This window comes from Drosophila pseudoobscura, chromosome 2, assembly GCF_009870125.1.
Source record: "Drosophila pseudoobscura strain MV-25-SWS-2005 chromosome 2, UCI_Dpse_MV25, whole genome shotgun sequence".
Lineage (NCBI taxonomy): Eukaryota > Metazoa > Arthropoda > Insecta > Diptera > Drosophilidae > Drosophila > Drosophila pseudoobscura.
Genome location: NC_046679.1, coordinates 445,949 through 660,563, shown reverse-complemented (window position 1 = coordinate 660,563; position 214,615 = coordinate 445,949). Strand labels below are relative to the sequence as shown.

The 214,615-nt window shown below is 47.6% G+C and overlaps 35 protein-coding genes and 2 long non-coding RNA genes across 68 annotated transcripts; 17 read left to right on the top strand and 20 right to left on the bottom strand.

Annotated features, from left to right (window-relative positions):
* Positions 1–8,263: 8,263 nt before the first annotated feature.
* On the bottom strand, positions 8,264–10,807 carry LOC4800369 (sodium-independent sulfate anion transporter). Its single transcript, XM_001357620.4, has 3 exons — positions 10,345–10,807; positions 8,938–10,027; positions 8,264–8,879 (listed from the first exon to the last, which is right to left on the bottom strand). Exons 1-3 carry the CDS (start codon positions 10,708–10,710, stop codon positions 8,308–8,310), a joined length of 2,028 nt encoding a protein of 675 aa, XP_001357657.2. The 5' UTR covers positions 10,711–10,807; the 3' UTR covers positions 8,264–8,307.
* A 1,008-nt stretch (positions 10,808–11,815) lies between these two features.
* tmod (tropomodulin) lies at positions 11,816–62,824 on the bottom strand. 15 transcript variants are annotated; one of them, XM_015183051.2, is made up of 9 exons: positions 62,071–62,824; positions 19,165–19,317; positions 18,577–19,089; positions 18,237–18,488; positions 18,008–18,155; positions 16,377–16,671; positions 15,036–15,620; positions 14,254–14,469; positions 13,471–13,837 (listed from the first exon to the last, which is right to left on the bottom strand). In XM_015183051.2, the coding sequence occupies exons 1-7, from the start codon at positions 62,332–62,334 to the stop codon at positions 15,605–15,607; spliced, it is 1,641 nt and encodes a 546-aa protein (XP_015038537.2). In that variant the 5' UTR covers positions 62,335–62,824; the 3' UTR covers positions 13,471–13,837; positions 14,254–14,469; positions 15,036–15,604. The 15 variants fall into 15 exon arrangements, with proteins under 15 accessions (XP_015038540.2, XP_015038531.2, XP_015038537.2 ...); XM_015183053.2 differs by having other exon boundaries at positions 14,258–14,469; XM_033377191.1 differs by lacking the exon at positions 62,071–62,824 and adding an exon at positions 56,072–56,502.
* On the top strand, positions 33,863–39,206 carry LOC13036470 (uncharacterized). The gene is made up of 2 exons (XM_003736182.3): positions 33,863–34,157; positions 36,978–39,206. Exon 2 carries the CDS (start codon positions 37,219–37,221, stop codon positions 37,363–37,365), a length of 147 nt encoding a protein of 48 aa, XP_003736230.1. The 5' UTR covers positions 33,863–34,157; positions 36,978–37,218; the 3' UTR covers positions 37,366–39,206.
* A 212-nt stretch (positions 62,825–63,036) lies between the features above and the next one.
* LOC117183392 (uncharacterized) lies at positions 63,037–65,112 on the top strand. The gene is made up of 2 exons (XR_004468546.1): positions 63,037–63,296; positions 64,671–65,112. It is a non-coding gene; the product is annotated as an uncharacterized lncRNA (long non-coding RNA).
* A 3,014-nt stretch (positions 65,113–68,126) lies between these two features.
* On the top strand, positions 68,127–77,994 carry jdp (DnaJ domain-containing protein). 2 transcript variants are annotated; one of them, XM_015183114.2, is made up of 5 exons: positions 68,127–68,251; positions 69,057–69,225; positions 71,969–72,070; positions 75,488–75,643; positions 76,449–77,994. In XM_015183114.2, exons 2-5 carry the CDS (start codon positions 69,139–69,141, stop codon positions 76,701–76,703), a joined length of 600 nt encoding a protein of 199 aa, XP_015038600.2. In that variant the 5' UTR covers positions 68,127–68,251; positions 69,057–69,138; the 3' UTR covers positions 76,704–77,994. The 2 variants fall into 2 exon arrangements, with proteins under 2 accessions (XP_015038600.2, XP_003736231.3); XM_003736183.3 differs by having other exon boundaries at positions 68,128–68,251; positions 75,488–75,604.
* Positions 77,995–78,414: 420 nt separating this feature from the next.
* On the bottom strand, positions 78,415–81,009 carry LOC4800372 (prolyl 4-hydroxylase subunit alpha-2). The gene is made up of 9 exons (XM_001357623.4): positions 80,502–81,009; positions 80,269–80,420; positions 80,051–80,207; positions 79,673–79,991; positions 79,139–79,615; positions 78,998–79,060; positions 78,863–78,938; positions 78,707–78,796; positions 78,415–78,643 (listed from the first exon to the last, which is right to left on the bottom strand). Exons 1-9 carry the CDS (start codon positions 80,678–80,680, stop codon positions 78,507–78,509), a joined length of 1,650 nt encoding a protein of 549 aa, XP_001357660.3. The 5' UTR covers positions 80,681–81,009; the 3' UTR covers positions 78,415–78,506.
* A 191-nt stretch (positions 81,010–81,200) lies between these two features.
* On the bottom strand, positions 81,201–83,440 carry LOC6896720 (prolyl 4-hydroxylase subunit alpha-1-like). Its single transcript, XM_033379052.1, has 8 exons — positions 83,216–83,440; positions 83,003–83,154; positions 82,793–82,943; positions 82,539–82,726; positions 81,909–82,486; positions 81,809–81,856; positions 81,563–81,728; positions 81,201–81,488 (listed from the first exon to the last, which is right to left on the bottom strand). Exons 1-8 carry the CDS (start codon positions 83,407–83,409, stop codon positions 81,403–81,405), a joined length of 1,563 nt encoding a protein of 520 aa, XP_033234943.1. The 5' UTR covers positions 83,410–83,440; the 3' UTR covers positions 81,201–81,402.
* A 27-nt stretch (positions 83,441–83,467) lies between these two features.
* On the bottom strand, positions 83,468–84,539 carry LOC117183365 (uncharacterized). The gene is made up of 5 exons (XM_033377067.1): positions 84,355–84,539; positions 84,149–84,300; positions 83,984–84,089; positions 83,746–83,923; positions 83,468–83,494 (listed from the first exon to the last, which is right to left on the bottom strand). The coding sequence occupies exons 1-5, from the start codon at positions 84,537–84,539 to the stop codon at positions 83,468–83,470; spliced, it is 648 nt and encodes a 215-aa protein (XP_033232958.1).
* LOC6903739 (prolyl 4-hydroxylase subunit alpha-1-like) lies at positions 84,149–86,550 on the bottom strand. Its single transcript, XM_033379070.1, has 8 exons — positions 86,307–86,550; positions 85,965–86,252; positions 85,706–85,908; positions 85,081–85,658; positions 84,972–85,022; positions 84,751–84,916; positions 84,355–84,691; positions 84,149–84,300 (listed from the first exon to the last, which is right to left on the bottom strand). Exons 1-7 carry the CDS (start codon positions 86,513–86,515, stop codon positions 84,633–84,635), a joined length of 1,554 nt encoding a protein of 517 aa, XP_033234961.1. The 5' UTR covers positions 86,516–86,550; the 3' UTR covers positions 84,149–84,300; positions 84,355–84,632.
* A 25-nt stretch (positions 86,551–86,575) lies between these two features.
* On the bottom strand, positions 86,576–88,578 carry LOC6903738 (prolyl 4-hydroxylase subunit alpha-1-like). The gene is made up of 8 exons (XM_002136701.3): positions 88,352–88,578; positions 88,158–88,297; positions 87,952–88,102; positions 87,569–87,899; positions 87,076–87,513; positions 86,974–87,021; positions 86,750–86,915; positions 86,576–86,689 (listed from the first exon to the last, which is right to left on the bottom strand). Exons 1-8 carry the CDS (start codon positions 88,540–88,542, stop codon positions 86,628–86,630), a joined length of 1,527 nt encoding a protein of 508 aa, XP_002136737.2. The 5' UTR covers positions 88,543–88,578; the 3' UTR covers positions 86,576–86,627.
* Positions 88,579–88,807: 229 nt separating this feature from the next.
* Positions 88,808–91,246, bottom strand: LOC6903737 (prolyl 4-hydroxylase subunit alpha-2-like). Of its 2 annotated transcripts, none has more exons than XM_002136700.3 (8): positions 91,022–91,246; positions 90,809–90,960; positions 90,599–90,749; positions 90,345–90,532; positions 89,715–90,292; positions 89,615–89,662; positions 89,358–89,523; positions 88,808–89,283 (listed from the first exon to the last, which is right to left on the bottom strand). In XM_002136700.3, exons 1-8 carry the CDS (start codon positions 91,213–91,215, stop codon positions 89,198–89,200), a joined length of 1,563 nt encoding a protein of 520 aa, XP_002136736.2. In that variant the 5' UTR covers positions 91,216–91,246; the 3' UTR covers positions 88,808–89,197. The 2 variants fall into 2 exon arrangements, with proteins under 2 accessions (XP_002136736.2, XP_033234949.1); XM_033379058.1 differs by having other exon boundaries at positions 89,615–89,657.
* Positions 91,247–91,433: 187 nt separating this feature from the next.
* On the bottom strand, positions 91,434–92,318 carry LOC26533096 (uncharacterized). 4 transcript variants are annotated; one of them, XM_033379137.1, is made up of 4 exons: positions 92,161–92,318; positions 91,955–92,106; positions 91,790–91,895; positions 91,434–91,729 (listed from the first exon to the last, which is right to left on the bottom strand). In XM_033379137.1, the coding sequence occupies exons 1-4, from the start codon at positions 92,226–92,228 to the stop codon at positions 91,477–91,479; spliced, it is 579 nt and encodes a 192-aa protein (XP_033235028.1). In that variant the 5' UTR covers positions 92,229–92,318; the 3' UTR covers positions 91,434–91,476. The 4 variants fall into 4 exon arrangements, with proteins under 4 accessions (XP_033235028.1, XP_033235017.1, XP_033235034.1 ...); XM_033379126.1 differs by having other exon boundaries at positions 91,434–91,741; positions 92,161–92,304; XM_033379143.1 differs by lacking the exon at positions 91,955–92,106 and having other exon boundaries at positions 91,434–91,741; positions 91,790–91,852; positions 92,161–92,304.
* A 33-nt stretch (positions 92,319–92,351) lies between these two features.
* Positions 92,352–94,342, bottom strand: LOC6896721 (prolyl 4-hydroxylase subunit alpha-1-like). The gene is made up of 7 exons (XM_033379078.1): positions 94,106–94,342; positions 93,764–94,051; positions 93,505–93,707; positions 92,883–93,457; positions 92,774–92,824; positions 92,553–92,718; positions 92,352–92,495 (listed from the first exon to the last, which is right to left on the bottom strand). The coding sequence occupies exons 1-7, from the start codon at positions 94,312–94,314 to the stop codon at positions 92,437–92,439; spliced, it is 1,551 nt and encodes a 516-aa protein (XP_033234969.1). The 5' UTR covers positions 94,315–94,342; the 3' UTR covers positions 92,352–92,436.
* Positions 94,343–94,374: 32 nt separating this feature from the next.
* LOC6896722 (prolyl 4-hydroxylase subunit alpha-1-like) lies at positions 94,375–96,368 on the bottom strand. Its single transcript, XM_002136899.3, has 8 exons — positions 96,142–96,368; positions 95,948–96,087; positions 95,742–95,892; positions 95,359–95,689; positions 94,866–95,303; positions 94,773–94,820; positions 94,549–94,714; positions 94,375–94,488 (listed from the first exon to the last, which is right to left on the bottom strand). Exons 1-8 carry the CDS (start codon positions 96,330–96,332, stop codon positions 94,427–94,429), a joined length of 1,527 nt encoding a protein of 508 aa, XP_002136935.1. The 5' UTR covers positions 96,333–96,368; the 3' UTR covers positions 94,375–94,426.
* A 145-nt stretch (positions 96,369–96,513) lies between these two features.
* On the top strand, positions 96,514–99,135 carry PH4alphaSG1 (prolyl-4-hydroxylase-alpha SG1). Of its 2 annotated transcripts, none has more exons than XM_015183123.2 (5): positions 96,514–96,879; positions 96,945–98,091; positions 98,155–98,211; positions 98,271–98,436; positions 98,487–99,135. In XM_015183123.2, the coding sequence occupies exons 1-5, from the start codon at positions 96,698–96,700 to the stop codon at positions 98,603–98,605; spliced, it is 1,671 nt and encodes a 556-aa protein (XP_015038609.2). In that variant the 5' UTR covers positions 96,514–96,697; the 3' UTR covers positions 98,606–99,135. The 2 variants fall into 2 exon arrangements, with proteins under 2 accessions (XP_015038609.2, XP_001357664.3); XM_001357627.4 differs by having other exon boundaries at positions 96,517–96,879; positions 98,508–99,135.
* A 34-nt stretch (positions 99,136–99,169) lies between these two features.
* On the top strand, positions 99,170–101,206 carry LOC4800382 (prolyl 4-hydroxylase subunit alpha-2). Of its 2 annotated transcripts, XM_001357630.4 has the most exons (6): positions 99,170–99,682; positions 99,772–99,959; positions 100,033–100,196; positions 100,277–100,714; positions 100,776–100,968; positions 101,096–101,206. In XM_001357630.4, exons 1-6 carry the CDS (start codon positions 99,192–99,194, stop codon positions 101,116–101,118), a joined length of 1,497 nt encoding a protein of 498 aa, XP_001357667.4. In that variant the 5' UTR covers positions 99,170–99,191; the 3' UTR covers positions 101,119–101,206. The 2 variants fall into 2 exon arrangements, with proteins under 2 accessions (XP_001357667.4, XP_015038633.2); XM_015183147.2 differs by lacking the exon at positions 101,096–101,206 and having other exon boundaries at positions 100,277–100,716; positions 100,776–100,951.
* Positions 101,207–102,528: 1,322 nt separating this feature from the next.
* On the top strand, positions 102,529–105,757 carry PH4alphaNE1 (prolyl-4-hydroxylase-alpha NE1). Its single transcript, XM_001357628.4, has 8 exons — positions 102,529–102,856; positions 103,620–103,774; positions 103,830–103,977; positions 104,075–104,268; positions 104,332–104,483; positions 104,544–105,053; positions 105,119–105,284; positions 105,639–105,757. Exons 1-8 carry the CDS (start codon positions 102,678–102,680, stop codon positions 105,737–105,739), a joined length of 1,605 nt encoding a protein of 534 aa, XP_001357665.1. The 5' UTR covers positions 102,529–102,677; the 3' UTR covers positions 105,740–105,757.
* Positions 105,758–106,341: 584 nt separating this feature from the next.
* On the top strand, positions 106,342–109,894 carry PH4alphaMP (prolyl-4-hydroxylase-alpha MP). Its single transcript, XM_001357629.4, has 6 exons — positions 106,342–106,608; positions 108,171–108,325; positions 108,393–108,549; positions 108,608–109,460; positions 109,521–109,686; positions 109,751–109,894. The coding sequence occupies exons 1-6, from the start codon at positions 106,430–106,432 to the stop codon at positions 109,849–109,851; spliced, it is 1,611 nt and encodes a 536-aa protein (XP_001357666.2). The 5' UTR covers positions 106,342–106,429; the 3' UTR covers positions 109,852–109,894.
* On the bottom strand, positions 109,870–111,795 carry PH4alphaSG2 (prolyl-4-hydroxylase-alpha SG2). The gene is made up of 5 exons (XM_001357624.5): positions 111,562–111,795; positions 111,346–111,506; positions 110,302–111,281; positions 110,068–110,233; positions 109,870–110,005 (listed from the first exon to the last, which is right to left on the bottom strand). The coding sequence occupies exons 1-5, from the start codon at positions 111,759–111,761 to the stop codon at positions 109,911–109,913; spliced, it is 1,602 nt and encodes a 533-aa protein (XP_001357661.3). The 5' UTR covers positions 111,762–111,795; the 3' UTR covers positions 109,870–109,910.
* A 925-nt stretch (positions 111,796–112,720) lies between these two features.
* PH4alphaEFB (prolyl 4-hydroxylase subunit alpha-1) lies at positions 112,721–128,527 on the bottom strand. The gene is made up of 10 exons (XM_001357625.5): positions 128,020–128,527; positions 120,310–120,499; positions 115,725–115,876; positions 115,493–115,649; positions 115,244–115,431; positions 114,087–114,256; positions 113,533–114,015; positions 113,394–113,459; positions 113,162–113,327; positions 112,721–113,086 (listed from the first exon to the last, which is right to left on the bottom strand). The coding sequence occupies exons 2-10, from the start codon at positions 120,489–120,491 to the stop codon at positions 113,001–113,003; spliced, it is 1,650 nt and encodes a 549-aa protein (XP_001357662.1). The 5' UTR covers positions 120,492–120,499; positions 128,020–128,527; the 3' UTR covers positions 112,721–113,000.
* spdo (sanpodo) lies at positions 116,127–119,062 on the bottom strand. The gene is made up of 2 exons (XM_003736185.3): positions 116,843–119,062; positions 116,127–116,768 (listed from the first exon to the last, which is right to left on the bottom strand). Exons 1-2 carry the CDS (start codon positions 118,259–118,261, stop codon positions 116,433–116,435), a joined length of 1,755 nt encoding a protein of 584 aa, XP_003736233.2. The 5' UTR covers positions 118,262–119,062; the 3' UTR covers positions 116,127–116,432.
* A 1,328-nt stretch (positions 128,528–129,855) lies between the features above and the next one.
* On the bottom strand, positions 129,856–135,070 carry CDase (neutral ceramidase). Of its 4 annotated transcripts, none has more exons than XM_015183038.2 (6): positions 134,931–135,070; positions 132,262–132,418; positions 131,879–132,202; positions 130,955–131,821; positions 130,282–130,892; positions 129,856–130,218 (listed from the first exon to the last, which is right to left on the bottom strand). In XM_015183038.2, the coding sequence occupies exons 2-6, from the start codon at positions 132,388–132,390 to the stop codon at positions 130,035–130,037; spliced, it is 2,115 nt and encodes a 704-aa protein (XP_015038524.1). In that variant the 5' UTR covers positions 132,391–132,418; positions 134,931–135,070; the 3' UTR covers positions 129,856–130,034. The 4 variants fall into 4 exon arrangements, with proteins under 4 accessions (XP_015038524.1, XP_001357669.3, XP_033233918.1 ...); XM_001357632.4 differs by lacking the exon at positions 134,931–135,070 and adding an exon at positions 133,724–134,476; XM_033378027.1 differs by lacking the exon at positions 134,931–135,070 and adding an exon at positions 134,110–134,476.
* Positions 135,071–135,858: 788 nt separating this feature from the next.
* Positions 135,859–138,316, top strand: LOC4800385 (STAM-binding protein-like A). The gene is made up of 5 exons (XM_001357633.4): positions 135,859–136,234; positions 136,392–136,946; positions 137,005–137,320; positions 137,386–137,498; positions 137,565–138,316. Exons 1-5 carry the CDS (start codon positions 136,119–136,121, stop codon positions 137,728–137,730), a joined length of 1,266 nt encoding a protein of 421 aa, XP_001357670.2. The 5' UTR covers positions 135,859–136,118; the 3' UTR covers positions 137,731–138,316.
* A 719-nt stretch (positions 138,317–139,035) lies between these two features.
* On the top strand, positions 139,036–148,172 carry aralar1 (calcium-binding mitochondrial carrier protein aralar1). Of its 3 annotated transcripts, none has more exons than XM_001357634.4 (10): positions 139,036–139,160; positions 144,198–144,350; positions 144,855–145,017; positions 145,075–145,166; positions 145,234–145,428; positions 145,491–145,714; positions 146,176–146,342; positions 146,422–146,540; positions 146,606–147,215; positions 147,276–148,172. In XM_001357634.4, the coding sequence occupies exons 1-10, from the start codon at positions 139,095–139,097 to the stop codon at positions 147,554–147,556; spliced, it is 2,070 nt and encodes a 689-aa protein (XP_001357671.2). In that variant the 5' UTR covers positions 139,036–139,094; the 3' UTR covers positions 147,557–148,172. The 3 variants fall into 3 exon arrangements, with proteins under 3 accessions (XP_001357671.2, XP_015038596.2, XP_033233926.1); XM_015183110.2 differs by lacking the exon at positions 139,036–139,160 and adding an exon at positions 140,418–140,801; XM_033378035.1 differs by lacking the exon at positions 139,036–139,160 and adding an exon at positions 143,840–144,020.
* A 657-nt stretch (positions 148,173–148,829) lies between these two features.
* On the top strand, positions 148,830–149,758 carry Osi23 (DUF1676 domain-containing protein Osi23). Its single transcript, XM_001357635.4, has 3 exons — positions 148,830–149,292; positions 149,350–149,552; positions 149,612–149,758. Exons 1-3 carry the CDS (start codon positions 148,830–148,832, stop codon positions 149,756–149,758), a joined length of 813 nt encoding a protein of 270 aa, XP_001357672.2.
* A 450-nt stretch (positions 149,759–150,208) lies between these two features.
* Positions 150,209–158,570, top strand: LOC4800388 (corticotropin-releasing factor-binding protein). The gene is made up of 7 exons (XM_001357636.4): positions 150,209–150,675; positions 155,189–155,264; positions 157,144–157,415; positions 157,480–157,586; positions 157,655–157,773; positions 157,842–158,005; positions 158,071–158,570. Exons 1-7 carry the CDS (start codon positions 150,625–150,627, stop codon positions 158,311–158,313), a joined length of 1,032 nt encoding a protein of 343 aa, XP_001357673.3. The 5' UTR covers positions 150,209–150,624; the 3' UTR covers positions 158,314–158,570.
* A 76-nt stretch (positions 158,571–158,646) lies between these two features.
* LOC4800389 (sphingomyelin phosphodiesterase) lies at positions 158,647–161,006 on the bottom strand. The gene is made up of 4 exons (XM_001357637.4): positions 160,863–161,006; positions 159,892–160,783; positions 158,950–159,817; positions 158,647–158,882 (listed from the first exon to the last, which is right to left on the bottom strand). Exons 1-4 carry the CDS (start codon positions 160,984–160,986, stop codon positions 158,766–158,768), a joined length of 2,001 nt encoding a protein of 666 aa, XP_001357674.3. The 5' UTR covers positions 160,987–161,006; the 3' UTR covers positions 158,647–158,765.
* Positions 161,007–161,514: 508 nt separating this feature from the next.
* On the bottom strand, positions 161,515–165,094 carry LOC4800390 (sphingomyelin phosphodiesterase). The gene is made up of 6 exons (XM_033378430.1): positions 164,997–165,094; positions 164,553–164,936; positions 162,843–164,485; positions 162,037–162,754; positions 161,832–161,981; positions 161,515–161,761 (listed from the first exon to the last, which is right to left on the bottom strand). The coding sequence occupies exons 3-6, from the start codon at positions 163,865–163,867 to the stop codon at positions 161,627–161,629; spliced, it is 2,028 nt and encodes a 675-aa protein (XP_033234321.1). The 5' UTR covers positions 163,868–164,485; positions 164,553–164,936; positions 164,997–165,094; the 3' UTR covers positions 161,515–161,626.
* A 41-nt stretch (positions 165,095–165,135) lies between these two features.
* LOC117183689 (uncharacterized) lies at positions 165,136–165,990 on the bottom strand. Of its 2 annotated transcripts, none has more exons than XR_004468830.1 (2): positions 165,558–165,990; positions 165,136–165,496 (listed from the first exon to the last, which is right to left on the bottom strand). It is a non-coding gene; the product is annotated as an uncharacterized lncRNA (long non-coding RNA). The 2 variants fall into 2 exon arrangements; XR_004468829.1 differs by having other exon boundaries at positions 165,582–165,751.
* Positions 165,991–166,004: 14 nt separating this feature from the next.
* LOC4800391 (RING finger protein 37) lies at positions 166,005–168,543 on the top strand. Of its 2 annotated transcripts, XM_001357639.4 has the most exons (3): positions 166,005–166,059; positions 166,122–167,106; positions 167,174–168,543. In XM_001357639.4, the coding sequence occupies exons 2-3, from the start codon at positions 166,396–166,398 to the stop codon at positions 167,954–167,956; spliced, it is 1,494 nt and encodes a 497-aa protein (XP_001357676.3). In that variant the 5' UTR covers positions 166,005–166,059; positions 166,122–166,395; the 3' UTR covers positions 167,957–168,543. The 2 variants fall into 2 exon arrangements, with proteins under 2 accessions (XP_001357676.3, XP_003736234.1); XM_003736186.3 differs by having other exon boundaries at positions 166,021–167,106.
* Positions 168,544–168,872: 329 nt separating this feature from the next.
* Positions 168,873–169,585, top strand: LOC6896724 (telomere-binding protein cav-like). Its single transcript, XM_002136901.3, has 2 exons — positions 168,873–169,067; positions 169,120–169,585. The coding sequence occupies exons 1-2, from the start codon at positions 168,945–168,947 to the stop codon at positions 169,555–169,557; spliced, it is 561 nt and encodes a 186-aa protein (XP_002136937.1). The 5' UTR covers positions 168,873–168,944; the 3' UTR covers positions 169,558–169,585.
* Positions 169,586–169,673: 88 nt separating this feature from the next.
* On the top strand, positions 169,674–170,537 carry LOC4800392 (glutamic acid-rich protein). The gene has a single exon (XM_001357640.5). The coding sequence runs from the start codon at positions 169,786–169,788 to the stop codon at positions 170,464–170,466; it is 681 nt and encodes a 226-aa protein (XP_001357677.5). The 5' UTR covers positions 169,674–169,785; the 3' UTR covers positions 170,467–170,537.
* mRpS18C (mitochondrial ribosomal protein S18C) lies at positions 170,481–171,108 on the bottom strand. Its single transcript, XM_001357641.5, has 2 exons — positions 171,007–171,108; positions 170,481–170,951 (listed from the first exon to the last, which is right to left on the bottom strand). The coding sequence occupies exons 1-2, from the start codon at positions 171,038–171,040 to the stop codon at positions 170,545–170,547; spliced, it is 441 nt and encodes a 146-aa protein (XP_001357678.4). The 5' UTR covers positions 171,041–171,108; the 3' UTR covers positions 170,481–170,544.
* A 303-nt stretch (positions 171,109–171,411) lies between these two features.
* LOC4800394 (thyroid transcription factor 1-associated protein 26) lies at positions 171,412–174,008 on the top strand. The gene is made up of 3 exons (XM_015183062.2): positions 171,412–171,609; positions 171,669–171,930; positions 173,748–174,008. Exons 1-2 carry the CDS (start codon positions 171,487–171,489, stop codon positions 171,900–171,902), a joined length of 357 nt encoding a protein of 118 aa, XP_015038548.1. The 5' UTR covers positions 171,412–171,486; the 3' UTR covers positions 171,903–171,930; positions 173,748–174,008.
* Positions 173,367–174,008, top strand: LOC26533669 (uncharacterized). The gene is made up of 2 exons (XM_015183481.2): positions 173,367–173,679; positions 173,748–174,008. The coding sequence occupies exons 1-2, from the start codon at positions 173,535–173,537 to the stop codon at positions 173,762–173,764; spliced, it is 162 nt and encodes a 53-aa protein (XP_015038967.1). The 5' UTR covers positions 173,367–173,534; the 3' UTR covers positions 173,765–174,008.
* Positions 174,009–194,705: 20,697 nt separating this feature from the next.
* Fer2LCH (Ferritin 2 light chain homologue) lies at positions 194,706–196,426 on the bottom strand. 3 transcript variants are annotated; one of them, XM_015183034.2, is made up of 4 exons: positions 196,268–196,426; positions 195,836–195,963; positions 195,702–195,728; positions 194,706–195,603 (listed from the first exon to the last, which is right to left on the bottom strand). In XM_015183034.2, exons 2-4 carry the CDS (start codon positions 195,948–195,950, stop codon positions 195,044–195,046), a joined length of 702 nt encoding a protein of 233 aa, XP_015038520.2. In that variant the 5' UTR covers positions 195,951–195,963; positions 196,268–196,426; the 3' UTR covers positions 194,706–195,043. The 3 variants fall into 3 exon arrangements, with proteins under 3 accessions (XP_015038520.2, XP_015038521.2, XP_001357680.2); XM_015183035.2 differs by having other exon boundaries at positions 195,702–195,707; XM_001357643.5 differs by lacking the exon at positions 195,702–195,728 and having other exon boundaries at positions 196,268–196,425.
* Positions 196,427–196,988: 562 nt separating this feature from the next.
* On the top strand, positions 196,989–199,688 carry Fer1HCH (Ferritin 1 heavy chain homologue). 2 transcript variants are annotated; one of them, XM_001357644.5, is made up of 4 exons: positions 196,989–197,697; positions 198,291–198,419; positions 198,490–198,767; positions 198,835–199,688. In XM_001357644.5, the coding sequence occupies exons 1-4, from the start codon at positions 197,628–197,630 to the stop codon at positions 199,105–199,107; spliced, it is 750 nt and encodes a 249-aa protein (XP_001357681.2). In that variant the 5' UTR covers positions 196,989–197,627; the 3' UTR covers positions 199,108–199,688. The 2 variants fall into 2 exon arrangements, with proteins under 2 accessions (XP_001357681.2, XP_003736235.1); XM_003736187.3 differs by lacking the exon at positions 198,291–198,419 and having other exon boundaries at positions 197,007–197,697.
* The last annotated feature ends 14,927 nt before the right edge of the window (positions 199,689–214,615 follow it).

The window sequence follows — 214,615 nt, the reverse complement described above, 5'->3', positions numbered from 1 at the left end:
TAAATTTGCCAAAAATCGGCCTCATTTTCGTAGTCGAGATATTGATACCCATCGACAGTCTGGATCCCTACGATCCTGCGAAAGTGGGTCCTTCGCCGATCGGCCCATAGCTAGCCGAGATATAGCCTTCGGAAGATTTGCATTTGCACATCAGTAAAATACTGGTTTCTTCTGTATACTATGTCTCTGGCATACTGCAGCCGATCGGGGTGCGGCATGACTTTCCGTGATCGGGAGAGTCCTGCCAGTCGACTGTCATAGGAAAAAATGACATCCATTTTTTCACGATTTTCGCAAAAAATCATGATGGTTACATCATTAAATTTGCCAAAAATCGGCCTCATTTTCGTATTCGAGATTTTGATGCCCATCGACAGTCTGGATCCCTACGATCCTGCGAAAGTGGGTCCTTCGCCGATCGGCCCATAGCTAGCCGAGATATAGCCTTCGGAAGATTTGGATTTGCACATCAGTAAAATACTGGTTTCTTCTGTATACTAAATCTCTGGCATACTGCAGCCGATCGGGGTGCGGCATGACTTTCCGTGATCGGGAGAGTCCTGCCAGTCGACTGTCATAGGAAAAAAGGACATCCATTTTTTCACGATTTTCGCAAAAAATCATGATGGTTACATCATTAAATTTGCCAAAAATCGGCCTCATTTTCGTATTCGAGATTTTGATGCCCATCGACAGTCTGGATCCCTACGATCCTGCGAAAGTGGGTCCTTCGCCGATCGGCCCATATCTAGCCGAGATATAGCCTTCGGAAGATTTGGATTTGCACATCAGTAAAATACTGGTTTCTTCTGTATACTATATCTCTGGCATACTGCAGCCGATCGGGGTGCGGCATGACTTTCCGTGATCGGGCGAGTCCTGCCAGTCAACTAGGACATCCATTTCTTCACGATTTTCGCAAAAAATCATGATGGTTACATCATTAAATTTGCCAAAAATCGGCCTCATTTTCGTATTCGAGATTTTGATGCCCATCGACAGTCTGGATCCCTACGATCCTGCGAAAGTGGGTCCTTCGCCGATCGGCCCATAGCTAGCCGAGATATAGCCTTCGGAAGATTTGGATTTGCACATCAGTAAAATACTGGTTTCTTCTGTATACTAAATCTCTGGCATACTGCAGCCGATCGGGGTGCGGCATGACTTTCGGTGATCGGGAGAGTCCTGCCAGTCGACTGTCATAGGAAAAAAGGACATCCATTTTTTCACGATTTTCGCAAAAAATCATGATGGTTACATCATTAAATTTGCCAAAAATCGGCCTCATTTTCGTAGTCGAGATATTGATACCCATCGACAGTCTGGATCCCTACGATCCTGCGAAAGTGGGTCCTTCGCCGATCGGCCCATAGCTAGCCGAGATATAGCCTTCGGAAGATTTGCATTTGCACATCAGTAAAATACTGGTTTCTTCTGTATACTATGTCTCTGGCATACTGCAGCCGATCGGGGTGCGGCATGACTTTCCGTGATCGGGAGAGTCCTGCCAGTCGACTGTCATAGGAAAAAATGACATCCATTTTTTCACGATTTTCGCAAAAAATCATGATGGTTACATCATTAAATTTGCCAAAAATCGGCCTCATTTTCGTATTCGAGATTTTGATGCCCATCGACAGTCTGGATCCCTACGATCCTGCGAAAGTGGGTCCTTCGCCGATCGGCCCATAGCTAGCCGAGATATAGCCTTCGGAAGATTTGGATTTGCACATCAGTAAAATACTGGTTTCTTCTGTATACTATATCTCTGGCATACTGCAGCCGATCGGGGTACGGCATGACTTTCCGTGATCGGGAGAGTCCTGCCAGTCGACTGTCATAGGAAAAAAGGACATCCATTTTTTCACGATTTTCGCAAAAAATCATGATGGTTACATCATTAAATTTGCCAAAAATCGGCCTCATTTTCGTATTCGAGATTTTGATGCCCATCGACAGTCTGGATCCCTACGATCCTGCGAAAGTGGGTCCTTCGCCGATCGGCCCATAGCTAGCCGAGATATAGCCTTCGGAAGATTTGGATTTGCACATCAGTAAAATACTGGTTTCTTCTGTATACTATATCTCTGGCATACTGCAGCCGATCGGGAGGCGGCATGACTTTCCGTGATCGGGAGAGTCCTGCCAGTCAACTAGGACATCCATTTCTTCACGATTTTCGCAAAAAATCATGATGGTTACCTCATTAAATTTGCCAAAAATAGGCCTCATTTTCGTATTCGAGATTTTGATGCCCATCGACAGTCTGGATCCCTACGATCCTGCGAAAGTGGGTCCTTCGCCGATCGGCCCATAGCTAGCCGAGATATAGCCTTCGGAAGATTTGGATTTGCACATCAGTAAAATACTGGTTTCTTCTGTATACTATATCTCTGGCATACTGCAGCCGATCGGGGTGAGGCATGACTTTCCGTGATCGGGAGAGTCCTGCCAGTCGACTGTCATAGGAAAAAAGGACATCCATTTTTTCACGATTTTCGCAAAAAATCATGATGGTTACATCATTAAATTTGCCAAAAATCGGCCTCATTTTCGTATTCGAGATTTTGATGCCCATCGACAGTCTGGATCCCTACGATCCTGCGAAAGTGGGTCCTTCGCCGATCGGCCCATAGCTAGCCGAGATATAGCCTTCGGAAGATTTGGATTTGCACATCAGTAAAATACTGGTTTCTTCTGTATACTAAATCTCTGACATACTGCAGCCGATCGGGGTGCGGCATGACTTTCCGTGATCGGGAGAGTCCTGCCAGTCGACTGTCATAGGAAAAAAGGACATCCATTTTTTCACGATTTTCGCAAAAAATCATGATGGTTACATCATTAAATTTGCCAAAAATCGGCCTCATTTTCGTATTCGAGATTTTGATGCCCATCGACAGTCTGGATCCCTACGATCCTGCGAAAGTGGGTCCTTCGCCGATCGGCTGGTTTCTTCTGTATACTATATCTCTGGCATACTGCAGCCGATCGGGAGGCGGCATGACTTTCCGTGATCGGGAGAGTCCTGCCAGTCGACTGTCATAGGAAAAAAGGACATCCATTTTTTCACGATTTTCGCAAAAAATCATGATGGTTACATCATTAAATTTGCCAAAAATCGGCCTCATTTTCGTATTCGAGATTTTGATGCCCATCGACAGTCTGGATCCCTACGATCCTGCGAAAGTGGGTCCTTCGCCGATCGGCCCATAGTTAGCCGAGATATAGCCTTCGGCAGATTTGGTTTTGCACATCAGTAAAATACTGGTTTCTTCTGTATACTATATCTCGGGGTGAGACATGACTTTCCGTGATCGGGAGAGTCTTGCCAGTCGACTGTCATAGGAAAAAAGGACATCCATTTTTTCACGATTTTCGCAAAAAATCATGATGGTTACATCATTAAATTTGCCAAAAATCGGCCTCATTTTCGTATTCGAGATTTTGATGCCCATCGACAGTCTGGATCCCTACGATCCTGCGAAAGTGGGTCCTTCGCCGATCGGCCCATAGCTAGCCGAGATATAGCGTTTGGATTTGCACATCAGTAAAATACTGGTTTCTTCTGTATACTAAATCTCTGGCATACTGCAGCCGATCGGGGTGCGGCATGACTTTCCGTGATCGGGAGAGTCCTGCCAGTCGACTGTCATAGGAAAAAAGGACATCCATTTTTTCACGATTTTCGCAAAAAATCATGATGGTTACATCATTAAATTTGCCAAAAATCGGCCTCATTTTCGTATTCGAGATTTTGATGCCCATCGACAGTCTGGATCCCTACGATCCTGCGAAAGTGGGTCCTTCGCCGATCGGCCCATAGCTAGCCGAGATATAGCCTTCGGAAGATTTGGATTTGCACATCAGTAAAATACTGGTTTCTTCTGTATACTATATCTCTGGCATACTGCAGCCGATCGGGGTGCGGCATGACTTTCCGTGATCGGGCGAGTCCTGCCAGTCAACTAGGACATCCATTTCTTCACGATTTTCGCAAAAAATCATGATGGTTACATCATTAAATTTGCCAAAAATCGGCCTCATTTTCGTATTCGAGATTTTGATGCCCATCGACAGTCTGGATCCCTACGATCCTGCGAAAGTGGGTCCTTCGCCGATCGGCCCATAGCTAGCCGAGATATAGCCTTCGGAAGATTTGGATTTGCACATCAGTAAAATACTGGTTTCTTCTGTATACTATATCTCTGGCATACTGCAGCCGATCGGGGTGAGGCATGACTTTCCGTGATCGGGAGAGTCCTGCCAGTCGACTGTCATAGGAAAAAAGGACATCCATTTTTTCACGATTTTCGCAAAAAATCATGATGGTTACATCATTAAATTTGCCAAAAATCGGCCTCATTTTCGTATTCGAGATTTTGATGCCCATCGACAGTCTGGATCCCTACGATCCTGCGAAAGTGGGTCCTTCGCCGATCGGCCCATAGCTAGCCGAGATATAGCCTTCGGAAGATTTGGATTTGCACATCAGTAAAATACTGGTTTCTTCTGTATACTAAATCTCTGGCATACTGCAGCCGATCGGGGTGCGGCATGACTTTCCGTGATCGGGAGAGTCCTGCCAGTCGACTGTCATAGGAAAAAAGGACATCCATTTTTTCACGATTTTCGCAAAAAATCATGATGGTTACATCATTAAATTTGCCAAAAATCGGCCTCATTTTCGTATTCGAGATTTTGATGCCCATCGACAGTCTGGATCCCTACGATCCTGCGAAAGTGGGTCCTTCGCCGATCGGCCCATAGCTAGCCGAGATATAGCCTTCGGAAGATTTGGATTTGCACATCAGTAAAATACTGGTTTCTTCTGTATACTAAATCTCTGGCATACTGCAGCCGATCGGGGTGCGGCATGACTTTCCGTGATCGGGCGAGTCCTGCCAGTCAACTAGGACATCCATTTCTTCACGATTTTCGCAAAAAATCATGATGGTTACATCATTAAATTTGCCAAAAATCGGCCTCATTTTCGTATTCGAGATTTTGATGCCCATCGACAGTCTGGATCCCTACGATCCTGCGAAAGTGGGTCCTTCGCCGATCGGCCCATAGTTAGCCGAGATATAGCCTTCGGCAGATTTGGTTTTGCACATCAGTAAAATACTGGTTTCTTCTGTATACTAAATCTCTGGCATACTGCAGCCGATCGGGGTGCGGCATGACTTTCCGTGATCGGGAGAGTCCTGCCAGTCGACTGTCATAGGAAAAAAGGACATCCATTTTTTCACGATTTTCGCAAAAAATCATGATGGTTACATCATTAAATTTGCCAAAAATCGGCCTCATTTTCGTATTCGAGATTTTGATGCCCATCGACAGTCTGGATCCCTACGATCCTGCGAAAGTGGGTCCTTCGCCGATCGGCCCATAGTTAGCCGAGATATAGCCTTCGGAAGATTTGGATTTGCACATCAGTAAAATACTGGTTTCTTCTGTATACTATATCTCTGGCATACTGCAGCCGATCGGGGTGCGGCATGACTTTCCGTGATCGGGAGAGTCCTGCCAGTCGACTGTCATAGGAAAAAAGGACATCCATTTTTTCACGATTTTCGCAAAAAATCATGATGGTTACATCATTAAATTTGCCAAAAATCGGCCTCATTTTCGTATTCGAGATTTTGATGCCCATCGACAGTCTGGATCCCTACGATCCTGCGAAAGTGGGTCCTTCGCCGATCGGCCCATAGCTAGCCGAGATATAGCCTTCGGAAGATTTGGATTTGCACATCAGTAAAATACTGGTTTCTTCTGTATACTAAATCTCTGGCATACTGCAGCCGATCGGGGTGCGGCATGACTTTCCGTGATCGGGAGAGTCCTGCCAGTCGACTGTCATAGGAAAAAAGGACATCCATTTTTTCACGATTTTCGCAAAAAATCATGATGGTTACATCATTAAATTTGCCAAAAATCGGCCTCATTTTCGTATTCGAGATTTTGATGCCCATCGACAGTCTGGATCCCTACGATCCTGCGAAAGTGGGTCCTTCGCCGATCGGCCCATAGCTAGCCGAGATATAGCCTTCGGAAGATTTGGATTTGCACATCAGTAAAATACTGGTTTCTTCTGTATACTAAATCTCTGGCATACTGCAGCCGATCGGGGTGCGGCATGACTTTCCGTGATCGGGCGAGTCCTGCCAGTCAACTAGGACATCCATTTCTTCACGATTTTCGCAAAAAATCATGATGGTTACATCATTAAATTTGCCAAAAATCGGCCTCATTTTCGTATTCGAGATTTTGATGCCCATCGACAGTCTGGATCCCTACGATCCTGCGAAAGTGGGTCCTTCGCCGATCGGCCCATAGTTAGCCGAGATATAGCCTTCGGCAGATTTGGTTTTGCACATCAGTAAAATACTGGTTTCTTCTGTATACTAAATCTCTGGCATACTGCAGCCGATCGGGGTGCGGCATGACTTTCCGTGATCGGGAGAGTCCTGCCAGTCAACAGACATAGGAAAAAAGGACATCCATTTTTTCACGATTTTCGCAAAAAATCATGATGGTTACATCATTAAATTTGCCAAAAATCGGCCTCATTTTCGTATTCGAGATTTTGATGCCCATCGACAGTCTGGATCCCTACGATCCTGCGAAAGTGGGTCCTTCGCCGATCGGCCCATAGCTAGCCGAGATATAGCCTTCGGAAGATTTGGATTTGCACATCAGTAAAATACTGGTTTCTTCTGTATACTAAATCTCTGGCATACTGCAGCCGATCGGGGTGCGGCATGACTTTCCGTGATCGGGCGAGTCCTGCCAGTCAACTAGGACATCCATTTCTTCACGATTTTCGCAAAAAATCATGATGGTTACATCATTAAATTTGCCAAAAATCGGCCTCATTTTCGTATTCGAGATTTTGATGCCCATCGACAGTCTGGATCCCTACGATCCTGCGAAAGTGGGTCCTTCGCCGATCGGCCCATAGTTAGCCGAGATATAGCCTTCGGCAGATTTGGTTTTGCACATCAGTAAAATACTGGTTTCTTCTGTATACTAAATCTCTGGCATACTGCAGCCGATCGGGGTGCGGCATGACTTTCCGTGATCGGGAGAGTCCTGCCAGTCAACAGACATAGGAAAAAAGGACATCCATTTTTTCACGATTTTCGCAAAAAATCATGATGGTTACATCATTAAATTTGCCAAAAATCGGCCTCATTTTCGTATTCGAGATTTTGATGCCCATCGACAGTCTGGATCCCTACGATCCTGCGAAAGTGGGTCCTTCGCCGATCGGCCCATAGCTAGCCGAGATATAGCCTTCGGAAGATTTGGATTTGCACATCAGTAAAATACTGGTTTCTTCTGTATACTAAATCTCTGGCATACTGCAGCCGATCGGGGTGCGGCATGACTTTCCGTGATCGGGCGAGTCCTGCCAGTCAACTAGGACATCCATTTCTTCACGATTTTCGCAAAAAATCATGATGGTTACATCATTAAATTTGCCAAAAATCGGCCTCATTTTCGTATTCGAGATTTTGATGCCCATCGACAGTCTGGATCCCTACGATCCTGCGAAAGTGGGTCCTTCGCCGATCGGCCCATAGCTAGCCGAGATATAGCCTTCGGAAGATTTGGATTTGCACATCAGTTCAATACTGGTTTCTTCTGTATACTATATCTCTGGCATACTGCAGCCGATCGGGGTGCGGCATGACTTTCCGTGATCGGGAGAGTCCTGCCAGTCGACTGTCATAGGAAAAAAGGACATCCATTTTTTCACGATTTTCGCAAAAAATCATGATGGTTACATCATTAAATTTGCCAAAAATCGGCCTCATTTTCGTATTCGAGATTTTGATGCCCATCGACAGTCTGGATCCCTACGATCCTGCGAAAGTGGGTCCTTCGCCGATCGGCCCATAGTTAGCCGAGATATAGCCTTCGGAAGATTTGGATTTGCACATCAGTAAAATACTGGTTTCTTCTGTATACTATATCTCTGGCATACTGCAGCCGATCGGGGTGCGGCATGACTTTCCGTGATCGGGAGAGTCGTGACAGTCAACTGTCATAGGAAAAATCGACATCCATTTTTGCAGATCAGTCGATCTGGGCGTGACGTGTCTTTTCGTGATCGGGCGAGTCTTGGAAGTCATTCATGCATTCAGTCATTCCTTAGAGATATCCTTGCAGGTCTCACAGCTGTTCGAAACTTAACTTAAGCCCAATCTGCCTGCCCATCTAATCTAGGATATCAGTACAGACCACCGACAAAGAGTACTCAATTCATTACATCTAACTTTATTCAGATCAAAACGGCGACTAGCTCTTGGCTAATGAGAGGGTGCTGGCCATGCTCACGCACTCGCTGGTGCCGGGACCCGCCTCCACGCGCTCCAAGGAGTCCACAGAGCGAGAGAGGTCCTCTTCTGGCCGAAGCTCTTGGTTTAGGGCGTGAGTGTTGTAACAGAGCACCAGACGGGTGTTGAGGCCCTCGAAGATGCTGACCACACTGGGCTTGAGGTTGAAGAAGATGATCTTCTGGCGGCGCAGTCGGAAGTCATCCACCATGGAGGAGATTACCTTGGCTGCAGTGAAGTCAGCGGCGTATATGTAGGTGCAGTCGATGACTACCGGCAGGGTGGACTTGCTGCCCGACTTGAGAACCATGTTGCGGACAAATTCCACAGAGGGGAAGATGAGACAGCGGTCGGGGGTGATCTTTACGAAGCGGATGCCCTGCTGCGTCTCGAGCTGCTCCAGCGTCACCTTGGGACGGGCCGCGTAGTACAGGATGAAGAGCAGATTCACCCCGATGGCAACCATGATGCCGATCTCCAGAGGCAGCACCAGGCAGGTGACGAAGGCCAGGATCCCAGGCACTAGATCGGAGCCTGGAAGGTTGAGAGGAATCATATGACAGGGGAATGGAGCAGGACTCGCAAAACTCACGCTTGCTGCGCCACATGGGCGTGACGACCTGGTACTGGACCTGGAAAATTACCGCCGAGATGATGATGGCGGCCAACACCGCCTTTGGAATGAAGGCAAAGTACTCGGTGAGGAAGTTGAGGGCCAGCACCACGATGATGCCGATGTACAGGTTGGACATGTTCGTGCGACAGCCGCTGGCGTTGTTTACAGCAGAGCGTGCCAGGCCGCCGTTGCAGCGATAGCCGGAGAAGACGGAGGTAGCAATGTTGCCAACGCCACACGCGATCATCTCCTGGGTAATGTCGATCTGCTTTCCCTTGGCGAAAGCCTTGCACACGGACATCGTCTCGAGCAGGGCCATGATGGGCACAATCAGCAGGCCGTAGCCCAAGCTCTGCACCATCTCCAGAAAGTTCTGGCCGGGCACGGGTGGGATGCCGGCAGTGGCATTGCCCGGCTGTGCTTCGATGGAAAAGGGCGGCAGCGAGGGTGTTGGCATGCCCTTCGGTATGTGGCCGGTGAGACGGAAGGGATTAGTTCCCTTGTCGTCCAGGTGCATGGTGATCAGCGTGAAGATGATGACGATCGTGGCATTGCGGGAGGTGGCCAAGAACTTGATCACTTGGTTGAAGACTTTCTGGAATCCGTTTCTGCGAGACTCGTCCTTGGGGCCAATTGCGATTCTGCCAAGGCTACGCATCGCCAGCAGCAGGAAGAGACAGCCGAAGCCTAGGCACGTGTCCGCCACTCGGATGTTTTCAATGTCCTTGAACATGCTGATCCAGGTCTCCAGAAATGAGTCACCATCGCTCTTCACCCCCAGCATCGATCGCATCTGTGAGGTGGACACGATTAGGGCGACGGCGCTGGTAAATCCCGCACTAACCGGGCCCGACACAAACTCCACCAGGCAACCGAGCTTGAAGATAGCCATGAAGATCTCTATGATGCCCGTGAGGAAGGTCAGCAGCACGGAACGCTGCCAGGAGCCCTGAGCGAACTGGAAGGTCATGAGGGAAGCCACTGCCGTGCTGCCGATGGTACTGTCCTTGCAGGTGCCCAGCAGGACGTACACGAAGCAGCCCATGAAAGAGCCGTAGAGTCCATACTGGGAGGAAGATGTTTGTTAAGTCGGATGCGTAATGCCTGTGCCTTAAGAGAATGCAGGTTCTTCGGTCTGATGCTTCAACCGCTATGTTCGATCATATAATTTTTATCTACGGAGACAAGCTCCCCCTGATACTGACGGACTGTTCGATCAAACCCGAAGTTGCCAACCAGCTCGACCCATAATCTTCAAGTGGTCTGCGAACACCGATCGAACCGCCTCGAACCTAGGAACCCCGGAACTTGCTAACGAGCTCGGATAACAAACTTCTGATGATATTTTAATTGAGTAAAGAGTAGCCTTCTTTTTCCACTCACCTCTGGGGGTAGACCGACCACGCCCGAGTAGGCCAGACCTTGGGGAATGACCGTAAGCCCCACGGTGAAGCCAGCGAGAAGGTCGCCGATGCAGTCGCGGGTGTTGTAGCGGGGCAGCCAGGTGAGAATGGGCAGGCGCTTCTTCAGGGTCTTCTTACGGAAGATGCTGCGGACGTAGCGCGAACAGCAAGAGGCGGATGACTCATCCTGTTTGGAGGCCTGCAGCTGCTCGAGGCTCTTGGACTTGGAGGTGCGGTGGTCGGTGATCAGAATGAAGTCCGTGGACGAGCTATCGAACTGCGCCTCCAGGCTCTGGCTCACCTCCGCCTGCTTGCGGAACGTTACCTCGTTTTCCAGCGTGGACATTGTGGACTGGGCCTGTGATCTCGTATATGCGCACGGGCCAACTGATCTGATGGAGCCCCTTGGACATGCGGACTCAACCTGATGCTGCCCGACTGCGTCACGCGCTCTTATCGCTGGAGGCTGTTTGCCCACCTACCGGCGCGTGCGTGTGCGGGAGCGGGATACAGGTTGTATCTTTCAGTTATCTCCACAGCGCATCCATAAACACGCCAAACTCTACACAGTAGCGATCTTGACAATGACCAGCCCCACTCCCAGTCCTAGCCCCAGCCCCAGCCCCCTTCCATTAGCCGCACAGTCCGCTCCGTACCTTTGTTTGCAGTGGAATTCTCGGCCTGTCCAACTGGCACAACTGTCCCCATTGATTTGAATTTTTCCATTAATCAACTGAGCGCCTCTGTGCTCTCCATATTGATCTGGTAAATGTTTGTCTTCACACTTGTTAATCTGTGATTAGAGTGATATGTTTTCTCGGGTAATAATCGAAAGTGAGGGGTTACTGGGCGGTCGGTCGAGAGCTGTATTTCATCAGGCGTGTACATATAGTTTTCTGGAAAGAAATTGCAAGAGTAAAGTACTCTTCTTATCGGGAACGACTCTTAGATACGAACAGAACAGGAAGGAAGCACACATACATATTTACAAGTATACCTGTCTGGGAAGCAGATCCATAAATGGTTCCTAGAGGGAACCTTGTGGAAATCTTGTGAAATTCAGCTGCAGCTGAATAAAGTGAATAATACAGGGGACATCAAAAGTCCTTCCCATTAGACTATTAGAAGAGCATTGCCACAGAAGACAATCAGATGGACTCCTCAAGACATCAGATCAACCAATAAATTTCGATCAGGAAGTAACACTAGTTTGGATTGTGCTTAATGCTTTCGTCAAGTGCATTTGTGATAGAGGTATCCCCAAGGAGCACTTGAATCTACTTTCGACGCAGAATGGGGACCTTACTGCGCATTAAAAGGATTCCCAAATAATTTCGAACATTTGTATACGTACACATGTGGATTTTTGAATCTACAGTAAGACTTTTTCCTATTTAAGACGACAAACAATCGGTACATATTTTTATATTTTTTTTTGTATTTAATTTTAATGTTTTTTTACATGATTTTTAAAAATTGTATTTTAAAAGCATTGCATTATGTCATATAAAGTACGATATATCATTACATTATACAATCGTTTGTATTTCATTTGTATTGTAGTGTATGTTTTGTTTTGTGTGTTTAACCATAAGTTAAATTTATGTTTAAGCAAATTTCATAATTCAATAGCAGTAATTGTTTCAGAGACCATGGCTATATATGTATCATATATATATAGTAGTGTATATATGTAAGTATTATGTGTATGTGTGTGTGTGCACTGCATGCATCCATGAAGATACTCCTCAATCGTGCGACTAAAACTAAAAATCGTGAAGCATTACCCCGCTAACGGGTGGTAGTGCTGTATAAAAGGAGGACAGATTGTATAATAAAATAGAATAAAATAAAGAAAATTATCTGCGCAGAGGGCGTGTGTGTGTGTGTGTGTGTATGTATGAGGCTGCAGCGTAAACGTCAAGAGCAATTGCTTAAGGAAAGAATTTCTTTAGAGTCCACACTCCACTCGACTCCTGGCACCAGGCACACTCTCTTCCCTCTCCGTGTATTTGTGTGTGTGTGTGTATCTATGTGTGACATCAATATTCGCCCAACAAACGTAACAAACAAATGATTATGCATATGCATGTGAACCGAACACAAACAAACTCGAACCGAAATCAATCTGAAGAACGCAACAAACATTGAACGGGGATCGACAGGGCACAACCCCTCGTAAGAACGACAACAATTATGAGAACATTATGTTTAGACTATTGCATGACAGCATGTTGTGTGTATGTATGTGTAGGGTAGCATCTGCGTGTTCCAGTGTCCAGTGTCCAATGGATTACAGCTACCGCCTCCTACTGCCACATGCCAATGGTGTAGTTCCTGGTCAGGTGTCCCATGCGACGCTGACGTCCAACTGCAAAACACACGAATGATTCGATTAGTAGGGTGTTACATAGAGCTCCACTTGCCGACTGTTAGCAAAAGAGTGGTTAATTCTATGCTTAGGGATAGAAATATACTTGGCACAAGACAGGGCATGACGCACAACAGTTTAGAACACCCTAGCGGCAGTGCTTATTTGCACAGACACACGTACATTTGCCGTTGTTGGCTTAAGGCTTACCTACCAGACGCTAATCAAATTTTGCGTCCCCATAAATATTTGCTAACCTAGTTGGGGTTTATTTTCGGCCATCTCCGCGATAAAGTGTTAAAATTAACGCCATTCCAGTGCTGGGGTCACCATTTCAGCATAGATGGTATCTTATTTTTCTTAGATTTATCTTAGGGGATCGATTAATAGCTACTTCTAATGGCAACAGTTAGCAACTGAATTCATCTGCCCTGCCGCATAGTATATCGATACAAGCGTTGCACATGCTTTACCATTAAAACCGATATATCCTTGGTACTAGATGGAGTCCCAGCGCATACACTCAACTTGACTTGCATAGATGCTGCGATAGCTACGATAGCCCCTCCCACTACTCATATAATTGTACTTTGACAATCCTTACACAGCACTTAGCTTATCTTAGTTCTTAAAACGGAATCTATCAAATCAAAAGATACTTTACGTACTGCAGTGGCCACACATCATTCTTCGGTGTTAGTTCACAGCTGGTTGGCTGATTGGTCGTTTGGTTTGTTTCGGGGTTTGGGTTGTTTTGGTGGGGACTTTTAAATTGAACTTGGACTTGTGTGGCATTGTTCTTCGGTTCGGATGGGATGCCAGTGTAGTTCTTTTTCTTGAAGCTGGTGGTGTGGTTCTTGTTGTACTTGTGCTTGGGTGGCTGTTTGTTTGTTTGTTGGTTGGTTGGTTAATCAGAATATGGTGGTAATCAGAAGCTGGAAAAACAAAGACACACAACACACACATAGAGATGGTTTTCTGCCTTTATTTCTGTTCTTGGTTTCATGTGGCATCGTGTTGCTGGTTGCTGGTTGGTTGGTTGCTTGGTTGCTGCTCTTTGTGTTGTCTTTTTATTTACGCTGATTCAGACGTTTCACGCGTACTGCAAACATAGAAAGAGAGAGGGAGGAGGTGCGTGGAGTTGGCGTGGTTGTGGTTTGGTGGGGCACAAAGGAAGAGAAGAAACAAATACAGATTGGCATTAGTCAAGTGGTGGCAACAAAGAGTGAGATCAAGAAGGGATTAAACAATGTTAGTTCAAATGTCAAACAGTCAATCAATCAAACAATCATCAAAATCAAAGGATCGAGCGGGTACAACATTCAAGTTTCAGTTTTAGTTCAGCGATACATAGTAGTGTCTCTCCAGAGCGAGACAGAGAGGATCGCAGATCGTTTAGTCTGGGTTTTCGCTGGAAGCTTATAGTTTAGTCTGGGGATTATTCGGGTTAGTCGTTTACTAGCTTGGGAGCTGCTGCTGCAACAACATCAAAGTACTTAGACAGAAGAAGGAGAGTACCAACTGTTCGGCGAAGGACACACGATGAGGCTGCTGCTGTTGTTGTTGCTGCTGCTGCTGCTCCTGCTACTGTTAGTTGTTCTTATTGAATTATGAAATTGTGTCAAACATTCTATTATGTTCGCTACTTTGAGTATTTTAATTGTTAACGGGTTCGTCTCTTTGGTTCTGGTGATGGTGGGGGATTCACTTAGATCATACATCGCAGTTTAATTCCTATACGAAGAGAACATCATTAGAGAGGGCTGCTCCGTGGATCGCTGCACTGCTGTCGGATATGTGGCTTGTGTTTGACATGCAGATGGTTGGGGGATCATGCAAAAATATGTGAAACTAAAGCGGAATCACCGGAATCATGCAACATAAACGATAGCGGCTTTTGGGGATGCTTGATGACTGTGATTTGTGGCAGTGAGTACAAACGGAAGGAAAGGCAATAGGTGTTTCTGTGGTTACTCTGATGATAAAGAAATGCCTATGATTAGTAACAAATTTGGCTGCTCCTTGCTTGGGCATATCCTAAAGTTCAGGTTTAGTTTAGAGCCGTTCTTTAGCCTCCTGGGGTTATGCGAACATTCAACAAAATGCACTTTCAGGGGGGCTACGGCGGGCTATGGGTATTCCTAATGGATGGATCTGCAGAAGAAGCCATTCAGAGATGGATATAGGATGCTTGCTGTATTGGAGATCAGCGGGGGGTTAGGGGAACTTGCAGTTGCGCTTTTGATTAGAGGAGCAGAGCAGAGTAGAGAGTAGAGAGAGCAATTCGTGTTCATATATACCTGTGTTAAGCATTAGAGAAAATTATACACGTAACACGTACAAATGTGGATCGCCTAAACGATTTCTGCTGGGATTAGAAGAGGCCTCGACTCGACTCGACCTCGAACATATCTTCAAACAAACATCTACGCGATACGATATAGTATGTATTTTTAAGCTGGTACTCGTATATACTCGTACGTATAATGATATTTCACTTTCACTTTGGGTTTTATTTGCTTCGCTTCGCTTTTGTTTTCTTTTTGCTTAGTAAGAGTCTCTCTAGAATATATATGTACGCAGATATGGTTCGACTTGGACTTTATCCTTCCTTTTATATTTATATTATTTTATACACGTTCTTTCGTTGTTATTTTGGGGGGTTTCTTCTTCCTTTCTGCACTCTTCTTTCCTTTCCTTTCCTGTCCTTAATTTTCTTTCTTTCTTTCGTTATATTTAGATTACAAAACGCTTTAAAAATGGTTTAGGTTTAGTTTTAGTTTGATTTCTTTGGTTGATGCTGATCTCCTATTGAATTCTTGTCGATTTTCTATGCAGATTATTGAAAAATCTGAACTGTAGTCGCAACTCAAGATCTTTTCTTACTGTGAACAGAAAAAGAGAAACAGAAACAGAGGGGGAGAGAGAGAGAGAGGGAGAAACACATGAACAAATAAGGCTTAAACAGGACACAAAATATGGCTTGGACGAAAAGATAGATAGAGCGAGAGAGAATACGATTGCTGACTGATTTCTGTAATCTTCGGATTGAAGATGGGGGACGGGGGACTGGGGACTGGGTACTGGGGGATACATATAAAATATACAAGATAGATAGATACAAAATAGAGTGCTGTGCAGTAGTGTGGTGCGTGTGTCTGTGTGCATGGGTACGAATCGAGGCTGAGGCAGTGGCCGCTGCGATAAGTGGGGCGGCTGGCTGGCAGGGGTTAGTGGCACGAATCGTATGATCGAATGGATCGTGGCTGGGATTATATACAAAGGACCAATCGATCGCTGGACGAAGCGACAACGAAGGCTAACAACGAAGGCTATCAACAGGAATCGATCGTAGTATTGTGTGTGTGTGGTATGTACATATTCTTGGTCTGCAAGTATCGGATCGGATCGGATCAGATCGGGTCGGATCGTGTCCAGAGTGTGTGAGTGTGTTCGGTGGGGCAACATCAACGAGAACAACATCAAGGGTTAACCAATGAGGCGAGACACACAAGGGGATTGGGTCGAATGACTGTGTCTGTACATATTGTATATTATATGGATTTTCTTGTGGTTTCTGTGGCTCTCCAGCATTCTGTGGTCTGTGTGCGGTGCTGCAGGGTGCTGCAGGGCTCACTCACGTGTGCGCTTGATAGACGCCCTCGTCGTCGTAGTTGGGCGTGACGGACCGACTGCCGGGCACCACCATGTTGTCCGGGTCGAATTCCGGATCGAAGGCATCGCCACCGCCGCCGCCGCGGATGACCATGTTGTCGGGATCGACCTCCACATCGTAGTCCGGCGGCGGTTGTGGCGATGGCGAGGGCGACGGCGTGGGCGTGGCCGAGACCGGATACTGGCTCTCGCGCTCGATCTCCATGTTGCCGGGCAATATCAGCTTCGGCAGCTGCGGCTTGAGCTTCTGGACGCGGAAGACTGCAAACGCGGCGGCAGTGGTTTTTTTTTTTGGCGAGTGGGTTCACGGACGGGGGAATAGAGTTTGTCGCATTTTACAACAGATACAGAGATAATTACAGATAATTGGTTAATGGTCATCGCTTAGGCAAACAACTGTTCAATCTAATGGTAATTACAAAGAGGGGGAGAGAGAACAAGGGGGGAATAATACACAGAGGAGGAGTGTGGATCCGATTCTCGATCGGAGGACAGATAGAGACTAGAGCTATACACGAGGTGCAGGCAGATGTGTTAGCATGGAAATGGAAGTGGAAGAATGACATATTCCGACTCTTAAACGTACGACAATCACCCTTAATCACCACTTAAATATGTACCATATATCTTATGAGAGTAGGACACCTGGCCGCAGGGCATCGATCTATTGATGGAGTGAACGATAACGTGGTGGAGAACGATAACGATAACGTGAAACGATAACGATAACGAGAACGAACGCAACGAAGGCTGGAGGCGGGATGAAACGTTGTGTGAGAATGGATTACGATGTTAACGGCTGGAACGAGTGGAACGATGATGATTATGATGAGGCGTTGAGGCAGGCCAAAACAGTTTTACCTGGTTACCAACACTCAAAATAGAGAGATTTATATATAGAGAGTGGGAGAGAGAGAGTATAAGACAGAGAAGGGACAACGGCACAACATTGGAGGCGATTGGAGATGATAGCCATGGGATGGACGGGTTACCAAGCGGTTGGCTCTTTTTTTTAGATTTCCTTCTCGTGGTCAGCCCTTCCTCCGGCTCCAGCCACTGCTGCCACTGCTGCTACGGCTGCTGCGGTCGACGACGATGATGATGATGATGCCTGGAGATTGCGAACCAGGCGACCTGATGGCGAGACATGATCAGAACCGACTCTGGGATTAGTAGGGCTCCAGGTGCGGGCCGTGACGAACTGCTCGAAGGCAGCCAGGCTCTTGGCCTTCGATGGTGAGATGTCTTGGGCTTGGTCTTGATCTTGATCTTGATGAGAGCTGGATGATGCTAGCGATGATTCGGGTGCTGATGTGCAAGCTGTTGCAGTGATGGTGGCAGTGATGGCGTTGGACGCTAACGTACCTTGTTGCAATTCACCTAAACGCGCGAACGTGAAGCAACTCAATCAATAACTCAATACCTAATGTTTGAAGGGGTCGGTTTCGTGGGGAAGGGGGAGAGAATCGAGTCCTAGCGAGTGGAAACGCGACGACTGCAAGAACCAACGATGCCTGATGGTGCCTGCGGAATAGTCCTGCTGGGAGTTCCTGCTGCGGAATTCGGGGAATCCGCGCTGGCAGGGACTGGAACTTACTTCTGTCGATGTTGCGCTGGAGGTGAGCGGCCACGCGGTGGCGGGCATCGTTGAACTCCAGATGCAAGCCGAGTCGCAGCAGCGAGGGGTTCTTCTCCACCAGATCGGTGATCTCCATCTCGATCTTGTTGCCCAGCACCGCAGATCGCTAAGAGATCGAACAGAACAGAACAGAACAGAAACAGGTTAAAGGAGGGACAGAAACAGGCCAAGAGAAAGAAACTGTTACCTGATTGGAGGCCCTAAACTCCTCGATGGTGTGGCACTTGAGCAGGGCTTGCACCAGCTTCACAATCACGGGCGGACTGATGAAGTTGGTCTCGACGTTTAATACTCTCAGGGTTTTGCTCTTCTCGATCGCCTCCGCGAGCAGGAGAGCTGTCTTGTCAGTCAGGCCGACGTTTGTCAGCGAGAGGACTTCCAGATGTTCGTTCTGAGGCAGTGCGGCGAAGAGTTGCTCGAGCTTCTCGTCCGAGATGTTCTGCAGAGAGCGAGAGAGAGAGAGAGAGAGAGACGGTTAGCCATCACAGTCCACAGGACGAAAGAGACAGAGAGTATTTATGGTAAACCTTTATGTTGTTCAAGTTCAAGTCGACCAGCTTGGAGTCGTCGTCCTTGACGCGCTTGATCGACTCCTCCACATCGGTGGCGTTGGGCGGGTCCATGGGGAAGAGCTTCTGCTGCGTGGACTTTGTGATGCCGTCCCAGCCCATGCCCACGGGCTGGCCCTTGTTGAGCAGCGAGGCGTGGTACTGGTCCTGGTTCATCATCGAGTGGAAGCCCAGGATGGCGGCCAGATCGATGATCTCTTCCTGCGTGGCGTCGTTCAGCGCGTGCTCGTACTCGTCGCCCATGTCGATGGCGATCTGTTCCTCGGCCTCGATCTCGCGGGCATCCCTCGGCGGGGGCACCCACTTCTTGCCGCGCACCTTGCCCTGGACATACGGCTCGAACTCGGGCTCGTCGGGCGTCTCGATGGCCTGCTTGTTGATGTGCTCGATCAGCTGCTTGCGATTGAGCGGCCCGGTGGCATCCTTGCTGCACTCGTAGCTGCAGCGCTGGTCAGGCGGCAGGAAGTTGTCCTGAAACCAGAGAAACCACCAGGAGGCGGATGTCAGAAAGGGAACTAGCCCTAGCCTCTCTAGAATGATACTCACATCAGGATCCACCTCTTTGGCCAGTATGGTGATCTCTTCAGGCGAGAGCTGGGCCAGCAGGCTCTCCACATCCACATCATCGTACTCGCTCAGATCCTTGCCATACAGCTTGGCGGGCGTCGTGAGCGTGGTTGTCTTTGTGGTGGCTGAAGTCTGTGAAAAGGGGGAAACGAGAGGAAAACGGTGAGAAAATTGACTCATTCTGATGATTGAAAGGGAAAAGAGGCTCCCAATCGTGGGCCCAATTTGGGTTCCCTTTTCCCTGGGGATTTCCCTTCTGGTTTTCACTTTTTTCCCCCACTCTGCTGCAGCAACAGCAGCGAAAGTTGGCTTCTGTTTCTGGTTTCTGCAGACTGGCAGTGGCAGGGGCAGTGGCGGAGGGGACGGACTTGGACTTTCGAGGTACTTTTCGCACATTTGTCTGTGGCTTCAGCTTGAGGCTCGCTGGCGGCGGCTGCGGGGCGCGTCGCTTCACCTTTGGCACCGGCCGCAGCTTGATCTTCTGGAACTCGGCCTCCATGGGTGTCTGTTCGTGTCGCTGTCTCCGCTGCTGGGAATAGCTGGGAAAAGCTGGGAGGCGGTAGACCGCGAATCGATATGGAAAATTGCAAATCCAATTATGAATGCAGCGCGCGTGTTGCGGGGCGCGTTGGGGCTATATCTGCAGCTCTCTGTGGCTCTGTGGCTCTGCGGCTGTGGCTGGGACTGGGTCTCGGCACCGACTGACACACCAAAAGCAGCAGACTGCCGAATTAAGGCGAGCCGCAACGCCATCAGACAGTACACAGCAGACAGAGTCGTGCAACGCTTGCTGCAATCGCTCAAGTCAGTCATTCAGTCAATGAGCCACGGAGGCATGGGGGCACGCAGGCACGGAGGCAAGGAGGCAAGAGCCAGGCCAAGAGCCGAGTCACTGAGCCACTGAGTTGCTCCAAGAGTTGGCAATGTAAATTAGGGGCTCATGCAACAGGGCAGGGGAGAGGCAGCCAACTGTGGCATGACTCTGCGGCGGTGTCTGTTTGCACTTCAACGACTTCCACTTCGTCGCCGGCGGAGGCGGGGGCGGCGGCATGAAGGTGGTTGGGGGGTTCTCCAATTGATTGTGCAACACGGATTGCAGCAGATCTCAACATAAATTAGACCCAAATGCTCGTAAACTCAAAGAAGGCCACAAATTGCGGCCCAAACGGAAGTAAAAGCCACACACTGCTGATGGGTGGAAAAGCTGAAAGAAAGCAGGGCTAAAACGAACCAAAAGAAAACCCTATAATTTACATAAAACAATTGCAAGAAGGCAGAACCGAACAGAACCGAACAGAACAGTGGAGAAGAGAACCCTCTTCCGCTGAGGTTTCTGGCAAGCAAAGCGTGACCCAAACAAAGACAGACCCACTCGGCCGAGGAGACTCTCTTGGCCACACGAAGCATTCAACATTTAAGCCGATTGGAAACCAGTTTCTGCTCTCGAGGGCAGAGTGCCAGAGCCAGAGCCACAGCCAGAGCCAGAGCCAACGCCAGGATGAACAACCATTAAACTCGAGAAGCTTAAACTCCTCTCTGCCACAGCCAGCGCCATAGCCATCGTGTTGCCTGTTTACTTAACGCTTTTAACGGGTGCACGGCTGACGGGTGACGGGTGACGGGCGACTGGTGGTAACCGGTAACCGGTTTCGTAGGTACAGCTAACAGAAACAGCAGCAGCAGCAACAACAGCAGAATGCCGTGCCGTGCCGAACGAAGTAATAGCAAAACAAACGCCACAAATGGAGCCACAGTTCGGAGGAGAAGTGGAGGAGCCTGTGTGCGGAGGGAGCACTACCAGAGATACATGTTGTATCTCTCAGATACGACTAAATGCCAGCGATTGACCCACTTTTGAGTGCCGAAAGATGGAGGCAAGGGAAGGGAGCGCTACACTGCGATTATGTCAGCTTCTAATGCTCCAAGAGCCCCACGAACGATTCAATTCGAGTGTTGACATTTCAATTGAGAATTGAGGACAGTGTCCACTCCACCGCGTGAGCGAATACCCCAAGCAGAGTCACGTCACTCGCCTCCAACCCCCTTCCCACTCAATTTCAAGGCCCCCCTCGAGAGACTATAGCTATAGCCTCGCGTGAAAAAACTGTAAACTGTAGAATCGTAAAAAGTAATTGCAAAAATAATTGAGTTCACGGCACTCCAGAGACAGAGACACATCTCTCTCTCCCCCTCTCTCTCTCTCTGTACATCTCCAATCCGAGCCACAGCCGGAGAGCGGAGAGAGAGAGACAGAGAAATGAGATGAGCAAATACATTTCTGAAGCTGAAATAAGGGGAGAATACCCTTCATGGATGTGGAGGAGGAGGTGTTTCAAGATAGAGCATCGTAGAGATCTGTAAAGATAGGCAACTACTACTTCTTCTATATCCTTTGGGAGGAGCTGGTTAATATTGGGAGACGGCTTAAATAATCTCTTGCCCCTGGCCAATTGGCAATATATGGATTACATCTTAATAGAGCTCTAGAGCCCCGAATTCAAAAAGAATCGATAGTTAAGATGCCTCAATGGATGTAACACGAACACATCTTGAATGAATCCCCGTCCTATACCCTCACTCGAAATCGTTCGTTCCCCCAAAGGAGGGCAGCAGCAGTTGGCATTAGAACCATCGGACCATGCAAATCCACTGTTAACAAGACATGAACGTGAGGCGATGTACGTATCTGTCAGATGCGAGTCGTCAACACGTTTAAAATCTTGAAAACTGGCAATTGGCAGGCAGCCGGGCAGGCAGCTGTGGATCTGTGCATCTGTCAGGCCGTTTTGAGCTAATTAGATGTTGCGAAACGAATAAACTAAAGCCACTCTTCAGCCGCAGACATAGCCACAGCCACTCTTGGCTCATTAATTAGAACGGGGTCTTGCAACGGTAGATGTACGACTACCGTTTTCGGCTTTGGCTTTTGGCTTTTGGCCCTCCTTCAGCTGTCAAAGAGAGTACTTGCCAAGAGACTCTTGTTTCGAGGTCTAATAGCTGGCTTTCTGGCAAAATGTTCTACGACTACGACTCATTTGATACAAAACTTGCGTCTAGAATCACATGGATGATGATGGTTTAGAGAGGTCCATATCCAACAGCCATTAAAGCCAGCAGGTGATTGCAGTAGCCACCCACAGATATTCAAATGTATCCCACAAAACCGTAACCAAAACAGGAACACACATCGGACAGTGGACATCAGATCAGGGAGGCATAGACCCACAAAGAGAGACCACAAACAGAAACCGGGTGGATGTGGATCGCCTCCTCCTCGTGACCCACAAAATGAGACCGAAAAACGAACCAATGAAACGGAGCAAACATGTTTTTCGGTGATTTGCACAAATGTATCTTGTATCTTGTACTGTGCGGTATTCGGCATCTGGTATCTGGTGCCTGGTGCCTGGTGTCTGGTATCCGACGGATGGATGGCTGCGTTGGGCGTTCGGTCAAGGTGCTTAGGCGATTTAATTAAGCGAAACGGGACAAATGCCACGAAAAACAGCAGCAAGGGGCGGCAATCGGCGGACAGCGGTCACGTTTGCAGCGAAAAATCTCACATTAGCCGCAGAGTGGAGTGTAGTGAAGGAAAAACACTGTGGAAAACACACACACACATACCAAAGTGCATGAAAAGTTGGTCAGACACGTCCCAAAAGCAGGTAGAGTGCCGCAAGGGGAGGTGGCTGTTGGATGGGAGATGGCTAATGACTAATGGCTTTAAATGCGCGAAACGCGACCGAATCTGGCCTAAAGAGCAGACAGAGGGACAGCAGCACACAGATGCTGCACCGCATCTACAGATATGGCTATGAGTGCTACCAGGAAATACTGCAACACTGCAGAAGAGGAGGAGGAGAGGAAATCGTGCCAGTGCCAGTGGCAGTGGCAGTGGCAGGGGCAGGAAATTTCGTGCAAGAAACGTTAATTACATCTCGGCCAAGTTCGCTTTTATGGTCACAATTAGTCGTGAAAAACCAGAAACCGAAGGTGAAAAGATGCCTCCTCCTTCCGTCTGGCAGTGAAAAGATGCGCCCGTGTATCTGTGTCTGTATCTGTATCTGTGGATCTGCAGATCTGTGTCTCTCGTTTTCGAGTGAAAATGTCGTTGGGGAAATACTTTCTTGCGGTTTCCCCATTTTCCATTTTCCATTGATAGATTGCCATGTGGCGGATGGCCTTGCCGCACTGGCGGCACTTCCTCCTCTGCTCGAAAAATATGTTTTATTGCATTTTCCGTGCCAATCCTTTGACAAAGTTTCCTCCCCACCCCACACCCCCTCCTCCTCCTCAAACGAAAGTTGCAGCATAAATCCGAAATATGCAAAGCCACTTTTCATGGCTGAGCAGGAAAATCTATGAACTTCTTTCTACACTCAACGAAACTTGTTTAAATTCTTTCCATTGTGGATAAACACAAGTATCTTTGAAGTAAGCAATTTTAAGCATTCCAAAGATAGTTTTATGTACAATTTCATCTGAACTTTGTGAAACATTTGAAGAAAATGGCAAAAAACTTGAGAGCTTTCAGTGGGCGATACACGGATCCAACTACTCTTCTACTCTGAGCACTAGAAAAAGAGAACATGGGATACCATTTAGTATGTTCTTGCTAAGGGAGAGAGAGAGAGAAAGAGCAAAGAGCGGGAGCAAAGTCCGCTTCGTAAATGAAATGAAGATCGGATCAAGAGATAAGACGACTGCGATCGATGCAGAATAGGCAGGCAAGGCACTGAAGAACAGAGGGAACGGCTAAGAGAGAGCAAGAGAGGATCAAAGCTCGCATCAATCGAAAGAGAAACCATTGGTGATTCAGTGCAGCCACAAGCACTGCAATGAAGCATTGAGAGAGCATGTCCGTGCATGTCGACAGCCAGAAACAGAGACGGAGATGGAGATGGAGAAAGGGAGCGCGTACTCCATCATTTTTCGCTTGAAGAGTATGTATGCAGTGTATGCATGGTTTTTTGGGTTTTTTCGAGTGCATAGAACCAACACCCACTGCCATTGACAGCACCCTCCCAGCCCCAGGGGGAGTTCCTATCCCATCGCCCTGGCAATTGCATATTCAGTGAACACCAATATGCTTTTATATGGCTATATTTTATGCAATTTGCATATGCCAGCGGCAGGCAGAGAGTGGCAGAAGAGCACCCAGAGGAGGAGGGGGAGTAACCAGAGCTCTTTCCTTCTCTGTCCCTCTCAGAATGGTCAGCAAAGGGAAAGGGCTTACCCCCCACCCACTATTTCTGGCTCTGTTCTGCTGAAAGCCGGGACATTCGATAGTTCCGTTTGACTGCATTCGCAAACGTGCGATTCGAAACCAAAGCCAAGGCAGCGCCAGACAGACAGACCGACAGACGGCGACAGCAACCAGAAATCTATCTTTAAATGACAGTTGGCGTTGCAGGCTTTTCCGAGCAACTTTCGCAGCGATCTATCTGCTAAATTGAATCTGCAGCACACATAATGCACAGCTGTAGGCAGGCCAGGACAGGGGCGGGGTGCTCGTAAGAAAAAGTGAAATTCGAGTCGTAGACGCATTTGGACAAAATGAGAAACGTGCGTCGCATTCTCAGAGTCGCAGACCGCAGAGGGAGAGGGAGGGAGAGGCACATCAATAAGATGCCCGAATGCTGAATGCTCGGGAGGGAAATAATAATAAATTATGGGGGAAAACACCAGCGCCGACCCCAAAGGAACACCCCCTTGGAAGTACGCTTATTTATGTAGTTTACATTTGACTTTGAATTTTTGAAGACCTCCGGCCCGTGCTCCGGGTCACGTTCGGGGCGAATTTGTTTTTTCTGAGGAATGTGGACAATATCTAGAGGAGAAACAGGGTCTGGTCTCCATGGCAGAGAGAGGAAAGAGTAGGTATATTTAACAAGTGAAAGTTTGACTGGCAGACAAGTTTCAATGAAAATTAATTAGAAATTCATGTAAATTTTCCCAGAGCAGTGCACTTTTCTCTCCCCGGAGTGTCTCCCACCCGCCCATGGGGTCTTTGACACCCGCCGATGTTTACCCGCTGATGTCGGGGCCCCAGCCCAAAGGCCGCCATATCCATAATTATCCAGCAACCATTTGTTTACGCCCCGCTCCCTGGGAATAGTTTAAACAATCGGCTCTGCTCTGCTCTGCAATCGCCAGAGCAGGAGCACACAGTGCACCCAACGAAGGGCAATGAACTTTCTCTCTATGCGGAAGAAGGGAGTAGAATTAGAGGCATGACCACGCCCACAATGCACTAGCAGAAGCCCTACTAAAAGTCAACAACAGCCAGCGCTTACAGACACTCGCGAAGCACGCGATTGCCGAGCGATTTAAAACGCTAGAGGAGCCATAGATCCGACATTGCAGTGGCATGCAACATCCGGGTGATGGGGGGACTGCCACCGAATTATCAAGTCCGTTAGTCAACATGTAATGCCAAAAAACATTAAATTGCTGATGATACAACACGCGTTAGCACGCGATAACATGGGAAATTCCCACACACGTGGGAAAATCTATGCTCAAGTAATATTCGGATTTAATTTCGAAATAAAGATTGCGATTTCTTGCGAATGAAAGCTCAAAAACTATGAAGGTTCAGAGAATTTTCGAAATCACGAGCTATAGAAGGTTCCCTACTTGAAGATATTTCTGTTTTCCAGCATTCGAAGAATCGAGGGAATGAAGGCGACTAGAGGCGAATATCAATCCTCGTCTGCGTTCCTCGAACCATCTGCAGGGGCATACATTACCCAACTGTTGCCTCAACAGACTCTACATCTTTGGGATAGCCATCTCTCTATCGATTCTTCCCCTTTTTTTGAACGGAACTCACCTGCAATCAGAAAAGAGAGAAGGAAATGCATTATTAAGTGAAAGGGACAAGCTTTGGGGTCGTAAACAAAGGGCAAATACATGGCTGGAGCAAGTTGTAAGCAGATAAAGCGCCAGAGACAGGCCCCAGGTGAAAACTCTCCCATAAAGCGACGAGACCACCAGGAGACAGGAGGAACAAGATGCAGGATGCAGGAGGAGGAGCCACAAGGGGCAGGGTAATTACATAAAAGCCGCAGAGAGAAAATTATGTGAAAAGATTAAATTTGTAAGATAAATGTTGAGTGGATGGAGTGGAGCATGTTGCAAGCAGAGGCCGCTCAGTCAGAGAGAGGCCTTGTCTTGTCAGTCACTTCCCTGGGAATCATAATATATATATCCACGATATACATATATACAGATACAGATACGTACATATATAATCTGATGGGGCAAATTTCAATGGAGGTGGGCATAAAATACTTGTATAAAAAACAGAGCGCTTGCTGCTGCGGTAATAAATGAAAATTATGCAAAGTTTGAGCAGAATTCAGGCAGCGGCAGGCAGGCGGCAGGCAGGCAGCGAATGATGAAGCGAATGCCCATCCGAGCCAGAAAACGGTTAACGGAGCGTGTTATAAGGCCAGAAGAGAGACGAGACACAATCCCGTCTGCAGTTCAGCCTCCCCCCCTCTCTCCGCTCCCCCCAAAAGATGAGTAAGTGGAAATTTATGAAAATGCGTAATAAATGTGGGGCCATGGCGGCACCCCCTGCTGGCAGCTGCCTCAAGTTGCACTTCCATGGAACTCAACTCCCACAAGTCTTAAGCCACAGTCTGAAGCTTGTTTTCCCACTTGGAGAGGAGCGTAGCGGAGAGGTGTGGGAAGGGGGCGGAGTGGAGCCTAAATCTGAGTGGGCCACAACTTTTCAACCAAAAAACTTTGTCCCACATTGAAACAGCACTTTTTGAAAGCCTTAATCGTGTCACGGCATCAGGCAATGATATTATCAAGTTTTTCGGTTTTAGAATTATTATATGCTTTAAGCGATATAGTAAATGCCATTGGAACGATCCGATGTGGGTGCTAATTGAAGGGAGAGACAGAGAGAGCGATGATTTCACTGTGTGGATGCAAACAGAATCGAAGAAGCATCAAAGCAAACAATGAAGATACTTGTTTGTTTTGCGGTGTGTCATCTATCAGGCATCTTTTAATACGGAGGGACGGTACGTTTCGCAAGTGTCAGAGTCTTGTAATGTTAGGTTATTGTGGAAATAGTTGATCATCTCAGTCTCCTCTGATAAGTAATCTTAAAAGCAGATTAGATAGTCAGAGAACCTTCAGCAGACCATCTATGCCATGAGCCATACATCTTGGGGATAATTACTAGTGGAACATCAGACAGATTTTTTCTGTCAGAATTGCCATATTCTATGGCTATCAAAGACCTATGACTACCCTTGACTATGCTTCCATTGAATCGTACTTCAAAAACATAGATTAGATATATCATCTATACGTCTGGGCTTCCCATTTAATTCATTTTAGATTGGAAGAGATTAGATATGATGGGTCTTTAAACACTCCCCATTATGGCCCCTAATCTACATGGTCCGTATAAACCCATTCATACACAGACTTTTATCTATCGCAATGAACCGTACTGTCCGTCCGTCAGCACTATTTGTAGTTCACTTTGTGGGCAAACAAGTTTCATCTTTTTTGTGCCGTTCTTCTGTTATTTTTTTTGTTTTTTTTTTTTGGATGATTTTCATGTGCCCGGCGTCAATTAAATGACGGAAATGGGCAATTTTTATGTTGGCCGACATCGTTTTTGCCGCTGTTTTGCGACGACTTTTCGTCATATCTGTGTCTGTATCTGTGTGCCCCTATTCCGCAAGCTGGAAAAAGCTTTTCATGTCTGCTTTGATGGTTGTCCATCCGCCTGTCCCACTGTCCACTCATCCGATTGTCCGTCCGTCCGCTCGTCCGTCGAACGGCGAAGACTGGCCACACGATTAATTACTCGGCTCACAGAACTTAAGTGCGATTTTAACGCCCCTGTCCGTCCGTCCGACTGTCCGTCCGTCTGTTCATCCATCCGGTTGGGAGAGGGTCTCAAATGTTCGGTTTAATTGCGGGAACTGCGGATTATCTTACAAGTTTAGGTAAAAGGTTGAGAAAACACAAGACAAGAAGAGACACGAACTAATTAGGTGCCACCGAAACGCCGGCAATTAAAAATGTATTGTATAAAGAAATCAGACAAACAGGAAAGAAATGGAAGGTTCGGGGCGGAAGCATATGCATATGCAAAAGCGATTCGAATCGGATTAATCTTCTTAGAATAATGGATTACAGAAAACTATGGAATTCCTATGACTTATGATATAGTGTTCCAAGTCTTGGTGGTTCCGATATAATCCGATATCTATTCCAAAAGGGCGAATATTTGATTCGAATTTCTTCAGAAATGAGTGAATTTATAGCCAAGAAAAAACAACAAACGGATAAATGTTGCGGAAGATCAGGAACACTACTAGTACACAATATACATAGGCTTTACAGGTCGAAAGTTCTTCCATATGTACGAGATCCATAATACATATATACTCCTCCCCATGATAGTTGTGGGAGGGGTATCCCGTCCACAGTGAGGAAGTCGATATCTAGTCGGTATCATAAACAGCGAACGTCATGGGAGTGCAATGAGTAAGCGATAAGGCCTCGAACAGCGGTAAACCAGAAGCAAACAGCTGTTGCAAGCGATAAGGAAATCGAGGGGAACGTGGGCTTGGGAGGGGGGTGCGATGGAAATTATGTAAAAATGCGAAATATGCTAAAATTGACACACAAAACAAAAGATAGTCATAAAGAGTAGATAGCAAGAGGGAGAAAGAAAAGAAAGCGTCGCGATGACATAATGAACATGATTAGGAGGTTTATGGCCGGAATCAATAAAGATCCAGGAAGGGAGAGAGGGGGATGCACAGGGTTGAAGTTGAATGTCAAAAATACTTCATGACGAAGACGCGCCGGCCTGGCACCTTCTGGACGAGACGAGGGAGGGTGGGAGTGGCGGAAGGAGAGAGCGAGTCAGAGAGGCGCAAACTCCAGGACTCAAAAACAAGCCCAGATTAAGGGTTGCTCGAATATGAGGTAAGACAGTTGTAGAAAGTTCCAACAAACTCCCTAGTTAGGCACCCAGAATGCTTACTGCCTAACCTTCGAATCAATATGCCTTGTCCAGACCGCGAGAGCAAGAGCGAGAGAGAAGCAAACAAAACTGACGTAATCCGAATTGTGCGGTGTCCGCTCTCACACATTAATGGAAACGGAGGGCGGAGGAAGCAGGGAGAGAGAAACAGAGAGAGACGGCAAAAACTCGGGCAAACACAATAAATTAACAAAAATGAAATGAAATCATTCAAGGAAAACGACAAAAACACACATCACACAATGAAAAAACAATGTAGGCACTCGAAAAGACAGACCGATAGAGAGAAAGGGGGGAGGAGAGATCTCCTCAATCAACTACTAACCTCCATGGCCTCTCTTTGTTGTTGTTGTATGTTTGAGTGTTTCCAAGGTTCCACCGTTCACCGTTAACTTTTTAACGTTTTTACAGAAACAATCTGTTACTGTTTCAGTCTTTTTTTTTCAACTTTTTGACACGCACAAAAATTCTGCCCTACGACCGCTTGTTGTTGTTGTGGTTTTTGTTTTTGGGCGTGACACACACTGGAGAGGGGCGGACTGCGTTTCTAGAAGTTGAAGTTCTAGGAGAATCACACACAGAGTCGCGAGTGGAGGAGTTTTCTTTCGTTTATAAACAACACAATATGCAACCAGTGCAATTGCTCAACAAATTGTTGTTAGCGGAATGGAATGAGTTCGAATAGTGGAAGTTTTCGCAAAGTGTAAACTATGGTAAATTTCTGAAGAAAATGGGGTATGGACAGTGGACGGAACGGCCTAGAAAGTGGAACGCCTGCAAGGTAAAATCCACCCTTTTGCCTAACATACCTTGAACACAAAAAGCCGAGATTGTGGGTGCAGTGTGACCGACCACCCTCAGAAATATACCAAAATATACCGTCTCATTTTGACTAAAATACGGTTTTCAAGTAAATGTTGCTGCAACCTTTGTGCATGGAATACTCATTGTTGCAAAAGCGAAACTGCGACGAATCGGGTATTGTCTATATTTCAAGCTTTATAGATTTGCCCACTTAGTTTTATCCCATAGATAAATGCATTTTCTACAAGTTTGCTTCTTTTAATTACCTTTATGTATTTTATTTTGACCGAAAAACGGTTTTCAAGTAAATGTTGCTGCAGCATTTGTGTATGGAATGGGACTCACTGTTGCAAAAGCGAAACTGCAGCGACCCTCAGAATGGCACCGAAATATACCGTCTTATTTTAAAAATATACCGTAAATATACTAACGAATTCAAATTGTTCTATACAGATTACTCGTTTTTGATATTTCGTCAAGTATTACTAACCAGATAGAACATTTAGCCATGCCCACATAGTTTTGTCCGATTGATGAATCAATTTCCTACAACTTTAATTACTTTTAAGTACTCCCATTTATTTTATTGAGTATAAAACTAGGTTTAAACAAGAAGGTCAAACAAAGCCCCAAAGTTGTCACATCAATGTTGCTGGTATTTGAGTTGAGTGCATTTTGAGAGACACTGCTATTGCTGGGCGCGTAAGTTTTATGTTCACTGGAAATTTAAAAATGATTACTCGCCAAATCTGATTAATTATATTTTCAAGCATAAAATTAATGTTCTGTTCCTGGAAAAGCCAAGAAAACACATAAAGGACCTCCGCGGCTCCCATTCTCCTGTGAGGAAATGACAAATTTTCCATACGGGTAATTTTTATGGCCACATAAAATTACAAAATTATTAAAATATGCACACCATAAATCAAGGGGCCAGTCGGTGGAGAACAGGACCATTTTCCTCGCCTCGTCTAGCACTTTCATTCCCATTTTATCAACTTTTTGTTTGTGTCATTTTTTGGCGTTAAATTAATTAGGGCGGAAAAATTGAGGAAAACAACGTTGCATGTTTCTCTGTGTTGGTGGGGCACGCCACTGAGTTGGGTCATTGGAGGGGTTGGGGTGGGGGGTGGGGACGGGGGCAGACGTGCAGACAAATAGAAGACGTCATAAAAATGCCATTGTAAGTAGTTGAGTTCTTCCTTCGTTTTTGGCTTCTGCTTTTGTTGTTTCCGACTTTTTCCTTGTGATATCCCTTTGTATATCCTTGTTTGCTCGCAAATCGACGAAAGGCACGCATAGGGGGAGGGACACGGTGCTGGGTAGGGGGCTGCAGAAGGCAGAAGGCAGAAGGCAGTCGGAAAACTCATTTCACTTGTGTCGAAAAGATAAATGCGAAGCGCTTAAAAAAGCAATTACCGCATAAATTGCGCTACAAGGCGGTACGTACCGCCCCCACACCTCACTACTGCCACACCCCCTGCCGCCATCCCACTTTATCCCCCCGTTTATCCTTGTGCACAGGATGCCGCGCATAAAACTTGCCGCAAAAGACAGTGGTACGCTCCTCCTCCTCCACCACAAAGAGACGTCTTTTCCGTTTTACAAACAAATGTTGGCAAAACGCGAAAACATGCAAAATGCATTGACAGAGGGGGGGTCGGTAAGGGGCAGGGATGTGAGGGGGGGGGGAGGGTCCAGCTTAATTGAAAAATCAATAGTGGGCCGGAAAATGTTGTTGCTGCCCCCCCACCCGCAGACACTCCACTCCACTCACTCACTCGGTCGCTTCCCATTCACTAAATGCCCGTAAATCAAGTTAAAAATCGCAGCAATCAAAGCACCTGAAGCGCAATAAAAACTCATTAAAGGTAGGCCTCCCCTCCCCTTGGAGACGGGGTTTTGGGGCCAGGTGCGGATGTCCATGGAGGATACGGCCCGAGACCGTGAGTCCCTAAGTTCTGCTACCAAATGGGATTTGAACAAATTACAACCCATCGATTTCTCATTATGGAAGGAGAACAGCAGAGGAACAGGTGGAAGGACCAGGACCAGCAGGAACAGGATTTCAAATGCAGAGAAGTAACAGGAATTAGGCGCTGGAATTTACACTGAAAGAAATGTGATCCAGGCACAACTTGATCTTAGTTGTTTAATTTTGAAAGGTTTCTAAATGTATCTGTCATTCAGATGGGGTCTGAATTGTTCCATGCTTGCAATATTCGGATTTGTGCACTTACTTTTTCACTATCATTATTATTAGCGTTATTGTTATTGTTAGATGTTACTCCCTAAAACACCAAGCGAAAAATCACAGAGTTAGTTAATTATTTGAATTAATTGTGTTAAATGCATTCGTTTGGCAGTGGGATTCAAGCAGGATTATATTGAATATTGTGAATATTTGAAGTATATGACGGCTCCTTGAACGGATTTGGTGCCAAGGCAACGGGCTTTCAAGTTTCGATATCTTTGTAAGCCGATTAATGGGTATCATAGTGTCGCGGCACGTGTGCTGCAGCTCCATTTTCAAGCATCTTTCTTCCCGTGTTAAAGGGGAGGCACGAGAGTGGGGCGGCCCAAAGGCGACCATCCGAAATGGCGACAGAAATCACTTAAAGGGAAAATTTAATTGACTCGACTCCCAGCCACCAGGCACCAGGCACCAGGCACCCAAAGCGGTAGGAATGCCAGGCTCCACGTCTGCTTCTGCTCCGGCTTTGGCTTCGGCTGCACCGGAAGTCAGCTGCCAATTTGTTGGCCATGGCAGAGGCGGAAATTTCGTTCGACTTCCTGATTTAAATAATAACAAACTGTGCCTACTCCGCCCCCACTCCCCGCCGCCCCTTGCGCTGGCTGGAAAGTCTCGCTTGTCACGCCAACTGACGGCACATCCAGGGAGGAAGGACCTCCCACTCTCCCACTCCTCCTTCTGCAATGGCATCTTGATAAGATTGAGCGAGAGCGAGGAGGGCGAGGGGGGAGGCCAAGAACATGATTGGCGTCATCAGTGGCGGATCTCACAGGAGACTCTGGAGGGGTACGGGGTGTTTTTGGGAGGCAATGTCAACGTTGATTTTGGTCAGTACAAACCCCCTTTAACCTACCTCCTCCTCCCCCTCCCCTGGGTCTCTGTCGAGTGTCAATATTTGTCCGCCTCCTCTGTCATGCGGGACGGGGGCGTGCCGTTGGTTAGAACAAATTAAAATGTTTGCCTTATGATGCGGCCAAAATATAAACATGAGAGGGGTGGAGGCACAAGGGAAAACACTGGTTAGCAGGGGGCAGCAGGAGGGAGGAGCATGCAAATAAGGGGGAGGGGGAGAGAGAGGGTGATTACATATTCCGACAGATCGATAAGATATGCTGTAAAGGGTTTTATGGCGGAATAAAGTGGGGAAATGCCGGCGCGATATCTCCTCCCGAAGGTCAGTTCCTTCGGCAAAGAAAACCCGAATCTAGGTCCCATAGATCGACAGTGGAAACCCATGTATTCGATCCACAATTACTGCAAAATCGATGCAAAATCAACAGGAAATTCCAACCAATTCCAACTTATATTCAAATCAGATCATCATTTGGCAAAGTTCTGAGTAAACTTCGTAATGATTGTTGCTCGACCCAAAGCATTCGGATGGAAGAGGAGCAATCGCTCAGCTCCAACCTGCCACCCCCCACCCGCTCTGGCCTGCCTGTTGACGGAGAACGCTTGGCATTTGTTGAACAACAATTTCCGGGCACGAGACGTAACGAAATCAGAGCCCAAAAGCCGAAATCCCAAAACGAAGCTCAACTGGTAGCCGAGGCAGGCCGACGGACGGCTCCCGAGCAGGCTCCGAGCCGAGTCCGGCACGGATGCCGACTATAAGAAGCGGCTTCCCTCGAAGCCTGGCTAGGAGTCGCGTTAGCCACGTCGAACCGAAAGCATCGCGGCACCGAAAGCCGGAGTGAATAAGCCGCGAATCGAAAGCGTATCGAAAGTGAATAGGAAGCGTACAAAAGGCGAATTTTAGGCGGACATCAAGTATACGCCGTGTGGAATTGAAAAAACGGAGAGGAAGAAAAAAAAGAGTTTACTCGTTAGTGGAACTTTGTTTGCCTTTTGGCCAGTTTACGAGCGGCTCAGCATAAATTGGTAACGCGTCTCTCATTTTGGGTCCACACATGGCGAAAAGGGGGGGAAGCCGGGGGGTGGGGGATGTGCCTCATAAAAATGCGTGCCAGCGGAGTATTTGTCCATGAATGGGAATCCAGACGACTCATGAATGAAGCTGCCACATGGACAGATGGACAGATGGACAGATGGATGGCAGCTGCCGGCAGGAGGAGGATTGGCGGAGTGATTTATGCCGCGAGTTTGTCTGGCATTGCTGCGGGGCCTTAATTACATGGGGAAGGACTCCCCCTGCCTCCTGATCCGAGGGGATCCCAGGGTTAAGCGCATTATGAAAACAAAGCACGAAGAAATGCAAATGGAATACCGCAGAAAATTGGACATGTGCTCGGTTGCGTGTGTGTGCCTGCTTGTGCGATAGGATAAAGGATAATGTCCGCCCGGACAGGACACACACATCACCTTTCGTTGTGTACAGTGTGGGTGTCCTGACACCGCAGGATATTTAACACTTCATTGACTTTTGTGGCCCCCAGCAGCCGCCTGCCGACTGCCGACCGTCGACCGTCGACTACCGACTCTCGACTGTGTCGCAACATTCCGTTCCGTTGCGAAAGTTTCATTTGCATTTCGTGTGCCCCGCCACTGAAAATTAATGGCCGCAATTCCTTGACAAGTTTTCGTGGAAAACCCTTTCGGAGCCCCCCCTCCCCCCACTCTGCCTAACCCTTCTGTTGCCCAAGCAATTTGTTTGGCTTCGAACGCTTAATAAGTTTGCCAAGGAGGGTTTGCTCCCCCAAAAAACTTTTGCCAGCGGCGGCAGCAGCCCACGAATCCTGTTCAAACTCCTACACTCCTGCCGCCCGACTGACTGCTCTTTGACCCTTTTCACACATACGCGTAAATATCCACATGTGTGTGTGTTTGGGGCTGTTTTAGTGCGCGTTTTGACATCTAATTTATGAAGGAGAAAGAACGAAGGAAAGAAAGCAAGGCAAGAGAAAGTCCATTTCCCTGTGTTTTAAGGGGCCAAGCAACAGGCGGACTCTGGTCCCATGGGGGGTCCCACATTATTAGAGGGTATACAGCAGTCCATAGCTATTATTATTATTATTAGTGTCATTATCGCTCATGGAAGGATTCCCAAGGATTCCATTTAGAGTTCGCTTAAAAGAGAATTGCTACAGAAGCGATCTACAACTAGAGGATACCTTGTCCATGAATCATGTAGCAGATCACAGCCTTGTATCCATTAAGGCTCTAGCCACGGAATAGATGACAGATCAAAGAAGTCCTAGGAGTGTCCTGCGTCCTTCGCATTCGCTTAGCATTGCTATGGCATCCATTGGCCTGTGTCCTTCCTCCTCGTATATCTCGCACTCGGATTTCTTTTGGTCAGCAAAAGTTTCGGGCACGAGGCCCAGCCAAAAAAATAACAGACACAAATCCCACTCGGACTTTGGCTGCGGACAGGATTCCCCTTCCCTGCCCTCCAGACTCTCTGGTTTTTTTTTTTGCATTAAGTTATGTGAAGGGGTGGGGGAGCTACTGGGGGGGCAGGGGGAACACATTCCTCCGGCTCTTAGATTTGTTGCCCCCGAAACTTTTTTAATGAGTTTCATAATCTTTGATGCGCTTCTTCGCTTTGTTTTTCAAGGCGGTGGCGCCTCCACGCCACCATGCCTCCTGCCTCCTGCTTCTGCCCCTTCTCCTGCGGACCAGGGCCTAATGATGTGCGAGCCGCATTCCGGGCAGGAGCGGCCTTTGAAAATTGTTTTCCATTCGAAGGATGCCCCTCTCCTAGGTCGAGGGCAGGGCCCGTGCCTGTGGGGCATGGAATTCTTATTCAGCGACTGCTGTGCCCGCGATAAGCGTTTAATTGAAAGCCGGACAGAAGGCGCTCCCTCCGAGAGTCTGATTTCATTAAGGATTCCGCATTATGCATTTGCATTTTGCATTTTGCCTTTCGCCATTCCCCCATTTAAATCCATGAATGCAAATGCAGCTCTAGCCTTTGACCCTACCGCTTTTGACACCGTTTAGCCCTCGGATCCCACTAATTGAGAGTGTTTCAAGTGGACTGAAGCGGAAGAGGGGCGACTGCGGAGTGCGGAGTGCGGGGCGGTATCACGGGGTACAGTCACCTCAAAGGACCTGGTTGAGTGGAAATGAATTTGGTGCATGCTGCGTGGTGCATGCTGCTCATGCGGAAATAGGAGCTGCCATCGTCTCTAATGCTCTCTCTTCTCTTCTCATCTCTTCTCGTTTTGCCTCTGTTTAAATTTCATTTGTTTAATTTCCTTTCTCTGATGACGTTTCCCCCACCCCCGCCACCACCCTCACCCACTCGCCCGTCCTGCGGATGGCATTCCTTTCTTGCATTCGTGGGGCCAACATATTGGGCAACATGCCGCACAAATATGCAACAATGGAGACAGCCAGAAGAGCAGGCATCATGTGGCGCGACGTAATGCAATTGTGCAACATCTGCGGGGCATGGGAGTCGTGGGAATCATGGAAATCCCTTCCTTTGGCAGCTTCCCGCTGGGGGCTGATGTGGCGAATGCGTAATACGCGTTCCGTCTGTCAGCTCTGTCGTGTTTCCCTTTTGGGGCAAAAGCAGGCGCGAAACTTTTCCACTGTAGGGGAGGGGCATGCAAGCAGGGGAAGAGACTCCCCTCTAGCCAAGGATAGTCCTTTGTCCAGGCTTCATCTGTGGATCCTTCTGCTTCTGCTTCTCCTCTCCTCTCTCCCCTTTTTTTCGGAATGTCTATGAATAATCTCCGCGCGTAGTTCCATCCGCTTTTCACTTACGCCTTTTCGTCTTTCTTTTCATTGCAGCTGCTCTTTTGGGGCCCAGCAATGAGGCAATGAGACGAGCCACACCATCAGCAGAAGAAGCAGCCGAAGCAACACAGACCGAGGAGGAGGAGGAGGACAGGGAGGAGACGGAGTCATGCCATCTGGTGCCTGCTTCTGGAGTCTCGAGCTTTGGCCTCTTCTGTGCCACATAGAGCGCTAGAGATAGAGCTGTAGAGATAGAGAGAGAGAGAGAGAGAGAGAGAGCCAGAGACAGCTAGAAATGTTGCGCGATATCTTTCTGTATCTAGTCCTAATCGTTTTATTTTGCTTCATTTTCATGGCGCAGTTAATCGTCAACGTTTACGCGTTCCAGCGCCAGCCGACGCCCGCCCAGAAGTCGGACAAGAATGAGATTATATTTGTCTAAGAACGAGAACGAGGAGGGGGCGGGGGTCAAAAGTCAAGCGACCACCATGGTTTCTATTTAATAAGCAAAAGGCAAGTCGACGGTTGAGAGAAAGTTTCACTTAAAGATGAGCAGGAGGAGGGGGTGCAGCAGGAGGAGGCCCTGCCTCGGGAGTCGCTCAGGGGGCTTGGATGATAAACCCTTGAAGAACTGTTAAACTAGGTTGCTCGCTAATTAGTAACGGTAGTCAGGGGACACACACACACAGACACAATGACACACAGATACTCTCACAGAGACACACAGACACACAGACACAATGAAAGTTGCTAACAATAAACCGCAGCGACAATTTCCACTCCAATCTCTCGTCTCGCGATGAAAGCGGGGGAAATTACTAAAGGAAAACTGCAGCCAACATTCAGCCAAAGGAAGCGCCCAATGAAGCCGCATTAAATTTTCATCATTTTCCGCATATTTCCAGCTCTTTTTACCCCTTTTCCCCTCCCCCTTTTGTTTGTGTTTCATTAACATTTTTGTTTTTTTTTAGCATTTTTCCAGAGTATTTAATTTTAATTCGCATTCTGCTGCCGGAAAACGATGATATATGGCGGATGGCGGAGGCGTCAATCAGTTCGAGGCGACACCAGCCATCAGCCATCAGCCATCGGCCAGGCCTCTAGTGGGTCCTGCCTCCCCCGGCCCACCCCTGTCTTGGGCGGAGGCCTTAACTTTTCATTGCCTACTTTTGAGGGACAATCCTTGGAGGGCTCTGAGGTTTTGGGCCTGGTTATCGGTTGCTCCTGCGGCAATGAGCCCGAACAATCGCCAAGTGCCAAGAGGGCGGGGGGAGTGGGTGCCACTGGGGCGTGGCAGATGGCTTTTTATTGATTTCCAGCCCGCACTTGCAGCCTTTTCTTGGCTTGTGCTTCGCCAGGTTTTTGCTTATTTTTCCTATTTTCCTTTTCATATTTTTGTTATATTTTGTGCTATTTTTTGGTTGTTTTTCTCTTTGGCACGCCGCCGCAGTGTTTTATTGTTTTCCTTTGAGGCAGAGGCAGAGCAGAGGCAGAGCCTGGGCCAGAGCCAGCGTTTGCCTCCTCTTGTTGCACGGCACTTGAGACCAGGGCTCTCTCCCGCTCGCACTCCCTCTCTCGAGGGGCGTACACACACACACTTGACCCCCTTCCAAAAGAGGGAGCGCTTAAATCGAGCTCTGTGGAGGGGCAGGGGCAGGGGCAGGCTTCAAGGGTTGTTGCAACTTCCACTGATTGCTGTCAGTGTGTCCAAATGGAAATTAAAGTTTCATCAAATGTTTCCCAAGCACTAAGCGAGAGCTGAGGCCAAGTTTGCGTCTAAGTTTTTGGCTTAAATTTGCCGCTTAAAGAGGGGGAATTTTCCATTTTCCAAACACACACCCCACACAAACAGACAGAGCACACAAAGGATAGTAACGCCCCATATCATATCGAAGAGCAAATCAAAATGTATTTAATCGAAAATTAAAAAGGTTTTACGCAAACGAAAATCGAAATCGAACACATAATGGAACACTTTAGGGTCTATATATATGCCTGTACACATAGATATATGCATACCATACATGATATATGATATATGATATATACATTCGAACAATAATAGAGTTAGTTAACGATCGATTGAGTCCAGTCGATAGGCTAAGTGCTAAGCAAGTCCCCCACTAAACCCCCGAAAATGTACCGAACTTTGTAGCTAGATCTTGAAACAATGAAATGGAAAATCGAAACTTGAAATCGAAATGGAAATCGAAATCAAAACAGAGAAAACGAAGCGGATATCGAATTAAATTAAACGAATAAATGTTCTTTGGATGAAAAAAACAAGAAATCATCTGAGTTTTCATTGGGGTTCCGGCTGTTACTGTGGTTCCGGCCGCTCTCTCGTGAAATCTGTTCAAAGCTGAATTTTTTATTTTGGCCCTGGACGAATGCCATCCGTCCCTCCCTGCCTGCCATCCCCATCATCCAATTGAGTGACCAGTCCATTAATGTTCCCATTTCCACAGCCATTTCCCCCATTTCCACTGCCATTTCCATGCCCCTCTGACTCTTGGGGGAAAGTGTTAAATGCTTGACCATCAGGCAATTGCCACCCGAAGAAATGAATACATTATTTCATCCATTTAGCGGTGGCATCTGCCAAGCGGGCGGCGGGAGGTGGAAGGTAATGAAGAAGGGGTAAGGGGCCAGGCAGGGGAGTCCCTTCGACGTTGGTCCTCGGACAAAAGCGTTGGCTCTTGGCCAAAATGCCAGGCCTCCCCGCCCGCTCTCCTTCACCGTGCAACAAGCTGCCACTTTGCTCCCACCCTCCTCCTCCTCCTCCTCCTCTACCCCCTTTTTAGGGGCATCTGCTTCTGCTGCCTCTGCTGCATTTCTGTTTTGGGGCTTGTTTTTATTGCATGCCAAAATGTCTGAATGTCTGAAGATTTCAAAAGAACAACATCCGAAGGAAAGGGGTAACAGCGAGTGCCGAACGTGTGGATACCCTGGGAGCTCGAACGTTGCTTCTGATCTGTGTCTCTCTGAAAGCCATCATGCTCCCCTTCGGCAGAGGGTATTGAAAACGAGGAAAATAACATTAAGGAAAACAAAACAACAATGAAAAACCCAGCAGAAGCAAAGGCCGAGGAGAATGACAACGAAACGAATTTTTCTTGCTGTTGATTTTGATTGCATTTGCAACTGCCTCTGCGTCTGCCTCTGCGATGACCAAATTTGGTCAACGAACGGATCCTACACATAGCGGAAGGAGGGGAAGGGGAGGGGGGGAGGTGGGGGGTAGTGGGGGAATGGAGGCTGCAACATTCTTGGACCGCAGCCATCGACGCGGCAGGGATCTCCTATTGAAAATCGCTTTAAACGCCGGACAGACAGTCAATTTCTCACTTTTGGCATTGGCCGACAGCCGTCACGGAGGGTGGGAGAAGAGTGGAGGAGTGCCCAGAGAACAGGGACAACCGCACTGACTTCTAGTATTTATTTAATATTTATTTAACATTTATTTGCCGCATTCTTTGATCTCCCATCTCCCAAGTGCCCAAGTTCTTTGCCAAAGTCAAGTCGGAAAAGTGGCAAGATGCGATGCTTAGAGGGGTGGTGTGGGGAATGGTGAGAGGGTATGATGAGTAGTCCTTGTTCCAAGCAATTGACAAACGAAAATCAAAACTAATTAGACGCAAATTAATGAGCCAGAAGAAAAACACAAATTCCCACAACGAATGTGATGAAAATGCGATGTGAAAATGTGAGAAAAGCTGACAAACAATTTGGCAGATGGGACAGCTCGGAGGGAGAGGCAGGGGCAGGGGTGGGAGTGGGAGGGGCCATCTCTGGGCCGCCCTGACCTTTTCAGAGACAGCTTAAAAAGCATGCAGAAAACCAAAGGAGAATAGTGGATCTCCGTAAGAGAGTTTTTCTCCAGATGTTGGCAGTAGGGGGGCGCTGAATTAGCATGGTGGGGCATACAGTGGCACACATTCTCGTAAAGACACAGACACAGAGAGACATCCAACGAATAGACCACACGGCGTATGCGCAATTCGCTTTTGGCAACGCGCCAACGCTCTATACTTGGAGATCAACGGGAAAAGTTGCTGATTTTTTGCCAGAAAAACTTATAAATAACTGCTTGTTCATGCACACACAGATACACCAGCCACACCGCATGTGTATGCAGCCATGTGTGCGTGTATCTTTGTGTTTCATTTTCCACATATACAGATATTCATGCTCTTTAGTCTTTAGTCTTTAGTCTTTAGTGCTGTGCTCTGCTGTGCGTTAACTTGGCCAGAAGCAGAAGTACAGAGAGAGGGAGAGAGAGAGAGATATGTGTAGTATGTGCTCCGTTTTTCCTCCGATTAGTCCGTGGAAATGAGTTTGGAGTGAGAGATATGGATGCGGAGCAAATGAATGAATGAATGGAACAATGAATACATTCTCTGAATGGAAACTTACTCGGGAAAGCCAGCCAGGAAAAGGGGGGGAAACATTTGTAGTGCGGGGGCAGAAGCAGAAGCTTGCTTACCTGCAAAAAAGAGAATGAGAGAGAAGAGAATTTTAGTGCGTGGAATTCGAAAAGAGAGAAAGAGAATGGAGAATATACGAATAGACTGAAAGAATGTATCAATAGATGGGTGTAGAAATAGTTGTATAGACAGATGGATAGATAGACTTGATTATGTACTTTGAAAAGACAGATAGTTAAGGATATTATTCGATAAAGAAGTATCAGAAACTTCTATAATGCATATTCTTTGATTACTTATAAAAGATACAAATCTATCTATACGCACACACATTCCAGTACGATTTGTTGAGCTACGAATTTGCATTCTTTGATTGTCAGATGCTTTTCCCTCATTTCTCCGGCATCATCGCAATCTCTGCCAACAAACACAAAAGGCCGCAGAAGCTGAAAGTCAATTAGCCTCTCGGCTGAACCCTAATGATCCCTGCGCCCCGCGCTCTCTCTTCCTGGACAGAGGGAAATGAGTGAAAAGCAGCTGCCGCCATGCGCCGAGCCACTTGAAAAACATATAATTTATTTTATTATATGAATAAACATTCATACATGTATCCGAGAGTCAGCGAATAAAACAAAAATGCGGACAGTGCCAGCTTCTCGGAGATTCTGTGGCAGGACCTGCTCGGCCCGCGTTCCACATGGGGAACAATCGTAAAATCCTTAATTAATGCTCACCTACATATGGGCGAGAGAACATGAGGAGAGGACAGGCAGGATGGTCCTGCCACGTCTCGGGGATGCTCTACTCCAACTCCTGACAGGAGAAATTAAAGGAGCAGTCGCATCACTTTTAATTAAAAGATAAAAATTCCCTGTCCAACAATTTAAGAGGAGGTGCTGCTGGTGCTGCTGCTGGTGCTCGAGGATACAGCGGGGGCTTCCTATGGAGGTGACGCGTCAAAACGCATAAAATGAAGAGCAAAGAAACTGTTACAGAAAATTAACACACAGCCAAGTGGAGGAGAGTGCGGAGTGGGGAGTGGGCAGTGGGATGTGGCAAAGAAAAGTCAGCAGAGAAGATAAAGAGAAAGGTGGATAACAAAGGCAACAAAGGGGATAAGACATGGAAGTAATGGATATACTATAATGAAACCCAGTTAGTGGAGGAGAAAAGAAATAGAAGAACAGACAAGTAGAGGTTGAGGCACTTGAGAAGGTTGAAAGAATTTCAATTGAGTTCCAAGGAACTCCAATCATAAAATCGAATTAGCGGGAATACCCTAAAAAAATTAAGCAGACTCCGCTTCCTGAAAGTTCCTGGAACTGAGTCAATATTTCAGAGATCAGCCATCCGGTGGCAAAGATCGAGGATCTACTACGTCTCCCAGGCATCAAGCAACTCTTGTGCGGAGAAGTTCAATGGAAACCCCTCTAATTATAAAGCAGAATGGAGCAAAGAAGTCCCTTGAATAGTTTGGCATCTCTCCGCATACTTGGTCGTTGTACCATCCTCTGGGGACTACCTCAACTTTACTTCCGAACTAAGAATAATAATTGCACAGCGCTTTCCTGCTTTTCCCCATTGATTTGCTGCTTCATCCCCATCCCCATCCCCATCCCCATTCATCGATCCATGAATCGATGCACATTGAGTGCCCCCGACCTCATCGCATCATTGGTGCAACTGTTGTCACCCGTTGCAACTGCTGCCACTGCTGCCACTGCTGCCACTGCTGCCACTCGTTGCCGTTGGGGCAGACAAACACTGCTGCTCTGCTGTTCGGCTGGGAAAATCTAGAAGCAGTCTGAACGGAAAGGAAAAGCGGCAGAGCGGAAGAAGAAGGTCCCGGGTCCCGGGTGCCGGCACGGGCACGGGTACGGGGCGGGAGCTTTGTGGATTGCTGTGCCTTGATTGCTGCCTGCCATGAGAATCCGTGGATAAAAAGTCAACTACTATTGCCGGCTATAGCCAGAGGAAGAAGGGTCTATATACGATACGATGGAAGGGTGTGTATACCTACATATATCCCATAGTCGTGTCTGGCAGTCGGAGAATGTTATTCTTTCTTTCATCCAGCCCCTCCTGTCCCTCCTGCCGCTCCTGCTCCACCGCTTCCTCTATTTCTCTCTTTTTTTTTTGCTGATTTGAGAAAGGCAGCGCCAAAATGCCGCTGGGCAAAAGCCAGAACAAGCAAAAGCCAGGCCAAACAATGAAAGGTGAGAGGGGGGGACGGAGGTGTTTCCTGCACACACACAAATACACACACACATCTGTGTACGTTTATGCCTGTGTGTGAGTGCTGGTACATTAAGTAAAATGAAATCCTGTTAAGCGAAACAATGAAGCTATTAAAAAAAATATGTGTTTGCTCCTTCCTCACGGACGTGCGTGTGTGTAGCTGAGGTGGTGGGGCAGGGACAGGGGGGATGAGTGGGTGCTAAGATTGGATGTTATCCCATCAGGTAAACCTCATAATATCGTTTAATAAATACTTTACAGCTTGATTGATTGCCTCCTCACCCCTGCCAAGCATCGAAGCAACCTCTGGAGCGACAGGTGAATGCGGCTCTAAGTAGCTGCCACACTTCCCCTCCCTCTCTCTCTGCTTGGGGCACGGCACCCATCCTCTCGTTGGTATTCCGTGTGTAATTTATGCGCCACAGAGCCCCACGGGGAGAGCAAGCGAAACCACCAGATTGGGACCCATGTGGATGGAGACTACAATCAAAGTGGCAATCGGACCGCACCCCCAGCCACCCATACACTTATCCGTACATATCTCCCACTGTTTATTTCCTCCTTCTACTCCTTTCTTCGACTCAAGTCCAGCGACCTGGAAAGGCATCCCTCGCCTCCCCTAGGCTACCCCTCCGCCCCAGGGCTGCCTTTTCCTGGAACCCTTTTAGTGGTCGCACAGTTTCTTCGGTTCGTCCTGCTCTTCCCGCTGAGGTGTCCTTTCCCTGCTCTCCTTTCAGAGGTGTCCTTTCCCCAAGCGTGTGCACACATTAGGAGTCTCTTTTCCCAAAGATTGTGATTAATGTGCCTCGGTTGGTGTTTATTTTCGGAGGTTTATCCAAGTGCGAAGCACCCACTAAGCCCACTAAACCCACTAAACGCTTTGGTTAATTATCAGGTGATGGATCAGGATGGAGGATGGGGAATCCTTTCTCTCGAAAGGCATGCGGATTAAGGGAAGAAAATACAGATTGCGGAATTCAATGAAAACAGGCATGAGGTAAGGGGGCGTTCAAAGAATTTTCCCCGGGCTATATGCGAGTACACCCCTCCGAACCCCTCTCCCCCTTTCCAGAAAATACTTCGCGAGAGAAAGCGGCATCCATAAAGACAAGCCGTCCGAACGATGGAATGCCTGGCGATTTGACAGTTTGACAGCCAGCGGGGGCGTTCGCCGCTCCCCTCTTCCCCCTCCTCCCTGTTGGGACCCTCCCTACCTTTGTGGAGCGGGTCTTGCGCCACTGCGAGGTTTTCTTGCTGGTTGTCGTTGTTGTGGTGGTAGTGGACTCCTCTTCCTCCTCCTCCTCCTCCTCCCCGAGGACCTCCTTGTCTTTGGCAGTGTCTGCCATGGTGCGTGTGTGTGTGTGTGTGTGTGTTGTACTCCTTTTTATCCCCAATCTCTTGGCATATATGATAATTCTGTCACTTTTTGCTCGGTGATTCACAAATATATATTTTCCTAAGATTTTGTTTGTTCACTTATGATTCTTGACGAGATCTCTGATCTCTCTCACTCATTTTCACTGGAAAAACGAATTTGATTTTCATTATACACACATTACTACACATACATATACATATTCAATAAAACATTAATTTATTATTTATTTATTTATTTTTCACGATTTTTCCTCCTTCTCTTAAAGAGAGAGAGAGAGAAAAAGAGAGAGGATTTATGTCTGCAGCTGCCGCGAAAGTGAAAATTCTTGGCTATAATTAATTTAACTCTTTTCACCAACAGCAACAGCAGCAGCAAAAACACCAACAACAACACACCAACGCGTTGATGAATTTAAAGTGCAGAATTTCGTGAGGCAATTAAATTCTGTAATTATTTGTAAATAAACGGCAATGGAAGCAGATTTATGAACTTGTAAATCCGCCAAAGGGGATCCGGCGGTTTTTATCCATAAATTAAAGGCGGATTTGACATTCATGAAATATTGTGGACTACCCTAACTCTTCCGCTCCCGCTTGAGGGTTTAACAACCTTTCTTTCTGCCTCCCTTTCTTCAAGGGGCCAGAGCCAATATCTTTCGTCTATAATTAAGCAAATTATTTCCTCAATTCTAGAATTGTATTCAAGAATATCAAAATTCATCTAAGGGGTGCGGTGGGTGGGTGACTCACAGAAAATGGCCAACAAAATGGAAAACTTTTGAATAGCAAACAATTTTTGGGTCGAGTGCAAAAGAGTTTGGCATTTATCGTAAAATGTTTTTGGGGAAGAAAAGTGTTTTAGGGGGTTTTTGTTGTTGTTTATTTCAAGGGGTGATTCGAGTATCCCATCCCATGAATTGTTGGTGTAGTTTTTGGACTATTTGTTGTTGAAAGTGTATGTTGAAGGCCTCCATAGTTTCTATGTGGAATATGTATCGACAGGAGTTATTTGGCAGAGTGTTGCTCGTGTCTTTGTTGATTATTATTATAACTATTATTGTGTTTTTGTTGTATTGTGTTGCGGTGTCATTAGTTTTTATATGGAATATTATATTCCATCCATATGCATATAGTGTGTGGACAATTTTGTTGGTTTATTTTCGGCTTTGATGCATTTGTAAGTGCCATTGGCTGATGGAATTTTTGTAATGGTTTCTATTGGGTTTGCGGCATTAAAGGCGCGACAGTTTTTGTGTGAATTATATCGAATATATGTGGGATTTATAGCTATTATAGTCGGTGGTTGTTGTTGTAGGTGCATTTTTTTTCCTGGCATTAAAGACGTGTCCGGGTTTTTATGGCGTGAATCGTGTGTAAATACGAGTGGGGGAAATGCAATTTTAATGCATTTTAATGGACAACAGAACTGGAAGGGGAGCGGGGAAGCGAATCCCCTTTTGTTGTGGTGTTTCACTATTGTTGTGTTGTGGATTGTTGTTGTTGTTGTGTTGTTGTTGTTTTTGCATGCATTATTATTCGTTTGTTTGATTTTTGGTTGCATGTTTCTGTGGCATGTTGCACTTTTAGTATATTTTTTTGGAATTGTGTGTGTGTGTTGTTTTTCAGTGTGTTTTTGTCGAGTGTCCTTTGTTTTCTGATTCGATTTTCAATGATATCGCGCGATGTTCGGCCGATGTTTGCTTTCCATTTTGGGGGCTTTATGGCATTAAAGACTGGGTGCTGATTCTGGACTCTGATTCGAATGCGAAATTTCGCATGGCGATGGGGGACCCACATTTGTCGGACAGTCAGCCTCAGTCACAGCCTCAGAGTCACAGCCACAGACGCGTCCGCGCTCGCAACGAACTGAGTTCCCCCGAAATACTTTGGCCGCCTCGAGGCTGCTCGAGGAAATGCTCGGAAAAGCCGAGGCAGGGCGGGGGGTGGCACGCCACTGAGAGGGGCCACGGAGGCCTCTGCCAATAGAGCGACGCACACAATCAACACTTAAGTGTGGCAGAAATTCTCAAATGCTCAAAATTCGCTCATCATCTTCTAAATGAAATGAATATATATATATATATATATATATGTATGTATCGTATATATATCCACGATATATGCCACTCTTTATGTGTCTGTGTCTGTGTTAAATTATACACTTTTCAGATGATGTGCGCACCAATGTGTGTGTGTGTGTGTGTGTTTCTGCTGTTGGCATTTCTTTCTTTCCACTTTTTATCATATTTTCCTCACAAGTATTTCACTTCGCAACGAGTCGTATGCGTAATGTGGCAGTTTGTATTCACTCTCTCTATGGTTTTTCCACTCTCCCTCGCTCTCTCGGCTTTCAGCGAACTTGCTAAAACAGGTGAACACTTGCTGGCCAGCTTTTTGGCCATTTTTCGTCTTTGTCACGAGAACACGAAAAACAAATTACGAATTATACGAAGTATTCGAAAATTGTGAAAATATTCACACTCAAAACTTGGTCCCGATGGCGATGTCTCGTGGGCATTGAAACATTCAAAATATTGCAGGTTTCACTGGCATTTCGAATGGATTTTGAGTTTTATCTATTGATCGATTTCAGATGTTCAAAACACTCGTAGCCTGCGGATTTAAGTTCTAGTCAACTTTTGGGGAAATATTCAATTATTTTGGCGCACTAGGAACTTGTTTAAACACTTTTCCACATGGATCCTTAATTGCATGTGCAGGAATCGAACGCAGCCCTGCATTCACTCATTCCGGAATCTTAAAACTCAACTACGAAAATATTTACGCTCAAAAAGTAGATTTCCGATTTCGATTCTGAATTTGATTTTTGATTCGATCACGACGATCCACGACGGCGTCTGATTTGCAACTGAGTCCAGAGGAGGATCCCATCGCACAAGTCGATTCCTGGTTCTAGATCGCTGCCCATTCCATTCCCGGTCCGGTCCGATTTGATCTGTTGTTCGCATAGCCGTTCTTTGTGGGCCTTTGTCCGCTTCGCTCACCTTTTGTTCGATATCTGCCACAAAGTGTTAATCAGTTATCTGCCCCCCTGTGGCACCTCCCCGTGTGCTCCACCGCCGCAGAGCCAATTAGCCTTGTCGCGTGCTTATTGCGTTCTGAGGTGAGTATTTTTAGCCAGATTTAGTCGGCTCTTCCCGGCCATCAGTTATGGCCAATCTGCTGACAGTCTGACAAACTGCGTTGCAGAGTTTCTATTAGATTTCCTCAATTTTCCCGCTCTCCAAAGTGCGGTTCCAACAGAGCGGAAGGAGTGAGGCCTAATGGCCGCTGGCAAAAAGGCAAAAGGCGCCGCAAGTCTCTGGGGCCTCAATCTTTTCTAATTAGTTGTTTGCTTTTAATTAGATAAAAATTTCATTTAAATTGCATTGATTACAGCTTAAGGGTTAGCCGGGGTTGAAGGGGATGGGTGGGGGTATGCTGCAGGGATCCGGGGTTTATCCCTTAAACGTATCCCAAATCCCCAGCTGTCCTTTTGGCCGTGTAATTAATTGTTCTCGGGGCCTCTGTACGGCTTCACAGAAAGTTTTTCTTTCTTTTCAGACAGCAACAAAGTTGTGCAGCCTGCCCCCTCCCCCCTCCCCCCACCATCGTCGTGCACCCATCGTGTTGCTACAGCTGGGGGGGAGGGGGGCATAAAAATAAACAACAACAAACGATTTGTAGGCCCACAGTGGTGGCTAAAAATAAACGCCCTCTCGGATATTTCCAACCCAAAAAAGCGAGAAAATAAAATATTATTTATGGGCAACCCACTCCACCCACACATACACACACACACATACTATATAGAGGATACATGCATCCGATAAATAGGATAAACTGAATCAATCTGCAGTTGCAGCCGCAGCTGCATGGAAATGTTTTACGAATTTCCAATTGGATTCTGGAACTGAAAACTGAATTTGAATTTCAACGCATGTTGATGCACGAATCGCAGATGCAAATGCAGGCGGGAAAATGGGGCAGGAAAAGCGTGAAAAAAGCATGGAAAACAAAGCTCAAAGAACAGGGAAAAATCAGGCTACATAAGTGGCAGACAACAGTGGGGGCAGGAGCGGGAGTCAGTGCTGAAAGCGTATGCATTTCCATTGATGGTTTACAAACAAATAGGGGGGGGGGGGGGGGGGGGGGGGCTACGCGAATCAAGGGGTGTGGGGAATCTGAAAAGGGCGGGGGAGAAGGTGTGAGCTACGATGGGGTGAAGGTTCCGTCCGAGGGCTTTCACCTTTTTCGGGGCCTGAAATGAGGAAAGTTTCCTTACACCTGGAGAGCTGTGAGGAAGTGAGCGAAAAAAGCCAATGGCCAAGAGGTGGGGCAAGGTCTCCTGAGAGGTCTTCGACCCTCTTCACCTGAGAATGAGGCACGTTAAAGATCGAAGGGTAGGGTACGTCTCGTGAAGCAAATTTCACCTGTCCGTCACGCACTGTATTGTGTAGCCTGAGTGGAACTGCTCTGCACCGAGGTGAGTTTGAGCTGAGGTGAGTTTCTATTTTCTTGGCAGCACGCCGCCCACGCCCACGCCGTGCCCCACAGGCCATGTCAGAAATGATCATTGACATTGTCGCGCTGAAGGTGTTTTCGCACACCCAAGCACAGGTGCACTCACACACAGGCAGGTGCGTCTGAGAGCAGCTATCGCACGCTCTCTGACTCTCACCTTTTATAAATACACCTTGGACGCACACACCTGCTGCTCCCAAAGCGCCTCTCTCTCGGTCTCGCTCTCGCTCTCGCTCTCTTTCTCTCCATCGCTCTTCGAAGAGTAAGAGCGAAAGGTGAGTAAAGCGAGAGTGGAAAAGTGGCTGATTTCAAGGTAAATCATGTCCGTTCTTGTTCGCTTTTACTTGGAAAGAAATCTCTCTGTCTCTCTCTTTCTCTGAGGCGAACCTAATGACAAAGATGGTCAAAGAACAACAGACAATACCAAAGGGAACATCAATGCTAAGATGGCTAAAGCCACTACAACATTTTCCACGACTTTTCGTCAGCGTGCATTTTGAAAGTGGACGAAGGCTCTTTTAAATTTGAGAGAGGCTTTTAAGCCTTAAGAGAGCCCAAAACCCATAAATAAGGCTGAGATTTCACTGTATGTGTGCACACGATTCTCATGCGTTTTAAGTCTGCCTGCTTGGATTGGTTTTTAATGACGGCGTTGTCGCAATATATCCATTACTTTAGAATTTACTAGGGACTATGATAGTTCCTCAATACGCTTACCCACAAACCTTTTTGCGATTTTAATCAGCTGTTTTATTTTTAAGTTCGTGGACTTCCTCGTTTCCAAAAACCTTGCTGCGTATAACTATTGAAATGTATGGGCGTTACCCATCTTACTATCATGATCATTGTCTTGGTCCGCACCATCTCTGGTACCCCTCTTCATCACACCAACCACAAAGGAATGTCTGACCATGTGCCTGTCTACGGATCATAAATATTATTTAATTTTCTATATGTTTCTTTCCCGACCATTAAAATTATGTAGGTTATAATTTAAATAATCAAACAAGCACGGAAAGAGAGGTGTAGACACAGAAAGAGCGAGGGATAGAGAGAGAGAGAAATGCTTAGAAGAAAATGTTGCTAAAGAATTTCGCCTCGCCTGGGGTCGCCCGCCCCAAACCATACAATACCATATAGAAAATAACTCAACAGATCCCAGCGATACAAGAAATATTTATAGATTTTGTTATTGTCAAAGTGTGTTGATGGGTGCTTGATGCTTGATGGGGCAGGCAGAGCGGCGGTGCCAGAAGATCGGAGGGGTACCACCAAACAAAACAAGTTCAGGGATTTTTCAGACTGTCAATGTGTCAAGTCCCTGGGATCTTCACGTTCCGAAAGCGCGAATACGTCAATTATAGACTCTCCGCCTGTAATTTGTACCCCTGCGTTCCGAGTGCCTGCGGTGATAGCGAATGTTGACCAATTTGTACGGCCCTGCCAGCGTTTCAAACTTGAACTCCCTGTAAAGGTGAGTGCGTGTTATAGTGTTTCGAGAGATCGGAGAAAGACCTATGACCATCTTAATTATATGTCATAGCGTCTGTTTAAGCTATTTTCGAGGGCGGATTTTTATACCCGATACTCAAAATGAGTATTGGGGTATATTAGATTTGTGGTAAAAGTGGATGTGTGTAACGTCCAGAAGGAATCGTTTCCGACCCCATAAAGTATATATATTCTTGATCAGCATCAATAGCCGAGTCGATTGAGCCATGTCTGTCTGTCCGTCTGTCCGTCCGTCCGTCTGTCCGTCTGTCCGTCTGTCCGTCTGTCCGTCCCCTTCAGCGCCTAATGCTCAAAGACTATAAGAGCTAGAGCAACGATGTTTTGGATCCAGACTTCTGTGATATGTCACTGCTACAAAAATATTTCAAAACTTTGCCCCGCCCACTTCCGCCCCCACAAAGGGCGAAAATCTGTGGCATCCACAATTTTCAAGATACGATAAAACCAAAAACGCAGAATCGTAGAGAATGACCATATCTTTTAGACTGCAGAATCTGAATTGGATCGTATTATTATTATAGCCAGCATCAAGAAAACAATTTCATTTTTTCTCGCCCTGTCTCTCTCTAACATACACGTAGCATAGGCGGCTTTGCTTAGAGTAAAACATTAGCGCCTAGATCTCAGAGACTATAAAAGCTAGAGCAACCAAATTTGGTATCCACACTCCTAATATATCAGACCGAGACGAGTTTGTTTCAAAATTTCGCCACACCCCCTTCCGCCCCCGCAAAGGATGCAAATCTGGGGATATTCACAAATCTCAGAGACTATTAACGCTAGAGTAACCAAATTTGGAATCCGCACTCCTCTTAGATCTCACTATAAAACGTGTATCTCAAAATTTCGCCCCACCCCCTTCCGCCCACACAAAGGACGAAAATCTGTTGCATCCACAATATTTCAGATTTGAGAAAACTAAAAACGCAGAATCATAGATAATGACCATATCTATCAGATTGCTGAATCTGGATCAGATCAGATAATTTTTGTAGCCAAAAGGAACAAATCAATTTGCATTGGCTACGCAGCGCCCGACGTCACGCTCAGACTGATTTTCTGTCTCTCTCGCACGCACTCTTTGTCGTGTCGTTTAATATTAGACGCCGCCTGATGGAGGAGAGCCATACTGACTTAGTATCGGGTATAACCGTAGAGTTGCGGTGTCCGCAGCAACTCACAACGTTCCCCCTCGTTCTTTATTATTTCATTCAGTATACAATTAACCGTTGGGTGTTAAAGAAGCTTTGTATTATCGGAGTAAGTTCTGAAATCGCCTCCTGTGACACGTTGACATTTGGTGCCAACACCACCAATAGTATTCCTTTTCCTTGTTCTCGATTTGCATTTAACGATCTGTTCGATTCTTTCTTTTTCCGTGTAAACGAATGTTTTCCCAGTTTTGGTGGGGACCTGCTAATGGGCAGGTGATTTATGAGCATGGGAGCCGGGCGTGACACTTTTATGTATGTATGCACTTCTGTGGCTGTGTCTGGGCTAATAGTCCCCAAACAGCGGGTAGCATATCAATCATACGCACTGTTGGACGCTCCCAGAATCGTCGCTGCCCGGGAGGAACTCTCCGAGAATAGCCGGCGCACAGATTTAGCAATTTAAATGCAGTTGCTACTCGAGTCGATCCGCTTAAATGTCGTCGCCCACTTCCGGGATCAGTCTGTCACTTGCCCCGTGCCTCATGCCTCATGCCTCTGGCCATCCCATCCCATCCCATCCCCTCCCTTTGTGGCAGAGAACTAATTACAGAGGCGCATGTGGCGATCAGATCAACTTCTGTTGGAACTGCAGTTGGTCGAACATTTCATTTGGTTTCATTTGGCTTGGTTTCGTTTCGTTTCGTTTCATTTCATTTCATTGATTTCTAGCTGTTCTTTTTCTGGCCAAAAAACACATTTCATTGCAAAACCAACATTTTCCGACCATTCCAACAGCAACAATCCTCACAGAATGCACTGTCGTGGGCGAGGGCAGGCGGGAGGGGGTGGCTATTGGCGGGGCAGCACACAAACATCGAGAGAATCGTTTTTAGTGAAAATAAATTGAAAATCTTTTGGAACATATTCCGAATGTTGTGATAGATTGCGAGCATTTTCAGCTGTCCGCCCGGCCCGTACGACTGTCTGTCCGATTGTCCGTTTGTCGCTCTGCCACTCTGTCGCTGGCTCTATAGATTATGCATGTGTTGGTGTACAGCATCTGTGTCTGCGCTCTCCCTTGCCTGTTGCTGTTGCTGTTTCCTCCTCTGATTCCCATTCGTTGCCCATGCAAATCCACACCATTCGCTGACTTTTGCATGTTTGTTCTAGTCGTAGTCAGAGTCAAAGTCAGAGCCAGAATCAAGAAGCAAGGATTTCTTCGAAGGCAAGAGGCACTGGCGATGCACTGCCAGAAGATGTACAGTCCAATATACATATACCTAATATTTTCGTATAGAGGGATATACACCAGTCGTAAAAGTCTGTTCAAGAAATTTATATTGTAAGATTGCGCCCCAGGGAGTATTGAATAGTTATCGTATATACGTATCTAAGAGCATCTGAGTTTCGTATGGTTTCTTTGAAAGTTCCCTCCTGCAAACGTCTTCTTCTACTCCTTGTCTTTTGGCCTGGTCCACATTTTGATTGATTGCACGAACACGCTGCAAACCAAAGCCGAAGACAATGGGGAAATGGCGCTGGGAAATGATTTTTCAAAATGTTCGAATCAGAACGAGACAGAGAAAAAGCAAGGGAATGAAAGAGAGAGTGAGAGGAGAGGAGAACAGAGGAGAGCATGACTATGTATGACAGCTGGATGGATGGGTGCTAGTGGGTGGCTGTGGCAGGTCTATTACTGTAAAATTCTGTGTACCAGTGTGTGGGTGGGGGGAGGCTTGCATGGCTAATGCCCGCAATATGCCCGCAGGGAGCTTTGCTGACCGCCGCTCCTGCTGCTCTGCCGCTGCCGCTGTCGCTGCTGCTGCTACTGCATTTAATCAATCTAATGCATGCTGTCCCCAGGCCACACCGGACAGCTCGCTATCCCCCTTCGACACCCGTCAAATTAACACCTCAACGAGTCAATCGCTCAAAAATAATTAAAAGCCAGAGAGAAAAGAGAGTAATTGAGTGGGATAGTGAGTGCAATCGTTTATAGGTGATTTGCGAAACTAGGGGAAGTACGGAGAGTGGATGAATGAGCAATCAAAGGGAGACAATCTGCTGTAGAATCGAAAGCGAGAAAAGTGCAGAGCAAGAAATATATATTTCCCATCAGCAAATTGAAGGATGAAGGACGTCGACTGCTTAAGCGACACCACTCACTCAAGAGGAGGGGGAACGGGTTAGAGGCGACCGCAAACTGCTTAGCAAAATTGCTAATAAACCAACAACAATGCACGAAACAGCAATAACAGGGCGATGAACGAAGGAGCGAGGCGGAAGGCAAAGAATGAGGAGGATAGGCAATAACAGGAACAACAAGCACAATGGCCAAAGGAGATAAAAAAAGTGTGTCGATAGCAGCGGCACAGCATAATAAAGCAGAACTTTGCGGGAGGAGAGCAGAGGCTGGCAGAAGGAGAGAGCGTGGACAAGCAAGAGATTAGGCCAGCGAGTGGGGAGAGAGCAGACAGTCAACGTTTATTTTTAAACATATTGAAAAGGCAGCAAGAAGAAGCACAAGAAAAGGGGGAAGAATAAGAACCAGCATCTGCGACCAAGGCAGGGCATATCTATGTAAGGTGCGGCACCACTGCCTTTTGGAGGTGCTTAATTTTGTGCCCTGTCCTTACTATAAACTCGGAGTCAGTCCCCAATATGAGTTAAATGTGGGACTACGACAAGCCAAAACTATTTTCTATACCTGATAGAGAGAGAGATGTTTCTGCCTTCGATCAAGGAGAGCAAGTCTAAGCAGGGTGTGTGTTTTAAGGCACTTTCCTGCCCTGTACTATGTTTGTGGTATGAGGCGACGGACGACAATTCAACACCTTACATGAATTGCCCCTTGGGCCGAGGCAAGCGCAACGAATGAAAACAATTTTATTAAGTGAAAAATACGAAGGCAGAAAATAACCCGCAGCCAAAATAAACAGTCCAAAGGCGAAGGAGGAGGAAGGAGTGGAAAGAGGTATTAGAAGCACTGGGCCGAGGGACAGGAGAGGAGAGGTAGCGAAAGTCCTTGGCAGTGGCTAAAAGTTCGAACACACTGAACGGGTTGCTCTGCCGATGAGGAGGGGAGGATATCTGATTGAAAGATGCGTCGAAGCGTCGCTGTCGCTGTCGCTGTCGCTGTCGATGTCGGCTGCTCACCTTGAACCACAACAAAAGCAACAACACACAACGCACGCACGCACCTGCACGGCAGACACAATTAAGAGCGAAAGAAAACGGAAGCAGACGACAAAATTTTACGAGCCAAGCAGAGCAGTGCAGAGAGAGAGGAAGCAGAGCGGCAGAGCAACAGAGCAGCATAGCAGCATAGCAGCAGGTGACAACATCAGCGACGACGACGATGCTGACGGGCGACTTCTTTACATAAAAGATTGACAAGTGATTTTCACACCCAAGTGGCAAGCGCAGGAAAACACACAGCAAGAGAAGCAACAAGAAAAGCCGAAAGAAGGCCAGGGAAAAGTTTCAAGTTTGGGAAATTTGTTTTCGGGGGGGAAATTGCCGGAGAGCATTGTTCTGCTAAGTCGATAGGGATGCATGCTCCCCCCGTCCGCCCTCTCTCCCACTCACTGTTGAACAGTTTTAATTTGCCAAAGAGTTAAAGAGGAAGAGAGAGAATTGAGTGAATGATTGAATACCAAGACCCAAAAGATGATAAAACACGAGAGGCGAACGAGGAATCGGAACAGACGAGATTATAGGAATACCCTGCCTAGAGTGAAGTACGAGTTGATAACTTAGAATATTATATGCTTGCTATGACATTAAAGGGCATTAAAGCCTTCGGCTTGCCGAATTCATATTTTATTTGCCTGCCAGTCGATGCATGTGATTGATGGGCAGAAGACCACCCCTGAGTCCGGCCCTGAATACGGCCCCCTGGCTATGGGCGACTTACCAAATCTTTTAGGATGGCCATGGCGACCGTTTGGCTTCCTGTCGGGTGGTGGGTGGTGGTCTAATCCGCTTTTGGCAAAATCGAATAGAAATTAGCCTGAATGATTGCGGGGCAATATTCGTATTGCGCACAATTTCAATTGAAATTTTCGTAGTTTTCCTTTCAGAATTTTACAAAATTTTGTTGGATCCCGCACACACACACGCACACAAAACACACACACACGGAGATCGCGCGTCACAAACTACGCAGGAGAGCGATAGAGAGAGCAGGCGGTTAGACGGTAAGAGGGCCAAAAACTAATCTATTTATTTTCCGACTGAATGGGAGATGGATATTGCCATTCCAGCAATAAATCAATAGTTTCGGTGGGATTTAGGAGTGTTTTGGGGGTATTTCGACCGTTTGGCGTTCCTTTGTTTCGGGGTTTTGCGATGCAACTGAAACCAAATCGGAAGCTGCATCGAAATGCAATCAAAGTGCCAATTGACGTCGAGAATCTGGTCGGTTGTTCTCTGCTCAACTCGGCAAAACAATGCAACACAAAACAGTACAATACAATATATTATCCGTCTATATATACATATATCGTAACTTTCGATTTCTGGGCGTTGACAAATTCCTGGCATTTCTGCAAGTACGAACCATTTCGCATACCACCGTCGCGTCGGAAAGCGGAAATCGGCCCTGGCGGCCACTGCGGGCCAAGTGGACTGCCAACTCGAGCTTAACGCGTGGCAGGCATTCCCACACGCCAGGGAACGCCAGCCCGTCCAGGCCGCCCCTCGATTACAGCTCGTTTAATTCGTATATTAATGAGCAAATTAAACGCAAATTGCAGCCAGACTGCAATTATTACATTTCGTTAATTTGCAACTCGAAAAAATTCAGAATATTGTACGAGTGGATGGGCATTGCCATGAAAAAGTCCTCACAGACCAAATAATTAAAAGCTGATATACATATGTTCGATATTATTTTCTAAATTGAATGAAATTTCATTAACTGTAATACGGAAACCTCCTAAAATGAGTTCACTTTTTTGGTATTTTTTTGTATATTTATAGGTTCAGGTTTTCCTTTACTTTAAATAAATAACTGGAAAAAATTAATATCAATCCTCTTTATACGTACATCAGAAGTACGTTCGAGACCCGCGGAAATGCCCATATACAGAAATACAGAAATACGATTATCGAATACATTATGCGGACAGTGGATCAGTCAGAACTGATTCCTGAGAAACTGCGAAAATGTTGATTGAGCTGCTCAAAGTCTGGCCTGTAGTGGGGATCTATTTTGGATCTAAGCCATACTTCAAAATCTTTCTCATTCTTCGATTCAGGGATTTGCTTTAGTTATAAAGTGAATAAAGAATGAGCGGACAGCGGACAGAGTTTCCAATGGGAGCATGGCCAAAATGCAATGGAATTATGAGCCGGATTGGGCGTCAATGCCCCTGTCCTTGTGGGGACTTGAACGAAATCGAAATGCAAATTTATGGATATTATTTATTTATTAAATGTGGATGTGGCTGCAACCAGGGCAGAGCCAGGCCAGTGGACGTGGACACGGCCAAGCTGATTCAGTGTAAACAAGCAGATGTCAGTGTTGTCTGTTCTGTTGTTCGGAATTTCGGAATATTTGTTGAGTTGCTGTTAAATGGGGTTAGGCAAATGTTTAGCCGCCTCGCTCCGTTTGTTCGGCCGAAACTAATTTGCAAATTGCGGCCCAAAGGAGGGCGTCCTTGCGGTGGTGGTGCAGGGTGGCCCTCCTCCCTTGTATCTTAATTTCCTCTGAAAGGAAATGCCAATTGCCTGGGGGAACTATTTGGGGAACTTCCAGGTTGATCCTTTTAAGCGGTCTATGGAATTTTTAGCTAATTGCGAGCGAGGCACCTTCCTCCTTGGCCACGAATTTAATTTGCATTCGGTCGGTCTGGAGCCCCCTTCAAGGGCGCAGTAGGATGTCGAGCGGTCCTCGGCGCGCCCTGTTCAAAGAGAGAGCTCGTGAAAATCTGCAAATTTCCTCATTGATTTGCCAAACAGACAGCATTGTTATTTTAGTTGTTGCGTTGTTTTGCTGCGCCCCTCCCCCCTGGCGGCACCCCCTCCCAGAGTGGGAAAACTACGCAAAACATTTTGTAAATTGAATTTTATTCGTTGAGATTTTTGCGGCCCGCACAAATGTAATTGAAATAAATTCTCAATAGAATAGAATATCCGCCCCAGACACTCGCCCCCATGCACGGAGGAAATTATTTGTTTGCAACGCTCGGAAAACTCAGGGGGAAAATCTGATGGGGAGGGGACTCTGAGCAATGGGCAAATTTCCGTTGCGGCAGGTCAAAGTAGCGGCGGCAGAGAGTGATTTCGGATGAGATCTGGATAAATAAATAAGGAAAAGTGTTTGAAAATTACATGAAATATATGCCAGTCATAAAGCGGATTTTCCTGTGTGCCAGAGGAGTCCAAAAGGGGGCGGGGTGGGTTGCAAGCGGGGAGGGCGGGAGGGGGCTACAAATCGCTCAGTAGAATAAATGGCACGTTCATCATACGCCCCGTGCGCCGCACACACGATTTGGGAGACCTATTTATACACCTACATATGCCCCAGAGCATTTATCTACGAGAAAACATATGCATGTGGGATCGATTCAAGCATACTATATTCCATGTACACGATATATGTTTTGGGGTATGGAGGGGGCCCGAAACTCGTCTGTTTTCACGCAAAGACGTTTGCCTTTCAATTATATAAACATATTTCGATTGTATTCAGTCAACAGGGAGGGGGGATCCGGGAGTGTGTGTGCATTAAAATTATAAATTGTTTGAACAGCCAAAGGCACCAAATAAATAAAACGAGAACGAGAAGGAGAACGAAAGCGAAGCGCATAAATATCTGACCAAATGTACTCGAAATGAGTCAAAATATTGGATGAATAATCACCCGAATAGGGTCAGGAAGGGGGTGGGGCAGCGGCTGGGGCCGTTCGCCTTGGGGACTGCAACAAGTGAATGGAAGCTAAGCGAGCGTCAAAGGTCGCGACAAATGACTGACATTGAATTGTCATCTCGTTGTGCGTCGCCCTCAGAGCAAATGGGCCCACAAATACGAATATAAAGCATCCCCTAACAGATCCAGTATTTCCAAGTTCAAATCTTCTTTCAAAATCATAACACCCACTCTCGGAAAGGGTATATTCCTGCCATTCAACGGATATTTGTTGTGGCAGTGAAATATTTGCTGGCTGACTTCAAGCGGCGCCATCGCTGACATCTGTCAGCGGCGTGGCAAGGGCACGCAATAGTGGATCCTGATTAGGACTGCGGCTATCCGCAGTTCTGTGGAAAGCGCGGGCCAATTTCAAATGAATTTATATCGCAACGGAATCATCATGGAAATAGTTGCGGTCCCATCCGATACGAGACCCAGCTAATCGATTGGAAAGGGCGCACTATCCCTACCTTCTCTCTTCCCCAAGCTGTATCCCCAATCTAATATACATATATGCGCAAACACATCCGCATTAGCCGCACTGCGAAGCAGCGCCGAAGCCCCCATGGATTTCCAATTAATCTCTGCTCAATATTATGATGTCTAATCAACAGAGTTCTGACCGGGACAGGACGTCACAGCGGAGGGACAATGGCTGTCCAGGAAATGCCATTATGTATGTGTGGGAGTGGGAGCATCTGTGTGCTGTAGCCTGGTTATGTGTAGATTTACGGCTTGTTGCACAAATTAGCATGCCCCATTTGACCCGAGAGGCAGGAGCCGGAGTCGGAGTCGGAGTCAGAGTCGGGGCAAAGATTTGCCTAAATACATTGGGAAATGGGAAATGAAATCAGCAAACAGCAAAGAGCCAGCGGACAGCGGAACAACAGTTAAATCAACTGTGAAATTTATGACAGTTTTCCTCGACGTGGGGAAGAGGTAAAAGGGAGAGCCAGAGCCGACCACGGGCTGGGCTCCGACCTTATTTAACTAATTTTGCATCTGCTATTTGAACTCTGGCTCCTAGGCACGTACCCTTGCGGCCGGAACTTTGACCTGTTAAGCGCATAAAAATGACAAAAATGCTACGTGACTCATTAGCAAAAGTTGCAAAGAAAAAAAGGGGGGAAAATGGTGGCGGGGGAAGCGAGAGGCAGAAGTTCAGCAGTTCATGAGCCCTGCCTCGCGTTGCAAAGTCAGAACGGATCCTGACAGGCGGCAACGCAATTAGTTCCATAAGCTGCTCCGCCCGGGGCCAGAAAGAGGCACATAACCCGACGACACATGTGGACACTCCCACGCACATGCATGCACTGGGAGAAAAGATGATCCCCACTTTTTGATCTAACGATGAAGAGCTATCATATATGTACAAGCAAACCGATCGAAAGATTACGCCACGCACGGTGGCAGGTAGAGCTCTGTGCAGTGGTCTTTCTGGTTTTCCACTGCTTTTCCCCGCCCTTTCGTTCAGTGTAATGACAATCCTCACATCCTTATCCACAGGACTCTCTGGCTTACAGCGAAGCTCATGCGTTTTCATTCCCATTTCCATTTCCATTTCGGGCACATAAAAGCCAGCGGCGGCGGCGGCGGCGGTGGCGGCACAAAAAAGAAAGGCCGAACCGACCCCAAAAGCCAATTGCAATGCAAATTTAATTTGGCTGCCATAAAACTCGGGTAAATTCGGTGGCAGAGGAGGAGGAGGGGGGAGTACGGGGGGGGCTGTGGCAGACAGTCGTAAAACAGAGAAACAGAGAAACAGCGGAGAGGCAGAGAAATCGAAGATTCCCGGGGGTGGACCTGGGAGGGGTAGAAAGAGAGGGGCAAAGGGGCGTGTTGCATGCGTGGCTGCCGCGCCAAGCCGGAAATGCAATTTGTAATTTTGTGCAACGATTTGTGGCAATTAATTGCTGCACAAGCGGCGCACTCAGTACGGGCTTGCCCTCCCTGCCCCCCGTCCCACACGGCCGGCACTAGACACCCCGCCGTACTCCTTGAGTACGCGCCAGACCGCAAGACACAAAAACCCCAATATTTATTCTGTTTTTCTGTTTTTTTGTTGCATTTTTATTTTTTATGTTTGCTTTATGTTCGTTTTTTAGTCTTCTTTACTTTTTTGTGCATTTGTTGGCGGCACAGAATTTATTGCATTTAATTTTTGTTACCATTTCTTCGTCTCGGATTTTGTTCTCTGGGTTTCTGTTGACCCGGAGAGGAGGAGGATGGATTCTTGGCATCGGATGTTGCATGGCATCGCGTATTTAAGTGATTTCTGCTCAACAATAATATAATTTTCATTTTTTTATTCGGACGCGGGGCCGTTTTTTGATCCACGGGCTCTCAAGAAAAATTCGAATATCTTTTGTGATAATTTGCGCCGAAATCAAACAGCTGCAAAATTTGTTTTCCTTCTGTTTTCCTGCTTTTCTTCTTCGACTCGATTCGACGTGGCGTCGCCTATAGAAAGTGTGGCCGAACCATGGCGATATATAGCTACATATATCGCGAATATATAGCCATAGATCTCGACCAAATTCGTGTGTGTGCATATAATGAAGGGGGAGATTTATAATATTTGTGGGACCGTATAAACAATTTGCTAAGACGCACATAGAAAAATGGCATTTTGAATAAATAATATACCCAGAGTTCGCCATGTTTTGGCCACTTTCACGAGCGCTCAAAGATCACAAAGGCGAAGGCGGCCAGCAGCGGGGAAGGGCGGGGGAGGAAATTGATAAGGAGATCCCTACATCTGAAATATGATTTATTGGGTTTCATAAGCTGAACGCTTGAAGGAAAGCCAAAAACTATGGAAGAATCTTTTCAGTTATGCATCGATTTCTATGGGTTTCTCGAGTGAGTAAATGGACTGTAACCCTTGTACATATATTGTGCATATACATATATATTAAATACCATAATCCATTATACACTTAAGAGTGAATAAGTTATTGCCATTTAGAGATCTATAAGCCTGGGATGGGAGCACTCACCTCAGTGATTTTCATGGTTCTCTTGACCGTCTTGCGGGTGACTTCAGTTGTCTCCTCGACAACGTCTCCGTCCTCGTCGATGGTCTCGGTGATCATTTTCTCGGTCTCCCCAGGAATGACCTCCTCGGTCCGTTCGGTGACGACGCTGCTCTTGCTTTCGGCATCGGCGTTGGCGTTGGCTTCCGCAGCCGCATCCACATCCGCGTCCGGCTTGGGCTTGGCCTCCTCGGCGGAGCCACCAAAGACATCCTCAATGTCCGACATGATTAGACAGGATTTGTGGGGATTTTCTTGGCTTAGCCTGGGGTTTTGACTCGTTTTTCTTGCGGTTTCTTTGGAGCACTTTCACTTGGTTCGTTCTCCTCTCCGGATCGATCCACTGACACGCACTGGCACTCACTGGTACAACAATTACACACACAACAACAAGAGATATTTCTCGTTTTGTTTTTTCGTTTTCGTTGCCTGAAAAGAATCGGATCGGCCAGAAATGAATATACTTTTTCGGTATTTGACTTTTGGCTCTTGGCAGCCGCTGATTATTATATAAACAAGTGGGGGGCGCCGTTCCTCACTTCACGATCACTGCGCGATCACGTTTTCCTGGACGATAGATAGATATTCTCCTACGGGGTTATCGGTTAACGGTTAATGGTTAACGGTTTACGATGGGATCCTCTGGGATCCTCTGATCTTGGGGATGTAGTGCATTCGATGCTTCCTCTCGGGGCGGTGTTCACTGCATTTGTGAGAGCCACCGCGCGGATTCAGTGGCGACGAAAGGCGCCTCAACAACGAGAACAACGGAGAAAGTGAGACAGGGCGCGAGACAAAGAGAAAGAGAGCGAGAGATAACGGAACAATGGAACAACGGAACAAAGTCGGGTACGCACACGACAAAAGTGAATGAAAAGCGAATCAAACTGAAATTATAGTACAATCAAAAATGCATAATTTCGGTTTGTTTCGCAAATAACGATTACGATCCCGATTCCGATTCAGAGTCTGAATAATCGACGAACACAACGGCAAACACGGCACACGAGGCAAATTACACGATCGATCACGAGTCCGCTGCTGCTGCCTTTGCTTTGCTTCTGCTCTGCTTTTGCTTTGGATTCTGCCGCTGCTGCTGCTCCTAGTTTTTTCTCTGCCTATGTTTCTAAATCTGCTGCCAGAGGCCACCGGAACCGACGCCGGAGAGCAGCAGCACCACCAACAACAAGGTATCTTTGCACAAGGGTGGGGCAGCGTTGTCCTGAGACCACGAGGCGATGGTCGAGGCAGAGCGCTCTCTGGGATTTATTCACCCCACTAGGAGTATACCTTGGCCAGCAGCATATACATAGTCGCAGAGCAGAATGGAAAATTTGTGCAGGAGAGGACGTGGGGGATAGGCTAGAAATAGCACAGCGGCCAGAGGAGATTTCTCTCACGCCCCACGTCTGCCGCTCTCTACTCTCACTGATGCCGCCGCCGCCTCTGGCTCTGGCTCTGCCGATGCTGCCTTTTGCTGACGTACGACTATTTCTCATTTTTGAATGTTGATCTTCGTCTCATTTTTGTTTTTAGTACGGCTGCTGCCTGTTGTTGTTGCTGTTGTTGCTGTTGTTGCTCGCCCTCGGCCAAAACAAAAGAGAATGAGAGGTCCCGCTAATTGTCCGCCTGTTGCAATTTTCCCGTTAGCCGGGCGCTTGCTGCTGCTTGGCTGCCCTGGCGACTGCAATTAGTGCGGCTGCCGCCTGACGTCTGAGGCTCGTCAAATTTGAAACCTCTGCTGGTGCATCGCTCCACCCCACCGCACCCCACCCCACCCCACCCCACACGGAGTCAGTCCCATGTGCGTGGAGCTATTTTCGTGTTCTGTTCCCAGAGCATGCCGTTGAACAATAGGCAGAAAGAGAGAGATGAATGGATGGACTTTGGTGTACGCTCTCCTATCAATAAGAAAATTTAAAGATCATTCTACCCAATCGTAAATCTTATCAGTTGTGATTGTGTTACTGACTTCTATGGAGTATGTGATATAGGGCTCTGTACAGAGAGATGTATTTCCCATATCAATTTCATCCTGTAGCACTTCTCTCCCCCATTCCGTATACCCTCCGAATACCCTCTAAAAAATGATACTCGAAATTGGGCTTCTGCCTCCCTGCATCCATCGCCGTGCATTTGGCCTGCCCGTTGCCGGCGTTCGACAGCTGAGAGGCCAGTGCATCCACATCCATCCCATCCATACAGGGTGCCCCAAGGCGACTGACAGGGCATCTATCAGTCGGCCATCGCCATCTCCATCTCAAGTACCGGACCGCCTGCGCCTTGTGTTCGACTTCCATTTGAATTTGAATTTGAAATTGATTTTGATTAGCAAATGCTTTCAATTGCCGCTGCTGCTCGGAGATACCATTTTGACAGCACCGTGCGGACTTCCTGTATCGCTGTTGGGGGACTGCAAGATATATGAAAGACAAGTGTTCCAATGCCCCACTCCTCCTTCCCCCAACCCCCTTCGCCTTCCCCACGGTACACTGTGTAAACAAAGCGGGAAATACACGCAAGACGAAATATTCTAAAATTAATTTTCGAAAATGTCTTTTCAGCTATCCATCCCCAAAACGCAGCGAGAAGGGAAATGCGACATGAAACGAGACAAATGGCTGTAGATATAGATACATACAACCAATGGATCTCTCCCTCCCCCCCGTCCACTGTCTGATGAGCAAATGCAATTACGGGATACGAAATGGGGCAAGAGCTCCCTACTACCATCTTTGGAGTGACACATCCCACAAAGCCAAAGGATAACACTCATCCCGGTGGGGGGATACTTGTAGTGGGATGTCTAGAGGGGTGTCCATGCCCCACCACAACATCCACTCTCGTGATCCTTTTGGCGTTGTGGAATCAACGCTCAAATATGATTAATAAGTAATTTCTTTGTCAACAACTGGCTGGGGACTGGCGGCTGACGACAGTCACGATAACGAGAGGAACGACAACGACGCCATGGAAATCTTTAATAAAAATACATGCATAAATAAATTATGGGGTAAGCTGGGGAGGGGGAAAAACAAGGGCTACGAGCCGAAAGGAAAGTAAAGGAAAGCGAACGGGTAATAAAACAAAGCGATGACAGCCCCGACATATACTCGCACGCTGTGCAGTCTCTGTTTGTGTACCACCCCACAAAAGATTCGCCCCGGAAGGGGAAGGGGAAGGCGCAAGGGGCCAGTGGGAAGGCGGGAGGGGGGTGTGCAGAGCGTGACCGCACTTCCTTTTGGTCTCCTCACATTTCCTTGGCCTTGGCTCCTGCCTGTTTATTTCACAGTTGTAAATTGCACAAAGTAAATGAAGTACTTTTTATTATAAGCCAACAAGGCAGCAGCCCCCTCCCACCCCCCACACTTCTCTGTCTCTCTTTGTGGCAAGTGTCGTTGACTCTGGATGACCTAGAGACGGTAGGGGGGAGAGTGGCAGAGCGGCATGTGTTACGCACAAAGATAATTCTCGGAAATGGAGAAAAGTTTCGCTTTAGTCTCAATTTTCTCCGAGACACAGAGCCACTTCTCGCATTGACAGAATGCAAAAACGGAAAACCGAAAACGATTTCTGTCGACTTCTCGAGAACCCCCCAGCCCTTAATTGAGTTCGGCGAGAGGTTGAGCAGGAGCGGCAGGGGGAGTGGGATTGGGAGTGGGAGGAAGGGACCATTGAAAAGTTCAGATTTCCTTCTGCCACACACATCCTGGGCCACTCGAGATTTGTTTGGCTTGCGATTTTCCCCTTTAACTGCAAGCCAGGAGAAATTCCGTGAAGAGGCAGACAGAGAGAGAGGAAGAGATGGCCAACAGAGATGAGATGGCTAAGAATGCAGCACAGCCCAGCCCAGCCCTGCCCTGCAGCAATCCGAGCTGAAACGGAAACGGAAGCTCACACTGTGCGAGGTTTTCCATTGCATACTTTCAGGGGGAAGCAGCACTAGAAACCGCAGGAATGCGAGAGATTAGAGGGGGAACACCGTCTGGTATGCATAAATCTGCAGTTGCAAGGAATCTCCGAGAGAATGAGAAATTTTACCCACAATTCTTGAGCTATTTGAAGCCCTCGCTTTACGGAAAATGCTCGCTTATCAGTGCCACAGGGAATGTCGGGGAACGCTCCGCATCTCCAACGGAGGGAAAAACAAAGAGAGACAGAGTGGGGCAAAAGGAGAATGCAATTGCTTTTGGCCAGAAGGTTTATCAGCAGCTGCAGGCTTCGCTTCGTCTGCGGAACGAAATGGTTTGGCATTGTCCCAAGTCCAAATTCAAGTCGGGACACTCCGATGTCCACTCCCAGAGCCGGAGCCAGAGCAGAAGCATCGCTGCGGGCAGTGGACAGTAAACAGCCGATGCAGAAATGGAAATAAATAGTTGCTTTGCTCTTTTGTCTAATTAAAACGTTTCCTTTCGTGCCGTTTCCAAGCACCAGAACCAGAACCAGCCACAGCAACAGCGACAGCGCCATTTGTTGACGTCACACGCACAGCCAGCCCGACGGCCAGCACGTGTGTGTGTGGGACAAGCCTCAAGCGCTCTGGCATATGTATACCCTGTAGTCCCAGAGCACGGAATTGTGCAACCAACATCTCCGAGCTGGACCCCATAGATACGTGGCGTAGATGGCATAAATATGTACCAAAAATCAGTTCCTCATCACACTAGAGCTACCTCAAAAATGGTTCCTCCAAATTAGTAGAGTTCGAATCGGAAGTAGGGGATATCTTCTGGTCGAAGCACCCAGCTCCATCACATTTTCTTGTTTTCTCTGTCTGTGTGCGTGACAGACAAACGCACGGGCGCACTTTCCCCACATTCTCCCCACTCCCAGTCGCACTCGGACTACCACTCTGCAATCGTTAGCTGGTCAAACGGTTTCGTCTTCATTTGGCTCTGATTCTGGTTCTGGCTCTGACCAGACATACGTATGGCCGGAACTGCTTCGCCATTATGATGATTTATGAACGGAAATCATTTTTCGGCCTGGTCAAAGTGGGTACTGGGTGCTGGCAGTAGGCTTTTCCTGCGGCCTGGTGCCCGGTGCCCGGTGCCGGTGCCCGTTGAGGTCTGGTTTTGCGGCCGAGCAAAAGTATGCAACAGTTTTCAATTTCGTTTCCGTTTGCTGCAAACTTTCCTTCACACTTCGATGGCTCTTTTAATTTGAAAACGAATGCTATGCGGCTCCTTTCGTTCGGTTCCGTTCGGTTCGGCAGAGTTCTATTCATTTTGGTTCAGCAGTGTGGCGGTGGTGGGGTTTGGTGTTCGTGGGTGGGGCTGATTTGGGGGAAAGTCTGCCTGACAGCTGTCCGCAGATTGATGGGCTGCTCTTATTTTTTTGGGCATTAATTTCCATCTAACGAATTCGGCAAAACTTTGACAGCTGCGGGAAAGATGAACTTAACTGAAGTGAACTCTTCTTTGTGTTTGGTTTTCGAGCAACAAGTGGACAAAAAGTGCTTCTTTTATGGCAGGTTTTTATGGCAAAAGCTTTAACTGGAGCTAAAGCTGGTCTGCTCTGTTATCTTTGTAAAATAGCTTTTCGGATCAGTTACCTTTTCATAAAAGCTTTTCGAATATGTTAACTTTGCTGAACAGCTTTTCGGCTCTGTTAACTTTTTTCGAATAGCTTTTCGGCTCTGTTAAATAGCATCTTTTTGGTGGAAAATTTAAAAAATCTCTACACTTTGTGTATAAAATAACGTATTGTGTAGGTATATTATTCAATTAAGAGGTCTTTTTCTGAGAAAAGCTGAGTCACAAGCCAGCCACACCTGCCGGCCCCCATAAAATAACCGAAATAGTTATGGCTGAGGGAAAGGCACAAGTAAGTCGTCCAAGCAATTACTTTAAACTCATATCATTTTAATATAAAAACATCGATTATTTATAAGAAAAAAATCGATGACATCGTTGTTGGCATCGTGTTGCTTTTTGCCTTTGCTTCGTGGTTTCTGCGGCAAGGTAGAACTGCAGAGGGTATGGCTATTCCGGCGCGTAAAAGGCGCCTCTATCAGATTTTCGATTTCTGCGTCGGTTCGGCTCGGTTCGGTTCGTCTCTGTGCTGCGTCAAGAAAATAAGCTCAGAAACAAAACGAATTTCGACGCGTTACCAGCAACATCGTGAGCGCTCGCTTGGCCGCAAAGTAAATAAATAGCTCCAAAGCATACACACAGGGAACCGAGAGTGGGAGCTCGAGACAGAGAGAGAGAGAGAGAGCGAGTTGAGATTGGCAAAAAGAGAGTGTGTGGGCGCCAACCAGAGAGAAACTTCCAGCATAGTAGTCTCTGCTGCAATCCACGATTCCGTTTTCCGTTTAGTTGATGCAATTCTGAGTGCGGAGAAACAATCAACAATCAACAGTTAAACAATAGTTATTGTTGTTGTTTAGTGCGGTGTTAACAAAGTGCTAGAGAACTGAAACACACACAGAAGAAAAAGAGAGCTGAAAAAAAACAGTGAAAGTGAACTGCGCCTCCGTGCCTCTGTGGCTCAATCTCAATCCGAAACTGAAATCGAAAAAAAACCCAAACAAATACAAACCCAAACCAGATCTTTCAATTGATTGTCGAGCGATTTCTGTATTTCGTTTGTGCATAAAATAAAGCCCTATTTTTAGTTGTTAATTGCTCGGACTAGAAGGTCACTCGCTCCCCTGTCGATAGTTATTGAATCATATGATACGAACCAGAGTTCTGTACACCCTCAATCGATCTTAAAAGATATGTAAAGACTGCCTGATGCGTGAAGTGGCCCTGAATAGTTTCCTTTTTTTTACGTTGCTTGTCACCATTTATTTGTACCTGGATGTTATTGTTTTGATCCTAAGGGCGTTAAACATTTGTCCGTGAAACGAAATAAATTCAAGCTCAAATCAGTCACGAGTCGAAAGCTCCGTTTTATTCTATAACGTTCTATTAACCCTATAAACGGAATCCGCTACCCCGCAGAAACAGAGAGAGAGAGAGAGAGAGCGAGAGCGAGAGAGAGCGAGAATCCCAACCGATCCCAGGAAAGAAAGATCCCGACGCAATGAGCGCCGTCGATGCCATCATCAACTACAAGCGTAGTCCCAACGAGGACTTTTACGCCCTGCTCCACTGCGATGAGACCTCGTCGGTAAGTGCACCCACCCCACCCACAGGACGTTAGGGATAATGAAGGTGACCCATAAAAACCCATTTAAGTTCTCAGAGCATTTAATTGGGGTCTAATCCTGAAAAGTTTGCAAATTCGAAAAGAGTTCTGTTCATGCGCCACCTTGAAATCGTGATATCTCTTATTGCCCGCAATTCGCACCGCCCTCCACGCACGAACGTGGAATCATCCGAGCTCTGGCTTCGGCTTCCATCTCTGATATTGAGGTGAGAGATTTAGCTTTGGGAATTAGTTTCAATTACACAAGCAGTCGTCGTAGATTGGGGGAATTGGCACTGATCTGTCCTCCCCCAGATCCAGCGCTAAGTGAAAACCATATCAGAGTTTCAGAGCAGCTCAAGAACTTTCCTGAGCTCCTCTCAAAGTGGAATTAAGGAGCATCCGTCTATCCCTCTAATACTCTGCTCCTCTGCTGACAGGCAGAGGCAATCCCCAGCAGCTTAATGGCATTTTGGCACATGACATTGCCATTCATCTTGAGCTGTTCGATTTTCGGGCTCAGTAAATTTCAATGCTCGGAAAGGCAGTGCTGTAATCAAATTTATTGGCCCGGAAAATGCGTATACCTTTGGCAATTTTCAGAGCTGTCGATTGCATCAAGAACAAATCTATTGAATTATGCATCAGCAGAGCAGTCGAGCACTCGCGCTGTGGCCAGGCTGTGGACAGGAGCCTAAGCCTGGTTTTGAATTGATTTCATCAAATATTCCCCCCTGAGTGTGCCGCAGATACATGTCTCTTGGGTGTTGGGGCGGGCAAGAGAAAGGGGAAGGAAAATAGCTTGGGTTAAGCATTATGGCCTGGCCTCCATCACGTACTCGTAGTCTCCGATGACCCGCTGACGTTTGTTTGTCCAAGACTCTTACACAGCACACATTCCCGTCACCCTTGACCATCGAACGACTGGGGCGATTGCAACAGCCGAGCGGAGGGTCCATTGTCATGCAGATTAGTTGGCAATTGTTCTCGGGAATCGAATTTGCATACCAACCCAAGACAGACAGACAATCCGAGCAGTTCCAGCAATCTATGCACTTCAGACAATCCACTGGACAAACTTGAAATGTTTTCGGGGCTAATTTGCAGTGGGATCTGCTCTGGCCGCCTATCTAGAATCTGGAATCGCATACTTGTCCAATAGAAGTGATGCAGCGGAATTAATCAAATGGAAATGATTCTCCTGGGATACGATTGCTATGCAAAATTCAGAGACAGATATAGATACAGATACAGATATTTAATTGGGGCCATTCAATGGCAACAGGCAATTTGTTAATGCGATTGCGGATTCAAACGATTCCAAAGATTCCAAAGGGGAGCGGTGAATGGGAATGCGTTCTGTGATTCCTCAAAGGAATTCAAGCAAGGGGAAAGGGGCATCCCCCGTGGATGCCACAGATTCCATTTGGCTAATTATAGGAGAATCTCTCGGTCTATCTGTCCGTTTATTCGTCGACTGTACACCGTACATCTAGACGTATGAAGAATATTAATTGCGCTGCAATTAATTATACGCCCCGTTGCAGTGCATTTGGCTCAGCGAAAGGCAGCAAATGAAATGGTAAAGCGTTCCATTTGACCTATAAAATATCCATGCTTTTGATGGTCTTATTTTTTGCGCAATGAAAATTCTAGAAAACGGTAGAATGACCCAAATAAATTCGCTCTCTGGCTCTGCCTTTTGATATTTGCTCTCTGTTTTTGTTTGAGAGGCAGACAATGGACTCGAAAATGGAATCAAAGTAAAGCAGGGGCCAGCCGCCGCTGGGCAGAGTCTCCCTCTCCCTCTCTCTGTATGTCTCTCTCTCTGTGTATCCTTTGTGTGTCCTTTGTGTGCCCCGCTTGATGGTGCGCGAAAAGCCATTTCCATTTACAAGACAATCAACAGGCTGCTTTGTGCTAGGGATAGTGGATGATGCTTCTGGTTCCCCGCCAGCATCCTCCTCCCTCTGGGCACTTGTTCCAGGGCTAGTGCCAGTGCCAGAGCCAGTGCCAGAGTCATTTTGATGTCTTTTATCCGACGGCCAACTTGTTGCTCGGTTTCAAGACACTTTCGACTTAATTAATTTCAATTGTTGGCCAATTGTTGTCGACAGCCAACAGCCCTTTCGTCAGTGTCAAAGTCGGTGTCAGTGTCAGTGTCATAAAAAGGGGAATAGTTGAGTGAGAATTAATTTGGCAACAGCTTTTAAGCCTCCTCTGTTGGCTTTTCCTTTCTAGAGCTGGAGCTGGAGCTGGACTGGGGCTGGAGCAACAGCTTTTCTATTACTTTAAGTGGTTTTCAGCATCGCACGAACAATTCACCGAAACACTTTTCAACCCGTTTTCCCTCCCAGTTTTAATGTTTGCCCCATTGTTGATTCGTTGTTCGGTTGTGGTTTTCGTGTCGGGCAGATACGACCACCGTTTGATGGGTCCATTCCGCCTGCCCCCGACAGGCCTGCCACATGACTTGCGATATCCTTCGAAGACCCCGCTCATCCTTCGGAAATCTGCATTACAAGCAGACAGGCACACATGAATGTATGTCTCTGGCTGTTTCTCTGGGGGCTCTTGCTATGATGATGTTTTTCCAGAGAACGGAGCACGAACACTTTAAAAATTAATGCCACAAAATGCTTAGTTAATTTGCAGCAAAAAGAGAATTTCTTATCGCAATTCACTTAACGAGCCCCAATCCCTGTGCTATTTGTTCTCGTTTCAGCCCGAGCAGATCCAGGCGGAGTACAAGGTGCTGGCCCTCCAGTACCACCCCGACAAGAACAGCGGCGACAAGGAGGCCGAGGCCAAGTTCCAGAACCTAAAGGTAAGCGAACGGGAAGACGGCTCGAAAAGAACAGACACCCAGAACAAGGAGCAGAACAAGGACTCCGACCAGAGTCGAGTTCCAGTCCCGTCCCGTGCCCTGTAATGAAGAAAAGGCAAGCGTTTCAACATTTTGCATATTTAATGAAGTTTTCACTTGCGAAAGTGTGGGAGTGGCATGTGGCATGAGGCATGAGGCAGGGCCCCCATGGGGACGTTGTAAATTTGACAGCCTGTGGGCCAATATGTTCGAGAACAAAGTTGCCGAAGCGGGCTCAAAATTAAAAGATGTTTAAGCCGAATGCATGCGAGAGGAACAAGAACAGGAGAGGATAACAACCTTTCAGATACCTCCCAGTCCTCTGGCATTGATGGCCTCATGTGGGGGACGATTGCCGAGAAGGGAGGAGATAATTGCTATTCCTTCGGAGAAACACAAAAGTTTGGAACTTCACAAAACCAAAACTGGTTTCAAAGTTTGAACTATTGTATAGGTTATCCCTCAGTACAGACAGTGTCGTGCTGATGCTGGAAGGGAATGGGAATGGTTGCAGTGCCCCCACGATTCCTCGGAATATATTTGGGTATTCTGGCGGGAGATAGTATCTCCGTGGGTTTTAGAATGCGAACAAATGAGAACAAAGTTCCAAAAGTTGCGAGGCCACAAAGACGATTGCCACAAGGCAACTATGTGTGTTCCAGCAGAATACACATCGATGCATGGGCTTCAGTGGGATGGATCGGAGATGCAGATATGTAGGCCCGACACCTGGGAACTGTTAAAGCTATAGAGAGTGCTTGAAAATACTACACATCTATAGGATCCAGGCTATCTATAAAATATCCCAGAAGGAGCCCCAAAGGTCCCTAAAGGAGGTCAACCAGAGTGAAACAGAACTATGATGATGGAACCGTAGCTACATAGAACACCTACCCTTCAGCCATTCAGCTCTTCAGCCCTCTAGCCCCCTCTTGGGATAGTTTCAGTAATTAGCTGAAGGCCCACTCAACCGAAGGCTCAATCCATTCAAAGTCGTGTCTGTCAGCGGGGGAAAGTTTTAAGCTGCATTAAACAATGGATCCCAGCAACCCAAACACACACACACACACACATGCACTTAGCCCACTTCCAAACACGCACAAACACACACACACACACTCACACGGATACGCACCCTCAGCCTCAAATTGAATTTTCCGAGCAACAAAAGAAAAACAAGGCGCCAGCGATGAGATAAAATCAATTACCTATATATTATATATAGTATATTATTTTTGTTGAAAACGTTTATTGATTTTTCATGTCAAAGCATGAAACATTATCGGGACCACAAATGCCGGGAGGGGCCGAGGATTGTTAGAGCCTGAAAATTCATTAATGTGTGGATGAAAGAAAAAACACACAATTTTAATGGACGGGCAGTGGGAGATGTCTTTGGTCCTGCCACAGGTAGGGGAAAGGTGGCGGTAGAGGGGTGTGCTTCCACTTGGGGGATGATTTGATTTACCGAGTGGAGAATTCATTTACGGGAATCTGCGACAGGGTGCTGTGAAGAATGATGAGCGGTCCTGTACTCTATGAATGACTCTCAGCCCTACCTGTACTCCAATATATTTCAACAGATACTCTTTGGACTGAATTAAGGTGTTAGAAAAGGTCCAAAATGAATCGTATATGATGAATACTCCGTGTTCATACATTTGTACAAACTAGAGTTCGATAGAAAGGACTTGAGGGTTCCCTCCATTAAATATCCCTCGAAGCCATGATGCCAGTCTGTTTGAAGACACAAATAGAAGCCTCCTACCAAAGAGAGGTGGGTGCATAAGCCTGTAGTCCCTGAATATGCATGAGGGTCCTGTGCAGACACTCACAATTTCCTCATAATGATAGTTATGGCAGTTCAGGAGCTTGTTCCCCACAATTTACAGCTCGTAAAGTCTCGGACACGTGTGTCGTAAAGATGTCTGAATGTGCAGGAACGGAGAGCGGAGAGCCGGGCGAAGAAACAGAGGCAGGCTTTACGGCCAGGCCATAAAGCAAAGCCAGCCCGGAGACCATGAAACGTTTAAAGTGAAATGTGGAGATTCGGAGGAGTCACAACATGCCCCACATTCCCCAGAGGCTATGCAAATGAGGAAGGGCGTCGTCGGCAGAGGAGCAGGAGGCCCTGCCATGATCCTGACTTCATTTTCAACATGCAACCAACAACCAACAAATTACAACACAATTTGCTGTTGGCAGGCTGGCCCCAAAAGTGGCCCCAAAACGGGAATCGCAGGGCGGACGGTGATCAAGACTTCGAAGGAGTTTTCGTTTTGATTCCAGTCGGGTGCAGTTTCTCTAATTGCCACTCGGCAGGAGCTTAAAATATTCTTAGAATATAACTAATTGAACACAAACAAGCTGGCAAGCATCCTTTAAGGCCTCCTGTCAGTCAGTCAGTCAGTAAGAGTCCCGAGTCCCGTTGTCCTGTTTGCCGACCCACATAATCAGTGAGTAGTAAAATAATTGATTATCATGTAGACACGGCCCCGAAAAGCGTTCCCCGAACAATAAAACAGCAGGGCGGCCGATGAAAACTCACAGCTCCAATGAGTGTGCCGTGTGTGTGTTTGTGAGTGTGCAACAAGCGTATCAGTGTCCGTCTCTGTGTCTCTACCATCGCTTTGTGTATCTGCTTGGGTGTTGGTGTTGGTGTTGGGCCTGGACGTAAAAGTAGTCGAGATATAAATCCAGCCCAAGCAGAGCTATCAAAGCCACTTGAGCGTGCAAATATGTGAGGGCTAGATAGAGCCCCTGCCCCTGCCCCTGTGTGGTATGGTGTGTGTGAATCACGGACATGCCAATAAGTGTGCCATAGACCCGTCCTCAAAGCCGTATCCTGGCTTATGAAATTGATTAACATGCTAAGGAAAGGCATCCGAAATCTCTGCAGCTGTTGATTTTGCACTTGAGCAAATCTGACTTTCATGAGGCCACACGGCGGGGCGGGGCGGTGCGTTGCGGGGCCAATACTATTATGTGTGGGCCCTCCTCCCGCCTCCCCGGCACAGAAGGCCTATCGGACGGCAAGTAAATGGGTTTATCCCTTCACACATTCTGTTGTGTAAAATGGAAATGAATTCAAGAAAAAATGCAACATTTTAGGGCCAATTATTTTTTGAATTCGATGAAACAGAATCGAAGATCAAAGGAAGCACCCAAATCGATAAGAATCCCAGCAATACGGCCAAAACTTTACTGGAACTGAAGTTAAGATGAAATACCACCAAAACTGCTTATATATTTCTATGGGTAGCAGCGACATTCACCCCTGCCTCTATCCAATTTATGCGCTATATCAATGGTATTCCGAGTTCTGTGCCACTTCTATTTCATTTACGTATGCCTGTGTTTTTCTTCAATTCTTCGCAGGAGGCCAAGGAGACCCTTTGCGATCCGGAGAAGCGGGCCGTGTACGACAAGTGGCGCAACAGCGGCATCTCGATGAGCTACAAGCAGTGGCTGGGCATGAAGGAGCATGTCGGTCAGGTGAGAAGATACACGATTGCCGAGAAAGTGGATAAAGAGGTATGCGTATGGGCCAGGAACAGCAGACAGTACGAGAAACCCGTCGGAGAAGTAGTCACCTCTACCTCTCTCTCTCTCTCTCTCTCTCTGACTCTCACTCTCTCGCTCTCTCTCCCCTCCGTAGCACAGCACTCACTCCCCCACTCTTTGCGGCACAAAGGCGCAAGCCGAGTGCCCGCTTACTTATTATCCGACTCCTTTGTCCTTTAGCATCCCCGCTGCACTGCGTCAACACCTGACCTTGTTTCGGCTGTTCCCCAGTTGTTTGTTGTTTCCCAGGCAGCTAATGAAATTTGTAATCCAAGCTGGAGTCGCTTTTTTGTTGCGCCACAATTAACGTGATTATTCAACCGACCCCCACCCGCCCACGTCCAAGCCCACACCCCCTCTGCTGCCCCCAAGGCAATTTCCGCTGCCGGGCAGAGCGGAAATTGTCGCGCATCCATCAGCGGCGGACACTGTCCCCTGGAGTCCCGTGGAGTGGGAAAATATCCTCGTTTGCAAATCCAATTTAACTCAAGTTTTAGTGTAAACAAAATTATACACCCCCAAACCCCCCCTGTACATAGTATATTTCTCTCTCTCTCTCTCTCTCGCCCTGCTCCTGAGTGCCCCACCGAATGTCTACCTATCTTGAATGTGCCTCTTCATCCAACTATGTGTGTCTATGTGTGCGTGTGTTTTGTGCATGCCCCAAGGAGTGCATGCCAGTCATTGGCCCTCCTACCAAACCACAGAATTCTCAATTAATGTCAATTTTCATCCTCTCCCGAATGACCCCGAACAATTCCAATCGAAATCAAAGTCGATGCATTGGGTCACCCCAAAGACCAAGGATCGCATGTTGCCGGAGACCGCAGATGGAGCTGGAATCGGACCGGGAGCTGGAGCTGGAGCCGGGGCTGGGTGCAGCAGTGGCGGGCTGACCGCAGCCTCCCCCAATCCGGCCCATCGCCGTGCCTCTGAGGGCGGGGCCGCACTCTACTACGGCGGACGGAAGACCGAGTGGGGGGCCGAGAACACGGATGTGGCCAACAAGTTCCGCAACTACGAGATCTAAACAGCAAAGAGCAAAGAGGCGATGGGGGTGAGGTGTAGGATGGGATTGTTTAGAGGCCGGCTTGTGGCCGATGGGAGTTTCAATTTAAACATATATACAAGCATATATCAAAGCAAAGGATCGGCAAGATGATCGTCCAGCAGAGTGCAGAAAGCAAATTATTCCATAAACGTTAATGCAATTATATCAAAATATTCAACAAGAACAAAACAAAAGAAATCAAAACAAACTTATTATCGATGTGAAGTTAATGCGTTGCAAACATACATACTACAGAGCACAGATACTCTCTCTATTATAGATACGATACTCTTTATATAGGTGTACAAAAGATATAGAAAAATGGTAATATATATTTATGCGAAGAAACTGTAATTTCAATAAACGATAATTGATAAATGAGAAACGATAATCGATAAACGGGAAACGAGAAAAGAGGAGGCATAGCGTGTGCGGCAACAATTTTAAGTTAAACTTTAAAGATAGTAAAATTTTAACGATGAATATACCATATACAGATGCTGTTTACTATATACACAATATATACAGACATATATACCTATATTTATGTGAAACCGTGTATTTGTATATCGATGTTGAATGTGAATGTGTACCATGTGCCCCCAAAGACAATCCCTTGGCAAGACATACTGAAAATTAAACTATGACTTAACTTAAACTGAAACTAAAACTAAAACTAGTGAACAGAGACACCCACCACAACGCGAAAGCGGAACCGGAAACGAGTTCGGTCCATTACACACACACAAACACACTCAAACCCATGCAAATACACACACACATTAAAAATGGAAAACACATACATATATAATAAAGCGAATTTAATCTTTATACACAAGAAAAAAGAAACAAGAAACATGAAACATGAATCATTTGCATAGTCAAAAGAACTTTCACTCGGTGTCCTTTCAATTGCAACTTGAATTGCAGCAAAACTCCACAACTGACAAACTATTTTATTTACTAGAAGAAAAACAAAACGATATATCGAGAGATATGTAAGAAAACTACAAAAAAAGAATAAGAGAAATTTATATAAATGTTTTGACGGATAGAGCGGTGAACTTTTCAACTTATACTCGTACGCATATACAAGCCCCAGATCCCCAGAAAAAGACAACAAGAATTACTGTCATATTATATTCTACTATTACTATTATGCCAAAGAGCAGATAAGAAACCACACGTAATTACTAAATGTTGTTGCCGGAATCAAAGGCATTACATACTCGTATATCTACAAATACACACATATGGATGTTTGTTTTAAGACATACTTATTGAATTTATTCAAATACACACATATTGCGGATAGAACCTATGATGGACCCGGATGGACCAGACCCGATTCGTAGAAGCAGCTGCATGCCAAAGGCAGGATACGGATTCCCCTCCTTCTCCTTTAGAAGAGAATCCCATCGGGGAATTCCAGCTACTAGCAAATTATTAATGTTGGTTAGACCTAAACTAAAAAAAAAGTTGGACAATTGTAAGCGGAAAATGAAATGTATGAGAAATGAAATAAAGAACTTGGAAAGGGGTTCCCCGCTTCTGGAGGGACCTCAGGCAATCACTGCTCTTTTATTTATGGGAGGAATAGGGTGAGGCTGTACGAGTAACATATTTATCTATCAACCAATGAGCACTTATACATTCAATCGTTTTCCAAAGCAGCATAAAAAATGGTCACTTCATCACTTATTAATATCTTTATTTCCCTATAAATTTCGCATAAACTAGACTCTCATTCCTTATAGCTTGACTTGGTGGTTGGAGTGGCCCTCAGCTTGATGCTTCCTTCTTCGTCTCCTGGTTTTTAGCCAGCTCCATAATCTGAGCATAAGTGGCAAGAGAGTCATCCCACAGCAGGCAGGGACGTCGATCCGACTGCACAAACTCCCGAATCCAGCGATTTAGGACTGGAAAGCACATATATAGAATATAGAGTATAGAACATAGAGAACTCTTTCCAGAGATCTTACCCCATTTAGATCCAGCGATGATGGGGCAGGCACCGTGCTGCGTGCGGGCATCACCTCTGCCCGCTGCATGCAGATTATGCCAGAAGGCGGCTATCGAGACGGAAGTGTTTGAGTTATTAGGGGTGTTTGAAGTGAATAAATGAACTTGTTAAGTACCTGCATATTTCTTGGGACGCAGGTGCTGCTTCAGATAGGGAAAGGCAGTGCCGCCGCCCTGAGTCACATCCGAGAGCTGTTCAAGGAGATGTTCTACGTGAAAAGGCCACTCGAAGACTTACTTTCTCTACTTACGTAGAAAAGGACCGTTGCAATGCGGTTACCCATCTCGGTGGAGGAGACCAAACCATTATCGAACTGCGTGGCAGAGGGAGAGAGAGAGAGAGAGTGTCACATTGTAGTAAATCTCTATCTAAGACCAATCCAGGAACCTACGGTAGTCTCGGTAAACCAGTCCATGTGCTGGCCGTAGTGACCACCGATGCCATAGTTGGCGAACTGATGATCCTCCGCATAGTCCATGTTCAGGTTGGTCATGTCTGCCACTCGGCGGTCAATGGTCTGCAGCACCTCGTGCTCTGTTTTGGCGATGAAGGTTATCTGGCTGGTGCGCACATTGGACACCGTCGACTGGTTGGTGAGTGTGACCATTGCGCGGGCCATCCTGTTGGTTGTCAGCTGCCTGATGACGTCGATCTCGCTCTGGTAGATCACGTCATGGTAGAGCACTAGCAGGGGGTCGTGGCTCAACTCCTCCGCCTTGAGGGGCGCCAACAAGAGGAAGGGATGGGTCTCGGTCATGTACCCGCAACGCAAATGCCGTTCCTCTCGGGCTGTGAGCCTGCTGTGGCCGCTGCACGTCAAACGGTAGGCCTCGAACTCGTCCAGCTTCGAGGGATCCTCGGGTATGGGCTGAGAAAGATATGGGAAGTTGGAATTACCACTTGTAAGCGAACTCTTCTCACTTACGGCATGCTCTTCTATGGTTTTGGATTCATACAAGCCAGCTTTCACTGCATGGTTCCGCATGAATTCCTCGTAGTTTCTGGCATGCTCCTCGCTGGCTGGATGGATCCTCAAGAGCTCCTGGTAGGTGTCATTCACTCCCCGGAAGTCGGCCAACTCCGCCTTGGCCTGCACGAGCAGAGCCAGAATTTGCGGCTGGAGTTTTGGGTCCTGGAACACGCGATCTTTCGCCTCCAACAGCCAGGCGTGCGCGAGTCGCGGATGCTGATCCCTCAATGCCAATCGGGCAATGTCCACGCAGTGCTCGGAGTTCAGCTGTGTGCTAAAAAAACAAAGAAACAATGCAGCAAAGGTCGATTGGATCAATATCCACTGTCTCACCCATGGTTCACTCCATCCAAGATGCCTTTGGCGAGGTGCTTGGCCTCCAGCCTGTAGACGTACTGCAGCCGGAGCAGGCCATCGATGGCGCCCTCCAGTTCGCTGGCATCGGGCATGGAGGGACGCTGTCGTAGCTTCAGCAGCCGCTCCAAGGGCTCTGGTTAGGAAGAAGTGTGTCTTTAATAGAGTTCGAGCCGCTAAATTGATGGTTCACCCACTCTCGCCCGTGTCGGCATACATGAGGTTCTGCACCCGCCGCCAGTCCACCGTCAGTCGCTTGCTGAGCAAATATTGGTTCAGCGGACTCTCGAAGTATGCCGTGCCCCAGTGTTGCGCCTCGGTGCGCTCCTGCTCGAACTCTCGCAGCCGCCTGTCGGTGCAGATTGAGTTTTCCGAGATTCAATTAGTCGTGAGTCACGCTTGATTTGCCACGCCCCTCGCTAGCACTTACGCTCTCAGGAAATCCAATTTGCTCTGATTATCGGCAACGAACTTCTGCATGTGCTGCAGCATTTTCTGCTCGTAACCAAATACCTTGGTCATCGTGTGCACGGAGGAGTAGAACTCGGCTTCACAGGCAAGGAAAAGGCCCTGCCACAGGGCGCCCACCAACAGCAGGGGTAACATCATCCCGAAGCGATTAGATGCCGACTGAATCTACCACTTGACCCCGCACTGAATAGCGACTGAATATTACATAATTCCAGAGATGTCAGAGGTTCTGCTTCTGATTCGAAACCTGTTTTGGCACGCACTCAAAGAAAGCCCGGGGTTCAACGAGCCGGCAACTGGTTTTAGCGTAGACAATAACTAATATCAAGTAGAGAGCGAATCGAATCCACGAATCGTATCAAATCAGAAGATGGACACTCTCTTCGTAATAAGATATAAACTGGTTATTAAGCTATGATTATCTTTAGAGTTTTATATGGTAGACATACTTCCTCATAGGTACCATTCTCCTTCCTACTATTTTCAGTAGGTTTTGTCTTTTGTCGACTCGGGGATGGGATGGTCGGTGGTCCGAAGAGTGAGAATTATCCTGTGGAGGCTCCATAGGTATACACATTATTCCTTTTATGTGTTTGCTTAAGATGGACTGGGGCAGGAGCTCCTATATGGTCTCAAGGTAAGAGAGTTGCACCGAAAGCAGGCACTGTTTTTCTCATTCTAAGAGAAAGATCTTACGTATCCTTTCTCACTGGCTCCTCCAGCAGAAGATGTTGTCGGGACTCGCCAAGAGCATCATATGGTTAATGCCCCTACGGGGCTAAAAATTCTATTAGAGGATATGGCTGGAAATTTAGGAAAATTTTGTAGAGTAATCCAATTTATTGGCACATTATCTCCGCTTAGGCCATAACCATGGGGCTTTTTAGTTTCGTGTGGCAGGGCTTGGTGAACGCCTGACCATCGTCATATATCCAGCGGGTCATCACTAACAGGAAAAGAACCAAATCAAGGTAATACTTATTTGCAGATATCGCTAAAACAGTCTAAGGGAAAACCTACTCCACTTGGAACCCACGATGACGGGACAACCTGTGTGGCGTGTTCTCATATCGTGATCTCCTGAATGGGCCAGGTTGTACCAGAAAAGAACAGTTCCTGCCTGGGGGAATACGGTCACATTCAGCTCTGTGAACAAGGTGGCGCCGCCCTGGGGCACATCGCTTAGCTGTGGGATCAGACATACTCGTACTCGTATAGACTCGACAATAGGCAGTGGGAAGGAATCGTCGTCCATCATTCACTTACGTAAAATATGGCCGTGGCAATGCGTTCTCTCACTAGATAATTTCTTTCCTAGACAACCGAATGGGAATATCAATTAGATGGAGACTAAGGATATGCTTACGGAGTGCAAAGGGTCACTGTGGCGCATGAACGAGCCTCCAATCCCATAGTTATTGACCTGGAACTTTTCAGAGTTGCTAACATTTAGACCCGTGACATCCCAAAGCACCCGATCTGCTCTTCGGGTCGCCTCTGTAATGGTCGGCTCCAGCCAGACGAAGTGCGCTGTACGAGAGTTAGACAACTCCTGCGGCGCATTAAGATATTGAATGGTGGTGGCTGGATGTAGCAACGGCTCGCTTGTGTTCCGCAGGGACACCATATCGGAGTGGGTCAATACATCGTAGTACAACGCAATAAAGGGATCGTCAGAGAGAATCTCAGTCCTAACTCTCGCCAAGAGCAGAAAGGGGGATCCTCGTTTAGTGAGGTAGCAGCAGTGGAGGTGCCTGTTCCTGGGCCCCTTACAAAGCCCATTACAGCAGTGATCCTGATCGGGCACTCCTTTTGGCCTGGGTTTCAGCGGAACCTCGTACATCAAGTCTGTGCTCACTTGCTCCTTCAGCCTCAACAGACGAGCATCAAAAGGACTCAGCTTCAGAGCAGCTTCCAGGATATGCCCAGCACTCCAAGGATTTCCTGCGGGAAAATGAGAGTCGATATCCGGTTTGCGATACCTCTCATTACATACGCTGGGCGCGGTAGCTTTCTACTAGAGTTTGGGTAACATCAATGATGTTCAGAGGGACAACTGGATCCTCATTTCTGTCCTGAAGCAGCGATATGGCCACCTGTAGCCATCGCTCTGCAGTGGGGTAGTCCTTCATTCCGATGCTGTACTCCGCCAGCGAGCGACAGTCATGGGGGGAAAAACTAGAGCTGGTGGAGATCGAGTAGCTCGAATATATGTACATATAGGATGTTGCTTAACATCGGATCACTTACTCGTACTGCACGTCCGAGAGCAAGCCACTCGCCATATCCTGGGGCTCCAGGCCATACACACTCCTCACTCTTTCCATACCCAGAAGGGCGTCTGCGATATCATCCTTGGTCGGGAGATACGCACTGGTTTCCCTCATGTACGCCAGTTGTTCTGAATAGTATACATAACACACTAACGGCCTACGACTACGGTATGGGATCAAAACTAACCTTGTCCTGGGTCCCCCGATAGGTAGAGCTGCCACTTCATCCAGTCAGAGTGCATGTGTCGGATGAGCGAGAAACTGTTGACGGGATTGGACACAAAGGCCCTTTTGTCCTCCTCAAAAAGAGCATGCACTTTCTCCATGTCAAGCAGAGCTCTAGGGGATTTTTAGAGGATTAATATTTCGAAATCCCCAATTCCCCATTCGCTCTACTCACTCTTGGATTTTATGCAGTTTTATTTCCAGGTGGTACACATAGTACTCCAGGTTGAGAACCAAATTTCCTTGAAGTTCAAGATACTCGCGCAGCTTGTATATCGACCTGGCGGGATGCTCCCTAGACTGGGCATTCGAAAAGCTGTCTAAGCCGGCGAGCACTCCCACGAAGAATATTATGGTACTTCTTCTCATATTGGGTGTGTGACTGGAAGCTGCTGCTTTGGGGGGAAAACTCACAGTCTTAAGGGGTTCATGGGGCTATCAATTCGTCACTCTTCTAAGAATAATTGAGATGATTCGAAATGGTATGATACAATATTTATTTACATTGAAATGTTGTATTTTGTATTTGTATGCGACATGCATTTATCTAACGTCAACGCGGGACATTTCCTGGTCGCAACTTGCGCTGATTACAGAGCTGATTGCGAAGTACAGCATCATATGTATTACTTAGAGTTTGTAATATAGCCACAACATCTTTTTTAACAATTCAAAAATCCAAAACAATTTGTTAATTTTTTTTACCTTTTTATAGAGCTTTTGCACTTCACTTTCTTTGACCACGCTCAGCACTTTGTAGAGTTCCTTTTTGCTGGGACTGAGTTTCTGGTAGCCGGATAGTGTCACATTCAGCCACATCTCGGCGAGATCGGGGCGCTCCTTGTCGTATGCGAAGGTAGCAAGCTCCAAGGCCTCCACCGGACTGTATATGGATCTGTTAAGACTCTTTCCTCGCTCAATTCTATCGATTTCTTGCACTTACTCGAACGGAACTGCTGCCATGGGTTCGTGGATGAGATCTTGCATGGCGGTACCATATTCTATTCTGGAAATTTGGGGCATTAGTGCACGGATTTCAGAGATTTGCTCTAAATAAAGGGAAGAGATCTTGATTAATGGAGAGCGTTTGTATGTTTGTGGAGTCTACCTCTGCCTAGTGACTGCTCCATGAGCCTACGCCAAGTCGTCCAGTCGAAGTGCATGTGGTGGATCAGAGAATAGCTTTGGAGGGGATTGGCCATATACTGCTCCCTGTCGGGTTCCGCATGCGTTTGCTTCACTCTCATCAAAGCAATGTAACTGAGATTGGATTGACTAAGGTCAGGATTTTTTCTACTTCAATGTGGCACCTACCGACGCATCAAACTGATCTTTTTCTGGAGCACACTGCTGTAGTCCACCATTTGACTTAGAAGCTTCTCCTCCACATCTATCAGTCCTTTAATGTCCAAGGAAGAACCCTTCCCATCGTTTGCCTCCACCCAAAAAAAGTAGGAAAGAGCCGTCAGAACGATTCTTACTCGCAGAGAAACCCACATGATTGATGTTAGAGTGCGATTCTGCGATGAATAGTGTCAAAGCGAAGCGTGGCTAACAGAATTCTGTATTAGATATGGGTATAAAAGGAAGTACTATCGATTACACGGTCTGCGGAACGGCTGCGACAGCTCGTCTATCCATTTGACCAGGGCTGAAACAGAGAGAAAAGTGCATATGGGCTTCATTATACGTTCAAGAGAATATACTTACCCCATTTAGATCCCTTGATTATGGGACAAGAAGTATGGACGGTGCCTATTTCGCCCTGTCCTCGATCGTTGAGGTTGTACCAGAGAAGAGCATCACCTTGTCGTGGTTGAACGGAGATATTTAGACGTGGAAAGAGAGTGGCACCACCTTGGGGAACATCACTGAGCTGCGGGACACGACAACTAGAGTGGTTTTCAATCAAAACTCGACATTTAACATACATAAAAAAGAACGGTGGCTATTCGGTCTCCTCCTCCGCGATGCTCGGGAGCCTAAGGAGGAAATCATAGATCAGAAATGAGTCCAATTCCGTTACCGTCGGGACTTCACCTGTGGGGTCTCAAAGTGGTCGGTGTGGGGTTTGTAGTGGCCTCCGATCCCGTAGTTGATCAGCTGGTATACCTCCGAGTTCTCCATCTCGAAGTTTGTCATGACCCCGACTCTTCGTTCTAACCGCTCCATGACCGCATTTTCGTGGGACGCGAGCCACACAGAGTTCGAGGTACGTCCCGAGTCAATAAAAGGCCTCACCTTCAGATTGTTAACCATGACCATGGCCCGACGTTTCATGTGGGGCTTGGATAGATTTTTCAACGTCAGCGACTCCAGCGGTGTGATGACGTCGTGGTAGAGCACCATGTAGGGGGAGAGTGAGAGGATCTCCGTCTTGAAGGGAGCCAGCCGGAGGAAGGGCGCGGCTGTGGTGTTGTAGCTACAGGTCAAGCGGTGCATGTCCCGATACGGACAGCCCCCACGACAGCAGAGCTGTAAGCCAGTCAGAGGAGGATTGGGCTTCTCTAGCGGAAGATCGATAGTGCTCATCATCCGCATCTCTACTCGATCGCGAAGTCGCCGTAGGTAGGGTTTGGGATCCCGATCAATGGCTTTCAAAGCATCCTTATAGCGATCTGATTGTCATTAGGAGAGATTTGTGTCAATTGATTGCAAAACTCACTTAGATGCATGAGGCCTTTGATGTACAGGTTGTTCGCTTGGGAGACATCAAATCCAAGTATCTGGTAATTCTCTTTTGTCTGCTCTGATGCCTGATCGTATAGGCTAAGGGTCTCTTCCAGCCAAGTCACCGCGTCGTGGTATCTGTGCTTCTTATATATTGCTCGAGCCACGGTGAAACACTCGAGGGTTGAAAAGCGTGTCCTGCAAAGGACCTCGAATGAAGGAGGAAAGGGTCTTTCTTTTATGGCTGCACCTACCCATGATGAACGCCATCGAGCAGGCCTCTGACCATATCCTTGGGCTGCAGCTGATAGGTCTTCTGCATCCTGTGAATACCCAAGGAGCCTTCTTCCAAGTCCCAGGCACTGGGATAGTGGGGCCGCGACTCCTTTAGAAACAGCAGCTGACTCCTACCTAAGGGCTGCTCCATCAACTCCAGCACGTGTGCCCAATCCTTGTGCATGTGCCGAACGAGATGAAAGTAGTTTAGGGAATGGTCCTCGAGGTTGACTATATGATCATGCTCCATCATGTAATCTGCTATCCTAGAGGGAGGGGAGGTTGAAACCCGGGCTTACAAAACAGAACCCTAGACCCACCTTCGTATGAGTTTCATCCTAGCTCTCAGAACGTCAATGTAGCTGTTCAGCTGGAAAAGCAAATCCGCATGGAACTCCAGGAGATCCTCCATGCTAACGATTGAAGTGGAATAGAATTGATCCACCACTTCGCTCTCTTCCAGCTTCAGGGCGCCACCATTGCGGACAACAACCAAAATCGACAGATAGAGAAGACTTCTGCTCAACATTATCTCTGGAATGCCACTGACTGAAGTTTCAATAGAGAAAATAAAGCTAAGACAGGGAAATCGATTGGTCATGAATCTGACATGGTTTCCGTTCAACGAAAGACTTTATTCACTACTCTCTTAGGCAAGGCCGTCGAAATAGTTGGGGTTGCTGATTTACCCACTTGGTCATCACTGTTTGGGAAGAAATACATTATTGAATCAATCTTGTTTCTCTTTTGAGGTTAATTTTACCCCATCTGGAGCCGACAACGACGGGACAGGCCGAGTGAATGGTCTTTTCCATGCCTTGCCCCTTGTGATCCAAGTTGTACCACATCAAGACTGCTCCCTTCTTGGGAAACACCGACAGATCGAGTAAGGGAAACACTGTGGCGCCCCCCAGAGGCACATCACTCAACTAAATGAAAGAGAGATTCATAGAAACTCTTCCCAAAGATGAACAACAGGTTACTCACGTAGAACAATAATGTGGCAACGCGATCGGGGAGTTCAGGATTAGAACCCTAAAATAAATTCGATCAGGTTGGTTTTGTTGGTTTAAAGTATTAAAGTCTTACCTCAAAGAAGTCGGGGTGGACGGCATAGTGGCCGCCAATGCCGTAGTTGAGAACCTGAAAGTCCTCCGATCTTTCGAGATCCAAGTTAGACATGTCCTCTGTCAATATGCCCATCCTTCGTATTAGATTATGGCTAGGGTCCAGCCAACCGGCTTTTGTGGTGCGGTTTGGATCTTCAGAGTGTTTCTTCTCCGTTGCATTGTAGGTTACGGCCCGAACCAAGTCCCTCTGTGCCATCAACTTCAGTAAAGACATTTCCCTATCCGCAAGCACATCATGGTAGAGCACCACGTAGGGATCAAGTGATAGCAGCTCCATTTTCAGGGGTGCCAGGCGGAGGAACGCTGTTGCAGTGGTATTGTAAAGGCAGTAAAGTCGGGATCCTCGGCGGCACTCTCTAGAGCAGCAGTCCAGGAAGTCATCCTGGTCTTCAGACTCCTAAATGATAGATTAATCCGCATTACTGGCTTTTCTTTGCGGTTCCTCCACTGACCTGTTCCTGGGGCTCTTCCCCAATGCGATGGCTCATTTCCAGCCTAGTGAGAGCCCGCTTCAAGTTGTGGTTCTTTGGATGCCTCTTTAGGGTTTCGATCATCGTGGAAAGAGGCCTTTCCTTGTCCTCGCTCAAGTTATTTAAAACCTCAACATACAGTTCATACAGGTTTTCCGCAGACAGTCCCTGCTGTTCATACAAATCCCAGTAATCCTCATCCGCCTGGTATAGATCCAGGGCCACAGAGATCCAATCTTTTGCCTTGGCATAGTCCCCCCATTTCGCCAAATACTTGGCAATGGTATAGCCCTCAAATGGGGTGGTGGAGTAACTGGAAATTAATGAGCACTACTATTCTTATTCGAATGATTTCTTCCACTCACTTGTGCTGCACTCCCATCAGGAGTCCCTTGGCCATATCAGAGCCATTTAGATTGTAAATGGTCTGAATGCGCCACAGCCCATTAAGGGTTTCCTCCAAATCCTTGGTAGTCGGTAAATCAGAGTAAAGAAGGCTTATACCTGTAGCTTGAGCTGTAGAAAAACATCGCTTATGAAAAGGTTCTTCGATGGGTTGAGGAGCACTGACCTTCACCCGGCTGCTGCTCCAGATACCACAGAATGTTGGGCCAATCGAATTGCATGTGTCGCATGAAGGAAAAACAAGACGGAGGGTCGTGATCCATCCTTTGTGCGCGAGCTATCTTCTCTTTCATGATCTCAACATAACTGTAGGGCCATGGAAAAACTGTTAAAGGCTTAGTCTCATGAAGTTTCACTCACCTGTCTATAAGGTCCACCCTCTGCTGCAACTTATCCGCGTAGGCCTCTAGGTGGTTGATCAGCACTTTATTGTGGGTCATTAGCTCTCCCAGATCGTATATGGACATGGCATAGTTCTTGTTTAGCTTCCTTAAGGTCGCACCGGGAAACCAAAGGTAGATCAAGCACAGGAAGCACTTCAATCTTCTCATTTTGAAAATTACGTGTATACTAAACGTTTGTTTATGAGTTTAAAGAAACTACTAACAAGCGGGAAATGCATTTTTCTCGCCTTGATATCCATCACCCACTAATAGGTTTCATAACTTTGTTAGCTTTAATTTTGTAAATCCGGCACTCGAAGAGTAAAGGGGCATATTAGATTTGTGGTGAAAATGGGTGTGTATAACGCCCAGAAGGAAGCGTTTCCGACCCCATAAAGAATATGTACATACACAAGTAACATACACATGTACATACAAATGGAAACGGATAAGATATTATATAAAAATCACCCTAACGACTCGACCGATTTGACGACATTTTTTTGACAAAACATCAAATCGTGTCTTTTGTGAACAGCGATACCAAAAGACATATAAAATACATTGTATTAAATACATAAATTTGTACATATGTATGCTGGGTGTAAAGTACTTCGGGTATGATCACTTCGAGCTTCTCTGAGTGCATCCATATATTGTTGAAGGTCGAATGTAAGATCTCTTTCCAGGAACATAAATTATTCGATCGTCCCTATACAACTGGCCATTTTCAAACTGAAATCCGACTATGGGAAACAAAATAAAAATTTCACGCCATACAATTTTTGTAGAGTAATCCAATTTATTGGCACAATATCTCCGCTTAGGCCATAACCATGGGGCTTTTTAGTTTCGTGTGGCAGGGCTTGGTGAACGCCTGACCATCGTCATATATCCAGCGGGTCATCACTAACAGGAAAAGAACCAAATCAAGGTAATACTTATTTGCAGATATCGCTAAAACAGTCTAAGGGAAAACCTACTCCACTTGGAACCCACGATGACGGGACAACCTGTGTGGCGTGTTCTCATATCGTGATCTCCTGAATGGGCCAGGTTGTACCAGAAAAGAACAGTTCCTGCCTGGGGGAATACGGTCACATTCAGCTCTGTGAACAAAGTGGCGCCGCCCTGGGGCACATCGCTTAGCTGTGGGATATACATATACATATACATACTCGTACTCGTATAGACTCGACAATAGGCAGAGGGAAGGAATCGTCGTCCATCATTCACTTACGTAAAATATGGCCGTGGCAATGCGTTCTCTCACTAGATAATTTCTTTCCTAGACAACCGAATGGGAATATCAATTAGATGGAGACTAAGGATATGCTTACGGAGTGCAAAAGGTCACTGTGGCGCATGAACGAGCCTCCAATCCCATAGTTATTGACCTGAAACATTTCAGAGTTGCTAAGATTTAGACCCGTGACATCCCAAAGCACCCGATCTGCTCTTCGGGTCGCCTCTGTAATGGTCGGCTCCAGCCAGACGAAGTGCGCTGTACGAGAGTTAGACAACTCCTGCGGCGCATTAAGATATTGAATGGTGGTGGCTGGATGAAGCAACGGCTCGCTTGTGTTCCGCAGGGACACCATATCGGAGTGGGTCAATACATCGTAGTACAACACAATAAAGGGATCGTCAGAGAGAATCTCAGTCCTAACCCTCGCCAAGAGCAGAAAGGGGGATCCTCGTTTTGTGAGGTAGAAGCAGTGGAGGTGCCTGTTCCTGGGCCCCTTACAAAGCCCATTACAGCAGTGATCCTGATCGGGCACTCCTTTTGGCCTGTGTTTCAGCGGAACCTCGTACATCAAGTCTGTGCTCACTTGCTCCTTCAGCCTCAACAGACGAGCATCAAAAGGACTCAGCTTCAGAGCAGCTTCCAGGATATGCCCAGCACTCCAAGGATTTCCTGCGGGAAAATGAGAGTCGATATCCGGTTTGCGATAGCTCTCATTACATACGCTGGGCGCGGTAGCTTTCTACTAGAGTTTGGGTAACATCAATGATGTTCAGAGGGACAACTGGATCCTCATTTCTGTCCTGAAGCAGCGATATGGCCACCTGTAGCCATCGCTCTGCAGTGGGGTAGTCCTTCATTCCGATGCTGTACTCCGCCAGCGAGCGACAGTCATGGGGGGAAAAACTAGAGCTGGTGGAGATCGAGTAGCTCGAATATATGTACATATAGGATGTTGCTTAACATCGGATCACTTACTCGTACTGCACGTCCGAGAGCAAGCCACTCGCCATATCCTGGGGCTCCAGGCCATACACACTCCTCACTCTTTCCATACCCAGAAGGGCGTCTGCGATATCATCCTTGGTCGGGAGATACGCACTGGTTTCCCTCATGTACGCCAGTTGTTCTGAATAGTATACATAACACACTAACGGCCTACGACTACGGTATGGGATCAAAACTAACCTTGTCCTGGGTCCCCCGATAGGTAGAGCTGCCACTTCATCCAGTCAGAGTGCATGTGTCGGATGAGCGAGAAACTGTTGACGGGATTGGACACAAAGGCCCTTTTGTCCTCCTCAAAAAGAGCATGCACTTTCTCCATGTCAAGCAGAGCTCTAGGGGATTTTTAGAGGATTAATATTTCGAAATCCCCAATTCCCCATTCGCTCTACTCACTCTTGGATTTTATGCAGTTTTATTTCCAGGTGGTACACATAGTACTCCAGGTTGAGAACCAAATTTCCTTGAAGTTCAAGATACTCGCGCAGCTTGTATATCGACCTGGCGGGATGCTCCCTAGACTGGGCATTCGAAAAGCTGTCTAAGCCGGCGAGCACTCCCACGAAGAATATTATGGTACTTCTTCTCATATTGGGTGTGTGACTGGAAGCTGCTGCTTTGGGGGGAAAACTCACAGTCTTAAGGGGTTCATGGGGCTATCAATTCGTCACTCTTCTAAGAATAATTGAGATGATTCGAAATGGTATGATACAATATTTATTTACATTGAAATGTTGTATTTTGTATTTGTATGCGACATGCATTTATCTAACGTCAACGCGGGACATTTCCTGGTCGCAACTTGCGCTGATTACAGAGCTGATTGCGAAGTACAGCATCATATGTATTACTTAGAGTTTGTAATATAGCCACAACATCTTTTTTAACAATTCAAAAATCCAAAACAATTTGTTAATTTTTTTTACCTTTTTATAGAGCTTTTGCACTTCACTTTCTTTGACCACGCTCAGCACTTTGTAGAGTTCCTTTTTGCTGGGACTGAGTTTCTGGTAGCCGGATAGTGTCACATTCAGCCACATCTCGGCGAGATCGGGGCGCTCCTTGTCGTATGCGAAGGTAGCAAGCTCCAAGGCCTCCACCGGACTGTATATGGATCTGTTAAGACTCTTTCCTCGCTCAATTCTATCGATTTCTTGCACTTACTCGAACGGAACTGCTGCCATGGGTTCGTGGATGAGATCTTGCATGGCGGTACCATATTCTATTCTGGAAATTTGGGGCATTAGTGCACGGATTTCAGAGATTTGCTCTAAATAAAGGGAAGAGATCTTGATTAATGGAGAGCGTTTGTATGTTTGTGGAGTCTACCTCTGCCTAGTGACTGCTCCATGAGCCTACGCCAAGTCGTCCAGTCGAAGTGCATGTGGTGGATCAGAGAATAGCTTTGGAGGGGATTGGCCATATACTGCTCCCTGTCGGGTTCCGCATGCGTTTGCTTCACTCTCATCAAAGCAATGTAACTGAGATTGGATTGACTAAGGTCAGGATTTTTTCTACTTCAATGTGGCACCTACCGACGCATCAAACTGATCTTTTTCTGGAGCACACTGCTATAGTCCACCATTTGACTTCTCCTCCACATCTATCAGTCCTTTAATGCCCAAATTGGAATAAGAACCCTTCCCATCGTTTGCCTCCACCCAAAAAGAGTAGGAAAGAGTCGTCAGAACGATTCTTACTCGCAGAGAAAACCACATGATTGATGTAGGAGTGCGATTCTGCGATGAATAGTGTCAAAGCGAAGCGTGCCTAACAGAATTCTGTATTAGATATGGGTATAAAAGGAAGTACTATCGATTACACGGTCTGCGGAACGGCTGCGACAGCTCGTCTATCCATTTGACCAGGGCTGAAACAGAGAGAAAAGTGCATATGGGTTTCATTATACGTTCAAGAGAATACTTACCCCATTTAGATCCCTGGATTATGGGACAAGAAGTATGGACGGTGCCTATTTCGCCCTGTCCTCGATCGTTGAGGTTGTACCAGAGAAGAGCATCACCTTGTCGTGGTTGAACGGAGATATTTAGACGTGGAAAGAGAGTGGCACCACCTTGGGGAACATCACTGAGCTGCAGGACACGACAACTAGAGTGGGTTTCAATCAAAACTCGACATTTAACATACATAAAAAAGAACGGTGGCTATTCGGTCTCCTCCTCCGCGATGCTCGAGAGCCTAAGGAGGAAATCATAGATCAGAAATGAGTCCAATTCCGTTACGGTCGGGACTTCACCTGTGGGGTCTCAAAGTGGTCGGTGTGGGGCTTGTAGTGGCCTCCGATCCCGTAGTTGATCAGCTGGTATACCTCCGAGTTCTCCATCTCGAAGTTTGTCATGACACCGACTCTTCGTTCTAACCGCTCCATGACCGTATTTTCGTGGGACGTGAGCCACACAGAGTTCGAGGTACGTCCCGAATCGATTAAAGGCCTCAGCTTCTGTTTGTTGAAGGTCATGGCCCGACGTTTCATGTGGGGCTTGGATAGATTTTTCAACGTCAGCGACTCCAGCGGTGTGATGACGCCGTGGTAGAGCACCATGTAGGGGGAGAGTGAGAGGATCTCCGTCTTGAAGGGAGCCAGCCGGAGGAAGGGCGCGGCTGTGGTGTTGTAGCTACAGGTCAGGCGGTGCATGTCCCGATACGGGCAGCCCCCACGACAGCAGAGCTGTAAGCCAGTCAGAGGAGGATTGGGCTTCTCTAGCGGAAGATCGATAGTGCTCATCATCCGCATCTCTACTCGATCGCGAAGTCGCCGTAGGTAGGGTTTGGGATCCCGATCAATGGCTTTCAAAGCATCCTTATAGCGATCTGATTGTCATTAGGAGAGATTTGTGTCAATTGATTGCAAAACTCACTTAGATGCATGAGGCCTTTGATGTACAGGTTGTTCGCTTGGGAGACATCAAATCCAAGTATCTGGTAGTTCTCTTTTGTCTGCTCTGATGCCTGATCGTATAGGCTAAGGGTCTCTTCCAGCCAAGTCACCGCGTCGTGGTATCTGTGCTTCTTATATATTGCTCGAGCCACGGTGAAACACTCGAGGGTTGAAAAGCGTGTCCTGCAAAGGACCTCGAATGAAGGAGGAAATGGTCTTTTTTTTATGGCTGCACCTACCCATGATGAACGCCATCGAGCAGGCCTCTGACCATATCCTTGGGCTGCAGCTGATAGGTCTTCTGCATCCTGTGAATACCCAAGGAGCCTTCTTCCAAGTCCCAGGCACTGGGATAGTGGGGCCGCGACTCCTTTAGAAACAGCAGCTGACTCTTACCCAAGGGCTGCTCCATCAACTCCAGCACGTGTGCCCAATCCTTGTGCATGTGCCGAACGAGATGAAAGTAGTTTAGGGAATGGTCCTCGAGGTTGACTATATGATCATGCTCCATCATGTAATCTGCTATCCTAGAGGGAGGGGAGGATGAAACCCGGGCTTACAAAACAGAACCCTAGACCCACCTTCGTATGAGTTTCATCCTAGCTCTCAGAACGTCAATGTAGCTGTTCAGCTGGAAAAGCAAATCCGCATGGAACTCCAGGAGATCCTCCATGCTAACGATTGAAGTGGAATAGAATTGATCCACCACTTCGCTCTCTTCCAGCTTCAGGGCGCCACCATTGCGGACAACAACCAAAATCGACAGATAGAGAAGACTTCTGCTCAACATTATCTCTGGAATGCCACTGACTGAAGTTTCAATAGAGAAAATAAAGCTAAGACAGGGAAATCGATTGGTCATGAATCTGACATGGTTTCCGTTCAACGAAAGACTTTATTCACTACTCTCTTAGGCAAGGCCGTCGAAATAGTTGGGGTTGCTGATTTACCCACTTGGTCATCACTGTTTGGGAGGAAATGCATGAGTAAATCAATCACGTTTCGGTTTTAAGGCTGATTTTACCCCATCTGGAGCCGACAACGACGGGACAGGCCGAGTGAACGGTCTTTTCAATGCCTTGCCCCTTGTGATCCAAGTTGTACCACATCAAGACTGCTCCCCTCTTGGGAAACACCGACAGATCGAGTAAGGGAAACACTGTGGCGCCCCCCAGAGGCACATCACTCAACTAAATGAAAGAGGGATTCATAGAAACTCTTCCCAAAGATGAACAACAGGTTACTCACGTAGAACAATAATGTGGCAACGCGATCGGGGAGTTCAGGATTAGAACCCTAAAATAAATTCGATCAGGTTGGTTTAAAGTATCAAGACCTCACCTCATAATAGTCAGGGTGGATATCATCGTGGCCGCCAATGCCGTAGTTGAGAACCTGAAAGTCCTCCAATCTTTCGAGATCCAGGTTAGTCATGTCCTCTGTCAATATGCCCATCCTTCGTATTAGACTATGGCTAGGGTCCAGCCAACGGGCTTTTGTGGTGCGGTTTGGATCTTCTGAGTGCTTTTTATCCATTACATCGTAGGTTGAAGCTCGAACCAAGTCCTTCTGTGCCATCGACTTCAGTAAAGACATTTCCCTATCCGCAAGCACATCATGGTAGAGCACCACGTAGGGATCAAGTGATAGCAGCTCCATTTTCAGGGGTGCCAGGCGGAGGAACGCTGTTGCAGTGGTATTGTAAAGGCAGTAAAGTCGGGATCCTCGCCGGCACTCTCTAGAGCAGCAGTCCAGGAATTCATCCTGGTCTTCAGACTCCTAAATGATAGATTAATCCGCATTACTGGCTTTTCTTTGCGGTTCCTCCACTGACCTGTTCCTGGGGCTCTTCCCCAATGCGATGGCTCATTTCCAGCCTAGTGAGAGCCCGCTTCAAGTTGTGGTTCTTTGGATGCCTCTTTAGGGCTTCAATCATCGTGGAAAGAGGCCTTTCCTTGTCCTCGCTCAAGTTATTTAAAACCTCAACATACAGTTCATACAGGTTTTCCGCAGACAGTCCCTGCTGTTCATACAAATCCCAGTAATCCTCATCGGCCTGGTATAGATCCAGGGCCACAGAGATCCAATCTTTTGCCTTGGCATAGTCCTCCCATTTCGCCAAATACTTGGCGATGGTATAGCCCTCAAATGGGGTGGTGGAGTAACTGGAAATTAATGAGCACTACTATTCTTATTCGAATGATTTCTTCCACTCACTTGTGCTGCACTCCCATCAGGAGTCCCTTGGCCATATCAGAGCCATTTAGATTGTAAATGGTCTGAATGCGCCACAGCCCATTAAGGGTTTCCTCCAAATCCTTGGTAGTCGGTAAATCAGAGTAAAGAAGGCTTATACCTGTAGCTTGAGCTGTAGAAAAACATCGCTTATGAAATGGTTCTTCGATGGGTTGAGGAGCACTGACCTTCACCCGGCTGCTGCTCCAGATACCACAGAATGTTGGGCCAATCGAATTGCATGTGTCGCATGAAGGAAAAACTAGACGGAGGGTCGTGATCCATCCTTTGTGCGCGAGCTATCTTCTCTTTCATGATCTCAACATAACTGTAGGGCCATGGAAAAACTGTTAAAAGCTTAGTCTCATGAAGTTTGACTCACCTGTCTATAAGGTCCACCCTCTGCTGCAACTTATCCGCGTAGGCCTCTAGGTGGTTGACCAGCACTTTATTGTGGGTCAGTAGCTCTCCCAGATCGTATATAGACATGGCATAGTTCTTGTTTAGCTGCCTTAAGGTCGCACCGGGAAACCAAAGGTAGATCAAGCACAGGAAGCACTTCAATCTTCTCATTTTGAAAATTACGTGTATACTAAACGTTTGTTTATGAGTTTAAAGAAACTACTAACAAGCGGGAAATGCATTTTTCTCGCTTTGATATCTGTTGAGCTACTGAACCTTTTCGCTAATATTGGGCTGCTTAACCCAACAATATCCATCACCTACTAATAGGCTTCCTAACTTTGTTACCTTTCAAATTTTTTAAATGTAGGTTTCCACACGAATGCTACGATGTGTTTGTCCCCAATCCAGAGGCCTCAGAAGGGAAAACGCAACTGTGTCAATGTTTGCCGAGCTGCTGCGTGTGCGGCAGACAGTCTGTCTCCAATCCAATCTTCTACCGATAGCAGTAACGATCTAGAGACAGAGCAGAGAGAATGTCCCGAGTCATAGCGTTTCTGTGGACACTCCTCGCGGGTGTGGGCCTGGGCCTGGTTAGCGGGGACTACTATTCGGCCATCAGCGAAGTGGAGCGGCTGCTGGATGTAGAGGCCTTCCTGGTGGAACGGTTCGAAGATTACTTGGAAAAAGCCCAGCAGCAGCAGGAGAACATCGAAAGGTTGAAAAGAGCACTCGTGAATTTCACGGTGTGAAATTAATTTTAACAAAAGAATGGATTTTCAGGTTTCTTCAACATGTGGAACAGCTGCATAGTCGGCACGGGGACATTGAGGCGTTTTTTGGCAACCCAATCAATGCCTTCACCACCATCAGACGCCTCGTCCACGACTGGAAGCACAGTGTCTTCGAGCCGGTCTTCGATACGAGTAACTTGGATAACTACAAGACTTCGGTAAGCGCGGGGCTGAAAAAGGCTGAGATCCAGGAACCGACCAAGGAGGATCTGCTCGGCGCCACTCGCGGCTTGTGGCGCCTGCAGGAGATGTACAAACTACCCACAAAGCAGCTGGCGGCGGGATTCTTGGCTCCCGAGGAACAGCGCCAAATGAATTTGTCAATCAGTGCCAGTGACTGCTATGAGATCGGGCGGCATCTTTGCCAGATGAAGGAGTACTCTTACGGCTCTGAGTGGCTGTTGGAAGCGAGGACCAGACTGCCTCGGGATCCTTCAGGATATGTGCTTCCCAAGATCACTAAGGTGCAGATCCTGGAGCAGCTCTCCACTGCCTTTAGCCAATTGGGCAACAAGAAGCTGGCCCACAAGCTGAACAACGAAATATTGGATGCGGAACCTGGCCATCAGGAGGCCGTGAAGAACAAGATTGTGTACGAGGCGCTGCTGGCACGAGAGAGGAGCATCAGTAGTAGTCCCAGGATGAAACTAGATCCTCCGCAGGAGGCTGCTCCAGAGCCAGAGCCAGAGCTGAAGGAGAGCCAAGAGCTCTACCAGCGCGTGTGTCGAGGAGAACTGCGGCAGTCCCCTAAAGAGCAGCGGTATCTCAGGTGCTGGTTGAGCCACCAGGATGTGCCCTACCAGCGCCTCTCGCCCTTCAAGGTGGAACAGCTCAGCGGGGACCCCTATGTGGCCTATTTCCACGATGTGCTCAGCGACAAGGAATCAGAGCAGATCATCGAACACGGCAAGGGGCAGGTGACGCGCTCGGAGATCGGCCAAACTGGAAACTCCACCGTCTCGGATATCCGCACCAGCCAGAACACGTGGTTGTGGTACGAGAACAATCCCTGGCTGGCGGACATCAAGCAGCGACTGGAGGACATCACCGGCCTGAGCACAGACACTGCGGAGCCCCTGCAGCTGGTGAACTATGGAATTGGAGGGCAGTACGAGCCGCACTTCGACTTCATGGATGTACATACGTATTGCCATTGACTTATTACTTATTTAATTATATTCTTCTTCCGCTCTCCGTAGGACGCCGAAAAGAACTTTGGCTGGAAAGGAAATCGCCTATTGACAGCTCTTTTCTACGTGAGTTGGGATTCTGCTCTTCCAAGCCCCTTTCATAACATTCATATTTCCATCTGTAGCTGAACGATGTCCCCTTGGGAGGGGCCACTGCTTTTCCCTTCCTCCATCTGGCCGTTCCGCCTGTCAAGGGTAGTCTTCTGGTCTGGTATAACCTCCATCGTTCCCTCCACAAGGACTTCCGCACCAAGCACGCTGGCTGTCCCGTGCTCAAGGGCTCCAAGTGGAGTACGTTCTTCAAGTGCCTAATGATGATTTGATTTGATTTGTGACTACAGTGAGCATCTCTTCCCTTCCAGTATGCAATCAGTGGTTCCATGAGGCTGCCCAGGAGTTCAGGAGACCCTGCGCGCTGACCAGCGATGCTGAAAAGTTCCTCGAACTTGAAAACAAGTAGTGGATATCCGGCTATGATTATTTTTCACCAAAAATAAATTCTATTTTTTATTTCAAAAAGCTTTAAATTTTATTTCAATGTATTCAATGGCTTTATTGTCAGACAAAAATTACCGCAATTTATTAAGTTTTTTAAATCATTACAAAAAAAAATAAAGCAATTATGAGACTTTAAATGAATGAACAATGAGTCGATTTGGTTATATCAAAGAAACATTTTCCAGCCTAAACTTCCATTTATGGACTGAGTACTCTGTCTCTATGATTGCGGGTTGTATGACGAGGAGGTCGAGCTTAAAGGTTAATAACTATTCATCGAAGAGCACAAAAAAAGTTGTACCACAACTTTCTTCAGATAAACGAGCATCTATACTCGGAAGAAGCGAATCTTGGACTCAGTCCAGAAGCATCTTTCAAGCCCGCTAGTCTACGATTCTCCATTCGATTCGAACCTACCATAAATTCTTAAAAAAAAAAATACTGAAACATTGTCACTGTCATTGACCCGAAAAACCGGAGAGAAGCGAAGAAGAGAAGAGAACAAAGCCGAAGAAGAAATAAAAAGAGTGGCAGCGAGACATCTAATTATGCAAATGTCCGGAGCTGTTGGATTTTTGTGGGTACTCCAGGTGTTACTTCTCTGGTCAACGGTTGGCTGCTCCTCCAACAGTGAGGAGCAGCTGGAGGCCCTGCTGGCCACGGAAACGTTGCTCATTGATGAACTCCGCGACTATATAGAGCGCCTGGACGAGCAGCTGGAGGAGATCAGGAGGGAGACTGCGGCCATCGAGGCGATCCACATCCAGGTGGGGGATCGCGTGGAGGAGTACATGGGAAACCCGCTCAATGTGCTGACCATACTGAAGCGCTTCGAGACCGTCTGGCCGAGACTGGAGCAGCAGGCGAATTCCACGCACAATATCAGCGTGATTGATGACAGACTCAGGGACAGCGAGCTGGTTCTCCCCACAGAGGAGGACTACGAGCAGGCCCTAAGCAATCTCCTCCATCTGCAGTCGGTCTACGAGTTGGAGCCGGCAAGCCTCTCCCTGGGCGTGGTCAATGGCATGAAGTTGGGGTAAGTGTACACTGTACAGGATTACAGGATTGCAGGAATACAGGAAGTGGGAAACGGAAAACAATAAAAAATTGTTTGCATACTTATAGCTCAGCCATGTCCTGGAGCGATTGCCTGGAAATGGCCATGAAGTCGGATGTCGGAGTGGCCAAGTTCTGGCTGGAGACGGCTCTGGATAAGCTGCCGCCGGCCACAAATGCCACGGACCACCGAAGCGAGCGGGTGCGCGGAAAGGTTCAGATACTGGAGGCGGCCCTCAACATGGAATACCGCGCGGGTTGGCTTTCCCCGATTCAATGCAATTTGCCCAATTTTCAAAGAATTTTCTCTTCCCCCCCCTCTCGCCGCAGGAGAACTTTCCCAGGCCCTGGCAACCGCGGATGAGCTGCTGCTCCTCCGACCGATGAACCAAAATGTGCAAAAGGCCAAGGACAAGATTGAGCGAGCTCTGGCCAAGACCACCACACAGTTGCCCTCGGGCAGGGGTGGGCAAACGCCAAAGTCAAGGACAAAAGTAGGTGGAAAATAGAATTTCAGGAGGGACACTGGCAATGGAATCTTTGTGCAAAGAGATGACTGAAATACCTTTTTCAGAATCCTAAGCCCAAATCTGCGGAGCAGCTGCTCATAGAAGAACTCTGTCGTGGAGCCACCCAGGAGGCCACGACTGGAGGTCGCTTCACCCACTGCCAACTGGAGAGGAGCTCGCCCTGGTCCTTACTCCAGCCAGCCAGAGTGGAGCTCCTCAGCTCCGACCCCTACATAGCCCTGCACCATGATGTGCTGACCCTTAAGCAGAGCGATCAACTCTTGGAACTGATGGACGAGGAGGAGATGGGAAAAGGGGCCAGTTATCAGCCACTAAAGTTCTCGATGCTGGCCCAAAAGAAGCTGAGAGGCATTCACCATCAACTCGGGCATGTCAGAGGCGAAAAGGATCTCTGGGAGGGACGTCGCCATGGCCACGAGCACACGACCAAGCCAGAGGAGCCCGTTCGGGGACAGTACCACCAGACACGTGTCATGCTGAATGTGTGTGTACTAATTAACTGATTAATGTGTCCCTAATTGGATTTTGGCCTTTCGCTTCCAGCTCCAGGCACCCGGAATGGGCGGAGCCGTGGTCTTCCCCCAGCTGGAGCTTGGCGTGAATGTCCCACGTGGCGCGCTGCTCCATTGGCGCACACGCACCACGTCCGTGTCCGCGTCCACGTCCTCGTCCGCCTCTGAGATGGACTACCGCAGTCGACAGGCAGTCTGTCCCGTGCTCCTGGGTGTCCAAGTGTGTGAGTATCCTCGAGCAGGGATGAGTGGGTGGGAGGTTGAAATCCCAGTCCACGCGCTCATCTCTGACTGGCTGACCCCAGTCATGACACCCCATGCCATGATTATTCATCTCAATTTCCCTTGCAGCCGCATGGACGGGGCTCAGTTGACAGGGAAACCAACCGTTTCCATGGCTTCACATATGTATTAATTGCCGCCGGGAGAATAAAATAAAGGCAGCCTTGACATTTTATTGAATATCAGCTTTTTATTGCATTCCACTCGCACTCCAGGGAGTGGTCGATGGTCGACGTGTGAATGGACAGGGCAAATACAACTGACTGGGCCGCTGGGTGGCTGGGAATGGCATCATTTCTGCTTGGCTGAGACCCATAATTGCGACTGAGCGGAGGTTGGTCTGTTGGCAAGAGGAAATACGAGTAGCAAAGGCAAACATCGGGTCATCAAACAGGTGTTGGCTACCTTTGGAGGCATTAAATCAAAGGCGATTGCGAATCAAAATAAATAGTGATGTTTATTTGGGATTCGATTTGCATTTGTATACCCTTACTAAAGACTTACTACGATTGACAACGAACAGAAAATATACGTCTCAGGGATCATTAAAAGTCGAGTCTCCACAGAACTTTACCCTTCGGACACCTCGTTTCAATCAAGGAATAATTATAGTAATAGGATTTTGCTGCAACACCTCTTTTTGAGCAATTTATCATACATAATGCTAAAAATTTTGATAGCAATTAGGCTGGAGTATTAACATCTTCGCTATGCCCTTCACCTCTTTTATGTTGACACTTCATTGAAGATTCATTGCTCCAAAATGTCGGACGGAACCGATGAGCATAAACAACGGCCCGTCAATGCACAGTCGGGAATCCATAAACTAAAATGACATATGATGGCAGCCAGCCCCAATCGGAAATGATATGTTAATAAGCCATAACGAAGCCACTTTCCACGAGGGCACTTCCCAGCACTACTGCCAGTCGGAGTGCAGTCTTAAATATCAAACGACGCCCGTCCAATTAGTGCGAATTAATATGCTCGGTCTGGTCTAAGTCAAACCCAAATCCTATCCAAGCCGAAGACAAAGCCGAATCTGAATCGGAATTGGAATCGGAATTGAAAACGAGCTAATGCGATAAACATCAGTAAATCAGAACAAAACAAGCCATAAAACACGCCCGATCATCAAGAACTCCATACACTGAGAAAAACGAAAGCAACCACTAAGTAAATAAAATATGCCATCCTGAAAGATTGATTGGGGAGTATGCATAAATGATACAGAGATGTCTGCTTTTGAAATATGAACATTTAATTTGAAAATAGATCGGTCAACTTTCACTGAAGAGAAGAAGCAAAAGCACAACGGCTTCTTCTCAGTGTAGGCTCTTCATCAGAATGCACAAAACAGGCTAATAACACAGTTTTCTCCAAATAGTAGTATTCATAGCCAACTAGTTTGATATCGAGACTAGAAGTACCCGAAACCCGTGCAAAACGACTTCGCCGACTGTCTCTGGGATGTCGCAGTCCCGAGCCGAAGGTCTGCTCAAACGATCAGTTAGCTGCGAGACGCGAACAGGGGTGGACGCCCAAAACAGCAGAGCAGAACATACACGCAGACGACCCCATAGAGACAAAAAGGATACATAGATAATATATAGTATATATACATATCTGAGTAAATCAATTCAGTTACGAGATGAGGAGGCTCTTGGTACTCCTAGGACTGTTGTCCTGTCTGGGGCATTTGTGTCGCGGCTCTGATTACTTCTCATCGATCACGGGACTAGAGAAACTGCTGCAAACAGAAGACTTTCTAATAAAAAATTTAAGGACTACTGTAAATGCAGTCAGGACATCGCTGCAACGATTGGAGAGGTGAGTGAAAGGATCTAAAGAAGATGGAATACAGCATCGGCGATATCATTGGGAAACTGACCTCAATATGAATCGACCTCAGACACAGGAAGTCCTAGATTTCCATGAAATCATGTCTTAAGGGATTCTACGAGTATCGTGCAAAGACTTTATTTCAAGAACTTTTTCAAAACGGTTTAGAAATTATTAGAGGATAACGCATAGTCGAATCAACCACTATGAAAACTATGTATAGTTTTAGTCAAATCACGATTTTCGAACAATGCTAATTTAATTACAACCTGACGATCGAAAATCCATTAATGTTTTTATGCCCTGTGCGAGAAGTAGTTTTCAATGAGACACGTGCCCACGTGGGTACCGGCAGACTTTGTGTCTGAGTTCTGTAATAATTGACTTGATCGAGGAACTTGAAGAGTGCCATGCTAGTAAGTTAGTGAGCGACTTGCGATAGTTAGTGACAGTTTGGGGATAATCACAAAATTGGTTAGCAGGTTTACGGCTCGGCAGCTGGCGGCTAGTGGCTGGTGGCTGGCATTTCGCTTTCGTTCGGACTCGCGGTGGGCTATCGCTGCGATCGTAAAAACTATTATGAATGCAGAATCAGACATAAATTAGAATTAATTAAGGCTGAATATTCGTATGCTAAATTCGCGCTTGTGACGACACAAGTCATAAACTGACAAACTGACAAACTGGCAAACTGGTACTCCTAAACTTTAACTGAAACCTGTCCTTATTCTGTCCTGTTTATCATCGCCAGCGAGGTGTTCGCCATCGAGCAGGAGCATGTTGTGGCCGCCAGGGATACGGAAAACTATCTGACCAATCCGGTGAATGTGTACCGCCTGATGAAGCGCCTCCACACGGACTGGCCGCATCTAGAGACCCGTGTTCAGCAAATTGCTGATAAGATGGGTAAATAAGACCGAAGGCCGCGAAGATACTTACTACAACTGCTTCCCTCCTACAGATTTCAACGCTACCCAGGGATATGGCCTGAGTTTTCCCAGCCAAGAGGACGTGGATGGCGCTGCCTTGGCTCTGGTCCGGCTGCAGAGCACCTACAAATTGGATGTGGCCCAAGTGGCCGCCGGCATACTCAATGGCATAAAATATGGGTGAGTAATGGAGGGAGAAGGCTCCAATAAGCAATAACCAGCGAGGCTTAAAATATGCTCATATGCTCGTATATCATCTATTTGAATCCTTTTTTAGCTCCGACATGAGCTGGCAGGACTGCTTCGTGCTGGGTCAACAACTCTTTGAAATGGAGGACTACAACAACACCAAGGTGTGGCTGCGCGAATCCATGGAGCGCCTGGGACGTCACAGTCCCGCCCCTGCAACCACCCCCGACAGCGGAACCCTCAATCGAATGGAGGCGGTGGCCAAGAGTTTGTTCCAGCTGGGTGAGCAGCAGGCAGAAATCTAGAGATTGGCTATTTGCATGTATTGACCAATCGAGTTTTTAGGCGACTTTGACACCGCTTACGAGCTCAGCCAGCGGGTTCTCCAATTCGATCCGAAGCGCATCCGGAACTGGCATCTGGGCGACAAGGGAGCGGTGACGAACCCAGAGGAGGCGGAGGACATGGCTCTGCCCAGGCACTCAGATTCCTACAGTGTAAGCCCCAGCCCAATTCCCATCCTTTCTGCCAATTTGAAACTAATTTTAGTTCTCCAGCTCACGCAGGAGTTCGCCCACTACGAGAAGGTGTGCCGTGGCGAGGTCGGCCCTTCTCCCCGCCAGGAGCGTCCCCTTCGCTGTCGCTACTCGCTGGGAAGCCACCCCTATCGACATCTGGCGCCCCTAAAGCTGGAGGAGCACAGCCTGGACCCCTTCGTGGTCACCTACCACGACATGCTCAGCCCGCGCAAAATCGCCGACCTTCGGCTGATGGCCGTGCCCCGGATGCACCGCTCCACGGTGAATCCCCTGCCCGGTGGCCAAAACAAGAAATCTTCCTTCCGCGTCAGCAAGAACGCCTGGCTCGCCTACGACTCCCACCCAACGATGGGGGGGATGCTCTCAGACCTCAGCGACGCCACCGGCCTGGACATGACCTTCTGCGAGCAGCTGCAGGTCGCCAACTACGGCGTGGGCGGACACTACGAGCCGCACTGGGACTTCTTCCGGGACCCGGACCACTATCCCGCCGAAGAGGGCAACCGCATGGCCACCGCCATCTTTTACGTGAGAGCAAGTCAACCTAATCCCCCATTTACATTTATGACGTGCCCCTGTTCCATCCCCTGCAGCTCTCCGATGTGGAGCAGGGCGGAGCCACAGCGTTTCCCTTCCTCAACTTTGCGGTGAAGCCGCAGCTGGGGAACGTCCTCTTCTGGTACAACGTGCACCGCTCCCTCGACGTGGACTATCGCACCAAGCACGCCGGCTGCCCGGTCCTCAAGGGCAGCAAGTGGAGTAAGTACTGTACATTTATAGGGATTAGCGATGTCAGTTTATTTTTTAAATATAGTATTCTAAGGGGAATTGAAAGAAGACCCTCACAAGGGCCGAAAATGAAGCGTTCAAGCATATACACGATAGACTTTAATAGACTTTGAATTTACTTTAAAATTCGAAATCCTCTTCAAGTCTATGGCCAATCATCAAGTTTTCAATTCAATACACCATTTTATTTCCTTTTAAAGTGCACACAAAATGTAAGAAAATGTTCCGACTCACACAATTTAAACGACTCTCAAGTCAATTCACATTAATGTTAACCTTTAGCAATTAACCTGATTATTTGTCTTGATTTTTTCTCACCTGCAGTCGGCAACGTTTGGATACACGAAGCCACACAGACCTTTGCGCGGCCCTGCGACGTTTTCCGGGATCACGAGGTGTCGTTGGAGTACGAGATTATCAAATAAAGCTAGTTACCAAAACATTTCTGTGTCTCTCTAACTGCCCCGAAAGGTGCTTGGTGGGTTAAGGAACAGCTTTGAGCGGGTTTTGCGGCTTTCCACTCAAAACAAACTCGAGACGTGTCGAGACATGTCGATGTCGGTCGAGAGATGGTGGATGAGCCGGCTTCATTTGCATAAACAAGTTCACGGGCAAAGTTTCGGTGCGGGGGATTTGTATTTGAATATTTTGTGGGCTTGTGAAGTGACAACTGCTTCGAGCAGCAAAGTGAAAGTAATTACCAAAGTAAACTTCTGGCTGTAACCATTGCGGGGTGTCTGGGAGATGGAGATGCCTTAAAGAATTGATTTGTAGAATAAATGCCGCAAGTTTTGAGCCAAGTAAAGTCTGAAGTCCAGTCGACAAGGGTTCTGTTCTGGGTTTATTGAACTCTATGTATGCTCCTCTTGAGTACTCTCTTCACGTGGCCTATTCATGCAGCACGTCTACCCCCGAGGGCAGGTCTTTGACCAAAGCTTCGATCGACACTCGCTTGATCTCGCCCGAGCTTCACGTAGTCGCAGACACCCGACGCCGGACGCCTCGAGCTTTTTTCGGTAGAAGATCGCGGATCGCGCCAGAGTCCGAACAGTTTCAAACGATTCGCGGCTGGGACAGCAAGCGGTAGCTCACGTATCGTATCGATTCCCAAAGAGATGTTTCAGACGAAGTGGATCCTGGTTCCGGTGCTGGTCCTCCAGCTGCTGGCCTGCCGCGCCGAGTTCTATAGCTCCACCTCGGGTCTGGAACAGCTTTTCAGCACGGAGGTCGCGCTGCTGGAAGAACTCCAAAACTACGTGGACGAAATCACTCAGCATGCAGAGGCTCTACAGAGGTGAGCGGGACGGGGGAGTCAGAGCAGTCCCATGAGCTAACTTTTGAACAGAGAGATTATCTCCAGAATAAAATGGAAAGTTCTATGGAAGTTGGCCTTGGTTGCGGGCCAATCTGGTTTCTGCGAATGCCTAGGCCTATTAATGATATGCAAATGAGATTGGATTCCCACTCGCACACAATCAAATCGGAATGCCGAGAGCCAATCAATCTGCCAATTTGTCGATTGTCGAATGTCGAATACATTTTCCCATTGCAAGCCCGTCTGGTTGAACAATCATGTAAAAATTGCCTCAGCATCCGATTGTGAATATTTCATGTCATATTCGTGGAAGCCCACATTGATTATGCATTAAAAGCGAACGATGGTGGGTTGCTGTCTGATTAAAGCAAATGTTCAAGGCGTGGGAGAGATTCTCTAGATCATTAAATAGCTGATTCTCTGGCAGATGGTACCTTCTTTAACCTGGCACTTAATTGCAACCACTTGTAGAACTTAGCATTCCATTGCCACTGGACCAACCGGTTGCCATAAAAGAGAATGTCGAATGGGCGTTAATAGGCTTACGGCCCAACGATTTGTCGATCTCCGATCTACGATCTACGATCGCCGATCCGTCATCTGTTTATTCCCTAAGCTCCGCTGCAGTGCAGTTTATTTTATGGCCTGCTAATTTCTCCTGGTTCCTGCCTTGATTTATTCTCAGCGGCGTTAAGACTTATTTATTGCCCATATAAAGCACAAATAGCGGTAAAGTTTTCAATAGCATTTAGGAAATTTGCATTTCATTATCTCCGCCAATCGACTGCTAACAGAGGAGCGATATCCGCAGCTAGATCTGAAGCTGGAATTGCCGAAAGTTAACTTTGTTGTTTGGCAATGAGTGTCATCGACTTTCAGCATCTAGAAAATATGGTGCAATCATCGTCTCGAAAGTATATTGGGCACGGATATTCTCTTCCATATTGTGTTTATCATGCGCACTTTCGAAACCGGATTGTCGGCGAGTAGAAACCGTTAACAAATTGTAAAGTATATAATTTATAATGCACTGACGCAACAATGATTCCTAAACAGGTCTTATATTTTGCATCTCTGTAAGATTCAATTGAATCTGCGGCTCTCTACAGAATGAAGTATCATATTCAAGAGCCGGTCTCGGGGATAATCAACAGATTAATGGCCAACAAGTGCTGCTAATTAATCATTAACGAAATGAAGATAGTGGAGAGTTTGTCCCGCTTCTAAGCTGGGAATTTTGTTACGATTTGTTTCTTACTCTTAACGATCCCCAAATGAACCTCGATGCAGGCGACAGGCGTAGAAATAAATGCGTTAATTATACAAATCAGGTGCCCCGGCACCCCCAGCTGATTGCAACCATTAATCAGAATTAAGCAAAGTTATAAAAAACCAAAATTATAGGAGAACTCATGTGCTACAGTTTTTGGTCTTGGTCGTCGTTTGTTCATCGAAATGAATGCAAATCCCTTTACGCTTTTTGGGTGTGACAAGGAATTACTTTTCTGATAAATGATACATCTGTTAACCTCCGACCAAAGCGAGATCGATGCCATACGAGTGGAGCACCTGAGCGCCATGGACAGCATTGGGGGCTACCTCAACAACCCGGTGAATGCCTTCCGGCTGATCAAGCGCCTGCACAGCGACTGGGAGACCTTCGAGAGTAGTGTGAAGGGGGATACGAGTCGCGCCGGTGAGTATCTTTATATATGCTATTACTATAGTATCATGATCTAGGTCTGATGTTCCTTTTCCCAAAGACTACCTCGAGGCCATGGCTGTGCTGAAGGAGAACCTAAGCTATCCCTCACAGGACGATTTCGTGGGTTCCGCCATAGCCCTGACACGACTCCAGCAGACCTACCAACTGGATGTGGCAGAACTGGCCAGTGGAATGCTGAATGGAGTCAAATACGGGTGAGTATTTGAAGGAACCCTCACACAAAGAGGTCTCTAATCAGAGAGCCTCCTACAGCACTGCCATGTCCTGGCAGGACTGCTTCGTCCTGGGACAGCACCTGTACGCTTTGAGAGACTACAACCACACGGTGCCGTGGCTGCAGAAGTCAATGCAGCTCCTGGGAGAGCAGAGCTACGGAGAGGAGCCTGCCTCGCTGGACTTCATGGAGGCAGTGGTTGGATATCACCAGCAGATGGGCGACCACGAGAACGCCCTCAATCTGATCAATCACGTCCTTGCGATTGAGCCAGAGGAGCGCCGTCATCTATTGGAGACACGCACGCAGCTGGAGGATCTCATCACGGATGGCGTGAAACAGGGACTCCTCCACACGACTGCCCGCCGGCCAGGAGACTACCACAGCTCCCGGGAGTTCCGCATGTACGAGCAGGTGTGCCGCGGGGAACTCACTCCCTCCCCCACCGCACAGAGACATCTTCGCTGCCGCCTGCAAAGGAGGCGCTTCGACTACGCTCCCTTCAAGCTGGAGGAGCTGCATGCAGATCCTCCCATTGTGCAGGTGCACGACATGGTCAGCCAGCGGGAGTCATTATTCCTCCAAAACGCGGCCCGACCTCGCATCCAGCGATCCACCGTGTACAACCAGGCGGGTGCCGGAACCACTGCTGCGGCATTCCGCACCAGCCAGGGCGCCTCCTTCAACTACTCGCAATACGCGACCACCCAGCGGCTAAGCCAGCACGTGGCAGATCTCTCCGGCCTGGACATGGACTATGCCGAAAACCTGCAGATCGCCAACTACGGCATCGGCGGCCACTACGAGCCGCACTGGGACAGCTTTCCCGAGCATCACGAGTACCCCGAGGATGATCTCTACGGCAATCGCCTGGCCACGGCCATCTACTACGTAAGCCAATGAATCCGTAACAGTTCCTAAGCAATATTATAGATGATTAATCCTTTACAGCTCTCCGATGTGGTGGCTGGCGGTGGAACTGCCTTTCCCTTCCTGCCCCTGCTGGTGACTCCAGAGCGGGGCAGTCTTCTGTTCTGGTACAACCTGCATCCGTCTGGGGACCAGGACTTCCGCACGAAGCATGCCGCCTGCCCCGTTCTTCAGGGCAGCAAGTGGAGTAAGTTTATCCCCAAAACCAGTATTTGAAATCATCCGATTGATCTCTGACTCTGTCTCTCCAGTTGCCAATGTGTGGATCCGCGAGCGCAATCAGGATCGTGTGCGGCCCTGCGATCTTCATCGGAATCACCTCGCCTCTTTACACTTCAAAAACTTTGACTGAAAGCCACTAAAACACTCATTAAAATAAGACATTAGTTTATTAAGAGACAAAAGCCCCACTCATTCCCGATAGGCCACGGACTTGAAGCTATCGGAGGTGAGGTTGCACGGCCTGCGGAACTCCTGGTGGCCCGAGTGCATCCAAATGTTTCCAACTGCGGAAGGATAAAAAGTGATCAATACCTTGTACAGCAGAGATAATAACACGTGTACTTACTGCGCTTGGAGCCCACAATCACAGGACAGCCGGCATGGTGGGTGCGCGGATCCACGTCCAGGGAGCGATGCAGGTTGTGCCACATGACCAGCGCACCCTTGATGGGAGGCAGGAAGACATTCAGCTTGGTGAAGACCGTGTAGCCGCCCTGTTCTACATCAGAGAGCTGCCATGTACAGAAAGAACACTGATTCGAGATACATACGAGTAATACTAGATGATGCCCTCACTCACATAGAACATGCTGGTGGAGATGCGATCTCCTTTAAAATCAGACGGAAGGTTGACCTCAAAGTAGTCCGGATGGGGCTCATACTGTCCGCCCACGCCGTAGTTGGCCACCTGCATGGCCTCGGCCCCGGCTATGTCGAAGCCGGAAATGAATACCACCAGGCGAGCGATGGACTTCATTATGGGGCTCTCGTAGTCAAGCCACGTCTGCTGGCTGACCCGAAGATCGACTACGGTTCGCGTGCCACCGTCTCCAGCCACTCCAGAGCGGGTCATTTCCTGCTTGTCCGCCGCCTCGAAGATGGAATCGATTTGATCGAGGGTCAGAATCCCATGATACACGTCGATGTCGGGATCCAGATGCACCTGCTCCACCTGTAGGGGAGCGAGAGTGAAGTAAGCGTGTCTCTTGCCATCGAGGAAGCAGCGGAGTGAAGTTCCACTGCCCTTCTCGGGCAATCTTCTGCCCTGACAGAGCCTTGAGTAGTTGCCGAACCATGAGGGCTCTTTTTCATGTTTATTGGAGCCCGCCAGATCCCTGTAGTCCACATATTTCTGTATGTGCCGTGCGGGATGCGTGGGTTCGGTCTGCAGCACCTTCTCCAAGAGTGTGCCTGCTCGCGTGGGCTTTCCCAGCTCAAAGTTGGCCAAGGCCGCGTATTCCCTGATGTCAGCTATGAACTGGGGCTTCTCTGCTTCCTTCATCTCGGGATTGGCCCGGAGAAGGCGGAACGCCTCTTGGAGCCACTCCAAAGAGCGGTGGTGCTCTCCCAAATCGAAGAGCTGCACCCCGATCTCGTAGCAATCTCGCCAGTCCATTTCCGAGTCGTAGAAGAAACCGTTGATGATTCCATCGGCCAGGTCCGGTGCGGTGAAATTGTAGACCCTCTGCAGTCGAGCCAAACCTTTGACGGCGCCCTGAAGTTCCGACAGATCTGGGAGGCCCACTTCTTTGGACAGGCTATCCACCAGCTGCCGGTAGTCTGCGATGAAGAGAGACATGCTCTTGGAGGAGTCACCTTAAACCTCTTGCGCATAATCAATCACCTTCTCTGGGCTTGTTCTCCACCACAGGAGCGTGCAGAGCATCCCAATCGTAGACCAGTCGCTTGATCAGCCTGAACGCATGCAGCGGATGCCCCAGGTACTCATCGAGATCTATCAGATCCATGGCCATGACATGTTCCCGCTTCAGCTGCTCTACAAATCTGCCAAAAGACATCAATCCCCAGCGCCGAGTGACCTCAATCTGGACTGAATTACTTGCGGTATAAGTTAATCTGCTGCTGCTGGGCCTTCAGATAGGAACGCGTGGCATTCAGCAGCTCCAACTCCAGTTGCCCCAGGTCCTGCCTACTATCCACAGACGAGTAGAACTCTGCCCGGACACCGCCGCCACGAATAATGAGCAGGAGCGCGAGGACCAGCCACAGAGACAGGCAGCACCAAACACGATGTGACATTATGAAATGAGGGAAACGACTGAGACTGACTGTAGCTGATGGATAATTCTTGAGCCAGGGCCATCTATCTATGGCCCAAAAGAATGATATTCCATTTAGAAACTGTCACGTATCCAGAATAAAACGCTCGGCAAACAAATGCCAGCCACAGACACAAGTGCGGCTAAGCAAACAATTGGCTCTCTGCTTTTCTCCCCCTCTTTCTCTCTCACTCTCCCTCTCTGGCATTTCCCAGAGCAAGCGACAGGTGCAGATGGACATTTTTATACCCGGTAATTGTAGGGTGCAAGAGGGGGTACTTTGATCGTGTAGATGCATGTCACCAGAAGAATGAATTGTTAAAAAACAAATATTCTGACCTAAGCCATTTACATTTTTAATTATAATACTCACATTCGGGACCTTTCTCGTACTCCAGATGTAATAGTTTCCGGAAAAGACCAACTGCTATTCGTACTGCTCTCAGGAGATACCTCCTTCTGTTCCAAGGGTACACCGTACACCGTGCCTTATTCGTAGTGCAGATCATCTTGCAGAGCCTCGTTGCAATAGCATACTCCACCATTTAGCTAAATTAGCCAATCCCATCGACATGTGCTCCATAATTCTGTCAAGCCCCAGCACAGCAAACCTCTTGCCTGCCGCATGGGTGCACTTTTCACTTTTCAGGCAAATCGAATTTGCCGCCGGCACCGCAGAGTATGCAACGCGGCCCTCGTAAGCCGATTTCTATGCATGGACACACAGATACACACCCACACCCCCACACACACGTGTACACACTTACACACGTATGTATCTGTTAACAGCTGATGGAACCGAGGCAAAGCTCCTCTGATGGATGAGCCCTGAGGACAGATGGATGGGCAGCCAGTGGCTTGTGGGTGTGTGGACACCGCCACTAATCGGGCATTAGCGTGGGGAGCACTCGGAATCGGAGCGCTCGAAGAGTGCTCCTGTTATGGTTTCGCATTCGATTTATTGCAATTTGTTCTACTATTTAAACTAGGCAATATACAAAAGTAGATAAATTCAATAGGTTTCTATGATATAGCTATGGACAGTCTATGCAGTCCGTAAGTGTGTACAGAATAGAAGAGATGCCGCCGCCTTCCAGCTGGATGCTGTATGTACATTAGGAATTCGATGGCCAGCCTGCGAGGGCGAGGGAGAGGGATGAGATTCAGAGGGTCCTCTCCGCACTTAAGATTCGTTGCATTGTATTAACTAGAGCCCAAACTAGATGGCGAAGTCGCCACTGTCCTCGTTCAAGGCACAGGGCCGTCGGAACTCCTGGCCGCGCTCGTGTATCCACTTGTTGGAAACTATTTTGGGAAAGAGCAGAAGATGTCACGAATGTTCGAAGATGAGAAGTAGAATGTGGTGTTGCTAGAACCTACCCCACTTGGTGCCTGTGAGGACGGGACAGGCAGCGTGCTGTGTCCTTTTGTCGCCCTCGCCATCTCGATGCAGATTCATCCAGAAGGCAGCCGTCCCCCTCTTGGGCCACAGGGCAGTACGAAGTGTGGTGAACACAGTGGCTCCCCCCTGCTCCACATCGCTCATCTGCAAGGGATTCGCAAAATATAAGATAAAGCTCATGGGATCAGGCAAAGAATCAGTAAAACTCACGTAAAATAGGACAGTGGCAATGCGATTGCCCAGATTGAGGCCCTCGAAGGCACGCTTCTCCTCTCTCTGCAAGGATTCGAAACATAATAAACAGGGAAACAGGGAACGAAGGGGCGTCTCGCTGGGAAGGACTACTCACCCTGGCAAAGTCGAAGTGCGGCGCGTAATGGCCACCGATTCCATAGTTGACAACCTGCAGCTCCTCGGCCGACTCCATGTCCAGGCCAGTCATGTCCGCAGTGCGCTGCACCACTTTCGCAATCACGCTATCCTCCTCGGTCTTCAGCCAGGCCGACTTGCTGATCCGATAGTTGGCCGTCTCCAGCGCCCCGGTGACCGAGTTCTGGACGGTGGCGCGACGGAAGCGCGGGCGGGCCATGCGCTTGATCAGATCCATCTCACTGTCGTACATGGCGTCGTGGTAGATCACGATGTAGGGATCCTTGTGGGCCTCCTCCAGCTTTAAGGGTCCCAGCCGCAGGAAGGGCACGTTGTTGGTGACGTAGCGGCAGCGCAGCGATCGCATGTACGTCGGCGAGGGCTTCAGCTCCCCGCGGCAGAGCATCTCGTAGGACTTGCGCTCCTTCACTCCGAGCTCACCAGTATCGCTCCTGGCCACGGGCTGAAGAAGGAAACCATTAAAGTCTGTGGGATTCGACGGTCGGGAGCTGTGTCCGAGAGAAACTTCCTTACCAGATCGGAGACGGGCATTTCGTCGGTGCCATCGTCGCCCTTCATCTTCTTCATCTCCTTCTGGTGGGCGATCTCCTTCTCGTAGAAGCGCTTGTTGCCATTGGCCCGCTCGTGATTGGGAAGCAGCTGCAGCAGCTCGTTGGTCATGACCAGAGCACTCTCCACATTGCCTGTAGTGGATTGAGGATTGGGGAGTCAAGAATTAAATTCCATCCACAAATTGCTCAGCCACAAGAATAACTCCAAGTGCCCGAAAGTATGCTACTTTCTGGCTCTTTTTGTGGTGCATTTTCCAGTTGGAAAGTTACTTTTCCCCAAACGAACCAAAAACTTGTATTGGATTGTTTCCCTGGTGCTTGCTTAGTTATTCATTTGCAACGTTGTTCCTGGCCCCGACTCTTCCTATTTCTCTAATAAGTTTGCCTGCCACTTGAGGGCACACCACTCCACTGTGAGGCTCCAGCCTCAACCTCAACCTCAACCAAAACTCTGAGACCTTGTCAGAGACAGGAATTTAAATTTTCCCCGACACACGACCCACATGTGTGCTGCTGCTACTACTGCTACCCTACCCTCCTAGGAACGGGGGTAGGAAGGGGTGACAGAAAGCCTGTCACTTGCCTCATGGGCGGACACATTTGTGTGAGTGTGAGTGTCAGTGCAAGTGTGTGCGTGCGTTTTTTTTTTGCTTGCCGTCCTTCCTCAACACAATATGGCGGCACTTCCGCTACGCCCAAGACCCGCCCATAAATCGTGTGGTGGTACGCCCAAAGTGAGTGTAGATACAGATGCGTGTGCCTGGCAACTCTTTGATGAACGGATAGGGGCGCACTGGCAATCCATGGGTAATAAGACGTTCATAAGCCAACAGAGGATGAGGACGAGGATGAGGATGGGCGGGGGATGTGCCTGGAGCCTGGGCCCGGGCCTGGGCCTGGCTCCGACTACGTGGCTGTGGTTGGGGCTGCTGCTGCTCTTAGCCACAACATTGTCGCAGGGACTGCAGATGGCCAACAGTTTTTCGCACTTAATGCCTGGCTCTTAGTGCACCTCGAGTCACCTGGCTAGAGTGCAATTTCCTGCAGCCAAATGGACCTCAAAAGTGCCATGCAAACGAGTCGGGGGACAACAACGAGAGGCAACTGCCGGATGCTTACCCTCCTTGTAGGTGGAGAAGGCCAGATACTCCAGCACATCGGCCCGGGTGAAGGTCTGGGTCTGGTTGAGGGGCTCCTCCAGCATGCGGGACATCGCCTCGTTCATCCAGAGCACCGTGTGGTGGTAGTCGTTGTTCACGTACGACTGCCGCCCCAGCTCGAAGCAGTCGTCCGAGGACATTTCCGTGCTGCAGTTCCGTAAAGGGTGGTCATTCCGGGTCTAGTCGGACCTTTCTCCTTCCCACTTACCTGTACTGGATCCCGTTAAGCTTGCCGCGTGCCACACTGGATGTGTCCAGCTGGTAAGTATCCTGCAGCCGCAGCAAAGCCACCGCCGCCCCGTTGAGGTCCTCGTCCGAGGGGAACTTCAGCACGTTCCGGTACTGCGTGAGATTCTGCAGGAAGTCTGGAGGGGTAGAGAGAAAGAGAGAGAGGGACAGATGTCATGGATGTCAGGCGTGGAGGGAGGCCCCCCACTCACCAGTGCCCACGTCGTGCTCCATTAGGTTCTCCACCTGGCGCCAGTCCGTTGTCAGCCGCTTGGTCAAGAGGTAGGCATTGATCGGGTTCGAGACGTAGGCGGTTATATCGCTGGCCGCGTCCGCGTGCTCCCGCTGGTACTCGTCCATTTTGCTGGAGACGGAATCAAGCAAAGTTTTCAGAAAGTTTACCAAGTGTTTTTCTTGAGTTTGCAAATCGTATTAGAGCAGGGCAAGACCTTCGCAGAAGAAGTTTTCCCAGCAATTAAGGGATGGATGGCTCTGGCTTTACTGAATTTCCATAAGTTCTTCCTCGCAAATGAGTACCGGGAGAATCAGTAGCCCATTTGTGTTCTCTTCCAAAGAAATCCAAACGAGGAACCACTGAGGAACCCCCCAAGAAGTGCTGTTGAAAGTGCCTTTATTGTGTGCTTATCGATACTTTCACTTAGCCTAAGGGTGAACAATAAGTTAGGAGGGGTCTAAACAGTCTAGATTAGAAACAAACTACTACAACCTACTCGTAAGGTAACTACAACCCACATGGTATTTACAGTCTCTTGGGGCGAGGCTGAGTCCGCCTCTAAAACTCTATGAATAATACTAGTTTTGGTCTTTTAGCCGTTCCGTGTGCCGAGTGCTCGAAGGAAGGGGACTAAATCTATTTCGGGAACTTAAAGTACACTCCACTCGCAGAAGTCAGACGATCCTTAGACCACGTTGACGCGGTTGTCTGGCGGGGGACGGTAGCACCAGAGGCTGCCCATAACGCCCAGGCCGATGAAGAACATGGTGAAGGTGGAGAGGCCCAGGATGACGCCCGTGGTGACGTCGTGTAGCGGCAGGCCGGGGAACGGGTCCAGCACAAGGATGACGAGCAGTCCGCAGCTCTTGAACAGGCAGAACACGGTGACCAGGATGTAGCCGGAGGTGTAGCTCCGGTTCGGCAGCCACTCGCAGTGGCGCGACCGGAATCCGAGGAATCCCAGGCCTACGCCGCAGAAGGAGGCCACCAAACCGAATTGCAGATAGAAGGACTTGCCAAACTGGAGGAAGAAACGACAGGTTAGCCAGGGATCCTTCGAGAGTTCACGGATTGCTTGACTATCGCTTGACTTACGTGGGCTATCATGTAGATGATGAGGCCGGCATTCATGGTGCTGCCCAGGACGAGCATCAGGGAGACTATGGCCAGGGTGATGGTGGCATTGGCCAGCTTCTGCGGGTAGGAGTTGTTGTTCTGCGGCTTGCCCTGGATGCTGCTCATGTCCTGCTCCAGGTCGCGCTCCTGCTCCTGCACGCGCGGACTGATCACGGCCATGGAGCGGTCCGCAAGCGGGGCAGGAGCTGCCTTCACCGTCTCGTAGTGGAGTCTCTGCGGCGAGAGTCGGTTCTGGCGGAGCGGCAGTGTGGGAGGAGGAGGGGCAGGAGCGACCTGGCTGAGGATCTGCTGGCTCTGGTAGAGCTGCAGGCGGCGCTCCAGCTGCAGCTGCTCGTGGTGGGCGGCGTTGCGGGGCGTGGAGTGGGCCAGCCGCGGGGGCGGCTGCATCTTCCGAGGCGTGGTGAGGAGCTCGTGGAGCGCCCGTGTGGCGGCCGCCGCATTCCTCTGCTGTGGTGTCGAGGTCCTTGCGGCAAACTGCTGACTCAGCTCCGTGGTGCTGAGGCACGTCTCCTGCTGCTGCAGCATCATCGAGGACTCCTCCTCGGCCAGCTCCTCCTCGTCGGCGTCCGTCGGTATCATCGCGTACCGATGGGCTCGACCGTTGTGCATCTGGATGATTTCCTGGTTCTCGTCCACCAGCTCCTCGTCCTCGGCCGTGGGCACCATCTGGTACCGCTGGTTGCTGTTCTTGTCCACGATGAGGAACGTCTTGCTGCCGAAGTCGCTGCTGAAGGCGTGCTTGATCTTCGTCTGTCCCTGTTGTCCTTGGATGGCGGTGGGCTTCGGAGGCAGGCCATTCAGCATGGGCGGCAGGCTCGCAAACTGCGTCTCCTGGTGCGGCTCCTCGTGGAAGGAGTGCGGCTCCTCTTCCGACTGCAGTCCGTATCGCGATCCATAGCGATCGAGGTTGTCCTGGGATCTGGCCAGTCGCTGGGCCGCCTGTCCGGGCACTATGGCGTACCGGCTGGCTCTGCTCACGTTGAGCTCCTCCAGAGGCACCAGGGCATAGCGACCACTTGAAGATTGTTGCTGCTGCTGCTGCTGCTGCTGTTGCTGTTGCTGCTGGTGGTTCTGTTGCAGCTGCTTCGGCTTCTGCTGCTGGTAGTTATGTGTCTGCTGCTGCTGCTGCTGCTGCTGTTTCCGCGTCACCGATCGTGTGGACATGCTACGCTGCATCCGCAGGGGACCCTCGCGGGGATCGCGACTCGGCGAGGGCGCGACATGGGCTGGCCGAGGGACGGCGCCGAAGTTCAGCTGCAGACTGCGGTTGTAGATGGACTCCACCCGACTGCTGCCGCTGCCCTTGCCGCTGCTGGGCACCGGATAGAACTCGCTGTTCTGGCAGAACGCGGGGTTCGTGTAGTTGTGCTGCGACATGATCTGTGTTCTGTGCACTGTACTGGATCTCAGCTCTAGGGTCTAGGGTCTAGGGTGTCTAGGGTCTAGGGTGTAGGGTCTTGGGGTGCGTTTCACTTCACTTATTCTCTGTACACTTTCTAGGGTTCACTTTTCTCTGGCGAGATCCGTTTCTTGCTGTTTCCGATCCGCTCGCGACGACAACTGCGACTCGACTGAAGCTAGAACTGGGCAAACGTCGGCTCCTCGACTTCCTGCGCAGGCGCGCAGTCGAGTGGATCGTGCCCGACCGCGCACCCTCCCTCCCTTCCCCCATTCAGCCATTTATCCATTTACTCGTAATACACATATAGAGGAGCTCTGCCGAGACACCCGTACAATGCCTGTTGTTGTGCGTTCCGTTTGGCGCGTTCCATTAGGCCAGAAACAGAAAACAGAAACATCTGCTCCTGCTTCTGCTTCTGCTCCGCTCCGATCCGATCCGACGAGGGTTGAAACGAATCGAAAGGCATGAGCAGCCGCAGCCGCAGCCGGCATTCCCTGGGCGAGGTCTCTTTATCAGCACTACTCGTATAATTCTTATTTACCAACTCATAACATAACTACTTCGACTACCACGTCTGCTATTCTCCCCTCGAATTTCGGCGTTCTGCTCTTTGTGTGTTGCCTGTGTGTGTGTGTGTTTGTGCAGCGAAAACCTTCCCTGCGGAGCTCGCGGATGCCCCACCCCTCGGCAGCGACCGTTACGTTTCAGTGGCACGCCAGGGAGATCCCATATCTCCACCGCATTTTATCCTGTGTGAGTCGCTATGCAAATTGCATGCACATATGCATATGCATAGCCATATCCTGGCGGAGCAGAGCTCCCGCAGATTGTTCTTTGTCCTGTGCTGGGAAATTTAATTGAGTTTCGGCCAGCCGTGGACCGAGGCAGGCGCAGGCCAAAATCAAATCAAAGTTTCACTGGGTGGGCGATGCTCAGCGGGGGGTCAGGCAAGGACTGGGGCTGAGGCTGGAGCTGGAGCTGGAGCTGGCTGTCAAAGGGATTAGCCGAGCGGTCGGGCACAGGCGCTGGACAGCTGTCCCGCTGGCCCGCTGGCCCGCTGGCGAGATGTCAGTTGGAAAATTTAAAGCGGCATTAAAACTTCAACTCCTGCCAGCAGACGGCACGCGCCACAATCCACTGACAGAGTAGTGTATCTCACAGATAGACACCCGCAGAGAGCGAGAGAGAGAGAGAGAGAGAGAGCGAAGAGATGATGATGAGCAGACGGAGCGACGGGAGAGACAGAAAGGGACTTCAACTGCAGGGCAATGACAGCGCACAAGGATACACATATACAGATACACAGATACAAAGACACTCACAGATACAAGACAGCGACAGGCAAACAGCTGTCAGCTGTTGTGAGGATCTCGCCTCGTCCTTTGTTGTGACAAAGCCGAGGAGCGACAGGAACAGGAACATCCAGATAGATCCTGCCTCTGCCTCTGCCTTTGCTTGAGCCCGGGTCTGGATATGGCATTATTTGATTAGGGGAGTTGCCTCACCGCATCCTGCACCGCTGTGCTATCTGGTATCTCCTCTGTGCCCTCTCTGCTCTCTCCTCTCTCCTCTCTGCTCTCTGCTCGGCGTTCCCCCATGTGCTTCCGCTGCCACAAACAAACACGCAGTTACATTTGTACATAGGCATAAGCATAAGTATAAGCGAGTGTGTGTGTATCTCTTAGGTTATATCTCGTACATGTATCTATAATCATGTGTGCAGGGCGCCGCGGCAGATACATGCCTGCCTGCGTGTATCTCCGTCTGCGGGCGACGTGCAACAGCTGCCGCGGCACGCACGTGGCAAAAGCAATTACCGGAATGCACCAGAAGACTACCTGAGCCCCCATTCGGGTGCTTGCCCCACTCCCTCATTAGAAGATATACGAGATATTCGCCCCAGCCTCATTTGCATGAGGAATGGAAATATAAAAGACGTTTTTGCATGCGAAACTTAAGACTGATTAAGCGAAGGCCATTAATCTGTATCGGTGGCCGTATTTCGGCATACTCGCATACTCACTTCTTGAGCAAGCTCAGCTTGTCCTCCTGCACGCGGATGTAGCCCTCCAGGTTGGTTATCAGCACCGACTCAGTCTCAAGCAGCTCCTCCATCTCCGCCAGCGCCGTGTACAGCTCCCCGTTCACGGCCACGCCCACCAGCAGCAGGCAGAGCCCGCCCAACAGTCGCCAGTCCGCGGACATCTTTGGATCTGAAAGGAAAAGCAGATTTAAGGATTGAGTGAAAGTTAAAGATGGCAAAAGTTGCGGAAAGACCCCTAGGATGGATGGGGGACTAGCGTCTGCGGCTCCAGCCATGTGTAAGGTGACCCCCGACCCCCAGTCCAGGCACCTCCCAAATGGGAAAGCGAACACGAAAGCGCCAAGCTCGCTGAACTCGAAAGCGGCTTTCATATTGATTAATATCACTTGCAGACCGACTCATAGAGCATCGGAACATCAGAACAGAACAGGGTACGGGGGACGGGGACGGGGACGGGGACTGGGACTGGGTTTGGGTTTGGGGATTTGGCAATTTATTTTAATGAGCGTTTTTTAATTTGCGCTGCCATCCAGCGGATTGTTTTATGGCGATTGCTTTACTGCTGTCGCAACACGCCGACTGCAATAAAGCGGGCAGAATACAATCAATCCCGGACGGGGATATGCCACAGAACACTACTTATGGCACGGAGCACAGTAATAATATGTCCAGAGCACACTCTGAATAGTTTAGTAGTCCACCTTTTGCTCCGTGGACTGCTCAAACCCCAACAAAAAGTAAGGCACTCTAAGGCAGGTGCTCCTCCACAGCTAAATGCCTCTTCATTCTAATGGGAGTATTCCATAATCATTTCCCAATATCCACCTTCGTGAATGTACCTCCTTCAGTCACCTGTGGAGAGGGGGAGCAGTCGCTGTCGCCGTCTCTGTCTCCGTCGCTGTCGCTGCCATTCAAGTTCCGTTTTCGGGTGCGGGGTGGGGCGCATGGATTGCGGCTTGGTTAACGTGCCAATAAATTTAAATTGATATTAATTAGCAGCGCGCTGTTAATTCGCATCTTTAAGATAAATGCGCTGCGAAGATGTTTTTTCGGGGAATTCGATTTGCATATCGGAGAGGCTCCCCCTGCGGTGGGTCCCAGGCTGTGGCTGTGGCCAAAGGACTTTGCTTTGCCCCTAAGATGTTTCCATAAAGGCTGGCATGGGCTCTCGGGGAGAGTGACTTGGAGATGAATTATTAATCAGCATTAATTAATTGGTTGGCCCACACTCGAGCAGGTAATTGCTCGCATTAATCAAAGTGGAGTGCGGAGACAGCAGACAGTAGGAGACAGACTCGGAGCACTCTCCTCCCTCGACAATAGAGCCCGATAAGATCTGGTATTCATAAGGCTGATTCCCCAGAAGTTATGGCCGCTCTTAGGAGCCGCGATTTATGTTGGCTAACACTTGTTAAGCGGACACGGGCTGTCAGCAAATATTAAATAATCTTGCCCGGCTTAACGATCCGATCAGATCAAACCGGTCCGGGTCAGAGATCTATTCCAGTTTCCACTTCTAGTTGGGGCTCTCGGCAGTCCGATGCTCGATCAGAACGAGAGCGATAAAGTTTTACGACTCGGATATTCAATTCTATTTAATTTGATTTCATTTGTCTCTTGTTTTTGGGTCGTCTCTAGATGGAGATACGGCGGGCCCAGGCGGCCCTGCATCTGGACGGCGCGGAGCAGAGCGGACGATTAATTGGGGTTCAAAGAACTCCGTTAAATATGCAAATGTATCCCACAGATACGCGTCGCTGGTGCAACAGAACGGATCTGAGCCGAACAGAACAGAAAACTTTCATTGTGGATGGACATATAACGGTGCTCCCAGTGGGCCCCTCGCCGCCTGCCCCTCTCCGGACCACACGTTACACAATCAAAGTTATTGAAATGCAAATATCTATTTCATCCGGAGTTCTGGTTCTGGGACTGGTTCCCCCCATCCCCCAGCCCCCATCCACCATCCACAATCATGACATCTGCAGCGTGTGCCACTGAGGAATGTCTTCCCGAACGGGTTCACTGAACTGCCCACCGATCATGCCTCATGCCCCCTCCCCCCGTACCGAATATTGTATTTTGCTTAACTTTGCACGAATCCCCCAAACAATGCAGACGGGGCAGAGGTAGAGGCAGAGGCAGGGGCAGGGGCAGGGAAAGAGTGTTTGTTTTTGATGAGTTGCATAATTGCTGCTGAGGAGTATTTCCAAAGGCAGAAAAGAGCGAATGTTTCAAGGTTTACTCCATGAAATTCCAGATTTGCATCTTCGAAGCGAAGCAAGACTTCCTCCAGTAAAGATTCCGAAAATAATGCATACAAAAATTACTTAAACGGAGGATGGCAGGGGATGTGGACCCCGTGATCGAATAGAAGCTACCGTCTACAGCCAGCCAATTAAGCAATATCAGAGGATGATCTGTTATTATGAATCCAACCAATCCAATCTATTTATAGCCACTTTCAAGCATATTCAGAAGCACCTGCCACCTTGTCTGGCCCAACCCTCGACGGCTTTCTATTACTCACATTTCTGGTCAATCAAATTAATGTTCGAATAAAACTGAGACTGAGAATGGAACAGCCTTTGTCCAAGCACAACTCAAACGAGAGCTGAATGAAATCCACAATGGCAGATCAAACAGGATTCGATGCGAAATATTCAATATTCAAGCGATAAAATATCAATATTAAACAGAAATAAATTCAGCTGGAAGCGTTGGCCAGTCAAAATGTCAGCCGGCTCTAATTACCATCGGCATTGGGCGGTGGCTGCGGCTGCGGCTGTCGCTGTGGCTGTGGCTGTCATCCAGAAATGTCAGAGGATGCACACATCAGAAGTCGAAATTGGATTTCATTTCATTTCAGTAATTGGTAGAAAATTACAAAGTGCAACTGTCCGGAAAAAGTGTGGAAATTGATGGGTTTACCTTTGGGCAGTCGGAAATTATAAATTAGAAGTGACATTAATTCGGTTTGTATCTGTATCTGACCCCGAACCGCAGAGATAAATGAAATTAAGATGACTATTAACAGAATCGATGGCTGTGTCCAGAGAGATGCATTCGGTTGCAATGGTAATACCAACAGGGAAGTCCTTGCTTCACTTCCGTCTTTCTTCTCCCTGGCTGGAGCTGGAGATAGTCTTGTGAGCCTCAATTGGGAACAGTGTGCATCTCGTGTGGCATTTAACCATCTTTGTAATCAATTTGCATTGACGCCCCATCTACCATCCTCCCTCCTCCCTCCACCCTCCACCCTGCCTGCCTCCCAGTTCTCTGCAGAGCTCAGTGGATTGTGCACTGCGGATTGTTGATTGGTGATTGGGGCATAATGAAATGGACTTTCGTCATCGCATTGCACTTTTCACAATGCCCACGCCCATTTTTCACAGTCCGCCCACGAAGCATACGCAATCGGAGCCTCAAAAAAAGCAGCCTCATCAATTTCTGTCTTTCTGGATTCCCCCCCCCCCCCCCCCCCTCCGCCTTCTGGCTTGCGTGTTGCAGTCTTGTGGCTCGGCTCGGCTCGCTTCTGCCTGGTTTGTGCCTGGTTTCTGGCCCGGCCAATGCGTCAGCTTTATGCAACAGAAAAACAATTTTGGCTCTTCTTCTGTTGCTTTTCCCCCCTTCTGTGTTTTTTCTTCTTTTCAGCACTGCACTTTTCCACAGAAGGGAAGCGTAAGTAAATGAATTTTCAGCTTTTTGTTCCACAATTTTGTTATCGTGCTGCAATTAAGTTATGAAATATTTTGCGCAAATCGCTGACTAAGCTCGACCCACTGACTGACTGGCTGACTGGCTGACTGGCTGGATGATTGAGGGATGGATGGGAGGAACGATGGACTGCTTGCTTTGCTAGCAGCAGGTACGTATCTATGTGTATGCACGGTAGATACAGATATTCAGATACGTTTGTGGTAGGTGCCAACGACCGAACACTATCAGGCCGCGTCAGCAACAATTGCCATGACTCTGACACGGCGACAAGCGACTGTGAGCCCTTCCCTTCACTGAGCGAAAGCGAAGGGCTGTCCAGACTCGAGTTCTGTATCGTTCAGGGGAATTGTTCGAGGCAATCTCGAGAGCAAAGAAACACTACACGAAATACAACTCTCCCTACCTTATTCCCAAGTTCCTACCTCTCTTTTTTTATCAGTGTACTTCTCCTTTCTAGCCGACAACCCGCTGCCACCTGGCAAAAACCAAATAAAAACGGTGTCCTTGTTGCCGCATCCACAGTAAGCCACAGTAAAAAAGTGTCAAACGCTGACCTGAATCGGGCCCATTGTATGGGATCTTCATCTCCATCCCCGTGTGGGAGTATCCTTGGGTGTGCGTGCATCGCTGTGTGTGTCGGTGTGGGTGTGGGTGTGGGTGGATGGAACATTTGTCCACTTCTGGGAGCATCCACTGTGCATGTCACAATGCTCCCCTGCTTATCGTGAAAAGCATATTTCGCTGCTTCCTCTGCTGCTGCTGCCCTGCCCCCACTGTCGCTTTCCCTTCCCCTTCCTCCCACTCAAACGAAACTGTCGACAGGCAACGGAAATTCTATAAAAATGCAACGAGACAATTTGAACAGCCCGACATCATTATTCAGGTGCAAATGTCGCAGGACAGTGCTATTTCTCTGGCAAGGCCGACTGACAGGCAGGCAGGTGCCTCCTCCTGCACCCCACCGCACCGCACCTCACCCATCCATCCATCCATCCATCCGTCCGTCCATGTGGTTCGCCTCGCTTGGCCCACACAATGTCGTCCATCAATTTTATGAGCAGCGGAGGTAGCTGCCGAAGCAGGTCCGAGATGGCCGGGGCCATAGTCATAACTCAGAGGCAGCAGAAACAGCAACCAGTAGCCAACGACATTTATGAGCCACCAAAAAAGACACAAAACTATGCATCCGCATCCAATTGGAGCGGGGCCCAGACTCCGTGAGAATTGTGGCGACTCCGACTCCGACTCCGACTCCGCTGGCTGTTAATGTGGCACGAAGTCGCCAAACTGCTCCCCCTTTAGTGTCTGTCTGTCCGTCTGCTAAATGTCAGACCCCCGGACTGACCTTAGCTATATAGCCTATTGTACCTCTGCTGCTTCGCTTCTTTGGCTGTTGTGACATTTGCCCATTCGGAATTCGCATTGGGTACGGCTTCCTCCAGCGCGTACGCCCGATTCCGATTCCGACTCTGGCTCTGACTCCCCACAACTCGATTTGGCCAATTTGCCTGATCGAATGCATAATTAAAATCGAATTGACGGCATTCGCAGTCTTCAGTCGCAGTCTTCAGTGTCGCTGGTCTCTTCTACACTGTAATTTGATGCCGAGTCGAGTTTTTCTTTTAATTCAGTGACTTAATGGGCCTGTTAGACGCGCCTCGTCTCAGCTCGTCTCGTCTCCTCGATAACCACATCTCATTATCGTCATTATCAAGCCCCAGTCTTGGATCTGCTCTAACTTGGAAGAGGGTCTCTGGCCCGCATCCAAGGATTGGAAAGCGATTCTTAGACATGGCACTCATCTCCAGGATTTCATCCTTGGGATATCAAGTGCACGGAGAGTGTCTCTTTCTCTGTCTCTGTAGTATCCCCGCTTAACCACCTCATTCTGTGGATTCTGTGGATACTGGGCAAACAATTTGTGAGTGCTAACTGTAATTCGGTTAGCCTTGCCACATGTTGCCAACGCAGTGAGGTCAGAGGCCATCCATCCTTAACAGACAGTCAGTCACCCATGGGTAATGTGATTTGTCAGCTGCAGGCAAAAGTTTCACTTCTGCGAATAGAAGTTCGAGTACGGGTTACGGGTTACGGGTACGCGTACGGGTACGGGTACGGGTACGGGTGTATCTACTATCTACAGAGAGAACAGCAGAGACTAGGACAAACTTTTCAATTCCATAAGCGTTAATTTGATTGCGCTGAACTTTTATGGGCGAGGGACCCAAGCCCCAAGCCCCATGCCCCAACCCCAACCCGCCCGTCCCCATTGGTTGGGGAAAATGACATCCCATCCGCATTAAAGATTCAGATGGGGAGGGAGGAAGCAAGGAAGCAAGGATCCATCCGGGGAGAGAGCTTTTCAAGTGCATTCAACGAGTTTGCTAATTAGCAATGAATGACAATCCCAATCCCAGTACCAGTCCCAATCCCAGTCCTCTCCCCTCGTCCGGATCCCCGTGGCAGATGCCACACAGATGCCGTCATGGAGCGTGTGCACACATAAATATTACAATTCACCTTGAAATGTGAGCATAAATGAAAATGAAATGGCAGCGCAAACCGGTCCAAAGTGTTCATAAAAAAGCCAGATATGAAGATGAGCTCGAGAGGGAGTCGTGGCAAGAGGAAGGGGCCCGGACAGGGGCACTTGGCCAGACAGCAGGCAAGTGGGCCAGTGGGAGCTGGAGCCCCCATTTGATAAGTAGTCACCACTTTCCTTGCACTCCCGTCCCCCCCAAACATGTATCTGTATTTGGACCGCGAGTGACTTTCGTTTTCAAATTATCGTCAGATATGGAATCGGACTGGGCGGAGATGGTGCCCGGATCCACCTCTATTTGCGGTGCAACATGAGTAACCGGTTAACGGACGACTCTCATTGCTCGACTAATTAGCGAATATTAACCAAATATTGGGCAACGCAACTGGCGATCCGATCCGATCCGATGAACGCGCCGAATGTAATTTGTGAAACTCATTAATTAAAACAAATCGCCAGTTAATTGAATCTATTGCAGCCGCTCCACTCTGCGATTGTGTTTCAAAAAACAGATAATTCCTTGATTTATCATCAGAACCCAGCCTCCAATTTGTGGAGAATCGGCAGCCGCCAGTCGAGTGTAGAGAAATTATTCTAATTGGAATAAAAATCTATTTCAAACGCACGGGGTTATGTCCTGGCTAAGCGGAGACACAGGACACGTGGAGATAGGATATTCGTGATGGTTGGCAAGGCATGCGCCTGGAACCAGTTCCGTATTCCTTCCTGTGCCTGCACTAGTTCCTTCCAGTCACGAGGGTGGATTCCCTTCCCTTCCTTTCAGCGAAGCAGAGAGAGAGGGGGAGAGAGAGAGTGCAAGTGCAGAAGAGAGGAAAACAAAACCAAAACAAACGCCAACAATTGACTACGTGACGGGACGACCGAAGCAGCTTCCTCCGCCAGTCCCCCTATTCCCGGCCTTTATATAAACACTCGCTCACAGAGGCAAACATATAGAAGTCTATGCCTACACAGACATTTTCGAGTCCAGATATATGTATAGCCGCTTATCGCCAGCGGAGATGCGAGGAGAGGAGAGCGCTCATGCTGACAATTGAATGGTTTCCATGTGGTGACAACAAGTGCATACACGCACCCATACATATGTACATCCATCTATATATACATAGCATACATGTTCTAGAATATGCTCTACTAGTTAAATGATGAAAAATCACATTCCATATTCCAGATAGAGAACATTTCTCTCTAATCAAAATCGAATTCAATTTTTCTGCCCCAGATTCCGTGTGGAATATCAGCTCTAAGACTATGACGATCCCTTCCAACCATTCTGTTATCACTGCAAGGCGGAAGCGGGACAAGACACGTCAGCCCCAGCGGACATTTCTATTCTTAATTTTGGGCAATGTATCTGCTGGATGTATGGATGAATGGATGGATGGAAGGCGTACGCTCAGACTCACATAAATTCGGTTTCCTCTGGACTTGTTGCTGTGATTCTTTCTTCTCCGCCTTCAAGGACAGACACCTGCGTCGTTGTGGTTATCCTTCCAGTCCCTTGCACTTTTCACCGCTCTTCACTGTGACCCTCACACCGCTGCCGACTTGGGTGGGGAACACCACGATTGCATTGCACTCACGCACAATTATAGAGATGCCTTTTCACGTATCTATCGCGCACGCACTTAAACTACCTAAAATAAATGCACTCGGACCTCACACACAGTCCTCGTCGAGTTTCCCAAATACTCTTCAGTCTGATTTCTTTCTTCTTTTCTTTCTTAATAATGCCTTTCTCACATATCTATGTTTTATTTTATGAATTGCTTCTCTTTGGTTTACGTTTACTCTGCGCAGAATTCTTTTGTGTCCGTTGTTCGCGCCGGGTAACAAATTAATAAAAACAGACTACATCTGTACATTCCCGACTTCACAGATGTGAACAGTGGACCGCGGACTTATCGTTAAAATATACCGTCCTCACTCAGAAATATACCAAAATATACCGTCTCATTTTAAAAATACACCGTAAATATACTGACGAATTCAAGTTCTACTTTACATATTCTTCGTTTTTGATATTCCGTGGAATATTCTCAGCTATATAGCGACATTTAGCCATGCCCACATAATTTTATACGATTAATGAATCAATTTTCTACTTAACTGGCTTATTCTAACCACATGCTTTTATTGCATTTTGCGTAATAAATGGTCAAACAAAAAAAACGACAGAAGATGGTCGTTCCTATTGTTCGATTTTAATATTCCGTCGAATATTATTAGCTAGATAACACAGTTTGCCCTGCTCACATAATTTTATCCGATTAATTAAGCAATTTCCTACAGGACTGGTTAAATTTAAGTTCTCATCTTTTTTGCATTGCTCCTAAAATAAGGTTTATTCAAAAAGTCAACAACAATTTCCGCTAAATTAATTTCTTTACATGGTGACTACACACTATCTACACATTGGCTACACATGTATTAACTAAATTTTTGTGTAATTAACAAAAGCGACACCTGAAGGGGAAATGTGTACTTTTTCATATCAGCCATATAAAAATGTTTTTTCGGAAATTTTTGAAAAATTAAGATTTTTGAAGGCAAACAATCAGGAATTCGATGCTGTGCCCTGTTTTGTCTGTTTTTGCCATTTGCCCATACCTCTTTCTGTAGGCCACTTAGGTATTTTGAATCAAAACTCATTTGTTCGTTGTAGGAGAAACACTGCAAATATAACGATGGAAAAACGATTTAATCTTAAAACCCCTTTATTTAAACAGAATAGGAACTTGAGTAAAACCGCCGAAACTAATAAATCATACCCACCTAGAAAATCAAATCAAGTCCCACAATATAGAGTGCAACTCCCACCAAGCGGCTATCGATACTATCAACTGGATACGAGTGGTGCGCGCCAACGAGAAATTGTTTGAAAGTGAATGAGTGGCAGCTGGACATTATTGCGGGCGGTTCCAATGATTAACGTTTCGGATCCTAATATTATTCTTAGTGTGTTCCTTTGTCTTCCATTTGACCATTTGTTCCTGTCCACTGCCTGTCCCATTGCTGTCCACTGTTTGAGAGTTTTGCCAACACCATCGTAAGTGTCACTAGGGAAAAAAATCTGAATTCTACTAAAAACCCGATATATGTATGTATGGGAGAGTATCGAAAAAGTATTCAGGTAAAATTTCGTTGATATCAAGCAGGATGTCCAACATTTGAATGAATGTATCTTTTGGATACACATCTGTGTGGAGCATTAACCCAAAAGCAACAACCCATCGCATACCTTAGTTTCAACAAAATTTGGCATCCTTTTAATTCGCAGTTGCAAAAATAAAGCTTTTCCTTCGTCACTTATAAATGGTAAATAAATATAGTACATGGATTTGTGTTGCTGTTGCTCTCTCGGAGAGGCCAATGCTCCTCTGGCCCAGGAATACATATTTAGGAACCACTCCGGTCCGACCTAGTCCTCCTTGACGGTGAAGGAGTGCGAGAGGCCTTCGTAGGGGTACTTTCCGCCGAGGATGTACTTGTACTCGCCCGAATGCCGGATTCGGTAGACCCCTGGAAGCGTTTGCGGGCTGATGTTCCAGTATATTTCCAGATCGCTGAATCCCAAAATCGTGTTGGTGCGGTGCCAGATCATCCTGCAAAAGATGGTTGGAGATGGTAGAAGAGTTTGCCCGCGGGAACACCGTTGAAATACTTACTTGGTCTCCCAACTGGCGTCCGTGTAGGCTACCTTCCAGCGGTCTTCGTTGATCTTGCGCTCCACGGTGAAGTAGGTCTTTTCGGTGAAGAGGTTGTTGCGCGGATTGCCCGAGATGTAGGTGACCTTGACCGTGTCGTTGATTCCGTACTCCTTCTCGGGCTGCGTCTTCACATACCCAAAGTCCGTGTTGATCGGATGTCCGTCGAAGAGCACGCCCGTATTGAGGGACAGCATCACGTCGTTCATGTAGGGCGGACTGGGACCCGGCTCAACCGTCTCGTTCCGCATCAGGGCCTTGGTCAGACGCTCGAACACGTCCATGTAGATGGAGTGCGTGTGCGGCCCGAAGATCGTGGAAGCGGCCTCGTACCTCTGAGCCTGGTACTCCTCGGGAGTCACCGTGTAGCTGGTATAGATGTTGGTCAACCCGGCGATAATAACTTCCGTGTCTAGGCCCCCTGCGGCGGAGGCTGCGGCCCGGATCTGGTTGCGTAGGCGCCGTCCAGCCATCGTCGTGAACTCGCATGGAACGGCGGCGATGATTACGTCTCCGATCTTCAGCAGCTGGTCGGACACGATCTTCGGCTGCCACTCGTACGGGAAGGTGGCCTAGAAGGCGGAAACATTAGCAAATCGTTCAGATCAGAGGACAGGTCCCTTAGAATACTCACCCTGCCGGTGGCCAGGAGAATGGGCTTCGGCTCGTGGCACTTGATGTCCTCCTGGGTCGGAGTTGCAATAAAGTCGCGCACAAAGTTCCACATGGGGTTGTCCGTGGTGGTGCCCTGCTCGAAGCTGAAGGCGCCGGGTCCGTCCGTGGTGCCGGCGGCGAAGCTGTAGCCCATGGCCGGCTGACAGCCCCTGATCTTGTCGATCTTCCGGCTGAGCGGGTTGTAGGCGCTGCCGTTGTAGTTGGGCATGTCCACGAACTGGTGGATGAAACGCACGTCGCCAGTGACCTCGCGGGCCGTCGACTCCTGGCTCTGCTCATTCAGCAGACCAAGAGCGGCGTCCGCCAGCCGCTGCCCCAGGATCTGGGTGCTCTCCACCATGTCCCGGCCGGGGCCGGAAGCGAAGCATTCTCCCTCGCCGGCGGGGCAGCGTGAGGTGAGCAGATCGCACTCATTGCCCGAGATGGAGCACTTGGGTCCCATGATGTTAGGGGACACATCACCCAGGTTGGAGGAGCAGAAGGCGCCCACGAACTTGCCCTTGCCCGGCATCTTGTTCGGGTTGTACTCCTTCTCCAGGAGCAGGGCGGCGTATCCGACGTTGTCGCTGGTCACCAGCCTGTTGGTGTTGTTCATGGAGGTGGCATGCACTGCGTACCAGTTGAAGGCGCCCAGCAAATTGTTCTCCAGATCCACGAAACGCAGCTGCGTCAGGGTCTTGTCCGTGTCGTGCTCGTACTGGGCTCGCTCCTCCTCCGGATTGCGCAGATACGACGTCGGGGAGCGATTGATGTTCACGTTGAGGACGGTAGTCTTCGACAGAAAGATGCGTCCATCCACCAGGTTGTCAGTGGCTCGTTTGATGCACTTTGGGATAAGGAAAATAAGTTGACGTAACATTTTGAATCAATTCTTTCTACTTACCAAATAGAGACCCTGGGCCATCACCTCAAAGGTCTGTGGGACGAAGCCCAGAATGGAGATGTCGTAGAGCAGGTGCATCAGGAACCCACCGGGCGCTCCGTGCGTGTGGGTGCCACTGATCGCCACGTTGTCCGTGTGGTAGAGGTTCCCGTAGCGGGCCTGAAGCCTCTTGATCACCTCCCGCTTAAGGCCGTACCCCATCATACCCGCGTCCGCGCTGACGAAGGCCACCCGGTTGCCCTTCTCGTCCTCCACCACGAAGGCACGAGCAAAGACGCGGGTGTGGATGCCACGACCCACTTGCTTGATGTTCGCATAACCCATCTGAGAAAGGAGGGAGTGAGGGCTCAGTCTTTCTGGTCACCACAATTCAAAGCACTTACAAAGTTGATCTCTACTGGGGGTCCGGTGATGTCTGCACGCCCAACACCCACCTTGTAGGTGGCACTGGCTAGGCCACAGAGCCCACTCAGGGCTATTAGAGCCAAGAAAGCAATCTTGGATATGGCCATCGTAGGATTAACAGCGAGCAACGGTGGTCTGCAAAGCAAAACAAAAAATGGACTGATTTGAAAAGAGATCTCAGATTCAAGCTTCCGTCTGTGGCTATCTCTGATTTCCTCCATGAGACACATGGAAATCAATGAACCCCATCTGGCAGCCGCATTTGGCAACACCCTCGAGTAGATTGCAAATATTTGCAACAAAGTGATTATGAGCCAACCGATAATCGAATGACAGCAACGACCGAGGCACTCAGGCCCTCCACTCACCCATCCAAACCAATTCCACGCGACGACCATCATCTATCAATTGGATATAGTGGAAAAATGCAAATATCAATCGCTTGGTGCGACCTCCAGCAGACGCATCAATGTAAATGTGCGTGTCTATCCTCAATAACTAATATTAATAATAACAATATAGTAATAACAAAAGCAAAGTCGCAGCTCGGGGCTCCCTTATCAGCTGGTGAGTCGCGCTCAAAGATCGGGAACCGGTTTTTATCAGCTTGCGAAAGTAGCGGACAGAAGACAGCGGACAGAAGACAGCGGACAGAAGACAGCGGACAGCTGGGCTGGCGGCTTCTTCAGTGGCGGACTCAAACTCCCCACTCCGAGTCGCTGGTGAGCAGTGTAAATACTCGTCGCAGTATCTGGGAGAGTCAGTACTTTTGAAATCAAAAGTAGTTGGGGTTTTCCAGTACCACTGAAGACCCAGTACTCCCTCCCACAGCTTGCCTCTTTGTTATACTCTTACAGAGGGTATTGTGATATCGCGAGGCGCTGTAGGACTATCCGACCGTTCTAGAGAAGAAAGAGTATCTACACCTTCGGTGTTCAGATGAATCCTTTCTTTCATGTTTTCCGCTGACTTGTGTTTAAATTTTCGCTGATGAATCGACTTCTTTTGTATGCAGCGGGTGTACCATATAGAACCCTCTCTCAGAGAATGCGTTAAATAGGAAATCGAGTGAGTAATTGTCGCGCATGTAAAGCAGTAGATACCCCTCTTCGCGCCGGCCCCCCCTCTGGGACGGACACTCTGCATAATGGACGCACACCACAGGCCTGACATTGAAAACGAAATTATAATAAAATAAATATGCTGGCACTGGCACCGTGAGCCGACAACAACAGAAACCACAGCGATAACAGCTGCAGGGCCTTCGCACAAGATACAGATACAATTGGGATCGTAAACACGTATCTTTCTGTGGCGGTCGGTCGGTCGGTCGGTCGTTTGGTCTGTGACTGGTCTTGGCTTCGATTCGGATTGGGATGCGTATGCTTCAGATACTTTTGCAATACTTTTGTAATGAAATGGCAGCCGGCACACACTTACACAGAGAGAGAGAGAGAGAAAGAGAGGCTGATGATGTTGCTGATGCTGAGCCAGATACAAACGTATCTCTTGGATACACGACGCCAAACGCTGATCAACGGCGGACAAACGCGCCAATTGAGCAAATTACAGAAGATTTCGGTTGATGAGCCTTTTATACACTTCGCACTTAATACCGCCGTTCGCATATGGACATAGGTATGTACATATGTATCTGTATCTTGGAGGTTGCTTGCACCCAATTCGGACTCGTTTTCGTGTATTATATTATGCAATCGACTCCTTTGGGCCGGCTTGACTCCGTCTCACTCAATCACTTGGCACTCAATCCGCTGATTGACCACATACAGACTTCAGGCTTCACACTAGACTAATTCCATAATTACTTTAATTAATGTCCAGAGCTTATCACACGCGCGAGCCACCTAATTATTGGCAAATTAGAGCGATTATCGGTGGGAATTTGAAAGCATTTCCCGCTGCACTGCAATGGCACTTGTTCGAGACTTGTCGATTCCAAAAACGGATTTCAAAACACGCCGAACGAACCCCCGAATGCCCGAGTTCGCTGTTGTATCTATTTATCTTTCCACGGCACTCATGCAAACGCGACACTCTTGATGGCCCCCTTTCAACTTCCAAAGCCGAACGAACCGACCAGAGCAGAGCTGAACTGTGGAGAGTGGAGATCTCTTGAAATGACGCCCGCTATGCGCCAAAGCTGTGCTTCGACTGGGAGCCCGCCACGAACCCGAGCTCGAGCTCTGAATGGATTTTTCGGGGTCTCTGTGGGCGTGTACGTGCGATCAATGAGTCAGTTTCTCAGTTGGTCAGTCTCTCAATCAGGGTATCTCTCTCTCTCTCTCTCTCTCTCTCTCGCTCTCTCTCTCTCTCTCTATCTCTCTCTCTCTCTCTGCGTGATCTCCGAGTGTGGCTAGTATCACGACCAGCACTGTTGGTTATAACCAATCTGAATGAATGCCTTAAATAATCCGCCGATAGCTTATCATATCGCACTCTTACTGATGTAGTTTCCAGAGATCAGAGGCAATAGATTGTCCCTCCCACTTAGTGCTAATGTGCTTAAGTAAACAAGTAGGAACTTTGACCCCCTGGAACCAAATATTCGCTATTGTTTTATTGTTCTCAGCTTCTCTTTAGCTGCGGACTAAGTATTTGCACTACGAATTGGTTGACTTTGGCTTACCTCAGCAGGTTCTCGAATGCTCGTATAAGTTGAAAATTAGCTTGCCAAGAAGAGTCTGCTGCCTCCCTCCTTCAGGTCTGAGCCACGGACTGCTTCTGAATGGAGGCTCCAACGATTGACCGCCCAAGTGAGGGGTCTTTAAAAATAACTACTGAAAGTTGATAGCCATATCGCAGAGTTCCAGATTAGCCATGTTTTATGTCCCCCGATCGCGATACGGATTAGGTACGTTCAACGGGCCAAACTACAGATTCAGACGGGCTCAGAAGTTCTGAAAGAAAACAATAATAATTCATTCCCAATACGATAATGTTTATTAAAATATCCATCAGCTTGAAAAGCAATTTTCAATTGCAAGTAAAGTTGTTTATTCCTTTAATTCGAATTTCAAAGATTCCGCCCAATCTACCATCATCACGGCTGGAACCAGCTGTGTGCCAGACCGGTGCATCTAATATTTAAAAGTTAAATTCATCAATCTATTAAATTTAATTTTGAACAAATCGTACTTCCGTGCATCATTTATTGGATTGTATTTAAGTTCCTATTCACTTTCAAATAATTTCTATTTGGCGCTCAAGTGTGGTGGGACAGCATCGAAGTCCTGACCGTTTGCTTTTGTAAATTACACAAAAATGTACTTCATATGTGGCCGATGTGTAGTTAGTGTGTAGACACCATGTAAGAAAATTAATTTAGAGGAAATTGTAGTTGAATAAACCTTATTTTAGGAGCAATGCAAAAAAGATGAGAACTTAAATTTAACCAGTCCTGTAGGGAATTGCTTAGATAATCGGATAAAATTATAAGTTCAAACTTGAGAGTCTTAGCTGGCTAGTAATATTCGACGGAATATCAAAACAGAATAGTATATGTGATGGAACTTGAACAATTCGTCAGTATATTTAGAGTATATTTTTAAAATGGGAAGGTATATTTTGGTATATTTTGGCATGGACGCCACCTGCGTAATGAGTAATTCTTGTACAATCATTACAAAATACTATTTTGAAAATAGCCCCAAAAAAGGAGTCCAGCACTGGCCCAGTGGACGGGTAGACAACCAATGCGAGTGGGAAGTCTCCAGAGTCCCACGCAGAGTATACCCACTAGCCACACAGCAGTACAAAGCAGCCAAACCAAACCAGGAGCAGCAGAGGAATAAACATAAACCATTAACCATAAACCATGTCGAAGGCTGTGAACAACATGAGCATGGGCGTTGTGGAGCCGCAGGAGCGGATGAAGCACCTGTCGCACTGCGGCAACTTCATCGACGTGGACAAGACCCAGCCCGTGACGCGGTAAGTCCGGACTCCCTCCAGTCAGGAGGCTCATGGCTCAAGGCCGTCCCAGTCGAGGCGTCTCAATGTCACAGAGGGGGACCTTGAGCGCACATTTGCCTTTGAAGGATGTTCTCAGTGTGTGTCCTTGCTAATTGGCGAATGCCCTTCGTTGCAGCTACTACCGCTCTGGGACGGAGATGCTGCGCATGGCCAACGTGTACCTGCGGGAGGGCAACCACGAAAACGCCTTCATCCTGTACTTGCGCTACATGACCCTATTCATCGAAAAGATTCGCCAGCACCCGGACTATGGTAACGTCAAGGCCGAGGTGCGAGACATCAACAAGCGCATCAAGGACGAGATCATGCCCACAACGGAGAAGCTGCGCGCTAAACTGCTGGCCCACTACCAGCGCGAATACGAGCAGTTCCTGGCCAATAAGGAGGCGGAGCGCGTCAAGGAGCTGGAGCGGGAGCGCGAACAAGAACGACAGCGCCAGAGGGAGCTGGCCAGTCGGCAGGCGGTGGGCTCCAGCGTGATACCCTCGCTCATTCCAGCCAATCTGCACGTGTTGATTGACGACGGTACCCAACCCTCGGCCCCGGATCTCGACCTGTTGGATCAGGTGGTCTACCCGAACGACTTCCCCACAGGAGCCAATCGCACCAACCTGCCGGGCTCTGGGCTACTGCTCCCAACAGGAGACGCGTCCTCCGACAAGACATCCAAGTGAGTTCAAGTTTAATAAGCTGTTGCCAGCCCTCCCGCTCATCCGTTTCTGCCGCAGCTCGAAGCCCAGCTTCGACCGAAACCAGAAGCCGTCGTACAACCGCACGGATTCTTTGCTAGCCGGTTCATTGCGCATCGTCCACGTACCTGCCGACACCATGGAGGTATTTCTGCAGCTGGCAAAGGCCAACACCTCCAACAACATCGAGACGTGCGGCGTGCTCGCTGGCCATCTGGCCCAGAACCAGCTCTACATCACGCACATCATCACGCCACAGCAGCAGGGCACGCCGGACAGTTGCAACACGATGCACGAAGAGCAGATATTCGATGTGCAGGATCAAATGCAGCTCATCACGCTCGGCTGGATTCATGTGGGTAGCCCCTACTTTTTATATAAGCTCTTGATCCGAGTCTCTGATCTGCGGTTCCCCTACAGACCCATCCCAGCCAGACTGCTTTCCTGTCCTCCGTGGACTTGCACACGCACTGTTCCTACCAGATGATGATGCCCGAGGCCCTGGCCATCGTGTGTGCTCCCAAATACAACACGTGAGTCACCGCTGCTGACTCATCTGGAAATACATTTCTTATCTGCTTTTATTATTTAACGCTCAGCACTGGTTTCTTTATACTCACGCCCCACTACGGACTGGACTATATCGCCCAGTGCCGGCAATCGGGCTTCCATCCGCATCCGAATGACCCACCCCTATTCATGGAGGCACAGCACATCCAGAAGGATGCCCACACAAAGATCAAGGTCATCGATCTGCGCAGATAGTCGCCCAGTGAGGCAGCAAAGCGAATTTAGAAAATGCGTCGAGGGACACTCACCTCACAGATCTAGCATCACCAGCAATAGCCCCCAATTTCAGTTGTCCCATGGAATCCCATGGCATCCCAAGGGACTTCCGCAATTGCAGGAGGAGAATGCACGCAGTCAAACAGTGATTAACCATAGACGTTACATAGAGAGACAGAGATACATATTTTCGGAATGCAGAGGGGATGTATTTTTGCATGCAACTGGTCCCAGCATCAGGGACGGGACTAGGCTTCTAACATCCAAATATTTAGAGCACTTGGCTGCATTTGTTGTTTTTTTTTTTGTATTTACTACCAGCTTTTGATTTTCGTTACCCAATGTGATTTACAATTGTGGCTTACTCTTTCGTTCGTTACTATCTATAATTAATAATTAATACTATGTTAGGCCTTTGGCAGGAGATCCTCATCTACTCTATGCAGCTTTCAGAGCAACCTATTGTTGATGCCTCTCGTTAGTGTCTGACTATACTATTGCTAACTATCCGTAATAACCTGTTGAGAAAATAAGAATCATCATAAAATGCTATAACTTGATATAATTTAAAGAGAAATATTTAATTAATTAACTCGTCTTTTTCCTGAAAAAATTATCGGAACAATCTACAAGCTAAGAACAAAATCTAAAACATCCGATAATCCTCCCCCTCACATAGCCGATCACATTCAGATGATATTCGCTGGCTTTGCACACGTCCTCGCTCTTCCATACGTTAACCGTTAACGCTGTGCCAACTGTGGATCGAACCGTGTGTCTGGAGCAGATGGCCCACAATAACACCAGCAATATCGGGGGCGGCACGCTGGGCGTGCTCTTTGAATTTCGGGCCAAGGTAACGCCCTCCATCCTGCAACAATGATCATGCTACAGTCCAACGTGTACTTCCAGACGCAAAGAGGACGCTACGACGCATTTCTTACATTGATTTTATTTGTATTTTTGTTTATGCTTTACTTTTATAGCTGGCTGCTATGGAACTCTCAAAGCTTTTTGGTTCAATAAAAGTCGGCGTTGGGGGGTCGAAAGCTAGGAACAGGTGGCGCAGACTTAATTTCTCTTGAACAGCTGTCTACTCGAATTTTCCGAGTTTTCACAGCTCAAATTTCCGTTCACGGTTTTCCTCCCAGTGCAGCTGCAGCTGTCCTCCAAGCTAAAATCTTTCCGTCGGTTATAGCTGGATTCGTTCTGGGAACCTTGTTAATAGTTTTTTAAGTGCAAACCTGTAAACCGAAGTGTTAATTCCTCCAAAGATTATCAGATATTTATGCGTAAAAATCGATAAAAGAGCAACGTGCCCAGCCATCCCCCCACCGCTGATAATGCCCATGCACATCCCGGATCCACTTAATTGGATCCCTGCACCGCCAGCCGCTCAATGCCAAGAAGTAAGTGCACTGAAGAGGGGGCTTTAGGTCCCTGCCTCGAGTGTGCGCCAGTTTACGCCTTAATTACCCCCTCCCACGCAGCGTAAAAGCACAAAGAAAATTGAAAAGCCAGAGCCGGGGATTAGGTGCTTGCCGGGGTCTAAAAATACGCCAGCAGCTTGGCAGGAAAAGGAAAAGCGTCGGCAGTAGGAAAACCATAAATAAATAGTGCGGGTGGGAGGTGTGTGCCTGTGTATGTGTGTGTGTGTGAATAGTGGAAAATAAGAATGGAATACGCGATGGACAGCTGTAAACTGATAACAACTGAAGCCATCACAGGATGCAGTCCTCTCGCTCTGGAGAGCAGCTCCTACGTGACAGCAAGAAAGTGGACTTGGAAGTGCAGTCCCCCGTGATTCACTCTGTGTCTCTCTCTGTGCCTGTGTCTGGTGGGAGTGAGGCGCCATAAAGGAGACACCCATACCCATGACATTTGGCTAACCTTCATGACAACGTCTGTCTGTTCGTGCTTCGCTTCCAGTAATTGTTCATTTCATTTAATGAAAACCCTCCTCCAGCTCCGGACAAAAGTCGAAGGATAAGCACGCCTCCGAGGAGAGAGGCCACAGACGGCTCCGTTGAAATAGAGGCACAATTTCCCCCAGCCTCAGCCTCAGCTTTCCCGCGCTGACTCTATTTATAGATTTCCGAGTCGTCCCCCGCCCAACACGCTTCATTCACGTGTCCGCTGGCCAAGAGTCGGCAGGGCAGCCGACCGCACAGGCGCGGGCATGGGCACGTATGAGCAATATTTGTGATGGCTCTTTCCCACTGATTTGACTGCTCTCTGCTGCCCCTTCCACACATGTAAACAGTTGCACATTGAATGAATGCAAGGGAAATTCGACAGTTTCCCAAACCACTTGACACACGCACGCACAAAAGCCGTGACCTTGCCGCTCCAAATGTTTGTATGGGTGGCACCTTGAGTATACCCGAAGTGCCGAAGTTGCTTCCGCGAAGACACTTCTATTATCAAATTTATGTTGTTTATGCCACCTCAAACCACCCCGAAGAGCTTTTATTGTTGTTCTACAGCTGCATTGCAGTTGGAAAAACAATAGCGAACCGAGTGCAAATATAAATTAAAATGATTCTGAAATGCAAGTCCGGAAAGTGCTCTTTCGTTCTTTCTTTCTCTCCCTGTCTCTCTCGCCATCGCTGTCGCTGGCTCGGGTGTTACTGGGGAAAAGCTCTCCGCCATCGGAATTGGAATCAGAATCGCGATTCAGAGTGGAAAAGCAACGCGTCGCCAGCGGATGACAGTCAGGGAAAAGCGAGAAAACGCGCGCGTCTCCAATACAAAACGAAACAGTGAACCAGTCGCGCTAAATACAAAAACACAAATCCGGTCAGGTCTCCACTGCACTCCCTCCATCCCATCCCCTCCCGCCACATTGGCAGGATTCCGAGTTGTGACGCGCAGCATAAGCAACAGTTGGAAGCAGACGCACAGAAGCGGTCTATCAATTGGATAAGTGACATAGAGATAGACGGATAGATATATCCCCCAGATAGCGCGAGTGTACGAAGTTCGCGAAGATCCAAGAGACTTTCCGATTGTGTTCATTCGATTAAGTGGAAATGCCGGATAAGGAAGAGGTAACGCCCGGAGAAGCTCCTAATTAAATAGATAGTGCTATTGGCAAGTGCCTTGAATAACTAATAATCACGAAACGAAACCGTATCCATATCCGAATCAGATAGAAGAAATATTACGAAATAGGAATATGATAAATATTTAATATCTCCAAAAAGCTTTCTGGCGAAAACAAAACAATTATATAAAAAATAGAATAAAAAAAAAATATCATAACGAATGAGAGCTTTCAGAGCGTCGCCTCTTTGGAAGGGACTTACTCTCCAGTCCGATGTCAAACAACTAAATCACCTTCAATCACCGAGATTGGTGTTGTGTTTGCTCTGCTCACGACTTTGGGAAAGTCACCGAGATAGCGGTCTGTTCTCTCTCTCTCTCTGTATCTCTCGCTTGCAGTTTTTGATCATTCCAGCAGCCAATGCTACATCACTATATCTCTTTATCTCTCTCTCTCTTGGTTTTGCCTCTATGTAAGAACATATATGTATGTACATATGTGTATATACGTAGTTCTGTCGTCAATTAGCTAGCGACAGCTGACTGCAGGCACACGGTGGCAGCCACTGCGTATACGTAATCCGCAAGTGGTCGTGCAGCTGCCGTTATTTCCCATGCTTCTCTCTCTCTATCTCTGCCCCCTGGCTGGGTATAGCGGTAATTGCATTTGGAGAAGAGTTAGATCAGAGGCTGATTCATTGATTACTTTGGATTCCATTGATTTAGGGCGGAATTTGTCGTGATTCTCCTCCATGCTCCTCTCTCCCTCTCTGTCTCGGACAACTGCTGTTTGACTTCAGTGTCGGTACGGCTTGTCCCCCCCCCCCCCCCCCCCCCCCCCCCAGTATAGGGGCCACAGCGACAGCCGTTGCGATAATGAACTGCCGGATTGGCTGACCTTGAGATAAATTGCAAACAGAAACAAAAACTTTGGCGGTGCTGTCGCTGTCGCTGGCGCAACAAATTTCCATGGAGCCACAGACAGTTGCACACAAATACTATCGCAGTTTCAGTGACAAGCACGTGCCGCATGCTTCAGGCAGATACGGACAGAGGATAGAGGACGGAGGACGGAGGACGAAGGCGGCCTGCTCCAGCGACCTTTGACTGCGCCTAGGAGTAGGGCAGAGCCTATACCAAGCCCAACTCATCATGCAAATGCAACAAAGCAGCAACAACAGACAGCATAGATACTTTGATATCGAAGGGTTTAACACACTGTCGTTCCCATGCCAAAGCTAATACAATACTTCCAAAAATTCTGCACGACCTGCATAAAATATTGGGAGCAGCATCTATTAATACTGATCTAAAGAAAATTTCAATATTTTTGTTCTAGTGATTCGAGTGCTACCCAGAAATACCCTCTGCAAGGGTATTACCGCACAACACAACATAGACAGAAAACCGAAGAAAAAACACATTGGTGTCTGTCACAGGGGTCGTACATACATATGTATTGTACATATGTGCACAATATTACGCCTGTTGGCTCTGCTCGGCGAAAAAGAGGAGCGGAAACTTTTATCATGTCCATGAATATGAAAACTTTTGTACAGCAGTACGGGTATCTGTGGGATTTCAAGTTCAACCAATTGCATCGAGGCCGGAGCTGAGCGAAGCTTCCTTTGGTCGTAACCCATTCAAATGGGACTATTTCACGCCTGACTCAGCTCAACCAGAAGTCAACGAGCTTTCTTTGGGAGAGCTTACATCGGGCCGGAGGGGAACATGGTGCAAATAATCGCTCCTCAAGTGATGCGATTCTGCGGTTGAAGGAAATGCACAATGCACTTGTCTGGAATGAGCTGAAAAGGGGATGAGCTGAAGTTTCTAGATAACAATATTCCCTTTATACGATATGCATCAATATAATACGACTCATCCGTCGACAATTAAAGTATTTTAAGTTCACAAATGAATTATAAGTCTTTAACAAGTGAACCATTCAATTTTCGTCGTTTCTTATGAATACTTAATGGCATGGCATATGGTGCACCAAACTGTCGGCGAACGAATTCATTTATTCCGAATGCCCATCGATTGGGAAAAGTCAATACGACACTTTGAGGGATCCGGAGACAGCAGAAACAATAAATTAATACCATTTTAAGGTGCACGATAAAATATGTCGGTAAGGGATACTTTATCAAATTTTGCGATAGGTGAAAGAAATCGTGGAAAAGAAATCGTGGCACTATCAATTAGGTATTATCCAATTATATTGTCACATAATATTTGACATATATATACATATATATATATTTATCATATATATTATCATTTTCGATCCCCCTAACTATTATCAATCCTACTTTAAGCTTTCGGAAGTGTATAGGAGTTCGATCAAATGGAATTGCAAATACTTAATTATATCTCGAGCATTTCGAGGGATCCTATATAATTGTTTTTGTGCATTCGCAGCTTCCATAATGAAATCTGTTTTTGTTTTTCGAAATTCGCTCGCGGGGGAAAACAGCGGATGAGAGCACTGGAGCTAGGTGGCCCCCCAGCAACCAGACGAATTCGAAGGGGTCTAAGGGGAATTACAATTACATTCGCTGGGTAATCGGATTACGTCAATGAATATTGATAAACGGGAATGGAATGATTGGATGTATTGTCATCGAAGCTTAACTTGTTGACGGGGCGGCGGGTGACCTTTCGATTATGTTACTTGTGCATCGATACGTCTTAAGAGAGCTCCAATTAAGAGAGCAGTAGCAGTATAGCAGTATAGCAGCATAAGAGAGCCCCAAGAAGCACTATCTGCTCTGAGTCTCAAAGTTCATAAATTTGAGGTGAGGCATTACTAGAGGCTCTCTCATGGCAGAAGAACAGTTTTGTTTGTCGGTTTGCCACGAGGAAGGTAAACAGGAACAACAACAAAATCTATAGAAAGTGCCTCACCTTTTATAAGCGCACTTTGGCAGCAGGCGTGAGCAAGAGCGTGCGAGCGATAAGCAAAAGAGTGGAAAAGATAAAAGTTCTCTCAGTTTTGTTCTCTCAGCATAATGTTAGTAGTGGTGGCTGCTTCGGCGCTGCTCATTAAGTTTGGAAACGCGAGGGGCACCAGTGGCCAGTGGGGATTGATGAGCTAATTGGGTACGAAACAACAGTAAAAGTGAAGCAGAAGCCAAAGCAGCAGCGGGAACAGCAGCAGCAGCAGCAACAACAGCAACAGCAACAGCATTAGAATGCCTCTGACTAAGAACTCCGTTACTGTAGGTTAATAATATTAATTGGATTGAGTGCGCAAAAAGCTTCCCTTCACATGTGACACGTGTTGCTTCTGTTCTGCGGCCCAAGAGAGCGCGGACCAGAGAGCACTCTCATATCATCGCCCTTTTAATCATCGTCTCAAATTCTTTTTCTCTCTCTCTCATTGTTTCTTTCCGCAGACCCCCTCGTTCTTGAAGCGCGCCGGCACCGACAAGCTGCGCGAGGTCTTCCTCAAGTACGCCTCTCTGCAACGGGATGGGGAGCACTACATGACCAGCGAGGACTTTGTCCGTCGTTTCCTCGGACTCTTCTCGGAGGCTGCATTTAATGACGTAAGTACTGTCGCCGCCGCTGCACTCCTCGGGTCATTGCAAGGTTATTCGACGCGACTGATAAGGCGTCATTGTACAAGAAGCGGACATGGTTTATCAGCACGTGAACTCTCGTAGACAGCCCCAACCTGGTCGGATCCCCCGTAGACAGCTGTTACCTGCCCCATAAATCACTGCCACTGATTCACGTACAGCCCTTGGCCCACAGTAAGTAGAAGGCAGCTCCCGTATTGGGTATGCGCACACCCGAATGGGTATAATCACTTGATTGCCTCGTGCCCGGCAGTCCAACGTCACAGATTCAGTTTTAATTGGACGCTTATCAGCCGCGGACCGATTTACGGCCTGAGCACTAAACGGGCGATCGGACCGGGGGGAGCTGAATTCTGATTTCTAGGTGCTGAAGTCTGCGGGGTAACGCTCTTTTCTACATTTATCTTCCACGGATAATCATAACGAGTTTCGCTACCGGTCTAATGTCCAACACGATTCGCACCTTTGCAGGATTCGGTACGCCTGCTGGCAGGCATCGCGGACACAAGCAAGGATGGACTCATCTCGTTCTCGGAGTTCCAGGCATTCGAGGGCCTGCTCTGCACCCCGGACGCACTCTACAGGACCGCCTTCCAGCTGTTTGACCGCCAGGGCAACGGAAACGTCTCCTATGGTGAGTGGCTTCCGATATTCCAGTCGAATGAAACCTAAACACGCATCTCTTTTACAGCCGACTTTGCTGAAGTCGTACAAAAAACCGAACTGCACTCAAAGATACCGTTCAGCCTGGACGGACCCTTCATCAAGCGCTACTTTGGTGATGTACGTAGAGGCTGCTGCACTCCATTCGCAACTTTAATCTATAATGATACCTATCTGAATCGCATAGAAGAAGCAACGCCTCATCAACTATGCTGAATTCACGCAACTGCTGCACGACTTCCACGAGGAGCACGCCATGGAGGCATTCCGCAGCAAGGATCCAGCTGGCACTGGATTTATTTCCCCCCTAGACTTCCAGGACATCATAGTTAAGGTCAAGCGGCATTTACTCACACCCGACGTCAAGGACAATCTGGTGGCGGTTAGTAGATGAACCTTCCTCCTTTCACTGTTCCCAAAATAATGGACCATTCTGCTGTGCAGGTCACGGAGGGTCACAAAGTGAGCTTCCCCTACTTCATCGCATTTACCTCGCTGCTGAACAACATGGAGCTGATCAAGCAGGTATACCTGCAGGCCACCCAGGGCAACCGATCCGAGCCCGTCACCAAGGACCAGCTCCTGTACGCGGCCCAGACGATGAGTCAGATCACGCCCCTGGAGATAGACATTCTCTTCCAGCTGACGGGGACCGTCCAGCAGACGGGGTAAGAGATCATCCCTGAGCTTCGTTAGGGGGTGACTTGTGGTTTTATGTGAAAGATTGTGAGAGTGGGTGAAAGAATACCTATGTCCGTGAAATGTTTGGGATCCCTTAGTTGAATGTCAATCAAAATGTGCTAATCGTTGCATCTTTGTATCTTTTCTCTCCATCTGTTTATCTGTATCTGTTTCTCCCCTCCTGCATTGCACTCCTCGAAATTGTTCCGTGTTTCATCTCGATATCAGGTGGTGGAAGCGCAAGAAGCGCAAGGCTGCTACGCGTAGGCAAGTGAAGTGGTCCCTGGTCTCAGTTTTGTTTTCGTTATCCAAGTATCCGAGTATCCCCACCTCCCAACCACCCAGGCATAACCATAACCATAACCAGTCGTTGTCTATAAGCCCATGTCCATAAGATCCCACTATAAGAGCAGCTTCATTAATCCTTGGCCATCTATCGTCTCCACAGGCGAATCGACTACAGCGACCTCAGCAACATTGCGCCCGAGCACTATACCAAGCATATCACACATCGCCTCGCCGAGATCAAGGCCGTGGAAAGCCCCGCCGACCGCTCGGCCTTCATCCAGGTGCTGGAGAGCTCCTACCGATTCACCCTCGGCTCCTTTGCTGGAGGTGTGTATTCCATCCATCATGAAACACCCTATTCCCCGATGATGATAATCCACTTGCTGCCTCTCTGCCTCTGTTTTAGCTGTGGGGGCTACTGTGGTCTACCCCATCGATCTTGTGAAGACGCGCATGCAGAACCAGCGGGCTGGCTCCTACATCGGGGAGGTGGCCTATAGGAACTCCTGGGACTGCTTCAAGAAGGTGACTATTCCTGATCTCTAAATTATCACTCTCCAACACTGACCACACTCCCCACACTCCCAAAGGTCATTCGTCACGAGGGCGCGTTGGGTCTGTATCGAGGCTTGCTGCCCCAGCTGATGGGTGTGGCACCGGAGAAGGCCATCAAGCTGACGGTGAACGATCTGGTGCGCGACAAGCTCACGGACAATCGGGGCAACATCCCGCTGTGGTCCGAGATCCTTGCTGGAGGCTGTGCGGGTGCCTCCCAAGTGGTATTCACCAATCCGCTGGAGATCGTCAAGATCCGGCTGCAGGTGGCGGGTGAGATAGCCAGCGGCAACAAGATTCGTGCCTGGTCTGTGGTCCGGGAGCTGGGTCTCTTTGGCCTCTACAAAGGAGCCCGTGCCTGTCTGCTGCGCGATGTACCCTTCTCGGCCATCTACTTCCCAACCTACGCCCACACCAAGGCTATGATGGCCGACAAGAATGGCTATAACCACCCGCTGACCCTGCTGGCCGCCGGAGCCATTGCCGGAGTTCCCGCCGCCTCGCTGGTCACGCCCGCTGATGTGATCAAGACGCGCCTGCAGGTGGTTGCTCGGTCCGGTCAGACGACCTACACGGGCGTCTGGGATGCCACCAAGAAGATCATGGCCGAGGAAGGTCCCCGTGCGTTCTGGAAGGGCACAGCAGGTACGAATAATATCTCTACTTGTCGAAGCTCCAAACTATAATTTCTTGTTTCTCCTTCAGCTCGTGTCTTTCGGTCGTCGCCACAGTTCGGCGTCACCCTTGTCACCTACGAGCTGATGCAGCGCCTCTTTTACGTAGACTTTGGCGGCACCCAGCCCCGAGGATCCGAGTTGCTTAAGCCCGCCACTTCGCTAGAGAGTGCTGCAACGCAGGACCACATCGGAGGCTACAAGGCGGCAGTGCCTCTCCTGGCCGGCGTCGAGTCCAAGTTCGGCCTGTACCTGCCGCGTTTCGGTCGTGGAGCCGCCGCTGCCACGCCCGGCACAACGACTGCCTCCTGATTGTACTTGCGCCATCGCCTGCCCAGCGCCCCATAGTCCAAGAGTTGTCCCGCAGGATTGGGGCGATCCGAGCAGAGCAGTGGTGCACAGTTAGAAAAAAGAGCATATATTTTTTGCTAGGACGCGTTTACACACACATACACACACACACAGAGAAGCACTGAAGATTTTTCTAACGTTTAGGCGGGGAAGATCGAACCGGAGATCGTCCGAATATATAGTACTATTGTATCTGAAAAACGGGAGCGAAAAACTGCCCTTGTGGCAGTCGACTCTTAACAACTGTTTTTACGTACACGCAAACCAAAAGAAAAAGAAAACCATAGGAAAATGTATGTATATTAAAGATTTTATGGGGAGACTCTATTTAGGAAAGTGTAGAACTGTTTTTTGTAAACTTTGTTAACTAGTTAAAAAATCTAGAGCCACTAAATTACCTACCAATTACCAACCCAATCACTGAACGTCAACTTTTGCACTCAATGGAACTTTTAAAGCGTAATCCTTCTAATCTTAATACGAATTTGTTCAAAACAACTATCAAGCAAAGGAAATGCAATGAATGACCTCTTAGCTAATAAAGAATAAACCAATAAACTTTATGTTGAAAACAAAATTATCTGGAATTATTATTAAAGAATCCCATATACAGTATAAGGTATCTTCGACAGACCTTCTCTGTTCCCTTTTAAATGTCCTAGTTCCCTCAATCAACTGCTAAAGAAACTAGCTCGTGCTCGGAGATACCATACATATCTAGGGTTCCGCCCCTGAACGATGCTCGCTATTGAAAGCTACTTGCCAACTCAATCGAGCGGCTAATACATGAGCAACTGTCACTAACACTGCCACTACTCCATCCTCAGCCACAGCCACATGTTAACATGGCCAAAACGCATCTGATTAGAATCGTGGGGAATAATTTGCAAATCGATGTTGACAAGTTAATTCCATGGCGGGCCATGGCTGCCTTTCTAGGCCGCCTCGGATCGGCCAGACTCAGACTCGGTTTCGAAGTCAGCTGCCACGCCCTCGCCATCGAAGGTACTCGTTGACCATGACCGCCAACAGCCAGGTCTCGAGACCAGGCGACCGTTAGAGAGCAGACGAGAGCATATCAGGGCAGAGTAGACGGTACCCATCGTCTCTGGCCTAATGACCGGGTGCACTGGACGAGATCGGTCTCCGATCAATGACCATCAGTTGTCCATAAAAAGTGTGTGGACATAGGCGCAGCAGATGCAGTTTCGATTCCGACTTCGAAGGCAAGACAATGCGAATGAAAGCGGTTCTAGTTTTGATAGTGGGAGGATGCCTCCTAGCGCAGTTTGTGGCTGGATCTCCTCCTGCGGATGCCACATCGGATACGCATACGGATACGGATACGGATAGGGACTCCCGCATGTCATGGATAGCCCAGCTGCGGCAGCTGCGGAGCGATCTGCGGGAGTGCTATCGATCTGGAACGTCTCCTAGCCTGTGGTCCTGCTTTCGCTCGCGCAGTCTGCGCCTTTTTGATGGCATCATGGCTGCCCAGGAGATTCCGCTCTACGAGGGCGTGCGCCTGGTGTCCGGTCCTAATGACTCCGCGCATTCGCTGGGAGCTGGAGAGGAGCGCACAGACCTTAAGCATCTCACCTGGTTCGATCAACTGGCCGTCAGTCTGGCCAAGGGGCTCACCACGCACACACTTCAAGTAAATCTGGGAAAGCTGACGGATCGGTATCTCAGCAGCGGTAGGTTCAATCGATTGCCATTCGGACTTCTGATGCATTTCCATTCTCATGTCGCAGAGGCAGCCACCTCAGAGCTTGTGGGAAGCGCTCGTCTGAGGAGACATCGCTACAACATGATCATCACGATGATGTTTGGAGTCACCGCTCTAGGGGCTATCCTCGTGCCCATGGGCTTCCAGATGCTCTCCATAGTCAGTGGAAAGGCCCTGCTATTGGCTAAGATGGCCCTGCTGCTGGCCTCCATCAATGGACTGAAGAGGGTAAGTGTCTGTCAAGGGTCTAGAGTCTGATCTGATTCAAGTTTCACTCGTTCTCGTAGGTGGCCAACAATGGTCTACACTACGGACTCTACCATGTGCCAGGGGAACATCTGGGCGGGTACTACGATAGAGGGGATGTTAACCATCCACGGAATGTGCCCATACCTGTGGCCATGTCCCCTTCCCTGGATATGGGCCTAAAGTAGGACTAATCCCACAAGGTACCCTTTTTGATAAGTAAAGATTTAAACTAAAAGATTTCTGTAATTTCCAAAGTACTATACGCACTTATGTTAATTCAAATAAAAGCCGTTTCTCAGTTAAAAGAGCTTTTAGCAGAGCTTTCTTGTTCTCTCTGTGTTGGCAACGATATGCTGCCGGTAACTCACCAAAAAAAGCTTTAGAAAGGGGAATTTGAAAGCAGCGGCAAGCATTTCAAATGTCGTTTGCCGATGCGAATGGAAAATGAATGAAGAAATGGAAAATAAACTGAATGAGGGAGAAAACAGAAACGGAAATCCAATGGAAGACCAAGGAACTTTCGTAGGACAATGGACAAAGCGTTCATCGACAGATGACAGCGACAGCCATGCAGCATCGGGAGTGGGAGTGAAACTACAGCCAGGACGAGGGCTATAAAAGGAAAGGCGCCACTGATAAGGGCCAACACTCTGTCGTCGTGCGGCAGCGTTGACGCATCGTCCTGGACCATTCGACCAGCGGAAGTAGCACCAGCACCAGGCCTGCACTGCATCGGTTTTTGCCCGTCCCTTAACGGTTTCTTCATCCAAATTCAAACCCGCATCCAGTATACGCCGCGTGTCCCCGTCCGCTTCGCGTTCTTTTGTCGTTTATTTCGCGCTTTAATGAAGTTATTGAGTGCGTGATTCCGCTGCTAATCTTTGGAATCGGCTTAGGACGCTGCTCTGTTCAGGCAAAGGATCAAAGCGGCAGAACCGGACGCGACACTTTTGGGCCGTCCGCTAATTGAAAAGCGGCCTTCAGTGGAAACTCCAGTTCCCAAGGCAATTGGCAATTTCACGCCACAGCTTAACCCGCGAAAGCCGTCGCAATGAAGCTGGTCGTTTACCTCTACTTGTCCATGATTGTGCTGGGCGTTCAGGTGAGTGTCGTGACTTGTCGTCTCGAATTCGGGAGGAAGGAAATGCGGCCACACGCCCGTAATTCGATCAACAAGTTGGGCCAACTTTTGTTTCGTCTTTTGCCCTAATGACTTGATCTAATTGGTTCCCTCTGGGATGTGGATGTGGATTGTGTGGCCTCTGATTGATTGATTCCCGTTCGCAGCGTGTGTCGTGTTGTGTCGCCTTATTGCCAAAGTTTTCAGAGCCTTTCGACTTCTGGCTTCTGCCAAAGAAAATATTACCCTCATTAGAGTCACGTTGCAAGCTAGGCCTCGAATTCTTCAGATTGGAGTGATTGCGGGCTGGAAAGCAATTTATGAATGCCTTCAGCGTGGGCAGGCTCAATCGGGTCATCAGGTCAAACTTTCAGCCAACACAAATGAATATTTAATTTCACTGGAGAATGGGGAGTGCGAGAATCGGGAAAAGAGGAATGAGAATAGCCCGAATCCTGCAAAAGTTTCCTCCGACATTTGGCTGCAGACAAATCAGCTAATTATGATTGAGACTCGAATAAGAGAGATATCAGGTCTTAAAATAGCAAATCGAATCCATCTTTCTTTGGGGGAAAAAAAGGGACGGAAGGAGCTATGAGCTATCCATCCATCACCTTGCCCGTTTCCGATATGTTTGCTCAGGTGCAACTTTGTCTCCGACCAAGACCGCAGTCAAAGTGGGATAAATGTAAATTTTCCCACCTGCCACTGAGCCGAACAGAACAGAACCGAACCGAACCATCCCCACAGCAGTCCCCAGTGGGAGGAGCAAAAAAAACCAACAGAAAAGTCACACGCAGGGAAAACCTGAACGGAAAAGCGATTTCACTTGATGAGCGTAGTGCAGTGAAACTGCAATGCAGCCTGCCTGCCTGCGACAGTCGTTCTTTGTGTGGCCAGTGGCTACTCACTCAGAATGGGATACGAGATTGCATTCCTGTCCCCCTGTGGTGTCCATTCCCCCTGGGAGCCCATCACTCGAAGTGCGTTTAAATGCCGCATGTTGACACCGACGCTTTGGCACTTTACAGCCATTTAAGCCAGGACATGACTTGACCCCGCCCACAGCCACACCCCTGTCCATGTTTGGGTTCTCCTCTTCCTACTGAAGAATCCACTCTCGCACGGGAAACATGTGAGGGCGATAACAATTAAAACATCAATGTCAAAACCACTAGAAAGGAGCAGAATACGTAGAAGAGAAATGTGTGTAGGAGCAGTATCCTAGAGAGCAGCACCCTAGAGATGTCTTCACCAATTGCTTCGGTCTCGAATTGGAGCCTCGGAAGAAGGTTGAACCCAAGAGATATTTGGCTATGTATTTTCGCCGTCTCTACTCCAGCTTTCAGTAGATCTGTTATAATTGGAGACCCTTATGTGGAACAAGAATACATAAGTATTCTTGAAGATTGAACCGAAGGAACCACCTTTAATTCGAGTGCACTCCCTTCGATGGTCATGAGTTCTCCTCTAATTGGTTTAGCTACAAACAAAAGGTTAATCTTATGCTAAACTATGCGGATTGTATAGTGCAAACTCCCTCCAATTTCCATATGTTCTGTCCTCCCAACAGGTGCGCTAAATTTATGCCGGGTTACCGATTTTCTTCTTGCAGAATTGTGAATAAATCTGCGTTGGCAAATGTTTAATAAAACTTATACACATGTCGAGAAGACCCTGTGTACGTGTGTGTGTGTGTGTGTATGCGTGTGGGAGGATGTGATTTGAGGCAGAACTAATTTCCGTCCTGGCAGCGGGTTTCTTCTTTTGCATGCAGCAGCTGCAAAGGGATTCACATGCACGACGTTATATCGAATTTCTGGTTCCAGGAGAAGAGTTACTCTTCTTGTAGACACCTTCCCCTTTTCTAATTTATGATAAATTGCATTTCACACTTCATTTGTGATTGCGGAAAATTAATTAAAGGATTAAAGCCAATGACGCTCTCGTCCAGCGGTGCGTGTGCGTAATCGAATTCATTTGCGGCTTTTGGCTGTTTGTGGGTTGTCAATGTGAAGAAGCTCTCTAATTGGAGTAGAACGTTGGATGAGCTGTCGATGGTAATTGAACAAGTCCTCGCTTTGAGGGAGCTGCTTTTGGTGAAAGTTTTGAAAGTCAAGGAGCATCTTCCATCGCTAAGCCCGCTTTGAACGCACCAATTCGTTCCGCATAAGTCCTTCCGTTCGCAGCTCATTTCAAGGCGATTCATTTCGACTTGGAGCAATGCTAAATGAGTAATACTCCATTGGGTTCCGGCATTATGCGCATATTTGAGCCATCATTACTCTGTTAGCGGAATCCTTCCACAGAGATTCCTTGAGTGAAACTTATGCTGGCCATAAATGCGTCTGAATAGTTGATGATTGGACAGCATTCAATGGCAGCCTGTTGCTGCTCAGTACATCACTTACATCACTTATTCATGGTCAGAAAGACTCTTCTCCGCTCTCCTGTTCGGAAAGAGTCCTGTCGCCTTTGAAGCTGCCTCATTACTTAGTCATGCCGCCACCATAGAGTCCCGCACCACGCAGTCCTACACAATGGCCTGATGGAACGATGCCGAGGATGCAGACTGGAGTGTTTGCCGAACTCAGGGATTACTACCGAAGCCCCTTCCGCCATGTGTAAAGTCAATATTTGCCTGGGCCCCAAAAAGGATGTTGTGAAAGAGAAGGAGAGGCTCTCAAGGTGCTTCCGTCGCTTCCGCTGCCAAAGCCGCGTAGGTGTCGCAATCCGCTCCGCTGTCGCAAGCAACTTTTAATGAAGTCACAAATATTTGGGGAATTTTGAATCCCGGCCATACCTGACACGCATATCCTTGGCTAATTAGCGAGACCCAACAGACAGAACAAAAGATTCCACAATGACGACCTTGAAAGGAAGACAACACAGCCACCAGCCAGTAGATCAGCTCCGTAGCCGAAATACCGTTCCACCTTAAGCCGTGCATTGTTTGAGCCTCGGAATTGACTTACTCTCTGAACAAGAGACTCATTAATCAATGCAAGCGACTCTTGAACTGCGCAAAAGATGAATGAACAATTGCTAATAATAAAAAGAACACCTGATGCTCTTGCGGATAATGGAATGGAGACGACAGGGAAGTGAAGTTGAACTGAAAGGAAGAGGTAAAGGGTGAATGCTATCGAATGGCTGAGGGAGATATTTTATTCTTAGATTCGTGACTTCTGCTGCCTCGTGGTGCTCCCCCTCTGGCCAGGATTGGCTCCTTTGAATGGATCCCCGTGGCAACTCTCTGATAACCATCCAACCTTGGCTCGGGTCTAACGCAGATGTTGCTGCTTCTGGGAGCAGCTGGCGCAACTTTCTCATTTGTTGGACAAAGGCTTTCTGCATACCCCTCTCTGGGGGCCAATCCCAATCCCGAATCCTGAATCCAAATCCGACACTGTGATTATGCAAATGAGGCAGCGTCAAGTGTGTTCAAAGGGATCATGTTTATTATTTATTTACCGCCTGTTGACAGTTTATCGAGACTTGGAAGAGTCTCGATTCCCGTATTCCCCTCTCCACTGCACACTCCCAGTCTACGGCGAATGTGCGTCGAAGGATGATTCGTGACGTCAGGGAGGCAACAATTTTTTTTGTCAGGGTATAGCAGGGCTTAGGCTTAAAGCTTCGGCTTTGGCCAAAACCGCCACTAATTGACAGTTCCATAACGGGCGGCTCGTTAAGGGCAAGCTCTCGAGTGTTGCGCAAACAATTAACCAAAATCCGAACGTTTTTTGTTCCTCCAGCGGAATTATTAGAGCGCGTCGACATTTATCACCCCCTCTCCTTAGGGGATACACCATTAAAAGGGTGGGCGCCTCCAGGCGTTTTCAATTAACAAGAAAATCAGCGCAAATGTACCTCCAATCAATCATAAAAAGCCAAAAGGCAGGCCCAAGAAAGGGACCCAAAGATGAAAGTTTTTTTGCCCTGGTCGGGACGGTTTTAACTTTTAACTTTTCCAGCGATTTGTCAGGCTTATAATGTCCCTTCACCCATGAGCCCTGCCCCTCCCCCATCAGAGGAGCTGAGCACGTGCCGGGCGTCATCTGCTCCGATTCTTGTTTATTGGCAAATCGTGTGTGGTCGTTTAATTAAAACCCGGCTATTGTCCTCTGCATTGGCTGACCTCTGTCCCTGCTGCCATTCTCCCTTCCCCGTTGCCCCTCTGCAGTTGCATTGTGGCGGCGGGCCCCTAAGTGCCAGGCCGCATTAGAGAGCTGCCCCCCGCTGGGGCACAACTACAGAAGTCGGTGGGCATTAGCAGCGGACAACCCGCTGATCCTTTGCTGGCTTCTCCTTCCCCCATTTGGGGTGTCTGTCTTTTGTGTTGGCTGAATGGCTCAATGGCTGAAAGGAGACGGAGACGAAGACGTAGACCCTGATCTGACTGCTACGTTCCGTTGCATGGGCTGCCATTTGCCAGAGGGGTTCCAATTTAGGTCTCGTCTTATATGCTCCTTTTACTTTCTTTCCGTTTCAGGCATGGCCCAGTGTGAAGCGCTCCTTTGAGCTGTACCCCAGCCCGGCGATGCCGCACAATGTGCACACGGTGGCAGGTAAGTGAAGCACTCCAAGCAGCTCAGTAACACGCACGAAGGGCGGAAGGGCGGAAGCAAAGTCAACTTTTGAGTCAAGTGCCTCGAGGCTAAAGGGGGACTGTGACAAGTTTTAAGCGCCTTCAAAACCTTGTTTGCTTCTTGTCGCAGCTAAAATTGTCTCTCAAATTGATTTTCGCATAAGTTGTGTTCGGGTTGGCTTCCTGTTGGTGCCGTTTCCCTTTCCCTGGTCGGGCCACATGTCGTATACGCAATTTATTCACCACAGCAACAGGAACAGGAATTCATTGATCATCCAAATTCAAATAAAAGTGCACTCCCCATTTGACCAAATGGAAGAAATCAAATCTGTGGCCACTCCAAATGTCAATAGAGCTGAATGAAATATTGGGATTCCGATGAAGGGAAACTTAATCAAATTCGGGAGTGGCACGAGGTCCACTCGTACAAAAACTCTTCCCTCCCATCCCTTCACAGGATAATCGTCAAAGCAACCGCATGGGAAGCTAGGGCCAAACAGAAAGTTGCATCAAAATCAGCATCATCCTCAGTCGAGGCATCCACAAATCTGTGGAAATGCCGATTTATAATTGCTTTTATTTATAGCCAGGACAACGGTAAAGGTAAACTTCAGGGGGGAGGGGGCTTTGGAGGGTACCCCATGGGAACGACGTCACCGTGAAGTTTCCAGGAAAAGCAATTTTGTAGAATTTGCAAAAATATCATTTCGATTCACAAATGAGTTGCCGTAATCCAGGTTTGAGTTAGACCAAAGGTAGAGGGAGCACAGCAATTCGTTTTTATTGAAGCTGTGAAAACGATACTAATAAATATGGACTAGGATTCAAATGCTAATTCTAATCATTGGATACTAACTCGAGCTTGAACTCTCTTAATTTTGTCATCAGCCGCAGATTTTGCATTCTATTTTTGACCGGCAAAAGTTGACCGCCCTGAACTTCTGGCGGTCAAAGAATGTGCAATAAGTAGCGAACTTGAACAAACGCGTATGCTATGAATCTTTGATAAATATGGGAAACTCGCCTTTGTATTCAAAGCTAAAACCAATTCGAAGACCTCACACAGACATATTTTATGATTGTTCGTTCATTTGCTCCGCATCCGGTTATGATTATTAAACGATAATGTCTAATCAATTATGGATAATGTTCATTTAATTGTCATTCGCAATAAATTGATATGTTAAAAGTCCCGAAATGCGACCACTCAAAAGCAATTAGCGAGCCTCATAAACAAATTGGCGCCAAGTGGCACGCGTGCACTCCACCTCCACTCCTATCCACTCCTTCCCTTCCTCTACGTAGACTAGTGCCTTCCGAGGGATTCCAGAGGGATGCACCCACACACAAACCCGCAGAGGCGGAGACGGTGACGAAAACGGAGTATGTGACAAGCATTGAGAACAGGACCAAAAACGAAGTCAAGAAGCAGTAGTTTGATTGTTTTTTTTTTTTGGTTTTTTTTGTTTGTTTGCTCTTTGTGGGCGGGATATGTGAACGGTTCTCCATCCCCTGCTTGTGTGTATGTGTGTGGGCTTGTGAGCCCAAGACTGGCTAATAATTCCGGCCATAAATCAGCCAACGATGGCCGGGCATTAAGTGGATGCGCATGATAAATTAATTGTTGCAAAGCCATTGGACAAGAGAGGATAGGGGGATGCGTGCCCGGGAGCGAGGCATTCAAAGGGGATTTCAATTACGACTCCCCAAAGCCACACTCCCACTATATGTTAGCTCTCCTATTCCGACAAATTGGTTTCGGTTTCAGTTACGGCTTTTGTTAGAGTGTTGCCTGGGGCATTTGAATGCATTAAAGTCATTAAATCGATCCAACTCCTTCCACCTCAACCTCTACGCAGAATGCATGCACGTGGCCTCCGAGGCAGGTGACTACATCTTCAAGAAGCTGGCCCCCTTGCCCGGTCTCAACCGGGAAGCGGCGCTGCTCGAGCTGGAAGCCGTTGCAGCTGCAGCTGCTGGAGCTGGTCAGGGACTGGGACTGGAATCGGGACTGGGAGTTGAAGAGCAGCCCGAGGTCTGTGGCCTGTATGTGATTGGGGAGCCCGACACAATTGTGGAGATTACAATGAAGCACTACGACGCCAACTGCGAGACAGGAGCCCTCATGGCGGTAAGTTAAGCCAGTAGGATTCCCATATGAAGCTCCTCCTTGATCTTACACGTTCCATCCGCAGTTTGTTGATGGCTGGGAGCTGAACGGTGAGTACTTCCCGGGCATCAAGGATCACCATCGACCGCTGGAGGAGCGTGTCTACGAGTTCTGCAACAACTACAAGCAATGGTGCGCGTGTATCCTCATTTGGGGACTTTGGGGACTCTTTATAAATACAATTCTCCGTTGCTTTTTAGGCCCCGTATCAGCAACAAGAAGTTCTTCCGATCCAGCCAGAATGCCGCCCTGCTCCAGTATCGCATCCCCGGCCGAGGCTCCTTCGTGGCCAACGTGCGCTTCCACAAGATCACACAACGTGAGTCACCAGTCTGCTCCTCCCACAGTGCCCTTCCACATCTCCCCCAACCTTTCTCTGTCCGACAGCCTGCAATGTACTGGTCCAGGACACCGCCGCCGTCTACAAGATGACAAACTTTGGACAAGCCCGCAACTGCACCATCTCCGCGCTCTTTCCGGCCGTCGTGTCTTTGGCCAGTCTGCGGATCGGCGGCAAGGGTGTGCGAACGCAACCGAAGGTTAACTATGACGTAAGTATTCAAGGGCGTAGGCCGCTCGCTCTTGGGTAATCTCTCCTCTCTCCCCTCCCTCCTAGTGTCAGACGTTCGGGGATCGCCTGGAGATCGGCGGGTCCTCTGGTCTCGATGCCAATGGCTTGGAGCTCGCTAGCGCCGTGTGTGGAGCCGGAAATGAGCCTGGACCCGAGCAGGCAATTTTTTGCGGGGTGAGCACCGTGCGCCTGGTGTCCACGGGCCGCTACCAGAACCAGGCAGCCCTCATCCTCCGCAAGGCCGATGAGCAGGACCTCGACATCGCCACGCTCATGTGCGCGCTCTAAGCGACGTCCTGGACTCGTTCCACCTGTGTATATGTATGTACAAAAGCAGCGGCAGCGACAGCGGCAGGGGCAGAAGACGAAGCGAAGACAAAGACGAAGACACCCCCTCCCCGGACTCCATCGTAGTGCTTAAACCCAAACTAAAACTTAAACTTAATCCAAGCTATTAGTAATTCGCAAAGTATTCGCTACCCGAGAGGCATCTTGGGACTCTCTATATATGTACTATATATATATATGTATATCGAACATTCTGAGTGTTGACTACCAGAATCGTGTGTAGTTATTGCCACCCCCGCCAATCCCATCCATCCAACCCTCTCACATCTGGGGTATCTTTGGGGTTTCTCTGAACTTTTACGAGTCGGTTTATTGTCGCGCTAATCGATCAGCGATAATTGCCCCCTAATGATATGGGCTATAAACACGGGGGCATCGATAAGACGGACGTGTTACATAAGGACTGCGGATGCAACCAGCAGCCCCAAGAGAGAGGCCAGACTGAGGGCCTTGAGTCCTGGGGCACCGCCATCGTCATTGTCCTCCTCGTCTTCCTCTTCATTCTCCAGCTGAAAAGGGCAAAGGGAAAAGGTCATAAAGTGAATGATAAAATCATGCACAGCCAGGACTACTCACGCTCTTCTCGAGGATGGCCTGGAGTTCACGGCAGCGCGTCCGTTTCTGGTAGTTGCTGGTGGCAATCCTGCAGAGCGTTTTGGACAGGCAGGCACTGTCGCAGCCCTGGTTGAGCTTCGGATCGGCACTGGTCACCTTGTACCGCCAGAACTTGCGGAGCAGAGCGGGCTTCTCGGCCATGGCCACGAGTAGCTTATCAATGCCCGCCGGACTGGTGTCCTCGGTAAACTCCTTGGTGAACTCGTACTCCAGGTACCACTCGGGCTGCTGCTCTGGCTGCAGATTCGCGGCAGTCAGGTTGAAGGTGTAGGTGAAGTGCTCCACCACCTGCCTGGTCGGAGGACTGAGTACGTATAGGCGGTAGTTGGGGTTCTTGTTGGAGTAGGTGGTGAGGCTGCCGCCGTTCCAGTTTATGGCCACTGCCAGGCCCTCCTCCGTGTAGTGCAGGTTCATCTCGTCCTTGTGCGTGTGGCCGCTGAAGATGCCTGTGATGATGCCGCTGAAGCGATTCAGCACCCGATTGTACTCATTGGCCCAGGCGGGCCAGCAGTCGCCATCTCCGGACGGAATGTGCGAGAGGATGTGCACCTTCTCGCCTGCCTGCTCCGCGGCCAGGAGCGTGTCGTGGAACCACTGCAGCTGCTCCTGGATCAAGGATCCGTTGTAGAAGAGCCACCAGTTGTAGAGGTAGCAGTCCATGCTGTTCAACGCAATGATTCGGTGCCCCTCGCTGGGAGAGATCGTGTAGTATCCTCCCCGACGCACAGTCGCCTCCGCCTCGGCTGGCAGCCACTTGGACCACAGCTTCCAGACGTGCTCGTACAGCCAGTCAACCTTCAGGGAATCGGGGATCTCATCGTTGCCAAAGCTGTGAAGAGGAACGGTATAGGTTTAATCACTTTGTGAGATGTGGAACACAAAAAAGGAACTAGGAGCACTCACACATTGGCCGGGTGGGGCTCGTGGTTGCCCAGACAGGAGTATACTGGCGTCTCCGGGAAGTACTCAGTCAGCAGACCATCGATCTCGGTGAGCATGTCAATGTTGCCCTGACGCGTGGTGGACCAGACATTGTGCGGCGGCACGTCGCCCGTGTGGTAGATCCACTCGATCTTGTGGTTCTCTTTAATGTAGTCGAAAGCGCTCAGGATCAGGTGCTTGGGGGTGTCGCAGTCGCGATAGTCGCTCCAATAGCCAGCCGCAGAGGAAGTAGGACTCGATTGCGGCAGGGCACTGCGGCAGCACATGGGCTCATCGCAATCGGCGTTGCCGCCGGCGTTGTACTCGGGGTCGTAGTGGATGTCGGTGAGATGCAGGACGAGATGATCCTGGGGGCTGCGGGCGGCCAGATCTGAGTTGGACTCGGTGGGAAAATCGCCCTCGATGGTCAGAGTCAGGTTGAACTCCTCCTGCTGCACCTGGCAGATGGGGATGGGAAGCATGCCGCAGAACGACTGCGAATTGGCGGCCGTCTCGTTGAAGATAAAGTCCAGGATGGGCCAGTTGAGGTCGAACAAGCCGGAGCAGACCTCCGGAGTCGCGATGCTGAAGTAGTCGCAAAAGCCTAGCACCAACTTCTTGGCCTCCGCCTCCCGGTTGGGTCCGCTCAGCTCCCCGTCGGTAAGGGTACGCACAAAGACGTTGATCGTGGAGCGGCAGATAGTGCACACGAAGTACTGGTCTGCCGATGTAAGATCCACCAACGTCTCTGTGAAGATGGCCTTCTTGCTGTGGCTCCCCCTCAGCTCCCTGCCCAGCTCCTTGAGTCTCTCGGACTCGACACCCGTTCGCAGGTACTTGACAAACTCGCGGCTTATCTCCTCGGCAACACCAGCTGCAAGAGAAGTCAATCTGATGTCAGTCGAAGCTGTCAATCGATCTCGATTTCGATAAGGAAATCGTAGAGCACTCACCTGAGACGGCAGAGATGGGATGATCCTCGCTGGTAAAGATAGCAGGGACTCCGGGAAGGTTGAAGGCCTGGCTGCCTAAGCAGAGAGCCATGCCCAGCAGTGCTATGCTCCAGAGCAACTTCATGGTGAAACTAATGGCCAGGACCGGTTCCTAACCCATATTTATAGCCTTGCTATCACACCCGCGGCTTATCTGGCCCAGAGATATCGCTGCTGGAAATGGCATAAGCCATCATTCCATACTAATGGCGATTCGGTGGCAGATTTATATGGTTGGAAGTGCTACCCTATCGATCAAATTTCGATGCTACTCATTATTCTTAGGTTTTTACTTAACATTCGCTTTAAATCATACTACTATTTGTTCTTCGACACTGCCTCTCCTCACCCGTAATGGCCTTTCATTCACGTGCTTGACTCCCAGCGATACCTTGATCATCATCATAACTATTTGGCCATAAACCTTTAACACGAAAATGCGCTACAAGTGGCTTGGTTTATGGTTTATGGCCGTCCATCAGCAGAAGCAGGCAATTGGTTAATTTGTCCTAATGCCGTGATCGCTATTAGCCGATAAGGATATTGATAAGGTCGCCAAGCAAATTCTATATATGGCAGGAGATAGCTGCCAAAAAAACAAGAGATTAGCAACTTGGATAGGGATAAGCGTATACTTATATATGCCACTTGGTGGGGATTTGGATTGGGATACAGTCACAAAGGAATTATATAACTTATGCTTATAAATGCTATAAATATATAAGTTAGAAGGTAAATCGAACGGACAGAGCTACAGCCAGCAGCGAACCGAGACTGAGCAGACCCAGGGTAGAGGCTCCATCATCATCATTATCATCGTCATCATCGCCACCTGGTGTGGTGGTCTCCTCGTTGTCCAGCTGAGGATACACAAAGGATACGCATTGGAATGGTATGATTTCTAGCGGATTTCTATGGTGCAGCACTTACAGCCAAAAACAGTCGCTCCCGGAGCTCCTCGCACCGTCCGCGCTGGTTGTTGATAGTCACAGAGGCGCGGCAGAGGGATCCGGCCAGGCAGTCGCGATCGCAGCCGCGGTTAATCTGCGGATCGGCAGAAGTCACCCGGAACCGCCAGTACTACGAAACAGAACAGAGTTAAAAGCAATGACGATGGGGGAGGACTGCCACACACCTTCCTTATCAGCTGCGGATTATCGGCAAACTCATCCAGCAGTTTGTCAATGCCTGCTGGGCTGGTGTCCTGTGTGAACTCCTTGGCGAACTCGTACTCCAAGAACCACACGGGCTGCTTATCGGGTGTCAGATTGGCCTCAGTTAAGTTGAAGATGTAGGTGCGGTGATCGAGCACGCCAAAGTCCTTGGCGCTGATGTCGTAGACCCTGTAGTCGGGGTTCTTGTCGGAGTAGGTGGTCACTGCACCGCCGTTCCAAGCCACAGCGGTGGCATGGCCCTCCTCCGAGTAGTAGACAAATAGCTCGTCCTTGTGCGAGTGGCCGGTGAAGATGCCGCTAATTGTGCCGCGGAAGCGTGTGATGCACTTGTTGAACTCGCGGGCCCAGACTGACCAGCAGGTGCCATCGCCCGAGGGGATGTGGGTGAGAATGTGGACATACTCGCTTGCCTTCTCCGCTGCCAGAAGAGTGTCGTGGAACCACTGCAGCTGCGGGATCTTGTCCGTGCCGCTGTGGTACAGCCAGAAGTTGTCCGTGTAGCAGTCGTTGCTGTTCAGGGCAATGATCCGGAAGCCCTGGCGCGGGGAGACAGTGTAGTAGCCGCCCTTGAGGATCGTCTCCTTGGTCTCGACCGGCAGCCACTTGGACCAGTCGTTGTACAGGTGCTCGTACAGCCACTTGGTGCTGACCTCTTCTGGCACACCCTCGGGACTGAAGCTGAAATATAAGATTAGAGAGGATTGGAAATGGGAGAGGATTAGCACAGCACTGAATATAGAATGGAATGAAGAATTTAACTACTTACAGATTGAGTGGATGGGGCTCGTGGTTACCTATGCAGGGGTAGATGGGAACATCGGGGTATGCCTCGTTTAGGCGGCTGCTGACCTTGGTCAGCACTTCGGTATTCTTCTCCACAGATGTGGCCCAGACCATGTGATCAACAATGTCTCCGGTTTGATAGACATAGTCGCACTTCTCAGTGGCCACGGCATGATCAAGGGCCGATTCAAAGCTGTGCCAGGGCAAGTCGCAGTCGCGATAGTCGCCCCAGAAGCCTGCTGCCTCGCTAGTCCCCTGCGCCGTCTCCTGGTTCCGTTGGCAGCACATGGGCTCAGCGCAGGAGGCGAGGCTGCCGGGCTCGTACAGCGGGTCGTGGTGGATGTCGCTGAAATGACAGATCTTTATGTCCGAATCGGTGGCCTGAGGGGGGTCCGCCTTGGGGCCGGTGATGGCCTCGCCGGTGGAGTCCACCGTAAGTGTCCAGTTGTAATCCTGGTTGGAGCCAGTGTTGCAGAAACTGAACTCCATGAACAGCGAGCAGAAGCTCTGCGAGTCAATCTCAGAGTTGCGCATGATGTATTCGACGCTGGGCAGGTTGGAGTCGATCAGACCCTCGCACACCTCCTCGGTCTGCAGGTTGAGGCGCTTGCAAACGTCCATGGCGAACTTCTTCATGAACTCTGCGCTGTCCTCGCCGTGGAGTTCACCGTCCTCCTCCCGGATGGTCTTGGCAAAGACGCGCATCACTGAGCGGCAGGCGACGCACACGAAGAAGCTGTCGCGCGTCTCCAGTTCGGGCAGATTCCGCGTGAAAATGTCCTTTTGGCTGTGCGAATTGGCCAACTGCGCGGTCAGCTTCTTGAAGGCCGGCGTTTCCACACCCGTCTTCATGTAGTTGAGGTATTCCTTCGCGAGCCGATCCGCCACGTCGTCCGCAATGGCGGACAGCACCTTGTCGTCCACCTCGAAGTCCACGGGCACACCTGGCAGGTTGACCGCAGATGCGACCAGCGCACTGCAGAGCAGCAAGAGCACGATTCCTTTCATGGCCGTCGTTCACTGCACAACTGAGGACGTCGCACCTGCCGAAGGTCCACTTATAGCTTCGCCGCAGCTTATCCGCCCGTAGTCGGTTCTTATCTTCCGAACTACTGATGGTCAAGCCATTCACAAGAAAGGGAAAACGCTCACACCGTCAAAGATTACCATAATCTCTCGCATTCCACCTGTGAACTTTTATTTTTGGCGCTGTTATGGCTTTCTCGAGTGCCTCTGGCTCTAATCTGCCTCCGGTGGGGCAGATTGTATTGCAGCCCCTCATACAAATGTTTTGCCTGCCGACTCAGCCTAACTCGGCAGAAACACTCCAGATGGGGATCGGGTACCCAGCCCCAAAGCACCAGAATTAGTCGCTGCTAGGCTTGCTCCCTCACCAATTCATCCTGAAGCAGCTTCCATACCAGGTGTCCCTGCTGGGAGCTCCAGTACCACACCACTCACTATTTGTATCAAAAATACAAAATTGATATAAAGTAGTTAACTTCCATTAAGTTTTCCATAAGTTGTTTTTAGTTGTTTTTTATAAACTTGCTCTGCCCTCGCCGTGGAGGCTCACCGTCTTCCGTCAATTTCAAAAACTTCCACTTTGCCCCAAATCTACGGAATCTGCGTAACGTAAATGTATAAATATGTAGCTGACATGTATCAAAATGTGTATACATGTAAAATTTACCATAATTCCCGAAGCTGAGATCCACATTGCGCATCTCTAGAAGTTCCAAATTCATTTTCGATAAATTTGAAAAACAGCTGACAAAAAACAAAATGTCCAGATACGAAAAACCGCAAAATCAATTTTACCGGAGTTGCAGAGACGTTTTGAAAAAAAAAACAATAATTTTAACGCGAGAAGAGTCGACTTGAGTCTGGTATATTTTGAAAATGAAACGGTATATTTTGGTATATTTCTGATGATCAGTCGGTCCTACTGCTGCACCTCTCTTACCGCGAAAAAATGATAATTTGGAATGGAATATTGCCCCAGGGGTATGGACAACAGCCAAAGCAACTTGCAAGGTTCATAGGCACCACACCTCGGCGAACCCTATCAATATACCTTTAAAATAAAAAGCCGATTTTGTCTTTAAAGTATATTGGGCAAAAGGGTTGATTTTACCTTCCATGCGTTGCGTTTTCTGGGCCGTTTTGCTCGTTGTCCATACCTTTTTTCCTCACGCATTTCGAGGCGCACGATTTCAAAGAATGGCCGCGGACCTAAAATGGCAAATATAATAGATCAGAGTTTAATCAGATGATTAATTATGGGATTTCGTTATATTTTTGACATAATTTATGGTTTTTCTTCGAACTTTCTTTGGGGGACCACTCCCACCCCACTCAAACCAAATTTATAAAGGAGTCAGCTCCAGCGAGGCGTGGAGGAGTATATCTATCTAATATATGCCATTCACAGCTGCCTGATGTCTCCACAAATGCAAATAAAAGTTCTCTGGTGAAGCCCACTGTCCAAGTGAGCGTGTCCGAGGGTCGATTGATCAGTGGCACCACAAGCCATGATACATTACCACTACCATGTAGTGGAGAAAATCATACAGAAAATATGTGGGCAAAGATATATATGCAATACTTATTGATACACATTTATTTCCGCATACCCTGGGGAGACGGATATTACAGAGTTAAAGATATGTTTGTAACCTCTTAAATGAATGCATACTCTATAAGACTATAAGAGACTGACCTCTGCCAGAAAGCTATTTCAACAAGCGTTTGCAGTTCAAGGTGGCTTACGAAGGCCAAGGATGAGTAAAGGTAACGAAATCAGCTTGAAAAACAGAATTTGTATATAAATCAAATGAAGTGGGGTATAGAGATGTCAGAGCGGATACCTGTTGACCAGCAATGACGTAACATTCCATACACACTTACGTTTTAAACCTTATTTTAGACACAATCCAATAAAAGGGAGTATTTAAAATAAGCTAGTCAAGTAGAAAATAGGTTCATTAATTGAATAAAATTATGTGGGCATAGCTAAATGTGCTATCTACCTAGTAATGTTCGACGGAATATCAAAAATCAGGAATATGTATGATGGAACTTTAATAATTCGTCAGTATATTTACGGTATATTTTAAAAATAAAACGGTATATTTCTGAGTGTCAGACGGTATATATTATCAATAAGTCCGTGGTCACACTGGTCACACTGTTCCCCAGTGAGTTTTATAAATATTCCAAAAGGCGATAAAAATCCGATGCTAGCTCCAACTCTCTTCAGGATCAAGGATAGTGAATTGTGAGCGATCTGCTCTGCCTTTTCATGCTCGGACTGTGATTACGCCAGCAGCAACGCATTAGACAGGAAGCTGTCGCTGAGACGCAGAACAGAAGTAGAGGCAGAGGCAGTGACGCCATTTTCTGTGCGAATAAAGAGCAGGTGGGGCCACACCACACCACAACACACCACAGAGACACACACGAGCTGTGCTGGCTCGTGACCAACTGCAGCGTTTGAGATTAGAGCACGCTCGAGTGGAGAGGAGGGGAGAGGCATGAGTAGCCTAATCAACTTCCTCAACCCCAAACTCAAGCCTTCCGTGGAATGCGAGGCCGTGTGCGAGGACGGCTACACGGCGGACAACCTGATAGCTAACGATGGGGAGCAGCTGGAGCGCGGCTTTATGTGCTTCGCCGTCTGCAAGCCGCCCGTCGAGATCGTCTTTGACTTACCCAAAGCCATCGACATGAAGGTTATTAAGCTGTGGCACACCTCCGGAGCCTTCCGGTCCACGGCCTTCGAGGTTCACAGCAAGTACGACGGCATCTGGGAGCGTGTGGCGAACGTTCGCGACCTGGCTAAGGGTGTTGACTCGGTCACCTTCTGTTACCAGAGTGATTACAATTCCCGCAGCAGTGCGGCCGCCGCCCAGCAGCAGAGCGAGAAGGTGTTCTTCTTTAAGACGGCTCACAAATTACTGGCCAACACAAACAGCGTGAAGATCGTGATCCGCGCCACGGAGCGCTGTCCCCCGGTGCTCCGCAAGATTCAGATCTGGGGCCTGCCTGCTCGCTCCCTGGACAAGGGCGACCGCGAGCTGATGAAGACCATCTGGAGCGAGATTAGCGATCCGTTCGGGCAGCGGGACCAGGCTCAGCACCCAGCCGGACAGCGGTCCCCCTCTCGCCACATACCTGAGCTGCGCGAGCAGTCCACGTTGTCGTTACCCGAAGAGTTCCTCGACTCCATCACCTGGGAGCTAATGGTAAAATTCCGTGTTGTAATACAATCTCCTCCCCAAATTTTTGCTCACGGATTTCCTTTGCTTTCAGATCTTTCCCACTGTGCTGCCCTCCGGCAAGGTGGTGGACCAGTCCACCATCGACAAGCACGCCGTGGAGGAGGGAAAGTGGGGTCGCCAGCCCTCAGATCCCTTTACAGGTCTCGAATATACCTCACAGCGCAAGGCAGTAATGAACCTCGCCCTCAAGGCGCGCATCGAAAAGTTCCTAATGGAGAACTCGGAGCACTTTAAGACAGTGCCCCGATCGCTAGGCAGCTCCCGAATGCGCCGCCGTCACGCCTCCCAGTTCGCCAGCAGCATGTGCCAACCGGGGCAAGGTAGCTTCGCCGCCGGGACCTACTCCTCGCTATCTAACGCGTACAAGCACCAGCAGCGCAAGACGAAGTCCACCGTCACCTTCACGGCCACCTCCTCATCGGCGGCCTTCTTAGGCCAGTCCCCCGCCTCGCCGCCGGCTGCGAAGCGGGCCAGACACAGCCACCATTCAGCCTGTGCCACTGTCACGGCCAGCAGCGTTCACCAGTCGCTTGCAGCCGCATCTACCTCGACGACAGGTCCGTCTTCCATCGACCAGGCCCTCCAGCAAGCTCTCCAGAAGATCACCCGCTTCACCCAGGTAGGATCCGTTGCCGGATCGGGAACCCCACCCCGCTGCATCAACTGCCGCAGCAGTCAGTTCGGCTACGAGATACGCACCTGCCAGCATCTGGTCTGTCGCGAGTGCCTAGTCCTGCTGTCGTCGACCCAGCAGTGCGTGTGCAAGGTCAGCTTCCGGGGAGCGGACGTCGAGCGCTACCACAAGCTGCCATAGTACCGTAGTGGATGGACATTGACTTGGACCCCTTTTCGTAGTCGTACCGTAGTTTAATGCTTCGATCTAGGTTCGTTTGTAAGTGCTTTTGTTGCCAATCCAGGAACTCCGGCCTGCAGCTGCAACCTGCAACCTGCGACCGTTTCTCCGACCTGTAATTGCAATAATTTCCTTTTTGGCAATCGTTACAATATGCTCTCCGGCCGTCTGCCCATCATTGTTCAGTTGTAAGTTAATCGCTTTAGCCCCATGGCCTCAACCTACGATTAGTTATAATCATATCAGAGTCGATTTTGGAAGGGGTGGTGAGAGCGGAGTGGAGTGGAGATTCAGATTCAAGCCAAAATGTGTACACTCAAGTTGGTGTGGCATCCACCACCACGGATCGATCGGGCGTTCCCAATTTCAGTATGTATCAGTATCAGGTCACTTTTAGTCATAGAACAGATTAGCATATAGAGCGCGCATAGTTTTTGTAGACCATTTATACAATCCCTAAAAAGACAGGATATTCAGCGCGTGGTTTATATATTCATACCAATTATATAGAATAAAAAACAATAAAAACTAAAGCACCTTAAATATCATCATCCTGTCAAGCCACACGGCTCTTGAAGCTTTCTGTCTAATATTCAGTATGCATTCAAAATATAAATACAACTACCTATTATGGTAATTTAGGAAGAGGAAGTAAAAAGCGAAAGACCCTAAGAGGGATTTTTTGAAGACGACTCTGAGACCTTTTCATCAAATCCGTGAATATCTTCTCTGCTTTTTTAATTGTTCTCGTTCCAATTAATACACTTTCCATAAGATAAAGATTTCTGTTGAAATGCACATCCGAATTTCTCTACACCGCAAGTACACAGAGATGTTTTCGCCACGGAGTGAACCCAGAGTTGTAGATCCAGAGCTGCATTAAAATTGCGGTAAATTGAGAAATTTAACGTAAGGCGCAAATAAATACAAGATAAGAAACAACGCCAAAATGGCACGCTCAGTGCTGAGCTATGCTCTCCACAAATTTCAGACCGAGAAGGCTCAAAAGCTGATGAGAAAGGCGAAAAATACGACCGACCGTGAATTGTTTGCGGCATTTAACGCGGCGACCGTAAGTAAAAGACACCTCAAGCAAGCGGCCATTACATGTAATGCGGTTGCAGAAAATAACCTCTGAGGATCTGCAGCGCGAGTACAGCAGCGAGGAAGTGAAGTCCCTGTGTCTGCGTACCAAAGTACGCGTGAAAATGCACTACTTCAACTCTGTGTGGGACGCCAAATTGAAGCGGGAGAAGAAGGGACGCCTTGCGAATAAGTCCGATTCGGCCATAAACGCCATGCTCGTCAGAGCGACGAAAAAGGAAAAATATAAGCCCTATACAGCCAAACATGTAGCCCAGTACAATCACATAGCCAAGTGTGAGCTTAAAAGGAAGAATAATTTGCGATTGGATCGTTGGAAGCGAGAAAAGTGGACGTCACAGACATTGACACGTTCTGAGCCGGAATCACATGGAATCAAACCCGGAAATGTTTCGGCTGGGCCGGCATCTCTATCGGCACGATTTGAGCTGAAATTGCCGGATATGCCTGTATTATAAATGGAATTACTTGCGCGACCACCGGCAACTCAGTAATAAAAAAAAAATAAATTATTAATTTTTATTGTCACAAACGATCTCTAGTGTTGAATTTACAAGACTCAGTGGCGCCATGGCAGTGTTTGTTCTTGGAACTAGTTTCGCAGGCAGTCTGGCAGCCCCTCGTTTTTATAAAATTTGTAAGCAATTCAATTTGAATCCATTTCGCATGTATTTTGCGGATTTTGAATGGAAGAGGCAGCGAATGGAACCCCGCAGTCGGCGCGGAGACCACGGCTTGGTCTGATGAGACGGGCGTGCCACACCACGCCTTTGTTGCGGCTGCAGCGGGAGGAATTGGGAACCACTACACCTACAGATCGGACAGAACAAGAGACTCCTCGCGCCCTTCCGCTGTCCACAAACAGTCGCAAACGCATCGGATTGTCCCGCATCCGTACGGAGCTGACCAAAAAGCGGCTGGAGTTCGCAGCCGCAAGCCAACTTAAGGAGAAGACCAGCGAGAAGGAGTCCACTCCAAGAGAAAAAGAAAAAAAACCACAAGCAAAGAAAGCGGAACGTACAGTGGCCAGCAAGTTGCAAGAGGATGAAAGGGGCAAGATAGTAGAAGACAAGGACCGACTGGAAGAGGATGATGAAAGAGCCAAGATAGTGGAAGACAAAGAGCAAATGGAAGAGGAGGATGAAGAAGTAGTGGACAAAGAGCAAATGGAAGAGGAGGATGATAAAGTAGAACCACAGGACAGCAGAATCGCCGAGCTGCAGGCAGACATCGAGACCTGGCGGCGGGGATTCATAGCTACTATGAACGACCTACAGGCCATGGTCGATCCCCGGCCGACAAAGAAGGCCGTGTTGATACAACTAGGTATTCCTCTCGAGATGCTGCGGTACCTGGAGGAGGACTGACACTCGGACAATGCTTCACGGTGGCAAAATGTATTACTCCGCAATAAAAACAGATTGTGAACAAAACTTAAGTGCAAACTAGTATTTATGGGGCCGCACGGGCCTCTCCGGATCGAAGAGCTTTGGGTCCTGCAGGAAGTCCAGGTCCTTGTGGTAGCCCGGCATCAGCAGACACTGCTGTGCCCGAAGAATGGCCCGCTCAACATCCTCCTGCTTCTGCTTGCATAACCCGGTTATGTGGCGTCCGTAGATGCGTCCCGTGTACGACGACTGGAACTGTGACAGCAGCCGAACATTCTTGTAGTGCGGGGTGATGTTGTTCTTGCACAGTATGCACTGCTGAGGGTCCTTCTCGAAGGGATTCGTTATGTCAATCGGTTCATCCGAGTCTCGTGTTGTGGTTTTGCCTTCCGCACTGCCGGTCTGGGCATAAAAGCGCGATGCAGGCCGGGCCAAACGGCTGCCAGCTAAATTGACAACAGTAGCTAGTGGGCGAAGGTTGGATTAGACGTTTCCCAAATAATTAGACAATATACTTGCCATTTTGTGCAATGAATTTAGTTATTTTTAACATTTTCAACGTTGTAGAGCTGTAATCGCGGAAAATATACGGTCTGACCGTCAAAAATATACCAAAATATACCGTCTCATTTTAAACATATACAGTAAAAATACTGACGAATTCAAGTTCTATTATACATATTCCTCGATTTTGATATTCCGTGGAATATTATTAGTTATATAGAACAATTATCCATGCCCACATAATTTAATTCAATTAATGAACCTATTTTCTAATTGTCTGGTTTATTTTAAACACTTGCTTTTATCGGATCTTGTCTAAAAAAAGGTTTTAGCGAAATAGTTCAAAACAAATAAAACGTAAGAGAAAAGTCCGATGTATCAGTAATTTACACCGTAACTACACATCTACATACATTCGACACAGAGACTAGTGTTGCTGTTGCAACAGCTGTTTAAGCACGTTTTTCGTTTGTTTATAAAAAAAAGTGGAATAAGATGAAGCCGAAAACACAAAAGCCGCAGGGAAAACCCAATAAAAAGCCAACGCACAGCAAGGCCAAGGCCACGCAATGGCAGAAGCCAAACTTTAAGCAGAAGCACAAGGCGAAGCCGAAAACAGTGTGTATAAGCAAAATGCTATGCCGCCCGTCTCTCACACATTCCGCACTGCATTTCAGGATAAACCAAACAAGCCCGAGATCCGCCAAATGATCCGACAGCAGAAGGCATCCAAAGCCGAGGCTGAGCGCCAACAGGTGCGGGCTGAAAAGGAGGCTCGCATTAAGGCCTACAAGAAGCAGCGCCTCGAAAAGACCAAGGCCATTAGCAAGCGCACCCAGCGCGGCCAGCCGCTGATGAAGGATCGCATGCAGCTGCTGCTCAAGCAGATCGAGGAGATGAAGCAACGCTGACACCTCACCTCATTACGCGCCTGACTGGGTAAGTCAATCTCCTCGGCGGGCCGGTTCATCGGCAGTTTCCGCACACGTTCCGAATGAAAATTAAATTTAATGCAACCTGTAATAAATTCGCATGTCTCGTGCTTCCGGCCGTGCGGCAACGCAACCCTTTGATTAGTTGCGATTGTTCGCTCCCACGAGCTATGCAAATTTTTCGCGGGAAATTGCTTCTCCCTTGCCAAGCCCTTTCGCGCCTTATCGGGTGGCACTGGCGTCTGCATCCTGTATACCTGTGTGCCCCAGCAACCCCATCTCCGTTGAAGACCCCAGCTGCCATTGCCGCGAGGCGTCTCCGCTAATTCCCTCGCGTATTCGCCAAAGCCAAACAAAGCAATTTGTTGTCATCTGCACTGGCAGTTCTCTTCAATTTCCACCAAATTTCGGGCATAATAATAAACTTTTATGCGCATTCCGCTGGCATAACATCCGCTTCCGCCTGGCAGGAGGATGGAGTGGTGTAAGTACTCCCTCCAAAATCCTGAATGACAATCAGCATGCGGTCTCATATCCGCACCATCGCATCCAAGGCAAACAAAGCGAAGCAAACTTTCACTTTTCGGATATTGCGAAACTATTGCTCTCGCCCAAACCTCAACCCTTTGCCACCCGCAGCGTGTGCGGCGCTCCGCGGCGCGTAGCTCGAACCGTTGACACAAATCGCACTAAATCAAAAATTATACTTTATACAAATAAAACGACGAAGACGACTAGAACGACTAGGACGAGGACGTTGCCAGCCCAGCGGAAGTCGCTAGACCCTGTGGCCATAAATCTCATATAGTCAAATATTGAATTACGCAGGATGTGCTGGAGAGGGAGATGCTCGAGGGATGGGCTCTAGGATAGAAAGGGTTCTTTCCAGCCATGCAATTCGCATATTCCCAATTTAGTGGGTCAGAAGGATGCTCGTGCATATGTCCTAGGTCCTGTGTCCTCCCCTCTGTACCAGTACGAGTGCGAGTACGGGTATGGGACATTTTCCGGCCATTGCTTTGTTCTGTTTATTTAATAAAAATTTGAAGTTATGAGTGCCCTGCCCTGCCCTTGGCCTGGGAGAGGGTCGCAGGGTCGTTTATGTGTCGATAATGAATAGTTATGGCTGCTCGGGCAGTGGGAGGGGTGGCGATTGCCGGAAGGGGGTTAATGCTTTGTTTGGGTCGCTTATAATGCAATTTATGCATGTTTATGTTCGAGTAGTCGACACTCGAGTGCAGGGGCTGTCACTGTGAGTCTCCCCGTCAATGGGATGGGTTGAGCTAGCTCTTGCGAGTAGATCTGGTATTCTGGGTATTCCATTCCATTCACTCGGGGGTTTACTTTCGGATTTATTGATAAGCACGCCCTAGTGGTAAAATCCAAACAGATAACGGCCTCATTGATTTCATCATCATCATCATCATTATCATCGTCAGCGTTTCGGTGATTTTATATAATTCGGGAGAATTCCCAATGACATAGATGGTTAATGTTTAGGAATTCCGACTCTTCGCCCGATGATTTATTTAAGAACAGTCATCGGCTACACCGCAGTAATCGTTTAGCTCTCAGCCGCGCTCAGTCGCACCATAAATATTCGCACTAAATATGAAGTACTTCAGGTTCGGTTGGCTTCTGTTGTTGGCGTTCCTGGTCCTCTGCTCTGGCGATGCCTTCGCGGCCCCCAAGCCGAAAGGCAGAGCCAAACCGAAAATAAGGATTCCCAAAATTAACATTAACATCCATCATAATAGTAAGTTGTGTCGTATGTTGTGCCAAGCCTACAAGCTAACAGATCGTTCTATTCCTTCTACTTTTTAGATATCCACATTGGCTAGGATCGGACTCACTCGCTTTGGATAATAGTCGTAGCTTAACTTAATTTAGATTTAGCCTTAACTTCTTTGCGATCCAAGAGATCCTCAGTATACATAATCGTACTGTTAAGGATGATTATGGCCATTATATGGTTATATGGCAGATCCATATAGTTTTCTATGAACTCTTTCAGAGTTTCAGAAGAACCATCGGAAGCCGGTTAGGGTAACCATTACAAATAAAGCTAAATTGTAAGAAACACAATTGTAAACAGCGTTTGTATTCGTATATAGGGTTTTGTTTACTTGAATTATAATGATTTATGTACTTCTCTATTGTGATTCAGTTCCCTCTTCCGTTCCCCATTTTCTGTTGACTAGCAAGCACTTTTCTGCAGGTCGAGAGGCACATTTCTTAATTACAATTTCGGCAACCCCGAAGAAGAGGACCTTCCCCTCTCCAATCCAGATTTACATGCGAAACTTGTGCATAGCATAACTCAGGGGCTTTCCAATCTTGTTAACGATTCGGTATGCTAATTAAATTCTTGGCAAAACAGAAGCAGAGGGAAAGTGAATTTTCACTTTCGTTTGGGGCTGTGATAAGAAAAAATCTGGCTGGAAATTAACACCCGACCGTGGACCATGGGAGAGATTCGCTCTCGCCGAACCGTAAAATGTTTCCCCAACAATTTGGCGCTGATCCTGTTCCGAAGGACCAACTTTTGGTTCAGAATTTATGGCTATCTTTGGGATGGGAATGGCTCTGACTGGGAGATGGGGTATGGGGAACGGGGACAGGATAGGGTGCAGTTGCTCTTATCTGGCTGAAATATTAACGGTTTAGGCTTAATTACAAATGGCGACGCTGCCGGCTCGGCTCGGCTCACAAATTAACTGTACAAGAAAAAGAAGTGGCAACTGGTCCACGAGGACATCGGACACGGGACACGGGACACAGGACACAGAAGGGAGACTATGAGACTGGGAGACGTACGATTGAATGGGAGGGGGGGGTGGCATGCAGCCATTAGGGTAATTATTTACAACAATTTCAAATTTTACACATGAACAAACCGAATGGCAATAAAATGGCGCCGCAACAACAAAATAACAAAATGTTTTGCATGCACTTTCCGTGTTTCGGTGTGGTTCGGTTCTGCTGGGTTCTGTTTTTGTTTCTGTTTCAAGTGCTGCGGCTCGTAAATTACCAAAGTGCGGGCTGTAAATCACAGGACTCCGCCCTGCTCCACCTCTGCTTCACCCCTTCCAGGATCGCTCCAGGCGATTGTACATGTAAATTTTCAAATTTTCAACAATTTGCCACACTTCTTTTTTGGCGAACACGTGGCTGGAGGAGTGTTGGCCAGAGGGGGCTGGCTGGTGAGCCCACTTGGTGCGGACAAACCCTTTGAGAGATGGGCATAAATTTCAATTAAAATTGAAAAGCCATGAAAAATAAAACCTCCTCCCCTTGGAACCGGCACAAAGTGATAACCATGAAAACTTTTCCAATGGACCTACGACAGGGGCTGGGGCTATGAGCAATTTTAATTGTGGACCAACAGAAGCAGCAACAGGAGCAGCAGCAGGTGCAGGCATGCATGAAAGTGGCCCAGACCAGAAGGGTATCCAGCGGGAGGGCCAGCTTCGGTTTCAGTTTTTCAATTAAAACTGGAAAATATTTCCAATAATTGCCAAATAAGTGAAACTTTGTCAAGCGGCCCCAAGGGTCAACAAAAGGGTTAACATTCTCGGGAACGAGCGATGCGTGGAAGGCGAGTGGACAGTGGACAAGTTGATGGCATATTTCACACTTCAGCGGAGAGGAGGAGGAGGAGAATGCATCCATCATCCGCTTTCGACGATACTCATCTGCAATCAGCCTCTCGCCGCACCGATCGGACAAATGTCAAAACTGTAAGCCGACACTAAACCGTCGAGGCACTTCAGCGACTAGCAGCAAACAGGCAAACATCAAGCACAACTCCACCTCCACCCCCACCCCCTGATCCGGTACCAGGACGAGGACGAGCTGAGACAATGAGGGTTGTTGCTGCCCCGCCCAGGTCCGCCCCGATTGCTCTTTAACTTGCAACAGCGAGCGACTAACAAGCGACGCGTGCCATTTCCTCCTTTCGCACGCAACAAAATCGAAGGCAGCAAGGCGGAGGCCGGGGCGGTCAACAAGTACAGTTTCTCCAGGATACAGCTCTGTGCGGCGACTGTACCGTGTAACGTGGACCGTGTACCGTGTGTCATCGCTACATAACCTCACAACGAAGCATGGCATAATTCACTTCCTGCCTCATCAGCGACCGGGGCCGGGGCCGGGGCCGGGGCCATCCCTCAACTCGGTTTAAAGTCGCATAACTCAGAAATTAAAGTGACCATGCGACAATTTTCAATTTCCACATTGTCCATAAATCAAATTGCGTTTACGATGAGTTGCCTGGAGGACATCCTCAGGGGCACGGGCACAGGGTCGGGGATATTGGCAGGACAATGCCAGGGGTGAGGGCTCAAGAGCATCAGCGCTCGTACCTTTTGATGGGTTTATTGAAAAACTATGCTGAATTTTGTTAAATACCCTGTCCGAAGGGGGACTATTGTTTTGCCATGCAGCAGCGGATGAGATGGGAAGGGAAATCCATTGATTCTTAATGGCTGAGATTGAGGTATCCTTTGGTGTAAATCCAAACTCTAGAATAGAAGACCTAGTGTTGCAAGGGTATTCCATTCATCGGCTAGTCCTTTCTAACCTTTCTCCTTTTCACTTTTCCTTTTTTGTTTTCATGTTTTTGTTCCTTGTTTTTTGGGTGGTTTGATGGTGTTGACACTCCACGGGGCCATGTGTGACAGTTATGAGCATCTACAATCCAATTTAATCAGAGCTGCTGGCAAATGGCTTTGCCTTTGCTTTGCTTTGCGGAATTTCGGGCAAAAACACAGCAAATAATCGCATTAGGCCCCTCGGAGAGTGCCGGAGAGTGCTTGAGAGATTGACAATGGAGAATGGAATTTGGTGTGGCATGTGTCAAAATTTTGCCACGATAAGAGATCTAACAACCGCACACATGTGTCGAACCGAACCAATCCGATGCATGATTAGCCGACAGCAGGAGCAGGAGGATTTGGAATTCAATTTTTAAATTGGCTTCCACCTCCAACTGTTACTCCTCCTTCCAGCTTCCTTGGTCCTTCCGTTTCTCGGCCAGGGCTATAAATCTGGGAGAAGTCTTAACATGTCAGCGACACTTTCCCCAAACAAGGTCCAACTTTATTCAAATGCCTGAACGCCCCCAATCCACAGCAGGAAAGCAACAGGAAGACAGGACTACGATTGGGAGAAGGAGTTAATGTTGAAGTTGAAGCTGGACTTTCTTAATGTCTACAAATTCCTTTCGCCAAATCCAATACAAAGCCCACTGACTTTGATTTATAACAGCGGGGCGTGGTACTTATACCCGGTACTCTTACAGTAGAAAGGGTATATTCTATAACTGAAAATGTAAGTCTGTCTGTATGATCACCAGCAAGTATTATCGTGATGGTATAAATGTACCAGACGAGGAGCTACAGCTGAAAATTTGGTTTACATTCCCGATTAGCCGGTATCCCATAGTCGTAATATCGTTTCTAGTTATTTTAATTTAAAATCCCATGGATCCGGGGATGCGTCTTCCCCTTTCGGTAACCCCTTAAGGCCGCCTGTCGGCATAATTATGTCCGTGTCGCCCGCAAATTTATGGACTCGCCCAACATCTTAGTCGGAGCTGGGCTCATCTTGGATCCTGGTCTACCACTTTGTCAAATGGGTTTCCCTGTAATTGGCTGCATTCTGGGCTCTGGCTGGGATTCGTGGCGATCCTGAGATTTATACTCCGTCTGCAGGCCTGGTCAAGTGGTCACTCATCTGGCGTTGGTTTCCTTCTGATTAATTTGTGGCACGAGCTTACACAAATTGTTGGAATAAACTTATTCCTTTCCTTCTCTCTGCAGACGGCGGAAACCACAAATGATGACTGCTTCAGCGTCAGACCAGGGGCGGATTACGGGCAACAGACAATAACTTCTCTGTCAGTCCTCGAGAGCAATGCCTGTAAAATTCTATGACTTCGTAACTAATTAGCGCAAACCATAAAAACAATGAACGAACCACAGCAGCAGCAGCAACCAACCCTCACCCCCTGCAACATCCTTGCCACTTTCCACTTTCCCTTCCTAATGAAGTTTGACGTGCTGATGTCCTGATGTGCGGTGACGTTGACGAGGATGTCGCGGAGCAGGAGCGACAGTCAACAAGTGAAAGTCAGCCCGCGAGAGCATCCAATGACGCGCAGGGGGCGGGGAGGGGAATCTGAAGTTAAGACATCGTTAAGGGGGGGCCATAAAATGCATTAAAATTAAAAACGTGTTAAAATGCTCAGGAATAACTGGCGCGGCTCTCTCCTCTGGGTCTCGAGTCTCGGGACTTTAATGAGCTCTTAATGAGGCGCGACTCTGACCGAATCAAGGAGCAAACCAGCTCGGAATGAGCCGAAAATAATTTGCGCCTCATTTGTTGTCGCGTGGTTTAAAAAATCGTAAATTATAAACATATTTTTAATGAAAAAAATGTGGTCCTGGCATATGCTACGGACACTCCCGCGACTCCTTCTGCAGGATCCCGTATCTGTGTGTGACTTTTGTTGCTGCCCATAAATTATGTAAATTTCCATTCGAAATTCAAAATTCAAAATTCAAAATTAAAAAACAAAAAAAATACATCGCAGAGAACAAGGCGGCGCTGTCCCGCTGCTCTAATAAGGGTGAAAGGTCACCCGAAGCAGGGTTCTTTCAGGGGGCGTGTCCAGTAAACATCATAAAAGTGAGAAATATGCCTCTTATTTTGTATTTTGGATTCTGTAATTTGTTTTGTAATTCCATTCCCTCTGAAATATGAGCAAAAAATAGCCACATTTACCCCAAAAACAAAAAAAAGAGGAAGCTAGAGAAAGGGAAAGGGAGAACGCGGCGCCTGCAAATGGATTTTTTATTCGACTTCCCTCATCCCGTGCTCATGCATCCCCTCTCCCCTGTCGTGGGAATCCGTACTTTCGTTTCTTCCGGTCTGAAATGTTCGGGAAAATGTTAGTCCGCACTAAGCCCATGGCTGCGCTCCTTTGAATCTCATTCTCAACTGTACAAATTCCAGACCAGACAACCTGCAAGTTTCCAAAGCCCACACACAGACACACATACACATACACGAGTCGGTAGTGTAGGTAGATGCATAGATACTTTCGCTCACATAAATTAAGGAGGCAACGAAGGATGGTTCGGGCAGAGACATATGCAGAGGCGTGACAACGCCGACTCAGGTGAAATTTATTGGGGCGAAAGGAATCCAGCGCGAAGGAGGCACGAGCGAGAGTCACACTGTCCTGCAAGGGTTTCCAGAGATAATTCCAGAGTTCCAGAATAGAGCTCAGAGATTTCTCTAGGTGGATTCATCGAATTCATGCTGCTCAGTGTAATTAGCTGAAGGATGCCTCCTGGTGCAGAAGAGATTCCAGCAAAAAAGTCAACTGTCTTTCGTCCTGCTATGGCGGCGCTTAATTTTTAATGCCGCGCCGTGAAATTTATTGTGCCGCCACAAATTTGAGTTAATCTCCCGAGTTGCCACAGGGCTTAGCAGTCCGACAGGAGCCATGTGCCAGGACTGTCTGTACTTGTGGAAGGGTTTGCTGGATTGCTGGATTTCTGATGGAGTTGTAGTTCGGGTGGGGAGATGGCTGCGGCAGTCTCATTTAAAGTCCCAACTGGAATCAGCGCTGATTTAATTTCAGCTGTCAGAGAAGGAGTTGCCAGGATGGAGGATGGAGAAGCGATAAGTGCTTTTCAATGCGATGCAGAATCCGAGCCCGATCCAAATCCAGATCTGCTACGACATTCCTCAATGCGGCCATCAATCAATTGACCGGCTAACGAGTGGCATGTCCTTGTCCTGGCCCATGTGTGTCCTCGTGTGGGTCCCGTCCCGTAAAAGAGAGCACGTAATTTCGCTTAGCCATGTTGAGGTCTGCTTCTCTCTTCTATTGACAGTTGGCCAAGAGCGATGGCCTCATGGTTGGAGGCGGGGCAGACCCACCCTTTTCCCCTTTTGGAGGGAGAACGGGGTTCCGTTCCTCAACTGCGACGCTTAGCGCCGAACCACCATAAATATTTATTAATGAAATTAACTGAGCTCACAATATTTAAATTCAAATTGAAATATCAACGCCGTAATTAAAATTCATGGAGAGCCATTCTCGGGCGCGGATGGTTCTGGATCCAGTCCAAAAAATTGGATGATAGCACAGCATGGAGCCCCATTGTCGTTGCCATTGCCATCCCCCAACTATAGATGATATATGGGCAGAAAGGGGTTTTTCGCTTCGGCCCATTTGCATATGTCTTGCCTCTGAAATGACGGCCTTAATTGTGGCCATAACATGTTGTGCGGTTCGGCCATGTGTTGGCGCCGGCGTATGTGGTTAAGTGGTTTTCCAGGTTGAATCTAGAATCCACCCACACCCATACCCACACACACCCATCATCCAGTGGATACTCCTCCTCCTTGGCTCTGGCACTGGCACTGGCTCTTGCTCTCGTTTTAATGAGCAACAAATTCAATTTCAACTTTTGAGCGCCTTTGTTCCCGAAAATTAATTCATTTGCAATTCATGGCTTCAATTGCGTTTGTTTGGAGTTTAGAGCGAAGGAGTGGGAAGGGGCTTGGGCTGGGGCTGGGGCAGGGGCAGGGGCGGGGGCAGGAGAAGTGGATGTCTCCTGGGAGCTGGGAATTATTTGGTTAGCTTAAATTTATGCGCCCCGATCAGGAGCAGTCCCCTTTATTCAGGCACATAAATCAAGCCATTCCCGACACACGAAAATGCAAATCGAGTGCAATGGAAACTGTCTTCCCACCAAGGATATCCCACTTTAAAGTATCCCCCTGGCTTCAGGGCATGTCCATGTCCAGCCTGGCCCACTCCCCCTAATTTCTTTGCCCAGCATCCAAATGAGGTGCTAATGCGATACAAGCGATGCCCAGAACCAACTGATTGGGATGAGGGATGAGTCACAGTAGATGAGGGTGTTCCCTCAGCTATTGTTAAAATACCAACAGCTGTCCCCAACCCTGCCCAAACCCATCCGTAAATCAAAATTATGAGTTTTCAATGAAAGCTTTGGTAAATGGAAACTTTTAACCAGCCGTTCCGCGATAGATGCCTGAACCAATAATGGACAAAGGATATTTATAACTATTACTTACGCACGATTAAATCATCAGCGATATCTTCCCCCGAACTAGCATTTGGGGAAGAGTATCGAGTATCGAGTATCGAGGTTGGGATGGGATGGGGATTCTGGTCACAAATTGCAGTCATTTGTTGGGCTTAAACCCTTTGCAAACAAAGGAACGAACAAAGATGCGATGGATCCTAATGAGGCAGCCATAAAAACAAAAATGGAACCATCAAAATATGGCCAGACATCCTCCACGCCACTCCTCCCTCCGCCTCTGACAAATGGCCGGACTCGTGTGTGGGAGGGCGTGACGAAAATCCAATCAAGCTGTATAAATATTCAGGCTCAGCGCTTTGTCTGCTCTACGCCTCCGCTGCCTCCTTGGACACTGTCCATCCCAGGGAAAACTAATATAGAAATTAGGTGTGTAATGTGCTGAGCGAGCCATAAATATATTTTCTATTCCCGATTCGCCTCGCCGAAGAATATTTGCAAAATGTTTCCGCAACACTGAACCAAGTTCTTTTGGGGGTGACTTCTCCTGGGACGGAGTGAGGCGGAGGAGTGGTGTGGTGGTGTCCATTTCAAGTGTTTGCCACATCTGACATTTGTCATCATGATTCGGCCATAAATACAAACTGCGATGCATATAAATAAACATTTGCTGAAGGATGAGAAGATTCCTCATTTCGGACTGGAATGCTTTTGAGAGTCCTCCAATAACAAGGCGATCCCAAAGATACTCTCTCTCCGAAATATTGAAGAAATCAATTTTCTATCGAAACAAAGCTTAATTTCTTGCAAAAACCATATTTAAAGCCATTTTGGCCAGACCTCAGACGAATCGCTTCTCAATCATCTTGAAAACACCTCACAAATAAACCCCAGACGCTCCTCCCTCCCAAGAACCCGTCGCTGCTGGTGGATCTGTGGAGGAAACGTAATTTAAATTTGATGATGGCTGGGTCCGTGTCTTTGATGTGTGGCCTCTTGATGGCATATCAAATGTGGAACTATCGATGGAATGGATGACGTTCGCACAAAGTAACTTCTCGCGTGAGCTGAGCAAACAAACCAGTTAACGTATTTTAGAGTTCCTGGCAGGGAACTTAATTAAGGATACTTTACCCTGCCTCGGCATATTGACAAATGGCATCAGCATCCCGGCATCCCGGCATCACGGCATTGGCATCGTCGTCGTCATCGGCATGGAGAAGGCAGCCGCAAAAGGCAAACACACACATCAATCGCCGGGGGAAACCCTTTCCTGCAGTGCTTATCCTTCATAAGGATACGTGAAACTATTCTAATGTGGTTGGTGTTGCAATTAAATTAACATAAACTTCGGGACCAGCCCTAAGCCTCAAGTTTTCCGCTCTTTTCAGGCCAAAAACGTAAACCTAGGAATGGGTTGGGGTGGGCGGTTGGGATTCGAGTGGGGTGTGGTGTGTCCTCCCTTGCACGAGAACATGCAAATCGAGAGCTGGGAAGCCCCAAGTTGATTGACGCCACACGACGCGTTAATAACTTTAGCAACGCCTTTGTCCTGCGGCAGACTTTGATGATTATGATGATGGGTAGTTCTCCCAGAGTTCCCTTCTCCCTTCCCCGCCCTGATGTCCCCCGAAGTTCCTCGATGACGGCGATGACGCACTATCCGGAATCACTATAATTGCATAGGTTATCCTTGCGGCATACGGCATACGGCATGCGGCATGTGTGCCATGTTCCCTGTTCCCTGCTTTCAGTTTGAGTTTACTTTAGAGCCGCTCTATTTGTTTAATATTTAGCTCTACCCCGTCCTTCCATCTTCCTATCATTATCCTGGCCGTCACGCAACCCAATTATTCCGTTCAAACACATGTAACTGTTAATTGGCAGAGCGTCTCCTGGGTACGTCCCGAATACGCCCTGGGTGCGCCACTGCCAAATAGTTTTGCCCTCCGGCCCCGAGCTGAGATTGCTTTTTTCCTTCCGCGGAAAGGGTTGCCTTGCGACTAGTTGTAGTACTTGTACTTGGACTTGTACTCCGTGTCTATGTATCCCCTACCCTCCATATTTGTGTTAATCTTTCGGGAGATGAAACGTAAATATAAGATTGTGTTTGAGGCAAAACAATCAAAACAGAAATGTGCAGTGTAATAATGTGTTATGTGGTTTCTATAGTAGGTCCTAGTATTCCTCTATCTGTTTAACCAATATAATTTAGTCACTATATTGGGTTTAAGACCAGCAGCAATCTGTCCAAGTTTTGCATTGCTCCATCCCGATGCGACATTCCGTCCGTTTCTTCAAGTTGAAAACTTAGCCCAGCAATTGGTAAACTTGAAAACTTGGAGAGTCTCTTGGTGGCTCCCAGCAGACCAGAACTGAGTGGAGCGGGGCAGAGCAGATTGGAGTTCCGAAGTTCCGCCCGTCGAGAGCGTAAAAATGCTCGAATCTGCTTGGCTCGTGTCTCATCTCTTACGGATACTTGGCTGCATATGATTTATGGGGCAGACAGACAGGCAGTCGGAGCGGAGCGGAGTGGCAGACGCACCGCCAAAAGATTTACGACTCTTTCACACACAGGATATTTGGCAGGCGGCAGGCAAAGCGAGAGGGGAATGCAAATCGCACACGCATGAAGGAAGTGCGACTACACGTCCTTAAGAAGTTTGAGACTCGAGTCGAAGAACTTTAAAGCCAATTACGGGACAGCAGAGCATCCACTAGGGATAATCCCGCGTAATTTGGCAGACGATTACCAGCGCAGTTTATTCTCCTCCTTCTCCTCCTTCTCCTCCTCCTCCTCCTCCGCCTCCGCCGATAAGGATGAGCATCAATTGTCCAGGCTAATTGCCTGCCCATCCACTCCGAGTACTCCCCGTTCTCCCCAGACTCCCCAGACTCCCCACACTCTCACTTCACATCTAATTTGCCTCGCATCGTATCTTGGCATCCATTAGGCTATCGCATTTGGGAAAGACATAAAACCCGTGATGGGAAAGTCATCTCGAATGGATGTTTCGGCTATAACTGATGGCCTCCAGGCTGCACCCCCATCCAGGAGATGCATCCTGTTGTCACATGCTATCAAAATCATAAAACTATCCGGCCGGCGGGTCCTTTGTCCGCTAATAGACTCCGCTTTCCACTCTCCACTCTCCGTCTTCCTTTCGCGTTTTTGCCAATTTCGCTTTTCCGTCGGAGGAAATCATTTCTGTTGTATCGAATCTTTTGTTGCTTCCTTCGCTTTTTGTTTCGACTCTGGATTCTTTGTATCTTCCGTGTCTGCCAGACGGCAAGTCTGCGTCGAGTGTGTCCTGAGTGTCCTTAAGTGCAGTCTGTCCATTTGTCCTGACTGCTGGCTCCAGAGCTCCCAAGGAAGAGATGCTGGAAGGGGTATCCCAGAGATTAGTGTCCAATGAGACGGGAAATCTTTAAAAGAACAGACGGAGAGAAACTCGTTTAAGCTGGAATAATAATCGAATAAAAAATTCTGTTGTCGTGCCCTGACCCCTGATCCCTGATCCGGTATTCCCACTCCCCCTCCGTTACGCTCCACTTGAAAGTGTCACAACAAGTAAACAGGGGAATCCCCTCCCACTGCTGCTGCTGCTGCTGTAATGAGAGCTCGCTAATAACTCAGACCGAAGTAAATGAGAAAATCAAATAAAAACAAGTTAAAACTTCCGTGAAAAGCGAAGAAATGGAATAACAACAATTAGGAAGGAGAGGGCGACGGGGAAAAAAGAAGGAAAGTGCGGATGAAAACCCTCGTGCGCTCGCATTTTTAAGCAGTCGAGTAATTACACGTTTAATTGCGAATGGTCCCAGGCAGAACGGAACTCCAGAAACTCCAGGGTTCGGGACAGGAAAAAATATGCCATGAAGGACGAAAAAAAATTACTTAAAATTCAGACATAATGAAAACTGTTGAGGAAATTATGCTAATTCCATAGGAAAAACCAACGCCCAGAGGTGGAGTCCAGGTCCAGATCCAGCTCCAGCTCCAGTTGCTGACGGCTTCGTGTGCTGTTCCTTGTCCAGCCTCACTCATTACGTGTCCTGCCTTTCAAAGCGACGAATAGTAAAGGAAGGAAGGAAGGAAAGAGAGAAGGAGGTTATTCAAAAGTAAAGGCCGAATTGAAAGTTCGATTTATGCAGCTACAAATTCACTTAGCTATGCAGAGTGTTCCTCCATCCCCAATCCCGCGAAGTATTCCTTGATGTACGCACATTTTTGGTTCCATTTATTAGATTTCCTCTTAGCTTCAGCTCCAGGTTCAGCCTCGGCTTCCTGCTGCCTGCTGCAGCGGTCCCACCCCTCGGGTCCATTGATTCTTTGTGTATTTTTTTTTGGGCGCATTTTGCCTGAATTTGTAATTAGCCACGGGGCAATCTCCAGGGGGGGTTGGGGGCAATTGCGTTAGGGGTGGAGCGAATTAGAGTCCTCAAAAATTGGACGACTACTTTCCTTTCTTGGGAGTCCCAAAATATCTTTGCAGAGATACTTGACAGATCTATTTGTAAATATCATATACGACATCATCAGGCAGTAGAAATGGAAGCTAAAGAATACCCCAAAGTTGATTTGGCTCTCTCTCCGTTTAATCTGCCGTCCAGGGTAATCCCAAGGTCTGTCCTGTCCCATTTACTTACTAATTAGGATAAACCTTCCTCACGCTCAGTGCACTTGCTTCTCTGCTCCGACTCCACCCTCAGACAGGACAGGCCAGGACTTGAGTCGAGTTGATTTGTGTAAATATTTTTAATTATGAATGCGCTGCGTTGTAATGACTTTGTATTATTTAGATCCGAGCCTCAGACAGAGCTCTCCCCGGGGCTAATCCCGCGCCTGGACACTCGCGGACAGTTGCGAGATTCCCACGTTCCTCCTCCTGTAGTCTTATCGGCAGACTCCACCACAGCCCCAGCTCCTGCCCCTGCCACGACACAGCATTAAATGATTAATAAAAGTTATCATCAATTCGGCGAGCGAGTCAAATTTGTAACCGAACAAAGGAGATGCAGTCCATCCAGCCATGCAGCCATCCAGCAGCATCCATCCATTGTGACAATATTAATTTTCGGTAAAATGCGCACTAAAATTCGCAGAAGCAAAGGGCAGGGCAGGGCAGATTCCTCAGGAGGCTGCTGGGTCACGCCTCCCTGGCATAAAAATTCAAATTGTGGCATAAACATGCAGTTGCCACACACATTTCACATTTATGACGCTCCATGAGCGTGTCGCGGCCATAAGGCGAGAGATCAAATTGTATAATATTAATTTCTAATTGCATAAATTTTTCCTCGTTATCCGCCTGGATTCCTGTCATTTTGCTGGCATTTACGATTTCTGGCTCCTTTGTGGCTGCATCATAAAAATTAAATCGCTCCAAGGTGTCTTTCACGATTCTCCTTGGGTGTCTGCTTCAGTTTCGGTTCGGTTCGGCTCGGTATTAGTTTCTGCTTTTATTTTTATTTGCCGGTCGCAATGCCACACAAATAAAAATAAAAATGGGGAAAGACAGCCATCAAATGTCGAGTTAAAATGTTTTATTATTTCACTTTATGCCCCTCAAACGACGTGAGTTCGACCGGCTTTCAGGATCCAGAGACAATTGCCAAATGGTTTATTGTTTCTGGCTGCTCTGCGGAGCGTTGATAAGTCTCTCTCTCTCTGGTAAGACAAACATTGAAGGCCCCCCCTTGGGGGCTGATGTCTTAACGGGGCAATATCTTTTGAAATTGTTATTAAAATCGCAAAGCGATAAGCTGCCAGGGGATCGGGATAAGTACACGCTCCCTTGTTGTTGTATCGTTGTGCAATTATTTTGATTTGCTGCGCTCGACTGATGCTGAATTTAAAAGTAAAACTGAAACAGGAACTGAATGTGGCCTTATCGCTTTAGTTATCGATTTATTATCATTGCAACGTTGTTGCGGATTTGCTTGTTTGTTTTTTATTCGCACGGAAAATGTTTTCCCGCTGATACGTGACAATTGTCGGGTCGGGACCGGGACCGGGACAGGGACTGGCGCCAGTCAGCGGTGCTCGTCAAACGGTAAATGCCCTGATTAATCCACTTGCACCGCCTCATGCACCTCATACGTGAATGACGGAATAAAGTTTTCGCCCCGAAATGAAACTGTGACAGCGACTGGGGCGGAGTCTAGGTCTGAGTCAGGTATCGCCCTACGTGTGCACACGCTGATTGCATTTACGTGTTGTCACCTCTACCCCCTCTTCCATGCTACCCTTCCGCCTTCAGGGCCCCCTTCCCCGGTAAGTATCGGGATTCACTCAGCGACTAAAAGCATTGCCTGCTCCAATGGAGGCAACCGCACGCAGCCATTGATAAGCAGCTCGAGGTCTGCCGTAGAACTTACCCGCCGAGTCAGCCAGGCAGCCTGCAACTTGCAACTCCATTAGACAACAGCGCGACGAGACGTGGCAAAGTTCGGGCTAATCAGATGCAGTTGTAATTACAAAACTCTCTCAGGGCGAACACAAGAAACAAACGAGGAGCCAAATGGGATTAGATGGGGCAAGTGGCATGGCAGGTGGAACAGAAAGCACCGTTTCCTGTCGAAGAACGATGAAAGTTCGGAGTGTGCTGGGGAGAGTGGGGCAACGCTGGCGTATTTAAGATGTTCTCCAAATGAATCCCACTCAACTTCAAATGTAGATGGTATTTGCTAGTGAAATCGATATGGGCTTAAAAGGATTAAGAATATAATCTAGGTATAGCTCTACCAAATATTTATAATAATCGCTATAGTTCTGACACTACAAAAATACAAATGTACAAGTATTATAGATATAGTCCCATTCAGATCGAAAACTATGAATTGGATTCTATAGATCTTCGTTCCCCCTCAATTGCAATTTAGCAATTTAGATAACCTCCAAAATGATTCCGTGCGAGAATTCAGTGCAATCGCCAGAGACTCCTTCCACTTTCCACCATTCAAATCGAACCTTTATTGGTTCCTAGGCACCCCCAAATATATCTATGCCTGGATCTCGGAATGAGAGCTTTTGGAGAGGGAGTGGGAATGGGACAGAGACAGGGGCACGTCGGGAATTCTTGACTTTGAGTTTGGGCAAAGTTTAAGTAAATCTGCTTATCTTGTTCGAAACTTTTCGCACTACGTGCCGCCGTCGCGACGCTGGTCGCGGTCGCAGTCGCTGTCTTTTGTTGTGGGGCTATTCCCATATCCCCCTCCCACCATCTACTACAGACCCCTACTGCTGCACCAAACCCCCCACCCATTCAAAATGGAATGAACAGTTGTCATGCCGTTGACGCCTAGGCATTAACCTGGTCAAGTCGCGGACTCCGTATCGCAGGGGTCGCTGTCAATCATCCGAAACGTGTGTGAAACGCTTCTCGTCTCTTGTCCGCTGTTACCAGGGCCCTTCTCCAAGGCACCATCGAGTGGAAATTAATTGAAATGTTCGCTCCCGGCGCCTAGACTGCACCTGGAATCCTTACTAACATTCGTTAACCCTGAGTGCACGGCGAATTTGCAAGTGTCTAGGATGTGGGGGTGGTGTAATGTTCTGTTGACATTGCATTAGTGCCAGACAACGAGGGAAATTGCACTGGGAATGGGAATGCCAAAGTTAGCTTTAGTTTTTTGGGATTTTAAGATCCATTTAAACTTTAATATGTATAGGAACATGCCCAAGGAACATACCCCTGGAATTACTAAGATCTCATTTGAAGGAGTATCCCATCTGTATACGGCTCTTGGCTTTTTCCTCCACTTTCGGTGCCTGTAACCTCTCTGGTATGATCTGACGGCTATCATTAGAAGTTAAGCTCCAGTTTTAGGTGGATTCTCTCCGGCAAAAACTAGCTGGAAGCCATTCAACCCGTCGAAGGCCATTTGTCCCGGCTCGAACTCTTTAAGCGCATCTGGCGCTGCCTCCACGGCGGCTCCTTCCACTGCTACTGGAGCTGCGAAGCACAGAAGCTGATCCACATGGCCAAGTGCAAGTGCATGGCCCAATTTATAGTCAAATGCTAATTTCGTTGGCCATGTCCTCGCACAAAGCGTGAATTGCTGTAGTCGCTCCCGATTCCACTGTTGTGTCGGTCGGTGTCGGTGTTACTCCGCGCTGGTTTCGGGCTGGTGGCTGCAATAACTCGTCTCGGTCTCAGGGTCCATGTCCATGTCCATGTCCGTCTATGACTGCAGCTGCCAGATGCCTCGGCTCTGGGCAGAAGCAACTTTGTGGCTCCCGGTAATCCTTGTTGCAGTTGTTGTACGCGTCTCGTTGTTGCCATTAATGCCCATCGCTGCCACAAAGCAAAGGGGCAGGAACGGGAAAAAATGCTATTATCTTTTAAAATTGTCTGCCAGGCAGGAGAGGAACAGCATGAACAGGAGTAGCATGAGCAGGAGCTCCAGGAAATATGGATTAAAACGTTGCCAGTGGCAGGCAGCTAGTGGCGCTGGCGATGGCGGTGGCGGTGGCGAAGGATCCTTGTGTGGCTGCCGCGTTAACTTGATTTTTTAAGTGCCTCTCCGTCCGCCTAGCCGATTACAGTTCTTCCACGGCTCCGTCTCCGTCGCGGGCTTCCCATTTTTCTCAATTTTTTGCATCGCTTTTCATTTCTGCTCATGCATACAAAATTAGTGCCGGGATAGGCACGGGAATTGTTGCCCGGAGAAGCGTTTATGGCTTACAGCGAGTTAATCGCCCTGTCATCGTCGGTCGTTTGTTGGACTTGCCGCAGTGGCAGTGGCAGCATCAGTGGCAGCGACAATTGTGTGGCTCAGTGTTCGGAGCACTTGAAGTAAGCGGCTTAGGATGCTGGCATCGCGCTCGGATTCCACGCGAATCTCCAGACACGAGACTTGAGACTTGTCGATGGAATTGTCGCAAATGAAAATGGTACCATTGTGCACCCATGCCCAGCCTTCAGTGGCTGTCTTTAAATATTTGTTCCCTGCAGTCGTAGAGTGCAAGGAAGGGTGCACTACGTTCCCTTATATAAATAAAATAAGCTTCTTGAAGCTTCTTAAAATAATCGACTGCAGCGCGAAACTGATCAAGATAGAGGAACTTTCTTTGGAGCCAATCAAGATGAATCTGTATATAAATACTATCAATATACATATCTATAGATGATGCACATAGATTCATGATGAAGTTCCCATTAGGAATATTTCCTTTTCCTGCATCTTAAGCACATCTCAATATCGCCTGTCTAACAGTTGGCATACCCTACTGCGAGCACATACAATATATCGGTCTTCCTTATTTCCTGCTGAATTCTGTTGATTTTTAATCAACTACTTGATGCCTGCCATCACGTTCCACTGAGTGGGTGTGTCGGGGTCATAAAAACTGATTTTAATGCTCTGCCAAACTATTGGGCAGCTCCGCTCCGCTCCCCACTCCCACTACCTCTGCCACTGCCACAGCCACCGGCCAACTCTCTTCAGTCTTTGTCTTTTACAACCTTTTGTCAGTCGTTAATTTTTATGTTTATAGCGCAAATTCTCGCCTTGCTGCACACACGCTCACTGAATTTTCAAAAACCGCAAAATGGCGCACCAATTGATGGGTAGGATGAGGGGGTGAAGAAGGAAAGGACAGACGGTGGGGGCACTTCGACGTCGTTCAAGGTAGTTAAAACAATAACAATTAGCTGCAAGCAAAGTCGTTGGCCACATACAGAAATTAATTAGCGAACCGAAGCGAGCGTCGCTTCGAGGTTTGGTTGAGGCGTAAAAGTGAGGTTAGCTTGGTGCCAAATTGAGGTTAGAATTAGCTGAAACAAAGTTCAAGTAGAAATACCGCGAAATAAAGTCAATTATATATCGAAGAGGACGGAAAATCAGAAGGTCAATGTCTGAGCGAAGGTTACCTTTTGCCAAAAGTGAGCTTCAGTTCCTCCCAGACAAAATGCAATAAGTGATTCCGCAAAAAAAATTAAACTTAAATTATAGATCGGCGTGAACTGCAATGGACAGCAGGAGGAATCTAATCAAAGTAGTGAAAACTTTCGACCGGAAAAATTGCACACTGAAACTTTGTCCGCCTCTCCGGGCAAACTTTTCGCAAACTTGCTCTCTCTTTCCATCTGTAGGATGGGATGGGATGCCCTGCCCAGGCTGTCTCTTTTCCGGGAAGAATAATTGCCGAGCTGGAGCCAAAGCCAAAACTTAAACAAAAACGCAGACGTTAATGAAATTTCGATAAACTTTGCCAGCTACTCGACTGCAACAATGAAAGGAGCAAAGGATTGTGCTTCAGGGAGAGGGAAAGCGAAAAATCGAGTGCAATTTTACCAGACAAATCAAAACAAATTATGATTTATTGAATTTTAATTTAGTGCCAGTGCAGAAAATTTCCCATAAATATTTGAGGAAGCCAAAAACCGAGCCAGAATCTGAATCAGAAGTTATGCTCATTGCCGTTCGGGTGAAGTGGCGTGGAGTGTGGAAGTGTGGAAGTTTTTTGGGTACTTGCAACCCTCAGGGCGGACGGCCGGGCAGTCGACTGGAAGTACAGTTGCCGTTCAGCTTTTTAGCTCTGCGCGTGCCTGCCTCACGCACAATCAGAGACGGCGCGGAGCGAAGCAGCGGGAGCAGGATGGAAGCAGCTGCCAGGATGAGAGACGCGGATGAGATTAGGCCTTGGTGTGGGTTTGCCAAATGTGCGTGTGTGGATTGGTGTATGCAAATTGCTGGCCACATGTCATTTCTGACCATTTCCGCCCGAGGGTCCGCGTTAGCTAAGCCGAAAAACAACAACAATTACAATAGCAACCCCTTGCGAGGGTTGCTTTCCCTTTGCGAACTTTTTTGCAACTTGTTTTTACCTACTGACCTTGAAAAAGGAATTTCAATTCAAACATGCAAATTCAGTGCCTCCGAGCAGCTGAAGAACCAACCCACAAACCACCCCATGGGGTGGATCGGGATCAGGTTGCCCATGCCCCCCTACCTCTACCTCCACCTCCACCGCTACCCTGTTCTGTTCTCTGTTCAAGCCTTGGCAAAATTGTGCAAAAATTTCATTATATCAAAACGGGGAAAAACAACAAAGAAAGAGAGCCAGAGAGATTCGCTCGCTTATCGCCGAGTCGAGTCGCTTATCGCGCCACATGGAGCAGATCCATTAGTCAATCATCTGTCTGTAAATATGTGCAAACCCCGTACCTATTACCGATTTGATTGCCCGGCTAATCGAGCAATCCCAGAGGTAATTTGCCTCCTATGCATGCACAAATTGCTCGGGGAGCTATCGATTTCACTTGAAATCTTCCCTCAAGTCAACTCTTCCTTATACAAATCACTCTACTAGGCACAATCTGCTGTTGTTCGTATCGGGTATATTGGGCTGGATGGGAACCTCAAGGGAGGGATGGTGACAGGGATGAGATGGGTTCTCGAGTAAAATATATAATGAAGCTCAAATAGAGAATTACCGACTCCATTGTCCTTTATGGATATATGTAGTACTATTTCCACAATTTCCTGCATTTAAACATCAACCTAACATGTAGCATACGTTCGCAACTCTTCGTTTTCTGAACTTTGGCTGAAACGTGTTCATCGATGAAGATTCTCTTGCAATAATTTTAAATATTTTCATTATTTCCAAATATTTGTTAATGAAAAATGGCGGATAATATGGCTTTATGCTTGGCCTGTCTGAGTTCCCACTGGAAACGTGGCCCAAACAATGGCTGGAGAAGACTTTTCATTAAAATTTCACATGCTAAAGGAGTGTGCCGGGGGAGAGGTGCGAGAAGACTACAAGCGAGTGCGGCAGAGGAAGGAGACGGCAAGGATTATTTATGGGGAGCCGGAAGCAGTCGGCGCAGCTGCCTTTCAGTGGCTGCAAATGGCATTGCAATAAAACGAAATTAAATTGCTATTTTGCATACATATTATGTGTGTCCCGCATGTCCAGGACACACTCGAACACATCCCGCACGCAGATGGGCTTCATATTCATATCCATATTCATACTCATATTGTCTGGCAGCCGAATCCTTTGACAACATCTGGCCCCTGAAAATAGTTTGCAGCCTCCGTTCAACCTCCGACAACCTCAACCCTTTGTAATTGCTCGACGCGTTATTAAAATGCATAAATTAATAGAATTTTTTGGGGTAAAGACACCTTTTTATGGCCTCGACTCAACCTGCACCATGTGGCGATTGCTCCGAAAACGGTTTCCGAGCCACGTAATTTGTGATGGCTTATGGCATAAACAATTACATTTAGAGAAAGTAAAATCCTGGCCAAATGCACCACAAATGACCGCAATTATGGAACCCTCCTTACGAGTCGACGGTCCGCCAGCATCTATCCGCAAATCAGGGCAATTAATATTAAGTGGATTATTATTTAATGACCATTGCACGCACTCGGAGACAATGCCCCGCCCTGGACCACCACCAGAACCCACCATCCAGCTCAATCTCATTCGGTCCTAACTGTTATGATCCCAAATGGAGTTTTAGTTCCTCTTATGGCTGTCATATTCTAATTACATCAGAGCACGCAGTTATTACACGGATTCGGGCTGCGATTTGATGACTCCTGACCTCCCCGGACCACCTCCTCGAGTAGTTATTGCGGCAATAGACGGCATTAAATGGCAAATTGACGTTCATTTCACGTGCTAGTGGACCATATCGGGATGTGATATGGCAGACAAAGTCCTCATTGAATGGGCGTCGCTAATTGATAAATTGCCCTGATGCGTGGCTCGACTCCATACGGCAAATGGAATGAGCTCCTATATGTACATATGTATGTATGTCCCCGAAAGTACGAGTATTTTCACAACAACATAGGAGGCAGGAGATAAGGAAACTGCGATGCAGATTCAGGCACGGAGAACCCGGAGAACTCTGGCACCAGCCTTACGTAACATGGTGACACTCTATCATAATCATCGTCATCAGCGAGGTCGTCACCAGAGGCTGGTCCCTTTCCGGCTTAGTCAGCAGTCCGGCAATATGGCGGCCCTGCCCCTGCACTGGAGTCCACCCGACCAGGCCCAGCCGTGTGCAGTAGAAAATGATAAGCTGGAAAGAGAGAGAGGGAGAGAATTTTCCTCCAAACATGACGTGGAATCCCGCAAACAATGAAAAGAAACGTGGCCCCCACCTATCTGTCACTGATAAGATAGTCAAGCTCCTTTAAGCTTCTGTGATTCTTCGAGAGATTACTTTCTGGTCTCTATGATTTTCCACTGGCTGTTATCGATTAAAGTTGTCAGATTCCATATTCCAGAACCCAATGATCATTGTCTTTTTGAGGACAGCCGTTCCTTACAAATACTACTCTCCTGATGGTTCATGCGGTTCATTCTAAGACATCTGTACAGTAGAACAAATTCTACCGATCTTTGCCCACTCCATAGTGTTTCTCAATTATATGGTCCATTGAATTATTATATGCATTGTTCGGCGATCTTTACGAGTACAAAGAACATACAAAGTAGTTCCTCCATTGTTCGGGGTACACACAAAGAGGTATCCAAAGTACAACCCCAGCTGTGTTGCTATCAGCAATCGGGGGAAAACAAACCCCCAAGAGGCAGCTGTCAGAGCGAAGATCCGAGATCCGAGACGCCCCACAATAGTCGCAACCAGACCAAATTTTATCAGTACGCAGAATGCTGACTTAGCGACCGAATAATCTGTTTTCCAAGTTGATATTGTATTTTGTGTTGTGTTTATTTGTTCACTCGGTAATATATATGTTAAAGATACATTTGGGCGAACTTCGCTAACTTATTTATGATAACATTATCACAATCATGGTGTGAGTTTGAATGGAGGAAAACCAAGGCGAACCACGGGCCCCGGACGAGGCCAGTGTAAATAATTAGAATGGCTACTTCTGATAATGCTGTTGTTTCTGCTGCTGCTGTGCACTGCGATTTATTGCGGATTGAACGGGGGAAACAAATCAATTTAAAGGTGATCGAAAGGCATCGCAGTGCGGAATTTAGTAGGGAAGATGAGTGTAGATTGTGTGGAGCGGGAACGCCTCTTACTGCTTCTGCAGATACTCGTCGAACAGGTAGATGGACAGGGATGGGTCCGGCACCTTCATCAGCTTGGCGAGATCATTGGCGTAGCCGGAAAGCTTGCGCACGGAATCGGCCTGCTTGCCCAGGTACTCCTCCTCCATGTAGTGAGCCATCTCGGGGTCGCGCTCGGTGGCGTGGATGGCACGGGTGTGGATGTGGGTGGCGCCGGTGGCCAGCTGCTTCTCGTTGTCGAGGGCCAGGGCCAGGGAGTGCAGCTCGTCAACCTCCAGAGTGGGACGCTGGGTGCTGACGGAGGCGGCCGACTCGTGACGGGTGTTGAAGTCCACGATACCACCGCGCTTGGTGATCTGCTTGATCAGGGCAATGCTGTCGTCAAAGGAACGGTCCGAGAGTCCCTGGTACAGCTTTTGGAATCCGGGACGGTTCTTTTGGTACGAGTTGAAGTGGGTGGCCAGGAGCAGGTACTCGTAGGACTTGGTCAACTGGGAGTTGATGTAGGCCTGGACCTCGGGCTCGACGTGCTCGATGCCGGCGAAGCGGGCATTACAAATCGAGTTGCCTGCGTCGGAAGAGGGGGGAAGGAAATAAAAAGTTATATAAAGATTTGTCTCATTGAGGAAGTGTCAGGAGAGACAGGGGGTGTAAGGTTAAGCTTACTTTCGCCTGTGAAAAAGCCCGTGAGCGCTTGTTTATTTGCATAAAATTCAAAGGCAAGAGAAACAACACACAATCACATCAGTTAGGTTCTCTTCACATGCACTCTCTTTTTCACGCGCTCTTTTGTTACTCACCAGAGAAGGTCGACGAAGAGCAGGCGGTAACCACGCTGTTGTGGCAATACTCTTCCTCTGCCTGGGCCAGAGCGCCGAGGCTGGCAATCAAAGCGAATGCAACGAGCAGTTTCATCTTTGTTAAATTACTAAAAGCAGAAAATTGGTGGGGTTATAGGAATCAGTTTCACAATATCACAGATAAAAATCTGAATCGGATAGAAAAGTCTCAGGCGACTTTGTTTTGTCTCGTTCGAAATTCCGTTTTTGCGTCGTAAAATTTCTTGAATTTTCCATGCACCTCTCTCTCGCTCTTTTACAACAAAACCACCACCACTGTCACCAGCAATAACTGTTTCGCTTCGAATTTCGATTTTAGAGCAAGATTAAGTTGAGGATCTCCTCGACAGACCCACGGAACTCACACTAACTAAAGTAATTGACTAAACTCACTTTAGATTGTCGCAATGAATTCAAATTCAATTTTCAGCTGCTTTGTGGGTTCTTTATGTGCTGCTTGGTGGAACTCAAATCGGGAACTGCTGTTTATAGCGTCGCGTTTGCCTCGTTTCTATGCGGTCGATACTGCTGCTGAGAGCGTGCGCCAGTGTGCGTGAGTCTCTATGGGTATTTGTTGTTTTGCACTCGTCGTTGTCCAAGTCGCCTCTCTTCACGTTCGGATTTTCGTTGTCAGTCAAATATGTATGGTTCAGCCAATATGGCCGCTCCGCTGTGGTTGCTGTTGTTTTTTCCATGTGACTCATGTGTTCTCTCGCACTGGAGCGTTAGTCAGGGTTGTCAGCGTGTGCAAACTTGGTGGTTTCAAGTGGCGTAGATCTTTATCAACTAGTAGGGACGGACTTAAGCCAATTTTGAAAATATCAGAAAGATCTCCACATAATATGGAGGGACCAAGAATTTATGTAACATATAGTATGTTTATAATTATCTCTGGCAAATTCTTGGAGTGGCAGCTGTCACTTGCTGCCGCGTTGCCCTAGCTGATAATGATCGAAGTATTGATTGATCCGGCGACAAGTCGTAGGAATTATATTGTCAGTCAGTATCGATACTCCAGAAATCCATGCGCCTGGCAACCCATGACGTGTTCTTCTCGCACACAACCAAAACAAAAACAAAGAACAGCTGACGCTGAATCAAGAGCGGCCATTTGACGCCATATTGCATTTGTCGGACCAGAGAAGAAATTTTCACATTGAGGACGTGTGTATTAAATTAAGTGCCCGAATTATCTAGAATTTTCAATTATCAGTGTATTACAAATAGCCGCCGCAACAAAGCAGCGACGACATGTTGAATAGATAAGAGTGCACACTCTCCCACACACATACACACACACACAAACACACACGCAAAAGGCGAGTGAGAAAGAGCGTCGGTCGGAGCGCTTAAAAGTGTTTTGTACGCCACAGGCATTCACAGTTCGCATTCACGTTTCCAATAACGAGCAAAGCATAAGCATTACCGCAGAAAAATCGTCGCCGAGCAGATTATTCTGTCAAGTCAAGAAGGTACTGGAAAGTAAAGCCCCATTTAGTCAAAAACCGAGCAGGCGTCGCCTTCTATGCCAGTGTGTGTAAAGGCACTTTGACGGACAGCAGCCGGACCCAAATAATCAGTTTCAGATTCCGATAAAGTCTAGTGCGGGTGCGCCTATTTAACATTGGCAACCTCATTGAGACGCTTCATTCTCATTCTCGTGCATCTACCACATACAACGTTTACTCAACGTGACAATTTGTTCTGTGATTTCGTGTAAAGACTTTCCTGAACCCAAAACCGAAGAACAAAGATGGTGAAATTAATTGCAAGCCTTCTGGTGCTGGCCGTGGTGGCCCAACAGGCGTACGGAGACTTTAAATGTGAGTATTTTATGTTTGTTTAAACAAAAGCAAGGGGAAACGGTGGAAAAACAATAAAATTCGACGCAATAACACCAAAAGGCCTCGCCAAGAGAGCGGGAGAGCATGCGCGCTAAGAGAGTCGCTCTTTAGTTGTGCTCTTTGTGCTTGCTCTTAAGCCCAGCAAAAGAGGTAATTTCACAAGTTTGTTATTTGTTATGAAAATTAATTCAGCCAAATGCTTCCGTTTCGTTTTTGGAGAAATGGAAACCAGTTTGTGGATTTGATCATTATTTTAAAATCAATTTCCATATTACGCGAGTTTTGCTTTCATTTCACCGAGTAACGGGTCAAGCCCAGCTGTATTTTGCACACGGCCGCTGTCGCCAGCTTAGAGCTGTGCGAGGGAGATAGCAAACTTTTGCACACGGCTCCACATCAAAACAAATTCCGTTGCTATGGCGGCGAGTGTTGCGCACGTTACCAACCTACAGCAACGCCAAAGAGAGGGTATTACCTCTGAGAGCACGAGAACTGCCCACTGCAGTTTGCACACGTTCTCCTTGTTCTAGAAAGGTTTATGCAATACCAATACCAATCCACCTCCCCCTTAGCCTTAAGCAAGAAAGATAGCAAGAGTTTCGCGCCAGTGCGAAGGAACGAAGGGAAGAAGCTAAAGCAGAATAATGACCATGGTCAAGATCGAATAGTGAAGAACGATGAGTGGAGTGGCGAGTGCAAAGGTCTTTAGTGAATTAAGCATAAGAATTGTTAGCCGATGACGATACCTGACCGAATTGTTTTCTTTGACAGGCTCGCTGGAGGTTCCCGAGATCCCCAAGGGCTGGATGGACTTGAAGGACGGCTGCCTCAACGGCATGCGCCACCAGATCCAGGAGGAGATCAACGCTTCATACCAGTACCTGGCCATGGCCGCATACTTCGCCCGCGACACCGTCAACCGCCAAGGCTTCGCTGAGAACTTCTTCAAGGCCGCCAAGGAGGAGCGCGAGCATGGCTCCAAGCTGGTTGAGTACCTCTCCATGCGTGGCCAGCTCACCGACAGCGTCAGCAACCTCATCACCGTGCCGGTTAGTATCAGATAATAGGGTATCTGCGGGGTGTTTCCAAAACTTATGTATCACACCCCTTATCCAGACCGTAGCCAAACAGGAGTGGAAGGATGGTGCCGCCGCCCTTGAGGATGCTCTCGAGCTGGAGACCAAGGTCACCCGCTCCATCCGCAAGTTGATCCAGACCTGCGAGGGCAAGCCCTACAACCATTACCACCTGGTGGACTACCTCACCGGCGTGTACCTGGAGGAACAGCTCCACGGACAGCGCGAGCTTGCCGGCAAGCTGGTTACCCTCAAGAAGATGATGTCCACCCACGGCGAACTCGGAGAGTTCCTGTTCGACAAGAGCTTGTAAAATGGTTCTCACGTTCCCGTTCTGGACCACCCACACCACCGCCACCGTGGAGGAGGTGTCCGGTCACTCTTCAAACTTATCAGCCAGCAAATCGACTCCATCTAGTGTTCTGTTATCTATTTCGTTATCACCCGAGCTGAGACCCTTCCCAGAGTGTCCGCCATTAAATCACAAATTAAAGCTTCAGCTTTCATTCTCTTTGATTGGCACTAAATTCTCCCAATAAATTACCCGTTTCCTTCTGGCTCACCTCGGATCCACGGGGCACAGCAAAAACCTTAGAGTTCTGTTCTTATCAATCCACTCCCCAAGCTATCTAGTGCGAGAGCGGAGAGTATTATCAGTTCTATGAGTGGTCATTTACGCTATGGCCTATCGCTATTGGGAAGGGTCCAAAGCTCTGGTAGGGAGTTCAGCATTATGCAAGCGCCGAGATTCGCCTAGATATAAGTGACACGCGCAGGGAGGGATCATTTTATATAAGCCATCATGCAAAACTCATACGATACATTAAATAAATATCTCTATATTTTTCTGTCAATTAGACCAGCAAGCTATAATAAAATAAACAATACACAAGATTTCGAGTTTCTTTTTTAATAATGGTTATATTGGGTATAAATCAGCGGTTGACCTGTCCCCATATCGTAGGCATACATAGCAAAAAGATCGGCCGCTGTTCAGCCCAGATATAGCCTAACAGGGCCAGATCCCATGATCATGGGAATGGGAACATTCAAATCGAAGGCGGAAGGCAAGTCGAATCGTACCTATTTTCCCATCAGCCAGCTTTGACAGTTGCAAAGCAGTATTGAAATAAAATTCCATCCACAGATACTTGTGGATCACATTGCCACCAGCTAAATAGCTGCTTTCTACGAATAAAGCTTTCTATGAAAATGTTATACGATTAACCCTTTTATGTCCCCTGACAATGCACGTGATGAGCCGTGTCTGGGATCACGTCCCGCCTGTCCATCAGGGGCTGGCCAATGTCTAATGGTCTGCTAGCATCGCATATTCCGTTTGATAAACGTCTCGGTCTTCCTCTCCTTCCACAATATTGACCCTTTCATGTACTCCTCCATCCCCATCTCCCATCTGGCTTAATCTGATTTGAAAACACAAAAAGCCAACCATAAAGAGCCAAGTGAGTCGAGCGAGACGGAGCCTGAGATGGAGATGGACATGGACAGGGGCAAGTACAAGGAATAATTCATAAGTCACTTGTAAAAATGTCGTCCCTGGCCTCAGTCCACCCCAATTCCCTTTCTCTCCAGCTCTATCCTGGGTCGAGGGGCTGCGCCCGGGGCTAATGTGTGTTCGACTTCACCCTTTCGATGCCGCTGTCGATTTCCGTGATTGACAGGACATGGCATGCATTGAATTATGATAAATTGTGGCAACTGTCAAAAGGCGGTGATGATGGTTCCCTGTATGTCCTATTCGGGATGGCTAGCAGGCGAGCGTGTCCATAGTGGATGCTCTGCTGGGTCGCATTTTAAACAATTTTATAAGCTAATATTTGAACAGATGTCCTGACCCGAATCGGGTTTAAAATTGCATCAATCCGACAATGGGCCGCAAATTTTTTGATAAGCGGCGCAAATATTAAGCGCAATTCGTTTGATTGACCAGAACTGTGGGAAGACGGAGGAGGATGGGAGTGAGGGTAGAGCTTGTCCGGCATACAAATGGACCATGACCACTAGGCCACTATCAATCTTGGCTAACGGATGGAAACTTTTGTTCATGGCTCTGGGCCGATTGGCCGATGATTTTTATTGCATTTTTTGCGTATGTTTTCATAAGGGATGGGGTTGGAGGAGGGAACGAGCCAATTTTGCTGTGAAATATTCCGGTCAGAGACGTGCGAGTGATTTATCCTGAACTGAATCCGAATATCATTCTGATAAAAGTTCCTCCACGCTTATCTCGCTGACATTTGTTCCCTGCTAGTTGACAAATTTGAAACGGCCGACAGGCAATCGCCAGGACAATGGGCGTTCCATGAGATGTGGCATGGAAATGGGAAATGGAAAATGAATGCAGTCGGAGTTCCCTTTCCCAATTCTCTGTCGGAAGTCTGTCTGTGTTAGGATCCTGAACCACAGCGAACGGCACCGAACCGGTTCTGGCTTGAAGTGGCAGTCGCGAGTGCCGCAGGACATTCGCCGCCTGCCGCCGAGATATGATTTATGTCAGGGCAGTTCCTTTGTCTCGCACTCGTCTGCTCTGCTCTGCACTTTCTCTGCTTTCTTCGGTCTCCTGTTTACCGTTCTCACCATAAATCTTTGGCCGACCATCGAGGAGTGACAGGCGTAGCCCCCGGCTAAACCTACCGAACCGGTTGGTAGAAAAGGAGAAAGAGGCCGAAAGAGTCCAGAGGGATCAAGTACCTCCGATCGAAGTAAGAAATTGCTGCTGAAAGAATAATTCAAGATACAACCTTAAACTATAAACCAATATTTTTCCTACTTTTGGTATGAAGATAAGTTAAGTGAATCTATCTAATCCTTTTATCGTATATTTCCTAAAGATCTTCTCTAGCTTAAACACCTTCGTTATAAGAAAAGAAAGGCGAAATATTGATGGGAAGATTTATGCTTTAGAACATTTTTGTCTTTCCTTTGCTCCTTGCACTTCCATTTTTCGCCAGCTACCCATTCACTTTCCCCGCTCTCGCTCTCAATGAAGTTGTTCTCCAGTTAGGGATGTATCACGCAAATGATTAAAATTCAACAAACATCGAGCAGGACCAGGAAAGACTACGGATTGGCATTGTCGCACTGGCATTCCAGGCTCTCGACTCCAGCTACAGCTCCAGCTCAAAGCGTTATTGAAATGTCTTAGCAGCTGTCCAAACATGTCCCGTCCGTCCTGCAGTCCTCAGAGGTCCATGTTAAACCAAGTAGAGAGGAGGAGGGGCGAGTCAGGGATTTTGCTGATTTAGCATATTGACTCCTTGGCTGGTTCCCTGGCTCCCTGCCTGGTTCCTTGGCTCCCTGGCTGGCAAGGAGAAACTTATACAAGATTTATGTGGTCGACGCACGCCAGGCGACAGCCGAGATAAAAAGGATTCGTATAACTCACGCCCAGCCAGGACATCGAGGCAGTGGCTAGGGCAGGGGAGGCACAGGAACAGGAGCGGGTAGTGCAATAAATTGGATTTGCATATTAGCACACTGCCAGTGGACAACTGAGAGGGGGATGCGATGCTCAGGAGATGTCTGCACCCTTGGCCGCTCGGGAAATTCCGGGCGTGGACGGGGTGACCACTGACCTCGCATTTTGGCCGGGGGCGGCCATTAGGCAGAGGATCTTAAGTACGAAATCTTGCTTAAATTGGAAATAAATCATTAAAAATATGTCCGTGTGTGGGGAAAGCATCCTTTGAGCCTGAGTTGTTTGCCGAAAGGGTTTGCAACAATTTCCAGAATCTGTGGCATTCACATGTGGGGACGGGTGTGCGATGGGGTGCCTGTAATTCCCTTTGATTTATAAAGATAACGACGCTGTGTCGTGTTTAATTTGAATGGTATAAAACAGCCTCCCCACTCTTTGGTATTTCCATAAATCCCGGGCGCAGTATCAAGTCCGACTGGTCAGGCAAATATGACTTATGTGGCATGCGGCAAACTTTTCTAATTATGCATACCCAGACATATTACTTTCGACATAGTTCTTTGTCTTTCTTGTGTTTTATCTTGGGGTTTCGGAGGTGGGTGACATTTTTTAAGTGACCGTTTTCATTGACACAAGAGGGCAGCGAAAGTTTCGGCCACAAACTTTGCCGGGACATGAGACATGAGACGGAGATAAGGATAAAGTCCTGTCCGGGGCGGCACTTTTGCTTTCCTCTGTTGTGTTTATTGCCGGTCCGTACCACTCTCCTTTCGTACAGTTCAATGGCCACAAGTATCAACTATGAATTTCCCCAGAGGGTCATTCCGTGGCGAACTTATGGACCCAGCTTAGGACCCGCTCCATTCACAGGTTCAGCTGCAGGTTAAGGTCCGGGACGAGGTCCCGCACTGTAAAGCGCCAGTCGGGAGGCCAGTCAAATAAAAAGCTGATTTGCATGCTCCTTTGCAGCTCCTGCGTCCGGACAGGGGGCATTAGAACTGAAGAGCACCGTCAGCATCGGCAGCAGGAAAATGAGGACAGGAGGAAGTAACCTCGACGTGTGAGGTTAAATAGATTTCATGTTTGCCCCCGCTGGTAGATGGTGCACATGGATGGGGATGAGGTCTTGTCTGTCTGCCTGTCGCACAGTTATGCCGCAGACATGGCTTGCTTTTGATTTAAGCGCATTGTTTGCGTTAAATATTTGCCATGCCGGCCACGCAGACAACTGCAGACGAGCCACGTTCCGCTTTCCACGTTCCGAGCTGGAGCCGGAGCGAGGACACAGCTGCGGCCAAGAGCTGCAAAGGCAAGTGGAACTCGACTCCCACTCTGCCGCACAGCTGGCAGCGTGACACGAGGAACCCTTTGGGGTCGAGAAAAAGGACTACGAGTATACCTGAAACAGTTTTCCAAATCTAAATAAATAGGTATGACTAGGACCTCAAAACAGACAGTCTTCTTTTCAATTTAATTGGAAAATGTGTGAAGAGCCGGACCAATCATTCCGTGGTTATATTCGTTAATCTCGTGCGAAGTTCTTTTAGCACGAGCTCATCTCTATGGTCTCTCGGCTAAGAAGCGAGCAATCCTCGCGTCTTGTTTGATTTCCGCTCCTTGACTGGCTGGGCACACAACCTTCGGCATCCTGGTTTCTTTGACGCCTTTCCCCTGCCGCCAGCCGCCTTCCGCCGTTCGCTCCTGCGGCCAAACAGCTTAAACTTCACACGCAGACACGTCTGCAGTCAAGTGGGACCAAAGGATGGGATGGGAGTGGGGGTCTGATATGGGGTGGGGTCGGTGTCATGGAGGAGTTCCCATGAAGTGCATTAGTTGCAATTGAATTTGTACATTGTGCAGTCGCCGTGGCTTCGCTGGCGGTGGGAGTCCTTTCAAGTGCAATTTTGTTGTGAAATTGGATTCCATATTGTTAGCTGTCCTCGTGGTGGGACACAGCTGTGGTTTCCAGCACAGCCACTCCTTCTATGAGGGGTAAAAGTTAATTAGAAAGCCAGTCAGGTGCTTGGGAGCTTCTTGAGAGACGCTAATTGAACGGCCGCAGCTGGCACCTCTGGCCTGACTTGAGCCGCGATTATCGGATAAGGAAATCAACTCGAACCCATCCCATCCCATTCCATCCCATCCAATGCCATCCCCTGAGGGGCCAACAGCCAATTGGCAGTGAGTGATTCAGGCCCCACGGGCCTGCTTATCGAATGGCATCCATCAACTGTAGTTCACCCCTTTCTCTGAAAGGGCCACACAATCCCACAATCCCACAACACATTGAAAGTAGTTCGGATTAGGTTCTTGATGGTTATAAGCGACAATGGTCGCACTTTATTGAAAGATTCTTTGTGTTCTGTTCTTCGAGAGTCTGTCTGCTCGGTCTGCTCGCATCCAGCTTGACCGCTTATACAAAATATACTCGTATATATATATATTTACTCGTAGATATATGTATAGATTTAGAAGTTTAATCGATTCGTAAGGTAGTACATAGTAAATGTTACATATTCCATATATTATTTGTATAGGTAGTATTATTAGTGTGTATTTTTAATAGAGACAAGTACGCATATCATGGATGATTTACGAGTATGTATGTATGAATGTGTTAAGTGCTAAAGGGGGATACGATATATTTTTTTGTTTTTTGTTTTGTTTTTTGTTTTTTTGTTTTTATATGTGTGTGTATAGAATATTCTCTTCTTTTTTTGTATTATATGTTTTTTTTTTTGTTGATGAATTTGTGATTCACTGATTCAATGCCAATGATTAGTGTGAATGATTGGTGTAAATGATGAGAGTGGATGATGAGTGTTCAAGTGTGTGTATGTGTTTGTTTTTTAGCTTAGAGAGACGCTGTGGCAGGGGTTATTGTATCTTGTAGCGGAATTCGATATTCGATATACGAAGCTTCTACAGAGTTGCATTCTCATATATGTTTTTGGGCATTTGGGGTTTTTCCTCTGAAGCAAAGTCGGGTGGAAACTATAGATCGAACAGCTTCCTTTTTTTCGTTAAAAGATCCTCTCACAATATAAAAACAATTTGTACTTTCGAAAAGGGGGGAGGGGCGCTTACTGCTACTGCATAATGCATACTGCTGCTATCTCTTTTGCTCTCGCTGCTTCTCCATTTGATTCGCTAGGGTTTGCATAGGGTTCTCTCTTCGTCTCTTTCTTCTCTTTCGCTTTGTCTTTGTCTTTGTCTTGCTTTGTTACATAAGTGTAGGATGCAGGAGTGCTGAGGTTCATGTTTTTGTATCTTTCAATGTTGCTTTGTAATTTCTCTTCGCTCTCAATCGTTTTCTCTATCGCTCTCTCTTTTGTATATTTGCTTTAGTTTTAACAAGGAAATCAAAGGATGTTCTTTTTCGCTTAGTAGGAAATACCATAAATATTATTCGTAATTACTTTCAACGCAAAACCCAAAATGGAGGAGTGCCGCACAAGACGGGGCCAGAAGGTAGGATGTATCTGTCTTTTTCCCTGGCCTCTTTTTGGGTCCTGTCCAGGCCCCGTCCAGTGCAGTTCACATTTGTCTATTTAGCAAGTATTTTACTTATTTTTGGTTACTTGTCGTTTTATATGTAATGGTTTCTTTTTTTTTTGTTTTGTTTTGTTTTGTTAGGTTTATAATGTTTTTGTGTTTTTTTTGTATTTTGTTTTTGTTCAGGTCCAAAATCAAATTTGACTAATTCAAGGAATTAAAGTTTCATTGCATCTAAATAAGGTAGAGTGTACTTTGTTTAATATTATTATCTTATTATTTGCATAAATTTCCTTTTCAATAATAGAAACGAAACAAAAACTTAAACAAAATTCCACTATGGCTGCCCTTCCGCTTCCGCTTTCCGCACTTTCTTCTCTTCTCTTTTACTCCACTCTCTTCTATATTCTTTCGCCATCTAACTTCCGTTTCCGTGCAGTGAGTGAGAAAGAGACAGAATACTAGTTTAACTAAACAAAAGAAAAATTAAACACAAAGTCCACGGCACGACTGTGCCAGTGCCCGTGCCCCCGCATCCTGCCTGTGGTCCTGGCCGAGGGATGGGGGATCCGCGGGTAGGGGCAGGGCAGGGTCCACGCCTTTACCTGAGCAGCAGAAATTCTTCTATGTGAGTAGGCGCGACCATACCCTGGACCCTCCTCTGGATCCCCAAAACCATTCATCGAGTCCTCCCTACAGGATATGGGAGACACGGTTCTTTTTGTTAAACGTGTGTATGGGTGTGTGTGTGTGTGTGTCGGTGTGAGTATGAGTATGAGTGTGTCACTGTGAGTGAGTGTGTGTGTGTGTTGGTGTGAGGGTCTATGAAATACTTATAACGAAACATACAAGGTTCAATAATGACGACGCTTCTCAAATAGAGTATTAAATAGTACAATGAAAACTTCATATACAATATATGCCATATATAATAGATATTCGATACTCGATACACGATATACGATATACGATACTCGTAGTGTGTAATAATGCAATAATACGTTTAAAAGATACACATAGATGTATACATATACAATATACTATACATAAATATGTACTCATGTACATACGTATAGTACTCCTCTTTCTGCTTTTGGATCTGAGCTTGGGTTCGATTCCAGGAGTTCGTAGGGCTTTTTGTGGGAGTGGCAGCTTTGATATTTGGCAGCGTTTCTTGGTCTATATGTGTATATATGTATATGTATGTATACATACATATATTTTCGGGGCAGTACTCTATTCCCAGATATCGTATCATATTTTTGTTGGGGAACGTTAAAAGTTTTGCTTTACTTGACTTTGTTTTCATATTTCAATTTTAGTTTTTGTTGAGATTGCATGCATTTTGATGTATGTATGTATTTATTTAGGTATTACTTGGTATTTGTTGCTTTTGTATAATAAATTGCTCTTGAATTTTACTATTAAAATTTCTCATAACTCGCCATTAAAAAATGCTCGTCCTTTTTTTGTATTTTTCGTTTTTTGTGTTTTTTTTTTGTGGAGTGTATAAATGATCTTTATAATATTTTCGTTAGTTCGGGTTTTTTTTCTTCATTTAACATTTAGTATATGTATATTTGTAAGAATTAAACTAGAAAAATTCTAATCTGAGGTAATTATTCCATTAATTTGTATTCGTGTGTGTGTGTGTGGTGTGTGGTGTGTGTTAGAGAGAGTGAGTATATCATATGACGCCCCCTCTGTCGAATGCCGAAGAGGGGGGATTGTTGGGAAGCGTGCTTAGCCTAGAGCTTACAGATCTACTTACATGTACATACGTACGCCGGGGGGTCCTTAGGGGACCCGAAGCGATCTAGTTAGCGAATGATTAGCTTGGTTTACCTCGAAGCAGCCACAAAGTTGATTCTGGTTTGTTAATTTTGATCTGCTCTGCGAGCAACTTAGTTAGGGTTAAAGGTAAAAGGGTTAAGCTTAGGGAAATCTTCTTGAATCTTCTCGAATGCTGGGTTGTGTAAATTTTGTCACAGTTATGAGTTTTCTTAGTGCATGATTGTTTCTTAGCAGCTGTGATGCAGACTCGGTTACAGTGTGGTTGTGAACTAAACCTAGATTAAGCTTACCGCAGTACAATATCCAAAATAGATCGATCGATCGATCGATGCGATGCGATACGATTCCTATGCAAATTTTACAAATTTCAAGCCAAAAATATACCACATATCATTTCATTCTTTGATTTCAGATCATTTCAATTTCAAATTCAAATTCATTTCTCATGCTGTCACAGTTGGTGTTTCTGAATCCGAATCCCTATCCGAATCTAAAATACACGTACAATATATAATCTCTTAATTCTCTTTCGAACTTAAGTGCTAAGCCAATGCTCACAGATGTCGAGTCTTCCTTTGCTTTGCTCTGCTTCTCCATCAATTTCAATTTCAAATTCAATTTTAATTTTAGCAATTACCAATTAAATATCACATGTCGGGGAGCTCTTTTCAAGGAAATCAAGTGTGGACAGTGGATCCAAAACGCAAACGAAAGTGCTTATCTGTGTTTTCTTATGCAAAATGATTGTTTCCTGATGTCAACCTAAGTGTAATGCCAATTCTTCTTATCAACTACTTTTGTGGCTGTCTTTTGGGAGGAGGGTTCGTTTGAATCGAGTTTTTCGCTTAGCCTAAATGAGTGCAAATGAGTGTGGGAACGGGTTCACTCGATTCGAATCTATATCAATGTTTGTTTGGTGTTTTCTCTTACGCGTGACTTAAGTCTAGTATGGAATGCGATGATAAGTATGCTAGGGTCCTCAGACTGTGGCAGTGTGTGTGTGTGTGAGAGTTGTGTGTGTGTGTTGGTCTGATGTTTGATGACTGATAACTGATTACTGATGACTGACATGACATGACGTGACATGAAGTGATTGCCCATTTGAATGCTGTACAATAATTAAAAATACGTATTCAAATTTACACTGAAAGTTCCTTGTTCTCTCCTTTCCTCTTCTATATTATCATTCCTTTCTCTTTCGCTATCGATTTATGTTTTTTTTTTGTTTTGCATCTGAGGTATTATCGGGTGCTAAAGAGCCACACTCCGCGCTACAAACGTTTCAACAATGAGGTAGAATGTTTTGTTTGCTTTTGTTGCTTCGTAGTTAGTCTCTTTTTTTGCTGGAAGTCCTTGAATTCTTGATTAGTTCAAATACCTGAATTGCTTGGATGTTCTATATAGTACTTATTACTTCGTTTTCCTTTCGTTTACTCCTATTACAGATCACAACACCAACTGTCTCTCGCTCTCTATCGTGGAGTGGAGGACAGACAGTTGGCATTCTATACGTTATGGAGATTATACTTCAGATTTCAGTCAGTCAGTCTTTGGCAATGCATCTCTGGATACTCGATTTCGATTTCAATTTCGATTTCGATTCGGATTGCACATCACAATTCTTTATCGACACACACACGCACAGGATCAGTATAGTTTTGCTGTCTTGTGGGCCATCAGTCCTACAGTTATTCCTATCGCTATTGCTATCGTTGTGTAACTTAAGACTACGCTATCGCTAGATGCTAGACTACGTAATATATGATCCTACAGAGAACAAAACACAACATCGAGGGTTAAAACGAACGGGCACTGTTAAAACCTAAGTACAACACATATACACGACTTGGACTTGAGACTGACTCGTAGACTTAGGGACTTATAGCGAAATAAATGGCAACGATTGTTCGACAATTCATACTTCGACAGCACGAGTGCACTTCAAATAAGATATAAGTTCATGTACGTGTACGTGTACGGCACGCGTACGGTACGAGGTAGCCTAATGCTACCATAAGTTATCCTTCTAACTGCTAAATCAAATACATAACTCTTTAGAGAGGGACTGAGGAATATGGGGAATGGGGCGAGTTCGGGCTTCCGCGGCTGGGGGATGCCTGTGTGGGGCCTTCGCTCGTATTGCTTGCTCAACACTCCAGTTTGCTTCCGCAGTTTGTTGCCGCCGTGAAGCCTATGCTAATTATATGGTACTCGTATCATGGGCTAGCCTTGCTCCGATGATGGCCCGATCAACCGACTGTTGGTCCACTTAACCAGCGGTTTTTGCGTGTTCCATATCGGTTCTGCTCGCTACCTGCTTATGCTACATACTCTAAGGATAATTCCAATACAATATCAATACAATACCAATGCAATGTAATATGCTCAAAATGTAAACCAAATTCGTTTCTAGCAAAACCTGTGGCGCCTACGAAGTGCAAGTGCCAAACTTAAATAAATTGGGTTCGATTGTATGTATCTTCTCGACCCGCTGTCAATCAAGCGGATGTACATACATAAGACTTAAATGCTAAACAAGTGCAGCCCATTGGGATTAGGATTAAGCCTATACAATTAAGGGGTAAAGCCTCAAACAAACTAAATCAGGGAAAACGAAAGGATTTGGATTTGGGATGGGTTAGAGTGGTACAATGGTAGAGGGGTAGAAGGGCAGGGTCTCTCACGATCAATGCTCAGGTAACTCAAAGACATCGACAATTAGGAATTACGAAGAATTGATTTAAGGTTTTGTACTTTGGCATGAAATCTTCAACTTAACGAGAACAAACGTGAACAAAAATTCGACTACAACATTTGACTTTCTTTCCTCTTCTGCGCTTTCAACTCAAAATTCAACTAAGAAATTGATTTAGTGCATTGGATTAGATGGGGATAGGGTTTCTATTTTGGGATACAGGGGGCACAGGTAACTCAGTAAGCAAGTTTGCTAAAGAACAACGGAAAACGAGACCAAATCCAGGACTGGGAAGTGGAGACTGTAGACTGGAGGGGAGTGGGACAAAACTGTTGCATACTGCATACTGGTGGGGCAATGCAACCGGGCTCTAAGCTATATCGTTTAAGCTGCGATTAACATGTTCCTACGTCGTACGTATGTTACGTACTAAATATATAAGTTAGTGGTTAGGTTAGGTTAGGTTAGGTTAGGTGGTGGTTGTGTCTATAGATGTGACTAACTGAGGTAGCTGCCAAACTAAATCGCAATCGGAGAGGAAACTGGCGGATCGGATCGGATCAGATTGGATCAGATCGGGACCGCTCCATCCTCAAGGTTTCCTGCCTAATGCTAAGCAATACATTTCGGTAAAGGTTTTTGAGTCGACTTCTCCTCACTGTACTCCTGCAAGACGGCATTCGTAATATCCATATAGATGTACATATGTATGTACGATTATGTTTGTAGGTTTATCATCAGTGCAGTTGCAACCAAAAATCAAATCAAATCAAAATGAAACGAACGAAACTTATTAAAAATATTTCATTTAATCATTTGAAAATTCAACAAAAATTCAATATTAATTGTAGTAATAATAATAATAGCAGAAGGAAGTATAATTTTCATGTTTTTTTTTGTTTTTTGTTTTTTTTTTTTTTTATTGAAATATGTATAATTAAATTTATTTAGGTTTCCATCCATGTAGAAATGAATGAAATGTTCAAATAATCATAATAAAAATCAACTAAAATATTGAACTAAATTACATTAAAAGTAGACATTCAAGAGATGAATTGCCAAATGTGTGGTAGGTGAGGAGGAGCAAGGGGATGGGGTGGGGGATACAACACTGGGCGAGGGATGGATTCCTTCTTCGGATCGTGTATAACATAAAAAGGTACAAAGTATATATATATGTATATTACACATTACGAATTATGCATAAACAAAAGTGTGCTAAGTGTATATATAATTAAACAAAAAATTACATTTGTGGGGGGAGCTAGAAAATCAAACTATAAATTTGGATGGTTCGGGGATACACTAGGATGTGGGATTGGCTGATGGAGTTGGGATAGGATGGGATGGGATGGGATGGTGTGTGGATACATTTGCTTCGGTGCTTCACTATTGCCTTGGATTGCGGTGGAAAGTGCCTAAACTTTTACCAATTTGTACATTGCGTCATCAGATGATCTGCGAGAGCTCTGAGGGAGCTTTCAAGAATTGGTTTTTAAGAATTTCGGTCAAAGTTTAAACATTTTTCTGCGATCGGATACAGAAGATCATCAAAGATGCAATTCACAAAAGTTAGTGTTGGAAAACGCGCAAGTATCCCGTTCGTTTAACACAAGAAAATAAATGGTTTTGGGTGGGGTGGGCGTTTTGAAGAATTTTCTTGAGTACAAATTAAAAACTAAACAAAAACTGCATTTAATTGTTTATAGAATTGATTATTTGTTTTAGGTGTATATATTTTGTTTTTCCTGTGTGTTCTTTTATAATTGTTTAATATGCATTTAGAAAACATTTTATATTTTTATGTTATTTGTTATTCGTTATTTGTTATTGATTTTTGCTAAGGAGGTAATATAAATTACATTTTAATGTGTGTTTATTCTCTCTCTTACCATTTTATAGACTTACTCCGCCTGTCTGCTTGGCTGCCTGCCTACCTGCCGTCGTCTACTATTATTTAGTGATTACTTTAGGAGCTACTAGAGTTAGTTATGATTTACTGCTATTTCTGTTAGGTAGAGTAGAGTAGAGCAAGGTGCCTTGGAAGTCTGACTATCATACTCTCTGTTTAGTGGGTGTGTGTGTGTTCTCTCTTTGTTTTCTCATTTTTCCTGGTGGCTGAGGTGGGCATAAGTTTTGTTGTGGCTCGATTGCTCTCCAGCGAGCTTTCTTTCTTTCCATCTTGCACATTTAACTAAAACAAACATAGAATCAAACTAAAACACGGGCTGACTTACGTGGTAGTTGGTGGTGCGGGGTGCTGCCGCCCTGCCCAGACCTAACCTGACCTGACCAGATCGAGGCCGGACTGGCCCTGGCCTTGGCCTTGGCTTGCGAAGAACTTATTACCAAATAATGTGTAGTAGTGTAGGGCTAAAGGTTACTCCAATTAAATATCTATATAACTATGCAAATGTTAGGGTGTTTCTTTAACTGTCTAACTGTATAACTGTGTCATGTTTTTTGTGTGTGTGTGTGTGTGTGTTTTGTGGGGTCTTTGTGCCTATTAATAACGTCGTCGCTTTCCTCTCCTCTCGTTACTTCCCTTCCTTCTCCATGTATTATATGTTAGATTAAAAACCTTAGATTTAGTCGAAAATTATATACATATAAGTGTGCCAAACGTATGGTACGTATATACTGTATATAATCCTCTCAAGTAAATGCCAAAAAGTGTGTCTCGCTTGTCGCTAGTTTCTATCAATTTAGGTTTAGTTAGAGCATTAGGTGTAGGTATTAGGTATTAGGTATGGGTATATAAGGTATAGGGTTTATAGGGCGTATAGGGTGAGTACTTATCAACTTAACGGTAATTCTAGATTAGTATGCCCAACGAAGGAGTCCCCGTTAGGGTTTCGTATAAACAAAAATGTACTATCACTCAGTTGTCCCTTCTTGAGTTATGGAAAATTGCTGGAGATTATATAAATTGTATTATTTGGTATGTAAAATGGCGGCAATGCTAAATGCCATGCCCAAAGGGAGGCGATAATTTCCAGAGTTCGAAAAGGGGCAGCACATGCAACTCCTGAACCGAGGGGGTCTGTCGTCTCGGCCCTGGCCCCCCACAAGAGGGGATTGTATTTCAAGCAAACCCCCACCAAAAGTCACCAATGGGAATGGGAATATAAGGATATAGTGGGTTAGATAAGGTGGGAGGAAGGGCATTCACAGTTTATCAAAATTGGGGTTTTAAATTCTCTTGGAAAATTCCATGCAATGCATCGACGAACACAGATAACCGAGTGCGGCCATCAGCTCTTAACTGACGATCGACGCCTACGTCACGCAGCCTCACAGACAGCAGGATCTTTAACCGAGATCCGAGTCGTATCACACTGGATTTGGGGGTTCGATTTGTACCTTTCGTACGGATATTCACAAAGAGAGTTGTGGGATTGTAGCGGGGCGGGGGACTCACAGTTTGGCTGTTTTCGCGGAGGCATTTTCGGGATACTGGATGGGGTTTAGACATTTTCTCAAAATGTTTGTTTTCAACAGGGTTTCACAGGGGCTGAAGAAGGGGGTTTGTTTTGGGCCTGGCCTAGTCACATTTTTGGGTGGGAGTTTTAGAATTTTTTATAAAAATTACGTTCCTGTCGAACAGTCCAGTCACAGTGAAGAATGGCAACACAATCGAGTGTTGGGCCCTCCCATTTTTAGCAGTGATCCTGCCGGTGGAGGACCCTTTGGGAGGACCCGACACTCATCTCACAGATGATTTGACGAAACTTAGGAAAATAACCTTATGGGTAGGGGTTCGTATCGAACATGTGGGGATGGGGGAGGCGGGATCGGTTAACACAGTTTCTGCTGATCTTTTTTTAGAGTTTAGGCTGCCTAAACATTCTTTCACAGGGGGTCATATCAAAGGGGGGTTTTGCTTTTAATTGGATTAAAATGTCACAGGATTGAGAACGGACATAGAAAGGATAGATCAGGATGGGAAGGGGCTAAGAGGAGGGATGAGATTTAAAGTTTAAGTTTCCCTAAACATGCCTTCACAGTTGGGGGTCTTATCAAGGGGGGTTTTACTTTCAATTCGATTAAAATTTCACAGGTTCGAGAAGGGATGAAGATAGAACAGGATCGGTAGGGTATAGAGGGGATAATCTAACACAGTATTTGCTGATCTTTTTATGGGTTTAGGCTGCCTAAACATTCTCACAGATCGGGGAGTCATATCAAGGAGGTTTTACTTTCAATTCGATTAAAATTTCACAGGATTGGGAACGGAAGAAGATTGGTTTGGTTTTGGTTTTGGGGAAAATCGAACACAGATTCTGCTGATATTTAATTGGATTAAAATTTCACAGGTTTGAGATGGGACATAGAAAAAGACAGATCAGGATGGGAAGGGGCTTAGAGGAGGGACAAGATTTACGGTTCAAGTTGCCT

Excerpts from the sequence above, each read along its gene's own strand:
- LOC117183365 (XM_033377067.1), bottom strand. The coding sequence starts at position 84,539 with ATGTGGGTTTCTCTGCGAGTAAGAATCGTTCTGACGGCTCTTTCCTAC. Across the intron at positions 84,090-84,148 it reads GGAGCAGTCACTAGGCAGAG|AGCAAATCTCTGAAATCCGT; the intron begins GTAGACTCCACA and ends CCCTTTATTTAG. Across the intron at positions 83,924-83,983 it reads ATGGCAGCAGTTCCGTTCGA|TCCGGTGGAGGCCTTGGAGC; the intron begins GTAAGTGCAAGA and ends ATCCATATACAG.
- LOC6896722 (XM_002136899.3), bottom strand. The coding sequence starts at position 96,332 with ATGAGAAGATTGAAGTGCTTCCTGTGCTTGATCTACCTTTGGTTTCCC. Across the intron at positions 94,821-94,865 it reads TCCACCCTGACTATTATGAG|GGTTCTAATCCTGAACTCCC; the intron begins GTGAGGTCTTGA and ends AATTTATTTTAG. Across the intron at positions 94,489-94,548 it reads CGTTGTCGGCTCCAGATGGG|TGATGACCAAGTGGGTAAAT; the intron begins GTAAAATCAGCC and ends CCTCCCAAACAG.
- LOC4800392 (XM_001357640.5), top strand. The coding sequence starts at position 169,786 with ATGGAAGAGGCAGCGAATGGAACCCCGCAGTCGGCGCGGAGACCACGG.
- PH4alphaSG1 (XM_015183123.2), top strand. The coding sequence starts at position 96,698 with ATGTCCCGAGTCATAGCGTTTCTGTGGACACTCCTCGCGGGTGTGGGC. Across the intron at positions 96,880-96,944 it reads CAGCAGGAGAACATCGAAAG|GTTTCTTCAACATGTGGAAC; the intron begins GTTGAAAAGAGC and ends ATGGATTTTCAG. Across the intron at positions 98,092-98,154 it reads CGCACTTCGACTTCATGGAT|GACGCCGAAAAGAACTTTGG; the intron begins GTACATACGTAT and ends CGCTCTCCGTAG.
- PH4alphaSG2 (XM_001357624.5), bottom strand. The coding sequence starts at position 111,761 with ATGTCACATCGTGTTTGGTGCTGCCTGTCTCTGTGGCTGGTCCTCGCG. Across the intron at positions 111,507-111,561 it reads CAGATTAACTTATACCGCAA|ATTTGTAGAGCAGCTGAAGC; the intron begins GTAATTCAGTCC and ends GTCTTTTGGCAG. Across the intron at positions 110,234-110,301 it reads TCTCCACCAGCATGTTCTAT|CTCTCTGATGTAGAACAGGG; the intron begins GTGAGTGAGGGC and ends TGTACATGGCAG.
- mRpS18C (XM_001357641.5), bottom strand. The coding sequence starts at position 171,040 with ATGTTAAAAATAACTAAATTCATTGCACAAAATG. Across the intron at positions 170,952-171,006 it reads TAAATTCATTGCACAAAATG|CTACTGTTGTCAATTTAGCT; the intron begins GCAAGTATATTG and ends TTCGCCCACTAG.
- LOC26533096 (XM_033379126.1), bottom strand. The coding sequence starts at position 92,228 with ATGTGGAGGAGAAGTCAAATGGTGGACTATAGCAGTGTGCTCCAGAAA. Across the intron at positions 92,107-92,160 it reads AAGATCAGTTTGATGCGTCG|TTACATTGCTTTGATGAGAG; the intron begins GTAGGTGCCACA and ends ATCCAATCTCAG. Across the intron at positions 91,896-91,954 it reads GGAGCAGTCACTAGGCAGAG|AGCAAATCTCTGAAATCCGT; the intron begins GTAGACTCCACA and ends CCCTTTATTTAG.
- PH4alphaNE1 (XM_001357628.4), top strand. The coding sequence starts at position 102,678 with ATGAGGAGGCTCTTGGTACTCCTAGGACTGTTGTCCTGTCTGGGGCAT. Across the intron at positions 104,269-104,331 it reads CAAGAGTTTGTTCCAGCTGG|GCGACTTTGACACCGCTTAC; the intron begins GTGAGCAGCAGG and ends TCGAGTTTTTAG. Across the intron at positions 104,484-104,543 it reads GGCACTCAGATTCCTACAGT|CTCACGCAGGAGTTCGCCCA; the intron begins GTAAGCCCCAGC and ends TTAGTTCTCCAG.
- LOC4800388 (XM_001357636.4), top strand. The coding sequence starts at position 150,625 with ATGAAGCTGGTCGTTTACCTCTACTTGTCCATGATTGTGCTGGGCGTT. Across the intron at positions 150,676-155,188 it reads TGATTGTGCTGGGCGTTCAG|GCATGGCCCAGTGTGAAGCG; the intron begins GTGAGTGTCGTG and ends TTTCCGTTTCAG. Across the intron at positions 157,416-157,479 it reads AGACAGGAGCCCTCATGGCG|TTTGTTGATGGCTGGGAGCT; the intron begins GTAAGTTAAGCC and ends TTCCATCCGCAG.
- LOC13036470 (XM_003736182.3), top strand. The coding sequence starts at position 37,219 with ATGTTGCGCGATATCTTTCTGTATCTAGTCCTAATCGTTTTATTTTGC.
- Osi23 (XM_001357635.4), top strand. The coding sequence starts at position 148,830 with ATGCGAATGAAAGCGGTTCTAGTTTTGATAGTGGGAGGATGCCTCCTA. Across the intron at positions 149,293-149,349 it reads GGATCGGTATCTCAGCAGCG|AGGCAGCCACCTCAGAGCTT; the intron begins GTAGGTTCAATC and ends CTCATGTCGCAG. Across the intron at positions 149,553-149,611 it reads CCATCAATGGACTGAAGAGG|GTGGCCAACAATGGTCTACA; the intron begins GTAAGTGTCTGT and ends TCGTTCTCGTAG.
- aralar1 (XM_001357634.4), top strand. The coding sequence starts at position 139,095 with ATGCCCATGCACATCCCGGATCCACTTAATTGGATCCCTGCACCGCCA. Across the intron at positions 144,351-144,854 it reads CGGAGGCTGCATTTAATGAC|GATTCGGTACGCCTGCTGGC; the intron begins GTAAGTACTGTC and ends GCACCTTTGCAG. Across the intron at positions 146,541-146,605 it reads CCTGGGACTGCTTCAAGAAG|GTCATTCGTCACGAGGGCGC; the intron begins GTGACTATTCCT and ends ACACTCCCAAAG.
- LOC6896721 (XM_033379078.1), bottom strand. The coding sequence starts at position 94,314 with ATGTTGAGCAGAAGTCTTCTCTATCTGTCGATTTTGGTTGTTGTCCGC. Across the intron at positions 93,458-93,504 it reads CAAAGGCCTCATGCATCTAA|ATCGCTATAAGGATGCTTTG; the intron begins GTGAGTTTTGCA and ends AATGACAATCAG. Across the intron at positions 92,496-92,552 it reads AATCCAGGGATCTAAATGGG|CCCTGGTCAAATGGATAGAC; the intron begins GTAAGTATTCTC and ends TCTCTGTTTCAG.
- PH4alphaEFB (XM_001357625.5), bottom strand. The coding sequence starts at position 120,491 with ATGTCCGCGGACTGGCGACTGTTGGGCGGGCTCTGCCTGCTGCTGGTG. Across the intron at positions 115,877-120,309 it reads AAGCTGAGCTTGCTCAAGAA|CAAAATGGACGAGTACCAGC; the intron begins GTGAGTATGCGA and ends TTCCGTCTCCAG. Across the intron at positions 115,650-115,724 it reads GGAGCACGACGTGGGCACTG|ACTTCCTGCAGAATCTCACG; the intron begins GTGAGTGGGGGG and ends CTACCCCTCCAG.
- Fer2LCH (XM_015183034.2), bottom strand. The coding sequence starts at position 195,950 with ATGAAACTGCTCGTTGCATTCGCTTTGATTGCCAGCCTCGGCGCTCTG. Across the intron at positions 195,729-195,835 it reads CTCTTCGTCGACCTTCTCTG|CGCTCACGGGCTTTTTCACA; the intron begins GTGAGTAACAAA and ends CAAATAAACAAG. Across the intron at positions 195,604-195,701 it reads GGGCTTTTTCACAGGCGAAA|GCAACTCGATTTGTAATGCC; the intron begins GTAAGCTTAACC and ends CTTCCGACGCAG.
- LOC4800382 (XM_001357630.4), top strand. The coding sequence starts at position 99,192 with ATGCAAATGTCCGGAGCTGTTGGATTTTTGTGGGTACTCCAGGTGTTA. Across the intron at positions 99,683-99,771 it reads GTCAATGGCATGAAGTTGGG|CTCAGCCATGTCCTGGAGCG; the intron begins GTAAGTGTACAC and ends GCATACTTATAG. Across the intron at positions 100,969-101,095 it reads GCTCCTGGGTGTCCAAGTGT|CCGCATGGACGGGGCTCAGT; the intron begins GTGAGTATCCTC and ends TTTCCCTTGCAG.
- Fer1HCH (XM_001357644.5), top strand. The coding sequence starts at position 197,628 with ATGGTGAAATTAATTGCAAGCCTTCTGGTGCTGGCCGTGGTGGCCCAA. Across the intron at positions 197,698-198,290 it reads GGCGTACGGAGACTTTAAAT|CCTTAAGCAAGAAAGATAGC; the intron begins GTGAGTATTTTA and ends CCTCCCCCTTAG. Across the intron at positions 198,768-198,834 it reads GCAACCTCATCACCGTGCCG|ACCGTAGCCAAACAGGAGTG; the intron begins GTTAGTATCAGA and ends CCCCTTATCCAG.
- LOC6903739 (XM_033379070.1), bottom strand. The coding sequence starts at position 86,515 with ATGTTGAGCAGAAGTCTTCTCTATCTGTCGATTTTGGTTGTTGTCCGC. Across the intron at positions 86,253-86,306 it reads AGGATGAAACTCATACGAAG|GATAGCAGATTACATGATGG; the intron begins GTGGGTCTAGGG and ends CCCTCCCTCTAG. Across the intron at positions 84,917-84,971 it reads TAGCCACCGTTCTTTTTTAT|CTCAGTGATGTTCCCCAAGG; the intron begins GTATGTTAAATG and ends CGTGTCCCGCAG.
- spdo (XM_003736185.3), bottom strand. The coding sequence starts at position 118,261 with ATGTCGCAGCACAACTACACGAACCCCGCGTTCTGCCAGAACAGCGAG. Across the intron at positions 116,769-116,842 it reads TCATCTACATGATAGCCCAC|TTTGGCAAGTCCTTCTATCT; the intron begins GTAAGTCAAGCG and ends TTCTTCCTCCAG.
- LOC4800390 (XM_033378430.1), bottom strand. The coding sequence starts at position 163,867 with ATGAAAGGAATCGTGCTCTTGCTGCTCTGCAGTGCGCTGGTCGCATCT. Across the intron at positions 162,755-162,842 it reads GAGCCCCATCCACTCAATCT|CTTCAGTCCCGAGGGTGTGC; the intron begins GTAAGTAGTTAA and ends CTTATATTTCAG. Across the intron at positions 161,982-162,036 it reads ATCCGCAGCTGATAAGGAAG|TACTGGCGGTTCCGGGTGAC; the intron begins GTGTGTGGCAGT and ends TCTGTTTCGTAG.
- LOC4800394 (XM_015183062.2), top strand. The coding sequence starts at position 171,487 with ATGAAGCCGAAAACACAAAAGCCGCAGGGAAAACCCAATAAAAAGCCA. Across the intron at positions 171,610-171,668 it reads ACAAGGCGAAGCCGAAAACA|GATAAACCAAACAAGCCCGA; the intron begins GTGTGTATAAGC and ends ACTGCATTTCAG.
- LOC4800391 (XM_001357639.4), top strand. The coding sequence starts at position 166,396 with ATGAGTAGCCTAATCAACTTCCTCAACCCCAAACTCAAGCCTTCCGTG. Across the intron at positions 167,107-167,173 it reads CCATCACCTGGGAGCTAATG|ATCTTTCCCACTGTGCTGCC; the intron begins GTAAAATTCCGT and ends CTTTGCTTTCAG.
- LOC4800385 (XM_001357633.4), top strand. The coding sequence starts at position 136,119 with ATGTCGAAGGCTGTGAACAACATGAGCATGGGCGTTGTGGAGCCGCAG. Across the intron at positions 136,235-136,391 it reads AAGACCCAGCCCGTGACGCG|CTACTACCGCTCTGGGACGG; the intron begins GTAAGTCCGGAC and ends CCTTCGTTGCAG. Across the intron at positions 137,321-137,385 it reads TCACGCTCGGCTGGATTCAT|ACCCATCCCAGCCAGACTGC; the intron begins GTGGGTAGCCCC and ends GTTCCCCTACAG.
- LOC26533669 (XM_015183481.2), top strand. The coding sequence starts at position 173,535 with ATGAAGTACTTCAGGTTCGGTTGGCTTCTGTTGTTGGCGTTCCTGGTC.
- LOC6903737 (XM_002136700.3), bottom strand. The coding sequence starts at position 91,215 with ATGAGAAGAAGTACCATAATATTCTTCGTGGGAGTGCTCGCCGGCTTA. Across the intron at positions 90,961-91,021 it reads AAACTGCATAAAATCCAAGA|AGCTCTGCTTGACATGGAGA; the intron begins GTGAGTAGAGCG and ends AAAATCCCCTAG. Across the intron at positions 89,284-89,357 it reads CATCGTGGGTTCCAAGTGGA|TGATGACCCGCTGGATATAT; the intron begins GTAGGTTTTCCC and ends TTTTCCTGTTAG.
- jdp (XM_015183114.2), top strand. The coding sequence starts at position 69,139 with ATGAGCGCCGTCGATGCCATCATCAACTACAAGCGTAGTCCCAACGAG. Across the intron at positions 72,071-75,487 it reads CCAAGTTCCAGAACCTAAAG|GAGGCCAAGGAGACCCTTTG; the intron begins GTAAGCGAACGG and ends AATTCTTCGCAG. Across the intron at positions 75,644-76,448 it reads CCGAGAAAGTGGATAAAGAG|TCGATGCATTGGGTCACCCC; the intron begins GTATGCGTATGG and ends TCGAAATCAAAG.
- LOC4800372 (XM_001357623.4), bottom strand. The coding sequence starts at position 80,680 with ATGATGTTACCCCTGCTGTTGGTGGGCGCCCTGTGGCAGGGCCTTTTC. Across the intron at positions 78,939-78,997 it reads TTGCAACGGTCCTTTTCTAC|CTCTCGGATGTGACTCAGGG; the intron begins GTAAGTAGAGAA and ends CTCCTTGAACAG. Across the intron at positions 78,644-78,706 it reads CATCGCTGGATCTAAATGGG|TCCTAAATCGCTGGATTCGG; the intron begins GTAAGATCTCTG and ends TGTGCTTTCCAG.
- LOC4800389 (XM_001357637.4), bottom strand. The coding sequence starts at position 160,986 with ATGAAGTTGCTCTGGAGCATAGCACTGCTGGGCATGGCTCTCTGCTTA. Across the intron at positions 160,784-160,862 it reads TCCCATCTCTGCCGTCTCAG|CTGGTGTTGCCGAGGAGATA; the intron begins GTGAGTGCTCTA and ends CTTCTCTTGCAG. Across the intron at positions 159,818-159,891 it reads GAGCCCCACCCGGCCAATGT|CTTTGGCAACGATGAGATCC; the intron begins GTGAGTGCTCCT and ends TCCTCTTCACAG.
- tmod (XM_015183054.2), bottom strand. The coding sequence starts at position 62,334 with ATGTCGGACATTGAGGATGTCTTTGGTGGCTCCGCCGAGGAGGCCAAG. Across the intron at positions 19,090-19,164 it reads CCAAAGAGGTGGATCCTGAT|GACAACTTCCTGCCGCCTGA; the intron begins GTGAGTATCATT and ends CTCTGGTTTCAG. Across the intron at positions 18,156-18,236 it reads AGTTTAGGGCCTCCAATCAG|CGATCTGCGGTGCTGGGCAA; the intron begins GTAACAGTTTCT and ends TCGATCTCTTAG.
- LOC4800369 (XM_001357620.4), bottom strand. The coding sequence starts at position 10,710 with ATGTCCACGCTGGAAAACGAGGTAACGTTCCGCAAGCAGGCGGAGGTG. Across the intron at positions 10,028-10,344 it reads TGGTCGGTCTACCCCCAGAG|TATGGACTCTACGGCTCTTT; the intron begins GTGAGTGGAAAA and ends TCTTCCTCCCAG. Across the intron at positions 8,880-8,937 it reads GCCCATGTGGCGCAGCAAGC|GCTCCGATCTAGTGCCTGGG; the intron begins GTGAGTTTTGCG and ends TCAACCTTCCAG.
- LOC6903738 (XM_002136701.3), bottom strand. The coding sequence starts at position 88,542 with ATGAGAAGATTGAAGTGCTTCCTGTGCTTGATCTACCTTTGGTTTCCC. Across the intron at positions 88,103-88,157 it reads GGAGCAGCAGCCGGGTGAAG|CTCAAGCTACAGGTATAAGC; the intron begins GTCAGTGCTCCT and ends GTTTTTCTACAG. Across the intron at positions 86,916-86,973 it reads TTGCCACATTATTGTTCTAC|TTGAGTGATGTGCCTCTGGG; the intron begins GTGAGTAACCTG and ends TCTTTCATTTAG.
- PH4alphaMP (XM_001357629.4), top strand. The coding sequence starts at position 106,430 with ATGTTTCAGACGAAGTGGATCCTGGTTCCGGTGCTGGTCCTCCAGCTG. Across the intron at positions 108,326-108,392 it reads GGGGGATACGAGTCGCGCCG|ACTACCTCGAGGCCATGGCT; the intron begins GTGAGTATCTTT and ends CTTTTCCCAAAG. Across the intron at positions 109,461-109,520 it reads TGGCCACGGCCATCTACTAC|CTCTCCGATGTGGTGGCTGG; the intron begins GTAAGCCAATGA and ends AATCCTTTACAG.
- LOC6896720 (XM_033379052.1), bottom strand. The coding sequence starts at position 83,409 with ATGAGAAGAAGTACCATAATATTCTTCGTGGGAGTGCTCGCCGGCTTA. Across the intron at positions 82,487-82,538 it reads AGAAAGCTACCGCGCCCAGC|GAAATCCTTGGAGTGCTGGG; the intron begins GTATGTAATGAG and ends ATTTTCCCGCAG. Across the intron at positions 81,857-81,908 it reads ACAGTGACCCTTTGCACTCC|GAAAGAAATTATCTAGTGAG; the intron begins GTAAGCATATCC and ends TCGGTTGTCTAG.
- CDase (XM_001357632.4), bottom strand. The coding sequence starts at position 133,911 with ATGCGAACGGCGGTATTAAGTGCGAAGTGTATAAAAGGCTCATCAACC. Across the intron at positions 131,822-131,878 it reads TGGCCCAGGGTCTCTATTTG|TGCATCAAACGAGCCACTGA; the intron begins GTAAGTAGAAAG and ends CTTATCCCAAAG. Across the intron at positions 130,893-130,954 it reads TTCTCCTGGCCACCGGCAGG|GCCACCTTCCCGTACGAGTG; the intron begins GTGAGTATTCTA and ends TCCGCCTTCTAG.
- LOC6896724 (XM_002136901.3), top strand. The coding sequence starts at position 168,945 with ATGGCACGCTCAGTGCTGAGCTATGCTCTCCACAAATTTCAGACCGAG. Across the intron at positions 169,068-169,119 it reads CGGCATTTAACGCGGCGACC|AAAATAACCTCTGAGGATCT; the intron begins GTAAGTAAAAGA and ends ATGCGGTTGCAG.